We start from the raw sequence: 288,358 nt of genomic DNA on the forward strand, positions 1-288,358 counted from the left end.
AAGCAGTGGGAGAGTTTCACAGTTCTTTTCAGAGAAGAAACGTAAGCAACATACAAATGTGAAAAATAAATTAAAATGTGATGTAAAAACTTCTCTCATAAGAGAGGTAGTGAAGAAAATCCCCCCCAAAATGTACCTAAAACTTGCTGTGGATGTGTGTTTTCCCACTGTCATCATTGCAGCTTCCTGTGACTTTGTCAATAAAAACCAGAACCAAACATTGTTGATGATTTACTAACACTGAGTGAAGTGACTATGCATGTTTTATAAATATTTACCTTTTGTCTTTATTAAGACAGATTTTGCTAAGCTGCCAAATTAGTGATTTCAGTAGGGAGGCTTCTGTTTCACCCCCAAGTAACAGGGGAAAAATGAACTTCCTTACATATAAGTAATAATAAAACATTTTAATCCAAAGTTCATACAAAGGCTAATCATATTCCCATCTTCATATGGCCGTTGGTTTTGCAGGGTACTGTGCAAGCTTCATTTTCTCAGATGAACTGTGCAAAACTGCATCAGTGCATCTGCCTAGCAAACGCTCCCTGAAGAACCGTGAAGATCCTGGCAGTGTTTGCACAGGCATCCCGTTAGCTTGCACGCATCATCTGTGCCCTCAGTGCCCAATTCACGGCCATAACCTGCTTCCTCCTGCTCTCAGCTCAAGCACTGGGCAGGTTGATTGAGGCTGCAGAAGTATGCGTCAGGCTCTGGGGGTCTGCACTGCAGTCTTCCTTCATTAAGACGGTAGCCATCATGCATGGTCATTAGCTACTTGCCCTTCCCCAGCCTGGAAGAGGCACCTATGGAGCAAGACATCCGTCTGAACCAAAGTGAGAAGATGGACAACAAAGTGCAGAGTGTTCCTGGGTTTGCCAAAAACATTTTACTTACCAAACGGTGCAGCCTTGGAGGGCTGAGAGACCTTTAGCAGAGAGGAACTGTGGAACAGGAAATCTGGGCTCGTTTCACTGTGCGTGTCAGTCTGCGGCCAAAACCAGAGTAGCTGTGCTAACATGTGAAAAGTCATCTGATAAAAGGCTGCTGCCAAAGAGGCACAACTCAGAGGAGGAATAGCCTCAATACGTTCTTTTTCTTGGTTTTGGTTCCAGAAGATGCCTCTGTCTCATGACTGTAATAATACTCAATCATCATGCTATAATTAAGGGCTTTTCATGTAATCATCTGTAGAACTGATTACTTTGGGCTATACCCTGCTCATGCTGAGCGTCCTGGCAAAATTCCCACTGACATCAGTAAGAGAAGGATTGGACCTTTCCTTAGCAGTTTACCGCTATTGTTTGACAATACCATGCTTTTCAGACAGTTTGCAGTGGAGATTAAATATTTAGACTCTTAATTCTTGGAATATTAAAATGGTGCTGCAGAGATAACATGCTCTTTCTCAGAAGCCTGAGTTTGTTCTGGTCATTATTGCTTCTAGGGAGTACAACACCAAACCAAGGCATGAATAGGTATGAAAAAGATTTTATTCAAGAAGCTGAAAATTATAGACTCTCAAGGCATGAAAAATAGGAAGGAAGATGAAAGATTTTATATTTCAGATGATATAGCAACATTTGCTTGCTTTTTCTTACAGTAAAAAATAACCAATTAAGCAATCAAACCCACTAAAACTTCAAAAGATAATACACCCACAGATTTATTAATTATTTTTAAAAAATGTACTTCAACCTTTTTAGCCAAGTTTTGCCATTAACTCTGATGGGACTGGGATGCCCAGGAGATTAGTGGAATCTGAAAAAGCATTGGACATTTATAGGGATAGCCAGAACACACGTGATACGAACTCTATAAGCTCTTGTTTGTAAAGGTTAAGAGACAGCTTTTCGAAGTATTAAATGTATGTAATTCATTTTGACTTGAGCTGGAGTTCAGGGCGTGCAGCAGCGTTAGAGAACAGACCTTGATTTCCTGTCACAAGGGCCAAGTGTCTCTATATTTGGATATTCTTGCTTTTCATAATTTGCACTGCAGTAGCAATTAAGGAATACCATTATAGACAATGATCCCATTGTACTAGAAATAACAGTTGTTCATTACTCCAGAGGCCTTCGACTCTAAAGACAAGGCAATTATTTGAGACAGTTTATTGAAAAGAAAAGTGACGAGCAAATTCCTGCAGTGCCCATCTTTCGGCACCAAGCACAGATGCCTGGATGGGGAGGCTGCTCTGCTGAAATCTTCTGCTTGACTAACATGCAGGCAGGCCACTCGAGGCAGTGACAGAGGTGCCTGAGTGTTGCTCAAGGAGACACTGCAGCTTTCCCTCTGGGCAACGTGTAGGTCAGGGCGGGGGAGCCCAGCCTGCTCATGTGGGGGACAGGGCAAGCTCTGGGCTGTGGAACTGGGGCTCTCGCTGTTGGGTAAGAGACTTGTGATTGCCAAATATTATTTCTCCCTCCTTCCGGCAAAGCTGTTGATGCAGTTCCCTGTCAGAAGGAGAACAGCAGGATATTCTGTGCTGCAGCATGAGTTTTCAGTGAACTAGGCATTCGTGAGTGTGTTCAGGAGAACTGGTTGCCTCCTCGTCCAGCTGAGGCATCTCCCATGAGCGTGTCACAGAAGACATCCTGCCCGAGTACCTGGTTTCCAGCCATGGAGAAGCAGACAAAGGGGTTACAGAGATGGGTCAGGCAGTGTAGGAGTACTTCTCTACCTCCCAGCGTAAGCATCGCCTTTATGGGTAGATAACGCAGGTGCACCTACGTTACCCTACGCTGTGCCATTGGGCTTCTATGTTTCCATATCGTCTTAACCGCATTTCTTAAGAATTATGCTTCACAAATACTTCCAATAAGGTCCAATCTTAACTAATAGTGTCAGGAATATTCCAAATATGGTGAATGGCGTATGGATTTTTATGGCTACGTCTGCACTAGCTCAGCAGAAGCAGACTGGAAGAAAAAGGAGCTGGTACTCCGGGGTTTTACTTTGGACCAGGTCCAGTTCGATGGCATGGTCTGAATACCTGCACACCCTAGGAGTGTCTTGTGGAGGGCCTCTTTTGCATAGCCCAGACAGCTCTGGGGTGCAAGCCAGGCAGGCTGCTGGGACGGGCAGGAGCACTGCCTCAAGAATAGCACTCCTTGGTCTGAACTAAAGGACTCATGAACATGCACCACCTGCTACCTGCACTCCCACATGCATGAATTGCATTGTCAGAAGTACACTGAAAATCTGGTTTTACGCATGGTGCTTCAGCTGGCCGATCTCTTCTGTGAGCTGCTGTGCTGAGCCATTTTTCAAGGGGCACGACAGTCTGAAGCACAGTGTAAGACCCAGGGCTATGCTGCTGCTAATCCTAGCTTTCCCCTTAAATGCACACCTCTCTTTGTCCATCATTTTATCTGCTTACATCGCTTGGATTTTATGAGGATTCAAGTTTTCACATTAGTCTAGAGATGTGAAGGTAGGCACTGTAAAAACTATATCCAAATATATATAGGCACTGTAAAAAAAATATCCAAATACAGTAATCAAGATGCTTTGTCATCACACTAATGTAAAGGAAGAAAGGAAGGAAGGGAGAAGGAAAGACAAACTGCATGATCAGGATATTGTCAAGGAGAAGTGCTGAAAGGTGTCAAAACTTAGCTAGTAAAACAATAGTGGATGAAAAAGTTTACTGTCAGCAAGTATTTTTTTTTTCAAAATGCTAACATTTCCGCAGCGTTGAAACTCTCACCCCAGCATCCTTGTTCAACATCAAAATATTCTGCTTTGTGAACTGGAAATGTTTAATTTTCCTATTCCTTTAATCTTGACTTTGTAATCATATTGGAATACCAAATTAAATATTACAATATGTTCCTACTAGATGCTGCAGATATTGATATATGTAGGACAGTGTCTATATTTAATACCTAAGAATCATAATTTTTCAGAATTTTTCTCTGAGAGGAATTTGAAGTTTTTTAATCTGATTCAGCATGAAAACAAATGTTGAAATGTTAGCGTTTCCCCAAGCATGAAAATTCTTACCAGCTGTAATTATAATTATCCTAAATAATTTTGTTTCTGAAGCCAAATAGAGCAATGGCAGTTAGAATATGCAAGTCTACATATTGTAGTCTATTGGTATTCAGAGTTTATGCTTTTCATTTCAGCAATTTTCCTTAATTTTTATTTTCTTCTTGTGTATGCAACTTATGCAAGAAACATTTATTCTAAAATAGCTTTCAGTCATTTAAATCTTTGCTCCATTGTTTCTGACATCAGACATCTCAGCACTGGGATCTTAGCAAAACATAAAATGTCTCTTAATTTTATAAGCTAACATTTGTTTGACTTGTAAACTTCTTGGTTAGGTTAAGAGAGCAGAGAAAAATAGACTATTGATATTCAAAGTAAAATATGTATGGAAAGCTTAAGATTTTTCCAGTAAACTGTTCAAGTATGAGCTCAAATCTTTTTTTGTATACTTCTTTTTCTTCAGCATTGCCTCTCTTTGTATGACTATGTCTAGAGATATTCACATCCCCAGGTGAGAGCTGAGAGGATTTGAGGGGAAGAACACACCATCTGGAACATCTTTTTCAGTTTATACATGTACAACGTGATTTAGCTGTACCCGCCGGCTCTGCAGCTTGGCTCGGGCTACGCAAGTCGACCGGCATTTTTCTAGCTGCTGTCCCATGGGATTTACGGTTCTGCAGGCCAAATCTGCCTTCCAGTTACACCTCTGCAATCCCACTGACAGTTAATGGTGTTGCACGAGGGTAATTGAGGATCTCATTTGGCCTGCAGTTATGTGGAATCACATGATGCTTTTATTTCATTTTTTTTTTTCCTAGGGTCACTTTCTGGAGCAAAACCACAGTTTAATGACAGGGTCGCTGTGGTCAGTAACTAAATCTGAGACTCAAGGGCAGTGTTGCAGAGATTAGTGATAAAGCAGAACAATCCCTGTTTGGAGGAGAGATCCTCTATGGCATTTACGTTTTAGTTATTGCTGCTTTTTTTCATTTTTGGGAAACATGCCCCAAAAGCAGGCTGCCCACTCTGAGGACTGAAAAGGGCCCCAGGGATTTAGAAGATGGAGGATCAGCTCCCAGGTTGCTCAGAGAGACTGCTGAAGAGAAACAAGGCTTTTTCATTACGATCAATGGAGAGAAACATTTTTGTGTCGGGAGGTGATTTCGGCTGCTGTTTTGTTTTCTGTTTGTTATCTACTGTTACGGACCTGAAAGGGTACTGGGTATTTCCAGCCAACCCTCCCTTCCCAGCCACCCTTCTTCAGTGTTCTCGAATGTTCTTCCCAGCTCTGCCTTTTCTTTTCATTTTGCAGTGTCCCCTGTCCAAAGAGAACCAAAGCCTACCAAGATGTGTTTCATGGACTTGCTGGCCTTCTTGCCCTTCATGCATTACCAGAGAAGATTCTCAGCCTGAGCATTTTATGTACTTTTTGTAAAGATACTAACAGCTGCAAATCAGCTTTTGACAGGTTTTCAGCCTGTCTATAGCACCAGGACTTTAGTGGAAATAGTTGGCAGTATGGGCCATGAGACCTTGCAGCCCCTTCTCTCCTTCCTTGAGCTGGACTGTACCCACTGCTGGGGTTTTGCCACTCTGTGACACAGAAAATGACAGGTGAAGTTGAAACCTCATTGTAAACCTTTAACTTCTCGTGTCACTTGACTACACCCTGCAATGAAAGTGATTTATAATACTGGCTTTGCTCTTCTTGCTCTGCTACAAGACGATGCAATGCCTGACAGGGGGTATCCATCTTCATTGCTACTATTTTGATTGGAATTGGTGGGTGCTAAAGATGCAGGAGACAGTAACGGTGAATTTGGAATATTAGGAGGTGAAGAAATATGCTTGAGGAACTGGCAGATTAACAGATGGAAAAAAAAATCAGAAAAAAAATTTCTCTGTTACGAAACCAATGTTTGTTTGCTGACTCTACTAATTAGAGTTTTTTCATGTAATTGTCACTGATCTTAATAGATATATTTCTTTCTAGATGCATACTAGGGCTTATTTCTTAGATTTGAATATTTTCAATGAGTTTATTCTATAAGCAAATAAAAAAGGACACTGGCAAATAGGCAGAGCCTAACGTTCTGCAAATCCACTATGGATCACAAAATTACAATGGGAGGATTTCTTCTGCTTTCCAGGCTGACAGTGATACTGCCAGCACTGGCTGGCAATTGGGAGTGCTTGGTATTCTGGTAGTGACTCTCCTCCCTCCCCAGCCAGCTCCTTGGAAGAGTCCCTGCACGGAGATGTGAGAGCAGGACTTCAGGTTTCTCTGCAGAGATGTCAGAGGCAGCAGCCTTACGCTTGAAGTGCAGGTATAAGGCAAAGAAGAAAGATAAACAAAAGCTTTGCAGAGAGTGGATAGAAGCAATGAAACAATATAATAAATAACTGACTAGGTAGACAAGGTGCCATGCTTCTTTCTCATTTCCAAGCTCTGCCTAGGAAGGCTGGTAAATAAAACCAGTTAATCAGTGGAGCGATTCCTAGACAAGAAAATGAGTTGATGCGCCGCAGAGAGTGGAGCTGATGGAAGGAGGTTGTCTGCGCCATCACTACCTGCTCACTTGTTTTCCCCTGAAACAAAAATTTCCTGTCATCGTTAATGATAATTTCTGCAGGTGCTGGACAGAGGTGATTAAATCACTCCACACTTCAGATGCATGTGGGTTTTAGTCACTAATAACCTGGATTAGTTTTTGATTAGTGGCTACAAGTTATCAAGAAATGTATCTTCAGGGTAGTGAAACCTATTCTTCTCTCTCTTTTGTAAATGTGGAATAAACTTGAAGTCAGTAGTGTGCCACTGATGCGTAACAAGCTTAATTGAAGGTAAAATGATTTCTATTTGCAGGCACAATGCTAATACTGAAAGAAGAGTAAAGTTCCCCTTTGTGCAGGAGGCCTGAATGCAGCAAAAAATCACACCCTGAGCACTCAGAATTATGTACTTCTTGGCCCTCTTTAAAGGGGTGAATGAATTTCATTCAAAGGTCACAAACCAACCACATATAAAAACATCCAGTTGGTTGGCTCTTCTACTGGAATCATTGTAGTACATATACATGGGAACTGGTTGGTCTGGGAGCAACAAAAAAACCCCAAGCTGAAGTATACGTATTAAGTAGGACCATCATCCAGTGCAATGATCAGAAAAATGGCTTGAGGTTATTAAGGGAAAATCATTGAAACTATCAGCCTAGTGCATATGAAAAAAGCAAACAAGATAATAGATTGCAATAAATTCTCTATGTAAGCAAGAAAACGGAGATCACGTCTGCTTCTTGGTATATGGAAAAATGTATTTTTCTGGGAAAAAAACTGAAAGCATCTGTACACTCAGGAGGTGTGTTCATTTTCACATATGATGTGGTTTGCAGCTTGTGTATCAATGCTTCATCATCAAGTGTTTGCTTTTAGAAAATTATGTTGATTGATTTTTTATCTTTTTAGAAAAACCATTGCAATACATATTATGAGCATAGAGAATGACACAGCAAAAACAAGAGAGAAGTAATCAGCATAGTTTCCCCCCCAGCAGGAATAAATCATTATAACTATAAATCAAACAAGTTATTACAGGGCTCAAACAGCCCTGAAAATTCCAAGTATCAGCAGCAGATAATTAAAGAGGAAAAGTTGAGACCAAGCCTTATATTTAAAATGTTTCAAGAACTCATACCTTAATTTTCTTTCTTTTTTTTTTTTTTTTTTCCCTCTCCCACTCCCTCTCTCAAGTGGCAAACAATAGTAATTGGAAAAAGAAAGCCCAGAAAAAAATATTACTTACAAATTGTCCTTAGCAGCATAGTGGCCTAATTGGTGAAGGGGTGACGCGGTCCTGGAGTGTGGCTGGAGAATGGCACAGATGGAGAACTGTTGTGTGCTGATGAGAGAGCAGATGCTATCGACGGCATTTTGTGGCATTAGATAAGGTTCTGGCTCGCCTCCATCGGCAGTACCGATCTCGTTACACCCAGCATGTGAAGAGATTTCACCTCTAAAGCCAGGGCTTTGTGGCTGTAATGAGGTGTGCCAGTGCTGGAGACAGCCAAGAGAGCCTGGGAGCAGAATTTTAGGAAAATATCTAGCGCAGTTGTCATCTATATTTTCATATGATCTCGCAGTTAAAAATAGGAAAGAAAATGGCACAGTATGACTAGCCAATTCTGTGCAGGCCTTTACAAGAACATCTCTTGTCTGTGGTTCATTTAATACTCATACTTTAATCTCTGCCTAGTTTATACTTGCAGTTTCGCACTGTAAATATATTAAATACTCTTTATACGACACATCTTTTTCTGTATATCAGTCTCAGTTACATTAATAGACACTCTGTAGTAGACTTTGAACAGGAGGTATCTAAATAAAAAGTGAACAGATTGTGTTGTATCGTGAACTCCCTGTGAGAAGACATAAAAGATCTTTTACAGTAAACAGGAAATGAGTAAGACAAAAAAGCAGTATATAAAATAATAAGTGGTTTAAAGATAGACTGGGAATTTTGCTTTTCTGCCTCATACTACAGAAATAAAGGGCTATGCAATGAAATTAGAAAGTGGTAAATTATAAAATGTTAAAATATTTTGTGACATATACATGAAACTCAGCACAACTAGAAGAGAATTAATAAAATTTAAAAACAATTTGGAGATTCGTCCACATATCAAATGTATCTAAAGAGACAATTAATGCCAGCAAGACAAAAAAATGGATATGAAATCTTCAGAATTTTAGTCTAACAGCCATTACTAAATATCAGTAAAATAGGGGGAGATGAGAAGGAAAGTGGAGATTACATGTAGGAGGTTGTTTGCTGAGATTTTAAACTCCCCTCTAAGATATCTGGTCCTGGTTGTTTTAACAGTAACATACAAATCTTTGCTGATCTTCTGTCTCATCTAATGTGGCTGTTCAGTACTCAATCCCATCCCTGAACTACAGATCACACATTCATCCATATGCATTTCCGAAGCTGAGTAAAATTTTCTTTCATAACATCATGATTTAAATTAACCTTTTGATTACAGCAGGAACAGTTAATAATTAAATAGAGGGAAAACTAAACCTGCAGGTAAAAAAAAAAAAAAAGCCACTTCTTTGGGCCTGACTATGGGCAAATTTATGCCCTTTTCTGTAAATAAACTGTATTTTGATTAAGCAGCCAAGTTCTCTTTTGGTTCGTACTCTCCCTATTTAATCAACAACAGCAAGAGAGATAGAATCAGATCCTTGATTGCTATTGATGGCTTATTGTAAACAGTTGGTTGCAAGACAATGCAAAACAAGGGCATGATTGATACTGTGACAAACAAAAAACAAGGGAAGACAGATACAAAATGTATTTTTTACCTTGATCCCTCCTTGGAAAAAAATATTTAAACACAGTGAATTGGCTGTTAATAATCTCATTATTAGGCAGCAAAACCCCAATAAAAGACAGGCTGGCCACGAGCGAGATGGGTGCAAGACCCAACATGCAAGTTGCAGGAAACCCCCTTGTTTTGCAGTTAGAAACCCAGCCAGCGAAATCGCAAGCATAAAGCCACTCATCCTGTATGTAACGTAGGGTTTTGGTTGCTTGCTTTTCTTCAGTCTGGAGCAGTAGTAGAGGCTTCTGGGTTTACACTTCTGATAGATAAAAACATGTTTGCTAACGCTTGCAACTTTAATGTGTGGTTACCAGGAGAATTTGCTCTCCATCTATAATTTTTGTGTAACAAGTGTATGACACAGCCAATGTAACTCTTTTATTCAAAGTAGTAACAATGCTGTAATGTATGGAAAAAGATGGCTACTCTTTTGAGGAAAGAAGTAACAGCATAAACCAACCCCTTTAAACATTTCCCCATTAAATCCTGGGTGCAGGAAATGCCATTTCCCTTCCACATGGTTAATGAAATTTCAAAATGTTATTTTATCTGTCTGTACACATAAACATGCATATATGTTTACAATATATACGTATTTTCTGGTTTTTATTATGAGAAATTGTCTAAACTCACTTTAGTAATATAGATCTTAGATAAATCTGCTTTGAAGTGGAGTTGGGGGTAGGAAAACATCTTCTAGCTGGGGTTGTGGAAGAAAATGTTCTGCAATGCTAAAGCAGCTTACCCTAAACTTATCAATTAACAGTCAGAGTGACATGTAGTGGATCACTGGGTGATGGTCTTTTGCAAGTTTCCAGAAAAAAAAACAACAGCCTAGTTTTAAGAAGTAGCTTTAAAGATTGCAACTCTTCACTTGAATTATTGGTTGGTTTGGATTAAGGCCTTTTACTAGATGAAAAATACTTGTTATAAAACAGTCTTAAAATCTTAATTTTAAAAGCTTCTTATGCATGTGAACTACCTATGTCATTTTATAATGTCATGCATACTCTTATACAAAAAAAAACAACCCAAACCCAGAAACTAAAAATATATCTAACATATATACAAGCAGTGATAGCTAAGTCCTTTATATTAGGCTTATCGTCATTAAATACTGAATGGAAATGGTTGATATTACTGAAACAGCAGCAGCAGATTAGAAAACAATACAAAGCCAAGACTAATCCAGAATCTGAAATGCAGTGTTGCTAACCATTGCGCCTTGTAAGAATCTGAACATTATCTATCAGGCTCAAGCAATCTTGGCTCTCAGGGCAGCCAGAGGACTGAGAAATACCCACTTTGTTACATATTTGAGAGTCTCTAGTGAAAGATTTTTAAAAATGGCCGATCTTTCATTCGCACTGTCTCAGCAGACTGAGATGTGATGATGATATTGAATTAAACTGCTGTCTTAATAGACTTGGAAATTAAACTATCATAAGTAACATATTATGCATAATCAAAATAGTTTATTACTTCTGAAAAATATGAAGGCTAATACAATTTGTATAATTGGAATCAGACATCTTTAGATAATTCTGAAAGTGTATTCTTAACAACTGTCAGGAGCAGCCCTTGGCTTCTCCAGCCTTTAAATTATTTTTATCAGCAGAATAAATTGTCTTTGATACTTTCTAGTCATATATTCTAGGGGGTCAACTACAATTCTGGAACATTTTGTGCTTCCTTACAGACAAGTGTTACAGGAGCAAGTGTAAGGTCTGAGCCCAGCTGAATCTTCTCTCCAGTTTTTCTTAAGGCAGTTCAGCACTGATCACACTATGATTTGCTTTTATACTGACAAAAATGAGATGAAGAATGAAAAATAAAGCTCAGTGTTTACAGAGACTTGGATCACCCCAAGGACAAGGAATGAGAAATGGTTTTTCAGATGTCTCCTCTTACCTCATCTATGTCACATGTGAATTTGTCCTCAAGAATAGCAGGACCTCTTTATTCTTTTGTTTAACTTTTCCCTTTAAATATAAAATTTTGAGTCTGTTCATTTCTTGTTCTTGCTAGCTTTTTATGCAGTTGCGTTGTGCTTAGTAAATTAACGTAATGCTATAGAATAGCCAAAATCCAAACCATTACTGCACAAGCCAAACATAAACAAGTTATATAATGCTGCAATCATTCATTTATTAAAGTAAGTGGAAAATTCAAGGCGTACGTAATCTTTTTGGACAACTGACAGGCAGGTGTGATCAGGAGAATAGGGAATCCAGTGATTGTAGGCAGATAGAGAGACAGGTTTGTCCGGGTGATTAGAAAGTAAACTGAGATGGAATTGGGAAAAATGGGAGAGAGTGTTGGCTGTTGCAGGACAAGGAGCAGTAACAGCGTAGAGGCCGCTGTGGGATTTAGAGGAATCAGCTGCAGCAGTAAGTGTCTAGGGAGATTCAGGACCCAGGACCTGTTGACAAAGAGGAGGGCAGAGCAGCTGTGCCAGAAAAGTCATAAAAAGAAGTGCAGAGACTGCTTAAAGAACTGCCAGACCCTCTCCGATTCTCAATAATTCCCCTAGTATATTTGATATAGAAGGGAGAAAGGTAACACCAGGCTTCAGGCCCCTCCCAGCTCAGGTCACTGTACACATCCCTCCTGTTCGTGGTCCACCTCCTGGCACACCCCACGAGCACTCCTCCACCTGGGCTCAGGGTGGGGCAGCTGGCCCCAGCTCCAGCCCTGTCACAGTATGGATGGTTTTACTGCACCGTGCTTTTCAGCTCCACTTGCTTTCAGATGTCCTGACCATACAGACTAGAAAATTGCCCATCTTCATTCTTCCCACTGACTGCTGTGATCTGGGTCAGCAGTGAGCTGTACCATTTTTCAGCAAAGCTAAACCAAAGCCAACCCACCACTAGCCTTTCTCACAACTCCTGTTTTCTGACATCTGCATGTCTTCCTTGGCTCAGCATTTGCATCGTGTCTTGGCCTGATCTTCTTCCCTCCAGCTTGTTCTATGCATCTCTTTGCCCATCACCACATTTGCTCTCTCATATGCCGCAGCCTGGAGACAGGCAGTCAGAAACACCCCAGCCAGTCTTTAACAACAACAACAAAAATAAGAGATGCTGTTCCCATGTCAAAGTTGCAGAGTGCTGCGGGCAGGACCTGCCCCCAAGGAGCCCAGGAAATCTGTGCAGTTAAGTACAAAAGCAGCGTGGGTCCTAAAGATGACATGTATTAGCTCCAATCTAAGAAGTCAATTAGTGAAACAGGAATACATGAGGCAAAGTATCTTCACACTGGTGTGAGGCACATACAGACAGACCGGGGCACAAAGCCAGGTCACTTCAAGCTGTATGAAAAGTTCACAACAGATAAGAATTGCCCTCTTTAGGCAGCAGAACATGCCTCCTCTGAATGTCTAAAACATCAGCCACAGCCCCAACCACACATGCATTTCTGTGTGGCAAAATCCTTGCCACTTTGGCCATTTCTGTACTGCTCAGAGGATCTTGACATCCAAACTCCAGCTCCCAGCTTCCTTGACCTGGACACCCATCTATCATCAGCGTGAGGACACCCTGCTTATGGTGTGGAGTCGCCGGCTTATCTGTAATGGGTGGGACTTAATGCAGCCGCATGCCCAAAGCCAAGGCTCCCATGCCTTCACGGGATTCAGTCCCGCTGCTTCCTGAGGCCGGCTGGCTGGCTGTGACAATGGTGAGTGCAGTCTTCAGGGAAGTGCCCGCAGACAGCATGGATGAGACCAGTGAATGCTGCTACTGAACCTTGAGTACCAACAGCAGCGGTGTTGTCATAGCCCCATTTGGCTAAGGGGACAGGCAGGGTTCCTGCGCTAAAAGCTTGTCAGCTGTGTTCTCCCCACAAACCTTGCCTTGCGTAATATTGTTGTACATGGTACTCAAATATTCGTGCAAGTAGATGCAACAAAAATACAGGTGCAGATCAATTCTTGATATCAAGTTTGTGAGAGATGATTCTGCTTTTTTATTTCCTTCACATTAGAAAGGTGCTAACCAAGTTTCTGATGAAAGACATGTTTATTTTACAGTATTGCTAAGGAAGAGATCAAAGACACATGGAGGACCTGGTGTCATGGAAAACTCTTGCTTTGGACCATAATCATCTTGGCTGAACCCTAACAAAATCCTCTTGGCTATGGGTTGGGCAGTGCTGCACAGGGTATGCCACAGGTGTTTGCAGACATCAGTATACAAACTGAAATAACCACATGGCAATCATTGAGACTAGATATTCTTTAACACAAATGAACTGTCAACAAATCAATCTCTATAGTGGGCATAATTAATCTTTTTTTTTTTTTTATAGCATCATTTTATCAATGTTGGAATATTGCCAGTCCACCTCGCTTGTTAAATCTGTCTGAAATTCCCCCGTTCCTCTCCCACCTTGACTAATAGAAGTAACACCGTGCCATTTTGGTACAACAGCTTTTCCCTTACCCCCTCCAAGACATTAAGGAATGTATTAGCCAGGGCTGGATGTGGTATGGAAGCTTGACACCCTGCTCTTATTTTGCTCTGATTTCCCAATGAAAGCCAATCACTTTGTTCTGCACTCATTTTAGTGTGGGGTTTTGTTTCTTTTCTTCTGTTTTGTAAATATGCCCGGTCCTATCCCCCGGTTGCTTAGCATCCCTGGTGCCCAGGATCTTGTCAAAGGGCTTTTGAAACTTCATGTATGTTAATCAATCAGTTTATCTAATTATGGACATTTTCAAATAAAGCCCCAGAACTATGTGAGAACTGATTTCCCACTGCTGAAATAATGTTGGTTAGTCCTTGCTACATTTAGAAATTCCAGATGTTTTGTCATTCTTTCAGCCAATTCACTAAGTCAAGTTGCCAAGTACAGTTTGTAGGCTGCTAATACCCCTACTCAATTCTAAATAGATTTACTATTTTTGTTTTATGACAGAAGTTGTTTTTAACAAAAGCCTGTCTATTTTTGTTAGCAGCTCACCTGCTTTATACTTATGTTCCTGTAGATGTTTTTTATGTAAACACATGTTTGGAGATTTTATTTTTATTTTTAATTTTTGTTACTGCTTTTTTTCTGCATGCCTTCTACTGACTCTGATTTCTTGAGTCTTGACTAAACTGCAGGGGGGATGCTTAGATCTTACCTGATACGGAGTAAGGGTATACTGGGGGTGTGCAAACCCAGCTCCATCTACTCATGCTTCAGGCTTTTCAGACCAGATACATACTGAAAGTGCAACATACGCTGAATACTCAGATGCACAAATACAATAGTTGCTGCAGGGATGGTCGCTTTAAAAAAAATCAGTGGCAGTAATAAGCACACTATGCTTCTTGCATAATAGCTGAGTGGTTTGAGCATTTGGCTGAAGAGAGGAAGTTGTCCCTGTTCCAGGACTCTGTTTGCACTTATTAGTCCATATTTCATCCTGTTCTTCTCTAGTCTAAAAAGCATAGGCTCTTCAGGGAATAGGGATGGGAACTCTGTCCCTGTGTACCCATGAACTTAAATACTAGGCTAAAAACCTTCAGATTTCTTTTCTTTACTGTGTTGCTGGGCTTCACGTCCTTAGGACTGTAGCCACACCAGCAAGGGTCAGTTTTTCCCAATGAGACTATTTTCTTGAAAAGTGAAATATCTGAAAAAGACTGAGAGGGATCAAAAGCCTTTCCCCTTCATGGGCAAATTCTGTAGCATTGGTTCTGTTATGCAGGTCAGTCTTACACCCATATACTATCTCCCACAGCGTTACTAAAGAAAAATAATTGTGTGCCATCAGATGATTGCCCACAGCAGAGGAGTCTGCTGTCGGTCCCTGGGACTTCCTACTGTGTAGCTTGCAGACACCTCTCCCCTTGGCAAAGTTTCTTTCCCCTTCCAGGTAACCGACCCTCCCCAAGTTACTATGGACGGTGCCTAAGAGCTTACTGCTGCATATGGTCCTGCTACGCTCAAGTGCCCAATATTAGGCAAGATGATACCTAGTTTGGGGGCACCTAAAATGACTCTTTCTTTTTGCATAGAGACAGGAAAATAGCATATGCAGCCTGTCAAAATTGTCTGCAGGTGCTCAAAACCCCACATGAATTCCAGATGCAATCCCAACCGTTTCCCAGCACTGCCTAATCTTGTGAGCACCTCCCTACTGAACCTGAAAGCTCCTCAGGCATTTAAGTTTATTCACCCACACATGTTAAGGAGATCCTGTTTTGGGAAGATAGGCACTTATCTCTTGCCTCAAGTCCCAGTGCAATCCATCTTAGGAAGACAGGCATTTAAATCCCTTTCAGAAGCCTGAAAAATTAGCAGCAGTCAGAATTATGTCTGGCTTCTTCTGGCATGGGCCATCAGCTTTGACATACGTGCAAAATGCAGAGAGCACGTCTCGAGCTAAGCATGGGAGTGGAAGTGTACATTGTACCATTTCAGAGGGATTGATGTGACACTGTCGACATCTTATGAGATGGCCCTAACTGCTACGCCATGCTCAGACAAAAAGCATTGACCTCTCCTACTGAACTTGAACCACCGCATGGTGGATATGAGGAGTTGGCTCCAGTGCTCACATCAAGAGGAGCAAATTCACATACCTGGAAAAGATATGTCATACAGGAGATTGTCATGGAACAAACAAGAAAAATAGGGCATAACCTCATAACCCTCCACCCTGTGCCAGAGAGTATCTGTACTGCTAGGCTAACCTTGGGTTCGCTTTTGTCTGCTCTGATGTGGCCCCGTGCCTTGCGCGTTCCTGGCTGCACAGGCTCTCAGCTGCAACACCTACCATCCACGCTACCCGATGGTTGCTGATTATGCCATTCTGCTGGGAAGTTTGAGCTCAGGGCTTAATTAGAGTCTAGAAACATCACCCACTTCCTTTCTTACGGCTTTATGCATCTTAATGCAAAATGTGGGTGGAAGCACTGTGATAACGTACTGCTTCATTGGTGCCAGTCCTGCAGGAGGGACAGATAGGCTGGAGCATGTGTGGATGGAGCGTTACTAGTGTTTCCGACAACTTTCCAGGATATCTGTGCTGTAACTGCAGGCTGGCTTTGCCCACCAGCGCCGTGAGTTCAGTTGCAGTTGGTGGAAAGAAGGAAGCACTGTAAGAGCCTCAAAGGAAGCAGTCATCTTCTGCAGGTCTTCAGAAGTGCCTCTCTCTGTCCGCTGCCCATACAGCAAAGCTGAGGCAATTAGATTGCTCCTTTCATCCCTTCCAGGGTTCAGACACCTAAAATTTCATCGAGGTAATAACATCTCAGCGAGGTGTCTAAAGTAGATGGACGAGATTCCAGACTGAATACTCGAGGTTTTGCAGTTGATTGCAAGAAAAAAACCCAAAGTATCAGTAAGAAGATGGTGACTATTGAAAACCAAGGAAAAGGAAGTATCAATTAAAATTAGGAAATAAGACACTATTTGAAAAGAATCAAAGATCTACAGCCTTTTGTTAATATTTTCATTTCTCCTCCATGCCCCATCAGCCTTTAGAAAAAATAATTTAATACAGCATTGAAACAAATTTTCCTCATCCTTTCTGTGAAGCCATGCTCATGAACCGTGGAGGGCTGAAAATAATTTTAACGCCTTGAGAAAAAGCAGTGGGACCAGTAAGACCATAATGTTAACCCATCGGTTGTTCCACACTTGGTCTAATTCTTTGGATAGCGTTGTCTGAAAAAGACAAAGGAGTATTTATTTCTGTAGCTTGAATATGCATCAATTGATTTTATTATACTAGAAAACTTGAGAAAGCATGGTATATTTATATATAGATCGTGTAAATACACTGTAGGCAAGTTTCACAGTTTAATGGTGTGAAGGGCTTTCATTAATGCTGTAGTTCTGAGAAAAGGATGTAAAACAACATAAAGGAGTCAAGATTTGATTTTTACTGAGATAAGTTGAAAGAATAATTCACCTTTACAACATGTCAATGTTTCATGTCTTTTTATGTGATGCTTTCTACCACTCCACGCATCGCTGAGAACAATATACATTGAGAATGAATCCTTCATGATGTGACCTCATGATGTGCTGTTTATTATTTATGTTCGCATAATTCCATGTGTTAATAAAAAAAAATAATTCACCAGAGATACATAAAATTAAATGGTTCGTTTTGTCCTGGAGCAACTACATGCTATGCTTTTACTTTATGCATATTACTGGCAGAAGACAGAAAGTCAGTTCTGCTGAGCAGTCTGATCTGACATTGAAAAAACATGTTGTTATTTGTATTTTTTCTAGAAAGTATGGTGGGGTTTTTTTAGAGGGGAGGAGGAGATTACATTTGAAATGCACTTCCAGAGCTCTGTATGGCTCCCCATCGTCCTCAAAGACAAAACGTTACCTAAGGATTTGAAACTGAATTTATAGGTCAACGTCTCCTCTTGTCAAACACCTGTTCATATTTTTTTGTTTTGTATCAATGTTGAGGCTCATCTACATTCACGAAACGCCGCCAGTTCTGTGAATGAAAACCACAATGTCGGGGCTCGGCGCTGTGTTTCCTGTAGCCGAAACGAGTCATCTACCAGGGCGAACTGGTAGGTGGGACGTGCTCTTCTGTCCAGGGTACTCAGCGTCTTAAAAATACGGCTGAGGATTAAAAGCTGACAACACAAAAGTTTCGAGATAAACCATGGGACACACTAGGTATCCCTGTAAAGAAGGCGGCTGCACAAAGCCTGGCCTCCCGCCGTAGGAAGGCTCCGTCCGTGAGGCTGCAATGTGGAGAACCGGCATCTGCGACTGTCAGAGCCGCGGCCCCGCCAGGAGCGAGGCTGGCGGGTGCCCGAGGGGACGCGGGCCCTGCCCTGCCCGAGCCACGGGCCACCGCCGCCCCTCGCCTCTGCCGGAGAGGAGGGAAATCCCGGGGCAACTCAGCGGGCGCTGTCCGCCGCGGGACTCTCAGAGGGAGGGAGGGAGGGAGGGAGGGAGCCCTGCGCCTCGCCCCCGCCTGGGCGCTTCTCACCGCCGGTGGCTGCCACGGGCCCGGCGGCCGGAGCCGCTGCACCCCACGCCCGCCGGCCTCTCCTGCCGCCTCCCCCTCCCGCCGCCGCTCGCTGCTGAGTCACGCCGCCGCGCAGCGCCGCTCCTCTCGCCCCCCCGGCCCCCTCCCCAGCTCCCCGGGCGCCCCGGCGGGGGCCGAGCCACCGGCCCGTCGCTGCCGGCGGCCGGTCCGCCCGCCCGCCGCCGCCCCTTCCCTCCCCGCGCCGGCCGCGGCGCGGCCCTTCCCCCGCCGCACATGCCCAGAAGGGCGGGAGCCGCGGCGCACCCGGGCGCTGCTGTGACAGCGGCGGCGCCTTCCCTTCCGCTCGGTGGGGGCCGCGCCGCGCCCCCCGGCCCGGCCCTGCCCGGCCCGGCGGCGGCGGAAAGCCACCGTGCCCCGCGCAGGCCGCCCGCCCGCCTCGCTCCTTCCCCGCCTCGCTGCGAGCCAGCCGCCGCGGGGCGGGAGGCGGCCATGTCGCTATTGTCTGCGCTGGTGCCCTTGCTCCGGGTGTACCGCATCGGCCTCCTCGTCATCCTGCACCAGCTGCGCCGCCGCCTCCGCCCGCGCTGCCCCCCGGCCCCAGGTGAGCACCGCAGCCGGCGCCGCGGGGCGGGGCGGGGCGGCTCCGGGCCGGGGGGCGGCAGCGGCAGCCCCCGCCGCGGAGAGGGGGAAGTTGGCCGCGCCTCCCCCCACCGCTCTGGGGAGGGCGGCAGCGCCGGTGACCCGGGGAGCGCGGGGCCGAGACCGGCCGGCCCGGGAAGGAGAGGAAAGGACAGGGCAGGGCAGGGCAGGGCAGCCGCGACCTTGGCCGCGGCGGCGGGTCACCCGGGCCGCGCCGCTCCCCCCGCAGTGGGGCAGGGGCTGAGGCACCGCGGCGGCCCCGGCCTGGGCGCCGCCGCCACGCTGCACCCCCGCTCCCCTCCGCGGGCCGGGCCGGGCCCGCCGCGTCGCCTAAGGGCAGCGGCCCGGGGCGGGGGGGGGTTGCTGCGGCTGGCGGGGCGCCCTCCCCGCCCCCGCCGCGCCGGGCCCCGCCCTCGCCGCCTCCAGCGGGCGGCGGGCCCCGGCCCCTACCGCCCCGTCCGGCCCCCGGGCCGCGGCCGCCCCGGACGCGGGGCGGGGCGGAGGGCCGGGCCGGTCCCGGGCCGGGCGTCTGGGTGCACGCCGGCCTGACTGCGGCCTCGGGAGGCGGCGTGGGGGCTCCGCGGGCCGGGGGTCCCCGCTTCTCCTCTTCTTTTCCGCTTTCTGACGGTTCCGCCTCAGAGCCGCTCGGGCGCAGCCTCCCTCAGCCCAGGTAGGTGCTCGGCAGGCGGGTAGCGGCGGGCAGCTCCCGCCGGCCTGGCCGCAGCGCCGGGCGCTCCTGCCACCGCCGCCGCGTCCCCGCCGCGCCACCGGCCCCGGCCTCCGCCCGCCGGGGCGGCTGGGACCGCCGGCCGTAGCCTCCCTGCCCCGGCCGCTGCGGGAGGGGAACATGCCCGCGCTCTCAAAGCTTAGTCTTTGATACCGGCTGTCACTCGCCGGCAGCCTTAAGCTGACAAGAGAGTGACACTTGCAGTTTTCTCCAAGGGACTTCAGATTAGTCATATGTTGGAGGAGTTACGTTTTTGCGCTTTTCCGATGTGGGTCAACAGCATGTTTAATACTGACTAGAGGAAACTTTGAGTTGTCAGAAAGCAAAGGTCTGAGTTTCCTCTTTTCTCACATTACTCTTGAAGACTTTAAAATGCTTCTGAGTTTATAAATTTACAGCAAACTACGAGTCCGGGCGGACGCATAGGGTATCATCAGAGCTGAGCTTACAACTCCACGCAAGTCAGTGCCTTTAACTTTCTCTGCTTAGCAGCAAGTGAGCCGTTGTGGCTCTGTCGGTAGTTTTAACCAGAGGAACAGTAAAAAAAAAAAAAAAAAAAAAAGGAAAAAGTATTGAGAGGGCATAGTGTTTCGGTAAGGAGATGAGGAAATTGTTTGAGAGAATATCTGAAGCACTGGGGAGGAAATGGGACAAGTACACCACACAGTAAGAGCATATTTGTGCATTTCATCCCAGGTGGCTTCCTTGGGTGGTGTTTTGTCTACTTTTTATTCATTCCCGATACTTCTGCGATAGGCTGGGATTCTCCTTTCTCATTCTCAAAAGACAGAGATAAAAACCCCAAACAAACGAGAGAACCCTGGTGACAAAAAGGGCAGATGTGCGTACAGTTTGAAGTCATCTGAGCATTTTTCTAGCGTTAGTTTTTCTTGGCAGAGCAAAGCTGGGTATTGTGCCTAGGGTGCGTAATGCTTTCCAAATCTTTTTTCGAACCAGAGAGAAACAGCATGATGAAAATGTGACCCGAGTGTTTTGTTGCAGTCCGTTCTTAGTTGCCATTAAAAAAAAAAAGTGTTGAATTTGGAAATGCTGGAGGAAGGCGGTGAAGATCCAACCTGGGAAATGTCAGCGGCCTGAGTAGGACCAGGGCAGATTTGACAGACATGGAAAGTTTTCTTTCAGTCCTAACTTGGGGTGGTTTCTTCCAGGGACACGTAGTTTTCTCCTCAGTTAGTTGTTTGCATGCAGTTGCCTCTTGGCAGTTACCTGCTGCCTTGCTTCGACTCACTGTGTCCAGCCATTGCTTAAAAAGGGAATCAGCTTGTCAACGGGAACTTTTTTACCCCAATTAACCTTGTTTCCATAATAACTTCAGAACAGTGAATCCAGTGCAACAGAAGGAGAAAGCGTTGGTTAGAACATGCTTAATTAAAGCTTGGATCAGTAAACTACACATGCTGTAAGAAAATGCCAAGTAACTTTTCCAGACGGTAATCTAGACAGGTGCGTATGTTTAAATTTTTCTATATCTTTGAGAGGTGTCCGTAACTCTGAGAAGTACAGGCGTTTTATTGTCAGGGTGCCTTTCCCGGGAGAGCTTGGAGGGGGGAAGCAGGGCTGGGAAGGGCAGGGCAGCAGAGTCAGCCATGCCTTCAGTCCTGTCTCCTTGGCCCCAGTTCCCCCGTCAGAGTTGCCACTCTTCGTGCAGCAGCGGTGCAGCTCTCCTGTGGAAGGTTTAAAACAGAGGGATGCCCGGTGGCTTGTCCTTGGGTTCTGTGGGCAAGTGAAGGGGTCTGGTGTCAGTGCAGCTCTTCTGCCTCCAAATTTTCCAAGAAAATCTTGCTTTGTTGCACTTGCCAGAAAGAAGCATTCAGGATTTCAATCCAAGTAAACCAAATCAGTTTCGTTTTTCTTTCCTTTTCTTTGCCCTGACATAGAGTTGCATGTCTGGGCACATGTGCTTTCACCTGGCTTTTAAAAGTGACCATCTGTTCTGTCATGTCCTACGGGGATTCCTCTAATTCTTACAGATGGGATTCAAGACAGTTTTTTGGGGAAAGAGGGTGGTCTGAGCACTGTAATCTAGATTCAGTGCAAAAACTTGGTAATTGTTTTGACTTGCAAACTGAAAAGATAGGAATATTTGCTACTGAAGTGAGCCTCTCCCCCAATACAGAGTAGGGAAGTTGGTCTGAAATTCTGATCTTGAAGCTCAGGAAGGGAAATACAGAGCTAGGAGGATAAATGGCGTGCAGTGATTGCTTTGCTAACTAAAATCAGTGCGCAGAAGTAAAGGGGAACATATCTTTAACTTATGTTAAAACATTTTTCCAAGTACTAATTGCATAAACGGTATAACTGCCAATATGTAGTGTAAACTGTGTTAGTGTTCAGTGGTCTAAACAATTACTGCTTGGATGGGTTTTTTTTACAGTGCTTAATCTTAATTAATTGGAAAAAAAAAGCGCCCTGCGTGACTAAAGATCTTGATATAAGTAGCTTTTTAAAAACAAAAATCTAATCAGTGGATTGATAAAATCAAACTAATATTAATTGTGACACCCGGATATTAACACTGGAAATGTGGTCACTGAAAGTCATCCTACTGATAACAAAAATGGTTCATATAATAATAATAATATAATCTCTTTAGGGTATTTTAAAAGCTTCTCAGGGAGTTTATTTGGCATTTTCCTCCTGCATTTTCTCTTCTACTGTATGTGTTTCATTGAAATTTGGCAGGGGAAGACTAAATGCTGAATGTTTTGTAGTTTTGAAGTCGTAGCTAAATTTGGTACCTGTGATGTGTAGAAAACTGACTCTGGAGAAGGTGGTAATGTGGCTGAAGTTCAGAAGACCTTAACTATGACTCCTGTTCTTCTTAAAAGTGATTGAAATTTCATATGTATTTTTAATTTGCCCCAATTTCTAGTTATTCAGTGTCATCATTTGTACCGAGTTTCTTTACAATTAATCGTGAAATGTTAATTTGGAAACATGCATCTCTTAATTTTGATTCATGTATCGAGGGCTTTTACTTTATATGAGTAAAGCATAATGATAGACCAAGCACTTCCTGCTCAAAGCTGTACGAGTTCCAGGCTGTAAAACATCCAGAGGTGGGTAGAGAAGTGACCAGGTAGGAAGGATTGATCGCAGGCAAAAGTAAAGTTGCATCTACTATTAATCCCTCTCCCCCATGCACCTGAGAGAGTTATTTAGGTAGTTTCAGAAGTGAGGAAACACTTGTTTTATGGTTGCCTCTGCACTGAATGAGGCAAGGGTTGTGCGACAACGATACTTATGGTGTAATTAGGGAGGGTGTCATTGCTGTGTGTGCACAAGGGGGCAGAGCTAAGGTTGAGGGGTGACTGCACACTCCATGTTTTCTCATATCCCCATGCTCAGTTTCACAATCCCAGTGACTCTCTTACGGGTTTTGAACCTATTTTCTTCGCCACTGGGGCAACCAAGCCCTGCCTGGTGCATGGGTAGCACCGCTGCCTTCCGCAATGCATGTCGTCGCTGGCGTTTCAGTATTTCGGCCCAAGCCCTGCCCTGGAGAGGGGAGTCATGGGCTTGCGTTAGGGGAGTTTCCCCAGGAAACCTGGGCCCTTCTTTCTCATCTTGTGGCAGCTGAGTCTGCTGGGAGGCCAGCAGAGGATCCTGTCTGCAGGCGCTTATAAGCCTTAGCCCCAGTGCTGGCTGGTGCTGTTGACCAGCTGCATGGAGGAGGCGAGGAAAACGGCAGCCTCTCCGAAGGTGTGCTCTATTTCAATGTGGGTGGGAATGCAAGGGAGAAAGGAAGAGGCACGTTTGTAGCCTGAAGGCTTCTGTGTTCAGAAGGGTTTTCAGTAAACTAAAGTGGCACTAGTTTTTTTTACCATGGAAAGTTCGGCAAGCTAAAAGAGAGCATTTCCATCAGCTGCCCTTTCTAACAAGCTGTGGGACTTCCCAAAGGCAATGAGGTGCTTCAGTTCCCAGTGGATTTAATTCAGCAAGGTGCTGGTGTCTTCAGTTTGGCTCAGAGTCGAAGCCGCTCTAGCTTTTGCCAAGTCTAGGCTATGAACACTGTTTCACTGAAAGAGGAAAAATTTACCTCTTTTTATAGAAAAATGAGAGGTGTGGCATGTTTTTTTTTTTTGTTTTTCATAGTGCCACTTATGCCATATAACACTTGAGGAAAGGCAGGGCTGATTAGCAGTTTATATTTGAGCTATTATGCCAGCTGAAGTGTGGTTTACAGCATTATAATAAGGGCTGTGCTATGCTGGCATATCTTTAACTGTGGCAATGCTACTCTGTGCCACTGTCGCCACGTGCCAGATCCATCTCAAAACGATGGCAAAGCTGTAACATACGTAAGAATGAAGGGTGGGGTGAGCCTGTAATACTCCCTTGCTCTAAAATAACTTGTATTTTATCACTCTGTGATGAACTTTTTATGATCCAAGGTGTGTCATACTAATTTTAAATATTAAAGATGCATCAACTCTTATTACAGTGCCTTCTTCTTTGCTTTCAGGAACTGCCACATAACTGCAAAGGAAACTGTAAGATTTAATGAAATACTGGGAGCCTCTATACTTCTTCAAGACATTATGTCATGGATTGGAGGGATCTAAAAGCAATAATATGACATACTGATGCGACATATCTTGTCAATGCACAGTCTGATGCTATGGCAGGGTTACATCATTATACGTTACATCACTTTGTCTTTCAAAATCATCAGTTTTTGTGGGATGGCATACCTTGGTGCTGTTGATATGCACATCTTTGGAATTAGGCAGCATTACTGTGTTAAATCAATAGTCTATCCTGGCAACTTAAAAGGCACTGAATGAATCACAGTAGAGGGCATGCTAGTAGTCAGAACATTGCCCCCCTCAGGAAAAAAAAAAAAAAGGTCTACACCCAGAAGTAAATCTTCAGAACAAATCCAATAAAGTGCTTGCCCTGCATCTCTCATTCTGCTTCTAAACCAACAGCTGTGCTTAAATAAATATCTTTAGTCTTGGTAAACCTGTCTTTGGTTTTTCATTCAAGCCATTTGGAAAGTGCTGCAAAATACCAGCTATAGTTGGAGAGAAAATGTCTTTTCTTGGGAATATTCCCCAACAGCAGAAAGCACACCAGGAAAGCTTGCACGCATACATTTTTTGGGGGGATATTCCCTTGCAGCGATATGAAAAAGTCAGATTGTTTCTTCCTTCCCCAACCAGCCAGTCTTACCACCTGGGGATTTCTGGGCTTGGGTGCAGGTGTAGCTCCTGACGAGCAGAGAAGGAGCAGTGCCATTGCTTTCAGGCTTGCTGCAGGGATGCTCCTGATGTTTCTCTCCTGCTCTCTTCCCCCTGCATTTTTGTGGAGGAGGTTGCATCCGAGTTAAACTGATGGCTTCCTTTTCCTTCCCAATCCTGGCCAGGCCCCTGGCGAAGGGCTTGTTGCTGTCATGGTGGCCCGGCTGGTGGTGTGGGAAAAAATGGAAGAAGCGTCAGCGTGCAGTCGTGCTGTGCTGTGGCTTGGCTTTTTGGTGTAGTGAAATCAGCTCTGGCGGGTGCCAGCTGCCGGCACTGTGCACAGAGACTTGCATGTGACTGTTTGCACAAGAAGCGTTTTCCTGTGCAGATACTGAGGTGCAGATTGCCAAGTCTTGCCTTATCGCCACACTCATCTCCGAAGTGTCACCCCCTCCTGACTTCTGTACCCTTTTGAAGAAAATACAGCAAAATTATTTTCCAGCTGATGTGGATAATAACATTTATTAGTGCTTCCCTGTCTGCTTTTCCTGTAATTATAATGCACTGTTATTCCAGGAACCATGACTGTGAACTAGTAGTTCAGGAGATGGCTTTGATTTCAGAAAGAGAAGGAGAGGAAAGGTGTCAGACGCATATTGTTGATCTGCGTGTAGGTTCAAGATCCTTTTCCTTTCATTTCAGTCAGACAACACCTTCACATTTCAGAGGAGCAGATTAATACCGTACTTGTCATCACAGATATTTTTATTTTTATTTTTTTTTTTAGGCAAATGCTGGAAGGGTTAGATCACACTAACAAAGCTTCTTTCAAAGTAAATAAACAATAAAACCTTTGCTCCTTCAGTATCGGGTTTCAATTTGAAATAAACGTTAACAGCGAAGTTCAGTAATTCTTAGGCAAGAAGATGTTAGTCTAGCCCTAACTATAACTTAAGAGGCAGGAAAATGCTGTAGCAGATGACCGGTTTGTGTGACAGTAATGTATCAACTCTGTGGTGGTGGTTACACTTTCACCCAGAATTAGGTAATTCCAGAAACAAGATTTACTGAGGGCTTCTAGCTGAGTTTCACAGCAGAATGTGATACATTAAAACCCTTTTTAATTTTGACATTCTGATGGGCTTCTTGTAGGTCACACTTCCTGCAAATCTCATCTTTAAATTTGCAAATGTAATTAGTAAGGTAGGTTTCTTGATACGTTCGCAGAAACGCTGATTTCACGTAGTTAAGTGTGGTCAAACTTGTGCTTTCTCATTGTATCTTTATCTTACTGCCTTTATCAGGTACTCATTAATGAGTGAAGGATCAAAAGGTGGGACGGTGGCCAAGAAGCAATGGAGAATAAAAGTTTAGAAGGTTCCCCATCAGACCTAAAGTTAGTGGCTCACCCGAGAGCAAAGAGTAAAGTGTGGAAGTACTTTGGGTTTGATACCAATGCAGAAGGATGCATATTACAGTGGAAGAAGATCTACTGCCGTATTTGCATGGCACAGATCGCCTATTCAGGAAACACATCCAACCTTTCCTACCACCTTGAGAAAAATCACCCCGACGAATTCTGCGAATTTGTGAAAAGTAACACTGAGCAAATGAGGGAAGCCTTTGCCACCGCGTTTTCAAAAATCAAGCCAGAGTCGTCGCAGCAGGTTGTTCAAGATAGCCTCATCATGAAGACCTACCAGAACTATGAAAACAAAAAGCATCAGGAACTGACATCTGCAGTCATCAGCTTAATTTGTGAGGGCATGTATCCAGCCTCTATTGTTGATGAACCCACCTTCAAGGCCCTCTTGAGAACAGCAGACCCCAGGTATGAACTTCCAAGCCGGAAGTACTTCTGTACAAAAGCTATTCCTGAAAAGTACAATGCCATTAGAGAAATTGTGCTGAAGGAGCTCACCGAGGTTCTGTGGTGTGGCATATCCACAGACATGTGGAGGAGTGAAAACCAGAACAGGTCGTACGTAACCATCGCGGTTCACTTTCTCAGCAGCAGTCCTGCCAACTGCCTGGCGGTGAACTCACGGTGTTTAAAAACGTTTGAAGTACCGGAGGATAATACTGCAGAGACTATTACGCGAGTCCTTTATGAAACATTCATTGAGTGGGGGATCAATACAAAAGTCTTTGGTGCTACAACAGATTACAGTAAAGACATTGTGAAAGCTTGCTCTCTGCTAGATATTCCCGTACAGATGCCTTGTTTGGGGCACACTTTTAACGCAGGAATACAACAAGCTTTTCAGCTCCCCAAACTCTGCAGCCTTCTTGCCAGGTGCCGAAAACTGGTGGAGTATTTTCAGCAGTCTACGGTCGCGATGTACATGCTGAGCGAGAAGCAGAAGCAGCAGAATATTCTCCACTGCATGTTGGTAAGCGACCGTGTTTCCTGGTGGGGAAGCACACTAGCTATGCTGCAGCGCCTCAAGGAGCAGCAGTTTGTCATTGCGGCTGTTCTCGTGGAGGACAGCAACAACCACCACCTCATGCTGGAAACCAGTGAGTGGAATACAATCGAAGGGCTGGTGGAGCTGCTGCAGCCTTTCAAGCAGGTTGCGGAGATGATGTCTGCTTCAAAGTACCCGACAATAAGTATGGTGAAGCCGCTTCTCCACATGCTTCTGAATACTACCCTGAACATCAAAGAGAATGATTTGAAAGAAATCAGCATGGCAAAGGAGGTGATTGCTAAAGAGCTGTCAACCACCTACCAGCACACACCTGAGATAGACATGTTTCTCAATGTTGCAACTTTCTTGGATCCCCGCTACAAAAAATTGCCTTTTCTTTCAGCCTTTGAGCGGCAGCAGGTTGAAAACAGAGTGGTGGAAGAAGCAAAAAGCCTGCTGGAGAAAGTAAAAGAAAATACCTTTAGGACTGAAGAGAAATTCTTCACCGTTTCTGAAGAGCCCCCTGTGAAAAAAATCATCATCTCCTCTACTCCTCCTCCTACCAGTGTCATCAACAACATGCTTGCAGAGATCTTCTGCCAGACAGGAGGCGTGGAAGACCAGGAGGAATGGCATGCTCAGATCGTTGAGGAGCTGAGCAACTTCAAGTCACAAAAGGTCCTTGGTTTGAACGAAGACCCACTGAAGTGGTGGTCTGATAGACTAGCACTGTTTCCAGTTTTACCAAAGGTTCTTCAAAAATACTGGTGTATTCTGGCCACAAGGGTCTTCCCTGAACGCCTTTTTGGTTCTTCTGCTAATGTTGTAAGTGCAAAGAGAAACCGGTTAGCCCCAGCTCATGTGGATGAGCAGATCTTTTTGTACGAAAACAGTCGGAACGGGTCCGAGGCAGAACCGGAGGACGAAGACGAAGGAGAGTGGGGTTTGGAACAGGAACAGATTTTTAATTTAAATGATTCGGTAAATGTAAACAACAACTTCTTTAATATCCGAGACAGTGGGTTTGTTTAACAGGACTGCTGCAGAACGTTTAATAACAAAGAAAAAAGGTATTTGTCTTAAGTTACCAAAAATATTTCTGTTTTATGCTATGAATGCTGTAAATATTGAACAGTTGTAACAAACTTGATTTAGCTTCCATTGTCTATGTTTTTCCCACTGTCTTAAAACATGAATGACTTGTGATTAAACAACGCTGAAATGAATGAGGAAATAAATTCTACAAAGACCATGATTTCTGACTGTGGCCCAGATTTCAGAAAGCACTTATCCATGTGCTTCCTTTCCACTTGCTTCAGTGGGAGACAAACACATGCTTATTTGCTTTCTATCATAATAGTATTTTCCTGAATTAGGACCCTGAGCAAGGGAGTTTTTAAGATTTATGCCTCTGTTTGTAAATCCTGTGTGACTCAGGATGTTAGCTTTAAATTTTGGATTTTAAAACATTTTTAAAATCCATAAATCTGAGCAGTGAATATTTTTAGAGTGTATCGATGCTATGGAATGAAAAAAGATCTTGAGCCTGATTTTCTTTTTCACTACCTCATGTCTTAGGCCTGGTTTATGCTAGAAAAGTTCAGCTGGTATATTTCTGTCAATTAGGGGACTGATGTATTATTATTATTTTAACTGATACTGTGCTGGCATAGGCTGTAGTGTGGATGCACTTATACTGGGATAAGTTATTTTCTTTTCCAGAGCAGTGTAAATGGTATAAACACTTCTAAACTGGTATTGCTGTGTCCACATTAGTCTGGTTTTACTATTTAACTGCAGCAGCTAAATGGCAAAACCTTTTTTTTTTTTTTGTGTGTGTGTGTCTAGGCAAGCCCTGTTTGTAGTCTCTTGTGCTTTTACAAAGAGGTAACGAAGCGCGCGGGGTTGAGGTGGCGTGGTGTTACCTTCACTTTGTGCCGACGACGTTACGGCTGATGCCACACGGTGCGAAGCAGGCAAGGCATCAGGCCCCTCAGCGGCGGAGGGAGGGAGGGACAGGGCGGGGAGATGTGTATGGGCCATGGGTCGAATAGTCTGTCTATGTTATAAAATCCTTAACCTCTTAATTTAAATGGGGACTTTGCCCGGGGTAGCTAGAAAATTCTGTTGGCAAGAAAAGCAAAATGAAAAGCTTTAACATTATGTAAATATATTTAAAAGAAGGGGACCCCTCCATTTCTCCACATGTATTTAGTGAGTCTTTAAGATTGTTTCTTATTACGTTAGCACTTAAAAACTTTTTTTTTCTCCTGTCTCTTTTTGATTCAGTTTGTAGAGTGGACTTTAGTCCCATCCTGTCTAATGTTTGAGTACTGTTTCCAATTAGTTGTTGTGTATTGTAATTGATCCCTTTGTGTCTCTATGGCTGCTTTAAGCCCTTTTGAGAACTTGGTAAACAAGAAAAAAATAAAGAAAACCAACCCCAAGCCCCCCATCTCTTATGAAATACTGCAGGTTATAAACGAGGTTAAAGTTCACACTTGGCACAGAGTGGGATGGCAGCCAGCAATTTTCCCTGAGGTGCAGAAGAGAACTCTTGCCATTGTCCGGTTACAGTCAAGGTTTGCTTAGGGTTTTATTTTTGTTACTGGTGTCTTCCCCCCACCTTGGCTTTAGTCCATGACTATGTGGAGCACAATCTTTCTGGACAGAGGTCTTTTGAAGACTGGCCATTACTATTCTGGAGGAAGGAAGTTGGGTTTTTTCATCATGGTGATACCCCTAGACGTTTGGTTGTAGAAAGGGTCCAGCCAGGAGGAACATACAGAAATGAGCATTGCAATAGAATTGAATCTATTGCCAAACTGCGTGTTTATGTTTCGGTTTAGTAGCTTTTGGAAGTTTGAGGCCTCTGTGTTCTTTGTAGGTGGTGGGAAGGGGCGGGTGGGTGGGGAGGAAGGACAGAGCTTGGAGTAAAGAAGCAGTGAAGTAAACAGTAGTGAACTACCTGGCATGTTTAAGCCTGGAAAAAATGCATTTTAAGAGGTGATGTGGCCTGTGTTTGGCTGTCAGTAAGCCTGGGTTTTGACTCTCCAGCCCCCTGAAAATTTTTTTGCAGTTGTACAAAGTACACACACAGTACATCCCGTTGAATGTTGATACTCTCCATGTCCACTGAAGATGTGTGTGTGATTGCTCAAGGTGCAAAACACAGGCTTGGCCTAAACTCCCACAGGTATGTAGGCTATCTGTGAGGGTAGCAAGATCAAATTATGACAGGGAGCAAGATACAGCAGGTCCCTTTTTGATGTTACCTGATCTCCTGTGACACCCCTGCAGTCTACCAGGAAGACCTTGGTTTTTACGTCCACTGAGTACCAGTTGGTGTCGGTTGTGTCCACTTGCACCACCTCTACCTGCTACCACTACTGCTGGCCCTCGAGGAGCTGCGTAAATGCTAGAGCGAGGCATGTGGATCCTCTTACATGAGCATAATTCAAAGCCCAGAGCACCTGGTCCGTGTTCAGCCTACCCACCTTGACAGCATCCATCTACTGTTTCCATCTTCCTCCTCCTAGGGCTAAACGTATGCAGTGACGCTTACAAGCAGTTTTACTGAGACCAGTGCAATGCACTACTCTCTTCCTTCCAGCTTCCTTTTATTTTTTGGTATCCAAAATAAAACTGTAGTCGGTTCAATTGATGTGTCTCAGCATTCTTTTAAAAAAAGGAGAAGAAAAAGAAAAAGAAAAAAAAGAACAAAGCCATTGTTAGTCCTACCCATTGTCTGTGAGATTTTTTATTTAATGTTCTAAGCCTGGAATATTGTTAAATAAACCAGAAAAATAAGTTAGTTACTAGATTATTTGTCTGATGTGTGTTCATATCTGCAGCACTTTATGACTTTGAACTCTTCCACAACGAGGGAAGGTTATATTCTAAGGTTTTGAAGCTATGCATTTATTTTGCTTTTGATCCTGTAAGTTATTTTTAAAAAAATGCTGTACAAATCTTTTGGATTAAAAAAAAATTAAGATGAAAAATGTCAGAAGTTTAGATGGTTTCTCTTGCTTAAATATGTGTGGTGTTTTTCATTTAACGACATAATTTTCTCTTGTTTAGTTGGGTGGAGAACCAGAGTTGCAGAGCTGTTTTAAATATTGCTACAACGTGAGTTAAACTCTGGTGTTACTGCCAAGGGTGGGCCCAGAACACATTTCCAAATTACGCTATTAAGTCAGATTTATGTTTGTGTTTCTTGACAGCTAATTTGAATCCACAGCCTAATGTTTCCTTTTCTCTTTGGTACAGCTGAGACATCTTTTTGGAGGGGCAATAGAGGAACTTCAGCTTTTGAGTGCTTTCATGCTGGAAAAGTGAATTTTAAACAGGCTCTCAAAGTATGTACTTTATGTCAAAAGAAGAATTGCCTTTTGCCACCAGCTAAGTATTTCCAATTCAGAATTAAAATTCAGTGGGCTAGGCAAGGTCTCGTAGGGTTAACAGTGTAACTAAAGGGCATTTTGTGTGACTGACCAACCTTTGCATGCATTTCGCCTTTCACTGCCCTCAGGGATCACTGTGAAGACAAAAGGAAAACCCCGAACCAAACCAAGTTGAAAAGGTGAATTTTTCCAGCAAACCATGTCTGAGATGCCTCGGTTTAAATGAAGGGTATAAAGTACTGGATTATTTGTGGATAGGGTGTATTATTTTAAGTTTCTATCGCAGCAGTGCATTAGATTAATTTGGAGGGCTTTCTTTATTAATGTCATGGTTGTCCAATTAGCCTTACAGGAGTATTTATATGCGGGCAGGAATATTAAAAGCAAAAGAAACACAAATCGGTTATTTGTAATATTTTATAGGACTTCTGAAAACTTAAAAGTGACATGTAGTTCATGATTTTGTCTTTTTTGTGTGATAGCTTGAAAGAAGGGGCTGCCAGAGGACGTCGTTTCTGAAGGAGGGGAAGCATACAGATTTGAACATAGAAGTAGTGTATTTTCCATATGCTATGACAACTGGGTAAAGGAAACTTTATACTGGAAAAATTGCATTTTAATCTCTGCACACCATACTCATTTCAGTGGTCTCCATTTCTGAGTGTCCTTCTCAGAGGATGATGTCTTTCTGAAGGTCTGGTGATGCCAGGTCTGGTGGTGCAGTGCTATCTAGTCTAGGCTGTCTTTCTGGGTATGCTGAGAAGACTCTTGCTTTGGCTCCCCGTCTGTTACATTTTGTGTCTTTTGTTTGTTTTTTTTTTTTTTTTTTTTCCCCAGGCTGAGACTGTATGGTCTGTCTCACCATATTTCCTCCAAATTTGTAGTCTTCTACCAAATTCAAGATGAGTTTTATTTTTAGGGGATGTAGGGAAATTACAGAAATTGGTTTTGCTTTTCTTAATAACATGATGTGGTGCTGTAGAACTTAAAGATACAGTATAATTTTAGGTCTGCCTTAAAAGCACATCAGAAAAGCATGTCTAATGGCTTGATACTGTTTAAACTGGAATTTCAAAACATCCCTACAGTTGTTGTATAATGCTGTTATTTTTACATACAAAAGCATTTCCTTTAGTTTGAACAATAAAAATCAATTAAATAGATTTTTACTGCTTCTGCAGTCATTTTCAGTGCCCGTGCAGTTGGGTTAAAATGCCTCAAGGGAATTGAGTTTACTATAAAATAACCTAAAAGACTGTCTTTCAGCTTACCTTGTGTTTTAAAAACTTTTTCTGTGATAAAATTTGATTTATATATTTTTAAAAATGCAAAGGCTTTGCAGAAACTGGTTTCAAATGAGAGTCCCTCAGACTCTGAAATGTTAATATTATGATTTTTGAGCATTTATATTGACGTTTCCGCACAGGGTGGCATTGATTTCCCTTGCTGCCAGAAGAAAAGGTTAGCGTTTATGAAAGTGATGCTGCTATCTGCAACGCTTTGAAGTGGTGATCAGATGTATCTTTTTTCAGAGATGTTGAAAAGACTATTACCTGCTGCACTTGTGTGCTGGTTTCCATGCATTACAATTAGTGTTTATTTCCAGTGACTTGAATCTGCAAAATCCTACTTCTCTGTCCTCTTCCCTGGCCCTGCCTGGGCAGAGCGCTGGGCGGGAGCAGCAGGGAGGAGAAGCTCCGCTCCCTGGTGTGTTTTTCTTGTCTTACAGGGAGACTGTTCTTTGGGAGAAGGTAAACTCGGTTTAAACTATGTCCTTATTCCAGTCCACCGGGGCTACAGCGCCTGTGCTGTGCTGCAATAAGGCAGAGCCAGCAATTCCTCCTGCCAGAGCAATGTACACTTGAACATGTTGCTTAGATGGATGAAAATTGCCTATGTAGGGGAGAAGATGCTGGGGAATTGGGCTCAACACAGCTAGGAAGATACACTTGGAGTCAAAGGCATACTAAGCAATAGTAGTCCTTATTGCATGTCAGGGTAGAAACAGGATCCGTGCTGCTCTGGTTGTTTGGGTTTTTAAGGTAAATAATATGGTACTAGTTTGTGCTCTAGGCTGAAGCTGTGCCTGGGAAATTTTGTGATTATTCAAATAGTTATGTCTTTAATGCTGACATAGAAAAGAGTGTTCTGTGGCATTCAAATAAAGATTTTATATAGAGGGCAAAGCTACAGTTCCTATTTGATAGATACTTTGTGGGTAACATTTACAGTGGTTTTACTAGTATAAATGCCATGGCCAGAGGTACGCACAGATTGAGCTGTCGGAAGTGGCAGGGTAGTCCTGTTTTTACGTACAGCAGGGACAGAAGGAGATACTTTCATTTGAAACAAATTAAGCAAGAAATGTCTTTATTTTAATGCTCTTAGAAGACTAATTCAAATACATCTGTAAATGTTTCTGATCGTAATTTATTTAGATATATCTGTAGAGAATTAATCCCTTTGGTTTACTTAGTAAACTGAAAGGATGACTGTATTTGTCTGTAGCTGCATGTGCATGATGTTATGTTCAACAGTGATTCCCCAAACAATGCAGAATAAGGTTATTTTTAAAAAGGCAATTTCTTTGGTTACATACAATTTTCTGAATATGTCATTGTCCCCAAATACTTGCAGTCAGGAATGAGAAATTCATCTTTTATTTCTCTCTTTAAATTTGAGACATTTTATGTCCATGTGTATCAGTTTTTATACACACTGCAATGGAAAGGGTTCCTTTTCCCCCTTTTTTCTATGTGCTTTTTTTCTCATGAGTCATCAGTGGGGTTTACAGTTATAGGAATTTAGAGTCATAACAAGGAAGATGTCGAGTCAGCATCAGGAAAGCTCATGCCAGAAACATCCCATCCCATGTCATGAATGCTGTGCTCCAAGGGAAACCTTCATCTTCTCAAATGTGGTTTTCTGATGTGTGTGTATGTGAGAAAAATAAAGTGCTTTTGCAAACAATGCACAGTTCTGTTTTATGGGTGGTAGTCCAGTTTGCTGTGAGCTTGTGCTCTGGGATGCACTCAGTGGTTTTGCACCAAATTTAAGTTTCTTGAGCACACAGCAGAATTTACATGAACAGAAGGAATTTAATAACGATTAAATCTGCAAAACTCAATTGCTTCATTGATGCGAACAAATAGAAAGTAGGTCCATTTAGGAAAAATACTGGAATTGTAGCAGAAGTCTGCAATTCCTGTGTGAAATTCTGACAGCATTTAAAAATACTAAATGAATAACCTTCCTGTAACCTGGTATTTCAACTCTGTGTAAAGCGTTTTGCACGCCTCTTGGTGTTTCCATGCTGCCAGCAGTGAGCTCTGTTAGCTGCAAAAGGCTGCACTCCCAAACAGGCAGGGAGGAGTTTTTAGTAACAAGATAGCGGAGGAGAAAGGAAGAACAAGCTCTTACTGTAACCTGTCCTCTAGCATGTGGGAGCCTGAGCCGAAATGGCTGTTTCTGAAAGATATTTTGACACAGCCTCTCTGATCTACCACAGATACACATTCACATGCAATCCAACATCTTGCCACTGATCATAAATCTGACAGATCCCAAGGGAGCAGAGTGCTGTGGTGAGAAAGAGCCAGTCTTGTGGATGAGTGGAGCCTTCTATGTGTGGTGTGTACCTCTTCTTGTCCCTAATTTTAAGCCCTGTTTTATTTTCTGTGCAGGTAGTATGTACGTCTTTGCTGTGTTATTTGCTGTGCAGCTTTTGTATTCAAAGTGTAAAAATAGGAGAATGTTACCTGTGTGCTTTCAAGACGTGGTGAAAGTAGGCAGAAGTTCACCTGTGTTGTATGTGGTTTGCTGACTGGTTTGCGTGAGCAGTAGGTTGAGGATGATGTTTAGTTTACCCCATAGTGTTGCGAATGCGAGACTGGCGTCGCTGCTAGGAGATTTCTGCATGCCTGGTCAGAGAAATGAGGTGAGAAAAGAGCAACCTTGTGCACGTTGTATCTGAAGGTATGATGCAATTTCCAGGTGAACTTAAAGCGTTCACAGGAACTAGTTCTTTTGTAGTCTTACAAGCAGACTAACCACCTTGTTCATGCCCTGCCCGCTCCACCCCACCTCCCCTTCATTACTTCAAGTGATGTTCGCAAAGATTTCACGGTTCTTTTTTGAGAGATAAATTTACAGATAATATAAGAAACTATTTGTCAGTTGTTGAGAGCATTGCATATGCTTTTTGTGCCTTTTTTGGCAATGCATATTAGAGCTGATGGAAGACAAAATTCCTTTTTTTACCCAGGGACGGGATCCACACACATCTAAAGTAGCTTGTACGCAGGGACAACTCTTCTAGCAGTGAGGGGCTCAGGTCAGTCTGCAACATTGGTGTATTGGCTGCGCTTCTGGCCTGTCTCTAGGCTGTTCAGGAAAGTTGCTGTGCTCTGCAGAGGGAAAACAGATTCCACTGTAGTGTTTTCCCTGTGTTTTTGTGTTGCTGGGCCTGCATTCTGTTCGCACATGCCTGAAGGAAGGGGACGGGCCAGGGCTTTTCCCCTGATCCTGCTCCTTCCCTGGGCTGGTTGACCACCCTGAGAAGAGAATTGTGTAGAAGGTAGCACTGCTGGGTGATAAGTTTGCAAACATGAAGACTACAAAATGGTTAATTAATTTTGTATTTATTTTTAGGATAAGATTAAAACCATGCAAAATGTGGCCTAGAAAGCAGCTTTCAGACACTGCACTAACTCCTTGAGCTAGGTGTCCAAATAAAGATTTAGGGATTTAATCTCTAAAAGTGCCCCATTTTGCACGCTCTGCCTTCAGCACCACTAGAAATGCCGGCATCACAAGTGTACCTCTTTAAATATCTTTTGAATTATGATATTTTGAGGTAGGCTATGTATGTGATGCTTTTTTAAATATTAAACACAAGTTTTAATTTTCTACGTATCCATTTTTTTTTCAGTTGTGCTTCAAAGGTTAGTATCCATAGGATCATTCTGTCTAAAGTGAGCTATTCAAACACTTTAGGTCCCAAATGTAGGTGGGCTTCAGAAGTGAGAGAAATATTTTCCCCCACAACTCATAAGCTGGAAGTCTTGCAATTGCAACTGTGTTTTACCAAAATACGGGAGAATGTGAAATGCAAATAATTACATTTTTTTAGGTAAAATTCTGAGAATAAAAGACTTAAATGTAAGCACCCCATTTTCTGCTCTGTTACCTGCATCGTAGCAATATGATGATGTATGTGAACATACAAGCAAAAGATCAACCTTCTTTTATATTGTCATTGTTCTGCTTGAGAGGATGTTTCAGTTTAGATGATTTTGCCTTAACAAGCATGAAATCAACAGTTTCAGCAGATATGAATGAGCATTTCTAATGCTTGGTCCCTCCTTCCTTGATAAACAGAAACTTTTGCTCCTTGTTAATGTAGAACAAAGGAAAGAAGGCAAGTGGGTGTCCAATATTATAGGTGGAAGGTTGGGTGTTTGCTTAGTGCTCGTGCAGCTGAAGCACTGGTGGATTTCAGAGCCAGGCAATGGATTGTGTTTCTGCCAGCAGGGCATTTGGGTCTAAAGATGGGCAGATGGTATCTTGCAAAGGATATGTGGCCTTTGCTTCCAAGTCAGCACTATGCCAATAAAGAGGGATACTTCACCCCAAGCATTAGCTGGTTGTGCAGGTAGGAACTTCTGCAATTCACTCAGTGTCTCCTTTTTTGGAGCTGTTTGAAGTAGGATATTCTCATTTAGATGCTAGAGCAAACTGTTAGCATTAGAGATGCTGCAACTCAAGAAAACAAGCTATAAAATGTAATTGTTCCTTTACATCATAAAAAGAGTTGTTTAAACAAATTTCACTCAGTCACGCTTCAGTTGAAGGCACCAGAAGTTGCACAAAATCAGCTGAGGAATGTAGAGCTTTACTGCCAGGGCAGTTGGGTGGGTGGAGGTCTTGAGTCACACAGGACCTCGTGTGGACTCCACCAGGAAGGTGCCTGTGTAGGACAAGTTGCACAACCAGAAATCTTATTTGGCTTAGATGTGAGCACTGAAGGAGCCTCGTAAAGTTTTGCAAGGCCGGAAGGCAGGAGGAAGTAGCCATGGACCCCATGATGTTATTTTTAGAGATATTTTTGCAGTAAAGTTGTAATATGTCAGTTTGCTTAGACCATGCAGATGCTGTCCCACCACAAATGCTTTACCTGGGACTCCCTCATTCTGTGCTGGAGTAGTGTTGAAGTTACATGGGCACTGATGTGTAATTCTTGATTCAGCTCGGTTATGATGAAGATTTTAGTGCATTGAACAAATAGTGTATTATGAAATATTTTGATATCTGAGTCACTAAGATTATGTGCCTTGCCTTGCAGACAGGGCAGGATTCAAGATTTGGGCAGTTGTGGAGTAGAAATGTCATAATAATATATACACACACGCAGCCCTCTCTTGGTGTTTTTAGAAACTGTCCCCTGCCAGTTTCAAGCTTCTCATCCTTGCAGTTTCTAAATTACAGATGTCATTACAGACACAGTGATTTTGGGTTTGTGGCTTTATCATAGTGTGTGAATTACTGCATTAAAGCTGCAGATGTGGTGGAATATAGCAAGATTTAAATGGGGTTATCACCAGCAAGGAAAGAAAATATTTGACAGCTACTATTCCTAAAGCAAATAACCAAAAAAGCAGTGATATTTTGCTTCGCGTCAGGATTGCTTTTAAAAAAAAAGAAAGCACCATAGTTTTGTAATAAAATTATGATATTTGCTTTCCTTTCACCATATTTGTGCTCTTCTAGGAGAGGTTTGATGCTTCACAGAAAATTAATTGGGCAAGACAACTACATCCCCCATCCTACCCAAAACACCCTCGTGAGTTGTGTAAGGCTGAGTAAGAGTGCTTGGCACTGGTACACTTCTGCTTTTTGTAGTGTGACTGTTTTCTGCCAGAGTATGCTTTCTGAGACATGGACATTTCGTTGTCTGAGGGAATGTCTAACCATGATTGCTAACATTGCTCAATAGTTTAAATTAGCCTGGAGGAAAGAAAAATGGAAAGTTGGACCTAAAAAATACACTGAACTTGTTTCTGAAAGAGGACCTTGAGGGAACACTTAAATTTTTCTTTTTCTTTTTACTTGTTGACACATTGGTAACATGGTGATATAACCAAACACCCTCCAACTCTATGAGGAAATACTCATCTCCTATAAGTTCTGTGCTGAGTTATCCTCTGACGTTAGCTTCCCCGGCGTGAGAAAACAAAGTCATGCCAGATGAAAGCAAAGCTTGGTCACCTCCTGACCTCGCATCTCGCACCGGCGCTTCTCACACGCACAAACCAGCGATTGAAGTTAATGAGCCTTATGAGTGTTCAATGAATTTGGGATTAAGTTTTTAATCTGCTATGCTGCGGGCAAGGGTTTGATTGCCACCTCCAGCTGCCTGGGCGTGGTGTGCCGCAGCAGAAGGCAGGTGATGCTCTGTGTTAGCTTGTACTGAAACAACTGATATTAGGGCCCGTACGCCAAGTGCCTTACCAAGCCAACCCAGAAGATGCTCTCTGCCCTAGGCAGGTTATTTTAAAAACAGAAATCTATCTATTTCTATCTACAGAACTATTTTTCTGTATAACAGTATTTTAACAAACACATCAACCTGTCCTGCCTAAGGAAATTACAGACGAGTTGGTGTCTGACCTTGTTCTTTAAAAAAATGGCTTATAAAGGATGCAACAGTCTTTGTATTACACAGAATGAAAGCGACTTTCTAAATAAAACGTTACTGGCACTACACTTTCTGCAAACCGGGACTGACACAGTGAAGAGATGAGTTTATATTTTTTTTACTGAACGTATCCCGGTGAACAGAGTGCCTGCAGAGTAGTCAGTGCTGGCTTTTTGGCAACTGGATATAACCTGGATAACTGGAAATGTTTGTGCTATGAAATGTTTCTTACAGCAGATATACAAGGCCTTCTTGGACTTATTTTTCCAAAATAACATCTTGTTAGTGAATAAAGCCATCCACTGTGAATACAGATACCATCTAATCTACCTGCTGGAGTGCTTTTGTGCTATTTAATGCCACCACCTATATGCCAGTCTTGTGCATTCATAACTGGAGTCACAGCATTGCATGGCGTATGATTTTAACATTAAATAGTCTGCTGAAAATTAGTAGGAAAAAGGTCAAGAAATGCAAAATCCAAGTTCTCTTGATGATGCTGTACTTCCTAATTATGTGATACAGATATTTAAAGAGCAGCTAACTCGAGTCAGAAACAAGTTTCAAGAGCTGCAGACACTGCCATCAATAGTGCCTGGTAGGTGCTAGCAGAGTTCTTTGCCCTTGGTTGTAGGCATGTAACTTTATTCCTCCTGTAGTTTCTCATGGGTTAACTTTTGCAGTTGATCTTTGAAAGTCATTATGTGTAATCATCCAGCACCACTGTGAGGAAAGGGATATTTGAAGATACAGGAGAAAGAGTGTAAAACAACAAAATAGGGGTACAACATTGTAGCCTGGATTTCAGCTTGGGTGTGGCCATTAGGGTTATACTATGGTGGCATATGGTTTTACTTGTTTATGCACTAATTTAATGACCTTTATTGGGATTTTTACTGTTAAGTGTAGCATATCTAAAATATCATAGTAAGGCACAGGTGAAAATCATTATGCTTTTTTCCCAGTCTTCTAATCCAATTTTCAAAGTATTTTTCTTCCTTAAAAGGAAAGCATACATATACAGAAAATGATTGTAATTCAGCGATGAGGTCCAGTTTATTCAGTTCAAATTCTTCCAAGGTGCTACCCTCTGCTGTAAAGGACAAAGCCATCTTTAGAAGTGCGGTCTGGCTGACAGCCTGCACATGGTTTTGCTGAGGGCTGTGGCAGCAGGGACTGAGTCTGGGAGCCACCACCGTCTCTGCAGATGTGATCTACTGCTTGCAAATGCGTTGGGGTCTGTATCAAAATGGGTTTGCAGCGTGCTCCTCTGTCTTGGCCAGTAGTGGTTTGGTGGGGGAGATGCTGAGACCTCTTCTTCCTGCCAGTTTCTGGCGTGTGCAACAGCAAAAGGACTGGGGAAATGCGAGGCTGGCAAAATGCTTGTGCTCCCTGGAGAAACGTCACTGCCGTCACAGGAATGTAGGTGGTGTGATCCTGGTGAGTTGTTCTGGATATTCCTCTTTGTATTGACATCACTTCTGTCTGCCTCTTTTTTTTTTTTTTTTACCTGAACACTTGTCTTCTCCAGGCTAAACCTGCACAGGGCTTGTTTTGCTGTGTACTGCTGTGCTGGTCAAAGCACTCCCCTATAAAACTACCATATACGTTAGCAGGGCAACACTTGCAGAACAGCTTATTCAGTAAAACAATATTTTTCTGTTTCCCCAGGCGAAATAGGGAACGCCAGTAACCATGTCTGGAGCAGAGTGTGGGCTTTTGCTGGTAGAGCAGCGCTGGTCACAGACTGCATCAGGACACACATTCGCCAGATGTCCTAGCGTGCCTTGGGAGGGAGGTGGTACTGTGGCCAAAATGAAGGTGCTGTAACCCTCAGCGCTGCTGGATTTTCTGTGTGGAAAGTTGCAAAGCTTCAAATGCAATAAATAAAATAAATGCTGATGTAAATACTCTAGTAGGTGCTGGTACAGCTTGCAGAGATGGGAGGGGCTCGCTTTACCCTCCCTGCCCTACTTTTTACTTTCTGTATCACCATGATCTTTTCTGAGCGAGGTCCTAACTGGTGGCAAAGCCCCACTGAAGGGCTGAGTGTGAGTGGGCTGGCTGTTCAGACTGTGTGTTACAGGGGGCTGACGGAGGTGTAAGGCTGGAGTCTGGAATAGCAACTGCATTTTAGCGTCATGTCTTTGAAATCACCAAGAAGTCAGTGCACAGTGTAAGGTGTGTGTTTGAAATGTAGGCCTTGCGTGTTTGTGGAAAAAGCCCTAGAGAGAGAAATATTGGAAACAGCAGAGAGCTGCCAAACAAGCCAGTGCAAGCTCTTAGGCTTTTATTCATCAAGCTCTTTTTTCCCCTCCTTGATATGTTTAAATTGCTAAATTCCTTTATACTTCTCTAAAAAAAGCTTCATTCAAATTATTTTAATTATTTAGCATCAAACAGAAATTAAATGTAGGTGTAACTTTTTGCTGTTTAATGTGAGGTATGAGTGCTGTAGATAGGTAACTGCCATCCATCAGCTTGGGAAGGCTCACCCCTTGAGAGGTGGCTCCAAGTATATCAGCTGCACTGGAAGCTGATTATCAACTTGGTGTGACAAAAATGGGACTATAAGACCTGTTATAATAAACAAAGTGTTTTTCTCAAAAAAGAAAAAGGAGTCATGCCTTGAAAGAATATTTCACACCAAACGGACTGTTGCTGGGCCATGCAATTTGAGCGAGATCTGCTGATCAGGTGGAACAGAAAGCAAGCATGAAGCCTGTTTGTGCTAGTGCTGATGTCTGAAAAGTGCTGATATTTCTGTCTGGTATCCTTAGAAGGACTGACAGGGTGCACTGTGATGTATTGGCCTTTTTGAACTGCTGGTGAGCTCAGACAGTTGGGGAGTGAGATCATAGCCTGGTCATGCAGAAGGGCCGGTGTGGTCTCTTCAGCCTTCGCCTCCCTTCTTGGAAGCAGGATGGTTGGCAGGTGTCAGTCAACAAAGACACTTGTTTCTGTATGAAATGAGCTTTTCCCTTAAAAATTTGGAGAGCTATTTATAGGAGGTAATTAAATGTAGGAATAAAAATAGGCCATTTGTGTCATACTCCCAGAGCATTATCAATAACAGGACTCATTTTGTGAGCAGTTGCGTTTCTTGAGGAGCGTGTGATACACTCTAATTGAAATATTAATAGCTGATAATGACACTGTGGAATGATGGCCTCTTATACAGAGACATACTTTGAGAGCTTTTAATCTGTGTGGTAACTCTGCTTATTAAAAATCTTTGACAATTTTGATGAAGAGCAATTACAGAGCATGCACAGTAACTGCTCTTTTAAGTTAACTAATTCCCTGAGTCCTGTGAATTGGCATTAGATTAATGGTCTATAAAATTGCATTCGAAAATAAGTTTTTCACTAAGGAATAAAAATGTCTAATTAAAAAAAAAATCTTTCAAAACAATTAGCTGTCTCTATTGTAAAGCAGCTACCTTCCTTGTGAAAACTTTGGTGCATATTTTATGAGGAACAAGAAAGATGTAAATTGAAAGAAAATGTGTGAGTATGAGATCACTTCAGCATGTGTTAAGAAAGAGGGCTCTGAAAAGAAATCAGTCTTTTCCTAGAAAAGGACTGTTGTGAGAGAATTAGGAAATTATATATAGTACAGTCGAGACCTTTCTGTACTCAGACTTTCATACTCCCATTTGAAACCCCTGACCTGCTCCTGTTATCAAAGAGGAGAAAAATTAATAAAATTCCATCTTTGTAAAACAAATGTTGTAACTGTCTTGCTGGCAAAACATGTGCATGCTCTTTCTACTATCTCATTCTAAGTTAGAATTGATTTTTAAGCAGTTTTTTGTACACAAAACAGCTCCATCCAGAGGCTCAGGTGGCTTCAGTAGAACTCCCATCTAAAATAAGAGCTCTCTTTAAAAAAACCCAAACAACCCACAAAGCTATCTTCCATCAAGAATTTGTGCTTCTGGAGGCTGGGTAGTGGCCCTGGGAGGTGGCATGTGGCAGGGAAGGGTTGAAGGGTTGAGCAGCTCAGAGCCCTGGGCAGCCGGGGCATCATGCTCAGGCATCGCCCCGTGCAGGGCAGCTCTCTCCGGGGCTGCGCAGCCCCACGAGCCTCCATTGACATGCTCTTGTCCCACACAAGCGAGGTGAGCCTTGCATTCCTTGGAGCCACTGCTTTGGGTGCGTACACTGAGGGACAGATGGGCACCCATGTGAGTGATGATCTGCAGGCAGCCTTTGCAACTGTCCGGACTCCACCAGGCACCGGCTAGATGAAGAATTGAGTGTATTTGTCAGAGGTGCATTTGAAGGATGTGGAAGTGGGTCAGGGAGGGAGAGGAAGGGATGTTGAGGCTATTTTCCCTCTTTTTTTTTTAAGCCAGTAGCACCTGAGAGTTATCTCACATTAATGTCGATGCTGTAATGGCTTCTGACCATTAGTCGCTTCTGAAGATTTTAATAAGGAAATGTGCTTTTTAACATTTTGTATTTTAATTAATTGCAGGTATCACAGGGTAGCTTTAAGTACCGATTGGTTTCTGTGCTGTGCTTCCTGTTAACTAGACTTTTCCCAATAATCTGTAATCACCTTGTACCTCTCTTCCTGATTCTAATTACTGGAGCTTTGTAAATGATAACAAGCACTTCAGTTCACAAGTGATTGCACAGTTTTCTGAAGTGAAGTACTCCAGAAATTTTCAATTACCTTTTAAGTTCTATATACCAACTTGTGACTTCTGCTTACTTATTTACCTTTAATGGAAATACTGTCACGCTGAAGCCACGGGAAGCAAAGGGGACTGTTTAAGTGGCAGGAGAGCATTTTGTCATCTGGAAGAGGCAGATCTGAGTGTGACCTTCATCTGAATGCTCTTAAGCTTGATTGGGTTATGGAAATTATGTTCTCTGTCTCTGGGAAGAGAGGACATGCAGATTAAACTACTCTAATGATCTTGTCAATTTATTCCCCCCCCCCCCCTCCCCCCCAATCTAATATAGTAAGGGAATATTTAAAGAATCAACTTTTCTGATGTATTGGTTGCCCAGCTGTATCCCTCCATCTGTGCTCTGAGCAAGAAGTGATGGAATGATGAATTCAATCTTTTAATAGCGTGTGGTCAGAATAAGAGGTGTTGGAATTCACAAGCAGTAAAAGTAGAAGCTGTAAAGATGATACTGGGGGTTGTGATACAATATCCTGTACTTTCTAGGAATATGTTAATACTGTCTTGAAAATTAAAAATAAAATATTTGGTCTTTTGAAAAGTACAGAACATAGTGCAAAGTATAAATTGTTTTATGGTGGCTTTTTAATTCTTGTGGTGAGATGCTAAAAAGCAGGTAGCAATATTTCACTTTTGGTTTGGATTTCCAGTTTGACCATAAGTAATGAGGATCACTCTTTGCTTCAGTTTCTGTGTATGAAAATGCTGATGAATATCTGAGTTTCAGCATTTTCTGAGCTTTGGGTACTGTAAATATTCACCAGACTTGAAGGTTTATGACAGAACCTTTCTTCTATGCAAGGTGTGGGGGCTTGCCTGCTTGGGTTGGTTTCTGCATTATTTGGGATTACATCAAAAATAGCAGCTGTTTTTTTGTCCTGAGCTCTCTTTGTTGTGAAACAACCAGCCCAGCATTTACAGTCCTCTGAAATGAGGTTTCTGCATTGCAGCCAGTTGTGACATTTACTCAGTTCGTAATGGAGTAACAGACATATCACGCTTTACCGATTCTTTTTTTCTTCAGCATTTCAAACTCACTGTCATCATCCTGGTTTCTAGGTCAAAACTATAACCTAAATGCTAATTTTTCACAGTTAGACATGAAATTTTAAAACCTTAGGAATTCTGTGCCACATTTCATGCTGATAACTGTTTGCCAAGTTTTTAGAGATAGCTGGGATGTGGTCTTTCTGAGAGAAGACATTTTCTGACATTACTTACATTTCACTTTATTTTCTATTTATGGCTTCTTACAAATTTATCACTGGATTTCTGAGCATGGTATGGAAAAATATTACATTTATTGGGGACCTCTGCGGGAGGAAAAAGTGTCTTTAAATGGCAAAAGTTTGTTGAAACTGGAACTTTCTCCTGTTAGATTGGGAGTTATGCTGGGAAGGCTTTTGTATGCTCGGGGTATGGCTGAGAGCAAGGACTTGAAATGGTTTCTTACATCCCAAGGGCTGTAAACCATTCTGAGATGGAGCTGCATCTACTTGTTAGTTGTTTGTAAAAGCTTGGAGCCTGGACAATCTTTGGTTCCTGATACAGAATGAAAAAAATCTATTTCCTAATGTCTAACTTTTGCAGGATGGGAAAATTCATTCTGCAGGTACTAGACTACGCAGAGCTATTTCCATTACCCCTATTTAAATCTCCTGGGACGAGCTCCTCTTTTTCATCTCTTATTTCACAACAGGAAAAAAACATAATTACAAGATGACATGACTTGAAGAGCATTGGGAAGTTTTACATAAAATGACATTGCCTGAGGTATTGCACAGTTACATTTGCCCAGAGGGAGAGAGTATGAGAGTAAATGTATCAGTAAATCTGTTCAAAAGATAACCAGATGCTTTTTCTTGATTTAAAGATACACCTGTATATAACTTCCCTATCTTTAGTGTGACTGGAGTGAAAGAGAAGAAAGCCAAAGAGTAAGATTTAATAGGTAAATATATAGAAGGAATGAAAGATAAGCAGGGCAGAGAATACATGGCAAATGGAAATAATGTCATCCTCTATTCTTGTGATAGTATTTTCCCATGTAAGAAATTATATGGGTAAATGCATCCTTAAAATATATGCATATGTAAGGAATGGTTACTTTCTTCTTGGAACTAGTGTCAAGTTTCTTCTCCTGTTTTTTTTGGCAAACCCAGTAATGTTTCACATGAAGGCTGTGGCTGTCCAGTATACGGTAAGGAATTATCAGGATTTCTTCATATTATTGCAACAACTGTTTTGCCCTTATTTCACAAAACCCCACATTAGATTTTTGTGAAGTGCCTGTTATGAGCGAAGCTGGGGCTGCTCACATATTGATTGCCTCGGCTGTGCCAAATTAGCCCCGTGCCCTTCAGCCACTGCTCCTGTCAGAGTGTGGAGGTGGCCCACATGCCTCTTGTATCTGGCTGTACGGCAGCAAAGCCCTCTCTTCTCTTCCAAGTGAAGGTGGCATTTCATGGCCTCATCCAAGTCCCTAGTTGGCGTCCGTCCCCAAGACTAAACAATTGCATAGTGGAGCAAAATATGCCAAGTGTAGTGTAATGCCAGTGGGTAGTCTGGTGCCAAATACTCTTGCACAAGTTTGTCAATATGTAGTATCAGTCTTTATCTGAAATATCCTTGTTCCTTGAGACTAGTGTTTCTCTGGCAAAAAAATGGCTCAAGCCAGGAATAACAAGGATGTTTAAGATAAGGACTAGCGTGTGATGGTAGAAGTTGCTTGATGCCTGTTTGGAACTTGCAGAGTTGTAACTTCACTAATATAATTTGTACTTGTAGATCTAAGGCAATTTTTCCATCTCTCATTTCTTTCTTTCTCTCCTTCTCTCTCCTCCCCTCCGTCCCCTCCCAGGGATCAAGTGCTCTGCTATTCCTACACATTTGGTTGGGAACTTTACTCCCGGAGCGGATTGTGGGCAAACCTGGATTCCTGATGAATTTTTAGCAGATTTTAATAGTGCACTGTGATATTTCCCAACTGTTTGATTTGTATAATGCTGTGTTCAATCTATCTGTTTGGCACTCGTAAAAATTAGATTCAAATCTCTTATCTTTAGATGAGTTTTGGCTAAAAGAACAAAGTAACCGAGAATGGCAAACATGGCCAGAAGTGGGATTTAAGACTCGAGACTGCACCCTCCCTTCTGCTTCTCCTTTCTTTTACCTTAGGGCAGCTCCATATTTGTTGATATCAAATTCTGTAATATCTCTCTGTCAAAATCAGCCTGAACTTGTGTTGTGAAGAGCTCAGATTATATCCTTCATCAAACTGTTTTTCAATGCAGCGTTGTTTCCCATTGTCTTAGAGAAAGACAATTCAGAAATGGCAAGAAAGCTTCCCAGATTAATCATCCTCTTTAGTTTTCTCCATTCTCAGCCTCTTCCTTCTTGGGGGGGCAACATTCAATTTTTTTGACGTGATCAGTGAGCCTGATGCAGAAGGTCTGCGTAGGGTTTATTGGAGGATGAGGTTCTTCACAGTCAGAGCGAAGACAGCATAAATCAGTTTGGAAAATTACCATCTATATCGTTTTTGAAAACTGCAATTATTTTTTTTTCTCTGTGCAGCCCTTCTGCCAAGTCTAGCAGCATTGCAAAGCCCAGGATCAATATTACTGAGGATCCTATTTGACCAATAAACTAAAAGCACTCAGGCTTCAGTCAAAAGATGTGTAAAAATGCAGCTTCCCTGGGCTCTCACAACCAGGCAGGACTTCTTCACTTGCAAACACTCCAGTCACATGCACTAGAAAACAGGGCACTGAAAATACACATGCAAGTGCAGAGAAAGTATTTTTCAGGTTACTTTGGCAATAGCCGTAGCTTACCTTTTCTACCAGTCTGTGTTTACAGTGCCTTGGCTTACACCATCTTCCCTACACCAAACCACAGTTGATTTGCATCTGTAAGTAGCAGGAGGCCAAGCTGTCTGTGCAGGTCTCCTCGCTGGACCTTTTTTTGCCTTGAGGACAATACCACTATGCAGAGATTTATGATTGAGGTGTATTGCTTAGAGATGTGGCTCTTTCAGCTGAACACTTTAAGTAGGGGGAAAGGTGAAGAGAGGGGAGAGGGGGTTGAAGCACTCGAAAATTACCTCTTCTTGACCAAAAAGACTTCTTCCTGTGTCTTTGAGAGTCTAACACTCCCTTCTGCATCCCCTGCCTTCCACACACACTTCTCCCTTTATCTGCATTTATCCTGTCTTTCCAAGAATCACTAGAAGAAATGCAGATAGGTGTGTCATGCAAATGAAATTTTTAGTGCAGCTTTCCACCCCCCTTCCCATTGTTGCTACAGAGATCTTTTATCACAGGACTTGGATTTTTGAGTGCCAAAACCTGTTGCTCTGAAAAGCTGCCTTATTTAGGGTATCATTATTTTTCTTTAGCAAAAAATATACTTCTTTCAGTACTGTAATCATAACTTTCTTCTTACTACTGTGCCTGTTTATCTTGCATCTTTTCTAATGTGTGGATTTCTTTTACTATAGTTAGGTCTTGCTGTGGATATTGGTGCTCCAATCTTGTGATATTGAACTCTAATAATATTTGTTGCTATCTAATACCTCCCAAGGCTCCCCAGTGTGTTCATGAGATGAAAAATAAGACAAGGAGGAGCTATTCTGTTTATTAATCCTTGTATGGCTTTTCCATGTGTTAAATGAGATATCTGGGGAAGAGCCCTGGAATCAGTTTTGGAAACTTGTATCTGACTTCTGTGAAGGGCTTGTCATCTTGCCTGCAAATGTTATCACTTCATCCCTATAAGCAAGCTGGCATGCTTGTCAAAAAGCTAAACAAATGCTATAAACTTACAGCAGGATTAAATTTGGGGTTTTTTTTTTTGGTTGTTTTCATTGGCAATTGAAATAATTCATTAGTCTGGCTCAGCAGATGTTTGCTGCTAACTCTGAAAAGATACCACTTGTTCCCATGTTGACGAGGTCAGGAGGGATGATTATACATATTAGCTCTTTAGCTGGGTGAGCACACTGCTTTTCTAGTTGACATAGCTGTTGACTCCCCTGCTTTTGTGTCATTTGCTGCCTTGCTACACTTCGGCCATTTGTCCAGGCTTGCTGGATATGTGGTGCCTTGGCTTGAGTTATGGCACTGGTTGGCTTCCCAGGTGTCCAGGCAGCCCAGACAAATTGCTGCTGCTGATCCAGTGACTGCCCATGCTGTGTGTGTGCGGGAGCTCTGCTCTGTTGTGGAAATGTTGGCTTCACAGGGCATGGACTGCACGTGTGTTTCTGTGTTGGATACCCCAGCCTGAAATACAGGGGAAGGAGCTTCTATGAATTTTCAGCATTAGTAAGTGTGAGTTACTGTTTGCTCGTTCATTTGCATGCAGCGTTTTAGGACCCATGTGTGCCCAGTGTAATGGTTAAACAAGAAACTTGGTCCTACAGATGCCAAGGGTTTTGCTGTGGTTTTGTGAGCAGTTGTTAACAATCTGTCTTCCCTACTGGTGGCTGTGTGGGAGGGTTCTTAAGTTAGGTCTTCCCCCAGCTGCTGAAATTCTTACAGCCAGCTGGCTGCTGCTGTTCCATTAATAGCACCTTGAGATACTATGTGTTTGTAGGGTAAAGGACACATTTCCATGGTTTGGTTTCTCCTGCTGTTCTGGTTCTTCAACACCTTTCCTTTCCCATGAGTAACTCCAGAGCCAGCCTGTCTCTGGTACCTCCATTTCCTCATGATTCCTGACTTTCAGTTCTGCAGAAGTAAAGTAAGACAAAAGCTAGGGGCCTTGTCACCTAGCTGGTGCAAAATTCCAGTTGTGCTTGGAAACAGATTCTCTCCCTAGGCAAATAAATCACCCTTACACAACGTGTCCATCAATTCAAGGTACATTGGACCTGTTGGTCATATGCCCATGGATCTGCATGTGCTCATGGCAGTTGTTCATCAGCGGAAGTTCTGATGGCCTCAACTGCTGAAACCAGCAGGATACCTTTTTACAGAAGGACTAGTCAGGCTGGTTGCCACCTACCTGGTTTCCAGCCTTAAAAGCCTTCAATCTTGATTGCATATTGATGTTCCTTAGGAAAGCGATAGGAAGCAGCAGAGTCGGAAGAGATTTTGGTGTGCAAATTTGGGAAGACTGTTTGGATTTGAAAGATCATCTGCACAGGCTTAGGACAGGCTTAGAGCACGCAGCTTTTCTACTGGTGAAAACTGGTGTCATACAAGAAAAATAAAAGATTGTCTGGTTTATTACTCAGGACTTGAGTACCTGAAATTGTCTTCTGCTAGGGTAGTCCTGGAGTGAGTTTTTGAGCCTGGACCCCGTTTACTCGCTTTCTGCCAAAACAGAAGTTTACGGAGATGTTACTGTAAGACTCACACAAAAGGCTGTTGCTGAAAGCTGCATGGATTCCCCAGCAGTCTACTGATTGCCTCTCAGAGTAGCAAATGAATTATTTTTCTACATCTGCTTTGAAAGGGATTTTAATGGCTATAATCTCAGCACTGCCACAGTGTAAATCAGGGAAAAAGAGTTGGAGTATTTTGGGATAGGAAGAACTACTCAGTAATTTGGTAATAGGCTGAGCCATATGAATTCTTTAGCCAACTAGAAAAACTCGATCGTGCCTTGTCCTGTAGCGTTAGATGAGGACTGACAATTAGTTTGCCCTCTTTTTCTCACTCAGTGTTGCTATACGGGAACAGCTCCAAACTTGGGTCTTGTTATTCTGTCATCAAACTAAATATTCATTGTGGCTTCCTTTCTTTTTTTTTCCTTTTTTTTTTTTTTTTTTTTTTCTATCTGTGGTTCTGCCAGTTACCTTCAGGCATAATATTTGCATGTAAATTATTCAGTTATAGGAGGAAGGAAAAAAATAACTGTTAGGATTTGTCTGCGGGGGTCTGTTCAGCACAAATGCCACTGAAGTCCCCGTGCTGAGTTCCTGGTTCAAGGAGGTTCAGGCAGGTCCCGGCGTGGCGCCTCTTGGGTGGCTCCGCTGACCAGCTCTTCAGGTGCCTTCAGCGGTGGTCGTCTTTCTTGCCTGATAAGGACTGGAGACTGATTCAGACAATTTGAATTCTGCCTTTGGCCTTCAGTGTCTTAAAAAGAGGTTTAATGAAGAGATTAATATAAAGATATTATATTTTAATGTCCACATGACTCAGTGTGCCACAATGCAGATGCTGGATTAATAGGGTAAGAGATGGAACTTTGTAAAAATTTGATGCAGTTTGCTTTTAATAAACTTTTAATAACTTTTTCTTCTGTTTTTTGGCCTCAAACAGGATGTGTTGTAAAGATTACAAAATACCAAAGCAATCAACTCTTAAGGGAAGCTCTTTTGAGGTTTGCATTGTCTGTGTTCACATAGTACATTTCTGCAAAGAAGAAAGTTTAATGCCTCTGTTTTGATTTGGCTACTTCAGTTACACCCATCCCTACCCCAGAGTTGAGATTTTGCCAGCAGGAACTGGCCATTGACAGGGGTCTGCAGTCTGTTTTATTTCTCTGTGGTCTTGGCAGTTGCAGAGACATCTTGGCAGCCCTCTTTAAGAGTCCCTTGAAATTAGTATTTTTAAAAATTACAGAATTGTCTTAATTTCTTCATAGTAGGCTTTGTGTGAGGATGTCTCTGTACATGGAAGTTATTTCAGATTAAGGAGAACTATATTTAAAAGAACAATAATTATTTTAAAATAGCTTCATGTCTGGACATACTTATTACAGAATAAATTTGCCTTATTTTTTTGCTTTAGCTTAATCCACTTGCGAAGTAGACGGGCTTATTTCTCCAAATATGTTGGGATGCAAACAGAACCTGCAGCCTGGGAGAAGCCTTTCTCAGACTTCGGCGTGATAAAGCAGCACTTACGTACTGTAGGCTGGTTGCTTCGGACACAATGGGAAATTATCAGCTAGTGCTTGGCCAGGGGATTTCATTAGCACCAGGGCTGTAGAGTTCTCACATCCCATGGTAAGATCATTGGCATTATGCCTCATAATTGAGATCAGTATCTACCTACTTACCAGGAGCAGAGGCAGAGAGCTGGGGTGTTTTAAATGAGGTGCAATAAGCACCAGAGGGAACCTCATCAGTGTGGCAAAGCCGGTGGGTCTCTGCTGCCTCCTGCCTGGGGGTTCCCAGCCTCCAGCCACGCTCAGCTCAACCTCTTGCACAAAATAAACCAGTATCTGCTGGAAAACCAGGCTGAGCCCAGGTCTGCTTTGAAAGTTTGATTCTGGGTTTCATCATGAAAGAGGTGTTTTCATGCTGAGAAGGTGGGTGTTTTGCAAACTCTACCCGATGGTGGAGTTCTAGTGGGAACAAGGCACCAATAAATTGCCTTTCACTGTAGTTGCCACTGACTTACACACACAGCCTAGATTTGAACTTGACCACTTTTATTGATGTAAGAACTAGCAGTGTCTCATTTTCATGGAGATTCATTTTACAGTAAGGTATCTGTCTTGACAGAAACAGTACACCTTTTCTGCAGATTAACATAAATTTAAGATTAATAAAAATTAAAATTAAGAATTAATTGAGGGGGTTATTTTGTTGGTTTTGTGTTAGGTTTCTTTTTTGTCCCCCCTGAGATGTGTTTCAGTTTTTCTCTTTGTGTTTCCCATTTTGGCTGAAGTGAGCTGATATACTGGGATGTGACATGCAGTGTTGTGTCTATTCAAAACCATGCTATGTGGAAGCTGTATACTGTACCTGTTTTAAATAAAATGGATACTGGCCACTTATCCATGTGTCTGCAGCCCTCATTTCTCCCTCCCTGGGTTCTTTCCTAGGTCCTTGGAGCTAGCTGCTAGAAACAGGCCTGTTTTAAAGCTCTCTGTAATATAGGATCTCACTGAATGAATCTCTGCAGTGGAGTCTGTCCGTCTGTCATGCTCTTCATTGCAGGTTGGTAATGTACCTGATTTGAGTGGCCACTGGGACTGAAAATTGTCCTTTTCTTTGCAGCCGTCATGGACAGGATAGGACCGGACATTTTCTTTCGTTGTCCTCTGCTAAGCACCATGTCATCGCAGTGATACCTGTTATCACTTTGCTCTTCTGACTTCCCATTTTTCCTTCATGTTGTTGCCCCTTCCTCAGTCCTGACTTCTTTTTCTCCTTTTCTCCCATTCATTTTCTTCTAAGTGAATTAATTTTGCACTAAAATGTCACTTCTTATTCAATAGGTAGATATAGTGGTGCAGTAATGGAAATGAGTGACAACACCTGTGTGCAACATGCGAAATCCATATGTCAGGTTGGCAATGTGGTGAGAGGGGAGGAAGCAAGAGGAGACATGGAGGGTGCAGAAGAGAAAGAGAAGGTACTGAGGCCCAAAGGAAAGCAATTTCTCTTGAGGAAATTCCTTTTGTTGGTGTTGGAGTATGTTTTTTCAGCTATAGTGAAATAAGCAAAAATGGAAATGACTTAATTTTCCTTTTTGCTCTAGATTCTATACTTAAACACACAGGTGAAACCAGATGAAATATAAACGGGGAGTGAGAACTCTGGGGAGGAAGTAAACCTCACATTTGTACAACTTGCTCCATCACATGTCAGCAGAGTTTTCAATGTAGTTTATGATTGGGTTAACCAAACTTTAAAAGAAAATTACTTAGTGGACTTCAACTCACATTTTTGCCTTCTAGATGGCATTTTCTTTACAAGTACATATGCAGTTGCCACATGCAAAATTCACACATGTATCTATTGTGGCCTGAAATGGCCGTTCCTGCTTTAACACCAAGACAATGCCAGTGCTCTGTGTATGGATTTAAAGCTGTTCAACCCCTCAGGAGAGGCCTCAGAATGGCTCTTGCAGCATGGACTTGACTAAACAAAGAGGTATTTGCTTTGCAAGAGTTCATTTTTCAGTCTTGAACTTCTAGAGCTAACAAAAACTCAAAAAGCTCTTTGTTTCAGGTTTGTCTGCCATCTTGCAAAGAGTATTGCCCTGTTCCTGTTAAGAGATCTGTCTCTTCTCAGCACGTCTTTGGTACAAGGCAATGTGTTCGTCTTTTTATGTGGTCTAAGACGTTGAACAGTGGGCACATACTGGTCCCCCTTTTTATGAACGCAAATCATTCAGACAGTGATTTTTCACTCCATGGCTGAAAGGATTTGAGATTTTATGTCCTTGACAAATTTCAAGTGTATCCAGTCACACTGAGGCACAAGGGCTATTCACATAGAGGTGACAACAACTTGTTTCACATTAAGAACATTATTTTTCTTCCTCTTTAAAATCTTTGTTTCCTGTCTGCATTTTCAAAAACTGGAAAAGCTTATTTTTTTCCTTTTTTTTTTCTGCTTCACTGACAGAGAACAGACCAGGAAAACATAATCTAAAAAGTCTAAGTCTGGTAAAGTCATAAACAATTAAAAAATACTACCCAGAGTGAACAATTTACCCAGGTATTTAGTGTCTGGTTTAGCTTTAATTTCTAGGCTTAACTACTGAAAAAAAGTGGGCATTTTACTTAGCATTTGTTATGAGAAGTATTTTTGGTGGAGATTGCAGGACTGCTTATAACTAAACTGAAGCCCTTTAGGAAAGCTCTCGGCGAAGTTTTATTTAGCTCAAATTATATACGTTAGGACAGCTGCATGCATGGATATCACTGTAATAGGGATTAACTTTCAACTACTTGCAAACAATTTTCACTGTATGGATGGGAATAATCACGTCATTACCTGAAGATAACAGAAATTCATGTTGAATCGTGCTGGAAAGAACTATGTGTTTCAGAATAGGTGAAATCTGGTTCCTTTTTGAAGTTGCTGTGAAGAAAGCAGCTTGTATCATCATTAGTTCTGTGTTTCATAACCATATGAAATATGAGCTTGTGTTGTAGAACAAAGCACTACCCTAAAAACCTAGAAATCAAAATAGAAAGTCCTTTGATAGATGAAAGTCATCATCTTTTTAACATTTGTTATCTATAATATTGCCTACGGACACTGCACTGCAGCAAAATGAAGTATTCAGCGCCGTTTTCCCTGTACAAATACCTATCAGCTTCTTCTAAAAAGCAAACAGAAATTCACCTTGTTAACCAGAAGACCACATGGTGCTTCACATGAAAGATTGTCTACCTCATCAAAAAATCATATTTGCTATTTGACCTAATTCGTGCCTCCTCCAAGCCGTTAAATTAAAATGCCTTTGCTCTTCTTTGGTGGCAGGGCTCCCTCCCTCTTGGAGTGATGTGTTGGGCAACCCACGGGCAGCATGAGAGCTCACAGCCAGGATGGCAGCTGCCCTACCAGGGCCATCCCAGCCGCTTTTTGGCTCACTCAGCAGTTGAAGAGCTGCCTGGGAATGAAGGACACACAGGCTGTAGGACTAAGCAGCCCCTAGCAGAGCGGGTTTGGGGCTGTGCCCTACCTGCTGGGCTGTGTGTTGCCCTGGGTTAAGGAGCACTTGTTAGGGCAAAGGTGGTGCGGGGCTGGCTGCGGGTGTTGGGCATACTGGCTTCTGCAGAAGAGGGCTGGGGTGGGTGGGAAAAGCAGGTAGAGGTTTTCATGCAAAAAATTGCGCCCCTCCTTCCTTTGGGGGCCAAGACCCTCTGATTTTCAACAGGGAGAGTGCTCAGTTACGCAGGTAAATTAGGTCAGCCGTCTCCTACCCTTTAGATGCATCATCTTTGGCTGAGCTGTTTGCTACTTCCCCTGTGTTAGAGGCCTCTGCTTCGTCATTCAAGAAGTTTTCAGGATATCATGCTGCCGATTGAATTTTTTTCCCCATATGCATGGAGTAAACCATCCCTGATCTGACTTGTAACAGCTGTCACCTTGCTCTGTAACAAAGTTAAGGTGAAAATTTTAAAGGGCAAATTACTGCAGGATGACAAAATGCACGCAAATAGATATGCAAAACTTTCTGAACTGGGTGTTTGTCTTCCGTATCGTCAACCTCAGTCTTCCGTGAACTGTTAATATTGGAAAATTATAGCACAGTAAATAATGGTGGATGCTCAGTGGTTTTTATTTCCATACAGACTTTGCTTCTGAGATTGTTTACTGGTCTGGTTTGAGCCGCCTGTTAAGTGTACGCCTCTTTAAAATACATCTTAACTTCTTAATCATGTGACTATTGTGAACTAACCTTGCATTTTTTCTTTTCTTCATATAGTTTTCCCTGCACAAAATGGAAAGGTTGCTATAGTGACTGGAGGTGCTAAAGGAATTGGTTACCAAACTGTGAAGCATTTGGCAAGACTTGGCATGCACGTTATAATAGGTAAAGCCATTATTTTCTTAATATGTTTTTATTTCAGAAAGTTTTTTTTTTCTTTTAAGGAGTATTTTCTTTACAACATAAATAAAGATATCGTAAGGGAAGGTAGGAGAGGGTTTTGCTAGCATTTAGCACAAGTAAAGATTTGATTTATGTTTTGATTTGCAAGATCTTAAAGAAAAGTGGATGGGATGTTTTTTCTGCAAAAGTTGGAAGAGTTGGACTGCCTTATATAAGAAGTAAACAATAAGGTCATAAAAACCCCAAAATATGGGTATTACAAAACTATTTTATTATCTTGTTACTGAGGACGGCCTATGCTTCAATGTTAGGGTGCACATGTTCATGAAGAGGAAAACTAATGAAAGCCTTCAGGAATATTCGAGTGTGTAGTGGGGGATGATCTGTGTTGCAAGGGCAAAGGAAGCCCTTATAACTTCATCAATATAAAAATTGCACGTTTACTTCTCAGTTTGTCACTGTAGGTAGCCTTTGTGGGGAAGGCAAGAAAATAAATACCCTGAGAGGTTCATTCATATCCGCCTGAGATGGTCTGGACAACTCACGTTCTGGAGGTGCCTGTTTCTCTCCATTGATCATAAAGAGTTTGTAAGGTGACTATGTTAGACTGGGACATCTGAAGTTAGGATAGGTGTATTTCTGTAGGAACTACAAAAATGGCCTGAGTGCACAATTTCTCTGCTCTACTACAGACAGTATTAGTGAAACTTTTTTCCTATTTTGTAAAGTTTTCTGTACTCTCTATATATGCACTAATATATCTACTAAATCTGTATGTAACATCATGAATACTCATGTGTTTAAAATGCTACATTTTTCTCCACCTTTCTTTAACTAGACTTTTACATAAAATACCGTAACTTTTACACCATAAGGTCACTGAAGGTTGGTATTTCGTAATACACTAGCAAGCTGGAGATGCCATTTTATTTAGCTTTTATGCAGGATGTGCTCTCTCTAAGGTTCTGTATACACATCTTTAAAAAAACCTAACACACCGAACAATAAACAAGAGCATAGTAGCCATGTGTTTTTAGTCTAGTTCAGTCAGTAATACTAATGGAGTTGCCCTGGAATCGTACAAGTGTAATGCAGAATACCACTTACTCATACATGTTTTAATAGATGTGTCAAAACCAAGCATCTGCAAAATGCAAGCAGATGCTGCTATATGTAGCTAGATGCTAGATGTAGCTAATGATGTCAGCATTAATATTTCACTAAAGAAGTCACTCTTCATGTTTAAGGTGGACTGCAAAAATGTACTCAATGGGAAAACAAAAGGGCCAATTTTCTTCTCTTAGCATAGGGTTATGGAAGCATAGAACATTACTACTTTTTTGAAGACTTATTTTATACCATTTAATATTTAGGGTCTTTTGTGTAACAAAATTCAGTGTGAGATCTTTGGGAAAGGGAAAGTGATATTTAATTACAAAACCTCTAAATAAGCTGGTTTTTTTCAACTCACAATCACCCCCTCATAGATCTCATTCACTCACACTCACACCCATACTCTCACAAGCACCAAGATGTGTGTGCTCATGTGGTCTGGTGAGCATCACTTGTGTGCAGCATGGGAAAAGGTACACCAGCTACTGAGTCCTTGTCCTGTCTTTGTGGTTCTTCTTGATCAGAAATGACAGGCTAATTTATGGACAGATCTTTTATATCCTTTAGGAGTCATCAGCTCTTAGTACATTTTTCCTTGTCTGGAGTATATAAGCTATGTCTATATAAAATAGCCTAATTTCTGGGTGGGCTTACAGGAAAAGTAATGGTATGTGTGATATGCCGCAACTTGGATGTTATTCTTCTGGTGGCAGAGTGCATGGTCATCTGCTGGCAAGCCTCTGTGCTTTGGCCTTGGCAGAAACAACACAGGAACAGTGTCCTGGAAACATGTCCTCTATTTTCAGTAAGGGTCATTCTTTTAACTCTTTGCTCTGCTCTTTCTTCTGGTGCTTACAGACACACACACTTCCATTCACTCTTTAATTGTACCAACCTTAATATTTGCATTATGAATCTCTACAACTGTAAATTAATAAAACTAATTATAGGAAGCATTTGGTGAGTAAGATTTTCAACTGATTTAGTTCTTTCAGGCAAACTCTGACCTAAACACTGAGCCTAGTGAGTCACAGCCATCTTCTTTGCCTGTGAAATTTTTCAGAGCAAAGAAGTCCTGTTGGTAGAATGGATAGTCTCAAGCTTTGCTGCAGCTGCAAGATTAAAACAGTCTCAAAAGCACATTAAATGCAATGACCTTCCATCCTTGCTAACTGTTGGCCCCAAGTGTCCAGAGTATGCTTAAAATACCTGCTGGCACATTGGCATGCATTAGCACATTCAGCTTCAGGCCACACAAGGAAAGATTTAAGCCTCAAATAAGACAGCAAGTGTACTCAAGCTTTCTACTCTAGAAATGTTTTCACCCTATGTTTGTATATAGGTGTGAACTTCCATGAAAAAAGTTTGGATGTTAAATGAATTTAGGCTTGCAGGGGAGATTTGTGTAGCTCACAGGCAATCTTTCCCATTCGCTGAATGCTTCTTTCCCATTACAGGAACTAAGTAATGGGAATAGTTAGCAATAAAGAATGATATCCGTGCAGTGGGCAAATGAGTCAAACCTGGATGTCTGATGTGAAGATGATTCACCATTTGTGATAGACATGATTTTTACTCCATTTGACATTTTAAAGGAGTAGATGTTTGAGGTAACTTACTTTTAAATCCAATCTACCAATGGAATCAGGAAAACAATTTAGTAGAAAGCATGTTACCCTGTGGAACATGAATAGGCACCATACGAAAAGCGAGGGTGCTCTCTTAGAGCATTTTCAGGGGGTGATTGCACAGTGCTTTTACAGCTTCTTCCTTTCCAGTCCCAGCACTGGTGCACAAGACTCCTTTCTCCCACTGATGGTCTCCCTCTGTGGATGCTGCTCACCCTGTCCTCAGCCTCTCACTGGGAAAAAGGTTGGCGTGAATACTGAAATGATGCAAGTCATTTTCTGTGGGTTTGTTTGATAGATTTCATTGAGAATTTTTGCCAGGCTGCGATAGCATTACTCACAGTCAGCAGGGCTTTTACTTCAGGAAAATCTCATGACAGAGAGCAGACCCCTGGCAGGGAAAGCTACTGCCAGTGGTGAGTCTTCAGAGTCAAGACACACTGCGAGCTCCTGCTCCCGCCTGTGCAATTTACTACTTGATAAATAAGCTTGAAATTTCATTTTCGGAGAGAGAAGGTAAATGACACACCGTTCTTGGTGCCTACTGACCAGTCAACACCATATTGAAGATGGTGTTTTGTGTGCACTTACAAGTAAATATGCTCTCAACAATAAGGACATTGAAATCGAGACATCCCAGTCATTTTTATGACCCCCCCTATCATAAAATCCAGTAGGTTCAGCTCTGGTTCACAGTGTTGATGACAGTTTTGTGAGTCTGAATTTAAACTGATTAGAAGTGTAAACTTTTCATATTATTTCTGTCCTTCATCACTGGGGTTTAATTTTAAGACAATTCTATGAGTGCATGTTAAAATTGTTGACTTTAAAAAAGAGAGGTTCAGTTTGATTTTTTCCTTTTTCTTCTCTGTACATTAATAAAAGAAGGCTGAAAAAAAATGTGTGATAATATCTAATGTGGAAGCTTTGATAATCCCATCTGATAATGGTGAATGAAAATCAAAAGCTTGACCATGTTACATATATGCTGCTTGGTATAAAACACCAGGTTCAGGACAGTGTAATCAATCTTTAGTGTCTAAGTATATCAGTGTCACAATTTTCTAAGACAGGCTCACTTTCTGAAGGAAACAGTCTCATTATATTTATATATATGTATATATATTCAAGTGACTTATTTGAGCATCAATTTTGGCATAAATAAATGTAGTTCCATCACCAGACTCAGCACTTCTGTGTGACCTCTGTAAGCCCTGCAGGAGACTAAGCAAGAGATATTTCTGTCATCTCTTTCATTCACATTGGTTTCCAATTTTCAAGCTGGACTCTGCATTATAAATCAGACAATTCTTATGTTGTATAATACTACAAAGTGACTTTAGAAAGACAATTAAACCCTATCAAGATGGTGCAATTGTTCATTTTCAAAGACGGTTTGATTTAATTTCAATTACTGAAAATTTCTATGGGATACTTTAATAGTCTTTTCTCACTATACATAGATGTATGAGATGCTTGAGTTATAATTTTCTCTAGAAAAGCATAGCATTTATCTTCCTAATTTTATCCACGTTTTGTTAGGCCTGAATGAGTTGTAGAGTTAGTCAGGAAGTGTTAAAATGTTACCAGCCTTTTAAAAATTGGTGATGGTTTCCTTTTTCTGGTATGAACATTAAGCAAATGCATGCAGATTGCCTTATAATTGTCGTTCAGTTCAGTTATTAACATATCAGAACACTGTAATCAGGGTTATGAAAAACTCTACTTACAGTGCTGTCTTTTATACACTATACATGTGCACACAGCCACACATAGCTACAAATAGCCTTCCAAATCCATAAGAATTTATTGAACACTTTTGTCTGTAATTGCAGTTTGAAGACTGCCACTGTCCTTGCTTTAAAAAGACTTTTTCCTTTTTAGAACATGTATTTGTTTATGTTATTAATTTTGAAATTTCCACCTGTAAATTGTATAAGTTTCTTTTATAGTTGGCAGTGGTTTAAGACTGCTTATTTATGAACAAACTCATTACAGCATTCCTTGGGAGATTTGAAACTATTATTAAAATAGTGACAAATATTTGAAAAGACACTTGGAGCACATGAATTCTCTTTTGGGCAGTAATCTCAAGTAAAAATGCAACTCAATGAACTGTGCAGGTGTATTGCATGGTAAAATACTTTGATTAACTGAGGTCAACCGTCGTGTGGATGAGGGAGATTTGTGTTGATATGGTTTGTTTGGATTTCTAGAAATCTTAAAGGAAAATTCTTAAGGCTGTTAAGCACAAAGCCCAAAGGACAAGTACAAATGCCATTACATTTCTACAATAACATTGCGTGTTATGACAGAACATAGACATAAATGTTTATTTTCTTAATAGAGAGGGTGTTACCACTGGAGTTTAACAGGGGTATGTGTTAGAACCCATGCTTTCAACATATAATTTTAGAGGAGGAGCTAATAGTGAAGTGACAAGTCTTTTAAATTGTATTAAATTATTCAGGGTAATGAAGACCAGGGACATGTGTGGAGAATTGCAGGAACACCATAAAAACCTACGTGTTAAAAGACATGTGCAATTCATTTTAGATCAATATGGAGTGATGAACATGCAGAAAAAATCTGAACTCCAGAAAAAGAAATTATGGGTTTTGTATTGACCACCATCACTTTGAAGGAAGATCTTGGGGTCAAAATAGATTGTTCTATGAAAACAGTGCTCAGTAGCTTCCAAAAATCAAAACATATATTAGAAATTGTTAGAAAAGGAGCAAACAAAATGGACAACATGAGTTGATTCAACTGCATGAATCCTTTGTGTGCTAGCACCTTAAATGCTGTGTTGAGTTCTGGTCTGCCTAATTCAAAATAGCATAAAAATTTAAAGGGTTTAGAGGAAAACAAGCTTATCAAGAGTATGGAGAAACAACCTTCTGAGGAACAAGCAAATGGTCTTGGAGTCTTCACTCTGCAAATGTGTTCTGTACAGGCAACCACCATTCACTGTCTCTTCTAAAAGAAGTATGTAAAATGATCAGCTAAAAAGATTCTTATGAATAGTGTGGAGATTAGTACAAACTCAGTATAAATACCTATCAGAAAAGATATTAAAACAGTCTAAAACAAGCTACTGTGATTAAAAACAAAATCCCTCAGTAGCATAAAAGTATTTCTGGACTAGTATCTTCTGCATAGGACCTTAAATCATCCCTTGGTGGGCAAATATGAGTGTTGGGCAGTTTTAGGAAGGACATTGTGCATAGTCCAGTGAGTGTGATTTTTATATTGAAAAATGTGTCAGGCATTATAAAAAATACAGAGTTAAACACGTGATGATAAATTTTGGAAGAGTTAGTGCAGTTTTTCTAGACATTTTTTAATTTATTCATTAACCATTTGTTAAATGCTTTGAAGAATTCAACAACTATGTGAATTAATTTAATCCTGATTTTCAAAAGCTTTCAGCAACTTTCATGCAAAAAGCTTTTAAAGTGGCTAGCTTGTCTTGAGATAAGAGAAAGATCTCTTCTAGATTAGTAATTGATTAGGAAACAGAAAACAATGTGTAGGAATTATTTGTCAGCTTTGGAATGGAGCAAAGAGAGTCCCGATCCCCTAGGCATATGTTCAGTACATTTATAAAGAGAGAGAGAGAGAGAGAGAGAGAGAAAAGCATGAACAGTGAGATGATGCATTTTGCACAAATGTGTTTAGGATAGTAAAATTAATTTGACTATTGATAATTAAGGGATTTGAGCTTCTGACATGCAAGGAGAGGCTGACTGTTCAGCCTGGAGAGGAGAAGGCTCAGGGAGACCTTTTCCATGTGTATAAATACCTGATGGGGACAGTAAAGAAGATGGAGCCAGGGTCTGCTCAGTGGTGCCCTTTACTGGGCAAGAGGCAACAGGCACAAACCAAAACACAGGAGATTTCATTTAAGCATAAGAAAACACTTTTTAACATTCAGGGTGGTCAAACACTATCACAGGCTGCCCATAGAAGTTGTGGAGTCTCCGTCCTTGGAGACACTCAAAATGTGACTGGACTTGGTCCTGGGCAACTGGCTGTAGCAAGGGGTGGAACTGGATGTGCTGCAGAGGTACCTCATGAAATCTTAACTACTGTGAAGAATGGGTAATAATCTCAGAATATTGAATGACTGGGTTGTGAAGGGATAGATAAATACAGAGTGTCAGTAAATGCAAATATTGCATATGAGGAAAAACAACCACACCTATATATTTAAAAAAACAGGATCTAAATTAACTACTACCACTCAAAAAATAAACAAATTGTGATTTACTGTTGAAAGCTCTCTGTACAACATCTTCGATATTTAATGCCAGTCATAAAGGCAAATATAACCTTACTACTTAGCAGGAAAGAAGATGAAAGTAGGACAGGAAGCTTCCCTCTTCCTTTGTAGAAATCATTGGCTCATCCTGTTGTGAATACTCAGGAGTCTGGTAGAACTGGAAAAAATGAGAGGGATGGTGAGGAGGATGGGATGACTCTGTGAAAGGTGGGGCCAATAAACAAAGGTTCTTCCGCTTGCAAACAGATGACTGAGGTGTGATATCATACAATTATGAATGGTATAGAGAAAGTGAATGAGAACTGGTTATTTTCTGGTTTATTGTATACAAAGTAGAGAACATCCAACAAAATAATTAAAAAAAAGAAAACCACTGAAGTACAACCTTTTTAATATAATTGTGTCTCATTAAATCACAGAAAGTGTTGTCCCAGAACCCTTTGGCAGCCAAGCACTTGAATGAATTGAAAGTGCAATTAGATGAAGGAGTACAGGATGGGTTCACTGAGAGGCTAGGCATGACCTTTGACTCAGGAATTCTCTGAAACTTCTTGCTACTGGGAGGGTGTACTGGAAAATACCACTCCTAGACTTAAAGCTGTCACTTAAACATTTTCCTGCTACAGGTTATTGTTGGAAACAGGATACTTGTCTAGATGTGTCTTTGGTTTGATAAACAGGGTCAGTTTTAACTTCTCGTTGGAAGAGCTGGGTTGCTGAAACCTGGGGCAAGAACATTTTTTTTTTTTTTCTCTTTGCAGACCGACATCCTCCTTCTTACTCAGTTTTGCTTCTTTTCTCAAAGGAACACTTACAACAGTACTTTTGCCTTTCATGTCAAGAAGGCATATATTTAATTGTGGCAGCTGTATGATGAACTAGATGACAAAATATGTGTGGTATCTCTAGACATAAGGAAACTTTGTAGCACTTTCTCAGTGTTTTTTTTTTTTTTTTTTTTTTTATAACAGGTCATATCCTTATACCTAGCTTTATTGAATAACAAATTCATAACTTGAAAGTTTTATTGATGAGACCCAAGATCTATATTCCTTTTCCTAAATAAAATTTTTATTTTTTTATTGAAGACATTATAGATTCCTTTAAAAAGCACTCATATTGTACAGAGTTCAAATTTCTCATCCTCAGAGCTTTTTGAGGGCAGTCATTCCTCTCTGTTAGGTGTATGCTTTTTGTTGTGCAGTGCCATGCACACTCACAAAATCATCATCCTGATAACACCTGATGGGACTTTGTTTTTCTCTTGAGGCTTTGGGAGCCCTTGCAAGCCCTGTCTTCAGGCTGGCACTCCAATGAAATCAGTTCTCCTTCAATCATAATGAGGATTATGCTACTCTGAGGAGTCACCTTAATTCAAATTTCCTGTTGGAATCTTTTTTATATTCTGTTGCACAAAGACACCTAACCATCACCCTCTGCAACTCCTTAATCGGATGGTATACATTTATACTGAATTTATTGCCCTACCACCAAGCTTCTCCTGGTAATGCACATATGCATTAGAGTTTATGGGCACCACTTCTAAACTTGGATCACTTGAAGGGATCAGGGGGGAGTGGGGAGTGCCATGGCAGGCTGCAAACCCTGGAAAGTTGTTAATCATTTCAGGGATTAACTGATACGTAATTATGGCTAAATAAGTCAAGGGATGAGTGTTTATCTCAGGTAGACAGGTTCCCCAAGCACTGCTGAATGAGGGGGTCGCCCTTGCCAAAGGCTGGGGTGTGTGGGAAGAGCTGGGAGGCGATGTGCCAGCACAGCTGCCCTGCCACCGGGCAGCTCACCCCTGCCTCCCCTCCCGGGGTTCACTGCAGCGGGGTTTATCACAGGCTGAGGAGTGCCTTGGTGCACAGAGTGGCTCCTGGGCTCCAGGCTGGAGGGGTTGGGTCTTTCTCTGAACTACTGCATCCTGGGTGGTTTGCGTCTTCCTGCTGTTCATCTCAAAAAGTTTTTATTTGGGTTTCATTTGTGTTATCTTGCTGAAAGTCAGGAAATTCTTCACCTGCTAATTTCAGTAAGTGAGGGCTTTTTGGATTTGTGGCTTTATTCTCTCCAGGCAACCTTAAGCTTTACAGGCTGTGTTGTGGTTCATAGACTATTTTAAATTTCTTTATAATGCCCTGCAGTATATTCCCGTGAAATGTCAAGATTGCAAATTCCTATTTTTGCAAAACACCAGTTGGAAAAACTTTTTTGTCAGGATCAATTTTGTACATAAATTATGAGCATGAGTAGCAATTATTCTTTTGGGGAGATTTTCACATTCAAAAAAATTAAAAATACTGTATAATTAATACATATAGATGTATCCGGACCCTTAACTAGGGACAGTGTAAAAGTTTCCCAGCCATGCTGGGTTTCTATGGACTCTGTTTTTGCCATCCTTATTCAGGCTGAGTAATTCTCTGTGATGAGTCTATTGAAATCCCTGAAATAACTTTCAGAGTTAGGATCTCCTTAAGTGCTTAAGGAGACAGAACCTGACCTTTAGGGTAAGATCCAAGGCCTATTGCTGCTGATAAGAATTTTTCTATGTACTTCTCTGGTTGCTTTAGATCAACGTGCTTTGACTTGTGGTGTTTGTGTAGAGGAATGTCGAAGAGGAGAGTCATTTTTTTTGACTAAAAGTTATATTTAAATCTATTTCTCTTTTTTTTTTTTTTTTTTTTAACATGAACTTCAGTATTTGACTAAGAATTAGAATTTTTCATGCCATTAAAATGACATCTTATTTTATACAGGTGCATCCATTCAGATTTGAATTTATTTTTATGTTATTAGTTTTATTTTCAGAATTGATTGTAGTCAGCGTTGTTATTGAATCAGTCTTACCTGAATTTTTCATTATTCCGTGGGGACTAAACAGAAGAAAAACATCAGACAGGGCACTGAACAGCTTGCATAAACAGTTCTTGAGACAACTATATCTATTTTGAGTTCCCAATAGACAGTTTAAATTAGCATGAAAAGCAAGATTATTATGGTTTTGGGTACTTTGATGATCTAAGCTCTCAAGACATTGAATCCCTTTTTCTCAAAGCTTTTGTTCAGATTCCCTCACTGCATAAAAACCATGGTCTGTCTTCCCTTTCTTATGCTTCTCTCCAAACCACTTGAATCCAGACTAGGCAGATCTTAGCACTTCAAATGGATAAATTCTGGCATGGATAAATTCTGGCATATTGAACGTATGAAAATTATGGTGAATCATTGGCAGAAAGTCCAGCCAGAGAATTCTCTTGTGTATCACAAGGTTTTTTTAAACAATCACTACAAATATGTTACTGAGGATCTAAACCAGCTGATGTTGGTAAGAATCTGACACTCATATAGTAAACTGTCCCCCTCCTTAGCTTGGAGTGCTGTACTTGTGTGTACTTCAGTACACTTGAAGGTTGTGCCCTTTAGTGACCCATCTTCATCAAGAAGATACAAATTATTTTTGATTTTTCCCAAGCTAAAGGTGATTGTGTTAGCTTGGTGGCTTAAACATTTTGAATTTTGAATAGTTAATGTAGCACTTAAAAGGAGATTGTTCTTTTTCATGCCTACCACTCTCTTTGCATAGAGGATGCCAGAAGAATGTATGAGAAGAGCAGTAGTATAAGTGCGGTGTCCCTTTCCTCTCCCACCCATACTCAGCAAGGGGATACCAGTCTCCCTAAGCTAACTCAGAAGCGTAAATTACCCTCCCAGTCTTATGGTACCTTTCTGATACGTGTCTTTGAACTTTTTGTAAGGATTTTGGTCATTTATTCTTTCTTACAGGATTTTCTTTGAAAACAGAATTGCAAAAGCCTCAATTACAGTAGCAGCTTTCACTGAGGTTATTTCAATTTTGTGGTACTCCAGCCTCCAGAACCTGGATTTCAAACTCTTTGTTGAATCAGACTGGAAACAGACATCTGAAGTGACTGTTTAGCAAAATAATTATTTTTTCCCAGTGGTCTAGAGTGAAAAGTATGCAAATATGAATAAAATGTGCTCATTTGGAAGGCACTGAGCTTTAATGAATAACCATTTATATAACAAAAAATTAAAGCAAATTAAAATTTGTTGTGAACACAAGATCTTTTAAAAGAACAAATTAAGTGAACATACTGAGAGTTAAATCAAGACACTAGAGGCTTTAATAAGGCTGTTCTCTGCATGAGGAGTGCTGAATGAAAGAGGAATCAAATAACACCTTCACAGAATTGGCACCAAAATATTTTTGTTTCTAGCCTAACTCTATCTGGTGTAATAACACACTGAGTTTGAAATCTTATTCTAGTACATCACTTGAGGTGAAACAGTGAGGAAAACTGATGTCTTGCCCATAACCCTCATGCACAGATTTCCCCAGAAATGGCAGTTTCACTGGAGGGTTTGTTTGTTGACACTGCATCTATACCTGGAATTTAGCATCAAGCTGAATGTTTCTGTTCTGTACAGGCTGGGTTGTTTTAAAGGGAAAAAAAACCAACAGCAAGAAGAAAATACTGCAAATGTCTGCTTTGTTTGGTTTTGGTTTTGTTTTTTCCTTTTCTTTCTTTCTTGTTCAATCTGAGCAATATAATTCCATAATTAATGGAATTTATAGAGAACAGTTATAGACCAGTCTAGATTTTATGTAAGAATTATTTTCTCTCCAGTATCTGGAATGCTAAATGTCTTTATTTTGGCTACATTTATGTAAATATTGAGTCTTGCATATCATGAAAACAAAGATGTGTAGCAAATCATTGTTTTTTACTGCAGAACCACAGCAAAAATTCCATCCTCAAAAGAATGCATCAGCCTACCTCCTCAAAGTGGTCAGGTTGTCCCAAAAATCTCCATTCAGTGCTCTGAGCCTTCAGCTAAGTTCAACCAATGGATGACACATGATCTATCTCAGAGGGCTTAATCCCAATTTTGAATACATTCTCTGTGAGATCAAATGAATCCAGTTTAAAAGCACTATAAAGCATGTTCTAACATCTTAAAGTAAATATGAGCACATACCAACTAATGTGAGGAGGAGGTTGAACCAGATGACCTGCTGAAGTCCCTTCCAACTTCAATCTATTGTGTGATGCTGTGATTCTTGCCTTGTCTTTGATAGAGCTGATTCACTGCTACTAAAAAAAAGTGAGAAAAGAAGTGGAAAACCTGAACTTTCTGCTGCATAGCTAACAAGTGAATGCGAGGACAGGACACTTGTAGAGTGGCATAAGATAAAGCCTGTATAGAAACCAAGGCAGAGGTTTATATATTCAGGAAAAGGTGGCAAGTTCATGAAGTTAGTAAGACATATCAGTATTTATATCAAATTTAGATAAAAAACAATAGGTATTTTGATGTGTCATGCTATGGTAAATGTTTGTAGATAGATAAATGGAATGTTAAACTTCATTTTAAAAATTTAACTTGTACTACCAAGCACAATATTTTGTTTGTGCTTGTGTTTTTTCCTTTGATATAAGTTATTATAAAAATATTGCCAAACAAACGTCAGACAACTATTAACTGTCCACCTAAGATGAACGGCACAAAAGGCACTTATTTGATGCTTAATGACATTTTATGTTAGTGCTAGTAAAACTTTTCCTAAGCATTTGGATCAGGGTAGTGAGGCCTTTCCTCCAACTGTGGGAGTCTTCATTTTGGAAAAAGAGCAAGGGGAGGTCCTCTCTAACCTATAGTGAAGCTTTTGCAGAATCTGGATGCGATATAATCCACTTAGCTCACAGATTCCCATCTCAGTTCTGCTGGCCCAGCCAGCAGATGGTTCTATCTTGTATGAATAAATGAGATAAACAGGCAGAACTCATGTGAACAGCAGTGCATTTGTACAGCCCTCTTTGAAAGCCTCTGCTGCCTGACAGAGACAAATCACACCTTTTCACCTAAAACTTCATACTAGTATTACACTGTGGTTAGCACTTAATAGTGGCATGCTTCTGTCACTATCCTTAAGTTGATTGCATTGCTAATTTTCCATTTTCTGTATTGTAACAGCTGGAAACAATGAGAGTGAGGGCCAAGAAGCGGTGAGGAAAATACAAGAAGAAACTTTGACTGGAAAAGGTACCATACTAAATCCTTTTCTTTAAGGAATGTTTTATTCCTCTGTTTTTGCTGGTGTCTTCTTTTATATGAGGTCATCTTGTGTATTGTTAAACTTTTTTAGTTTGGGGAAACTAATTCCTAAAGTAAATCTGACACAGGGGTAAAATGAATAGGATATTTTTAAAAAAAATGTTTTCAGGTTTTTTTGTGTTTACTGTGTGCCATTGCAAAAGGGCTGCCTGCAAGTTACAGTTTGCCTGCACATGAGTATGGGCACAATGATTTAATAGCTGGGCAGAAAATCAGAATACTAGTCATTTCTGCTAAGGGGAGGATAACAACAGGTAAGAGTGGGTGTGCTCTTTTTCATTACTGGTCTTGCCCCCCATCATATATATAATCCCATAAAATTTTTTTTTTTTTTGGGGGGAGCGGGGGGCGGTAAGAGGTTTCTAAAAGAACAAGTCTGCTCAACTGGGTTATTTGACAGATACCAAGAGCTTATAATCCCTCACAAAATAAAACTGTTTTCTTAAAAATGGATGGACCTTTCATATCAAGCAAATATTCCTATGGTTTTGCAGTTCTTCCATTTTTTTCTTTTAATCTGATGAGCTATCCTGTTGGGGGAGGCATAAGGAGAGCATAGCTTGATAACTATGAGAAAAGGCATATTGCACGCTATCTGCTGTGCGGTTATAATTTACAATTTATGATAGAGGTTAGTGCATCTAATATTTCCATCTCTTGGATTCACTGGGAGGTTCCTAGTAGTGTATGATGATTCACTGCTGCCACTTTGATGTATCATTTCTTGGCAAAATAATAGGGCAGTGCTGCTACTCCACCCTATTTAGGATCTTCATGGCTTCTTCTGAGATCTGATTCTGTTTTTGTGACTTTAATAATTACTGTTATGATGATCAAAATACGTTAATTATTGTGTTAAAAACCCCCTTTCATTAAGATTTATCTTCTGACTTAAATGTGCACCCATCATAGCCTCAGGATACATGTATGCTAGTTAAAAGCATCATAAATTAAGGCACAGTCAGAAGGATCATGAAAGGAAAAAGGTAATTATTACATCGTTTAAATCTTTTGCTGGAAGTTTCTGTACAGAGACCAAAACCATTTGGAATTAATTATATCATGTGACCTGGGTGAAGCTGAATAAACCAGGGTCTGTCTTATTCTCTCACATGTGTGATCACGGCTTTTTTAGCACCTCAGTCTTTCTTGATTTTTCTGAACAAAATAAGCTCTAACCTTCAGTTTTAGATTTTGTCAAGATACAGCTGGCACTTTTGAGAAAGCTGAAAGTGTATCTAAAGTTGACTGAAATTGTTCCTCATTTTAATTCTAGTGACTGAGGCATTAGTAATCTCAGGTGCTGGTAGATTTGGCCTAAAAACAAACTGGAAGAGTATTGCCTTTTCAGAATTTCTCACTAGTTGAGGGATATTTGTCATTACAAGTGGATTATCCTGTACAAAGGACTTTTGTGAGTCTGAGCAGCAGTCCTGTGTTACTGCTTATCGATGAATTTGCACTTTGCTTTGTAATGGGATGTGTGTGCAGATACTGTGACCAAGACTAGGCTGTGCAAATGTATCACCTTTTCAAAAGCTGCAGTTCAATATCTGTTTAGTCACTGCATAAAAGCATTAAAAGCATTATCAGTTATCTTGACCTTTTTTTTTTTTTTTTCCCCTCCTGTTTTGAGCATTTTTTGTGGCCCATATGAAAAGACTGCTTACAGAAACTGTTCCCATCTGGAATGTTGGACTCTTGAAGGACAGCTACTCAAAACAGTATTTCTGGGCAGCCAGTGTGATCAAGGATGGGGACAATATAGCTGTCCTTTGTTTACTATGGACAAACTATAAGAGTGGATGCCATCAGTTTGCTATCCAGATCTCAGATTTCTAATAACAAGGAAAATCTCCTTGCTTGTTAGCAGATTAGACAGCAAAAGGGAGGAAGAGACTTGGTCCTCTCCTTGATGCCTGGCTGAGCCATACATAGCACAAACATCCCCAGAGACAGCTCTGGGAAAAGGCCAGGCTTGTTGAATGCATGTAATTACAGGGTTTTTAAGGCAATATCATCCTTCTACGTCTTGGCCCACTGTCTGTCTGGGGCTCTGTCTGCTATCTAAGGATAAGTAGTTTTACTTGACATAATCTCCACTTACTTCAAGGACAAGGGAGATTTGAAGCATGTACATGAGTGATTCCTATGAAGCAACTGATGACCAATAATGTGTGAACAGTTTCAGAGGAGAATAAAGGATAATAATAAAAAGGCTATGCACACAGGTGATGCTTCTTTCAGCAGCATGGCAAGACACAAAGAAAGGACTGTCAAAATTTCTGAATACAGAGAGGTGGGAAGTCTGGTTTCCAGTGCTGGAGGCATTCAAACCAAAGCCAATGACAAAAGATGGTAGAGTATTGGAGAGGAAAGCAGTTGCAGCTGTTCCCCTACAAGGCAACAATGCTAAAGGACACAGAAAATGTAAGCGATGTATCTCATAACCTCTTCCTACCACCCATCCTCTCCCATGGTGCTCCACCAGAAACCTGCTTGGTTCCTCTCTCTGCTGATTCCAGACTGCTAAGGTGCCTTCCTCGGTTTTGGGTCTCTGTGTTTAGTTACCTATTGCTAAATGTAAAGAACAAGGAAGGACATGCGCAGCTGAGTGTAAGAGAATAAGGTACAGGTCCTTGGGACATGATAGACCCAATTCACTTGACCATGAGAACCTCGTCCATGATAAAACAATCAAAGCCCTCAGATATCCAGAACAGACCAGAAGAAGTGCTGCATTGTCATTAAAATTATCACAAGAGCACTATTTCCAAAAGACCAAGGGCAACAGATTGCTACGCTCTGAATCATAAAGCTGGGAGAAGCCAGAATGATGTGGGCATTTATCTTGCTTCCATTTGTTAAATTGGGAACTTGTGTTGTTAATAGTAGCAATTATATGGCTGGGAAAATTGTTGATGGCTAGGGATTGCCACAGAGATATTCTAATTGTGTAAGTCTGTAATTTACACAAAGGGTGTGTCTGTTAGTTAGATCAGGAGAGCGCTTTTCAGGCAGCACTCAACTGTTGCCCGCTTGCTGAGCACGGGTTTGCATCAGGAAGGGCACTGCAGGTCCTGACCTGGATTCTCTTCGGGCAGAACTAGCCTGAGAGGTGAACTGCAACAGTAACAGAGCATTAGTGCATGGGACCAAACTTAGAGCTTATCTGAACTAAGAGTCCCAGCCACCTGTAGAAGTGCCTATGTCAGGTTCCCAGCACAAAATGAGCTTTAGAGATTGATTTCTATTCATCCAAACCATTTGTTAATGTAGCCATGACCATAGTTACCACTCCTGAACAAACTACATTGAGTTGTGGAATTGGGAAGTTTCTGTGATAAACTCAACTCTCAATGATAACTCTCAATGATACTAGAAAGAATATTTCCATGTACATAATAGAGTATATCTCCTGACTCAGTTACCCTCAGTTTACATCTCTGCAAACGAAAGCTGTTTTTAGCCTGATGATTACAAACATACAAATGTTGGAAACTAATATATAAACATGAATGAAAGCTTCATTCATTCCAGCTTAGGTTCATGAATGCCAATGGAATCAGCAATTAGCAAAAGTTTATGCATAAATATCACTTAGCACAGTACCAAGGAAAGGCTCTCACAACTGCAGTGTAGGAGCTGGAGTTGCAACTAGACTCAAAGGAGAAAAAAATTAAAAGTTAGTGAGAAAACAGGGTGTAAAAGTCATATTAAGCACAGACCTCTTCAAAAGGAGAAGTCTATGTTTAATCTCACCCAACATTTTTGTGGCAATTCAAATAAAACCACAATTATAAAGCTACACACTAAATCCACGGCATTCATGAGACTTCCATTTGAAGCCAGGTGAGAAAGGAAGAAGAGCCTTTCTCCCTTGGAGTCAGAGGAATGCAGAGGTTAGCATGGTGGCAACCAAATCGTGTCATTTACAGTCTGACCCACATCAAGACAGCGTGGGCCAAGCAGTAAGAGAAACGATATCACCTTATAAACACTGCAATTCATGTGCATTCAACAATGCTGGCTTTTTCCCAGAGCTTTCTCTTGGGATGTTTGTGCTATGTATGGCTCAGCCAGGGAATAAGGAGATGACAAGATCTCTTGCTCCCTTTAGTAGTATAACCTGCTAATGATCACGGAGATTTTCCTTGTTATTAGAGGTCTGAGATCGAAGAGTTTACCCAAAAGAAGAAGGGGTAATCTAGACGATAGGTACCAAGCATAATTGCAGAATAACTCATGGGTCGTTACTCCACGGACACTTGCTGTATGTCAGGCACCAATTTTAACAAAACAGTCCATGTTTTTGCACTCTGTACCAGGCTGTTTGTTGTTGGCTTTCCCTGCAGGCTAGAGGAAGTCAGCTGCTGAGTTGCCAAATTCCCAAACTTTTAGATTTGTTTTTGCCCAAGAGTCAATGGTGGTATTCACAGAACATGGGCCAGAGTTGTGTAAGCCAGTTCAGCAAAGATCAGTACCTTGTTAAAATGTGCAAAAATGTCACCCAAGGCTTCTTCTTTGACATGGTATGTCAAAGATGTTGTTATGGAAGTGATTATCCAACCCGTCAAAAATAGTAGAAAATATTTGTGGTTGAGATGTATCTTCTATAAGTGTGCATAAACATGTGTGAGTTTATGCTTGTTTGTGTCAGATTTGTGTTTCATGGTGTAGTTTTGAGGTGTAAAAGTGTAACATCCTGAGTTTGTGGCAAGACCTGACATGGTTACTTTGTCCATTCTACCACATCCTGCCATTGGCATATCCTTTCTCTACCACTGCTGGTGCTGAAAGATCTATAGGATTGATTTAAAGAGTTTCATAGCAATAACAGTGCAGTTTTCATCTACGTGGTTTCTTTTTTCATGCTGGTGCATTACCTCCAGCACTTAGCTTTGGCAGGTCAAGGACTGCCCTCAGTTAGAGTTGTACAACTGAATGCCAGGCTCATGAAGACATCTTGAAAGACAGGATGGTGGTGATATGAGCAAGGAGCAAAGAAGTCTCGATCTGCATGGAACTGTGGAGCTCTTCTGCTCTGTTGCTTGATGACGGATATAAGAACCTTGCCTAAACATAAAGATTTCTTTTCTTTCCATACCCTCATCTAAGGTTTTATCAAGTATATTCAAGCCATATGAAAATATTTGAATCTTGAAAAATATTGGATGTATTAAACTTAATATAAGTCTGTAAGGACTGGATCCTCCACATGCTCAAGGGATGGAAGACCCCTTTCTAGAGTTCAGGAAACTAATACAGGGGCTAATGCAGTTTTTCTGTGCTCATAACACTTATGTCCCTTACACAGTAAAGTTGGTGACTTTTTGCTCTCTGTTAAGCAGGGAAGATTTTAATCCACAGAAAGGTATCTCCAGAGCCCTCTGATAAAATCATTTAGGTGAAGAGTTTGCAAATCAATTGTCCTGCTTTTCTGTTTGTTTTATGTAATACTTTGATGCAAAAACATGGTTAAATTCATTAAGCCTGCTTGCTCATGTCTTTTTTGTTCTCCTTTTGACTTTCAGTGTAACATGTTACAAAATTTTTCCCCTCAGTGCTTACAGACATTTAAACCAATAGAGAATCCCCTATTTTCTGTTTCTTAAGACACCTTAGAAATTGAGTTGTCATGTTACCAGGGTGGCAATTCAGACATTAGGAGCAATATTAGTATGGTTCACAGAGCTAAAGATGAGGTGCAGCTCTGGATAGTGAGATGGAGATAAAGTCTTTCACATATAAAATGTATTCATAATGCAGGCACAAGCTCTGCCTGTTAGTTTCCTAAATCCCCATTTCCATTGGAAATGTGAAACATATTTCATTAACAGGCTCTGCCACTAGGAAACATGATTTTCTCTTATTTAAATTACTTCTAATTGAAACTTGGAGACAAAGAAGTGCACAGGTGTAGCTGTAGGCAGAATAACAAAGTCCTTTCAGATGTCTTGAAATGATTTTCTGACTGTAAATGACCAAAGCTTTGTGTGACTAATGGGGCCAGAGCTCCGAGGTTAGGATTTTGCTGATTGTGCTGCCCTACTGAAGGCAATCCAGAGAAAGGGAATTTCAAAATGAAATTGCCTCTGCAAGGCCTGAAAAAGCTCACATTTCACCCTTTTACAGGATTTTGGTCCTCTTTTATGTACCTGTAGAGCCGTGATGTCAAGCAGTGGCCAGATAAAAGTGCTCCTGGGTTTAACACCTCCCGTAGTATGCCATTATTTTTTCCGGCATGAGCAGTAGTTGCAGGCAGGTTGCGTGAGCTATTTCCAGACCTTGACTGTTCTCAAGAAAATTGCCAGTGAATACTGAAAGACAAAGCCAAGAAAAACGCAATTTGTTTTCTCTCTGGAATGCTTTCATATCTCTCTTCCAAGATCTACTTTATATAGTCCTAGCTTCCATGGGTTACATGTAGGGCTTTAGAAGTTAATTTGCTTATAACAAGTAGAATATTTTCTGTGGAAATGCCATTGGCTTCTGTGCTAGGGATCCAGCGGCCAGGAGCATGGAGAACTTGCTGCCTGAAGTAAACATGGGAAAAGCAGAGCCTGTATTTGAAGCACTTTCAGGCTGTGCACATAACCTTCCAGATGTGAGCTGCACATGAACTGACAGACTATGGTCTACCTGAGTGTGCGGGCAGCGCTGGTCTTTCCTTGTCAGTTCCATCTTTGCAGCACTATGGCAAGGCTCCCAAGGGAGCACAGCCAGAGAGGAGGCTCTGCACCTCTGAAGGACCAACACTAGTGTGGCCATGTTTAACTTTTGTATTTTGAGGGCCATTTTTCAATAGCAAAGAATTGAAGCCCTGAATAGATGTACCAGTTCTTAAATGAGTTATGAGCCAGGCTCTTCCCAGTGGTGCCCAGTGACAGGACCAGAAGCAATGGGCACAAACTAAAGTGCAAGAAATCCCATTTAAAAATAGGAAAAGTCTTTTTCTTTATTAGCATAAGGGCTATTGGGTATTGGCACAGGTTGTCCAGAGAGTTTATGGAGTTTCCATCCTGGGAGATATTCAAAAGCGATATGGACATGGTCCTGGGCAACTGGCTCCAGGTGGCCCAGCTTGAGCAGGGGCTGGGACTTGGACAATCTCCAGAGCTGCCTTCCAGCCTCAACCACCCTGTAATTCTGTGAGTCTATGAAATTTTAGCAGTCAAAACCACATGAAACCCTGTCTGCATTGTTTGTCCAGCCTTGACTACAAATACTGTAACATACACAGATTCCTGGACTGCAGGGTCTTCAAGGAATTGTATCAGTGTTCATACAGTGCCCATAATAAGACTCTCGGGCACAGATAGTGGTAAGAACAGCAATAATTTGACCATAATTCGGTCTTTAGAAATGGGTATTTGAGAAAAACTTTGGAGCAGTGTAAAAAAACCCCATCTGTGCAGGTAAAAAAAATCTGTTCTGTGGAAACAGAGGGAAGGAGTGTAGGAACATCAATGCTGAGAGCAATAATCTGTGTGAAGAGGCCAGGAAATACTGCCCATGACTCTGGAGCAGCTTGCCCTTCTTGTTATTTTTTTCTACGCAGGGCATAGACTGATATATTTTATTTTAAGACCTAGATTTTAAAATCTAAGTTTCAGATAAAATGTGTTCAATATTACATGATGCATGACATCTCTGCCACATAGAAATTAGCATGCTTATGTGCACTTTGAAACCCTTTTCAGCCTATTTAAAGGCTTGCAGGAAATGTGTAATGTCAGAGCATTTTCTATAGTGTTTTCTGGTACTTGGTGCTAGAAAATCTTCTTTGTAAGAAGAAAAAGAAATATTCCTAAGGAGACTGATAAACTCTTGAATTAAGCAAAACATCTAACATGAGAATTATTGGATGTCTAATAATTGTGTCTGGATTTGGATTTTTCCTCTTATATTGAGGCAATGTTCCTGGACAAGGTGATGTGAAATGTTACCAGCACCTGAATAATCTCCCCAAGATAATGGTCAGCTGTGTTTTAGTCCTTATTTGATCTTAACATTATGTCTGCCACTGTCTTCTCTTACCAAGGATACTGTTGACTTCAGGCTCCTTGGAAGGAATAGCTCTTCACAACTGATGTGACTTGAGGAGACAAAATAAATCAAATCATCCTTCCAACATTTAGTTTGACCTAGTTGAAAAATGATCCTTGCTAGTGTTTTACCTCCCAAGCATGGAAAATGTGCAGGCCTGTGGTGGGAGAGAGATCTCCATGGCTCTGGGCAAGATTTGCTGTTGTTCTGTGTTTCCTCTCATTCTACTCCAGTCTCACCTATGCTCACACACTTGCGCTTTTCTTGAATAATTTGCATCTACTAAACTTTCTGGAACGTGGAACTTATTTAAATGGTATGGTGTCTACACTTCTTTCTCTTTAGGAATTTGATGACATATCAGGGCTGGGGGTGGGGGTGGGGGGAAGAGATGTATGTATTGCAGGGGAGCAAAGGAAAAAATAGTATAATATATAGATGTCAAAAAATCTGCTTATTTGGTGTATAACTGGTGCATGTCTTACAAGGCTGACGTAGTGAGCAGTTATCCTGAGAATCTTACTCAGGCTCTTCCTCCAGTTAAGATGATCTCAAATGGCTGACTAAAGACTGCTATCTTAGAAGATACATGAAATGATTTAGTCTGGAATCATAATCCTGTAGTTACCTTGACAACTACCAGTGATATATAAGTACATTGTGTTCACCTCTCCAGATGCCCTTTTCAGCCAGTCCTACAAACAGAATATAGATTTTTCTTTTTTTTTTTTTTTTATTTGCTTGAATTGGAAACATGCTATTCAGAAAGCAGTGTCCTTTTCTGTGTGTCCTCCTAGTAGGATAAAATAGTGTATTTGCCTTTGCTTGCAAAAAAGAACAAGTTGTGTCAGTGTTCACATATTATCCAATTAACTGCCAAACAGTGACTTTTTGTATAAATCTGAAATTCAAATTGGCATGTTTGTGCTAACCAACCTGGGTATATGTAGAGGTTAAGTCTGAATAAATCTTAAGTTTCAAGTAATGAAAATGATATCACCAAGGGTATAATTCTGTCTGTCCCCTCCTCAAGTGGTATGGGTGAGAAGAGCACATGGTGCCAGAGGAAGGGCATCAGAGAACAGCAGCTTGCAATGTGGGGCAGAGCAGAGCTGCGTGGACTGCACCTCTGTGCAGTCAAAAGTAGAGAATTTAGGCCCAAGTTTGCATTATTGGTGGGAATTTGGGCCCCAAGATGTGTCAGGGACCCAGTAACTTTGCTGGCTCCCACTGGCTGTTCTGGCAGCATATGTGTATGGAGACAGGCAGGACAATGTAGCCGCAGCAGCTTTTGGGGGCTGGCTGGAGCTGAACGGAGAGGTCCTTCATCCCCTCTGAGCTCCCAGGTCTGCCTCCTGCCTCCTCGTGGGCAGGCTGTCCAGGCAGCAGCCTTGGGCAGAGCCTGGGATCTCAGCCTTGTGCCATAGGTACAGAGCCTTTCGTGGGTGTCTGTGGTAGAGATCTTACCTAGTCATTTTTCTGTTTAGACTAAGAAGAACTCATCAGGTGATGTAAACTGCTGATGTCAAATTTAACTTCATGAGGATAGCCTGGAAATACCATTCTTAGTCTGTGTGAAAACACAGACCTATTTCATTAGTCTTTTAAATGTATTTTCCCCTTATTTTCTGAAGATAATATTTTGAAATAGAGCCATGCTTTTGTGCTTCTAAAGTGTTTGCATGGAGGTTATTTTCAGAAGCTGGATGCAAAAGAGCTAATCCCTCCCTTCAGCTAGAAAAGCACTATCCACCAGCCCCAAGTTTAGGGATTTGTAAGGCAGCAGAATGAGGCCAGGATGGGGAATTTAATTAATTTCCTTTAGCCCACTGTAAGGAGCATGTGCTATGGGGAGTTTGGGTGCAGGATGATAGTGTGCAGGGGATATTTGTGTAAGGGTTAGAGATGAAAGGAAAGAGAGCTGTTGTGGGTCTGTCCCTGCCTGCTGTCTGTCCTGTGCAGCCCAGCACGGGATGGACCTGAGTGGTGCTTGTCTTGCTGCCTGGCTTCATGGACCCTTTCCACAGGCTGCCATCACAACTGCCCAGAGAGACTTTTTAAAACACCCCATCTTCTGGTACTCACAGAGGGTAAAAAGTAGTGCTGTTTTTCCTTCAATTTCTTTTTAGCACTGGGCGAGATTATATGTAACTGATGATAAAAGAGAATTCAGTCTCAGAGGGATTGTATAAATTTACACTACCAGCAATAAATTATTCTTTGACTTGAAAAATAGATTTTTTTATTGATCCCTTTTATTTTTAAAGCAATATGACAATTTCCTTGTTTTGCAGATTAATTTCAGATCTTACAGATTAATTTCAGATAATCATTTTTCTATATAGTTTACTCTTTGAGTTAAATAAAAATCACCATCCTACTGCAATGAATGCTATAAAAAGGAATATATATGTATGTGTTCAAAGAGCAGCTGAATTGGACAGGTAAAATGGGAGAAAATGGGGAAAAAATGAAAACAAAACAAATGAAAATAATGAGGACAGAATGATGGGAGAAAAAAATCACAACATAGATACCACATTCCATATTCCATTTACTTTTTGAATGGCCATATTTTTTTAATTTACTTTTAAATTTAATCCAGAATAGACAGTTAAGGCACTAACATGCAAGTCAATAAACCCAACATATCTGAGAGATACTAAAGAGTGAGAGGAAAGGGAGACTAAGGAGAAAAAACACATAAGGAGTAGAAAAGGATGAAGAAGCATAGGAAGACAGAGAGAAAGAAGAATCTGGAAAGGGGTTACAGCCACAAGTTTGAAGAAGCATAAGATTACATCCGGAAAATACGATGTGCAGGGGCTGGCTGGTTGTTTAACATAGATGAGTAGATGAGTCCCTGAGGAAAGAACTGGACTCACTCCATATTTCAGGATTTCATTGTTGGGCTTTGCATTCATTGCACTAACACAGTGGAGGAACTCTCAGAGAGTCACATCCTGGTGAAGTGACACAGCTTTCACAGCAATGCTTGCTTGCAAGGCATGAGCTGGCCTAACACAGTGCATGCAAGGCTGATGGTTTGTTTTCAGTCTTGTTTATATCTCCCAGGCAGTATGTAAGAAGGTATTAGCTTTGTTCTAGCCCTCAGCTTATGTATTTCCCCCTACCTTTTCATGAAGGAAAATTTTCTTTTCCATTCATACTTAACTTTCCTCATCTTCTCTGACTGTCTTCCAAAGTGTTCAACATTCCTGGCATAATTGTATTTCCATCTGTGTCTCTCTCCCTCTTCTCCCTTTCTCTTTTCCTCTCCCCCTTTCCCTCCTTTCCTTACTATCTCTCTCCTTCCCCATCCCTGTCTGTCTCTCTCTTAAATTTTTTTTAAAGAATAGAAAATATAACTTTGTAACACACATCTTGCTGTTTCATACTCTGTTTAAGATGATATTCGTGTTCTCATAGGAGTTGCTTTATATTCTCTGTTTTGCATACCGCAAGCAAGCAGTAAGTATCAATGGGAACAGCCTGTACTTTTATTGTGCCTTTTCATTTTCAATTTTAAAAATGATCCCAGGTTAATGGTGCTTGAATAGTCAGAAAAATTGGACTTTTTTTAAAGGAACAGTGTGATTTGCTATTCTGCACATTTCATCCAGTATGCTGTTTTATTTAGTTTCTCTTTAGCTGGCTTCTGAGATGGAGAGATAAACCTACTGCCCAACCAGGAAAAACAAGCTCCTTCATTGATTTTTATATAGAATTGGAAGAGTACACACGGATCATCTGTATTGCATGATATCTTTTCTCTGGCAACTATTCTGTTGAATTAGTTTCAAAGCTGTCAAATTAAAAAACACAAAGTAAGAGTGACATGTTATGTCCAGTTTGTGTCCTAGGAAGAGGTATCATGCTAGCCTTGGGAAAAGCCTAAAAGATAGCTTCCATTGTTATTCAGCTGAAAACCAGAAAAAGAATGACTGAATCATTAAGCTAATTTTCTCTGAATGGGATGAAATAACTCCTGATGGATTTCTCTCTCTTCCTGTGCTCCTGCCCTCTTTGTCCCAATGTCTCCCTGGCTTCTTTATTCCCACTGAACTGTCCTCTGCCCTTTCCCAAACCTTTCTTCTCAAGTCTCAATTGTATGTGTTTCTAACTGGTTTTGGCTTCCTTTTCATATATCTCAGAACTGCAGATTCTAAGTTTGACTGCCAAAGGCAAGGCAGAAATAGGTGTCAGTGGGTAGACACAGCAATTTAAAGATATGAACTTAATCTCAAGTTATCCATCTATGTCTTTTCTTCACTGCCCCCAACCAGTTCCTTGTCAACGTGGATCTCTTTTGTCTTTGGTATGAGAGCTCTTCGCTCATTCCTTGCTGTCTGACTGGACCAGCACTGATACAGTCAGGCATTGCCTCCTTCTCTAGGTTAGCAAGGAGAGCCCTTGAGTAATACTGCAAGAAAGCAGAGGCAGGGAGGCCGGCTTGGCTGGAGGGTCTCACGTTTTTAAGCCCCTGAGCCCTGGGTGTGCTGCCTGTGCTTGGAGGAGTAGCACTCTGCAGAGATTGCTGTGTGAGAGTGTGTGCCTTGCACTCTGCCAGCTGTTGGGGAAATGCTGATGGACAGCAGTGCCTACTCCACACGCAGCCAGGTGGCTACCTTAACAGCTGATGACAAAGGCTGTCGGTTTAGGTAGAGGGTCTCCCAGCTCTAAGAAAGTCTGAAGCATCTTAAAAGAGCAGAGGACTGGCAGGTGAGGGCACAAGCCTTGCTCAGGAGAGAAGGACCTCTGAAGGCCATTGTGGCTCTGTGCCATGGCATGGAGACACAGAGGTTCCCCCTGCTACCCAGGGACTAGAGGCTCACACCACTCAATGTATTTTGTAAAATCGGAAGTTGAAAGGGCATTATGGATCACCACTACTGAATTTTTGAAGCCCTGTTCATTCTTCCCCCCGCTCTTCTGTGGCAGGTGCTGTTGTATGCATTTGAAGTGCTTCTATCAGCATATATTGACCCAGTTCTCAAGCATTATTAAAATTCTGGAAGTTCTTTTGGTGGTTTTATGGTGGAACATGAACAGCAAGCAGGTAGAAACCTGTTAAACCACACTGGAGCTTTAAGAAGACAGAATGAAAAAAATTCCTTAATGTTACCATTCCTTTCTTGACATTTTTTTTAGTTGACCTGTATCTGTCCCTGCTAGAGGCCAAGCAACTCAAAATCACCTCCTTAAAAAGTGAGCATTAAAGAAAGATAAATATAATAATATGGCCAGAGCAGAACTTAGTGTTTATGCAAGACTGAGAAGAAATGTCAAGGATTCTGCACCTAACAGTTTGTACGATTACATTCAATAAACATGAACCACAAAGCTACTTCATTATTGCACCTAAATATTTCTAACCCTTTTTTTGGAAGTATTATAGCCTTCTAAATAATGGGGTTTGGGGCTGTAATTCCATCTCCTCTTGAAAACAATGGTAAACTTCCCATTGACTTGAACACAATCAGGGATTCTACCTCGTAATTTTGAACAGTACAATATATTTCTGTTTCTTTCAGTGTACTGCCTTAATTAGAGGCTTTCCCCAGATTTACCAGTGAAGTGACAATTCCAACAATTCACCTGGACAATTACTTGGAGGTAGCCTAGGAAGGCCAGAATTTTGATCCCAGTTGGCCATCAACTTGTGCTGGGAGGCATAGAGTCTCATGGCCCTTCAAATCTGAATCACAATAGGTGTGTATGCAGGTGCTGTTCCCATCCATGTATGCACTTATTACTAAAAAAACCCCCACACTAAATTTCTCTGTTTCTTCAGTCAATAAGAACTGTAATTCGGCTACACATTTTAAATTTTGTACCTTGTAATATTTTTGCTTTCAATGAATTTACAGTTAATTGCAAGGATTTTATTGAAGGCTTCTGAACCCTTACTTAGCCTGCATAGTGCTGAACAGTGATTTCTGTGTATGCTAGAGTTCATATATGCTAATCAGTCTGACTGCTTAGAAAACACTGCAGCACTGGGCTCCAATTTGCAGCAAGAGTAGCCTGTAAAGGTTGGCCATTAGGTGAATTGAGTCACCTTTTGTCTATACTTTGCCTGGCAAAGAGCTGAAATCTGTATCTTGCATTCCCAGTGCAATGAGTCTGAACCAGGCTTTTCTGTATTAAGGATGAATTCAAGCCAAAATTAGTCTCTATAACTGCTGTTGTCTTTTATGCATGGTAGTTAAGGACAAGAAGTCAAAGATTTTAGCTGCTTTATACTATACCCCCCACCCAGCTGCAGGCATTTTGCAGTCCTTCCTTTGATAAGCTTCTTATTTTGAAGAGCTCACACTCATCCAGAATGTTGTTTATTTTTCTCTGCTCTAGTCCAACACTTTGCACATATCTGCAACCATTCCTTTGTTAAGTGTTGCCTAATTTGCTTGGTCTTTCAGGAAATTCCTAATGATCCTTCTAAGCCTTGATTAAGCTAAATGTTCCTGTGTTGTCAGCAACTTTCACCACCTGTCTATTCAGCCTGTTTTAGAGAAAATTCATAACACCTGGCACCTACCACTTGTTTGGGTACAAAGCAAATGAACCACTATATGGTTCTCTTGAGAGTGCTCAGACCTGGCATCAGGCAGAGGCAATGACTCTGCTCCTGATGAACAGAGCCATTAGTCAGACCTTAGACTCAGGTGCATAGGGAAGGGTTCTCCTTGGGGCCCAAACAAAACTGAAAACCTGGGCTGGTTTTGTTTTGTTGTTTTTCAGTGGTGCGTGTGCAGAACAGCAAATGCTTAAATAAAATAGGCAAGCATGATTTGAAAATGTCTAGTGCCTTTGCCTCAAATCAACCCCATCTTATGATAGCAGTTGTACTGAACTTTGTGGAACTGAAGAATGAAGCTTGCAGGTTGCACAAGCAAGATGCTGAAGGTACCAAGAAGTCAGCATGCTAGGATGCAAGCTGCTGCTATATAGCATCTTTGGACAGAGGGTATTTTATTCAGGAGCACTCCTGTGTATTACCTACCTCTGTGTGTGGGTGTCAAGTCCACCGTGAAGATGGAAGAGCAAGTGGTTGCACACAGAGCAATGGGAACGCTGTGTTGACTGATCAGAAACTTTGTCTGGAAAGTGAAGCTAATTTTAAGTGAATGCAGTAAGGAAATATGTAGGAAAAAGATGGATACATTAGGATTTTTTTTACCTTTTTGTTGGAGTAGGAAAGGGCATCAGGGAAACATGAGTTGCTAGCAAGAACATCTGAAAGGCTTTATAAAGGCATTTGTGAATACTGTGATATGTTGATAGATTGAACTAAAAGGGATGCAGATACTAGCATGAACATAGAATGCTAGATAAATGCAAGATTTTTGAGTTGCTCTTTCATTGGACATGTGATTTTTATCTCACAAGGGAGAATTCTGAGAAACAGATCCAAGCCTTGAGGAGCAGTAATGGTGGAAGAGCTAGCAATAGCCAAAAGATGACTGGGATGCCAGCTGCAGCTGGAGTGCTTGCTGCTGGCTATATTGGACACATTAACTGTATAAACACAGATCCTTCACCTTTATTAGTATGATAAATAAACAGTAGTTTGTATTGAATTTCTATATTCATTCTCAAGAGTGATTTAAATTGTTGACTAAAAGGTCACTTCAGTGTCCTGGTGCATTCTGTGAGTCTCAGAAAGCAGAGGAGAAGGGTGGATAAGATACAGGAACCATTTATAAAGATGAGCAAAGGCTGGACTTTTTAATTACAGTAGTTTAGTCTCTGAATTCATGAGTATGCTTTGGACTTTTTTTTTTTTTAAAACGCACTGTTTATTGTTACAGTGAAGATCTAAAAGCTTCATTTCACTAAGTGACTCGGGGAGAACTATAAATCAAGATTTATTTTGGCTAGAAATTAATCTTTTCTTACGTAAGCCAAAAGTAGAGATTCATAAAGTGAATAATATTTTGTTTCTTCAGTAACATGTCAATAACTGCTTGTCTTTGGGAATTTCAGCCTTTCCAAATTCAATTTCAGCAGTCTTATGTATTTACTTACCTGTTTTAATTAAGAATTGGCAGGAATAAAAGAAAAAAAAAATACTTGTTTGTGAGCTGATATGATCTTAATTGAGAATGCCTGGCTCTCACATTGTCATTGATCACTTATTTTTCTGAATTATATCAAGGCATGCATAAGAAATATGTAATACTCCCCCATGGCAATATCTAGCAGAAGGAGCTGAGAGAGCCCAGGTGTTTTAACACAGTGGTTTGAAAAAGCTCCAAAAATAGTATGTGGTTTTGCAATCCTTGGAGGAGTCAGGGGACAGCTTTCCAAACACCTGGACTCCTTGATCCACCTGTAGGATAAGCTCTTCTGCCTAAGACGTTGCAGCATATTAATCGTCTTTGCCATGTTTGAACAGTGCCCACTTCTTTGTAGTGTGGCTTCAGACCAAAGATGCAATGTTTCTACGCAGACCCCGTGCCCCAGAAAATGTATTCTTCCCTGCCTTGTTTCCTTCAGATTTGCAGAAAGAGCAAGGGGTCTGGAGGGAATAGGAAATAAGAGTCTTTAACATGCTTTAGAGCTTCTATGTCCTTATGTATGCTCCCTCCAATGCCACACACAGAGGGAAAAGTACAGACACTTACCTAAATAATGGTTTGATTTTTAACTCAAATGTAGTTTCTAAGCAGTCTTTCAAACTGTGCAGTAGTAATAGACCAGACATAAGCTGTGAGATGTTAAAATATATATAATGACAGAAGTGGGGGTTTAGCTATGTTTTTGTTGCTTTTCCACTCATCAATACCTAATGAGTAGGGATAAATCATGACAGGATATTGAGCAGTGTAGAGACAAGTGTCATAAGAGACCAATGGGTACAGCTGTGTAGGAGGGAAAAAATGGGCACCAGCAAAGAGTGGGAAGAAAATGCAGGTGTGTCAGTTAAATAGTTTCATAACAAATGCATAATTTGGGCTGTTTCAACTTTCACATAACTACGTACAGACTAATACATTTTAAGGGTATTTAAGCAAAAAAAAAATCATCCAACATACTGAAAAAGTTGAACCCCATGAGATGTAAGATAGGTTGATCAGCAGACCTTTCAGCACAACTTTATGGGAAGAGAAAAAGAAGCCCCAAAACTCTGTCTGATGCAGTTTAGGAAGAATCTATCACGTGCATTATTAAGTGGTTATTTGTTACCACTATTAAAAATTTGCCTGCTGTTGCCAGGCCTAACTTCAGCTTTTTGAAGTGCCTAACTTCCATTTGTGAAACATGTTGTTCTTTTATCCCTCAGATCAAAGAGCTTTGGACCTATTTAGAAATATTTAGACTGTATTAGACTCAGTTAAGGTGCCTGTCACATAATACCTGCTGGTGTCATGACTTTGGGTGATATATTCACATGGTCTTTTTGAGGCTGAGAAATATAATGTCCCAATTGTTTTTGGAGAGCTATGTGTAAACTAATTGACCTAGGAGGTGCTTCTGACTGGTGGCATCCTCACCCTGTAACAAGGTGAGACAGAGGCACACATCAATGCTGACCAACACCTTTGTTTTTGCAGGGAGGAAGTCTGGATACTTTGGAAGGCTAAGTTCTACTAAGGTCTGGGTAATTAGGGAAATCTGTAGCATGCTCCCACCAAATTACTTGAATTAGAAGGGGTCATCAAGTCCAATCCATTAGAAACATGGGGGTTTTTTTTAATTATTCCACAGGAAACAGGGTAGAATAAATATGATTAATATATGATACATGAAATATTATTGAGATCTTTGATTGTCTGAAATTTTAAGTTGGTGCTCAAGGGAGAAAAAAAATAATCATATTTCAGTGTTATGAGAGTTGGAGTTTTCTAGAGACAGCAAGGTGGTTCTAGATAGATATATATATTCCAGAGACTTGTAGAAAGCATCTCATCCACCCTTCTGCATCAAAACCTCAGTCTCATCTGGTGTAAAAACTATAAGCAAGATCTTCCAGATACAGCTTTCAGGTATTTTTGTTCCAAAGATATCGGGAGACAAATAGTGTGGATCTTGTCCCCAGACTCTACCCCATTCACTTAGCACAGATCCTTTTGCAAGGAAGGACCTCAAGCATACTTCATGCAATTTTTATTCCCTGAAAGAAATAAGGCCTTACATCGCTCAGGATGAGATCTTCTTCATGAGAAACCGTCCTTTGGGATAGCTAGTGCTGGGCATGCTGTGGTTCAGTCTGTCTAGCATCATCTACACTATTGCTTAAACTCAGTGACTGAGAAAGCCTTTGTGTGCTGTGTTGGGTAACTTGTGGTCTTCTCGCTTGATGAAATGTCTCTGAGGCATAGCTTGGGCAGTTAGCATCTTTAAACCACTGGTGGCTGGGAGATGATGGGAAAAGCTGTGGGAAGCAGCAATAACTGATAGGCCAGACCTCCTCCTGCTCGATTTGGGCAGCGACCCACCATGCTGAAAGTAGCTCCTCTGTGTTGCTGGGTCTTGCATGCATTTACTGCAGCTGACTGTTAGATGAGACTCACCAGACCTGGTCCTGGGGAATTGGAGTGTCCTTTGGCAGGCCACAAAGAAACAGAGAAACTGGCAATTGGTACTGCTGGTGAGGATGAGGTTAGGGTCTTGAACTTGGGCTCTTCTCCTGCTGTCTGGTGCTCCCTGGCACTGTGCGACTCATGTAGCCAGTCTCAGCCATTTCAAAGTTATTCGGGTCCTCCAAGCTCTTCATCCAAACACCTTCACTAGTGACAAGAGAGAGACTGGCACATCTAAAACACAGTTTTCTCCACCTCAAACACCTGTTTTAAGGAGGGAAGCATAAATGACTGGCTGGATCTAGGCAGCACATATACTAAAATTGGAACGATACAGAGAAGATTAGCATGTCCCCTGTGCAAGGATGATATGCAAATTTGTGAAGCGTTCCATATTTTTTTAGGCATTGGAATGGGCTTCCCAGGGAAGTGGTGGAGTCCCCATCCCTGGAGGTGTTTAAGAGTCGGGTTGATGTAGCGCTGAGGGATATGGTGTAGTTGGGAACTGTCAGTGTTAGGTTAATGGTTGGACTAGGTGATCTTCAAGGTCTCTTCCAACCTTGATGATTCTGTAATTCTGTGATTCTGTAGTTAACTGAGATCACCTCCCTTTCTGTTCCTTTGCTGCCATGCATAATTTATTCTTTTACAGGGAAGACAAGTGTTTGGTGAAATTAGTGCAACAACAGTTTAAAACCTCCCAGGAAGATATATGTTGAAGCGTTTCAACCTGCTGAAAAATAATTTGTGTCTGTAGTAAGAGAACATTTATATTCTTTTTTTCTTTTTTTTTTTTTTCCACATGAGATAAGGGAGAGAATAATTTAACAAATAATACACCTACCACATCTAGATAAACTCAAGAGATATGTATGTTATGGTAGCTGGCCTCAGTCCAACAAAGCCATTAGCCATGGGTAACTCTGAGAAAAAGAATTCTGCTTAGCTCCCCCTCCTTATGCTTTTTAAGGCATTGATCCTGTGTGTTGATCCATTTAGCCCATTGGGCTGGAATGTATGAGGACCCACAAGAGAAAAGCCACAATCTGGTTCAAGGTTCTGTTTACCACCTCCCCCGCCCCAACCCAAAACCATCCAGGCAAACTTTTTACCATCCCAAATCTGAAGAATTTTCCTATTCATGTGTGTTACATGCCAGCCCTCATTCAGTCATTTATCCTCTGGGCCTGGGTGAAATTTTAGGGACTCAGATGTGTCAGCCAGGATATGAACCCAAATTAAACACAGCCATCATTCACAGGAAGAGAGATAATGGGTTTCTCTGGTGGTAACACTGTTGGGTCCTCCAGAGCATGAGCATCATTCATCACAGGCACAGAAAGGCAGGCTTGACATTTGCAATGTTAAGATTTTTTTTCTTTTTTTAGTTTCTGTTTTATTTGAGGGGTGAGGGGAGCTTGGATCGCTGAAAGAAACAGTAAAGGGCATGAAATCAGTTGTGCTGTTTATGGAGTAAATGGTCTACATAAAGACCCATCAGAGTTTTTCTATATTTTTGAGTTTTAAATCTCTGTAACAGGAACACATCAGTGGGTTCTGGGATTTTTTTTCCCTGAACGTATTGGAATTACACAGTGTGTTTTACACTTCTCTCCATTTCTGGTGAACACTTTAGCTCCCCATGGGGCTTCTGAAATGAGTGAGTGGAGAACCTTTTCTTTTCTCTGTGATGTTGGTAGGTGTCAGTGTGCCAGGATACATGATCTGGGAGTTAATACCTGCATTGAAGCTCCAAAATTTTACGTTTGATGGTTGTGTCTCAAGGCCAAGCATGAACAACTGATAACTTTCCCCTTTTCCTCTCCTCTGCGTGTGTATCGTTGTTTAAGCTACAGACACAGTAAAATCTTTGGGCTCACAAACTGCCTTCTGGTTGTGCCAAATAGCTATTCTTCAATGAGGTACTTTTCTATATTGGACTTTGGAGAACTGCTTGTAGGTAAACTGAAGAGGAAAGGTAAAAATTTCAAGAGTTACTTTTGTGGTTGATCTGTTCATGTACCTCTTATCTATGAATATGCCTAGTCATACCTTATGTATCAATATATTGTGTGTTTGCTTCATGCAGTGGGATTTTCCTTACTGCCTCAGGAAGAGCTCTGACCTCTGTGAAAGACTTCTGGGGTGATAGCCATGGCTCCAGCATCAAAGCTGCGTTCAGAAACACACTTCTAGTATGTGTACTCAGTATCAACATCTATATCTGTTAGATACAGCTGTCAGTTCTGTAACTTCCAGAAATGTAATTTCCAGGCTAGTGTAACACTGTAAGTTGCCTGATGCCAAGAGCAAAGGCCAAGTCTTCATTGCCTGAAATGTAAGTTTTGTCTGTTGTACAGAGATTTGCACAGCACTGTATATACTTGCTGATGAGGTGCCTATGAGCAGCATCAGTGTAATGCAGACGTGCCTCACCTTTCTCACTCCCTATTTCATGCAGATGCTCCAAGCTCACAGCAGTGCCATTTTCCTCTTCCATGAACAGAGGACCCTTTGCAGAAGTGTTTTTCCCTATGTAAAGGTCGCAGTCTGCCACCACCATGAACACTGCCTTCATCTACGAATAGTTCAGCTGAAGCCATCTTTAAGCCAGACAGAAAAATAAATTGCTCACAGTGGAAGGAGCTGTTCAGCATGATCCAGATTGCCTCAGTGTAGCCCCTCGGGACTATTTGTGCAGTGAGATACACTTCACTGTGAATAGGAGTGACAAAATATGGCCCAGAGTTAGTTTCCCAAAAATGTAAATATAGAAACTGCCACAGAAACACGTGCATGGACACAGCAGTCTTTTTTCCACCCATGATCTTTCCTAGCGAGGTCTCTCTCTCAGAGAGTGACTGCAGCTGTTCAAAGCTTCACTAGCATTGTGGGTTGACAAGGGGAAACATTGCTGATCCAGCTCAGAGAAGCAGGCAATTTGCTTCTGTAAAATTATACTTAGTAAAGCTTTTGGAGTTTGTGTCAGACATATCTGAATCACTCATATCTCAAATGCTCTCAGTCATGACAGGAAGGGGGGGTCATATGAGGATGAGAAACTATTTAGACATATAGAGTAACCTTTGATAAAGTGCACAACCCATAGAAAGGGAACCTGTTAGCAGCTCAGTGCAGTAATCTGGAAGTACTGACTGATGGTTTTATTGTATTTCATAGAGATTTGCAAAACAGTGAAACCCAGAAAACATGAGTAACCATTACTATGTGTATGACGAACACCTGGTCTCTGGTGTGGTAGGAGGATCCACGCTTTTGTGCAAGGGACATTTCCTTGGCAGGCTGGTTTTATCTTCCCTAGCTCTGCTGATAGCACACTGTGTATTCTCAGGAAAGTCACTTTGCACTTCTCTCCATGCCCAGTAAACACTGGTGAGTGGGCAGAAGAAATCACGCTGAGGTCTTCTGCAAGTGGAGAATTGGATTCCCTTGGCATAATGCTTGAGACCATTGAATCAGACTTAAAAGTCAGGCACTCATCCCCACGGCATGAATTAGCCATAGCAGTCTGCAAGTGGAGCAGTAAGTAACAAAACTGCTGGTCAGATATAGGCATATGGTGCTGCTTTTGCAATATTAGTGTGTTTCTCTAATAGTTTCATTGTGTTACACTCCTTTGCCAGGGCTTGTTTTCATTTGTGCAAAGTGTCCATGCAGCACACAGGGGCTCCATCTTCATTTTTGCCTGCAACAAAATTTCTTTCTTTAGAAATACTTCTAGTGCTGGGGTAGAGAGAGATACTTTGTTGTTGCTGTTAACCTCACATAACTCTTTTAATTCTTTTCCCCCTCTTTTTTTTTTTTTTTTTCCCCTTCTTTTTTTCCTTTTTTTTTTCTTTTTTTTCCAATGCCAGTTACAGATCCCGGATGTCAAATAGCAGCAGCAGCTGGCTGCACAGCAGATCCCTTAGGCTGCAGCTGGGTGAGCACTCCTGGACTTATTCGAGCTGTGTCATATAGATGGTCTGCAGATTATTTCTCTGAGCTGTCATGCTCTTCAAATGCCTCTAGCTTCTTTCCTTCCTTTTCTTATTCTGGTAATACATGGACCCTGAAAATTCAGCCTTGGAGAAATCTCTCATGTATTGTGTGCAAGGTCTGTGGATCAAAAGGATGGCCTATGTGTGCATTATTCCTTTTACATAACTAAATGATTCAATTAATAATTAATACCAAATATTCCCAATACAGTATTAGATTAGGGATGACTCTGTCCTTGAATACCCTGTATATATGACAATAGCACTCTTGTATGAAGATGAAAGGAAAAACATTAATTCAGGAAGTCTGCTCTCTCTTTTTCAAATTATGTACTCAGTGTCCAAATTGCTTGAATGATACTTTTCTCTTCATAAAGTCAATGTGAGTAGACTGATTGAATGTGACTGACAGAAGAGAGCTTCATATTTCAACAAAAGAGACAAGCTGAAATAAGAGTAAATTTTCAATAGAAGAGCATATGGACAATATACTGTATTATCTACAAAGGAGAGTTAAAAGCAAACTAAAATCTCTTATTTGCCCCACTGGATATATTTTTAGGAGTACCTGTGCTGGTGAATTTTCTTTACTAGTTGTGCCATACATTACATTTAATCAAATCCTTTTAGTTATGTGTTGTAGCACTGCCAAAATTAGCACTAACATTAATGGAATCGTAACAAAGGTATGGTTTTACTTTAAACTTCGTATGTTTTGTAAAAGCAGTATAATTTGATAGTAAAGTATAATTCAGGTAGTCTGATTAAACTTTAGAATCCTTACTCAAGATCAATAACACCTTGATAGCTGAATCATTTAATCTCAGATTATTGGGGCATATGCTTAAATATTCAAGGTAATATTTTAAAATATAATTTACTAATAATTTTTCTCTGTCAAGGATATTTACCAATTTGAAATAGTTTGTTCTAGAAACAGAATTGCTCACTGACTCAGCCCTCTTCTTACCCTTTTGGGCAGCATCAAGAAAATAGGTTTTACCAAGTAAGGCAAAAATACTTTCTCTAAATGATCTAATCACTCCTGTGCTCTACTTTACCTCACTTTTGTTTTCTTGAAACATTTCCTGCAGCTAAAGAGGAGGTGATTGTTGTAGGTATTTGAATCCCATTCATATTGCACATATCAAGAATTATTGATTGTGCTTGCAGACACAATGCAGAATGCAGCTCAGAGCTCTGCAAACATGCAGAAATGCCATGCAAAAGTAACTATAAGCCCACAGAATTTTCAGCACCAATAAAGACAACTCCACTGTCATTTATTTTAAATCTAAAGCACTGTAAGTGTTTCTGCTTCATAGTCACTGGATTATGTCTTGTGAATTATCTCTGAGTGGGGCAGTCATATAGCCTTCACTTGTATGGCTTCCTCTAGCTGCTTCTGTGTTAATTCTTAGTTCAAATTCCTACTTCCTACTCCCCACTTTCAGCTTCCTAGAGACACTTCATCTTTTCAACTCTCCAAAGGACATTGAAAGGCAGATGTCAGTCTATGCCATTCTCACTGAAGATACTAATGCTTCTCTCCCCAGAGCAAAGATACTTTTATTCTCCCTTCCTAAAGGAAATGCTATGTATTGATCAATGTTGATGCTTCCTCTTGATGAAACCATACACAGTAGACCTGTGGTGATACTTCTTAATAGGAGACTAATCTGAGTGCATTCTTCATTTCTTGTCCTTGTTAGTCCACAACACAAACCTTCTGTTTTTCTCTTGTCTCCCCAGCAGCTCTTCTTCCCCTGTTACAGTTCTGAAGAAGGCACTTGATGCAATTTTTCAGCTCTTTTAATCTAATTTTTTGTTGTTGTCAGTAAAGTTCCTTCTGGTCCTTTTTTGTGCTTCCAGTTGATCGAATTCCTCATTCTCAGTCTCACATGACTGACTGACGAGATAGAGTGGCAAAACATCTTGACTGCTCTCAAACAGACTATTGGAAACCTGCAGAAACATTATCTGCTAAATGTTTCTCCATGCTCTGTTTCATGTCTTTCAGCAGGAGGCTTTGTTCCAAAAGCTCTTCCAAATTATCTTTTTTTCTATCTTATTTTTGGATTTTTTTATCAGTTTCATTCTGATTTGGCTACATTCAAGAGGTACAGTTATATCTAAAAAATTTACAGATATCCTAGAAGCTTCATTCAACACTTCGACATTCCTAAGAGAGTCAGAAGTATTCTGCTTAGGAATTGGGTGATATGGGAAACTTCTCTTGGGTTTTTTGTTTTGTTTTGTTTTGTTTTTTTTTTCTTGTGTTTACACCTGCTTCAGATATCAATTATTTCATCTCCAAGTCTTTATCTTGCTTTATCTTGCTTTCAGCTTGTCTGAATTGCTGACCATCACCATTATCTTTTTTTCCCCCAACATTTCTGATCATATTTGCCTCTAAGCTTTTGTGATATAAATTCTTCTGTTAATTCCCCTGATCTCTTCTTCCATCTGCCTGCTTGATGGCCTCCTATCCAACTCTCTCTCTCCTTAAGCCCTCTTTTCTTACATCATGTTATGTTACCTAGCCTTAGTCTAGGTCAATATGCACAACTTCCCCTGTGATTTCAATGGTCTTGATCATTATCCTTCCTTTTTTATTTTGTTTTTCTAAAGCCTCCCACTGAAGTAAATGTACTTTTAGTTATTGACTTCAGCACAAAGAATATCAAGCTCCATATGCATCGCTGCAGGACTGTTATGTATGTGATACTGAACTAGTTTGTGCTTTGCTTTGTAAATACTGCTGATCATGCAGGCTACTTCTCTACTGATCTTACTTATGGAAACTCAGTACCAAGGGGGTAGATCACCTGATGTCACTGAAAATTTATAAAATAATGAAAATTTATAACATAGAGCTTTTAAATTATTTTTTTCCCCATCATAAAGCATCAAAACACTCATGTTAGTGAGAGCTTGGAGTTTATGTTATGAAAGAAATTCCAGTATGCCAGAAATGCAGGCTTTGTGGTTCAGATGTGATACACTAACTGTACCGTGTTGAAATGCTTGTTCTGAAAGAACACCCTACCACTACAGGTAGAAATGTGGAGAAGATCTGACCTGGGGAACATGTAAGACAAACTGATATTCCAGCTTATGTGTTTTCATTAGAGAGAAGATGGTGTTTTGCATGAAATGTCTGGAAACAGATAAGTGAGTTCTTCTGTCTGTGAACCTGTATTTCTTTAATGATGCTAATATTGCACAAAATCATAAAGGAAGTTGCATAGAAGTTCCTGTCTGAAGAGGAAATGTAAGTCACAATAGGAAAAAAAGCCAGCCAAGAAGAAACATGTCAGTAGGAAATGGCATTAAGCTTACTGATGTATACTTCTCTCAGTGAGGAAAAAGCTACTTTTCCCTTCAAATCTTCTTGAAGGTGGGGGGCCTAAATGAAAACATATATCATGTAAAAACATGGTACTTCAAGTGATAACAACTGTATTTAAACACTGTATTAAAATGCTTGAATCAGAAGATACTGCAGTGCTATGGTGTGACATGTCTCTGTTTCAATAAAATAGATTGAACCTGCATTTGTGCCTTAGGTAATACATAGCACCTCTGCAGCTTGTTGCAGAATTCAACCCATGTGTACCTGAAAAGTTCTCTTTTCATGGCCTATGGATGTATTACATGTAGTAGATCGTGATGAAATACTGCTCTAACCACAAACCCGCAAGTATCTGCAGCTCAAGAGCATATCTCTTGACTGATGAGGGGAAAAGAAAATAAAGTATTAAAATATTTCTGTGCATGACAGAACCAGTCATTCATGTGGCAGATACCACATTATTTATGCAATGTATATTTTGGTTGTCTGGTGGGGTTCAGGACTCCTGTGAGTGATATTACCTGGGCAACAACTGGCTGCTCCATCATAATTCTCCATTAGGATAAAGCCACAAAGCAAGGAAAATCCCAGAGTTCATTTGAATAAAAGATAGAGAAAGGCATGTACTGTGAGCTGCATTCCGTGACAGAGCCTTAATGTTGTGGAGAAATGCTAATTTAATCTGTTTGGTAATGTTGGTGAGCTTTCTAATGTCATTTAATACCACTTTATATTGGCATTTTCTCTATCTGAATTCTCTTCATACATAATAATATATTTTCAGGTTGTTTGGTTAGAGAGGTGACACAACCAGAGAGGGAATATGAATGACTGCAAGATGTACTGTGCACAGTAAATGATGATGTCAGATAGCCATTTTTAAAAAGACGATAAACAGGAAAACCTCTAGGCAAACTGGATTTTCTATTTGAAATTCTGAGTTGATTCTGCATGAAGCCACAGTGTTGTATAGTAATTGTTTTCCTTTTCCTATATTTTCCTGTTTAATTTTTTGGTAAACAATGAATCTAGTTACCAATTCCATATTTAATAATTTTCATAGAGATCAAAATCCCTTGAAATATGAGGCACTCCTTAGCATGTATTTTGTAATTAGCTGTAAAAATTTACATAATGAGTTAAGTAGTTCATTTATGAATGTGATGTGTGTCTGTGTATATGAACCACAGACCCGTGCCCAGTGCCCGTGATAAATTCTCAGCTAATCAATTCCTGTTCTGGAACCTTTGAGCCTTCCAGTTAGCTCTAGTCAATCATCTGTGTAAATTTACCATGGTTAAGAGGTTTCTAAGTGATACGAATTAAAATGATAGCATTTTTACACTTCTGCTGCATGTGCTGTCCATACTCACAACTACTGGGGCAAAGATGCAAGGAAAAAACAGACCAAGCATGTCTTGTCAAAAATGTAATTCATAATACCCTGACTACATTCATACCCCAGTATGGTATAATCTAAGGAGAGTAGTATGGAGAGGTTTGGAACTGTTGCCCCCAAATCTGTGCATCGGAGTACATTTTTTAAAAACTTTTATATGCAGCATTCATCACTCACAGGCCATAGCATGGCAATGGTTGCCTCACAGACAAATTAGAGCCATTGCAGTAGTTTCCTACAACTGACAAGTCAGTGGAAAATGCCTGTAGCATCTGAGGTGGCACAGTCCAAGGATGACACAATTGTTGACCAACTTTTATTGACAACTTCTGCAAGTTGTACTGGGGTGGGAAGAAAATACATGAAGGGAAGAGTTTTTGATAGGAAATGATCGTGGTAGTTTCCACTAACTAATGATATTACTCTAAATCTTCCTTTAGAGCCAGTATTTGTTTACATCTTAGGAGCTTCAGAAGTACTTGGTGATTTCTAGAAGGGGAAGTGAAAGAAGCCGTCTATTTGAAAAGCCCAGCTGAACATGAAGTCACTGCAGCCACAATTCATGATGTCCTGCAAAGGGTGATGTGTCCACTGTGGAGTCATCAGATAGCCACAAGTCTACTAGTAGCAGAGTAGGACTAAAAGTAATGGGTAGAGGAGTGACCAGACCACAGTGAACTAATCTTGTAGTGGATTTGCTTCTCTGAGCATGGAGACAGCCTGAAACTGGGGCCATGCCCTGCCATGCCCTGCCTAAATAGCACAACCAAGGCCTTATTTCTCTCGTTTAGAAGATGGGTGTTCTTCATTAAGGCATGTTTGCTCATCTTAATAAGCTGTGTGAATCTATTAAGTAGAGAGGCTTGACTTGAATTGATTTGCTTTGTTTAAACATGCTCTAGCTTTTGCTCATGTATATAGCTCATAAAAAAGAAACCTGTTTGAGTTTAGCCCAGTATCCCATGGTGATTACTTAGATGTGCTGTAATAGCCAAGAGCTCTGAGTCTAGGATTTTGTTGGCAGCAGTGCAGCTGCAGTAATTACAATGATATGGAAAACTGAACCACAATTTGAAAACCAAAAGGACTATTGCAACTCTTACAATTCAGAGATTGCTGAGTAATGTCCATTCAATATATATAGGTAAAATTCATGATGCTTTATTATTTTAAGTAATTAATGTGAATCAAATCTATTTCAGAAGCCATTCTCTAGTTTAAGCATGCAGGTAGGAGGTTTATTTGACTGTTTTGTTTAACCAACCACTTAAGAGTCAAGTAGAAGTTTTGGTGAAATTAATTTTGTCTAGTTAATACTTACAAAAGCCTTTGAAGATATTTATTGCCATATATTTGTTAGATTTTATTCATATGGGTTGAGGAATGACACATCCTTTTGTCTCATAAGCAACTTCTCCTGTGAAAAGTATTCCTACAACTTTTTGGACCTGTCAGCAGTATTTTTTTCTTGATCAGAGCCTACAAAGACAGATTTATGGCTTAGATTTTCAATAGTTCCTCCCAGCGTGAGACACTGAATCCCCCTGAATGCCATGTGCCATGAATTCTGGTCCTTCACAGCAACTCAAGCTGTCACACATAATAATAATGAAGAGCAATGTGAATTTGGCGTGCACAACTGTGGCCTTGATTCAGTCAGTGGGGATAAGAAGCAGCTTTTGACCCGGCTTTGGCTGGAACGCAGAGCGTTGTATTCAGCACCTTCTCTGAGGTTGAATTCAGATTTCTTAGTTCGGGTTTCTTTCAATGGTGTATTGGGTTGCATGGCCAGGTTTTGGTAGTGGGTGAGCTACAGGGGTAGCTTCTGTGAGAAGCTGCTAGAAGCTTCCCCCATGTCCAACAGAGCCAATGTCAGACAGCTCCAAGACAGATTCTCTGCCAGCCAAGGCTGAGTCCATCAATGATGGTGGTAGTGTGTCTGTGATAACATATTTAAGAAGGGGGAAAAAACCCAACTGTGTAATTGCAGCCAGAGAAGGGAGTGACAATATGTGAGAGAAACAACTCTGCAAACACCAAGGTCAGTGAGGAAGGAGGGAGAGGATGTCCTGCAGGCACCAAAGCAGAGATTCCTCTGCAGCCCTTGGTGCAGCCCATGGTGGGGCAGGCTGTGCCCCTGCACCCATGAAGGTTAACGGTGGAGCAGATCTCCACCTGCAGCCTGTAGAGGACCCCATGCTGGAGCAGGTGGATGCCTGAAGGAGACTGTGATGCTGTGGGAAGCCCACACTGGAGCAGGCTCCTGGTAGGACCTGTGGATCCATGGAGAGAGGAGCCCATGCTGGAGCAGGTTTGGTGGCAGCACTTGTGACCCCGTGAGGTACCCTATGCTAGAGCAGTCTGTTCCTGAAGAACTGCAGCCTGTGGAAAGGACCCACACTGGAGCAGTTCATGAGGAACTGCAGCTCATGGGAAGGACCCATGTGGGAGAAGTTTGTGGAGGACTGTCTCCCATGGGAGGGACCCCACACTGGAGCAGGGGAAGAGTGTGAGGAGTCCTCCCCCTGAGGAGGAAGGAGTGGCAGAGATTTGTGATGAACTGACTTCAACCCCCATTCCCCATTCCTCTGTGCTGCTTGGAGGGAAGGGGGTAGAGAAATTTGGGAGTAAAGTTAAACCCGGAAAGAAGGGAGGGGTGGGGGAGGGTGTTTTAATATTTGGATTTATTTTCTCATTACCCTTCTCTGATTTGACTGGTAATAAATTAAACTAATTTCCCCAAGTTAAGTCTGTTTTCCCCATGATGGTAAATGCTGAATGATCTTTCCCTGTCCTTATCTTGTTATATTTTCTCCCCCCTGTCCGGCTGAGGAGGGGAGCAATAGAGAGGCGTTCAGCCAGGATCAACCCACCACAATAGAATAGCAGTTAATTTGCTTAATTCAGATATTTTTATTTGTAACGTATTATTTGCCCACTTTTTAAATAGTTCTTCCTATTCCTCCGGTGACAACTAGAGATTGAAAATACCAGCCTTTCACTGGGAAGTCTGCCTGTGAGTTTACCAAACTCAGTTCCATTTCTGCAATTTATACTCTGCTATTACTATAAATAGTTGTTTTATACTTGGTTTGGACAATGTTGACTTTGAGAAAATGATGGTAGTGCAGGAGAAATGGATATAATTTGAAAGCTGGATCCTTTTGTCGTTGATTGTAATGTGTGAACAAAAGAAAATTGATGTGCTATGAAGTCTGAGAATGCATCTTTTCTGAAAAAAACATGGTTTATATGACTGGTATGTTTTTCATCAACACAACTATATATCTGATGTAATCGAAGAATCAAGAAAAATTACATTGCTGAATAATTTCTGGTAATTAGCTTAAACAGAGACAGATTTATGGAGGTGCGAGCTATTTTGAGCAACCAGTAATTGTATTAGCTACACCTTACAGACGAACTTTGTCTTCAGTAGGTTCTCCATCCTGTCTAACCAGGTTGTGTGGTAACCTTGAAGAGATGATTTTCTGCTTTTGAGAGAATGTTTGAAAGCTGTGGATATGATTTTTATGTATTTGGGCAATCAATCAATTTTATTGCTTGGCTGCCTTCCCAGCTTCTGGTTGCTTTTACTACTTAATTTTGCATCGAACAAGCAAATAAATGTTCTAATCGTATATAAAGAGAACTGTTTTGATTGTCATGTTTTGAATTCCTAACAACAGCTTAAAGTATTACAGCTATATTGTATCAGCATATTGTGGCAAGTCTTGTGAATTAATTTTGGCAATGAGTATAAGGAAAATGCCACTAAAACCCTGCAGTACAGCTCTGACATACTTTTCATAGCTATTTCTTGTAGTTTTCATGTAACGAGGATTCATTTTTCTAGAAAATGAGTTTCTCGCTGTGTTTCATAACAACACGGTATTTCTGAAAAGTGTTGGTTTGAATTGTGCTACAGCCTCTGTTGGTCTTCCACAGTTTGGGTGTCTTAAGGGCAAAGGAGGCTGTGGACGTGTTTGATACCTGCTGACACAAGAAGCAAAGGGTTCTTTGCAGCAGAAGTGGGGTGCTTGGCCCACGTTGCACCTGGCGAACTGGCGGGCAGCGCGGGGTGAAGCTGCTCAGGGGAGCGCAGCAGGCACACGTGCCCGAGTGGGTGGCGGGCATCTGCAGTACAGGTGCAGAAACCACCACAGGAAGAAAACATCCAACAAATAGTATCTGTAACCTTGCTAGGCCAGGTGGGGAAGGAGGTATCATCCAGGCACTCCAAACTGAAATTTGTTGCAGCTCTCTGAGACACCTCCCCACAGCAGCTAATGCTGGTTTGTTTGCCACTGGAATCCCTGTCACCTCCACTGGTTTTCAGTTGCTTCATATCTTCTTCATGCTTGATCCCATGCCAAGGTCCATTACTTGTCAAAGCTCAGTAAAAATCTGGTCAGCTGCTTCTGAGCTGCATGAATGGTGTTGCTGCAAAGCGCTGGCTAGAAAATGGTCTCTCCTGATGTTTTGTTGGAAGTGGTTGGCTTCTGGGGGGAGAGGGAGGTGGCTCCACTTGGCAGGGTTACAGTTTGGCCTGGAAAAGAAAGAAAAAAAATCTCACCCCCCAAATTACATTCCTGTTAAATAGCTTGCTTTACATTAGAATAATTTCACTGTTAACCTTAATAAATTGGGATAGCCCATAGGCTGCACAAAAGTAAGGCAAGTCAAGGACTTGCCTTAACACTTTTTCTACGTACTCCCGTTAATTGTATGCATCAACCCCCTTTTTCCTAAAAAAAACCCCAAACAACCATAAAAGAAAATTGGATCAAAAAACCAAATGACCCTAAGATTAAGGAAATTGAGAATGCATACTTTGTGTAGTGCTGTGCAAAATCAAGAGAATGAGCAGCACATTAAAACCCTTAACTGTGAATATACATGCCTCTAATGACACTCTGAAAATCAGACTCAATGCAAAAATATCAATGTGTGTACATACATATATGTATACACATACATAAAGTATTGGTAAAACTGGGGAAAGTGTAAGGGTGGATCAAGGAAATGACTGAACAACTGGAGAAAGTGCCTTAGAGGGAAACTTAGGTGTTACCCAATTATTTGCCAAGTGTATTTGCTTATGCACAGCTCTACATCAAATTCCAGACCAGAGCCAGCTTGCATCCTGCCAGTTTACACCCCAGGCAAAAAATCTGTGTTCAGTTTCTGTCTGACCCTGTAGATTTTTCCTGGAATAGCACAGTCCTTTGTCATAAATTTTAAGAGAAAAAATGCAAAAGGTACTAAAACTAAAGGGCTGTTAGCACAGTGGGGAAAAAAAAAAAAGGCATAACAAAAGCAATTAAGAGCATGTTAGGGAGAGCTGAGAACTAACTAGTTGTAATACAACATTTCTAATGGTTATAAAGGTGATTGTATGATGTGTGGTCTCCTGTGAAGACTGGAACTAGATTTGAAGACTCAAGAGCAGGGAGGGTATTATCTGACCTATGTCCCTCAGTTGAAGGCAGACAAGGTCAAATGAGAAATCAGCTTTAATAACAAGGGTAATAAAGCATAAAATAAAATAAATAGAGTAAAAATTTCCAGAAAAGATGGATTTTTCATCTTGTCTAGACTTAGATCAAAATAGCCTGCCTTTCTGAAAGAAGGGTTTCTAGTTCTGAAATATAAATTAATAAGCTCACTGCATCTCTGAGAAAACTTGTGATGTGAATAAGAAGAGATATAGACCAGGATAATTAGATGGGTCAGTGGGTTCTTAGGAAAAGAACAAAAGCTGGGATAGATGAGCGGGTTAAATCAGTTTCATTTTTCAGAATCACAGTAGAAGTAGAATGACAGGCGCAAAGAATGCAGTCTCTCATGGATAATTTTCATTATATCTGGACCCATTTTTACAGAAAACAGTAACATCACTAGCTATTACTCTTCAAGATACTTCTGACAAATGTAAAACTGGGTAACTCATTTACTTTCTTAGTACTCATAAATTCCACGTAACTGCTAGGAATTATGATCAATAGAAGTGGGAATAGAAATGTTTTTATTTTCTTGTCATACTTGTTTAATCTAATCATCTAGGCAAATATTCAGATTCCTGTATTTCTGATACAGTCAGTGAAGGAAGGTCGCCTTCCAGAGCTTCCTTTGAAAGAGCCCACTGTCATCTCTGACTACCAGGAAACCGAAGTGCCTCTCCAAAGCATTGAGGTTGGATGTGTAGGGTTTGTGCTACGCATTTCTCTTTAGAGAACAAAGTGGGGATTTTTTTCCAGATTTCCTTATTATTTTTCTTATCCTGTCCATATCTAAGGTAAGACATCTGTTAATTTCAGTAGGAACAGAGATACACCAACACTGTGTGTGTTGGGAAAGTGCTCCAAATGAATTAAAGGGGGAGACAAAAAGAATACCCAAATGCTAATACTCCACCTACTTTCTACCTACTAATAAGCCAATGATTTTATGCTTTTATACAGCTGTAAGAAGGACCAAAAGCACTTTTTTTTTGTTTTTTCATTAAACTTCTGATGATAAACATGTTAAGTACTGTGTTCAGACCATTGCATACAAGACTTGCAGTTAATGTATAATTAGCTCTAATTTTCAAGCTACTTCTGCTTGTTTCCTGTATGCATTTCATTAAAATGCTTTTCAACATAGCAGAATTTCATTAAGGGAAAAATAGAAAACAAAACCCACACACAGCCTACTTGCTGTTCGTCTATTTAAACATGCCCTGCGTTTTCAAATCCATAAGCGTTATGCCAGATTAAGAACATGTTCATGAGTGACAGCACTGATGTCTAATGAATTCCATTAAGACGTCAGGATTGGACTCATGAACTTTGAGTGGGGAGGATCAGAGCAAGCTTGTCTATCCAGACCACCAGTCACAGGTCCGATGGGATGGAAATGACCTTTTTAATGTTCTATTGATGGCTGTGAGATGCCCCAGGTCTGGCAGATTCTGGAGAAAGAATGTATAGCAAGACGTATGTTTAAACAATAAGACAGAGATTAGGGCCACAAGATGGTCATCTGACTCCACAGGTAACCAGAGGAAGCAGGACACAAGCTGGCAAGTGGTTGGGGCAGATGTAGCCATCAGTCATGGGCAGATAGATTTCAATTACACACTGTGGGTAAAGTCAAGCAACCTTGCACAGAGGACCAGTGCAGGAACTATCTGAACATTGGAAAAAATTTTGCTTTCAGTGGTAGGTGCAAAATATGAAGGAATAAGCAGAGAAGCTTTGAATTGCCAATTCACTCTCCCATTGTTAACTGAGAGTGTGGTAGAGGAGGATGTGATAGGACACTAGAAAAAAAATCACAAAGCAAAAGAGATACAGTGGATCAATGGAAATTTTCATAGGACATACACATTGGTAGGACAGTGTACGGTAATGACAAAGGGAGTACAAAAATATGTAGAAATATAATATAGTCTCGTTTTAGCATGGTTTATCAAACAAGAAGGCATGGATAATATCAAATGTTAAAGAAGTTTGCAGTCAGGAAAGTAATGTTTATTCTTACGGCTATGTAGTTCCATGACTGGAGTTTGCTGCCAGGAACTTGCCCAGACCAGAGTGCTGGTTGTGTCTGGGATGGTGCATCTGGAGCACTTTGATTCCTCTGATTAGTGCAGGTCAAAAATAGAGGTGCAGCCCTCTGAGAGCTAGGTGCTGTTTACATGTTATAGCATGACTAAACTTGAAAGAAGTTTTAAAATCATTTATTACCATTAAAAAAAGAAAAAAAAAACACCAACAAACAAATGCAAAGAACGAAACCTCTATTGCAGACAGATCCAGACCGAAAAAACCCACCCCAAACCCTAAACCTCTTCACGTTCATCTTTTCTCATAGTTCCTCATGGCCACTGAAGCATTTCTGAGATAAAGTTGTTGAAAACTTTCCTGCCTAATTTACTTTCTTCCAACTAATTCAAGTCCAATTAATTGTTGCTGTTGTATTCTTCATGACTATAGCTTGCCACATATTTATTTTTCATTCTCAACATATTTTATCTGTTTTTTCCCATTTTTTGAGATCAGCAACCTTTAACCTCAAAATACTGCCCTTTCTTCTGCCCTCCCATTGTGCTTCCTATATTCCCCCAAAGATCTAGCAAAGAAGAAGGGGTAGTATGTTAAAAAGTCATTGTGGTATTTGGTGATGACTCTTTCTATATGCCCTGTATGGAAGACAAAGAGCATTATTTAAATGTGAACTTTTCCAAGCCTGTCATAGATGATTTTTCCCTGAACTGGGATGATGAGACTTAAAAGAATTTTAATGGCAGATTTTCCAGCATGGCTTAGTTGAAAGTCTTGATATTAAATTTTAATAATCTCAAATGAAGCCCTGTGTGGTGCAATGAAATTCAGCAGAAGTAACTGTGCTAATAAGATGCAAACTGTTAATACTGAGATGCTTTTTGTCTATTTGATATCAAAATGCTTCCTTGATCCATAACATAAAATAAGTAAAATAAATAAAATGCTTTTCAGAATTTTTAGTCATTTATTATTGGATATGTTCACATGCCAGAGCCAAACATACCTTCTTGACAATTTTGTAGGATATAGCTGTTGCTTAAAGGGTAGACTTCACATTTCCAATGTTTTTCCTCTTAGCATCCATATTCTAGAAAATATGACTCAACTCTTCTGAAATTGATGGGTCTTCAATTGTACACTTTTATTTTGGCTGCATCCTCTCTTTCAGCTTTCCTGAAGTCAAATGCTGTTCAGAAAAATGTTTTCAGCTATAAACTCAAAGCTCATCTGTTAGAAATAACTGAGGAAAAGGAGGACATCAGTGGATTCAGTGTTATGAGGATGACTAAAGGTGACAAAGATAAGCCACTGCTGTAGCAGCTTAAGCTTTCATATGTCTGTGAAAAAGATAAATGATCCTAAGATGTATTTGGTGCTGTATACCCAAAGGAATTAGGAAATATCAGTACCAACTTATGTTGAATTCTATCTAAAATACAGGGTACTGTCCTGCTCTGTGTGTTCAAAAAGGTGAATGCAAGCTGAAATAGAGAAAGGCTTTCTGAGGTAAACAGAGAGTCTGCTTTAACCAAAAAAAAAAAAAAAAAAGACTAAATGAACTTGGCTGGTTTTGTCTGAAAAGAATTGAATGTGAGACAGGATAGATTTGCTGCCCATGGATATGTCAATGGGGCAAATAATAAAACCAGTACAAATATATTTACAGTAAAAGATAATTTCTAAAAACAATGAGGTATAAACTAGCCATGAATAGGTTTAAGCTAGAAGTTAGAAAAAGTTTCCCACCAACTGGAAAAGTGAGATTATGGATCAGGCTTCCTATAGGAAAAAACCTATTTCCAAAATAGAAACCAGTAAGTTTATGAAGGGATGTGGCATGTACCCATGATTTGTGATGATCTGCTCACTCCTAACTTTAACAGCAGATAGGTTGCTTGTATGTAACCCTTAACAGTAACATAAAAATCAGAGTCTTCTAGCTCTTTTGCTTTCTCTTCCACAAACCCAGACAAAATCATAAGGATTAGATAACATTTTTATTGTTTATTATTGCAGTATTTTCTATAGCTCAACCAAGATTGGGGCTCCCTTATGGAAATCTAAAGTGATTAAAGAACTTGCAATAAATAATTTACCACTAACTAAAGTAAGTCAACCATTAAATTAAGTTAGAAAATTGTCATTGTATTTTCACTCTTAAGAGTTCTTAATAATTTTCTGTCACAGATCAATTTTTGCATTTCAATAGAGAAAGAATTAATTACAAATGTATATAACTATTTTGCTGTATTTTACCCTTCTTGATAAACTCTGGCAATTTTGCTTACAAAACTGTTTGAAGCCTTGGGTTCAAGCAGCTCTCAACACTCAAATAGTGCTGAATACTTTCCCCAGCTAATGTTACGTTTTAATGAATTGAGGCCAGACACTGCTGGAATAAATGTGGTAAGTGGACAGGAAATAGCTCATAGGTTACAGAGATGTCTTTTGCAGGCTCTGATGATTTTTAAATGCTTTTTCAAAATTCATCATGGTTTTTCCTACTGCATTCTTTTCAAGTAGATTGGGTAATGTGATATGGACTTTGAATTAGAAATTTTTCAGTTCCATGTTTTGTGGTGAATCTGATAGTGTTACCATTTATTATCATCACGGGCCAAGTATTCATAACCGTTGGGCCATCCCTGTATGCCCATAGCAGGGCATAAGCAATCCAGGAGTTTTCTGGAATGCGCTGATGATAACTTCCTTCTCCAAGTGATAGAGGAGCCAACAAGGAGAGGTGCTGTGCTGGACCTTGTTCTCACCGGCAAGGAGGGGCTGGTGGGGAGTGTGAAGCTCAAGGGAAACCTTGTCTGCAGTGACTGTGAAATGGTGAAGTTCAAGATCCTTGGGGCAGCGAGAGAAGGGAGCACAGAAAGTTTATTACCCTGGATTCCAGGAGAACAGACTTTGGCCTCTTCAGGGATCTGCTTGGTAGAGTACCATGGGAGGTAAAGCCCTGGAGGGAAGAGAGGACCAAAAAAGCTGGTTACTATTCAAATATCACCTCTTTCAAGCTCAGGAGTGATGCATCCTGACAAAGAGGAAGTCAGGTAAGAATGCCAGAAGGCCTGCATGGATGAACAAAGAGCTCCTTGACAAATTCGAAAAAGAAAGCCTACAGAGGATGGAAGCAAGGACAGGTAGCCTGGGAGGAAGACAGAGAAACTGTCTGAGCCAACAGGGATCAGGTTAGAAAGGCCAAAGCCCTGACAGAATTAAATCTGGCCAGAAATGTCAAGGGCAACAAGAAAAGCTTCTATAGGTACGTCAGTGATAAAAGGAAGACTAGGGAAAATGTGGGCCCTCTCCAAAAGGAAACGGGAGACTTGGTTACCTGGGATATGGAGAAGGCTGAGGTACTCAATGACATTTTTGCCTCAGTCTTCACTGGCAAGTGCTTCAGCCACACTGCCCAAGATGCAGAAGACAAAGTCAGGGACTGGGAGAATGAAGAACCACCCGCTGTAGAGAAGATCAAGTTTGAGACACTTAAAGAACCTGATGGTGTACAAGTCCATGGGTCCTGAGGGAACTGGTGGATGAAGGGGCTAAGCCACTATTCATCATATTTGAGAAGCCATGGCAGTCCGGTGAAGTTCCCACTGACTGGAAAAGGGGAAACAAAGCCCCCGTTTTTAAAAAGGGAAAAAAAGAGGACCAAAGGAACTACAGGCCAGTCAGTGTCACCTCTGTGCCCAGCAAGATCATGGAGCGGATCCTCCTGGAAACTATACTAGGGCACATGGAAAATAAGGAGGTGACTGGTGACATCCAACATGGCTTCACTAAGGGCAAATTGTGCCTGATGAATTTGGTGGCCTTCTGTGATGGGGTTACAGCGCTGGTGGATAAGAGAAGAGCAACTGACGTCATCTACCTGGATACCTGGACTTGTGCAAAGCATTTGACACTGCCCCACACAACATTCTTGTCTCTAAATTGGAGAGACATGGATTTGATGGATGGACCACTTGGTAGATAAGGAATTCACTGGATGGTTGTACTCAAAGCCATTGTCAATGGCCCAATGTCTAAGTGGGGAGCAGTGACAAGTGGTGCACCTCAGGCGTCGGTATTGGAACCAGCATCTTTGTTGGTGACATGGACAGTGGGATTGAGTGCACCCTCAGCAAGTTCATCGACAACACCAAGCTGTGTGGTGCGGTTGACACGCTGGAGGGAAGGGATGCCATCCAGAGGGACCTTGACAGGCTTGAGAGGTAGGCCCGTGCAAACCTCATGAAGTTCTACAAGGCCAAGTGCAAGGTCCTGCACATGGGTTGAGGCAATCCCATGCACAAATACAGACTGGGGGATGAGTGGATTAAGAGCAGCCCTGCGGAGAAGGACTTGGAGGTGTTGATTGACAAGAAACTTAACATGACCCAGCAATGTGCACTTGCAGCCCAGAAAGCCAACTGTATTCTGGGCTGCATCAAAAGAAGTGTGACCAACAGTCGAGGGAGGTGATTCTCCCCCTCTGCTCTGCTCTGGTGAGACCCCACCTGAAGTACTGTGTTCTGCTCTGGGGCCCCCAACATAGGAAGGACATGGACCTGTTGGAGTGAGTCCAGAGGAGGCCACAAAGATGATCAGGGGTCTGGAGCACCTTTCCTATGAGGACAGGCTGTTGGGGTTGTTCAGCCTGGAGAAGAGAAGGCTCCGTGGAGACCTTATAGTAGCTTTCCAGTATCTGAAGGGGGCCTACAGGAAAGGTGGTGAGGAACTCTTTATCAGGGAGTGCAGTGATAGGACAAGGGGTAGCGGGTTGAAACTGAAAGAAGGTAGATTCAGATTAGATATTAGGAAGAAATTTTTTACTGTGAGGGTGGTGAGACACTGGAACAGGTTGCCCAAACAAGTTGTGGATGCCCCCTCCCTGGAAGTGTTCCAGGCCAGGTTGGATGGGGCTTTGAGCAACTTGGTCAAGTGGAAGATGTCTCTGCCCATGCCAGGAGGGTTGGAACTAGGTGATCTTTAAGATTCCTTCCAAGCCAAACAATTCTACAATTCTTGATTGTATGTGCCTACTTTGATATTCCCGTACATGATAGCTCATCCTTTTGCTTCAAAGGGATCCCATTAAACTGTAAGTGCAGTAAGGGCATACGGGAATCTTCCTATTTTTAGAAAAAAATCACACCTTTTTCTATGGCTCTTCTAATCTTATGATTTTTTTAAAATATAAGCCATGTTGCATGATAATCTTTCCTGACTCAACTGCATACTTAGGTCAGGGTTTTTCATTACTAGTGGCTTTTCTAGAACTGTGTCATAAGGCTCTGTGGTCTGTTTTTCTTTCTGAGTGTTTGAAAGGAGCAAGATCTATTCAAAACGTGAAAATAATATGTTTTGATTACTTGGACAATAGTAGAACTTTTCCTGATGTTTCTAGAAGAAGTTGAGTGATGTTGAAAGTGCATTTTAAAAATCTTTTTCTTATTTATTTGTATCCTAAGGAAATTGAGTTGGAATATCTATGTATGATCCAGTGTACTTTTAAGATTCCACTAAACCAGGCATGGTGTTTGACCTGAATTTGGTTTTGAAGCTACATTGGTACAACTTTGTATTAAGCCATTGCATTTTCATTCCAAATTAAAGTTTTCTTCTTCCATCTTCCTTGTGCTTTTGCAAGCCTTTAGCTTTCAAGATTTTTTACCCAAGGTGCGTTATAGAATTCATAACACTTGTATTTTTTTCTTTTTTGATTTACAAAGAATGTCTCTAAACATTCTTAGATTCCAGGGCTGACTGATACTAATAGGTGGCTTTATCACAAGTGACCACAGTATAACGGCAGGAGTATTCATATAACCTCTGAGAGAGCATGGATATGTTCTTTAAATTATATAAGTACCAACTGTAAGTTTCTCTCTTGTGTCAGTCATCAGTTTTGTCACTTTCCTACTTATAACTTGGTCTTATTTCCCCTCTTGTAATTAAAACAAAATCTTACAGTTTAAAGTGACAGATTAGGTATTTCTGCCAGGAATTAAGGCACAACACACATTCTTCTTGAGATGTGTATTTCCAGCCACAGGAAGGATTGCTCCCACTGTTTTGTAAGTATCAGAAGAATCATCTTCCCCCTCCTTTCATTGGAAAGCTCCAGAAGACAGAGTTCAGTTGATAGGAGGGATGTGTAATTTATGCCCTCCATTACCATAAGCAAAACCAGATTTTAAAGAGGGACTGAATACAAGAATGCAACTGCAGTAGAGAGAAATAGAGAAGTGACACAGAGGAGGAAAGTTGTTGACCTGGATTTCTTCTTCAGGCTAAGCTGTCCTACAAGGTATTACACAAAAAGCACCATGATCCTACTCCCAGGAAAAAAAGGAGCAGTATAAACTGGTCCTTCCTAAGAGTAGATTCACTTCAGCTGCAAAGCGTAGAAGTTAGGAAACCAAGGGCAAAGGGGAATAAAAACCTGCTCTCATTGTAGGCAAATAAACCTTGTCAATCTAGAGGAGCATGGAAGGACGCCCTGCTCCAAGCATAGAGTAAAAATGTCTTTTACTCAACTTCATGGGTGAAACATAACCTGTAACTTTTGAAATGTCATCAGCAGTCACTCACATACCTTGATTGCACACTCTTTGCTTTTTTAATAGTTGCTCCTCACTCCAACTGAGGTAAAAAGATTATTGGCTGGATATTGTAGCCATTATTGCCTGTGATAAATAGGTGTCAGCATTGGTAATTAAAAAAAAAAAAAAAAAAAAAAAGAAAATCTTTGCTGATGTGCTAGTTGCCGACACAGGTTTTTTTAGAGAGTTTTGAAAACAGTCCTACATTAAAGTAGTATAAAATCATAGCTGTGAGTCACAGATTATGCAGAGACATTGTTACTTCTGCTTAGAAAATATATCTTAAAAGATCAGTGATCAAAACCAGGTTGATTAGAGCCAAAGAATGTAGTAATTTGGAACAATGGAAGTCAAGCATCTTAAAGGGTTTGTTTTCTGTTAGAAATTTAAATCTCCTAAAAAGCATTGCCAAGCTGTAACAAGTCCTTTATTCCACAAAAACAAAATGATGTGGAAAGTGAATATTGCCCCCCAGCAAAATTACATTCCAGGTTGCCCAAATATCTTAAATTGTTCTCTGTTCTCTGGCTCGAGCTTCCCTTTCTTCCTCATTGACCTAGCTGAGGCAACGGCAAAGAGATGTCTTCAGAGAACAAGAATGCACTTGTTTCCAAAAGAGGGACTGGAAATATTTGTGATCAATTTATGTTTTTCTTCATGACTTTCAGAACAGTTTAATAGAGAATGGGTGTTAGTGAGACTGAAGTCTTTCTGCTTCACCTCATTCCATTTGGGAAGCTAGTTTTAAAACAGAAATGAAGGCTGAATACTGTGGGAAGTCATCCATGCAGACTGTTTGGATGTGTATTACAGATAGCTGTGCCTATAAAAAAGGAGCAAATTACAACTTTCTTACTGTGAAGTCCAGAAAATGTGAAGATATGTTATTAGACAGATACTGAACCATTTGGGTAGAGACAGATGAAATTCTGCCTCGATAATATCAGGTGGATAATCTTGCAGTTTACAAATCTAAATATTTGTCTAAGGAGACATAGAAGGGAACAAAGAAATTCTCCAGTGGTGTCATGAACAGCTCTCCACCCCCTTGGTTATCACCCAAGATAACAACCATTGTCGTCCTTTCTCATCAGAGGACGAGAAGATGCAACCATGGCCACACAGGTTTTCCACCTCTCAAGATAACTAACCCCTTGGAGTAGTAGCATCCTTGTGTCTTGCTAGCTTCCCTCAGCTAGTAGCTCATCAAGAAATTATAGGTTCGACTCAGGAATGACTAACAGTAGGGTCAAGCCCTGTGTCACACAGGAGGTCAGAAAGATGGGCTATGCTGGTGCTGATCTGTGCAACACTCAGTGTGGGTTGAGGCTCCCTCTTCTTCCAGGAGCCCTATGCTACAAATGTGGGCATACTTCAATAATTCCCATGTTTTCCTTCTACCTCATTGTCTATAGGCTATGTCCTTGTAGAGCTTTTTAGAAAGATTTCTGGTAAATTTCTGCCTAAAATGTAATCATTCCTCTTTAATGCAGGTCAAGACTTGTATTGTTTCCAGGCTCTCTGGAGAGGGTATAATGTCTCCCAGCTCTTACCTGCAGCAGCGCCTTGTGCCACTGCACTGTTCCTGCAGCCTGCAGAGAGCTGCTGCCAGCAGATGGGAACGGGATATATTTCTCAGGAAAGCAGAAGTTGATGGTTTGCTGTAAGCACAAACTTCCTGAAAGATTTCTTCTGGAGAGCATGAAGATTGGAAGCAGAGGATAAGGGAAGATGAGGGAAGTGAAGTGAGAGTGTATTAAGGATGACTGAATGGGGATTAGTTCCTCCTTTGATGATTTTGGAGGCTGGGCAGAGGAAAATACTTAGTTGTTTGCATCCATTAAAGCTGTTGGGACAAGCAATATGCAGAAGTTTAGTACAGGGTGGAGGGGTCCCTTGGGAGAGTATTTTGGATGTGTCTGAGAGGCTTATATTTGGATTCAGAGGGTATTTCTAATCCAAACATCATCTGTATATTAAAGCTGTTTCAAAGGCCAAGTGGCATCTGGACATTTGTCTCTTTGCATCCACTAGCTACCACCACTGTTACAGTGCAGATGGTGGTATGTCTGCCTTGGGGTATAACTTATAATAGGGAGTGAAGGTCTGCAGTCACCAGAAATTGAATTATCAACAGCCAAGGGTCTGAAAAAGTGGAAAAATTAAATAGAGATACATCACAGAGCATTGATGGCTGCCATCCAAGTAGTCTGAAAGAACCAAACAACAAAGCAGTCAAGCTGCTAACCCAAATATATAATTTACCCTTAAATTAATGCTCTACCTGCCCATTAAAAATGTGTTGTTCCAGAACTTTATACACAGCTAACCAAATTTACTTTGGCCCCAAAAACAGTAGTTGAGGAGATCTGTGTCACTTCTGTGAAGTAACCAGAAGAAGCACATGGTCCCTGTGCTGGTGTGGGACACCAGGGCTGGGTGGTCGCTCCAAGTCTCGCTGCAGCCCTGCTTCCCACTTCCCCCCAGGCAGAGCTGACATATTTTCCCAGGCAGGCGCTGGCTGATCTGCGCTACCCTTTCCTGGATGAGGGAGGGGAGGTGGGAAGGGGATCCACCACCCTACCCAGCGCTGGGGTGGGTTGTACAATGCACGCCATGCTGTTGGAGGCCGGATTCAGCCCTCTACAGGTTCGAGTGGAGCTGAGCCCTAAACATAGACTTAAGGAGGCACTATGGTGGGTGAGAATCTGCTAAAAACAGGCAGTGTGGTTTTTATATGTTGCGGCATGCTGCACCAAAATTTTGCATCACAGCCTTTTGATCTTTCAGCACTGCTAATCTGGGGCTCTGCAGCAATTCAAAAAGTAGTATTCAGATCCAGACCTGCTGTTAAAGGTAGTCTGCTAGACTAGCATGCTCGATTTCATAAAAGTGATTATCTGATTTCTTTCCAAATGTTTGTGGGGTTGTTTCCAAAAAATGCTAGTTTGTCATTAAGCAGAAATCAAAAACCTTCATAAGTCCTCAGATCCAGTATCCTGCCAGTTGCAGTGCTTAACTCCCCTTCTTCATAGTGTCAGGATCACAGCTATCACCATATTAAAAATAGTAATCTATGGTGAGGAGAATTCCTAGCTTCTTCATTAACCAAATGCTGATAATACATCAGAAAGTGTAGGAAAAATAATTTCATACATTATTAATTCCCTGCAGAGGATACAAAATTTAAGAGAGGTTTGTCTTTCTGAGTTTATTTTTCTTAGGTAAGAGAATGGGAAAAAAAAAAAAATCCAGTTTACCTGTATTTGAGTTATAATTGGGTATAAGCAGATTAATGAGAATCTATTTTCTCCCTCCCTCCTCTTAAAGACTTGTCCCCGAAGGGTGTACACCAAAGGAAAAAACAGTGCTGTGACTATTGCTCAAAAAAGACAGACCCTTCTACCTACTGCTGTTTTCCTCCCTGCTAACTAGAGAGCAGAGGTACACAGAAATAAATTCATACACTTGTTATGCATTTAACAATGCTATACATCTCTTCACCAATCCAGCAAGCTCGGTTGCTGTCACTGTAGTACAACTGACGCGTTGCTCCATACCTTGCGCCGCTTCTGCAGGTGAGAAATTCAGACCTGGAGGAGCATCTCACCAACACTTTTTTAGAATTAGTTTAGCTGATGAAAATATCTCCAGAAAGTCCAGAAATTGAATGGGAATGAAAAGACTTATCTGTACACATAGTCCTTTCTGTAGAGATAGCGTAAAGGACAGTGACAAAAACTGTCATGCCCAAGCTGGATTTTTGAACAGGAGGAAGACTTAAGTATCCAGTTTTTATTCACCTGGTACCTTTAGAAAAAATACTTTGGTTTGTTTTTCTTGAAAAAAAGGGGATTTAGGCAGTTAAAAATACCTGGTTTTTTTTTCTAGTCCCCAGATGAGAGTATACCCTTTCCAGCCAGACATGGCCTTCCCAGGGATATTTTTTTTAATAAAAGGAAGAATTTTCACAAACTTTCTTATGAAAATGCTTATCAGCATGAGTTGATACTGGACAATACACAGGATGCACATTCCTAACAGTAAGAATTACTCAGCTGTCCAAAAGTCAGTTTGCCTTCAAGAAGAATGAAAATACAAGATGCACTGAATATTGAGATGGAGAAGAACCCTGTGGCTCCTTTGTCAGGGACTCTGGCTTACATTGCCTGGAATTCCAGGTCAGCATTAGCAGGGAACTTCTACAAAAGTTAATTGCTTTAAAGACCCCTCACTGAATAGGGACACTACATTAGAGTGATCATGTTAAAAGTTCTGGAGGACCAGCAAGGGAGGTAAGATGAGAAGAACAGCAAAGTAACAAAACAGGAGTGGGGAGGGGGGAGAGATCTAAAGTTTCCTAAAGAATCCATCTCAAAGAAAAAAAACAAAACCTTTTTTATATGAATATATCCCTAAAAATAGTGAGAAATACCTATTTGTACAGAAGTAAAAAGAGAAAGGAGATGGAATCCAGTGTACACGGCAGCCTGTGAAGCAACAATCAAGAGACTCTGGTTCTATTCTTGGCATTTTATTCTTCTGCACTTCTTTTTCCCATCAGTTTGGTAGCTAGTAAGATCTCTGCAGCAGATTAGTAGCTGTGAGAACTGTGTGATTTATAGAGCAGCAGCAAAACTGCCATTTCTCACCTGTGATGCATTGCTATACTGTCGTTATTTTAGAAATTATAATGTCTTGCAGTTTGCTTAACCTCCGTCTCAGTTATGTGCATGTATGTACATACCAACACCAAACCCAGCCACTACAATTATCTTTACCTTCTTTGACTCTCAGGATGAGTTCATCAATTTGAGTGTGCAATGATATCTCAATTTTTCTGTTGAGAAGTCACAGTTATTTCAGAGGCATTCACAATACGAAAAATATTTAAACACTCCCTGCAAGACTTCTTATCTTTTTCCAGCATGAATTTTCTTTGTGTAACCCAGCTATCTGTGAGCCTTTGGCAAGATCCTCTTGGAAGTTCTCACTCTCTTTTTTTTCCTGATCTTGAGTATGGTGAATAACACTGAGTCATCTGCACTCATGCCCAGTTTTCTGATTTTTCTCTCATTCTCTGTTTGTTCATTATTAGTTGAAACTGAATGCTGGGATTCAAATCACCTAGCTTTTGAGGTTTATAATGCAGAGGTTTAAATCTGAGTCAGTGTCCCCAAGCTCCCTTTGCAGTCTGTGGAGAGGAATAAACAGTTGTAGGACATGATTCATCTCATCTTAAACTAGATTTGTGAAACAGGTCAGATGAATCATATCTTAGAAGCCCTCTACAGACCTAAGCTTGCTTAAGCATGAAAGAGGAACAGCCTAGTGTCAGATCTGGAGAAAAGGAAAAAGTAAGCCTATGCATCCTGATTCTTGTAGGAGTGGAAAGGATGACGGCATTGCTACCCAAGGTCATTTATGTTCCCTTACCATAACCCAGATAACATCCCAGGTGTAGGTTGGCATGAGCCAGGAGAAGCAGTTGCACCAGCAGACCTGTATGGATGGAGCAAAGAGTGGCCAGGATGTGAGAGGAGATACACCCCACTGGGTGATCAGAGACCAGGTTAACTGTGGCTAACCTGGCCCTAAAGCTGCACCACTGGTGGAAGGGGCAGCCCTTGCCTCTTGCGTCTCCTCCACCCCAGCTGCCTGCTCCTGCTGCCTCCCCTCCACTAGCTCTACTGCCTCTGCTGACACAGGGGAGGAGTGACTCGCTGATCTGTGTGAAGACTATCTCCAAAAAACGAGAAAAAGGAGGAAAAAAAAGTTGATTGAAGCTTGATCTGAGAGCTGCTTAAGCTTGCCTCATGGGTGCTAGGACTGACACAGGGGAAAAAGCAGAAAACTTCTGGGGAAAAGGAAGGTAGTGTTTGCAGAAGTATGTGTTATGGATAGTTCTCATGTCTAGAGCAAAAGATGATGTATTCTGGACAACTCAAAGTTATTCTTGCCTGGAGCTTGGAAATATTATTCCCTTCTATATTTTATTTCCTTTGACTCTGCAAAGTTTTTGTCCTTGAACTACTACAAAGCAGAGACACTATCAGCCTCTTTGTGTTACCTCAGAGGGCGTGGAGCAGAATATTTGCTGAGGTGTTTTCATGGTAATACCAAAGCTCATTACAAACATACTTCTTCACACTGGAGGTTTTTATTTTGGTGGTTTTGAAATGGTAAGCAGCTATACTCAGAAAACGTATGCTCTTTTCAGGAAATGTAGCCAATGGGAGAGTTATTTTGCCATCACGTAATGATTCGCTGGTATTAAAGAATTGATATGAATTGCAAGTTGTTTTCATATATGAAATATCTAGATGGTGTAGTGACAAACAGTCCTACTGGAAGGGATTTTTTTCAGATCTCCAAGTATATATTTGATATTGGCTTATGGAAAGAACCTCCTGCATGACAGACTAGGACGTGCAGGTTGAATTCTGAGTTTTGACTGAAATCTTTGATACTTGCCATAAAATAGCACAGAAGGGCTTAATCTATTTTTTAAAAATCAGTAATTGCACATAAAATTTAAAAGACTGAATATTAAAAGCCAGTTCACACCTCTTGACAATTATATCCATGAGAAGACAGGAGAAGCCAGACCCACACCAACGATGACCAAGTGGCCCAGCTTAGTTCTGGGCCACTGTGGGAACTGGGGTATCATCAGTCTGAGCTATTTCAGTCCAAAAGCAGGCTAATTGGATTTGGAAGTTCATTACTGTAGCAACTAAAACAGAAAGTCTGTTCTACAGATATTATGGCTGTAGGAGTGCCTGTAATTAAGGTAGACCTGTTTTAGCAACCCCCTGACTTTCTGAACACCCTCTTCTTCACCAAAGTTCGTGTTGATTCTCTCTCCAAAATGAATGCATTGGGAATATGAGGGCTTCTTTTTTATCTTATAAAGTGAAGAAAGTAGACTTTCCCATTAAAGAATAAATAAATTAGGGAGGCTGAGGGAAGCAAGATTTAGGGGTGTAAAGATATGAGCAGGGTAGCTAATTTGAAACTAAATTGAATTTTGTAGGGTTTGGCTAGCTTGGAGAAAATGTTTTGAATAAATAAATTATATTTGCTTGTGAACAGTAGGCTGTTACAGAAAAGAAATTCTGCAAGTCAAGAGAGGAACAGCTCAAGAAGAATGCTGATGCATGTTTTAGTCAGGGTACATGTCTAATTAAACATTCTGGAGGAGAAGGCTGCCAACAAAAGATTGCTGGGCCTTTCTTGTCCTCACTGGTACTCTTTCATGTGCATGTGTGTATCCTTGATCATCGAGTTATACAAATGATTTGATATCTTAACTTTTAAGCTAAGCAACCCAAGATGCATTGGGAATGTGGAAGTCCAGAGCTGAGAAACTGAAAACAAGTGATAGCTCTGTATACTCTGCAGAACTATACCAGTTTAAATCAGTTGAGGACTCTGCATCATTTCTAGGAAGACTCATGCTCCTAGCTTGCTCTGAAGTGCATTTTAATTGTCTCGCCTTGTAAAAGCCTTGCTGACTTTTATCTTCTTTAATAGCTTGACGCAGTATTACTTCCAAAAGTTTCATTCTTGATGGAAAGTGTCAATATGAGGATGCTGTAATGTGTGTGTCTCATATTTGCCATGTATTTTGAGGTTTTAAATGAGATATAAGTCACAGTGTAGAACTAAACCACTGTTAGGAGTAAATGTCACCCAAGAAGAAAAAGAAACATATCTGCAATTCACAAAATACAGTGATGAAATTAATATAAAAATCTGTTCTCCAGGCAGCAAGGGGAAAATACGTCTAAAAGTATATAGAATCATAGAATAGTTTGGGTAGGAAGGGACCTTTAAAGGTCATCTAGTCCAACCCCCCCTGCAATGAGGGTAATAATAGGAATGAGGGTATTCTAAACCATCTTCTGTTCATAAATGAATCTTCAGATGCTCACTGTGAGCTCTTCTGTCCCCATGAGGCAAAGGGAATTTACCTGGGCCTGTCCTCTTGCTTCTGGTCTCTGTGGAGGGAAGAAAACATACTTAGCTGTGAATGGGATGAAGGCTATCTTCCTCAATCCTCAAAAAGAGGTATGAGAAACATTTCCACTGCAACACATTACATTTTTTTTGGCCAAATATCAGCCTCAGAGTGAAACTGGTATGGCCATGTCATTTTCCCACCATTTCTCCACAGGGATCTAAATGGTCCTATGAAAAACCCAAAATCATTTTTCCTTTCAACCTATGTGAAGGCACACCCATAGATGCTAGAAATGATGACAGAAGGGGTTCCAAAAACAGTTGTTCAGTGAGATAAAAACAGTCTTCCCATAGCAACAAGGGAGGATATGAGAGGACTTTGTCCATCTGCAGTCAGAAACCTGGGTGAGGAGCACCTGAACTCATGAGGAGGAGGGAGATGACATCTACTTTCCAGCAAGCATATGAGGAAATTTTGTAGATAGCTATTATTGTATTTGCTATTCTAAAAAAAAATAAAGCCTCCCCAGTCAATAATCTGGAGGAAATTTTACCCTTAGGAAGCTGAGATAACCTTTCTCACCCTGAGAGCTGGCTATGGATCCCACTGCTCTTGTCCTGCTGCCACCACCTCCTAAGGTTACTCTTCTGACAAGTTGATGGCAGCTTATTTCTTTTCAAGCCCTGTCCCTGCTGAACAGAAAATATCAAATATTATACAACAAAGCACTACTTGCATGTTTGGAAAACCCAGAGCATGCTATGTCTGTAGGAATTCTGCTAAAATGGTAGCATATTTAAATAACATCCTACCTGGTAGTGCAATTAGCAGTCATGCATGGTCATTTTTGTTGCTTTACATGGACTACTTCCTTTTTGTACTGCTGTTACATCCCAGTGCTCTGGCAACATGACATGTGAAGATGTTCAGGGGGATGTCTTGTGATGAGCTGATATTTTGGCAATAATGGGAGCTGCTGGTAGTGATGGAACCGAAACACTATTCTTATCCTGGAATTTTGCTCATCTTGATTAACCAGTACACAAGAGCTACTGGGGTGCTTGTTGAATTTAACAAGTTAAAGGATCACTGGACTATGCCATACACTTCTCTTGTGGAAGTTGAAAGTAGCTAAGCCAGACTGCTCAGTTTCCAAGAGCAAATTTCTTTATTATTTTACTCTTCCACCTCTCAGAAAGAAAGCATCTCTTGGAAAGCTGAAGACTTTTTTCCCCATTTCTCTTAATACAACAGGTTAAAGCTACATGGTTAAGAAATGGCACCATGAAATGCTTTTTTTTACAATAACTGTGAGCAGACAATGTTCAAACCATCCAGAGGAAGAAAAAAAAACTGCGTGAATTTCTAATATTTGCCCAGTGTGGATTTCTATTTGTCGTGAACATCGATGCAGAGCTCTTTTTTCACTGAATAGGTTGGAAGATGACACACAGAGACTGTTCAGAAAGGCTAACGTTAGGGACAGGAAGCTAATCTCAGACTGCCTTTAAAGTTAGTGGCACTAGAATGGATGACTCAGAGAAGGAGCAGCTGAATTTAGGTGCTCTTTCTTGCCTGCTGGAAGACAGTAGACAAACTAGGCTAACTGAAGTTGTGAGTGTATCTTTTAATGACCGTACCCAAACCGTATGTCTTTAAATATGCTCACTATTTTGATCCGTGGCTCTGCACTCACACACTTTGCCAGATGGATGTGTTCCATCTGTCTTTTTCTACAATGGCATATCACAAGCATCAGCTTGAACAGTAAATCTGTGCTAGAGTTAACCATGGTTTATTATTTCTATTAATAGTCTATGAAAGATCAGTAATCTGAAAAAGTGCCACAAAATTATTCAGACTAATAAAGGACAGAAGATAAGACTGGGGGGAACTTGTAAGATGCCCAACAGGCAACAGCCAACATTTTAGTCCACAGTCATGCTTAAAATAGCTTGAAGGATTAGGGGCCAAAATTCTGCAAATTGTCATTATAACCACAGCTGGAATTAAGGGACAACCAGTGTTGTAGGTAGGATTGCACATACTAGGATTTTCTGTGCATTAAACAATTTAATATTTAATTCCTGTGAATCTCGGCTGCTAATGCAGAATGGGGGAGATTCTGGAGTGCTTATGTTGTGGAAGCCACAGAGGTCGTCAGGTGCACAAGGGCAGGAGCACGTCATAAGTAGGATATGCTGTGCTTGCTGCATTTATGATGACTGTCTTTCATTGTGCTCAATATGCAATTGGCTGGTACACGCCTTATTTACCTGTAGGTTTTTGTTTGTTTTGTTTTTTTTTTTTCCTAGAAGTCCTTTTAAAGTAAGCATTTTACAGTCCTGAGTAGCATGCAGTGCTCTGTCATCATGAACGTCTGAGCAGAACTTGCATCACAACCCTTGTGTTAGTCCCGGACAATGTAGGAAAATTCTGTTAAAAGGAGTTACGTTCTGTAGATGGGGACTTTTGTGCTTCTGCACATACCCAGTTGGTAGAATGAGAAACCAGAGGTTTGTGTTAGCAACCTAGAACCACTTTTGCATTTTCTGCTTGCAGCATTGTCCTATAGCAGTCACAGTTTTGAGCTTAGCTGGTCAGAATTTCCAGCTGGCCAGGAGTTCCTTGCCCTCCATTGGCAGCCCTGTTTTGATTGAGAATGGCTTTTGCTTTGTCTGGAAGATGTGTAAGCAGATGAGCAGACGTTGCAGAGAAAGATGGGTTGATTCTGGGCCACCTTACTGTGGGGAGAGAGGACTACACGAGAAGGGAGATACCAAGCTTGTCTCTGAAGACTGCACCAGCCAAAGCCACTGTTTATTAGTGTTAGCAAGGACAGTGTGGTGACAAAAGGGAAGGAGGCTCCAGTCAGTACTGTTTTATGTCTTCTCCTCCTCCCAGTTCATGCTTTTTCTCTCCTGGGGTTTGCTCTACTTCATTTCCACCTGCCACCTTGCTGACAGAGCTTCTCTAGCTCTGCAGTGCAGCATCTATCAGATGGTATTTACCTCATTAAGAGTGCTTTCTGATAAACAACATCTCTGTTGCACTGTCCAGGTGCTCAGAAGCATATTCAGTTCTTTCATGAGCAGGACAACATTCCTCCTTGCTGCTGTGCAGACGCCGAAGTATAACTCTGTGAGGCAGAATAGCAGATGAAAGGCCAAATTCCTCAGTGCCCCCTGTGGAGATATGGCAGCCAGAGAGCAATGCACCTCTGTGGAGCTTTTGCAATATGTTTTTGAGCATGAATATGTGACTACTGCGAACCATTTTTTATTATCTTATCTAGGAACCATTCCCTGTGCCTTGCTGGACTAGTAACTCTTCTTGCTGGTGTCTTCAGACACTGGATAGATGGGTGGCAAGCAGGAACAGGAAAAGCAATCCTTCCTGTAGTCTTCTTTCCACCATGAACTGTGAGTTCTCAGCTCCCTGCCGCGCTGGGCAGAGTTGCAGCTTTCCCTAGAATGGATCCCCTGCTTGTGTTTGTAACACAAAGACAGTGAAAGCATGATGGAAAACTGCTTTGGCATAAGGAATAAAAGGAAGTTGACTCTGACTTATGATTTCTGCTGAAGTGGAGCTGTAGCTGTCCATAATAATTTCAAGATGATGAGTTAAGAGTTGAATGCAGAAAAAGTGGTAGTTGGTAGGTGGCCTCCATCTCATCTTAATCTGATCTAAATCAAACCTAAGTGACATAGTCTTTGCAGGAGCACAAACATTATGTTTTCCTGTGTTCAGCTGATCAGTGAATATCTCAGAAGTTACAGTCCCTGATCATTCACTGCAATATCTGTCCATTCTTTTTGCTTCTGAATTTTCCTTCCACAGTAGAACAAAATTCCCATTTCGTGCCTTTTATGCCCTGTGATAGAGACAGAGAAGAAATGTGCAAACAGAATCAATTGTGCTGGTCTGGAAAGCAAAGGAGAGGAACTCTAGATATTAAAAAAAAAAAGGTGTGTTAGCAGTGTGAAGAAGGAGATGGACAGAAATGGGGAATTTGACGCCGAGTGGGAAACTCAGGAGAGCGTGAACACTTGGGGGCTGGGTCAGGCTGTTCTAACACTGGCCTCCACCTGGCTCCTGTGGGTCTCATGGTGTCCGAAAGCTCTCCAGGAGCCACCAGATGCCTGTCCTTCAGGTCCTCTGACTTTAGTTCCCATGATCAAGAGAGCAGGGGATGCACAGTGCAGGAACAGGCACTAAACAGTACAGGTGCTCAGCAGTGTCACGTGCGATCTGCCAACGTAGCTTTGTGCGATTCGTATGGTACAAAGGAGCAGCCAGAAAATCATCGTACACCATTCTCTGTTGCTGAAAAGGTGCTGCACCAGGTAGATACATGTTTGAAAGAAAGCAATTAGGCAAAGCAGGAATTGTAGCACAATCATATACATATCTATTCATATGTGGATAATGGCACAAGTAACTCTAGCTGTCTTTTGGGGAATTATGCTCCTTTTATATTTTATTAGCTAATAACTTTCTGACAACTGAGTCATCAAATTACAATAAAATAATAGTAAAATATTTTTAACAGTGAATATTTTAGCGAGTATCTGACAATTATGTATTCACTTGCTTTCATTGGAAAGATAATTTAGATAAGAACAAGGGACACATCCAGTAGGAGAAAGAAATACAGGCATGTCTGTCATTATAGAAGTACCTGAAAGCAAGTAGTAGTGTAGGAGAGGGAGAGATAAAATGGGATAGAGTTAGAAATTAGAGTATTTCAGTAGCATTAGCTGCAGATATTCTCTTGCCACTTTTGGAGATTCTACTTGCCACTTTTGTTCTTAATAGCATACAGAAAATCAAAGGAATCAGTTAGTTTTGAAAACCTATTATATTATTAAACTCAAAAGCAGAATGACCACTATCGTCAATTATTAGGTACTCAAATAATTTGAAGTCTAGTGGCAGACAAACCAAAAAGAATAACATTTCTAAATATTAATTTTGGCATGTTTCTGTTTGCTTGCTGTTATTGCACATCTCTTTGCTCATACCTATCCTATACAGAAAACCTTTTGCCATTGTTGTTTCTGAAAAGTGGTTCAAGTCACATTGCTAGTTCAGGTTCAGGTTTGGTCATTGCTCACATTATTAAACAATGGTCTCTATTAATTAAGACATTTAAAAAATTGGCATGTTTAGTATATTTGTGCATGCTTCAAAGTATTCTAGAAACTAACCATTGTCCTTAGCTTTTAACTGTGTAATTCTTCAGTACACTGATAAAAAAATTAAATACTTGGACCATGGGACAAAGAAGAAATGTGGTGTCTGTTCACTGAGTCAGCACATGACTTGGAGCCGTGTTTTGGCACTCTTTCTCGAGTGAAATGGTACCTCGGTTTGCATGGTGCTCATGCCAGTGAAACTGCCTCTGTGGCAAAGAGCCACCATGCACGAATAAGCACAAACAAGGACTCTGGCCATTAATGTTTCTGCCCTGTGAGCAAAAAGAAAAGTTTGGGGGTTGATTTGTTTGTTTGTTTTCCTTTCCAAAGCATGTTCTGATCTTTTGTTGGCAAGTGCTTTACAATACTGAATATGATGACACACTTCCCAAGTAAGCAAGTAAATAAGCTTAATAATGACAGCCTTGGCCTAGTATGCTATTAGTCTGGGCACCGTACAGTCATAACGAAAGACGACATTTGCTCTGCAAAAGAACAGAATTAAGGTAGCGGAGATCAAAGAGGTGTAGCAAAAAGTTAATTCCCAGGAAGGATGAGATTGTACTGGTTGGGCTGAAAAGCACTCACCTTGGCACACTGGTTATCTAACCACCATTGTTGTTGGCAAAGCAGAAAAGAACAATTTCAAGGTTAGATGAAGGGAGAGATTAGAATTTAGCTTAATGAATGTTCTCAGGGGCCTGCTTTTCTTGCACATGTAGTGGCATTAGCACAATGCAGGAGAGTCAATAATGTTGCCACAGCCCATAGGGGTGGTGAAGAAGTGGTTGTACCCTGCACTGTGCCACAAAATACTACAGCTAATGAAAGTTCAATGCCTTCTGTACCAAGATGAATATTTTGTATTAAAAGGGACTCCTCCATTAGCAGTGTGAGTGGCTGCCTCCTTAGAAGCTGATCATGCTTTCCCTAATCTCTTTCCCTGATGAGCTGCCTGGAGAAGTAGAGCAACGTCAGAATCCGCATAAAGTTTCTCCTTGGTCTTTACTCCATTCGTTGTTGCACTAGTTACTAATAAGTTAGTGCTACGAGGTTTTGTCTATCTGAGCAATTACAGTGCCATTCATGTGGTTTTATATAGCTACCAAGCCACAAGAGGATAACTCTCTTCTTTTACAGGAGTTAATAACTTTTGCATTTCCTTACCACCTCCAGATGCAGGACATCAGTGAAATTAAACAAAATTGCAGACCTCCTAAAGGTCTATAGGGAGCTTCAAGAAATTGTCCAGTGTTATTCATGGGTCAGTGTTGTAGAACTGGTATGACTTCACAGTCATTTTGAAAAAAAATATTTACACTATCTTAAAACCGGAATCTAAGCATTCTTTTTTTAAAATGGAAAAGGTCACTGAGTATTTTATATAAACTCACTAAGACAATTTCAGAGGACTAATACTGTCTAGGTTCAAAATATATAAGGATCATTAAAGCCCCATACTGTAAAACTGAAGGGAACTGAAGGAACTGTTCTCCTGTAAAGGATTTTAATAACAGCTGTGATTGTCTTTTGTTATTTATCTTGCTGTTGTGCCTGCAGGCCTTCCTAAACTCTTATTGTAGAGACATACTATAAAGAGGCATTATAGCTTGCAGTCTCAGTTGTGACAGGATGAAACAGTTTGGTGAACATCACTGATGGACCGACGAAAAGAGTAAGAGGAAAGGTCTCTTATTGCAGCCTGTATTGGAGCCTGTTTACCCAATAGTTTAATGTTCCTGTCAGAAAGGCTTTCTTTAGCGTGTGTAAAGAACTGTATGTCTTTAATTTCCCTTTCTTGTAAAGGCTGTTTCTTTCACAAGAAGAGGTGGGGGATGCCATGTACAAGGAAGGGGGTGGCTGTTCCTTCCTGTGGAGCACAGGGGAGCATCCTCGGGCTGTGAGGTGGGAGGGTGGGAAAATGCAGCGAGGATCTGGAACCCCAGTCCTCAGCTGTGGTGGCCAAAACCATCCTGGGGACCGGGCATCTGTACAGAAGTTGCCACAGCTCAGGAAATCTGAGAGTCTGTTGAAATCAAACCAGACAGTAAGGATTCAACCTGCAAGGACACAGTGAGCAAGGGGAGTGTGCTTTGTATAGCCTTAGCCTTTCTTTCTGCTGGACTTCGCCACTGGAGGTTGCTCAGTACTGTCTGACTTTCTCAAGTTGAAACACCTTTTGCTCTTTCCTAGAAAATTCACTTTATGGAAGAGGTTCAGGTAAATCCACCTCAGAGCCCTAGTGTACTGGGTCTGGCTGGGGGGAAGTTGACAACATCTAGCTGACTGTCCCACCATGACATGTAGCAAACCAGAAGAGAGAATAGAATAACATCTGCATTAGACACTATTTTCTTGCTTAAAACATAGCTAATGCTGAAACAAACCAAAACCTGGCATGCAATATGTATACTTTTTAAAAGGCTAAAACATGTGGCTGAGGTCACAATTTTCTTTCCTTTTCCCCTTTGCAGAGTTTCTAAATAATTTGGATTGTTGTGTGGGAATAACTACTGCTGTTGTGGGGGGACAGGACTTGTTTTCACTTCATAGCCCTGGTTGTGGCTGTCACACAAAGCAAGGCAATCGATGAAGCAGTGCTGTGAGAGTCAGGAGGTGAAAGCTGAACAACTACAACAGGAGGAGAATTTTCAGACCTGATGAATTGAAAGTTATTGGGTGATTTAAGTAACATTTTTTTTTTTTTTAATTAATTAATTTTGTAATGTTCTGGTGAAGGTCAGGGACTGATTAGTGATTTAGACAAAGGATGCTTTTGTTAGAGATATGTTGTCTTGGAAATAAAAAAGTACCAGTGTTAAATGTATTTTGAAACACTTGACACCCTGCCCCTTGACCAACATCATTGCTGTAGGCAGACTGCCACCCCCACTGCCACCCTGCCTCTTGACTGACATGGGCAACATAGGCAAGATGCTGCCCAAAGTATCCGTGTGAGGTATGATCCTCTCCAATCACACTGCCATTGCTGGAGCCAAGGGGCAGTGTGACTCTTACCCACATTCAGAAGGCATTTACATCACTGGTTGTTGCTGCTAGGTGACCAAGTGTCGTGACATGTCATCACATCATGACACCAAGTGTCTCTGGATGTCCACCAGAGCCATAGAATCCCTTACAACGCCATGTTTGCTATCGGTGATTGGATGAGTCACCGTATGGGCACACTGTTGCTCATCTTTCCTACTGCCTCAGTAAAGCTTTGTTTTATAACGTGTTGTCAGACTCCATCACTGGACCACAGAAACTCAACAGATAATCTGGAAAAAAACATAAGGCAGCAAATTTGACATCAGAAACACAGGGAAACATTGTGGTGCCTGGTATGGCTTCTCCTCTCCCCATTTGGTTTCCAGCTGCCATGTCTTGATCATTTCAGTACTGAACAGCTGTAACTCCTCTTCATAAATAGTAGCAGTAGTAAAAACAGTAGGACTGGGACATATTTGCTTCGTTTGATATCCTTCTTCACCTTCTGGCAGCAGCATTCCTCCTATTTGCTCTGTGAAGAATCAATAGTTTAAAAATAGAAAAAAAGGAAGAAAGGAGAAAGAAGGAACCTTCTGAAACCAGCTTCACCCATAATTTTCAAAAGCCTGGTTTATTTTTAAAATCTTTACTTTCCTGGTGACATTATCACAGGAGTCTTTGTTGATGTCTATATGTGTGTTTTTATATCATTGTAACTGACTTTGTTTTTGTTTGTCTCCTCTTTTCTCCCAGTGGAGTTTTTATACTGTGATTTGGCTTCCATGAAGTCTATAAGACAATTTGTGCAGCGGTTTAGAGCAAAGAATTGTCCACTCCATGTCCTGGTGAATAATGGTGAGTTCTGGTTTTTAGTTCACATATCTGCAGGGGATGATGTGATAAATGGGGCTCTCATCTGTCACCTCACATTTCAAATCAATTATCTGAACCATACGGCAGGTTACAATATGACTACATTAACAGGTATGTCTTTCTAGGAGGTAAATTGCATTTTTTGGAGAGATTGTCAGCTGAGAAGACTGAACACCTCAGTGCCACCCTTGCTTGTGGTGTTAATGCAAATCTTGTTCCTTTGCCATATTTTTTAGCTCTCCATCACTGAAAATTATGCAGCTGCACAAGAATCTGAGTATCCCTAGTTAAAAAAAAAAAAAAAAAAAAAAAAAAAGGAAAAGAAAGCTGTACTTTATGTCTGTAGAAAACCTGTTCTTTCACCTTTATTTACTTTCTCTCCCCTTATATTTTCCCTATATGAACACATGCATTTACTGCGACTGCCTGGTAAACTGGGTTGGGGGGTTAATCCATCTGAAATATAATCTGGCAAATCATCCAGTGACCTCAGAGCAGTCACTGCTTAGAAGTTGTCCATAAAGCTGCGTCCTCAGTGGTCAGAGAACACATTAAAAGGACAACATTTATCTTTGCATCCATACAATTATCAAATGAATCTCATTACTCTTAGGGATTTTAACTTTTGTTATTCACATAGTGGCCATCTAATTGTGTTTTATAGCCACAGAGTTTTTGGAAACAAGCCCATACAATATTTTTCCTCCAAAACCCCTGCATACTCTGCATGCACTTTCTAAAGGGGAATTTTCACCTGTCTATTTAACTAGGGGAAAAACCCGCCAGCAACAATTTAGTCTTCTTTTAGAAGGTTTCTGCTGTTATGTGCTGCTGTTCTTCTTTTCCCAATTAGCATGGATTTTTATTAAGAGATCCCAAAGAACATTTTCTGGTTTTCTGTGTACCCTTCAGTCCTAGTGAGGGCAAATGTGCTGTAAATAAATGGACTTGTTACATTCCTTGATGCTTTAAAGAGCATTCAGTAATACAAGCAAATATTGCAATAAAAATTCAAGAGTATTTTATGTCCTGATTGATATGAAACATTCATGAAATGTTCAATTGAATGTTCATTTATATTTGATTAGTCAAAAAAGCCATTATTATTTTAATTGTGCAATAATTAAAGGTAGTGGATATTTAATCCTGGTTACAAAGTCTTTCCAGTTTTACATGCCTACTTTTAAAGATACAAACTGTTACACAGATGGGAACAACAGTATTTGAAAAACCAGCATTTTGTGGAAAGAAAGGTTTTCAGAATTACGCACCTGTCAGGCATCCCCTGCCCTCCACCTGTTTTCTGTATGATCAAAGCCAGGACTGCGCAGCAGGGGCTTGAGGGCAGATTTGGGGAGAAATCATGGGGCTGAAGCAACAGCACAACTGGGAAGCCCTCTTGAATATAGGATTTTGTTCTGCCCTAGCTGCTGCTGAAGCAGGATGAATAAAAATTGCATTTAAATATGTCTTCTTAATCAAGAAACAAAGTTGTATGAAAATAGATCTTCTAATGTGCCTAACATGATACGAGAGCAAAGAGTGTAGGCCCAAAGCTTCTTAAAAGAAAGAAGCTTGACACTAATATTTGCCTGAATCAATCTACTGACCTGCAAGAAGGTCATTTGATTTCACTTACACTTGGTTACCAAATACAGTTGTCAAGAGAAATCTCTTGTTTGAGAAAATGCTATTAGAAACTACAATGAAATGAATGCTCCAATTCTGCTTTTTGCTAAATCTTTAACAGAATCACAGAAGCAATCACGTCCAAATCTGCAGTAAAGATTCCCGTATAATTAGGTTAGTCTCTGACCATTACCTGTTAAGTCACCAGCCTCCACTTCTGAAAGCTCTTTCCTGCTTTTTTTTTTTTTTTTTTCTGGTCCTTCTTGTTTGCTCTTGTAAATAATCTGTAGCGTTTAGTTTTGTTACTAGTTTCATACTGAAAGCCCAAGTGATTTCTTGGAACATAAGAGGAAAATGAACATACCTAATGGAGGAGAAATGGTCTGATACAAAATCATTTGAACAGCTTCTCTTGGTTTTCCATCAGTGTTGAGCACATCCAAGACAAATGCTGATGTTTGCGCTAACTGGTAGGCTTTTCCTTTCCCCTTTCCCTTCCTCTTTCCTTTTTTTGTCCTTTTTTTTCACTGTAATGCAATGCACTAAGGAGGAAGATTCAATCCATCATGGACTGCAGGGCTGGAGGCACTACTCACTCAAAAGCCTCATCACAGTTGCCAGCTCCACTGCCTTCACCACATGATCCCCTGAACACAAGTTTGGAAAAGGACAATGCTTGCAATATTTAAATGTCTGATGGGAATGAGTTGTTGGGCAAGTTGTCAGTGAGTGTGTATGCTTTCTGTCAGAAAACTCTGTTGTCAGTAGGAAGACATTTTGCATGACCATTAGATGTCTTGCAGGTCATCTCATAATGTCATGGTTGATTTTCTTACATTTCAGTGTATGCATCTAGAATAGTAGGTTTCTTAATATCATTTAGTACTTTCTTATTTCTTACAGATCTTGAAGGTCTAGAGTTCTTGATATGAAGAGTTATTTTTATTTTTTAGCATATGGGGAAGAGTCTGTGGGCCAGGTATCTGCACAATACGTTTGTAGGCAGTCATATGCTTTTAAGAGTCTGACCCAAAGTCTGTTAGGGCTAATGGAAAGTCTCCATTAGGTTTTGAAAATCAGACTTTGTGGGGGGTCCCATGACTTCTGAATCAGACCATTGGCAACCTAATAAGAATTTTCCTCTCTATCTTCATAGAACCAAGCATTCTATTATCAAGGACTGTAGCCTTTTAATAGTTTTAATGTAAAAACGCCAAGAACTGTTACATTTCTTTTTTTTTTTTTTTTTTCACAATATATTTGTATTATTTAATTGCTTTAAATCAAAAGATTTTAAATTGATTGATATAATCATGTCTATACATTAGTGATCTTTCCACATCTTATCTTCATGAATATATATCCTGTATGTATGTGAAGGGATGTGATTGTGGGCTTGTGTGAATCTATCAAAAAGCCAAACAGTTCAAGATGGATTGAGGAAAGTTCTAACATTATACAAAAATGCAAACTATGAAATTAACATTGAAATATTATTAAAGACAAGTCATTTAGCATGAATTACTGTTCTAGGAAAATAATCAATACTACACGTCTGACCTAAGATTATGAAATTTGACAGTTTTCCAGGTCACTGATGTTTTTTTTAAAAAAGTATCTCTATCACTTGCTCTCCATCACTTGCCTAGCTCAAGGATCTAGTGGGAAATTAAATTAATAATAAAATCCTGAGTTTCAAAGTATTCTTCTAGAGCTAGACACCCAGGTCCCATAGAAATTTAACTAGAGTTTAGGTATCCAACTAATTCAGCCACTTTAAGAAGTCTTATGTGAACATTTAGGACATTCAAAATGGAGATCAGTGCACTAGAGTCACCTCCTCTCTTTTTGTTACAGTTGATTTTAGCATATACATTTAACTTTCTAATTTCTAATTTAAAAGGAAAGATTGGTTGAATGCACTCATTATTTCAGCTGACAAATAAAGGCCTGTTGTTCCATTACTATGCTTTCTGCATCGGTAATGTGCATGCTCAGCTCTTGGTTTTTAAAATAAACAAAACATATTAAAGATGCAAATAGAGTATTACATAAACATTTTTAAAAAAATATAATGTGCTAGTGCTAAAAAGAGAAAAATGCTATGACACAGAAAAATTCATTTTCTGTGGAAAAAAAAGTAAGCTAAATAGCTGAACTATGAGCCACAGAAAGATGGATGCAGTACAAGCAGTTTAGAAAACTTAATCTGACAGAAGGTCAGAAGAATATGTCTTCTAGTCTGCTAATTAGTATGGGTGCCAATTTTTCATTTTTGTTTTTGAGAACTGTCTTTGTACATTTGAAAAGCATTTAACAAATTATAATGTGTACACTAGTGTAATTATTTAATATGTTTGTTAAAATGGTATTGCTGTTAAGGCATATTAGAAAGTTTGCTATCTTCCTGTGATTGCAAAACGGACTGATAGGAAAACACTTCATAAAACTCCATGACCAGTAGCCACTGTTTCATGCCAGAGAGCTTTTTTCTAGCTTGAAGTCAGGCATTTTCTCTGTATACTAGAAATGTTTCTCAGCATCTTGTAGTTAATGTTTTTACTTATACATTGTTTACAGTACTTAATGATCTTAAAACCAAGAGAGCTAACAATGAAAGTCTTTCCAGTACTTAAAGGGAGCCTACAGGAAAGATGGGGAGGGACTCTTTATCAGGGAGTGCAGTGATAGGAAGAGGATTAATGGTTTTAAACTGAAAGAGGGTAGATTTAAATTAGATATAAGGAAGAAATTTTTTACTGTGAGGGTGGTGAGAGACTGAAACAGGTTGCCCAGAGAGGTTGTGGCTGCCCCCTCCCTGGAAGTGTTCAAGGCCAGGTTGGACGGGGCTTTGAGCAACCTGGTCTAGTGGAAAGTGTCCCTGTCCATGGCAGGGGGGTTGGAACTAGATGATCTTTAATGTACCTTCCAAGCCAAACCATTCTATGATTCTTTGATTCTATAAAATCACAACATCTTTAGTGATAACAGAATACCTACAGATACCAAACATTCATGGTCTAATTCATTAACAATGAAATACCAACTACCTACTCTGTTGCAGTTCACTGTGATTTTGGTTGCAGGTTAGGAAAGGAGGGAGAGAAAATGACAAGGACATTTAATATATTACTTAGCATGCACGCAAACAAAAAAAAAAAGAACTTAGAGATTTCAGGATCTTATTAGCCTATTGTAGAGAGATTACAGTTAATATATTTCAGGTTGAAGCCTATCTAAGCCAATTTAAAATGAATATTTCTGAACAGCTGGCTAATTCAGATGTTCATATTTCATACTTTGTGGATCATCTGAGAAATCTCAGTCTCTTGATAGAATGAATAAGTCCCTATAAGCTTCCTTCTTTAGTTCTTTGGCACAATAAAAGCTGTATCAATAGGTAAGCATGTGATATATATATATTTCTTTGTGTTACCTTCACACAGTTCAGCCATGTGCCGTCCAGCCATAATCCTTTGCAGGGAGCAATTTGAGTAGTCCCATACATGCTGTCATGGTTGATCACATATTAAATTATTCTTGTGTTTGAGTATTTGCAGGATCAGATCTTCAGAAGAAGTCTGAGATTGAGGGGTGGGAACAAGTGGATATATGAAATACAAACAATTTTATAGGTATTATTGATTAGTTAGGTTTAGCAATAGTTACATTATCACGGTGGGATCTATGGAAAGATCCTGTCCTACTGCATTAAGTAAGAGCCAGCTCTCTGTAGCAGCTGCAGGCTACAAAGGCTGTAAGATGAGAGAAACCCCAGAGAAGTGGAAATTCACTGGAGAAGGCCCTGAGGGAAAGTTAGTGAGGAGGGTTGCTGTTGACTCTAGTGGAACTTGGATTTCATCAAAAATAATGCTTCTCCTCCAGACACACAGGAAGCCTGTGGAAGCCTGTGGTAAACTTAGGATCTGATATCTCATGAATCTTGTTCCAGCATCTTGCTTACAGCATCATGTTTCATATTTATCCTTCCTGGAAGACAAATTAGAGCAATATGTAAGCAAAGCTGAGATGGAAAAGTAGTAGAAGGACAGGGAGAGAGAGGAGGATAAGCAGAAGGGAAGTGGCCCTTTACCTGTATGTAATGGATGATAGATACTACACATCATGGGGGAGCTGGGCCTTTGAGAGATGTTTAGAGATGGCACAGGTAATTTGAGGTGGTGGGGGGATTGGCTTAAAATGGATATTCCATGAACGATGGGCAAAACTAGATTTGTAAGGACACTAATATGCAGCATTAATGCGTTCTAAAATGAGAAGATAATCTCAGAGCCATATTTTTTGAAGAAGCTCAGTGTATGACAGATGCCATTTACTCAGGTTTTTCAGAAGAGGTTATCTTTATAAGAGAGGTGATGGGAAGGTATGGGGAGGCTGGCTGATCACACACTGCTCTTTACAGGTATTAGGTGCCTTGGGTACTGGAAGTAACTTGTCTGGGCACATGTGTCTGAGCACTATGATACTGCTGACGGTATCCAACCCAGCTTGTTCAGAGCAACTGAAGGTTGTGAAATGCCAACATTTACCTAGTGTCCAGATTTTTAGCAGCAGTCATCAGCTAGAGCTTTTATTATACTTGAATAGCATTGTTGTCTGCCAGAATGATATGTATCCTATATAAAGATATCAGATTTCCTATAAAAGGTTTATTTTTTATTAGAAGAACTAATAAGTTAAAAGAGTAATTTTAGACTACTTCTGACTTTCAAACTGTAAGGATTTCATTCATGAAAATCCTGATTTTTGTTTGATACTGTCTTTGCCTTTCTAATTATTTCCAAAGCTTTTTCTGTGTCTGTGATATCAAACACTTTGTGAGAAGGGAAATATCTAGGCTCCACATGCTGTAGGTTCTTGACCCATTTGCTTTTATGTCCTGAAAGTGAGTGTTTTATCAGTGGAAGACAGATACAAAATTCAGCTATTGATGGATTAGGAAACCCAACCGGTTCTACTTAAGTATGTGGAACATTCGCCCCTGGCTTTTCTGAGAGGCAGGAGTGAGACATGTTTTATTCTTACCTAATCCTTTCATAGCTTTTAGGTAAAAATACTTTTTATGCAAATTACAAAACAAGATATTTTACTTCTAAGAGAACTTCCTATTGAATTAGAAAGCTGTGACTGACTTTCCTATTTTCTGATTGTGAGTGGGATAACTCACCATTGTGCCAACTCAACCAAACAGTTACTGAGCATACTTTTAGGAAACAAAGTTTTTTTCCAGCCAGATCCAATAATGAATGCTCTGATTTATTTTAGTGTATAAACAACACCCCAGTTATGGATCGTATTTTCTTTTTCTGACACATTTTCCAAGCAACTAGCGTGTGCTTTCTGTGTTCACTATGTAGCAGCATGACATTGAATCAGAAAGTGAATCTGTTCTTAAGGAGATATTGCAGCCTGTTCAGTTTTGTTCTGAACCTACCAAGATTTGCTTGTTGTTCTCACAGTCCTTGAATGTGGATTGTCTTAATTTTTTCTTCTTTTTCTTTAACCTACTGATAAACTAAGAGCTTGTCTATGCTGGAAAGCTGCATTGCTTTATGTTCTTTGGCACAGCTAATACAGTCCACTTCTCCCTTGTGGGCATTATAGGTGGATCTGGGAGCACTAGCAGTAGACATTACTCAATTTTCATTTCCTTAGTAGTTAGCCAAACTTTTAATGTTTGGGCTAAGATTTTCCATGCCAAGTATTTGCCTTAGGCTAATTTATTTTTATGTAGTTTTTTGTAATGCCAGATAAAAGAGTTTAGCTGTTTCCAACAATGATAAGAAAAACATCTTAGGGTTTTTTTAATGTTAAAAATGATGGCAAGTTTCTTTAGAAAGGCTCTGGTGTTATCACAGTTTGGAATGAGGACTTGCATGCAGGCAAGACGCTGCCTTTGGGTCAGAGGCAGTTACACCTTTTGCCACTCATGGAATAGTCCCATGATGGGTCAAGTCAGAAGCCTGTTAAGCACTGCAGTTTGAAAACCATCTTTTACATTTTAATTGCTAAAGATTTTACCTGTACCAAGTATGTCTTGAATTGAGACCGAGCAGGTCTTTCTGCTGGAATCACAACCCCAAGCCATGGTGGGAAGTACTGCATCCAGGCAAGTGCACTGGCACAGAGGCCGGGCAACAGCATCTCGTCTGCTCTCCGTGACTGTCTCTGAGCTGGGGTGGAGATGGGCACTGTGGCTCACTTCAGGCTCCTCCTGGTCTCTCCATTGTCCAGACTGGGGGTCTGGGTCATCCGTGATCTTTGTGACAAGTTTCTGTCCCACAAAAAGCAGGCTATGGGGTGGGGAGAGGTGGATGTCAGGTGATGGGTGTCTGGATTTTACTTTGATATACAGTTGGAACATAACAGTGGGACTGGGACATGATTTCACCACTCTCAGGACCTAAACATCTTGCCAGACATGGCTGGTGAGCTGATGTAGCTGGTGACCTCAATTGGCTAGTGACCACATGTCTCTGGAACTGCTGGCTCTTGCATTTTTTTGTCATAATGAGAAAGCATGTAGCGTGGAATAGGAAGAAGCCTGGTTTGAATGCAGATGGGACAAGACTGTAATTTCCAAGAGAGACAGATCTATATGAGAAGCCTGGGTGTGAAGAATTGAAATAAAATAGAGGCAGTTAAGGCTGGGAGGTTATAAGGGAGAACAGCAGAAGATGGAGTGGAGAGTTGATGGGAGGGAACAGGACTGTCAAGTGGGAACCATTAGGATGGGGGAAAACTTGATGACAGTACATTTGAGTTTGCTGATTGAAAGACTTTTAAACAGAACTAAATTATGAATGTAGCGTATATTCTTGTTCAATATCAGGAAATTCATAAGAGAGCAAGTATGAGGGAAGGGATCTGGGGTGAGTAGTGAGGATGAAGAGAGGTCTTATGTATGTCTGAACTGCAGGAGAGGTCTCAGTCAGAGTTTGCAAGTGCTTAGATACCACATAATTTGCAAGGATTGAGTCCCTGAGGACTAGAGTCTCTGTTGTACACAAACTGATTGAACCTTTTCTTGCAGTGAGGGAGTTCTTGACTGATGTCTTTTTCACGAGTTTACTGTTGTTTAACAGAGATGAGAATTATCTCCCTTGGTGGGGACGTGATTGGAACCTCTCTCTTCTATTTAGCCACTGACTTCAATGTAACTTGTAGAAATTAATTCTCATCTACCCCTGTGTCACAACTGGTTGATACTGAAGAGGGGATGGGGAAGCTGGTGGAAGTCTCAGAGCCACAGATTGTGGTCCCCTGAGAAAACCAGCCTCAGGAGCAATGGAAGGGTGAGCCAGGCATGTGACTAGCAGATGCCTGCAGGATGCAGAGTGAGATCTATGAGATTCAGACACAAAGGAGCTAGAGCAGCTGGGTAAGAAAATTAGGGAGAGCAAACTTACCATTTGCAGGGAAGTGAGAGGCAGATGAAGCTGATATGCGTGTCTGGGGCTGATCCTCTCCCCTCCTTCCTGCACACATGCTGTTCCTTTTTATGATCAGCATCGGGTCACCGGGTTCTGGGCATAAGGGAGGGAGGGGAGCGCAGCCCAGACCTTAGGCTGGGAAGCAGCACACCGACCTTGGCTTCGTCAGTGCTGTGCATTTTGGCTGGGACAGGGAGTTGGGGAAGTTGTCAGGAAGCCAGCATGCAGAAACGTCAATGGGCAGTGCAGAGCCTCTTGCAAGGGAGCGAGAGGTGGGAGACAGTGGGAACTTGCTTAGCCTTGCAGAGGCTCAGGCACACTCCTGTGGAGGAGTTGTTCTGGGAAGAGGCAGGAGAGACTGAACCCTCTGGCGATGGTTCTCCTCTGCAGCCCAAGACTGGGTCCCAGTGCTGCCCTGCTCTTTATCAAACCTATTTTCATGGTGGCTGGTCGCCTCCAGGGAAGGTACATGCACAGGGCACTGTCCCACCACTGATGCCAGACAGGCTCACAGCAGATGTCCTGGCATCTCCGCAAGGGTCAAATGCCTTGGTGTGGACTCTAAGTGTCATCTAGGTGTCATCGTTTTACCATGGGGCAAAATTCCTTGCTTTGCTTCAGTTCCCTCCTAGTTTGCTTTAGAAAACTGCATATACATATATAAAGAGCTCCAGAAGATACTGAGAAGTGCAAGGGTCTGAACTCCCTCTGGGGAGACAGGAAATAGCACCATAGCATTGGAGAGCTGTACCAAGCTTCATTTGTATTTTTGTGATTTTCTTCTTAACTGTTTGGATTTTTGCCTTTTCAGCTTTCATATACTGTTAATCTGGCTTCTGTATGTGGTCCTGTCTAGACTCCAAACACTTTTCTGGGCTCTGGTTTACAGATGTAGCTTAGCAAGCAGTGTGTTGCAGAAGTGCTGTAAATTCACCTCTCTGCAGCCCAGACGAGACACACCTGTCAAAAGCAGTTATGTGGGTACAGTTGTGTCTTCAGTAGGCACTTCTGGGGGTAATTCTAATAAGGCATTGCACCTTCTCATTGATCACTAGCCAGGAGAGATCCACAGGACAGGCATATTCTGGGACAGCATAGCCCAACTGAACGAAGTGGAGCAAGCAATTTAGTGTAGGTGGCCTAGCCAGGAAATGCTGCTATACAGTTATTGAGATGTTCACTCCATTATAGCTGTCCCTATTCAGGAGACAAGTGGGCTGTACTATTTTATACATAGATAGATCCACCCATAGATCTTTTGGTGTATGAATGTGCAGATCAGAGCAGTTTTGACACTGTTAAGTGAGGTAGGTTGCCTCATGTGGCTGCACTTATGGGATGGAAAATGCTGCTAAATCAATCAGCTACACCAGTACAAAGCCTGTATGGAGAAAAGGCTTTGTGCTTTTACTCAGAGTTGCTGTCTCTATTAATTTTTCCCCTTGGGAACTTTTTTTTGGTACATTATGTATCTCTTCCTTGTAAATAGCAAGAATTGGGTAAATGTGGTTATATAGGTTCACCTCCTGCTGTGAAGGTGTTATATGTAAGTGTATGCAGCTGTCTTCTTGTGTTGTCTGCTCAGCCTTTGGGTTGCTGGGGATAAAAGGACTTTCATGTGGGGGCACTGCATCCAAACTCTCTTCCATGAGCCTGGCTGGGAAGGAAGACATTTTGTTTGGCATGTGAAAAAGAGATTTTAAATCTTTCTTTTGTAGTGAGTTTGAGAGAACTACCTTTGAAAACCTCCAAGTAGCTCACTGAAAATAAATCTAGATGAGTGAAATACTTGTATTTTTAAAGCTCTTAAAAACATATTTTATAATGGAGCTGGAGGATGTCTTTGCAGTGGGAGGTACAAGAATTACAGCAATGTTTACCATCATCTGCAGTACAGGCAGGCATGGTACAAATTCTCCAATATAATCCAATAAAAATACGGTATGCCTGGCCTGTAATATTTACAACTGTCATAAACTTTTGGTTATGCTGTGTGCTGTATCAGATCCATTATGCTCTTAAAATCACATAAGACAATTAATTGAAGGATCCCAAACCAAGAGTTTCATTAGAAACTTCACAGAAAGTAATGATAAATGACTTTGCAAAGACAGTTCTCTTGAGGTGTATTCATTCTTTGAGAGAAAAATATGACTATTATCTAGTCATAAAAGTAAAAAAGGATAGATTTTTTTTCTATTCATTATAGATAATTAAAATGTGTATAATTTGAACATATTACAATAAATGCATAACTGCAGCACATTAGAATGTATTCCTATATCTATAAGAACAGTTGTTAAGCATAGTTATGCAGCAAAATATTTTTCTTATTCTAATTTATTTCTACTCTTGCAAAATCCCACATCGATTTGTCATTTAGGCAGTTTTCTGCATGCATACTGTCAGCCTGAAGATTTCAATAACAGCTAATCAATTACAAAGTAAAATCTCATGTTCAGCTTAGTTATGAATTCATTTCCTAAAGCAATTGTGACCTTTGATGTCCTAAAGTGACATTTAAAAAAATAAATCTTCTAGAAACAATCCAGCTAAATCAGAGGGGAAAATGTATAAGAAAGTTGTATCAGAACCGAGGCGTTTGACATTAATGGTCTATGTGCTGCCACTTCAAACTTCACATGCACTCCAAAAAACTGAGAACTGACTATTGATAATTAAAATCAGAAAGGTACTGGGTTGTATGGATTCCATACCAGACGAATAAGCAAAATCATTCTTAGATTACAGTTAAAAAGTAAAAAAAAAAAAAAAAAAAAAAAAAAAAAAAGGCATTTTTTAATGGTTCAGATAGTATTGGATTAATTGAAAGAATTAAAAATAGAAGCAGCTTTCATTCTTTGAGTTACCATTTGGGGCCCTTGAGTAAAGCTGATGATGTTTCTGGACAAAAGAAAATCAATAGCATGCTACTTTTAGTATCTACTGAATGTTAGGTAGTTAATAATTCAAAAAAGAGAGCTTGCTGCTACACTTACAAGGTTTTCCCTTTTGTCAGAGAAGCAGCCAGGTACAGTTGCCTGTTGAGTACTTCTTTGTATGCTCTCTCTCAGTGAATTAAAATGGCTTCTCCTCAAATAAGAGAAACTGCCCTCAAATTGCAGGGCAAGATTTTTTGATACCCTTGATATGAACCACCTCAAAGATGAGAGCCTTTTAAAAAAAAGTCTTTTAAAGGTGTTTTGGATTCATATTATTTGACCAGCTCTTGAAGACAAAAAGGAAATTATAGTAGCAACAAATGCAAGCAGAGGTGATTGTGCCTGCTCAAGGACTTGACCACAATTTCTACTCAGAGGAAGCTCCTGAAGAATGAACAAAATAATTTTCGGGAACGTGTATCTTAACAGTTGTGCACTGCATGAGTGAAAACTTTTCCCATCTCCTGACCTGAGCTCAGATCTGGTTTTTGCTTCCAGGATGTGCAGCACTGATGGTGGAGACTAATTGGGGTGAAGGGCAAAGCCTCTATGTGCTTTTTAAATCCCGCGCCTCTCCAGAGGTCGAGGGGGCAGTTGCTGTAGCACAGGCATCCTCCGGGCTGATGTGAGCAGTGACAGCCTCCCCGGGTTTGCCTGCTGGTTGTGATGCAAAGCTGAATGGCTGTAGCAGCCATCTACAGCACTCTTCTCCAGACATTCCTCCATCCCTCTGTCTGACTCAGCCAACAGAAGTGTGTGTGTGCATGGAGGGGGCCTATAGTGAGCTCTGCAGCAGCCCCGGCAGATGTAGAAGCAGCACTTGCGGTTCACATCAGCTTTGCCCTGGCAAGGCTGTTTTGTGTTGGCTGCCTTTTCTTGGGCTTCCATTTTACCAGTGTTGCTGCAAACAGACCTCTGGCAAACTGCTTCTTTCTGTCTTTTCCAAGTGTCAGAGCATTGGAGGGCAGGATGGGCCTCAGAGAGATGCAGATCATTTCCTTGTACCAGCCTCGGTGCTCAGAGGTGCAGTAATGTTCCCATCTGCCCTCCAACAGCTCATGCTAAGCTCTGTGTCTGCTAAAACTTGCACTGTAGCAGGCTGAGACTTGGTCTGGGAGACTGGGATTTGTTGCCCTTTCTGCCCTTTCCTTCTTTCCAGAAAACAAGAAAAAGTTGCAGCAGGGCTTGTCTCACATTTATGTCTCTCCATAACCTTCACGCCAGTGCTCAGTCCCGGCCACTGTTCTGGATGTCATTATATGCCACACATGCAGATTACAGAGGAAATGGCAGTCTGTTTCCAACTCTGTGAGCAGTTACACCGTGCGTTAGAGTAAGTGCTGCTGAGGAAGGAGAATACAACAGGACACCTGACCAGACACCCTCTAATTTGTGTCTTCCCCTTGTTAAAGTTGAGATTTGACATGCAGAGAAACCACACCTGGCAGCTGGATTTTCCTGTCATTCTGAAGTATCTAGGAAAGTGGCTGTAATGACACAGAGAGATACCAATCAGAGCTTTTGTAGAACACCATCATGTAATTTGCATTGTGTTTCTTTCATCATACCATCAGCCACCATCACTCATGTTCAGTCTTAAATTCTCCGTATGCAGGTATGCTGTGTTACACCCAAATCTTTTGTTCGCTCTGTTTCTTCTCCTCATGCTGCTTCTCCAATTGCTCCATGAAGCAGTAGGCAGCCACAGGTGAATTGCTAAGGGTGTTGGCCATGCTAAAAAGATCCTGAAAATATCTCTTCAGCCCAAGCAGCAGTAACGTATCAGGACTGTCAGGTGACAGAACACCCCAAAGAAGGAGTAGTGTAGATGCACAGCACGTGCAATTTAAAATGGTCATTTAATATGCCATCATTAGGCTGACATCAAGAAGTGGAATGTTAAAGGCTTTTTAATGGACACATGAAGTAGCATGAGGATTAAGCTGACACTGTCTCATGTCTGTGAGTAGAGGTGGCCTTTCTGCTGTTTCATATTCATGTGTTTTAGAGAGAAGACAAATGGCCTACAACATTATTCTCCATGAGCCACCTCCATCTACATTTAAATTACAAAGGTCAGGTCCACTTGTACGATAATTAAATTTTAATAAAATAAGAATAATTTATAACATTCAAGTCCGCATTATAATTGAGCAGGATAGCTATCCTCCACACAGCCTCAGTACACGGTATAATTTATGCATGAGCTCAGGATTCTCTGCAAGATGCTGAAATCAACATTTCATGTTAGGGATGTGGATACTTATTTTAGGCACCAAGTTTGAAACTTGTGGTTTGTAGAAATATATGCAAAAATATTGCCAAAATAAGCATTCAAAAACTCATTTCAGTATGCAGCTGCTTGTAAGCACAGTAATTAAGATATACTGGGCAAATATACTACATCTTTTCTCACCCACACCAGTGAGATAGAAGTTGCAGAATTCAGATGAAGACTCAACAATCTTTAAACTCCAGCCAGAACTCAGCAGAAAGCCGTCTGGGAGAGCAGGTCTGCTGCTTAGCCTGGTCTTGTCTCCACTGCTCTGAGCTCTTTGATGGAGGGAATGCTGTTGGGATCTCCCAGCTTCCACCTATTGTAGATGGATTATGGTTGTGGATCTGCAGCATTGCATTCTGGCACACCAGCAATGGATTAACTCAACTTTTAATGTCTTCAGAACACTTTTCACAAATGAATACATTTTTCCTCACAATCCCGCAAGGAGGGAGGGAGGGAGGGAGAGAGTCAGTCTACCTGTTTTCTGGATAAAGGAACTAAAGTAGGGGTTTTGACATTTTTCTTGGCAGGAATCAATCAGTGTTGGCTTTACACTTCACATGCCATCACCACTTACTCATTGCTTTAAATGCCATGTTTACACTCTGCAGCAGAAGACCCATGCTCCTTCTAGTTTGCTGCTTCTCTGAAACAAATCAATAGGTTTTACCTCTACTTTCTCCTCCAGCTGGGGTGATGCTGGTCCCTGAAAGGAAGACAGAGGATGGGTTTGAGGAGCACTTTGGCTTGAACTACTTGGGACACTTCCTGTTGACTAACCTCCTCTTGGATACGCTGAAGCAATCAGGAACGCACAGTCACAATGCTAGGATCATCACTGTCTCATCAGCCACCCATTATGTAGCCAAATTGCACTTGAACGACTTACAAAGCAGGTACCGATCAATTTTTGGTATTCATTGATCTGTAGTAAGGGTGGGCAGATTAAACGCCAACAGAATTGTTACTGAATACTGAAGGGGGGGGGAGGGTATTGCCCTTTTTTTTTTTTAAATTAATGGTGATTCTCAAGCCATTGCTTAATATCTTTCAGGCTTGAACAAAGCTTGCAGCCTTCAGTCAAAGATACAAATAATTTATAAGCTTGTGAACTCTTATACTGAACCTTGAAAGACTTGCTTTCCTTTCTGATTCTTTATACTGCAGTGATGGTTGTGGTGCAGAGCCTGGGCTCGTCACTGCCTAATCAGGGAGACTCTCAATGAGTGGGATGTTTTAGAATGGCTTGGGTGAATGCTAATAGACTTTGTCCTCAAGTGAATGCATACGTAGAGGCCCTGATCCTGCCCTCAGATGGGCTCAGACAGATGCCTGTGGCTGCTAGCTCCCTGCCCATTAAGCATGGGGCTTCTGGCTTGGCTCTGGGGGGGGGCAGCTAACCCCACCTGCCCAGCTGCCTTGCAGCTTCACCTGGCCCACATGCTGCCTGCTGCCTGCTGCTCCTTCCTCCCTGGCATCTCTGCCCTGCAGCACACTGTTCTTATCCTCCCTTCCCTCTGCCTCTGGCCTCCACCTTGTCCTGCACCACTCCTGACTCCTGGTCCCCCACCTTGGCCTCCCTCACAGCCCTTCTCCAGCTTCCCCCTCCTGCCTCCCATCCCCGGGCTGTGCCATCCCTCCCAGCCCTGTGGTGCTCACCCTCTCACACATCAGCCCGGTGATTCACAGCAAACGCTGAAGCCCTGGCTCTTGTCTGTGTCACTCCCTGCGCTTCCCTGAGTGTTTCCTGAGATCCAAGTGTGCCGCTGTCCTGGGTTTTTTAACCCAGTAAGATGGGTTAAAATGCATGGCTGTCTTCTGTCCGAGTACGTTCATTTAAGAAAACTGTGGGTGAAATGTCTATGGGATACTTCTAACATTAGGAAGATATCAAATGATGCAGTAAATGTCTCTGGTGTCATACAGGAACCACGTAGAGTTGTTTAGTTAATTGAGGAATGGGCAGGATAACTGAGATGATAGATAAATTTCAAAATTTTCCCATACTGCCACATGTAGCAATTACATGCTTACTGATGGGCTCAAACAGAGCCTGTGTTCTGATGGGCGCCAGAGCATCTCTGTGTGCACGGAGCCAGTCTGAGCTTTGCATCATTTCCATCAAGAAATTCTGTCTCTGTCCTTTGACAGGGACTTCAGCACATGTTCAGAGGCACCTGGCCTGAGGTTTCATTTTGGATCAAAGACTGAAATTAGAAGTCTGGGCTGTTTCCACTGCAGACATTTTACATGTGAATGCTGCATTAAGCACGTCAAACTTTTTGTTTGACTTCTGATTGCATACTATGGCATCAGTTTTATTACAGGCACATTGTTTCAATTCTGCAGGGTAGTCACAGTTTAATCTCTTGCTTGTAAAACAACCACAGGAAATTACCCTTACTCTTCACTTGATGTATGTATTTGTTGCTTCTGATGGGCATGTGCTGGATGGCACCACACAAGGGGGCTAAGGTGAGTGTAATTAGTATTTCTTTGGGATAAAGTGCAGAATGCAAAATTAAATGTGGCTGTTCTGTGTCCCTAGATAACAGTAGTTCTCTTGATTATAGCAAAGCCTTGTACTGTGCCTCTTTAATTTAGGATCATCCTTACCTGTGATTCATCATTATTAACTCATATTTTAATGGAACCAGAAATATTTCAGTTAGGAAATTTATGGTTGAGCATGAACATGACCAATCTGATGTAAAAAATAATAATATACCAGTGAGATTTACCTGCAGCTTTTGTGCCAAACCCTGCCCTTTACATTTCAATTTTATTGGTGTAAGGAGAGCCATAAAGGACAACAGAGTCTGGCTGATTTTGCCTACTCTTTCCCACATGGATGCTCTGAATCGCTCGGCGGCAGCAGTGGTGCCTGCTTTCTGAGCACACAGGCACAGCAGTGGGACCCAGAGCGGGCTGTGGATTCAGCTCAAAACCTTTTCTTTGTTCAGGTGCCGATAAGCTCCAACTCAGGCAAACAGTTATCGCATAAACAGTGCTCCTAAAAACAGTGAGATCACTTGTGTGTTCAAGTGTGTCCCTAGTGTGAGCAGGTGGTTTAGCAACCCTGGAGGACTGTTGCGGGGTACCATACAAAGGCATTGCCTACACCACAGGGCCTCAGAGACACCTTGTGTTTCAGAGCAGTGTTTAAGAGCTTTAATGGATGCAGTAAAGACAGCCATGGTAAGCACTGTGGCATGATAGTGTTCCATGAATTGCCACATTTTCCCGGTGATGCCATCCCTCATTTTTGCCGCTTGTGTGAATGGGAAATATTTCTAAATATTTTATACTGGATTTTTCCTTGTTTTGATTTGCCCTAGTTGACCATAATTAACTTCATGACTTGGGTGTATGTTCACAGATAGGCTGGTAGTCATTAACCTTGCAGGAAGGCAGCAAAACAATTTGGAGTCATTTATTCATAGTGGAGAAAGGGAACTGTACTCAGTGCTGGAAAAATTACTGGTGGCAGCAGACTGAATTGTTTACCATGCTTTTGTCCCATTATTGCTATATTTTGGTTGGGCTAGTGTCCAAACTGGAGGTGAGTGATAATGGCAGAGGAGGAATTCATCCGTCAAACATAGCAGAGAAGGAAATGCAGAAGACTGTCTTGACATAAAGGAGACAGTAAATCGATGTTCAGTTCTCTGCTTTACCACAGATTTTTCCATGGGATCGTTCTCCCACTTGGGAGACTCTGGGTTGGCAGTCACAGTTGTGGCCATCGCTCCCCATTACTTGTACTTGCTGCTCAGAGATCTGAAGCTAGACATCATCCATATCACAGTGACCACAGTGTAACAGAATAACAAATAATTGTTGGAAGGTCTGTGCAATGAACAGTATTAAATGTAGCTTGTGTTACTGTTTTCCATGTTTCCTCTTTGGTTTGTTTTCTGCCATCTTACCAATCTGATTTATCCCATGTTTCTCTTTTCAGGTCTTTTTTGGTGGGAGTATTAATTTAACTTTTTCTTGATTTTCCTTGCATTTTACATTATTGTTCTTCCTTTGTTATCTCTCTCTTCATGCCTGCCTTCTTGATTTCGGTGTTCATAGTTTCATCTTCACCTGTGTCTTTTGAGCTTTTTTGTCTCCATTGCCTTTTCCCTTCCTATCTCATAATTTTTTCCTCTGTTGTTTTTTTTTTTTTTTTTTCGGATGTGTCTTATTTCTGCCCACCAGTTCATTTCCTCTCCATTTATCTTCCTCTTATCTTCTTCCCCTAGCACCAGTCCTATTTCTCCCCAACGAATGTCATTTCTCCCTCTTCCTGCCCATCCTCTTCATACACACCAATAAAAGAGACACAGCATGGGTACACCAAGGCAGGACAGAGCTTGTTTCAAACTGGCAGGGCATAGCTTGTTTCATGTGTGTTATTGAAAATGCAAATGCACAAGAGCAATGACTGTTCTCCCAGTTCTTTTGCTGAGGGATATATGAAGAACATCAAACACCTTTGTGGTCTTTTAGATCCAGACCATTTTCAACAGCAATCACATGAGTCGACAAGGGGATCCCTAAGGCAAATCATCCTCCTTCATCCCTACTTTGAATACGACTGTTTTCAAGGAGGTGAAGGTTTAACAGAAACGCTATCTATCTGCAAGTGTTTCAACAGTGGTGATTTCAGCAATTATGTGCTGAGGGTAGTACGCTGTGCACTCTAACAGCATAACTGGGATGTCCTTTCTTCCTCTTTTGCCTGCCTTTATACTTTCTAAAGTGAGAGGAGAAAAAAATATGGTTGTGAGAGAATATGGCTGGCTGGTTTTAGCAAGAGCTTGAGAAACATTGTGCCATCCTCTTGGGTTGAGATAGTCTTGAACAGTGCATTAGAGTTCATGGTGCTCTCACAAGGCTGGCATGGAGGGCATTCCTTCAAGTACTCTACCTACCAAAGTAAGAAGGAATTTTAGGAAGGTAAAGAAAAGAGACCTTATTCTCTTTCCTGGGCTGTGGGTCACACCTGAAAATGTTTCCTTTCCCAGGGGTTAGCATCTTTGTGTGTTCTGTCTAGCTTTTTCTCCATGACTAACTATTCCTTTCATCATTCTCTCTTTTTGCATGCCAAATGGGCCCTGTAATGCTGTGAATCACAGATCTATGAACTCCCCAACCACAGTAACGCAGCTCCTTTTCTGGTTCACATCTCCTGTATATTCAAGAACAGTCAGTCATACTTTTTCTGCTCCCTTTCCTCTGCTCTCCAACTGCAGAAGGAGCTGGTGTTTTCTGTAACTCTCCAAGCTGGTACGGTCCCCAGATAATTTCTGGGTTTTTTTTCCCTGTAGCCCTAGTTCATGAATCATGTCAGGGACAATAGAGATTGAATGAAAGGAATTGCAAAGATCCCAGCTGTCACATGTGCATCCTAGATGGTGTAAAATAGGGTAAACAGCTCTGCCCAGGAGCTGTGAGGATGCTTTGGAGGCCAGACAGCTCTAGTTAAACTCCTCTGTTAGGCAGTTCATATGGGCTGTAACAGGAGGTGTCATGTACTGTTGGGGAAATCTGTCTAACAAAGTCTCTGGAGACATCCTGTTCTTGGATGGGTGTTGTCCTTCATCTTCACTTCTTGCATGTGTATGATGTTTGTTGGTAAATGAAGTTACATTAAGTTTGGGCGGAAAGTTGAGGATTTTGTCCCATCAGCATTGCTGAGATTTTGAAAATATTGTCCATGAATAACAATGAAAAGTTAAAATGTCAAATTACTTTTGGAAAATATGAATTCATTTTTCAGACCAAATCCCTTCATTTCAGTGATTTCAGAATATTTTATTCTAATTTATTTGTAATTACACTTATGAGTACATTGTCATTTGTATTTTAAAGTATAATGTTGATCAAACTGAAACTCCAAACCTTTAATTTCTAAGTCATCCTGTTGAAGTAAGGTATCTCCATCAAATTACTTTTTTCTTTTTTAAGCTGGACATTTGTTTAAAACAGATTTTTTCACTAAGAATGGTTTGATGAGTCAACGTTTTTTGAATGAAAACCCTTTTTAAAAAAAATTCCCAGTTGGTTCCTCCCATACCTTTTCATGACTGATCTGTTACTTATAGTTTCTTAATTCTTTATGACTAGAAGAACTTATGGGATGTACAATATCTTCAATTCAAGAGAAAACAAACATGAAGCTGATATAGTATAGTAGTACCACAGTACTATTGTTTTATTTCCAAATTTTTAAATAATAATGGAAAAATTGTAAAAGTAAGTAGGAGGGATTTAATATATTACCCTTTTATTTGGTAATCCATTTTAGGCAGTACAGAAGTCTTTCGGTCACATATAAAGACCTGTGTCACTGGACTGTTGCTTAATAAAATGCTGTTAAAACTACAGAAATTGTAGTCATAAAAGATTCTTCTAGACCGTAAGATAGATACATGTTATTATAGATTTTATTTTACTTGAGGAATATATGGTTTTGTTTGAGTTGTATTGTTTAAGCAGCTTCCTCACAATGACTTTTATTGCATATTCTAGTTCTAATTGCAAGATAAATCTTGTTCCCTTGACAGGACCAAATATCAACTGCAGCACACTGCTGTATTCAGTTAAACATGTCCTTCCTGCAGCAGGTTAACAAGTTTTCCTGTCTATAGTTAGATGATAAGTATTCGAATGCTTAGTGCATATATGTAAGGGTATTTTAGTCCTTCTTTGCAAAATGCTTTCTGTATAAATGCAAAAGGATTTGCTGCTTTGCAAATGATCCCTTGCATTTGCAGCAATTAGCATTAATTGCAAAAATTGGCTTGCTGGCCTGGAAAGTTAGTGTACTGGTGAAGGCACAGATCTCAAATTCTATAAATTAATTTTTAAAAAAAGTGGGCTATTATATCAGCAGACCAATTCATCAATCCAAAAGACAGAGTTTTAGTTCATATGCAGCAAGTGTTTTATCCATGTTGCAGGCCACAGGTGATCCCTATCCATTCCTGCAACTAATAATGGAGAAGAATTTAAGTCAGGATGCCAACTTTGGGAAGTTTTAATTTTACATTTATTGGTGTATTTTCGTGCTGTATAATATGTAGGGTTCATTGGTTTCTGATGAACAATAACACAGTGTAACGCTACTATCACAAAGGTAACACCAGACTTTAACATGTTCAAGGAAATTAAATATAGCTATTTTTTTGGGTGTCACAATGTTAAATTCCTTCTTGTCTGAAAGAGATTAATGGTTTTAACACAGGTTTATTAATAACTGTTAATGATTTAATAAGACAGTGTTTCTGAACTAGTTTAAAATTGCAACATGTTGGGAGGTATATGATATATATGGTTGGTCCTGCTGCTCAGCCTGTCCCTGCACAGCGCATTGCGTGGGAAAAGTCAACTCTCTGTGGCACACAGGACAGTGAATGTTGTAGATGTGCTGTTTTCCAAAACGGCAAGACAGTTCAATGGTAATTTGAAAGTTAATGTACTGCACTTGTGTGACAGAGAAGGCAAAAAGGACTTGCAGTGAATGCGAAGTGGAGATAGCTTGTCACCCTTGAGAGGGGAAGGTTAGTTTAACATCTCCCTGTGAGCAAAAAGTCTCATTAAGGCTGAGTGAACCTTAAAAGCTTTGGAGTTCAGGTCCTGGGTGATTATTGAAATGGTTTTAGCATTTGTCTCAATTGCTTTAAGTACCACCATCCTCACAGTACCTTTTCAGTGGAGTTGTCCTTCGAGCTGCCTAGTGTAGCTGCGGAAAGCTTGCACACATGCCTGTAAATCCCTGTGTTAAGAGAAGCAGTCAAAATGATCAGCTCACCTTCCACAAATCCCCTCTGGGTTCAGCCCTGCTGTTGTTCCTGGTTCTTCACAACCATACATCCCTGATCTTGCCACGTGCATTAAGGATTATGAGGTGTAGTGGAGGTAGGCAAAGGCAGATTTTTACCTCTGTGATTACAAATGATAACTCTTAACCTTTTCTCTCCTCCCTGTCATAAACCTCTTCTTTTGGTGAAGGAGAGCTTTGCTGTTCAAAAGCAGACCAAACATTTGAATACTTAAACCTGTGAAGAAAAATTGGTCTTTTGATTAAACCAAGTTCTCTATTAAAAAATGTGAGTTTTATGAAAAATATATTTTCTAAATCAAATAAATCACTGTAAGACTAAAGTATTTTAGCTCCCAGAACTTTTAATAGTGCCAGAATATCTTATACAGTTGTAGCTTCATTGCTCCATTTCTTCTGTTCTTGTTATGTATCAGGTGCTGTGATTGCCCTGCACTTCTTGTCATGGGAGGTGGAAAGTGGATGTACACAGCACTGTCTCAGTCTCCCAAGAAGGACAGAGACCAAGGAGCACTGTGGCTCACAGTAGCTTTCTGAGAAGCTCAAGAGCTTTTAACAGTGATGCTAGCAATAATATGGTACTGCAGAAATGTTCAAATTAAAATATGAATTTTGCATGAAATCTTTTGGTTCTCAGCTCAAAGGTGGGGGTGTTCAGTATCTGAATTACCACCAAAAATCAGTCAGTCTGCCAAAGGAACAGTATCTTTTAATTTTTTTTTCCCAGTGAGAGCTGGGGCAGGACAGCTCTGTGGCTGTGTGTTGGTTTTTCAGGCTTTGGACATGAAACTTCTCATCATTTCCTGGAAAGCCAAACCTGCCTGACTTCACTTGCTTCTGGTGTGTTTGCAAGTTGGAGACATCTCACACGCTCTGACCCCAGGCCATGCCATGCCCCTTCTTAGGAAATGCTTGGGTTTCCATTACAGATCTCTATTTAGAGTGTTCCAGGGTGACACAATATTGGGAAATTTATAAAACAAAACCAAAAACCAGCTCTAAGGCTAAATGGTAGAGAAAGTGATTGGTGTCACTGTTCTTTATGGTACTTTGAAGCACCCACTTTGCAATGCTGGCTATGGACCACTTTGAGCCAGCTGTTATTTCTTCTTTAACGTCCCCCCCTTCTGACAGAGGGGAAGCCTTCTCATGACTGGTTTTAACAACTAGTTGTCTGTCTTTATAAGCTTGTTCCTTGTCTTAATTCATGTCCTGGGAGTTAATCACTTTTACCTCTCAGTTTGAAGCTGTGATATTCGTATTCTGACTACGTATGAAAACTTTGAAAAAGCAGATGTTTTTAGATTGTTTCAACAAATAACTGATTTTCAAAATTATTTTGTTGTGACAGACTTGATAATCTTCTGTTGCTTTTGTGGACAGAGAGTGATGGCATAGGATTTTCTGCACTGTATTTATAGACATCACAGAGAAAAAGGATTTTGCAGTCTGTGCACACTCAAGCCATGTTTCCCCTGGAAAGACAGACCAGTCCTTCAGTGTGGTGAACATCTGCACTTGCAGATCACATTTGGCTCCTCCTCAACTCCAAGGCAGTGCAGTAGATTCAGCTAACCACAAAATGAAACCTTACGTTATCTTCATACATACACCAACACATTTCATGTAGTCTACTCAAAATCTGCTAACCACATTTGGTGCACTGTGCTGGATTTGAAATGGCAGCACTTGATTATGCATAAGCAGACCCTACAGTTCCCTTTCAGTCCCAGAATGAAAAGCCCAGAATCTGCAGCTGGTCTGCAAAAGTCTACACCAGTCTTAAGATGGTTTTATCAAAACAGAAATAAGATTTGGGATTGTTCAAGTTATTACTGGGCCCTTTTATGGCCCTATGTGCATTCTGGTGTAAGGGAAGAAACCATAAGAAGGCCCATTACTTCCTTCAACTTAAAAGCTCTATTGTAGGAGAGTTAGGAATCTTTCCACAAGTGGGTGGAGCATGCCTCAGAGCTCTTCTTGTTATAATCCAAGAGATAATCTTAAAAGATGTGTGACAATCTTCAATAACCTGAGATCCAGATTATCTAAGAGACAATATGAAAAGATATCTGGCCATGATCTTTCCCCATCATTCAAAAAGGTCATGAGGACACAGAATGTAGGTCTTGGAGTCTTGATCTGTTTCTTGGCTGCAGTAATGCAAACCCTTGCTTCTATTCATTTACTCATTCATTTGTTTGATGGAGATTTTTAATTGAATGAAAGGATACCATTATGCTCAAATACCACTTCAAATATTAACAAGTATTTAACACTGCATCATATGAACCGACTGTAGAAAAATGATGCTTCAGAAGAGGCAATCTATATCATTCTTTATAAAGAGATATATTTCTTGGGAGAATGGAATTACAGTAATTACAACTTGAACTTGCCATCAATATTTAAAATAATCAAAAACATTTGAAATTAACACCAATTGTACACAAACAGATAAATTAGACTTTTTTTAAGATACTGATTCTGGTGAGACTTTGAGAAGATCAGCTTTTGAATCTGTGTATCATACATTTGAGAACTGTGCTGAGCACACAGCAATGGAGCTGCACATAGCAAGGCAATCAGTAGAGCAGGAGGGCTCTTGACATCTCACCTCCTGCCAGTAGGAGGAGGGATCAGCCAAATGAAAAATTATGCTTTGGTTCCATCTGGATGACAGCGATGCCCAGTATGACAAGACCCTTCTTATTTTGCCTCTCATAAATATTTTTATAATAAAGACTTTCCACATTCCTTCACTAAATGTAGTCCTCCAAAGACAGTAAGTTAATTTTTGTTCCCTCTACATTTCCTACAAGCTGTAACAAGGGGCTACTCGCTGAATGCTATGTATTTATACAGTGAAGTGCTGAAGGTTGGGAAGCATGGCTTTAAAAAAAAACCCAAACCCCACAACTCAGCTTCCAGCTTGTGGCTCCTACTGAACTGTGGATTAAGCACAAGGCAGGAGTCACTGACTTGCAGAGAAATCAGCTACTGAGACCATCACCAATGTTTTACCTCAGAGAGAGAGAGCATCTCCCACTTCTACCCTTATACATATTCCCTAATTTTAAGAAGAAAAATGCTGCTTTACCACTGTTGAAAGATGTCAGAGAAAGCCCAGTTTTGGCCAGAGCTGTGTGTCAGCAGCACATGGCACTGAGGGGCTCACTGCAGGGAGAGGGGGAGGCTCTGAGATGTGGTCGGTCTTTGTCCATGGGTCAGAATGAAAGGGCAAGCTGGGCTGCTCTGAAAGTGCCTCCTGCCTCTGGCTGCTTAAGTAACCCCTGTGCAACCAATTAAGACATGAAGGTTTTGCTTTTCAGCTTGTGTAGAACCACTAATTTAATTTATCAGTCTTGTAGCCTTCCATTCCAACATGTCCATCACAGGGTCATGAGGGTACTTCAAGAGTCACTAATGCTCGAGTCCTTATTCACTCAAATTGCAGTTGCCAGTGTATTCCAGTTCAAACACACAGGGATATGCTAAGGCCACCTTGACTGTTACATGTATATATTTATAAATATTTATTTTAAAAGGCTACATATGAAATATATGAAAGAAATTTACATGAAGAAGTGTAGTTGTTTAGTGAACACCCAAAATATCCAGGCTTGTATATGAAATGGGTGACTATACAGTAGCCTGTAGTAGTTGCTGGTAACAGGACAGCCACTGTACAAAACATAACTGTAACAACATCTGAATAAGTAGATGTTAACACTTTAGATTGTAGTTTTGCTTAACTAATGCATATGCTTATTTCTTTCAATTGGCAAAATACTACTTTTCAGTGGTAATACATGTATTCTAATTTCTCCAACTCTGTCTTTTCTCCACCTCTGTATTTCCTTTTTTTTTTTTTTTTTTTGTATTGAGAGAAGATCACAACTGATGAGACTCAGCAAATGTGTTCATGGGATAAATATATGTAGTACTGTCAGGAAGTCTGCTTAAATTTAATAAGCGATATTTAGGACTCAGTCTTTGGTTTATCAGAGGAAAAGAGAGAGAACTGCTTATGATAACCAGAAAAGACATACCTGTATTCTGCAATATATTTCTGTAGCTGCTTCAAAATAAACTGCAAAATCTATCAAAAATCTTGCAAAATCTTGTGTTGCATTCCCTGGAGAAAGAAAATTTAAGACTCTGAAAGCTTCGTGAGTGTTTAATAATAGTCTTTTATATTCTTGACTAAGCAATGGTGATGGTGTGTTATGGCAAGATTAATACATAAATCATTAGGAAACTTTAGTCATTTTAATACAGCAAGTCTGTGTTTTGTTTAATTTACTGATTCATCCTAAGGCACATATATTGAAATTTTGTGTGGCCTTTCATTAAAAGCCCCACCATGTCACCCACGTTTTGCATCACTTGTCTTTTAATGGAGCACATAGCAATTGGGTTGTTCTGCAGTTTGATCTTGGTGCTCTCTACCCTCCAGGCAAATAACACGCTGGAAATTGGGGCACGTGGTGATGGGTGAGGGGAGGATGACATGCACAAGACAAGTGTGGTGTGAAAGAGGTCCACATCAGGAAAACTTCACAGGTTAAATGTAGCTGCATGTCAGTCAGTATGGTCACAGGTCCTCTGAGCCTTTTGTTGAAGCAAGCTGTAGTGGGGAAGGGAAAGGGTGCTGTCCCTGCACCCTTTTTTCAGTCGGTCTGTATCCACTTCCTCCACATGTGTGCATAATGCAAAAGCAACCGTTAATGAAAGAGAAAAAGCCAAGAGCAGCACCGGAGCCTGTGCACAGGAGGTGTGGAGGAAGTGGTGTGTGCCGAGCAGCAATTTTGTTTCCCCTATTACTCAGTGGGTACTCTAAGCCAACTTAATGCTCTTCGCTAAACACAGTATCACTGGATGTAAGTGGGAGACCTCTTCAGAACACAGACCAGCTAAAGCCAGACAGAAAAGAAACCAGAGTAAGACTGACTGCCAAGGGAAGTGCTAAACATGGATGCAGTTTTCAAACTTGGATAGTAGCTGAGTCCATATTTAAACACCTAATTAGCCACTGCAGGCTCCAGTTTGAAACTTGGCTTCTCATTACTTTTTACAAATACATTGCCCGAGAATGCTAGGGAGACTGCTGCTGGAGACAGCACCATGGAGATGAGTGGTAAAATCCGTGTCTGATGGAAAAGAAGAAAAGAAAAAGAAAAAAAATCAGCAAAGAACAAGGCACTCACTCACTCACTCACTCCACTTATTTTGTTTTGGCAAAAATACAAAAACAATCCCTTTCTCTTCTCCTCCCTATTTTTTGTAATGACAATTCACACCTGTCAGTCAAAGTCTGCAAGTTGAAACTTGCAAAAAATCTTAAGCCAAAAATAAGAATTTCTGCTAAAAATTAATTGAACATAAAATACATAGCCTGCCTCATCCTGATCCTTTATTCATCAGTACAGGATCAATAAAATATTTTAAAAGCAAGGAGAAGTCTTGTATATTGCTTCTCTCTTGGCCAGATTTCAAAGCAGCTAATTAAATTCTGTCTGCCCTAACTCCTCCTGTAGTTTTCATTTAGTGAGTTATGCATTGCCCTATTTTATCAGCACCGACTTGGCAAAATGCTATGGAGGATCATCCCCCAGGGGAGACTGTTTTCTATGGCAGGAAGAGTGGTCCACAGAGACCCCCACTCAAATGAATGGGTGAGCATGAACTTCTTCAAGCTATTGATGTGAGGCACGCCACTCCTTCCCACTGGACTTCTTCCCACCAAGTCCTTGCTCCAGTTTTCTTAGCTGCTGACCATGCACAGGCTTGCCATACCACAGCACATGCTGTATGGCATAGCTCGAGCCTGGTGGGAAGTATTAGGATGGATCCCTGGGCAGTCAAACACCACTACCTTCTAGCTCTCTAGCTCACTGGCCACCATGCATATATGCCACCAGGAGCTGGGAGCTACCAGTCTGTGCCTGGCTGGCCACCTAGTTAGGAGGTAGAATTTCTGTGCCTGAGAGTCTGCCTGCCTTGCTGCAAAGCACCAATAACCTGTGTCCTCAGGGGTCCAAGAGTCACAGGCACCTCCCGTGCATTGGTGTGCAAGCACATTTTGCTGGTAAGCTGGGTTCTGCTTTGGGCTGGTTGGCCTCTTGTATGCACTTTCATTTCAGAAAGCTTTTAGAGCCCTGAGAAAATGAAAGCAATGTGGAAATGTGTAATGTCAATATTATTTTATTTAGTATAAAATTATACTTTCATTCAGTGTAGAAAATGTACCTACAGAGCATAGAGTGTCAAGAGAGGCTAGATTTAGATGCACAGGCTTTGAAGCCAGATAATTCCATGTGTAAGAGGAATACGTTTTATGATTTTAAACTGAAAGAGGGTATACTTATATTGGACATAAGGAAGAAATTCTTTACTGTGAGGGTGGTGGGACACTGGAACAGGTTGCCCAGAGAGGTTGTGGATGCCCCCTCTCTGGAAGTGTTCAAGGCCAGGTTGGACGGGGCTTTGAGCAACCTGGTCTAGTGGAAGGTGTCCCTGCCCATGGCAGGGGTGTTGGAACTAGATGATCTTTAAAGGTCTCTTCCAACCCAAACCATTCTCTGATTCTACATGTATGTGCATGGGAGTTGCAATCATGATGCCGGGACAGGAGCCTACATGCTTCTATTTTTCTGATGCCTAACGTCAAGACTGGATGTAATGAAAACAAGTAAACAGTATTGATTTTTTTTTTTTTCCAACCATGGCATTTAAACAACATGATTCAAATGAGGTCTCACAAACAAAACAGTTGTTCAATGACAATCCTTGTCAGTTCTGTGTCACAGGTTATTCCTATGTCTTATGTAGTCCATTGATGTCAGATTCCTGGAAAGCAAAAAGCACACACAGACTAAATGGGAAGAGAGCAGGTAATCATTGCAAGGATTCTGCCAAACGTGTCTGCTCTGTGTATCCAATTTTATATCCTTAATATCTATAGTATGTTACTGAAGTCTGATTCCCCACTGCCTCGCAAGTCATTTGCATCTCTGCACTGTGATATAAAAGGCTTCCTCGCTGATTGGATAGCTTTTTATATCTTCTCAGCACTCGTGTTTCTCTGACATAGATATCTATGCAAAGTACAAGGCTTGTGAGGATCCGGCCCCTGTAGTTCATGCTTCATTGCCACAAGGTAAGTCAAAACAGCACTCGCACAAAATGTGGGAATGGGAAGTCATGAGGAGCATTCACAGTCCTCCTGCCTGGCATCTGAAGGTTACTGAAGGCCAGACTAGAGCCAGGCAGAACAAGTCAGAGTAGTCCCCAGCCCTGTTTCCCTGCGAGCCGCTTGCCAGACAAGATCACTCTAATTCAACTCGGGAAGCTTGTCCCGTGCCCCAGCTTGCATTCTCCACTGGTGGGGGAATGGTGGCACAGATGGAGAAGTGCCAGGGTTGTCTGCCAGCTGGCTGCCGGAGGCAGCTTCGGATGAGTGCTTCTTCCCATGGGTGGCGTGAGCTCTGCCCCGCACGGCTGCTCAAGGGAAGCTCGTAGTGGCTGAGTATCTGGTCCTTCAAGTTAAAAGGGTTGAAATATGCATGAAACATAAGGTGACATTTTGAGTGTCTCAGATCAGAGCACGGATGTTACTGAATTTAAAATGTAACTGCAATTTCCTGACTAATGCCAAGTCACTTTTATATTCATGCAGTGATTGTTCTTTATTCTTAAAATAGCCCATTATACCCCGAGGCACAGGTGATATCTTTATGATGATGGAGCTTCGTTATCCAGCACATTACAGTTCAGGCCGTTGTTTGGTGCAAGGGCTGTTTATGATCAGCTGTCCTTTTTTATTCTCTCTCAATTTATATGCTTTTGTAGCCTGTTTGTTTGTGATTTGCTTGAACAAGAATAGAGCAGGGGAAAAAAAGAAGGAAAAAAAAGAGAGATGCACTGGAGATTCAGTGTTGTTGTCTTTTACTTCCTGTAGCTGAGCTGTACAATTTACCATTGTGTCTCCAAGTTCCTGAGTCCATTCAGATAATATGAACAGTTAAATTGCTCCAGTAGCCTTATACCTCTGCAGAGACTCAGCCTGTTTGTAGCATGCAGGGCTTTCTGTGGTGAAGTGTACAGGATATTATAAATAAGGTATTCAACAAGAATGAGAACAAAAAGAACCCTGAGACATATTTGCTATTCACTCAAAACAAAAACCTTGCAAGTAGTGGCAACCACAGAAAACTGAAGGCAGGATTTTCAGTGGAGTAGAAGCATCCCCAGCCTGGGCATTTACTGCACTAAGGGTGAAGGTGTAGAGGATGGAGCTGTAGCTGCAGCTGTCACAGAGGCAGGACATCAATTAGGGGGAAAGAGAGAGTTGGGAAAGAGAGATCTACTCCTCAGTGAGTGCCCTTCTATCTCCCTCCACCAGCAGTAGCTGCTGCTCCGCATACCCCAGTCCCTGGCTCCACATGGGCAGCAGCATCAAGCAGCGCCACTTCCTGGACTCTGGCAGAGAAAAAGGGGATGGTGACTAGAGCTGTTTTGCTGCCCCCAAGAAGTCCATTGCTTTAGGCTCCTGCCTGCTTTGCCTATGAGCTGTCTATAATATTAGGAATTATCTTTGGTTCTGCTAAGCACAAAAAAAGGTTAGATGAGAGGCTGTAGTAATTACAAGAGTCAATTGTCATGGCATAGGAATTTGTGGAAGTGATGCTGAGGCCCCAGTCGGGAGGAGCATTTTAAGTGACATACCTGCTAATTTGCCTGGAACTAGCCTGCTTATTTAAAAAAAAAATACCGCTGCCTGCATACAGTGAAACCCAACTAATCAGCAGTTCCTAGAAAGTTTGACTTGAAAGAAAGGCAGATTCAGCATCCAGATGAGAGAGGTGCACAGGAGTCTCAACAGGTAATGTTTTGCCATAACTTCGAGTATTGTGTGCCTTCATCGCACCTCCTGTTTGGCACAGACCCTGCCAGCCCTCTTTGCTCTGAAGGCTGTATATGGCATAATTGTGGTTACACTTGCAGCGGCCCTCCTTGCCCCATCTTTTTATCCATCTCTTTAGCTGTGCGTAATCTGGTGTGTCACTGGGGCAGGTGCAGTGATTACCTTACTCATCTGTATTGTGCCCAACACAGGAGCTTTCATCAGATAGTAGGTCCTGATGCAATACAAATAATAATAACAAGGAGCACTATGATCAGGCATGGATTTACTGGGTGGGAACAGGATATGGATGTGTGGGAAGAGGGCAGTGAGGAAGGGGAGAGTAGTCGAGGGCCTCTAGGTGATAATATCCTGGAGAATGCTGCCTCAGCATTTCTAGTTTAAATAGTTTGACATAGAGATTCTGGCAGGAACTGTGTAATTTTATATTAATTCTTTTCTCTGCCATAAATCAGACTTGGTGTCTGATGGAATAGTCACCAGAACTCCAGCAAACAACACACCTGCCAATGATAAGCTGTTTCTTCTGATGACTCAATGTATAGTTGTCTGTTTGCTGGATATGCAGTACATTTGATGTTTGTGCAATTCTGTTTTCCTTCTGATTTTTTTTTATGTGCATCTCCCTCTGTCTTTCTTTTCTGTATACAGATGTTCGTATTCACCCCATGGAGCCTATGCCCAAAGCAAACTTGCCCTTGTGTTATTTACCTATCGACTACAGCATCTTCTGACTGCAAATGGAAGCCATGTGACTGCTAATGTAGTAGACCCTGGAGTAGTGAATACAGATCTCTACAAGCATGTGTTTTGGGTTGTAAAAGTGGCCAAATGGATGACAGCCTGGTTATTTTTCAAGGTATGCCATTTTTAAAGCCATTTTGTTGATGTGTCCTGCATTGTGAGATCTCTAAGCACAGAGCTGAAGGTGTTTTGAAGTTTATCGTAATGTATGGTATTTATTGCATTTCTCTGTGCTGATGAGATGTACAACTGATAAAGACAGTCCTTCCCCAGAATAAACAGTTATTTTAAATGGAGGGAGTGAGATCTCACAGTAAGGGAAGGAAATGCCCTTCACTGTCTGACCATACACTGATTATCTTCGCCCTGATCTACCCATGTGCCTCTGTGCGTGCATGTGGGCAGAACATTGTCCTAACAGGGAGCCAGAATATGCAAAGTGTTCCTTGGAAATGTCTTGTACGTCCTCTTAATGAGAAGCAGATGTGATCTGGCATGGTGTACATGTACTCAATATGTTATAGAGAAGAGGGCAAAGGGAAGAATGAAGCTGTACAAAAATGGTGGTGGGAAGTGGCCACACTCCAGGCTGTGCAGGACCAGACACTTGTGCTCTGGGAGGTGGGACAGTTTTCATTCAGCTTTTTCATTCTAACACAATTGTAGTGGTACCTGATTTATCTATTCCTGGTCTGCATTAGGAAACTTAAAGCTGTTTGGTAAAACCAATCCAGAAGTGGGGCAGACCCAGTTAAGGTTAATTTCAGTAACATTTTATAGTGGTGTAAGTAGATCAATCTGAAATCAGTTTAGCTGCATAGGTGCAATCTCCTCATGTGGACAAGCCTTAGGAGGATTTGTGCTGAGAAAATGTACTGCTTATAATTCTTTCAGAAAGTAGTTTTGGATTAAGTGAATGGAACCTGATTCCTTTAGAGAAAATTCAATGTTCTAATTAAAATGAAGTATTTTAGATCAAGGGGCATGTCCCACAAAGCAAATTAATTTTAAACTTTGATATGGAAATATCACTAGCTTTAATTTTAGAAATGAAACTGGAGGCTGGAAGAGTGGCTGCAAAATAAGATGCAAACAAATAAACCCATATTTAAAAAAATTAATAGAAACTTCTGAGTACACCTTGAATATTGCAATAAAATTATAATAAGAATGCTCATGTAATGCATTCTTAAAGAAGCAGAGTGCAGCTTTGCCAGATCATATATATTAAACTTGTTTTGCCTCTTGCGATTGCCATTTTAAATATCAGTCTTGGGTGCTGGTGTTTTTATGATTAGACTTACTCCACCTTGCTAACATAACAGTTTCATGTAGATGTTAGGTTGTGCTTAGTATTTCCTCCAGAGCCATAAAATTCTGACAAAAACTCTGTGTCTGAGAATGAGAATTGAGTCTCTTGTTGTTTACAGCACTCAATCCCATCCAGTTTTTTGGTGTGCCCAGGGAGACATTTCTGTATTATACTATATGATGTTTATACACTGAATGGGATGTCACTGAACACACATAAAATGAGTTTGGATTTATCACAAGAGGGAGTCTTATACTTACAGCTCTAATAGTAATGCTGCTGATAGTTCCTGATCACTTCCTATTCTCTGAATGAGATACCCCTCTAAAGGAGTTCTGCCTTGCAACAAGTGATGGACAGACATACTGACTTGCATGGAAGTGCAATGTGTGTACAGCCTGAGAAGAAAATGCATCAATTGGTTTTTGAATCAGAATAACTTCAGGTTTGGATAAGTGAATGCTTCAGCTATTGAGGTTGAGATTTTCACATTTTTATTAACACTCGATGTGTCTTTCCCATAAGCCAAAAGAGAGGGAAACGCTTACTATCACTCTTCCTGTCCTCCATTACACTTCTGAGTTACAGCTCCAAATTCTACTCTTTGCTTATTGCTTAAGATACATTTATGTACACAGGATTGAGTTTGCCTTCTTTTCTCACATTCATAGAATCATAGAATGGTTTGACTTGGAAGGGATCTTAAAGATCATCTAGTTCCAATCCCCCTGCCATGGGCAGGGACACCTTCCACTAGACCAGGTTGCTCAAAGCCCCATCCAACCTGGCCTTGAACACTTCCAGGGAGGGGGCATCCACAACCTCTCTGGGCAACCTGTTCCAGTGTCTCACCACCCTCACAGTAAAGAATTTCTTCCTAATATCTAATCTGAATCTACCTTCTTTCAGTTTAAACCCGCTACCCCTCATCCTTTCACTACATTCCCTCATGCAGAGTCCCTCCCTATCTTTCCTGCAGGCCCCCTTTAAGTGCTGGAAGGCTGCTCTAAGGTCTCCCTGGAGCCTTCTCTTCTTCAGGCTGAACAACCCCAACTCTCTCAGGCTGTCTTCATAAGGGAGGTTCTCCAGCCCCCTGATCATCTTCATGGCTCTCCTCTGGACACACTTCAACAGATCCATGTCCTTCTTATGTTGGGGGCCCCAGAGCTGGACACAGTACTCCAGGTGGGGTCTCACGAGAGCGGAGTGGAGGGTCAGAATCACCTCCCTCGACCTGCTGGCCACACTTCTCTTGACACAGCTCAGGATATGGTTGGGCTGGGCTGCAAGTGCACATTGCTGGGTCATAGTCAGTTTTTCATCCCCTAATACTCCCAAGTCCTTCTCTGGAGGGCTGCTCTCAACCACTCCTTGTCCAGCCTGTATTTGTGCTTGGGATTGCCCTGACCCATGTGCAGAACCTTGCACTTGGCCTTGTTGAACTTCATGAGGTTCTCACGGGCATTCAGGAGCACTTCATCACATAGGTACGCCCTGTTCAGCTCCGGCAGAACTGCATCACAAGGTGATGTTTAGCTCCACAGCAAGCTCACGTTGAAAGCCTGCCTGGCGATTTCAGTAGCACTGTACCAAGTGCTGTAATACCCAGCATTCAAGCCTGGGTAGGTCTTTTGTTGGTCTCATGCACTAGGGTAAATTTCCCCTGAGAAAAGTAAGAAGGCAAGTACAAGAAAATTCATTTGTCTGATAATATTAACTGATGGTTGATATTACAGATTTCTTCTCCCCTGGAATTTTGTTCCTGAGTGCACATACATGAATCTTCCTTCTTGGATTATGGCAGTAATGCAGTGAAAATGAGGTGATAGCTCTCTAATCATATTGGCTCAACTAACTTTTCTCACCCTGAAGTATTCTGAAGCCGTTTCTAAACGCATGCAGGAAATTGCTTCACCTGCTGCAACCTGGCGCTCATGAGAGTGAACACCGCCCAGATAGCTCTGGTGAGGAAATGCATCACGAATTTATCACATCACATTCCCTCGGGAGACAGTCAACATGTTGTTCAATTTAATTCCAAAATATTGTGGCAGAGCCTTCCACTACCTTTAAATGCACTTTTGCCAGCACTGGTCCCCTGTTGCATTCAAGTCAAATACCTCCTAGGGACGGCAGCGTGGCCCCCACTCTTGTTGGGCTGCTTGTATTTGAGGCAACTCCGCGTGGTAGATAAGGCTGTCGACTCAACATATGCCTCAGAGCTGCCTCAAGATATTTAGGTACTTAACATATAAACCTGCAGTCTCGGAAATAGGCCATGATATGTACGTATAATTTACTCAAAGTATTAACAGCTTGAGTTTCTTGGAACTGTGAAACATTGTCTTCTGGTCTTCATACGAGGCTCAGAAAAATCTCTGCCAAATCAGTTTGGGGTTTTTTTTCCCCCAACAAGCTACAGTGAGAAGCACCCCTGTAGAAATAAGACTGGCCAAGCTAAAGGATCTGGTGACAGTCATAAAATTTGTGGAATGAATGCCTGCCCTTTAGAAGTGATCGTTTCATTCTTTCTCAGCTTGATTCTTTCTCAGGAGAGTTATTGTCTGCTGCAGTACTTGTTCTTTAAATTTCCATTTTGCAAATGTTTTCTCTACATTTTTAATAAACAGGGTTTGCACTTGTCACACACAAGAGAGAAATTATGTTTATTCCCCCCCAAAATAAATTAATTTCTACCCCTATGACTTCTCGGTAAATAGAAGCTGACGGGCTGTCACAGTCCTCTGCAGTGCAGTGCAGTGAAATAGTTATCCCTTAGGAATTTTTAACATAAAATGATCTTTTTTTTGAAGACATAAAGTCCAAACTAAGAAAGAATAACTAATTAATAGGAAGATAATAGCCTAAAAAAAATTAGTTGGACATCAAACTGCAGTTTAGCCAACTGTGCAACACACCGGTTTTAGTGATGGGTACGGTCCAAGCTGGAAGCCAGGAAGGTACCATTTCCCTCTCAAGTATTTCTGCTTCTGCTACAGATACTGAATATTCATTCTTAAGCCAGATGGCCTCTGCTTGTGATACTATTAAAATGCCTTAGAGCAAAAAAAAAATGTTGACTCTCATTAATGTCCAATGGCAGGGACTGTTCTGCTTCATATGACTTCATTATGCCATCAAAATAGAGACATTTCCTGCATAGCAGTGTCATAAACTTTCCTAAAACCTGCTTTGTGACAAGCTTGGTGAACATGCCATTATCAGAGACAGAGTATTTGGTTCTTTCAGCCACCTCAGATTGGTATTTAGGAAGGCATTGTGGCAGGAATACTACACATCAGATCTTGTCTCAGCTGTCATTTCCAAAGACATAGTGCCACGTAAGTGATTATTGACTGACAAACTGAAAACGAGCAGGATTAGTGACCCTGCCAGCCTGTAGAAGTGAAGGGAAAGGCTTCAGGAGCACAGGTTAGAAATCAGCCAATATAAACTGGTTCATTTCTTTCATCTGTCAAAACAGGCTTAACTTTAGTGTAATTTTGCTAGAACATTTTTAAAGCAATGGTTCCAATCTGTAAGTGCTGCTAGAAAACAAGATCTAAAGAACCTGGATTCTTCATTCCTGCCAGAGGACATAGTCATGCAGGTCTTATTGCAGCATTTCTTATTCAAACTGTCCCTTTGGCACTGTGAATGTAGAAAATTCATTTCATCCTCCCCCTGAGGTGTCAGAAGACAAACACATCATCGCACAATAATGCCAGCTGTAGAGAATGAGAATAATTAAATTCTACAGCTGAAAGCAGCAATTCATCAGCATCAACATCTTCCGTCCATGTGAGTGTGTGGTCCTCATGTAAAGCTAGTCTAGAATTTTCTCACAAAATGAAAACTCCTTGCAGAAGCATGTCATTTGTGGTTAATTTTTACAAAAGGCTTTTCATATCAAAAGTAGGATTCTGGTCAAAATCAGAGAGAAGGAAATGGTATATTTTATTCCAGCAACTCTGGTCTTTAAGCAGGTCCCATTTTCATACACATTGGTATAGGGATTTAAGCTTCAGAGCCATAGGCTTTCTTTTTTCCATCTAATAAATATTTGATTATTCATACAGCCATATAACAATTCTAGGGGGAAAGATGGAGGGACCCATCTGAGAAGGCTAATGAGTGATCCATCTTTGAGCTCCCAAATCCTGATGATCTGGGTATTTTTCTTGCCTGTGAATCCCTGCACTAGGGTAGGCATCCAGGTCCTGCCTGTTACGGGGTATGTTGATGCAGCTTGGCTTCTTTATTTATTCTAACTGCTGAATAAGAAGGCTTCGGACCACAGTCTCTTGTGTCTATCCCCCTAAAGTAGGCTGACTCTCAGTGCACACCTAAATAGCATTGGACCCTGGCCTCCACTGAACCTGTTGTTCTCCTGTGTCCCCAGATACCATTGTTTTTGTGCATATTTTCTCAGGACTAAGCAGTTGTGTGAGCCAGCATAGCCAGGATGCAAGAACAACCACAAAACCACAGATGAAATGCAAAGAGTGAATTTATTCTTGTTACCTCATGACCCAGGGGATCTCCGTAGCAGCACCTGGGCAGAGGCACGCAAGCAGGGACACAGGCACTGCAGAGCTCAGTCCTTGCTAGGCAGAAAAAGGAGAAGAAAGAAAAGTTCTCAAACCTGCTGCTTTCACCTGTGTATATCAGGGATTTTTGCAGGCATAGTTTTCCACTGTGCTTTGATCTTTCCTGCAGCAGGGCAGGAATCTCAAAGATGTTCGATAAGGTGCCTCTGAGCCTCTCAGGGGCCTATGTTATCTAAATGCAGACATTCTACCCATCAAGCACATGAAGCTAAACAACAATTAGTATGATATATGTGGTTTTTGACACCCCAGCTGCAAATCACTTGAGCATATTTACAATCCTCCTCACCAATCTTTTGTTGTATTCCCACAGCAGTCAAAATGTTTATTATAGGAAGCATGTTAAGAGTTGCTGGAGAGTGTTTTGATGGCAAGAAAATGAAGGATTTGTGTTGTGTGTCTTGGAGTATGGCACGCAAAGGGGTAAGGATGTTGGACAGGACAGCACAAAATGGGTGGGATTGTGTTGCAGTACAACAGAGGGAGTCAAGACTGTTGAAATTCATAGCATCATAGAATGGCTTGGGTTGGAAAGGACCTTAAAGATCATCTAGTTTCAACCAATCTGCCATGGGCAGGGACACCTTCCACTAGACTATGTTGCTCAAAGCCCCATCCAACCTGGTTACGAACACTTCCAGGGAGGGGACGTTCACAACCTCTCTGAGCAACCTGTTCCAGTGTCTCACCACCCTCACAATAAAAAATGTTTCCCTCTTTCAGTTTGAAACTATTACTCCTGTCCTATCACTACAGTCCCTGATAAAGAGTCCATCCCTATCTTTCCTGTAGGGCCCCTTTAAGTGCTGGAAGGCCACCATAAGGTCTCCCTGGAACCTTCTCTTCTTCAGGCTGAACAACCCCAACTCTCTCAGGCTGTCTTCATAAGGGAGGTTCTCCAGCCCCCTGATCATCTTCATGGCTCTCCTCTGGACACACTTCAACAGATCCATGTCCTTCTTATGTTGGGGGCCCCAGAGCTGGACACAGTACTCCAGGTGGGGTCTCACGAGAGCGGAGTAGAGGGTCAGAATCACCTCCCTCGACCTGCTGGCCACACTTCTCTTGACACAGCTCAGGATACGGTTGGGCTGGGCTGCAAGTGCACATTGCTGGGTCATAGTCAGTTTTTCATCCCCTAATACTCCCAAGTCCTTCTCTGGAGGGCTGCTCTCAACCACTCCTTGTCCAGCCTGTATTTGTGCTTGGGATTGCCCTGACCCATGTGCAGAACTTTGCACTTGGCCTTGTTGAACTTCATTAAGTTTGTATGGGCCCACGTCTCAAGGTCCCTCTAGATAGCATCCTTTCCCTCCAGCATGTCGACTGCACCATACAGCTTGGTGTCATCGGCAGACTTGCTGAGGATGTACTCAATTCCACTGTCCATGTTGCCAACAAAGATGTTAAACAGCACTGGTCCCAGTACTGACCCCTAAGGAACGCCACTTGGACATCAAGCTGTTGACCCCAACTCTTTCAGTGTGACCATCCAGCCAGTTCCTTATCCACTGAGTAGCCATCCAGTGAATTCCTTATCTACCAAGTGGTCCATCCATCAAATCCATGTCTCTCCAATTTAGAGACAAGAATGTTGTGTGGGGCAGTGTCAAATGCTTTGCACAAGTCCAGGTATCCAGGTAGATGACGTCAGTTGCTCTTCTCTTATCCACCAGCACTGTAACCCCATCACAGAAGGCCACCAAATTCATCAGGCACAATTTGCCCTTAGTGAAGCCATGTTGGATGTCACCAATCACCTCCTTATTTTCTATGTGCCCTAGCATAGTTTCCAGGAGGATCTGCTCCATGATCTTGCTGGGCACAGAGGTGAGACTGACTGGCCTTTAGTTCCCTCGGTCCTCCTTTTCTCCCTTTTTAAAAATGGGGGTTATGCTTCCCATTTTCCAGTCAGTGGGAACTTCACCGGACTGCCATTTCTCAAATATGATGGATAGTGGCTTAGCCCCTTTATCCACCAGTTCCCTCAGGACCCATCTCATCAGGTCCCATGGACTTGTGCACCTTCAGGTTCCTTAAATGGTCTCAATCCTGATCTTCTCCTACAGTGGATGGTTCTTAATATTCCTGGTCCCTGCCTTTGCCTTCTGCAACTTGGGTGGTGTGGCTGGAGCACTTGCCAGTGAAGATTGAGGTAAAAAGTCGTTGAGTACCTCAGCCTTCTCCATATTCTGGGTAACCAGGTCTCCCTGTTTACAACTCTTATTGGAGCCGCTGCTGGCATGATCTATCCCCAAACCACACCCAGGCTTCCTCTTGGAGGGTGCTAATTGGAACAGGCTGAAACACAGCTGTGGAGCAAGCGAAAAATTAATCAGTGTGCACAAAGAGATCCAACTCATGCCCTGTCCCACAGTTTTAGTTGTTTGGTTAAAAACAGAAAAGCATCCTTTTTTTTTTTATTTTTCCTGACAGTGGGAAAAGGGAAGGCTATCTTCCATCTTTTAAAAGTGTTCATAGGACAGGAAATATGTCACCATGTCTAACTCTGCCTGCAAGATTGACCCTTTTTAGCCTGAAAAATGGCCTAAAGAAACATAGGTTGATCGTACACTATGCACTATGTAGAAACCTATCCTTGCCCTATGTGAAGTTGTTTTGGAGCGAAACTTTTGGACTGGTAAGTGACTGAAATGTAATTTTTCTGGCAAGTCAGAAGCATACTGAAAACAGATCTTTCTCCTGTGTAAGAAAGAGTTTATGCCTAACTCCTGTGTGGTAGAGGACTGTTGATTTAACTTGACAGCTCAGGCAGATTCTTTCATTCTATCTGAAAGGAATTCAATCTGTATCCAAAAGAGTGAAAAAAAAAAGTCTCTGTATTGATGTAATGAGGAGAGAGTAAAAAAACAGTTAAGGAATTGTGAAAATATATGAGCCTAACCAGTGTTAACACATCAGCACCTATTGTCTTGAAATCTGTAACTATTTTCATATTTAGAACCCGCAGAGTTAGTTAGGAAAGACATTTTCCATCAATCAATTTATTCCTTGCTAACATTTCTCAGCAGTACATACTATGTATTTGGTTAATACCTTTGTATGGTAATCCCCAGCCAGACTTGTTGAAAATGGAGAAAACACAAAAGAGGAAGACAGTTTTCTGTGGACCAAACACATGCCAGGGACTTGGTCTGGTTTCTGTCAGTTTAAAAGAAGGTAGCCACAATGCCTCTAATGTAAAGATCGCAGAAAAGAGGTTGAAAGGTTGGGGAGTTAGAGAAAATCTTGAAATTTCAACTAGACCATTAGCCTTTCACTTTCAATCCATAATCTATAGTTAGTGGTTATGGTTATATCATCACACTACTATAATTCTCCCTCACATGCCTGGGAAGTTCTACCTCCATCACCATGTAATCAAAATTCCATTTTATTTCAGTCAGGTAATACAATGCTGCTGGAAACTTGAACCCACTGCCAGCAGAATACAGGGCAGCCACTAGTCTTTCTCATCAGCATATCTCTCAGATACCTCTTTGAGAGAGAGAAAGAACAAGAGGGAGAGGAGACCACCCCAGCCCCACTAAAACAACCCATTCATCAAGGGCAGGTCAGGAGTTACAGGCAGTTTCTCTCTTCCATGTTGAAGAGCCATAACACTGAGTTAAGGAGAAAGACCACCAGCTTTCCTTGGAAAATCCTGCTATCAAGCTTATGGGTGAGCAGCAGTTTGGAATTAGATCACTAAAATAAGGAGATGCAGAGGAGGTTGTGGGAGTGCATATTCATATAAATATAAATATATACATATACACATGGCCAGTTTGCCACCACAGGTGGTATGCATTATAGATCAATTAATATTTCCCTGGGGATGACCTACCTACATTCCTTATTGTTTTGCTACTTGTGAGTAATGCATCTGTAACAAAACAATGCTGATAAAATTTATATTGCAGAGCACCATCACCTAAAGCCCCTACTTGCTACAGAAAAATTAACTTTAGTAGGTTTTGGAGATTTACAGACACTCCTTTCCCCCTCTCTGAATGTGACAGTCCTTAATTTACCAGTAATCCAAGGAGACTGAAAAAACTTTCAATGTGAGGTAAGGAAACTCTTCCATGAACAACATAGACACAATTTTTAATGGTTATCCTAAGCTTTCAAAGGTTCACAGAAAATGCCAAGTTCTGCCACGAAACTTAAAACATCCCATTTTCTGGTGGTCTAAGGCATCTCTGCCTGGAAGCCACTTCTGACAGTTCTCCTAGTTCATTAATGTCTGCAATATGAATGCCCTCATCAGAGCTGTTCATCCAGTGGTCAAATCATGGTCACTGCCCGTACTGGATCTGTCTTATCCTAGGATAAATATCTACAGTTGGCCAGGTGAATCAAGTCCTTCAAGTGCCAGTTTATCCCTTTGAACGATGAAGGGGTCCTCTGGTGACTAGCTCAGCTGTAGACATCTTTGCTGTATAAAGGTATAAAGTTCATTAAGATGAATCCCATCCCAAGGTACAGGACATTAGATTTATCTTATTTTAAAAACCAGCGATGCTAGTAAAGCACTGAAGATAGTATGTTTTTAGATGTGCACAGAAGAGGGTAGGAACTGGAAAGGTGCGTTCATATATCTGGGGCACAAGTAACCTGTAATCAAGCTGTTTTTTCAAATAAGAGCTCTAAGGTGTTTGAAGTATCAGACCATTTCCCATATAAATGGGAAATGTGTTTGTGGGCAGCCACGAGTGAGGAAATCCCAGTTACTTATGAAATGTATTTCTCATATATGTTTACAATCCATTGTGTGCCTCCGCTATTTGTCACATAGATACTGCCATGCATTTATATGGGTAGTTATGTGTACTCCATGTATGTATTTATAATAGTGTAATGTATGTAACAAGAGAACCTCGGGAAGCAAACACCACCCACTATTTGAGGAAGAACTGGAAACAGCAAATACATTTTTTTTAAAATAACAAGATTGTCCAGAACCCACTTTGTTACTTCTGAAAAGTTTCAATTCAGAAGTGACTTGAATAATTCTGGCTTTAGTAATGAGTATGATAATAACGATTGCCAGCCCCACACATTCATGTTTGCATTTTAGAAAGGGTACTGATATACTGCAAGACATAGTTCACATGGTTCATTTTGTTCTCATTATGTTCGCAGCTAAATACATGGGATTTTGTGGATTTTAATAGGTAAACATGAGAAGGGAATTTGGTGCAGTGGGTCTAGCCCTCATTTTTCTAGAAGGAGCTTGATCCTAGATGTGGCACAAACACAAGTCATTAATACAATCTGTCCCAAGTTAGTGGTTTCTATTTGTTATTACATATTTAAACATTCTTTTTAAATTGGGTCTGTGAGTCTCTTCAGGGCAAATGACTACATTTGGTTGTTGCCATCTCAGTGCTGGAAAGGGGAAGTAACCACAGGAGTATGTTACCACAGAGCAGGCACTCTGCGGGGAGTACAGAACATATGCAGAAGAGGATTTGGATGAAACCTGAGCAATGTGCAATAAAACAAGAATGAACTTGGACAGCTTATCAGGGATGGGATTTATAGTGGTATTTGTTTGGCCCCATCATGCTGACCTACTTTTCTGTCACTGGAATAGGAAGGAGGTGCTGCTGCTGGTCCTAGGCTCAGGCATGGTCTGAAAAAATGAGTTGTTCCCAATGTCTCTTAATTGCTCATCGAAGTCTTGGAGCTAGGTGCCACCAACTTACAAGCTTAACTTACCGTCTTATTAATAGTTTATCCAATTTAGTAACTTTTTGAATGAATAGCAGGGGCCAGAGTTGTTGCCTGTGTCTGGCAACCCTGTGTTCCCACGGTTTTGCTGCAAGCGGCATTGTGCAATGGCTCTCCAGCTGCCTTGCATCCCTGCAGCAACAGTATGCTGAGGCTGAATTTGTCTCAGGAAGAGCAGTATTGATTGACTTACTCAATATTTTTGCCTGCCAAGCTCTTGAGATGCAAAATGCAGTCTTTCACAGCGTCTGCCACTTGTCTCATACTATCCTAAAATGATTAAAATGTAGAGAGAGAAAAGCTGTCCCATTGTTTTTGGAACTCAGAGTGTTGAAATAAAATTACATGCTATCAGTATATTTTGACAGGTGGCTCTGTTCTAAAAATGATTGTCGAAAAGGCACTATGGGGCAGCATGCTCATTTTTTTTTTCTGTCAGGGTTGTACATTGTCCAGGTACAAAGGTTATTTTTTTGACTGTCCAAGCTGTGAATGCAGATTGGTCATTTCTCAGAGAGGAGTTCAGTTATCATCACTCTCATACATCTTGACCAGTAATGACAACTTAGGTCCCCATTTTCCTTTGCATATAAAATGCTGACTTCCGTCATCATGAAGTTTTGGTAATTCATCAGTGGCTTTGCACAAGTGTAACTAATCAGAACCTGCTAAACAAGTAAATGATGCCCAAACCTAAAACCATCCAGGTCCCAATCTTATTGTGTATTCTAGTAGCAAGGATTATCTGATCTGACATTGCATCCTCTATGTGGAGCACTGTCCTTATGTAAAGCATTTTACATATCTGATCCTGCTCCTTAGAGGTTATTCTTGATCTGGGACTGGCCTTTTATATTTCTTGCCTGGTTTAGGTTTGTGGCACATGTGTCTTATTTTATATGCCTATTGTCTGGGGAAGTGGATTAAGGCTGGCACAGATACACCAAACCCTAATTGCTTTAGAGGGCCTGCAGGTCTCCAGAAATAGTAAGTACTTCAAATGTTTATAATACTAGATTCAGCTGATGTTTGAAATCCATTCAACAAGAAGATCTGGAAGGCAGGTAGCAGAAAGTTTTACATAGTCTTTTTTTCTAAATATAATTGCCCTGTTAATACTATTTTATATATTCTCAGTGCTCAGTTTTGGTTTTAGTGGTGTGATGGGTTTTTACCCCTTGTACTGGGGCAAACCTATTTCATATGAAACTGCAAAATATATCCATTACCCAGTACTTTGGCTGTATATCTTCTCCTATGAGAGTTTCAACCCACTCTGCACAGCACTGGATCAAAGGCAGACTGGTGGTGAGTCATCTATTTCCAGCCTTTTGAATAACTGATAAAATATAAAATGTGTTTGTGCTGAGGTACCTGGACTTGCCATCTCCAGGTCACTACACAACAGTTCACTCAGAGAAGCCAAGGGGATTATAAAGCACCTCCAGTGCTCAGAAGCAGCACTCGCATATGTGATGCACAGTCGGTCCCACACTGTACTGGTTGGAAAGAAAGCATTTGAATCATTAGCGTCATTAGGCTTTATAGATGTGAGCAGGTACCATCCGCTCAAGGATGGTACCAGTGCTATCACTGTTACCATAAAGACAACACATCTTTCGTGTGTTGATTTCAGTTTGATTCTGTAGAAGCTCTAGGCAACAACCTTAATTTTTCTCTTTATTGTCAAGTTATGTCATGATATCTAGCAATAGCCTTTAATCAAAATAAACAGGAGTGACGTTGCTTTTAAGGAAACAATTTTGTCAAGACAAGAATGAATTGAAGCAAGCTGACTGGAAATGTATTTACTTTGAGAAATGAGAAAGAAGAAGAAAGAAGAAACTTGTTTATGGAGAAGATCAGCTGATAGGATATCTGCAATATGAAGAGATCAGAGGTGTCCCAAGAGGTTCCTGCAGTCCTCTGTTCCTTCTGAATTCCTTTTGTATTTAGAATCAGATTTTTTTCCCTCAGGTTTATCTGTTTTTCACTCATGCTGAAAAGAAAAAAAGGAGTCCAGTATAAGGGTCCAAAAGCAAAGATTTCCCAACAAACATTAATTTTGATTTTCAACATGTCGAGTACCCAACAAATTCTTCTTTAGGAAAACTTCTGGTCAAGATGTGCCACCTCGTGCACTCACCTCCATCCTTGCCTTTTTAGACCATAGTTCTTCCAGTTATTTGCTGATGAGCTGTGTTGAACTGTGCTTCCAACAGTGCTGCCTTTTGTTTACAGGAGAAAAAATGGGGCTATGGTTCAGACTGAAGAGCCTTCAATGAAAATGAAACCTTTTATTGTCCTGGTCAAGAAATCTGTGCATGCTATTAAAAAATAAATTAGCCAAGATAAATTGAAAATAGAGCTGTAGAGATAGTTGGCATAGCTACCCTGTTAATCTCTAATCTGGGTTACCACAGCATTCTTCTAGAACAAGAGACCCCTTCCAGCAGAGAGGCCAGGCAGCCAGGGCAGCAGCAGGGAGTGTGTGACACATGCATGAGAGACTGTGGCTTCCCCTGTGTTTTCCACAAGCAGCTCAAGGCCATCATCTTTGTCCTTCCTGACTGTCTGGTTTGCATCTAAAGTACCTTAGAGATTACTAGCTCTAGGGAGGTTTGTATTCCCTGGAAGTCAGCTGAGGATCTCCAACTGACAGCGTCTGGAGTAGACTAGCAGTGGTTTGCATAATGAGGATTTCCACTCCTAAAACTTCCAGAATGGAGAGTTTGGTTTGGGATTTTGCCTGAGGGGAAGAAAGGTATTCTTATGTTCCTGTTTTATGATGGCATCTTCCTGGTGTTTTCACCACTACATGCCATATTTTTCTTATAGAGAAATTATACTGCACATTTTAAAATTTGAGAAAAAAAATCAATTTTTTTTTAGTTTTTATGGACTTTTTTGATGAAACCATGATGTGGTATTTTAGAGATGGCAAAGCTGGGTTCTTGGTCTTTCTTTGGTGGGTCTTTAAAATCAGAGCAATAGACCTGCTGCAAACTACTGATCATGGATCCATTATGATAGCTGTGTTGATGCTCCAAATTACAGAGTTAAAGCCATGCCCTCAGATATGAATGGGTGCCTAGATTTAAAAATAAATCCTTTGGATTATACCAAAAATTTGAACTGTCAAAAAATAAATGTTGTGGTGAACTGAAACATAGGTCTCTTAAACTGCGCTCAATTTAGCTGTATTTCAGTAATATCTCATTCACTTTTCATTGTTGTCAGCAGCCTATAGGGTTTCTCTTATATTTGATGGAAATATCTGTCTATGAATCATGTCACTCAGATGTATGTGGTTTTGCCACTTCAAGGAGTTAATAAACAGCATGTAGTTTTTCTGGTAAAGAACACCACATTGCTGAATCATTTGTGCCAATAGGTATTTCTTCATGTAAACAGTTTTCTTCCATAGAAAATTCCTTATTTTCATGTGTGGTAGGTGGAAGGTATTTTTGTTAAGTAAGTGCATGTAACTTCATTTCTTGTTTTTCCATATTTTTACTGTCAACATGTATTTCTCTAAAACTTTTGTTGATAGTAGGTATTTTTGAACAGGTTTTTGCAAGTATTTTCTTATTACAATTACAAAATCCCTTTATCATAGAAAAATAGATGTATTTAAAATGCAGGAGCCTGGCGTACCTTTCATATTTTGGAGTCCCTTTGCTAAAATCTGTGGAGACTAGATAATTTTCATGTTAAAATATCACTTACCTTCAAGTATAGAACTTTTTCATGTACAAAATTATATTAATAAAAACCATAATTTCCTTTTTAATCATATACTAAACAAAAATGTAGCCTACTGTAGCTTTGCAAGTTGAATTTATATTATTAAGTAGTTTTCAATAATATTCTTTCACTCTTAATTTCAGTCACCTGCAATACCTAAGAATTTTTAGGAAAGATAGATAAGTGGCTCTAATAAAACACAAAGCACTAAATATTTTGGAAGACTACAAGATCCTTTTCATTTGATCTGCTGTTTGTTATTGTCACTGTAGATTATGGATGAGAAAACCTGCAATTATCCCCTGGTTAATATACTTTTGAATTGGAAGAAAGGACAGAGCTACAATGCAGCTGGCAAGTAGTCAGCTAACAACCTCCATTGCAGGCATTTAAAACACCTCTTCAGTGGGGCTTCTTAGTGATAAAATACGTAGGACTGGCTTTTCTGACAACCCATGGAACATGATAGATGATAGTAACCTTTTCTCTAAATTAAACCAGAAAACTGGGAGCCATTAAAGCAGTGCAGTCAGGCACATGAGCTTTGGGATAGCAACTTCCTTTCCTGCTCCTCACCCCATGAATACATATTTTTATGTTTATTTTAAAATTATGTCAGTATATTCAGGGCTATATTTTCATGTCCATTTCATTGAGCCTCCTCCACACTTTGCAGTTTTGAAATAGTTGTATTTGTCCTTATTTACTGTAGCAGAAGTTAGCACAGGCCAGAGGTCTGTCTAGATTTTATTTCCTTTCCTAAACAAAAGCAAACTCTGAGTGTGAGCATCTCTCTACTACTTGCAAATGAGGTGTATGCTGAGAAAATCTTCAGTCTCATTTTGTAATTTCTCACACTTGCCTAAATAAAGGAAAAAAACCCAGAGTGAGCTTTTTTGAAATGCGTTTACATTTTCAGAGAAGGAGTTAAAGAGCATACTTGTCTTGGGCATCTATTTTTGCTTAGGGAAACATATTCTGCAAGAACGTGTACCTCAGTGCTATTTTCTCTTCAAATTTCTCTTTGTGATTATGTTTTTTGTTTTCTGCTGTGGTCATCTACAGCTATTTGTAAATTCTTCATAATATTAATTTAGACGAGAAGAGGAATCTGCCTGATATTTCAAGAACCAAACCACTTTTCTCAATTTTATTATATTAGTGATTAAAACATGCTGCTGTTTTCTTCTGCAGAACTGTAGTAAGACACCCAAATCTTTTTATTTCTAGTCGCAGCTGGGTATTCATTCTTTTGAAAATCTCTCCCTCCTATCAAATTTTGCTGGTAACTATTGTCAGGGGTTCGAGTAGCTGTGCTCTGATGGCAGGAGTGAATTTGTCTATTATTTTTCTAAGCAAAGACCAGATGTTTGTTCTGGGGTAAGCAGACTGATTTGCAGTTAAAACCTAAAGTAAAGGTACATCATTTTAGGCTATAAACAAGCCATGTCTCAAGCCACATGTGACTCAAAAAGAAAAATGTGAGAGCCAGGGGTAATTAGCTTCCTCACTGCCCTGTACATCTGGGGTATTTGTTTATGCAAGTGAAGACCAGATGGGTTATTCTCTCCCCTGTGTTAACAGAGGAGAATTCAGATTGGTACCTTGGACTAGTTCTTGCTTTTCCCTTGCTCTACATAGAGATGGAGATAAAAACAAGGCAAAGGGCTATATTTAGAGAATTAGGCCAATGGGAACTCAGTTCACTTTAGGAGCCAGTGATAAATTTGTCTCCCTGGGAGACTTCAGCAAGCACTGAGGCACATCATCTCCAGCTCCAGCCACCACACATACTTCCAGTTACTCTGAGCAGAGCAGTAAACAATTGCACACCAAAAGAAACTGGGAAGACTTTAAAAATCTGAAGTCCTGCAGGGTTATACTGGGCCCATGAGCGATGAGGTCTTGGTCATTTCGTGACTGACAATGTCTTATGCAAGAAAGAACTTTGCACAGAGTCCCATGGCCACAGCGCTCTGGTAATAGTCATGCCATTGCTGGCTGTTAGACTTATTGATCAGAAGTCTAGCTTTTACATTTTATTCTAAGTGTCTTTAATATAGTCACACTAACCTTTAATATATTCACAGTATTACAGGCAGGAAAAATGACACTGGGACAAAGGAACAAAGGCAAATATTGCTGAAGAAATTTTAAATAATGTGCAGATCTCTTGTGGACATTGATTCATGTGCTTCATGGTGTCAATAATTGTTTGTGAACTGCAGCCATTTTTTTGCTGTGAACAGAGCATTACTCCTGAACTATAGTCATTAGCTATTGATTAGCTCTATAGTCATTTTCATGCATCAGTAGTTCCAATAAAATAATAAGTAGCACTTATTTTACACCACTGTGTAAGATCTGTACATTGTTAATTAATAACTGAAAGGAGTGTTTAAAATATTTTTTTATTGCAAAGACCACGTTGACATTTTCAATAATCAGAAGTTTCAGGATAAATGGAAAAAGTCTTAAGGACTTTTTTGTTGTTGTTTGGGATTTTTTAATGGCAAAGTTATAAATGTTCTGCCGTGTCAGGACAGGGCTGCAATAAGAAGGACATATTTGTCACTGTTTAGTGCTAATGTAATTTCCTGTTTTGCCTACTGTATGACTCTCCTTTTTATCCCAATTGTCACTAATGTGCTATTTTCTGATTAAATGATGATACCTGAGATTCAGCAAGGAGAAAATAATTAAAACTATTTGTTTCACAGACCATCAGAACCTATTAGGGATTAGACAAATATAAATTAAGGGGTTTTTTTTCCCCGAGCCATGTTACAGACTTTGCAAAGTTCACAAACAATTATAATCCTCTTTTATTGAACACAGATATAAAAGTAAAGGTCAGTTATGTTTTGGTCACTAAGGAGTTTATATAATTGGTAAAACACAAATGTTTAGATTATTTATTTTTTTAAAAAGTGTGCTGCTTGGGAAGCTCGCTCTTGTTGATTGTAGCCACATCGGCTCAACAGACATTTGCAGAGCACAGGGGGCTTTGCAGCTCATCCCTCCAGCGGCAGGAGCAGCTCATGCTCCGGGAAGGACTGAGCAGCAGCAGGGATTGTGGCTGATACTGGTGGCCTCTGTGTCCTGAGACTGGCCCCACTGGCACTCCTTCCCTGCAGCCCTGGACATCCAGCAATGCAACATGCAGTCACACCACTGTTTCAATACCCCTTACAGTTTTGCTGCAAGAGGAGCCTTCATTTCTGCCCTGCTCTAAGGGCTTGGCTCTGCTTGTGGACCCACCATTTCTCCTGTCTTCTCAGATTTGACTGGGACAACATATTGACAAGGTTTCACCTAATATTTCCCTCTTTTTCTCTACTGTCAAAAGACTTGGGCTTGCCTCTGCTGCAGAGATGGTAAAAACCATCTGTCCCAAGAGCTCGTGCTTTCAAGGCTGCTCTCTACCCCTTTTTGGTTTCTGAAGGGGCTTGGTGACATGGATGGTTGATCCAAGGAGGACAAGTGTCGGTGCTACGCTGGGAACCCTCCTACCCTGAGCTCCTGAGGAGACCCTCCTCCACATGGCATATGGGCTGCAAAAAGGGATCTGACCCAACAGAGCAAGTGCCCAGCATGCTGATGTAGGACCCACACTCAGTGAGGTTGCAGTGAGGGCCTGGCAAGAGACATTTAGGAATTTAAGAGGAAAAGGGAATGAAGAAGAGCTGGGACTATCTGCAAGATTGCCGTGGGGCATGATGAAAGGGCAAGTGGAGAAATGGATGAAAGTTTAGATTGCAGGTGTGCTTTGCATATCACCTAGAGAAATAGAGTCCTAATCTTGATTGGAACAATTCAATTCCACTGTGAAGTACATATTAAATAACAATAGGTGGCTGCAGAGCTGTGCAGACTTGCAGGTGAAAAGTAGAATTTTAAGCAAGCTGCCAGGCGAGTGGGAGAGGCATCAGGGAGAGCTGGGACAGGCAGTCTATGCTGGCATTCAAGCCTCTGCTCAGACCTCAACCTGTATTTTTATGAGTTAAAAGCAGTTACTAAACCACAGCACAATTCTGCATTAATTCAACTGGAATTTTTCCCAGGAAGCAGAATTTTAATCATCTGGAGCATCGCTGTTTGCAGTGTATCACTGCAAGCAAGCAAGTGGGGAGGGCTCATTGATTGGACTCTCAAGGCAAACGGATGTGTATAGCAAAATGGCATTACAAAAGAGCATAGTTCAATACGAGCTCCCCAAACCAAGTGAATTATTTCAGCATCAGATGAGTCTGTAGCATGTATTTATCGAACCACAAAACCTCGCAGTATTTGTTTCCCATTCTAAACAACTGCTCTAACCTTTTAGTCAAAAAGCCCCATGAATAAAAGTGCAACAGAAACTCTCCTGGGGCACTTAATAAAAAGAAAAGGTTAATTCTCACTGCTGTTGATAGTTCTGCAAGTGTAAGTCTCTGGGTCATAGCTACCTATGTCCTTAATCAGTCCAGTATCAAAACCCCAGTCAGAAACCCTCTGCAGAGAGGAATAAAAGGAATATGATGATTTTCAGGAAGATTGTTGGGGTTTTTAACATTCTTGCCCCACAACAACTTTTTTTTCCCTTTTTTTTTTTTTTCCTAATAGCATACTGGGGAAGAACTTAAATGTTTTCTCCTTTCCAGTTTTAAATTGTCCTCCTTCAGGTAATGACATTTGACAGTTCACTATGGATCTCATTTTTGGAGCTTGAACCAATTCTTCTTGCAACACAAGCCAAGACGGTCAGTTTAGTCATTCGCACAGGACTGGGATATACCATGCCACCTGTATAGCAACATGACACTTCTGCTGTGAGTTCTGTCATTCAGCAAAGGAAACAGGAACACAGGTAGGACCACATCTGTCACCAAATCCAGGCCTTTGCAGGGGAGACGTTTTTCATAAATTAATGGCTCCATCTACCTTAATGAAGGTTTACAAAACACCTTAGAAATAAGCCTGGATATTAAAATTAACAACTTCAGTGGACGGTAAATCTGGGTCTTGCTACTTACTAGTACTTAACAATTTTCAGTACATCCCACTTCCCTGCTTTTCTTTATCTGTTCCACTGGTAAGAACTGCCACCTTCAGTTTTCTCTCTCTGCCCCCTTGCAAATTAATAACATTATCACCTCTCCCCAGGCTAACATCCCCCTCTGCACTACAACTACTAACCTGCCCCTCTTTCAGGCCATTTAGTTGATTAAATATTTCTCTCATGAGAGGTTGTTTTCAAGATGGAAGTTTTTTACTTCTGTTTCAGACCTTGGGAAGCATTTGTGCCTGAGATTCTGCATGTTTGCTCTCTCTATAATGAGCTCTGCAGTATGATGTTATGATGCTTCAGATCTCGTCTGACATAATTTTAGAAACATGACTAATCTCATTGAAATCAATGGCACTATTTGCCTGTCTAAACTTATACATGTTCTTTGGGGCTCTTCTGAATTGAAGACATTGATAGGTTCCTTGGCCGACAGTAAAGAGCCCTGGGATTGATTGATTTAAACAAAGGGATTTAAATTACCGAGCTTAAACTCACTTTCAGTCTACACAACAAAAAGCATGATTTGAATAATCAGATTCAGTCCTCCTTTGCATTTGCATTTTTAGTTATTTTGTTAAAAACATGTTGATTCTGGTAGGTTAGTAAGCATTCAGATGTGTCAATTTGTAACTGAATATAGCCTTTGCCTTCAAATGTAGTACCTCTCTCAGGTAACCTAGAGGATAAGTTATGCAGACAGCTTCATAATTATATGGTTTCAGAATCTATCTGTGATTTCATGACTTTAGCATTCTGTTGTGATGGTTTTGTTTACAAGATGACTATTTTTTTCTTTACTTTTCTTACAAGCTGATTTCAGATGAAATATGGCTTTAAATAAAATGAAGAGAACTGTCATTTTTAAAGGGTTTTATTACTTAAACAGAAATATCTTGAACTTACGGGGTACATTTTTCTCATCAAAACCGAGGATGTAGTTACTGACTTGAACTAACTAATTTTGTTTACTGTATCTGTCAGAAAGATAGGATTATAAAATCTGAGCCACTGTCACCTATTTCTATTCTTTCACTAAAATAACTATAGAAAATTAGTCTACTCTTCTTGTTTTCCATCTTTGGAGCATGTCACTAGGGACAGACCTAAATGAACCCCCTTGTTTATATCTTTTTGGTTTATTGTTGAAGATTAAATTGCCAGCAACTAGAATTATAGGAAACTTAATTTTGCAGAATAAGATTCCTTCCCTCCTCACCACTTGTATCTGTCTTCTAGTTTGCAATATTGCCCTCTCAGCTTGGGCTATATTGCAAAACTATAATTTAAACACAATAACTGTATAGAAAAGAGAAACCCAGACCAGCTGGGGCATGGACAGTGCTAAGTGGTATTTGGTAATCTGCTTGAAACTTCTTCCTTCCAGCCAGCACAGCCTCTGCAGGACTATCACATTTCAGTCCTGCAGAAAGGCTCAGAGTCAGAGAAAGGGAAAAGGAGACGAAGGCTGAGACTGAGGATGAGGATAAGCACTGTGAGGTGGTGCCTCTTTTTCCATTCAGGAGCTTTGTGTGGAGCAGACCCATCAGCAGGATGTGTTGCAGCCCAGCTAGCATGCCACTGCAATGTAAATGTGAGAAATTTGGGGTAAAGTGTATTTTCCCTTTCATCTCTCACATCATCACAGGTGTATTTTTGTCTTGCATGCTATTAATGCAGAGGTGCACCCTGTAGTCATTTTGGGTTAGTTTGTGTGCTTTACTATTTCTGGTCCCCATCTTTGCTAGCACAGGGACATGGCCTGCCTGTGTCCTGGACAAGAATTGTCATCCACTGACCTTACCTGGTGATCCAGGAAGGTATTTGCACCTTCTCTCCTGAGCAGTCTGGTTTCAGCAAGTGCCTCCAGCAGGCTGGTGAGAAAGCTGGGCTGGCAGCCAGCCTCCCTCAGCCCCACCGCCCAGCTGAGCCCTTAGGTAGAAATAGCCCCGGTACTGTTTGGGGTGCAAAATGGAGCTTGTAGCAATTTAAAACAGAAGAGGCTGTGAAATAGCCACTGGCCTATGTAATTTTGAATTATTTAATTTTGTCTATGTTCTGTACAGCCTTTGTGCTTTTTGGTCTTGTCATAGTTCATAAAGGTTTTCCATATTGTGGTTATATTTTAAATATGTAGGAGTTCCATGCCTGTCCTGAGTGCTTATAAGCATTAAAAAAATTAACAGTCCTCTTAAGGAAGTTGTGAAGTTGAAGATTTCCATTTTCTGAGAAGGGAAAACAAGATATCTGGGCAAAGCGACTTGTGAAGTGTTAGTAAGTAAAAAGTAGAGATGACGGTAGGGTGCTACATTTCAGGAGTGACCATATACCTTATGGCTGAAGTCTTGTGTTTTGAGCAAAAGCTGGCAAAGACATTTTACTTTGTGTGAGCAGGCAGGTAAAAAAATAAATTGTTCAGAGGTATATGCACTCAGGAGCATCCTCTTCAGCACTTAGAGCCCTGCTGTGTCTCCTGCTCTCTGGGGCTGGTAAAAATGCAGGTTCCATTTCAAATGTAAACACTTCTGTGTGCTTTTCTGTCTGGCATCATTTGAAAGAATTCAGCAAACTAAAGATGACCTACGTACTGGTATAAGATAATGCATTAGAGAACGAAACTTCTAAAACTTTCATCATTGTTTGTTGTTTTAAGTCCTCTTTAATTCTGATCCATCCACATTTTGAATCATATTTACGTTTTGGTTTCAACTAAAAAATTTGGCATATATTATTAAATGACGCAGATGTTCCAGCCACTACCTATCAAAGAGGTTTCCCCTAAGAGCTTTGGTGGAGGGAAGAGTAGTCTTATGCTCTTAATCATATTTCTCACATAGTAATAGTTCAAAACTTAGTAGAATTAAAGTCTTGCATAGTAAATAAAAATAACAGGATGATTCCTTAGTGTATATCTAGCATGAATACTAAACTGTAATTAAGTAATCTTACTCAGTGATAGATCAGTCTACATCTCAGAATGAAGAAGATTTTATTGAATTGCTCACATGATACTGTAATTATGACCATAGAGCTGGTAGTAAACAAATAAATTGTGTATTTTCCTTTACAAACACAGAAAAGAAGTAACAGCCTAGTGTGTGAGATATCAGGATTAGGATTTAGGAGGCTCATTCTTTCCTCATCTCTTCTCCTGACTTGCGCATTTGCTTCAGTAAATCACTTTGCCTGTCTGTGAATAGAGGTGTTGCAGAAAATCCCAGATTATGTGAAGATACCCAGGGCAATTCTGAGTGATTTAAGTCAGTCATCCTCAGCAATACGTAGCTGCAGGACATCACCTGGTTTCCAGAGGGATGGTTAACCAGAGTGCCACGCTCCCAGAAGAGGCTCCAGCATTTTGTGAAGTATGTGTACTCTCTTGGCTCTCTTGTCCTGTTATTGCCTGCCTTATTTCCTAGAGACTGGATGTTCTTCCAGCAAGTGACTGTCTCTGGCTGGGTGTTTATGCAATGTCTGGGGCAGCAGGCTCCTATCTGTCAAATTTTGCATACTGTTACAGAGCTGAGTGAGGTAACAAGTGTAATGTAATTTGAGTGGCTGCAGTGATATGTCAGTTCTGACTTTGAAGACACTGCTGTCTGCTGCAAAGTGAGTTTAGGCATCAACCTTCAGGCAAAGTAATCTTCCTCAATGCACTTGACAAAATGAACAAAGGACTCAGTTATGATTAATGACTTTGACCCAAAGTTTCAAGTCATGTAAGGTTGGGTTCTTGTTTCCATTTTGAAAATTACTTAAAACTAAACATCATTCTTCTAGTCCTCCATTTCAACAGCTTAGAACATGTAAAGTATGGATCCACAAACACTCCTGCTCAAATCTCTGAGGTTATATTGCACTTCTAAGTGAGAGAGATTCAGTCTGAAATTAAGACATGTAAATTTATTTTTGTGGTATCTGCAAGTGAGTTCACTGCTGAAGCTGCTGTTTGAAGTCAATGGAGATCTCTTCAGTGTGGCCCAGAAAGTGGCTAGTCAACAGGGCCTTCATTCAGCTGCCTGGTAACATAGGCATCTGATACTATTTGAGATCACCCATGAAGTCCTGCTTAGTCTGAAGCAGCTGCTTTGGAAGAGGAGGGTTCAGAGCCATGGTCACTGTCTTTCTCAGTAAACCTTTGCTCATGTTTTGAGTCTGACAGAAGAGCCATCCCAGGGCTTCAGAGTAGAGCTGCTTGGTGATTTTCTAGCAAACCAGATTTCTCAGAAGGCATTGCTTTGACACAAAAGAAAGTGAAACCTTCTACCCTTGACTCCATCAAAAGATTCATGGGAAATCAGGCATTCAAGGCTGCGTGCCTACCTGCTCCTTGGGCTCCCTGAGCAACAGGCTGACCCTGGCAGTCTTTTGGGGACCGTTCCTTTCTTCCATGGCCTACTTGTCTACAGGCTTCCTAGCCATGGGGGGCTGATGTGAAGATGAGGTAGGGCTTTCCAGAAAATTTAGTTTCAATATAAAGGGAAGGAGAGATTCAGGGTTTGATACTCTGTCTGTTTGCCAGCTATCTCTGCTTCTGTTCTTTACAGTGTTTTGTGCTAGGATGCTCAGGGAAAAGCTTCTCTTTTTCCCAGAATAAGCATGAATTATTTATATTATAAAAGTTCCTTTCCTTCAACATTTTGTTATTTAGTTTGAAAATTGCCTTGTGTTCTTAATTCATCAATGTTTTGTCTTTTATTATGTATTCATATCTTTGATTCAGAAATTATTTCTCTGTAGCCACAACATTGTCAGGAGAAAGGCTTCACATTTTAATTCAGCCATTTATGTTTGTAGCTACTGTCGCTTTTAAAGATGAAATCTGAAGTATTTTATTATGGAGTGAATTTATTAAAGAATTCTCTTTGCCATGAGTTGGAGATTGAAGAGAAATTAATTTGATGGTGCTGACTGGGTCTCTAGGGAAAACTGTATATTCAATAAAATATCTCTATCTCTTTCTGGTCTATAATCAAGGCAGGAACTGGATAGAAACAGAATAATAGTGAGCTACATATGAAAGAATGGGAGGAGAGAACGCAGATGGAAACCAGGGCTTTTGAGTAAAGGCAGAGACATCTGAAAAGCTGTGCTGCCAGACCTCTCTGGCAGCTTTGGCTTCCTAGGGATCTGACAGTTGGTCCTGGCCACCAGTCTCACCAGGACTTAGAGTCAGATGTTACAGCCTTATTGATCTAAGGTTGCTGAACACGTCCTTCCACCTGCGTCATGGTTTCCTTTCTAGCCTTTGTTTTCATGCTCAGTGTTTCAACTGATTACTTTCTGGCTGAAATTTTCAAAGCAATGATCACGTTAGGAGGTCTAGACACTGCAGAAGTTACACAACAAGCACTCAGTGCACGTAGCCTATGTCTTCACCAGGAGGCTGTGACACTAGAGCAGCTGTTGTTGTTTCACATCAGAGTCTTTCACCTGTAAGTAACTTGGTTTTGAAATGATTTGCTAGTTCACAGATCATAGTAATTGAGGCTCCCTGGAACACAGGTAATTTGTTTCTCACAAGTTTGTTTGCTTTAATATTCACGGAAATGCAATACCTGCTACTCCATTTCCGACAGTTTTCAAACTATTTTGTGTTGTAGTGGCTTCATGTTTTCCTTTGTTCTTGAGAGTCAAGCAGTGCGTTAAGGGTGACCGGGTGTCACCCCTCCGTTAGCTGCCAGCAAGTAGATGAAAGACTTTGCTGTACCAGGTAACAGTAATTTAACGTTCTCATTCTTGTTGCTAAGCCCCACTGTGCATATGCATACTACTGTTCAGGGATCCCAGATGATTGTTGTCTTACCTGAAGAAAGACAGAAAAGGCAGAAAACTCTGTATGTATATACAGAATTTTTCAGTCCATAAGCAAGTCAGTAAAATACTAACATTTGCAAAACATTACCAGAATAATAAATGTGGAGAAAAGTAAAGGAACGCTGGCAAAGGTGCCTGAGTACCCGGACCCAGAAGATGGCCTGTTCAGTGCTTGCTGTGTCTTCCTAGCTGTAATCTGGGAAATATGTCACTATTCAGAGAATGTCTTCTTATTACTTGAGCCATGAATGGCCTGATGGAAACTCACCCATTTAAAAAAGCAAGGTCACAGAGCGAACACCCTGAAAACCCGTGCCAAAAATACCCCTGAAAGCTCCTTTAACTCATCAGCCCATGAGTACATTTCCCATATGAACTGAAAAGTGCATGACATAATGGATGTGAGTACTGAGGTAGGAGCACCATTAAAACCAGTATCAATGAGTGTTCCTACAGCAGTCTAGTTAATATTGCCACTGAGGGGCATTCTACAAATACTTAATGCATTCTGCATCACAAATTTTCTGGATAAAGGTGTTTTAACATGTTCTTCCTCAGCCTTAAGCCATTTGCTAGCATACCAGGCAGTCCTGGGTGCACATCTGCCTGTTTAGCCCCTCATTTGTGTTCCTGAAAATGCAACTGCAATGTCAGTCACTGAGTTTGCCAGCTGTTTTCTGCTCTCCATCCTCTTTGCCCAACCTTCTCTCCTACCATCTCTCAGGATGGCAGCATCCTGAAGTCATAAAATACAAACCAAATACAACCAGCTGATTGACTGGGGCGAGGGGAAGCTATTCCAGAGTATCTACTCCTCTGATACCAAGCGTTGTATCACTACTGCTTTTTCAGTCATATGTCCAACTCTGTCAACCAATATAATTTGAAGTATATGCATGTCATCCATTCAAACTGTTTGTCATAGTGTTTAAGACAAATAGCAAGGTTCTCACTGTTTGTTGGTAGTTACTGAAAATGGTACTGGGAAAATGGATTGCAGAAGAGGAATTATAGGAGCATATTAGTTTTGTTTCCCATCCAATTTTCTGTGGTTTCCAATGGACATGCCATACTGTCTGCCCAGGACTCTGAGCTATGAATTCAGGTGGAGGTGGAACTGGATGAGTACATGGATTAACAAGGAAAGCATCATGAAGCCATCACGTATAACTGATGTGGACAAACAATTTCCAAAGAGTTAAGCTGTTGTGCCTGTTGTAGACAGATGAAAAGGATGTGACATTTCATAGTGACTTGGCTGTAGGGACTCACTGTCATCAGCTAACACATTTTGTGAGCATTAGTGCCTAGTATTGACAAGATTATATGGCACTTAAAAATGCATTAATCAAAAATGCGTTAACTGGCAAGTCTTAGAAAAACAAAACTAAACCACAAACCCTCTTAGTATATGTCTCAGTTTTCATAGAACAGAATATTCCATTTCATGCTGACTGAAAATTATTCTATGTTGATGACTTACTATTGATGAATATTTTAAAAAAGAAATATCAAATCTTCTGTAAAAAACTATCTTTTTCTTTGGGAGTAGATAGCGCCAAAATAATGTCATTTTGTGTATGTAGACTGCATTTTGCTTAAATAAACTGGTCACATACTATCTTTTGTCTACTTCTTCCACAGCCTACCCATGTAATGAGCAATACAAAGATAATTTCAATCAGACCTTTATTTACTGTTGAAGGGATACTGCAAACAAATAGTTAATTGTTAAAGAAAGTAAAAGTAAAAGACATGATAAATACTGTAACAAGCAAAAGGAATTGCAGATGCAGAATTTCATTGGGAAAAATTTAAACAGAAATCAGTTTTACATGGATATGACAAAGGTATTAATTACAGTTGCTTGCATACTAATAATATAATAATTTGTAAATAAAAATCCAATTTAAAAAGTTCAGCACAAGTAAGTTGTAACTGAAGAGTGAAGAAGCATCATGCAATTTATAGGAATCCCTCTTGTCTTAGGATAAGTCCAGCCAATTCATGAACAAGATGTTACTGATCCTGTATGTATGTATATTATTCTGTTACTGTTTGGGTTTTTTTAAAATTCTGGCAATGTGTAGAGTATCCTCCCCTGTGATTTGAATGATACTTATTATTACTGCCTGTCTATCTGCAACTTTTGGTATAACACTTCAGAGTCCCAAAGATGGGAACTTGGTCCTGTTTGTATAAAGCATCATGACAAACGTCCTGGGGTTTATAGATCAAGGTATTCACCCATTGGCCAGTCATTTCTCAGGCCTGTTATCAGGTTCTCTCCTTCCTAGAAGGCTGTTGGCATCAAACGATGGGTCAGATGTGTTGCTTTGACAGTAGTCTCCTGCTTCTGGTCATTTTCTTTTCCAAGGGCTTTATGGTTCCTCCTCATCTTTTGATGGGCTATCGTGTGGTAAAAGAAGAGCTATGGGGCTCCCAGGAAAGTTGGCAACCAGGAGTGAGGCTGTCACTGCTGGAACAATTCATCCTGCTCCCTGTCCAGTTACTCATTAATTGCTCCAGTGGTTGCAACCTGCTGCCAGCTCCTTCCTTCCCAAGAGGTCCTCAGGTGCTGGTACAAGGGCAGGACATGTGTGCATGTGTCTGTATGTGTGTTGCAGTTGATCTATGGGTGTGTAGTAGATCTGACACTTTGGGAAAAAGTCTTGAATGCGTGTGGTCAGGTGGATGTACAGTGTTTTCAAGGTAGGTATGGGCATGATCCAGAGGTGGAATCGCAGCATGCGCTTTTCTCCCTGCCTCTCAAAACAGGTAGGTCATCCACCCAGCTGGAAGGCCAGGACATTCCTGGTGTAGAGTTTCCTTTTTACTTTCATTAAAACAGAAAACAAGACAAAACAATGAAGACACCCTCAAGTAAGGGAACATTAAAGCTTTCAGCATTAATTAAGCACTCAGAAGATGGGATAAGACAATTAATTAATCATACACTATTCTGCTTCCTGTTGCACTGGAAAAATAGTTTTCCTTTATCTTAAATTATTATACATTAATTACTTAATCTATTATAGTAGTTTTTCCTTATGTGTTTAGATAATCACTTTTAGCAACAGGTGATAGAAACTAATAGGAATTTTGCACAGAACCTTCTACTCAGCATATTAGATATGGTGGACAGGATGAAAAACAAATTAATTCTTGTGAAAAGTTACACAAGCTGACCTTAATGGAGAGTGACAATGTCACTGTGCTTATAGACTGCACAGTGTGGCCATGTAAGCACATCTATTATTGTCTGAGCCTGCTCAATATTTTTTTTGTATTGAAGAATAAGAAATAGTTTGCTATATAAAATTTTTGTAAAAGGTATACTAGGGCTGCATAAATGAAACCAACAACTGACTTTCAACTTGTACAGTCTTTATTTTAAATATTTGATATTATTTTGAAAAGCATAGAATAGAATAGACTATTTCAGTTAGAAGGGACCTACAAAGATTTTCTGCTCCAACTGCCTGATGACTTCAGGGCTGACCAAAAGTTAAAGCATGTTGTTGAGGGCATTGTCTAAATGCCTCTTAAACACCAACAGGCTTAGGGCATTGACCACCCCTCTAGGAAGCCTGTTCCATTGTTTGACCGTCCTCTAGGTATAGATCCTCTCTGGTGGGGAACTTACCTGACATATCATCAAAAAATTAAAATCTTGATAAATCCTGCATATCCTGGGAGACCCTTCCCATTGAATCAGCAAAGGCATGTGGTATTTTTGATGCTGTAGAAAGATCCATACAGACTAGTCTCAGGTTGCAGAACGCCCTGCTCGAATGCCCTGCTCATAAGAACATAATCACACAAATTCCACCCACAGACAATTTTTTTGAAGCATTTTAGTTTTGAGCTCTTGTCATTAAGATTCGGGAGTCATCGACATTGACATTTATACTTGTTTGTGCTGGAGAGCTGTTGAACTCAGAGCATAACATCCAGTGAACCATTGCATGAAGTAATGGTTTATCTGTTACTAAATTTTTAAGTAAAGCACAGCAGTATGTTAAAAAACTTTTGGTTTCTCTCTGTCATCCAGAATAAGTTGTATAAAATATAAATGCTCATATTCATAATTGTTCTGCTACTTTCCTGTATTAAGTTATTTTATATTGCATAATAGCTGATCGTGATAGTAGCCACTGTGTGAGCACATGGACTCCAACTTTTTGGAGTCATCCTGATCCTGCATGCACATAGCTTTATGTTGTTTACATAATCTACTGCATGTGAGTTGCACTATTTTCCATAAGATAAAGAAGAGTGAAGAAGTAGTAGTAGAGTATTAAACTAAGGTAAATAAGCACTTTGTGTTTCTACATAGTATCTCACAGTACAATCATCTTCTTAAAAAAATAAAAAACATTCCAGCAGTTACCTGGCCCAATCTTTTTTAATGTACTGACTGATATTTTGCTGAGATAATGCCTGTTGGATGGCTGAGTTATCATCTTATTTCATTTGGTGGTATTTGGAAGAGGACATGCTGTCTTTGGGTGGTAACTGACAGTAAAAGCTGGTTATTTCGTGGCCATTGAAGGAAAGTATGGTGCTATTACTGCTCTTTGCAACCTGTTGGCATCAGTATTTTTTCCTTCAGCTTAAACACCTTTGATCAAGGGCTTAGCATAGAGTGGAGCATTTATATTGGAACCAGCAGAGCTCTGTGCATGTAAATACCTCAATGGGGCACGTTTCTTCTTCAGCAGCTCGCTGTTTGGGGAGTGTGTCTGTGGTCACACAAAGAATGTGTTTCCCTTGCAGATCCTGAGGGTGCTCTGCCTGGCTGGCAGCTGGAGAGGTAGTGGTTTGGGTAACCTTGTCTTATTGTGTGATTGTGTGACATGGCTCTAACTTATTTGTAAATGACACCAAATGCCAGATGCATCAGATGATAAATTAATTATTTCTAATAAGTTGTGTTGTGTTTATTACACAGTGAGAAAACAGTTATTTCTTTTTAAAAATATCAGAACCTTGTCACAAAAAGCATCAAATGACTTAGATTTATACTTTTTTAATAAGGCACTGAGTAACCTATTCAGTACTGTGTCATTCATCAAATGAGTTCTTCAGGAAAAGACATCCTGTCAGGTGCAGCAGACAAAGCTATGAGCAGCATCGGTACTGTTAATGACTCAGAGAATGACTGCAAGGATTGTAAAGTGATACATTATTATCTAGCAGGCATTGATCATAATTATATCACTGATAAAGACAAAACATATCAAATGTTGTGTTTTAAATATGCCCTTCAATGAAAGAAAAAAATGCCATTGAATTAATTTCAGTGATAGCTGTGTGATCCTTCTGAATGCAAAATGGAAATGTTTTGCATATCCTCGGGATGAAAGCAGTTATCTCTCTAAGCTATTCACTTATTAATTTTCATTTAATACTCATGGTATTATAGATCTTTTACCATTTTGCTTTATGACACTGCAGAACCCTGATAACTGTGCTCCGTGTAAAATGTAATTCCCTGCTTTACCTGCCTGCTTGAATTGAACTGCGGAATCTTAATTTGCTGTCGTAGTTTCCACGATCATTTGCTCATGTCATATTGTTGTTACAATGAACACATTGCACATACAGCATAGCCTTCATCTTCTTCAGGCAGAGTACAGACCCCTTCATCCTTGCAAAATGAATAATTAAACTAGGATTTTAATATTTGTGTTTGCTTTTGGGTTTATTAGCTCTGTGAAAACTAAATCAATTATTTTGTATGCTCCATCTGACTAGCTCTTGAAAAAATGGACCAGAGTTTTCCATATAACTGTTCTGTGGCTTTAAGCTATCTCAGAATAGCACTGTTGTAGAAATGGACTGTACTCTGCCAAGTGAATAGGTGGCATTTTTATCATTGCCAGTTTGAGGTTTGTGTAAGGACCACAAGTGTGGTGCACTGGTAAGGTCCTATGGCGAAATGTAAATCTTCTATTGTACCTGTCTTGCCTGAATTTGTTTTTTTTTTGTTTTTGCAGGCTCCAGAGGAAGGAGCCTCTACAACCATCTATGCAGCAGTATCGCCTGAAATGGAAGGAGCTGGTGGCTGCTACCTTTACAATGAGGAAAGGACAAAATCGGCTGACATAGCATATGATGAGGAGCTGCAGAGAAGGCTCTGGATGGAAAGCTGCAAGATGGTTGGGATTTCTGATGAATCCAGGAGAGTTCCCTAGAAGAAGCCACTCCCATCTGGGTAAATGAAATGCATTGACAAGCATCTTAGGTGAATTCTTGCAGCATCAGTCATCATCCTGGAAATCACTGTTCAGTCCCAAAGGCAAACATGAACAACTCTGTTCTTCACTTGAACCCCTAGTCTGCTAGGGTGTGGGGGGAATATTCCCACAGAAAGATGTAGTGGTTGGTTTTAAATCTAACCATCAGTTTTGTAAATCATGATGTTTCAGTCTGTGATTAAAATACAATCTTTAACCTTGTGCAGAGTTGAGTTTTCGTTTTTTGTTCCACAAAAAAAAGACTTTCCCTGGTGAGCATGTTGTGTCTGTGGCATGTTGAACTTAAGTCACGTTTGTAAATACAACCTACTCTTTTTTAATCAGTTTTAAAAGTTGCAGCTTTTTTTCCTTAAGCTTCGTTAATCTTTAAGACACTTTATAATGAATGTCAGCCTGTTCTAATGCAGACATTTGGCATTCATGATCATGATGTTGTTTCTATCATAACATTAGTTTTATATGTCAACTTTTATCCAAAGATATTAACTGAAGGTCAGAACCAAAAAAAAAAGTAAATAAATAAGGTCTTCGGACAGGATATTGAATTCAGTTGTTTTCAGTTTGAGTTCAGCTCTCTTTTAAAGGCAAGCCATAAGAACGAGGAAGGGATCAAACATAATAATGGTGACACCAGTTTTGGCAGACAATGCAGTTGGCCTGTTGTCTCAGCAGTGGGCTAAGATTATTTGTCCCCTTTTCTCCTGAACCCATGTAAACTTGTGTCCACAACTTGCATTTTCTTTGGCAAGGAGATTCACTCATCTACTGTGTGTTGCATGAAGAATAGCCTCCTTTTATTGGTTTTGAGCCTAGTTCATATGAGTTTCAAAACCAGAGTTCATGATTTGGAAGAGACAGCAAACAATTTATGCCAGCCCACTTTTTCCACATTGCTAAGGGTTTTGGAGACTTCCAGCATGTCCCCCTTGAACTGTCACTTTGCCATGTTGAAGGATAGCCCCTACCTACTCATCTGACTTACACAGCAGCAATAGGATCTTTTCCCTTTTGTTACATATTTCTTTCCTAAAAATCCTAACAGCTGTTTTATTTTAAATTTTACTTGACGGTCTCTGAGTGTGGAGATGATATTTTTTATAAAACTGATGACTTTTTATGGAACTAGATGGTCTTTAAGGTCCCTTCCAGCCCAAACCCTTCTGTAATTCTATGATCTCTCCTCAGTGTGAAAAACTGTCCAATCATGGACTCTGTGTCTAGGGAGCCTGAACTTTTGCTATTAATAGAGTAAGCTCTACCCTACTTCCATCTCATTCATTTTAGGTGTAATCTGAAAAAGCAGCATAATCCTATAAATGTCCTTGCATTTCCTTTTTTTTAAGATATACACAGCAAAAGAGACCAATAGGTGGACATAAAGCTTATATTTACTTTGGGGTAATCACTGCATGACAGAACTAAGTGCAAACACAGCTTTGTGCTCTCATTTCCAGCAGACTAGAAACAATATGAATGTGTTCTTATGCACTGAACCCCGGACTAATATCCCTTTTGGGATTTTTAGCTCAAACCTGGTACTTCACTGACCATATCTCCAGCCTTTGGTTCAAAGAGAGATCACATCTAACTGAAAGAAAGCATACTAATATGTCCAGAGACTAGCAAGGAGATGCAAAGACAAAAAAATAGTATGAAAAAGGAAAGCAGATGAGAACAAAAATAATAAAAAATCCAAAGGAGATCATATTTCCCCTCTGAATTAAGCCATGCATGATTTATTTCTATCTTCTTAGAGTTAGTATACACAAGGGTTAGCAGCAAGAAATTTATCACTCAGTCACTATAGCACTTTCCCTGTATGATTGGCTGACTTTTTTTTTTGGTAAGTGAATGTAGTGCTTGTGAAATGTGCCAGACTGACACTCTGGGAACTAAATTCCTCTGTTTATTCACGGTTCATGCACAGAATGCAGTAAGCCTGCTAGACAGCCAACATTCTGATGTTGCCATAGCATTCCCACGGAACATCATTGCTGCTAGAAGTATGTCCAGGATTACTTAAACTAAATGGGACCAAATTACCTTCAGTTTACCTGTCTTGAAGCTCCACAATATTTTCACAACCAGTTTCAAGTGTCATAGGAATTGTTAAAATAGCAAACAGTAAAGAGAGCTAGTTACACTTTCAGTGTAATCTGAACCTCTTTGTTAGTGGTCTCAGTCCAACGAAATCTGTTTTAAACAACACTGAAAACATGGTTTGTGAGAATCGAGAACACAGATTGTGCCTGCATTAGAGGAAAAAAAAAAAAGTGTCCTAAAGCCAGGGAATTCTAGAATGGTGTGTTGCCATGAAGATATAGTTGAGCTAGTTACAAAAGAATTATCTCAGGGACTAAAAGCAGAAAACTGTGTCAGATCAGCAATGTCAAATAAGCACGTGAGCTTGTCTTGAGCAAAATCCAATGTTGTCATAAAGTGCTGTGAGTCACTGGGAGCACTCAGTCATGATACTTTTGCAAAAATCAAAAATAATTCTTAACATGTCTATTTAAGAAAAAAAAAAAAAGGAAGCATGTAGAAAGAGGACAATGATTTTACTTCTGCACAGAGAAATGGTAAGAGCTGATTTACTGAGCTGATTTACTGAGCTGAATAACAAGGAATTTGGAGATCTGAGAAACCACTGAGTTTTACTTCACTGAAGACATGGCTCAGAGATTATTTCAGTCTTTGCAATATGTGCATATGTATAGAAAAAATACCTGAGAGCTTTTTAACCTTGCAAAGAAAGGCAAAACAAGCTCAAATAATTGTAAATTGAAGTTAGAAAAATTAACCTTCCAACCTGAAAACAGATCCTCTCTCTGTGAGAGTAATTGCATATTGGAAAACATAGATCTGATATCTGAAGTTAATGAAAAGATGCCTCTGAAAAGACACCTGGCAAGGAAGCCAGGTAGGCTCCTAAGCAAAGTATGTCTGTCACAATGAAGTCATACTTATATTCTCCCTCACGTCCAAAGTGACAGCACTTATTTTGATTAGTATGAGAGTGACCCATTGCTCACAACTTTTAAAATGGATATTTCCATGCCAGTACTCCACCCAGGCTAATGTTTAATTCAAAAATCTACGTGCCTTTACCTAGTCTCAAAAAGGCACACAAAACCTATGGTCCCGTTCAAGCCTGAGATTAACAGAAGCATCCACTAAGGGCCACCATGGTCTGATACTATTGCCCTTGGTGAGAGAGTGAAACCATTTCAAACCAATATTTTATTCTTTTTTAAATAATACTCCTGTGGAAAAAAAAATCTTTAAAGAGGACAGAAAAGATAAATACTCTTCTGAATGATAGTTCAAATAAATATTATAGATCTTACTGCAATGAATGCAGTTATTTAGGCATTTGATAAGACAATATTATTTAAACAGTGAACTTACACAGGAAATAAATAACGTGCTGACAAAGAGCCTTAGGTTTTTCAGGAAAAATGTTAACTTTTTCATTAATTAACTAATTTATTTATAAAATGTGCAGAAATCAAATATGTACTGAAAGAGTAAGTGCTGTGATTTGTGTGTTAATACACTGTTACTCGCACATAATAAAGTAGTTACATCCTTGCTTCCAGTTCAAAATTGATTTTAAGCCCTAAATGTGGAACTTCTGGCCACACCTCCACAATGGTATTTTATAAATATTTGAACTTTATAGTTCAATTTCTTCACAACTATCAATTCCTTTAATACACACTGAGAAGTGATATACCATAGAAACAAAGACTTCATTATTTAGCATAATACTTGCTAGTGCCTCTTCCAAATGCATGGTAGTTTTAGCCCCAGATATAACAACACATGGCAGATATTTAAATCCGCATCCTAAATAAGCTATCTACATGCAAGCCTTGGTTGTTGTACAGTTCTGGTATTAGACTGTCCTTGCTCATTATATGACATGGTTTATGCTCCAGCTGCCTCCGTGGAAAGACAAAATCAGATTCCAGTGAAGTTTACATGAAGTCTGTCACAGATAAGATAAACCCACAAGATTTTAAGAGAGCAAAGGCTGAGGACACTGACCAGACTGCAATAGTTTAAGAAGTCAGTGCAAATTGTGAAGTGTATTGTACAGCATCAGGCCAAGCGAGACAGATAAACCATTACTATGTACAATTTTTTTGAAGGTAATTTTATTCCTTTTAAACCAAAACCATTGTGTTTCAGCAATCCGCTGTGGTAACATTGACAATGCTATGAGCATTGTCAGGGAGAAAACAGACTGGTGGCCAATAGTGCTGTTTCCCGATGCATGTAGTTATTGGCTTCCATACTGTACCCATCAATCCTTGTTAGCATCTCTCCCTTTGGAAATGGACCTGAGCCAAGAATTCCTTTCATGCAAACAATCAAAAAGAGTCAAAAAGTAGCAGTCACCATCATTTATTTAGACAAATACTGTTTAGATTGAAACCAATTACCTTAAAGACTTCCTAATCCAGAAAAGAAAAAGAAAAAAGGAAAAGGAAAAAAAAAAAAAAAAAAAGGAAAAAAGGGCCAAAAAACAAGCTATGGCACTTTTTGAGTGATATTAAACCTGGTCACCTCTTTACAGACAGAATGCAAGGCACATTAAGACGGTAAGCAGGCTTATGTCCTTTCCAGAGAGCAAAGACCAACAAACATGGCCTTCCCCTCTATTTTTGCATTCCTTGAACTCTCAAAATGAGCTCAAGTAACATCACTTTTAAAGTCTGCAAACAAGCAGATCTATTTAATCTATTATTTATCCTCCCTTTTCTGAACTAGGAATAAGATTTGTTCCAGCTTGCCCACATTTATGGAATTCATTATTTAGTCCATATTGATCTGCTTATATTCAAGATCTGTGATGTATCTAAGGCTTTTTTAAAATATTGAAGGAAAAATACTGAATTCCTTTTAAGAATTACAGCATAGCTAAGGGGCAAATCCTGCATTCTTTTCTCAGGTAAACTTCCATTGAAGACAATGTCAGTTCTTTACAAGACAAGTACGACTGCTCAAGAAAGTTAATGCAAAATATTTGCACAGAACTTTAGCCTTAACTACATTGTACAGGTCTGCTGAAGTTAATGAGATATCCCAGAATCAGTGTAGAAAGACACGTAACTTAATAGCAGAAGAAGCTATAAAAACCTTATATCATTTAAATTTGATAATGCCTCAGAACATTATTTCTGGAGTGAAAGCGCCTTCAGGCTTCTATTGATATATTAAAGCCCTGTCTTTGTCTCAAAGAGATTAATCTAAAAAAATGTGCAAGCTAAAAATTCCACTGATATGGTATATTGAGAAAAGAGAGTAGCATTCATCTCACTTAAAATAAATTATCTAAAAGCAGGATAGATAGTTTAAGGTTTAAGGTTTAAGCCAGTCAGGCTCCATCTGTGGTCAGTGAGTGTAATATTTCTATGGGACAATTCCTCTGACCTATTTGAGTGTGAAATGAATCATGATGCCATCTCTCTGACTGGCCAGAGAGGGAAGATAGACAAGTAGTCTAATGTAAATGTCCAGCACCTGTACATTGTCAAGCTCTTGTTGGCTCTGCCAGCTCTACATGCAGTCAAACTGCCTAAGAATAAAGGTTTTCTTTTCTGTTTTTTTTTTTTTTTTTTTTTTTTTTTTCATAGTTTCTTAGCTCAGAAAGAACTGTAGCAATCTTATGGATTGATCTTCTATGCAACAAGGATCAGCTGATTCTGATTTGAACTGAATTGTCTCTTCTAGATAGTCACCACTCATTTAAAATTTTCCAGTGAAACATAAAGCACCTTGGATATGTTCTTTCCAGCCATAAATTGCCTTCAGCTTAAAAACCTGAGCTTTAATTCATATCTGAATCGGAGTAGCTTTTCAGCTCCCAGCTTTTTGATCTAGTTACACTTTCATCTGCTGGGCTGAAGAACCCATGTTCTGAGCCTGGTGGAGATGGCCAGGCAGGGAAGAGATCATTTCTTGGTATATTTTTGATAACCTAGCTTGATTAAGCTCTTTGAATCTTTCATTAGAAAGTGGTTTACATCTTGTAATAATTTTCTTGTCTCTTTGTGAATCTCATCCAATTTTTCAACTTCTTTCCCACTTGCAGGATCTCAACAGCTGATTTAGATATACACAGGCAATATAGCCTCACTACTCATTTTTTCTCTGTTCTGACACCCTAAGGCCATATGGACCTTCTTCCCTGAAGCATCATAGAGGAGCTCAGATTCAGAGACTCTGTAAGCCTTTTTCAGACTCACAAAGTCTTATCCCATAAATACAGCGCACTTTATTTGTTTCAAGATGTATGATCTAATAGAACTCTGAACTCTTCTTTTATTGTGATTTATTTCCATGCTAAAGCCCTAAATCTGCACTAAAGAGTGCTTGAGAGGGTTTTGGAGCTGTTGAGTCAGGAGGTACAACAGGGACCAAGAGTCAGAGCACTGACATCATGAAAACGTGCCATAGTTCAGCAATTAAAGACATAGATAATACAGTACAGAGTGACCTCCCTTAGCTGGAACATAACTGATTTCACCAAATAAGTAATTTTTTTTTTTTTATAAATTATTTCTGTTATTTATCACTCTGACAGAATCTCCCAGAAGATGTTTCTCTCTCATCCCAGCCAGGATTAGCTGTATAAATGCATATTGCTCTGCACCTGTGAGGTGAAGAGATCCCCGGCAATTACACAGCACTTCAGCACAGTGTCGAAGCTTCAGCTACTTGGCTCCAAACCTTGGCTCTAGCAGTGATTTAGAAAAACAGATTAGGCTCTCAGAGATGTTGGTTTTGTTTTGGTTTGGTTTTTTTTTTTTTTTAATCTAATATTAATTCTTCATCTTCATTTTTCACCTTTCTTTCCCTCCTATATGCAACTTCTCTGTGCAAACCTCTGTGCAGGTGGGAGACTTCTCCTAAAGCTGATGGAAATGAGTTTTGTTCCATACATCTGCTTGGCATGACAGTTGTGATTGCAATATCGTAACTCCCTCTTGCCATGCTGGGTCTTATTCCTGGACGCTGAATTCAAGCTGCAAATTCACAGCTTCTCTGCTTGTTAGGAGGAGAATCATTACCATCTGTTTTATGGGACTCTAAACCACATTTCATACCACATTTACTTAATACACAATTGTTGTTCCTGCATTTATCACCAGTCTTCTTGTAGATCAGAATGCATTTCACCACCAGCTCATTCTCCAGGAAATACTAAGAAGTACAGCTGTCATCCTGAGTCTGAACAAAAACCCAAGATGCAGGTATTTCCTGCAGAACACAGGTTCTGAAGTATTTCTTTTGAAAAATCAAAATGGTCTAATCAAAAGGTTTAACTTAGATAATGTTAAAAAGGCAATGGAAATATTAATAGTAAAAATCTAAAATACTCAATTTTCCAGAACATGAAAAATAACAGCAGACTAATTTTTTTAAGTATCTTGTAAATAGAAAAATTATATTTAAGTTTGAAGTGATCTGGATCAATATGGCTGTTCCTCATACTATTTCACTTTAGATGGCGCAGCATTTTGCAGTGAAGTAGGTTTTTTTAAACAAGCTAGGGAAGAGTTCTTTAGTGAAAGACATGTCTTTCATTCTGTTCTGAAAATAAAATTCTACATCTTTAGCAATTGTGCTTTCAAGAGATTTTTCTTTTGATGAAGATGACTTGATGACTTGAACTGTAGGAGAGGATTCATTGCACAGAAATCTGCCTTCCACATCACACTGCTGGGGCCCCTTGAAAACCCAGAAAGGAAGATACAGCACATATGTTTCATTTTTTATCTCCTCTCCCTCCACTTGTTTCAGCTATGAAGTCTGCATGAAAAGAAAACAGGAGAAGGAAATTAGCAGCAATGTGCTTCCACTGGAAAAGTGCAAAAATAAAAGAGCAGTTATCCAAATCTTAATCAGACCAAGCACTTCATATCCCTGATATGTTCACTGGGAGTTTTTAGATTGGATATTAGGAAATATGTCTTCACTGAAAGGGGTATCAAGCACTGGAACAGGTTGCCCAGGTAAGTGGTTGAGTCACCATCCCTGGAAGTATTTAAAAGATGTGTAGATGTCTTACTTAGGGCCATGGTCTAGTGGTGGACTTGGCAGTGCTAGGTTCATGGTTGGACTCGATGATCTTAAAAGTCTTTTCCAATCTAAACAATTCTATGATTTGATATCTCAGTTTTGAATAGGCCTCTGAAGAGTAGCTTTCAGGGTCACAGGACTTGGGAAATTTGTTCCCATCTGTTGGGCAGTGTGACTTACTGCCTCTTAAAATGAAAGACTTTGTTTCTGTGCTTGTTCAGTCTGAATTTCACAATAGCTGGTATCACAAAGTGGCTACTGTTTTCAGTACAGCTGAAAAGGTCAGATTCTGGGTGTTGCTCTTTTTTGAAATATCATCCTCTTAATTAATTGACAAATTCATGCAAAATAATTTTTATTTCAAAGGCTTCAAGGTTAGGAGGGAGCACCACAGTCATCTGAACAACAACCTTCAAACTCAAATATCTGCAAAGTAGTTTTATGAATGTTTTCATACTTCAAATACCTTCCTAACCTCCATTCTTCTAAAGCAAATGAAAAGATCTGGGTAATAGACTGAATTTGTAATTTTTTCCTTTCCCTGAAGTTCTGTAAATGTACGTGACCTAATTCTCCTGGGAGCAGATGTTTTGGGACACTGCAGTTAGACTATTCATCACATCAGTTCAGCAAAACACATTAGTATAAAAGCGTGTGCTTGAGCATATTCTAATAAGTATATTGCTTTTAAGCATGTGCTCAAATTTCAACATGTGCTTTACTGACTTGGGACTTCAGCGTGTTGTGCTACAGATATGGGACAGGTGACAAAAGGGTTTTGAAATCACACCCTGGTACTTTTAATACACAGCACAAGTTGGAGGGCTAATTTTTATCTGTAACAAAGACCAAGCCAAATGATCTTCATGTTTGAAAGTTTGTCATAAACACCAACACTAACGCAAAGATATGTTTAAACTTTAAGCCTTTCAGTTCAACACATTTTAATCAGAAAATTATTGCGTCTGCATAACCTCCAGAGGAAAATAATAGAGTCATTAAAATATATTTTTAAAATAAAACCCCAAACCCCTATATTTCTGAACAAATATACCACAAGTTCAAACCATACATCAAAGCTCACTAAGGATAAGAGGTGTAGAGGTTCAGGAGAACACATGGGAGAATGATCCCCTTGTCAGAGTATTATAAATACAATATCTATTATTTGGAAGTACTTGATTATGTACAGTGCTACAAGACAACTCAAATCTCTGCATTTCTTTATGGGAACATGAACTGGAGTGGTAACTATGTCTGTGTAAAATTGTTTATTTTCATGAATGGAAAATAAAGAAATTCAGAACCAGTTAGCTTTCATATGTTCAAAAAGCAGTTGATTTGCTGAATACAGATGAACACTTGCACTTTTCCTATTTTTCTTGTGTCCTCTTTCATTTTTAATAAGTCTTTTGTTACTCAGATGTGATAAAAAGCTTTAGATCAAACCTCTTGAGGTAAAATCCAAAACTCGAGGGAAAAATAAGAAAGATGAATTTGTTTAGCTTCTAAAAACATAACCACTTTGCCAAGAGCCTCCAGCTGGCAGGATAGAAAAAATGTCTCTCCCAATTGCAAATTGCCAATTCTAAAATGGCACAGCAGCAGCTTTCCACCCTGATTACCTACAGCTGGCTTGCCTTTCACCTCCCCTCTGCTAGGCAAAACAATAGTTTCCTCTTGCCATCTCTTCCACCTACCTTCTCCAAAATGCACATGAACTTATGAAACACAGTTGACAATTACTTGTGTATTTGAGATGAGCTTGTACTGTAGCTGTCAAGGGCTCACAAACAGGAGTGAGACAAGGTCCATGTCATTCTCCACACCAGCTGGTATAGCTGTGGGAAGAAACAGGCAGGCTTGTGGCTCATAAGCCTTTCCATGGGTCTAAAATAATACAAGTACTGATCTTGAGACTAATTGCTCTCAGTTGAACTTCATTATGTTAATCAATTAGGTAGCTCCCGAGAAAAGTTGACTGACACCTATGGGCCTGAATGAGTCTTCTTGGCCAAAGAAAGCAAAAACTTTCAATCCCAAGGGATGAAGATAGTTGTGTAGAGGAAACTGAGGGGTGAAATTGTTTTTATGGAATTTAGGTGACCTGTATGTTCCTCAAGATGAAGCAAAACTTAAAAAAAAAAATGTTGCTCTGTTGATGTTCTAAGAACACAGTGAGGCTGATGGGGCAAGATGTGGGTAATGTAGCGTGCAAGTGCTCTTAGTGCCAGTGAAAGTAAGCACATGTTTAAATTAAACATGGACTGAGATGATGCTCCAGACTGGGGGAGGTAGCAGGGCTGGCACCTCCCTGCTGCAGGTGAGTGCACAGTTCAGGAGGCTGCAGAGCCTCAGGCTTATGGCTTTGCTTTTCTCCTGTCTCTCTGCAGCCTGGCAGAGCTTCAGCACTGGCTGCAAAAAGAGGAGACCACCCACTCAGAGTAGCTAATCCCTCACTGCTTGTACTACACTCCTGGAAAGAGGGAGATTAACTGAGGGAGGGAAGATAGAGGGGGGGACCTGACTCCCTTAGCACTAAAGAGGCAGTGAGCTTGGTATTTTATGAACAAAGTTCCAGTGCCTGTTGTGGGGGTCCCAGCCCTACAAGAGGGTCTTACAGGAACTCAGAGTACAGAACATAGTTCAGATTTGTGAGAAGATTTAAGCATGGTTCTGCCTAGTTCCTGGGTAAGACAGTTCATAGAGAAGCAAAGCATCAACTGTCAAGATGGAGAAGGCCTCAGTCATGCACAGCAGCAGATTTCTGTGTGCCTGAGGGAACCTCAGGTGAGACAGGGAGGCTTCCAGTGTGTTAAAGCACTCCTAAAGTTAGACAAATCCTGAGTAAGAGTATTTTTGGTTGGATATTTTGATATTACGATGTTCATACCTGTCTTATTTTAGAGGTTTTGTTTGTTTGTTTTGTTTTCAAATTCGAACCTTGTCAATTCATTTTCATTAGGGAGCAGACCGGGGAATGCCCTGCTGGGTAACAGTGCTGGAGCAGCCAGATCTGAGATAGTTTGCTCACCCATGGGAAAGCAACACAGGGCAGTGGCTGGCAGACAGCTGAAGGGCCTGCCCTGGGCATCAGAAACCCACCTTAATCAGAGCATGGAAAGGAACACCAGGAGACACCAGGAGCAATAAAAAGCAACTGAAACATCCCTGGCACAAACATGAAACTAATTCAAAAGTCAAACTCTTGCAAGGGATGGCCATTGTGCTCTTCTGTGTGCCTGTCCTCGTCTCCCCTTTCCTCCAACAGAACACGAGACAGATGTAATTACAAACAGCACCTGTGTTAGATGACACCCAGATGTCAGGAGTTTAAATACATCCCAAGCACAGTGGGTACAGGAGTCTCTAAAACAGCCCAGTGTCTGTTTCTCTCTAGTGAGACTAGCTCTTATCTATAAACATGGTGGGAAAAATGACTGTTTAAGTCAAAAGACAGTGGTGGTGGCACAAAGAGGAGTAATTCAGTGATGAATGATTTAGGCTGTACAGCAGTAGAAATTTTCTTACCCTCTGGGGTTATGTCCCAGGAATAATTTTAACAGGAATAGGGGGATTAAAGAAATTGAAGTATTTTTAAAACTGGAGTCCCATTAGAGCAGGGATAGGTATATACACAGCAGTGGACCTGAGCTTGATGACCTGAGTGGCTTCTTGCAAACTGAAATTCCTTGACACAGTTAACATCACACATTTCTAGAGAGTGCAGTTTGCCTTCTGGTGAATGCTGGTTACTTATGAAGACTGTTGAAGAGTTTTTAGGAATGACAGCCCTGGGCAAGCCTGCCACTAGCAAAGACCTCTTTCAGTGACTAGAATTACAACAGGAAGGAGAAATAAATGAAGGATCCTATAATAAGTGTAATTCAGGAAGCAATTAAGACACTCTAGCTTTAAACTACAGTAAAGGCTTGTGCTGTAGCTCAGTGTCCAAGTATAATGAGGGAACAGAGGAATCCACTACTGCTGCTTTGGTGATCCCTTTCTTTCCAAGGGAACTTGATCTCTGACATGCTAAAAGGCTGTTCTTAAACAGACCATCTAGTCTTTGTGGTGATTTTTCATTCCTCATACCTGTATGCAGCCCATAAACAGTTAAGTGCTAAGTGTCTCGATTAATCTTCCTTGCAGTGTTCCCAGCAGCACTGACAGCTCTTCTTAGGAAAAAAAAAAAAAAAAAAAAAAAAAAATAAAGTGGAGGGTGTGGGGGACTCGAGTCTGGTAAGAACAATTGAGTTCAGCAGTTTATGAGTTCACATCCTGCTTTTAAGTGCTTTAAATCCATGTCCACACAATACAGGTTTTGACACATTTTCCTGACCACATTACCGGTGAAGCTCCCCAACAGCCATACATGATGCTGTGCAGGCCTAGTGGTCTCTCTTCCAAAAACTGGGGAAAGTTCCCACAGTTAAACTTCTTCAGCTTTCTTACTGACTTCAGTCAAGCAGTTCTGTTGATTTCTTTTGGCAAATTTTATATAAAGATACCTCTTCCCCTCCCACACTTCCTGATACGTGGTAGATTATTTTCTTGATATTGTATTCTCACAAATGACAGATGAGGTACAGATAGCAGTGAACAAGTTGTGCTGCCAGCAGGGACTCTGGGAAGCTCAGGCTGGCAGGGATCTCCTGGTCTCCTGCTCACCTTCAGCAGGTTTATGTGCAAGGATGATGGTAGTGAGTGGTGAGCAACGGTTTGTCACAGTTCATGTGAGTTCAGAAGAGAAGATATTTTTTTAAGACAACCTTTGCCTTTTTAACTTTTCTTGTGAGTGGATGCAAGACAAGAAAACATGTCTGTAGTCATGAAGGTAGAGACTAGCAGCTCAAAAATGGCCTCAGGAGTGGACATGGGAGTTTGGGTCATTCCTAACACTGGGTAAAATAGATGGCATATGGGAGAGGGAAAATGATGAAGCAGGTTTTTTTACATAAAAGCTTCAGTTCTGTACCTGACTTTTATATGAACCCAGGAAGACTAGGAGATGCTCTTACTGCATCCAGGTTTCCTTTCCAATGCAGGAAGTGTAGCACAGAGTACAGAGACTCTGCTCTCCTGCAGTGTCCCAGTGTTGCTGCAGGGCCAGAGAGGAAGCTCTGAAACAGAAATGCTTCAAAGAAAGAAGGTGTTGTGTTCAGATGTGAGGTGTTCAAACTAATCCAGGTTCAAGAAGGGCTTTGCTGTCTGTGCAGGTACAGGCTTAAACGGCATGGAGGAACCGTTAGAGAAAAAGATCTGGAGAAAGCCAGAGGATACAGATGAAAAAGAGTAGAATGAAGGGTTTAAACTTAAAAAAATCTTTAAGAGAAGAAATGTCAGTCCCACTCACCCAGATCGCTTCTAAATTTTAAGGTCCTAGTGGGACCATCCTCTGAAATTCAATAACTCCATCACTCACCATAGAGCCAGTGGAGAGTGGGAGGAGATCTTGTCTGGTCATGTTCAGGTGCAGTAGTTTGGTAGAGAGGAGCTACCAAAGGCAAGATTGCAATAGGAAAGTGGGAAAAGGCAGAGCAGAAAACAAAAGCAGAAAAGGAGTAAACCGGCGAAGGAACATAACAAGAGATAGAACAGAGCAATTTCTAACAGAGAGTAGGATAATGAAATATGAATGATGCAAGCTATGAAGGAGAAAGGAAATCTTCAGGGAGAAGACTGAGCATGAAGAAGACAGCTGCAGAAGAAAACAATATAATCCCATCTAAGCAGCTTGAAGAAAATGGGGTTTTTGTTTGGAAAGGCTACTTTAGACGTTGCTTCCTGGAGAGCAACACCTTTTGCTTATCACTATTTTAATACAAGAGAGTGAGAGGTTCTGATTATTCCTGACCTCCTGTTTGTCTTGGAAGTAAATTCCTCACATGTTCTGTTTGCTTGATGCATTTGTAAATGACCATCCTGATCTTCTTAGCATAATCTTTCAAAGAGACAACGGAAGCAAACATACTGTCTCTGGATTTCTGTCTCTGAGACTGAGAGAAAAAAATGAAGCTTCAGTGACTAAGTCATTTAATTAAACATGGTGAAGCAAACTACAGCTCAGTGCTGGGTCAGTTGGGGTTTTTTTTCAAATTTCAGTTTTAGTTCAAAAATATAATCCTGTGATCCTCTCCTCCAATTTGCTGCCACATTACTCCACCAAAATAGCTTAAAAGTTCCTCAGTCACCTTGAATTATAACTCTGCCCACATTCTGCTCTCAAGCAAGCTAAAGTTCTAGGTGTCTTCCTCTCGTTTGGCCTAGGTCAAAATCCCTGAACCTAGGCAAGGAGTTTTCTTCTAGGAGTTGAATAGCAACTCTGCTGGCTGTTACCTCTATAATCAGGGAAGAGATGTGGCACACAATTCACTTTTAAGAGCACTTATTTCTTCGTCACAGGCTGAAGGCTTCTGAGGTCAAGATCAGACATGCAGCTTTTAGCCATTATAAATCTCACTCTAGGTGTTCCTGCAACGGAGGCAGGCAGCTAGTCTCAGAGTAGACCTATTGTATCTTGACAGGACCAAGAAGTATGTGACTTTCTCAGAGGGACCACACTGCCCAGACAGGTTTGGAGCTACTTTATTTTGGGTTTTACAAAGCCCGAGCAACCTTATCTTGATCACTTCATGCTGTTTTGAGCAGAGGGTTGGACTAGATGACCTGCAGAGCTCCCTTCCACTCTGAAGTGCCCACTGAGACTATGAAGTCCACATGTCCCTGCAGAGCACCCTGATGGCAAACTGTGTCAGAGAGGGAGAGGAGAGGAGAGGAGAGGAGAGGAGAGGAGAGGAGAGGAGAGGAGAGGAGAGGAGAGGAGAGGAGAGGAGAGGAGAGGAGAGGAGAGGAGAGGAGAGGAGAGGAGAGGAGAGGAGAGGAGAGGAGAGGAGAGGGGAGGGGAGGGGAGGGGAGGGGAGGGGAGGGGAGGGGAGGGGAGGGGAGGGCAGGGGAGGGGAGGGCAGGGGAGGGGAGAGGGGAGAGGAGAGAGGAGAGAGAGCTTCCAGCTGAAGACACAGAACTGAAATCAAACTTCTGTGGGTCAGGAAAAGTGTGGCTTAGGGTCCACTCATTCAAGAAGAGAATTCCTAGATTCTAGTTTGCCACAACTCTTTTTGTACCCTGTCTTCAATTGGTCATTAAGTCTGGAACAAGGAGGGGAAAAGTGCGTTAAGAACAGTCAAAATCTAGCCTATGGTTCTTGAACTTTGTACTAATAATACAACAGGAGATCTGTCCTGCCTAAACTTTAGTCTAGGAGAGACACTCTAGTGTCAAGGACCTAAAGACTCCAGCATTATAAAAAAAAACAGATTAGCCTTACACTGCATCCACCACATAAAAGAAATCTGGCAGTATGCCTTTCTTAGCCTTTTGAAGTAAAGGGTAACAGCATTTAACATTCAGGACAGTTTTCTGGGCTGCATATTGATCCCTGGGAAAGTTATGGAATGAATCCTCCTGGGGGCTATCACAAGTCAAATGAAACATATGATTGGGAAAAGCCAGCATGGATTCACCAAGGGCAAATAGTGCTTGACAAACCTGATTGCCTTCTACAACAAAGTAACTTGCTCAATTGATGTGGGGTGAACGGTGAACATTGTCTACCTGGATTTCTCCAAGGCTTTTGATATGGTTCCTCATAGCCTCCTCCTAGAGAAACAGATACTTTATGGTCTAGACAAGTGGTCTGTGTGGTGTGTGGGGAACTGGCTGACAGGCCACACCCAGAGGGTGATGGTAAATAGCTCTTTTTCAAACTGGCAACCTGTCACAAGTGGTGTCCCTGAGGGATGAAGATATTAAACAGTGTTGGGCCCAATGTATGGACTTCATAAGTGATCTGGATGATGGGATCAAGTGTAGCCTGATGAAGTTTGCTGACGATACCAAACTGGGTGGGGAGGTGAACACTTGAGAAGGGAGATCCACCCTGCAGGCAAACCTGGATAGGTTGGAAGAGTGGGCTAACAAGAACCTTATGAAGTTCAAAAAGGACAAGTGTAAGGTCTTGCACCTGGGAAAACATAATCCAGGAGTGCAGCACAGGCTGGGATCTGCCTGGCTGAGGAGCAGCTCTGTGGGAAGGGACCTGGGGGTCCTGGTGGAGAACAAGCTCAATATGAATGAACAGTGTGCTGCAGTAGCATATCAGTGGGTTGCATCAACAAGGGCATCACCAACAGGGAAAATGAAGTCATTGGCACTCTACTCACCACTTGTCAAGCCACACCTGGAATATTCTGTTCAGTTTTGGTCCCCACTATACAAAAAAGATGTAGACAGGCTGGAGAGGGACCAGGGGAGGTCCACAAAGATGATCAAAGGACTGGGAAGCCTGCCATGTCAGGAAAGGCTGAGAGAACTGGGTTTCTTCAGCCTTGAGAAAAGAAGGCTTAGAGGAGATCTTATCACCATGTTCCAGTATTTAAAGGGTGGCTACAAAGAAGATGGGATTCCCTTTTTAAAAGGAGTCACATGGAAAAGATGAGGGGTAATAGGTACAAGTTACTCCTGGGGAAATTATGATGGGACACAAGAAGAAAAATTTTCACAATGAGAACAATCAACAATTGGAATAATCTCCCCAGGGAAGTGGCGCATTCCCCAACACTGGACAATTTTAAGATTTGGCTGGACAGGGTGCTGGGCCATCTTGTCTAGATTGTGGTTTTGCCAGGAAAGATTGGACCAGATGACCTTTGAGGTCCCTTCCAACCTGGTATTCTATGATTCTGATATCTGGAATAGAGACATCCTGATGCAGACGTGAATAAGGTACCTGGGAGATGAGGCTAAACATTTCACAGAATCACAGAATCATCTAGGCTGGAAAGGACCTTGAAGATCATCTAGTCCAACCGTTAACCTAGCATTGGCAGTTTCCAACTACACCATATCCCTCAGCACCATGTTGACCCTACTCTTAAACACCTCCAGGGATGGGGACTCCACCACCTCCCTGGGCAGCGCATTCCAACGCCTAACAACCTGTTCTGTAAAGAAATGCTTCCTAATATCTAGTCTAAACCTTCCCTGGTGCAACTTGAGGCCATTCCCTCTTGTCTTATCACTCATTACTTGGTTAAAGAGACTCATCCCCAGCTCTCTGCAACCTCCTTTCAGGTAGTTGTAGAGGACGATGAGGTCTCCCCTCAGCCTCCTCTTCTCCAGACTAAACAACCCCAGTTCCCTCAGCCGCTCCTCGTACGACATGTGCTCCAGGCCCTGCACCAGCTTCGTTGCCCTTCTCTGGACACGCTCGAGTAATTCAATGTCCTTTTTGTAGTGAGGGGCCCAAAACTGAACACAGTAATCGAGGTGCGGCCTCACCAGTGCCGAGTACAGGGGTAAGATCACTTCCCTGTCCCTGCTGGCCATGCTATTTCTGATGCAAGCCAGGATGCCATTGGCCTTCTTGGCCACCTGGGCACACTGCTGGCTCATGTTCAGCTGGCTGTCAATCAACACCCCCAGGTCCCTCTCTGACTGGCAGCTCTCCAGCCACTCCTCCCCAAGCCTGTAGCGCTGCTGGGGGTTGTTGTGGCCCAAGTGCAGCACCCGGCATTTGGCCTTATTGAAACTCCTACAGTTGGCCTTAGCCCATCGCTCCAGCCTGTCCAGATCTCTCTGCAGACCCTCCCTACCCTCGAGCAGATCAACACTCCCACCCAACTTGGTGTCATCTGCAAACTTACTGCGGGTGCACTCGATCCCCTTGTCTAGATTCATCAATAAAGATGTTAAACAGGAGAGGCCCCAAAACCGAGCCCTGTGGGACACCACTCGTGACCATTTAATTCATGCAAGCTTTAAGACAGCTGCTGGCTCAAACAAACTGTCCTTTTTGGTTCCCTTTGTAAGGTACCAAATTTTCCCCATAACAGAGGCTTAGTCAGAGTCCTGGATTCAATTCTGGAGGACCAAGGGCCTCAAAATTGACCATGAAGCACCAGGGTCTTTGATCAGACCTGGGTCTGGGAGTCTGACTTCATGTTCTCCATCCAAAACCAGAGATCTACCTCAGAGGTTTCTGTTAATCCTCTCCTTTGTAGAAGGTGCTTCAGTGCCAATTACACCAGTCCTGCTCCTTTTTTAGCATGTGTGACCTTTCCATGTTATTGCAGTACAATCCATAGCACATCTGACCATAAGAAAGATCACATTTGAATCTTATGTTGCAGCATGGAAAAATTGTAAGAAAAAGGAAAATAAATTAATAACACAGAGTCTTACAAATGTTATGATCATAATCAGATCCTCCTTCTTCTGCAACAAGGGCAAAATCCAACTTCTTCAGAAAGAATCTTTGATGATTAAAAAGTTGTTGGCAATTGAGCTGCAGAAGCTAATTATGAATTCTCTGTTGTACTTCTCACAGCTCTCTTGGGTAGTTGGCCAGCATCATGGAAAGACTGTAACATCCTAGATTGGGAAGCAAGGAAGGAAAAGATTTAAGGCTAGAGTCTGACCTGTCTTATCAGTTTATAAATGGTAAGTCCTGCCACGGAAGAGGATGGAACTATACCAGTGCACGTTCTGTTACTGCAATATTATTTTCTGTTTATATGGTATGTACAAGCCAGGGGACATACACTGTAAATGACACAAAACATGTAATGGTTCTTTAATAATGAATATCTGTGAGTGCCACACAGGGGCTTCTGGATATCTGCAAGCTTATCCTTTTCTTCCTTCTCAGAGCCATGAAAAGTGTTTGTATACATAAATGACATAAAACTACAGTTATCCTCCCTGTAGACATACTGAATTTGCAGGAAAATATCTATGGCATGTTCCAGGCTATGTGTTAACCATTCTGTGCCTAAAAGGCAACAGATCCTTCCTCCCCCACAGCAGGTTTGATGCTTAAAAAAGGTTTTTTGTTCTATTACAGCCATGTGCAAAAGTAGGACTTTCGATTCTGAAGCTCTTTAAAAAGGCCTATTGCTATATTGCGTCTCATTTATGAATTCATAGCACAGACATAAGGGATGAGACTGGATAAAATATGTGCCCACAATGGGAGCATTCTGGCATAGCAACAATAAGTTTGTGAAAGAGCTGTGCTGCCTTAAAGGTCCAATCTCACGAGAATAGCAACCTTCAGCCTTTGAGAAACAGTGGTCTATTCAGGGTTTCTTTTCTAAACCTGTTTCCCCTTTTATGCATGTTCACAAACATACTGGTTTTGCCTCAGAAAAAAACATACACAGAGAGTACAGGGTGTTCTTTCATCGTTGGAAGAAAGGCTGAACACCTATCTCTGTGTGGCTACCAACAACAAGGACAGCGCATCTGTATTCCAGTCATGTTTCCTTATTGTCTGTGCTGTCCTGCCCATCTCCAGAGCACAGGAAACTGCTTAGGGGGATGTAATTCTGTGTAAAAGTCTGCCACTGTGAATTACAGAGGGGAAAAGGCAAATCACAGGGTAGCATAGCAGTGGTGCCAAAAAAATCCTAGACCTTTGCAGTGTCAGGAAATAATTTGAAGTGCATATCCAAGTTCCCCTATATTGTTTTCTTGAGGCTAGAAGCATGCTAATGTCTTTTATATAGAGAAACACAGACTGCACGTCAAAGACACATTTGGAAAGAAAAACCAGCACATCCAATTTCTACCACTGCCAAAATTTAGTTCTTAGACCCTGCATGTAAACAACTGCCTCACATTTGACATGATGAAGTCTACCTATTCCAGGTAAGGTTTCCTCCAGTGATACAGTAGCTTCATTTGCAGTTTGTTTGCCTCAAAGTTTTTTTTCATCCTGGTTCAAAAATTGCATAACTATGTTGTCTTCAAGAAACAGGATGTTTATAATATAAAAGCAGATGAGCCTGGGGTGCTTTGGGAGACTGTAGGTCACATTTAAAATAACTTGCATGTAAAATTATTCAGCAAAAAGTAGTTGCCTGAAGTGAGTCAGTGGTTCAGATACTCTCTTGTGCAGTTAAGCAGCCTACAAGAATTTGTTACTGGTCTTTTTAGAATTGTCATTGATCTTTGAAATGAGGCCGTTCCGGCCTGTATTTTCAAAAGTTGTGTTTAGCAAGGTTATCCCTAAGGAAAAGATCAGCAGAAAGCCAATGCATCAACAACATTTCATGCTAATCCTCGGAGCAGGGCAGGAGTGGGATGGAAGTCAAGAATACAAAGTAAGGAATATACCTTATGCTGGCTCTCTGCACAGCAGCAGATTTCATTTCTACAGAAGCCTTAGAAGGGAAAAAGACCCAAACCCCCTTCCCTCATTAACTGAATAATGATTAGAACTAAAAATCAGTTTAAGCCAGTAGAGAGATTGCCCAGAAAATGCCAATGCCGACCATCTAGTCAGACAGACAGACTTGGCTAAGACCCACAGATTCCTCATGGCCATTAGATTCCCTGAAATTTTTCAAAAATAAGCTGCAAAGTCATTAAAGAGAATTTTTTTTTTTTTTTTTTTTTTTAGATAAGGTTAGTTATGGTGGCAGAACCATCACCTGTTTGCAAGTGTCACAATAACACTTAAAAGCAGTATCTCCCATTTCAGTAAACCGGTGCTACATCATGTGAATGAATTTTTAGAAACAGACAGGATGGACACAATTACTTACTTCTTATTTTTAAGTGTAAACTTTTAATTTGAAGGAAGTTCTTTGTCTCCACATAATAAAAGTGACTGCTCCCTCCTAATAGAACCTAAATTGGATTGATGTTAAATGATTAAATCTGCCAGTGAAAAGGTTGTCCTTGAATTGCCTGCTGGGAATGTCTCTAAAGACTTGTGTTTTGCCCTTCCTACGTCCTTTCTGTCCAATCTGAAAAAAAACCCCAACCTTATTTTACTCTCAAATTTACAAATTAAACAACTGTGCCACAATGCATGCAGTGCCTGACTGAATAAGGTTCTGATTAGCTGGCTGTGTCAGGGCTCACCACTAGAGCACAAAGAAGATAGTTTGAAAAATCTGCTTCTTACGCCATTTGAATAGGAAAAAAAAAATCAGTAAAAAATGGTCTTCTCAAAAATTTAAAAAAACTCCATGAAATTGACATTTTTCACTCCATTAAAAAAAAAAAATTCTTTTTTCTATCCAAAAATTGTTGTGATTTTTTTTTTTTTTGTATGCATGCTCTTAGTTCAAGTACTTGGAAGGAAGGCAGGGATTTGATGTGGGAGGGTCTTTTTTAATAGTTTTTAAAAATTACTCTTCTTGTGTTTTTTCATGCTTTTTATGTTCCTCTCTTTGAATTTTGCTTTCTTCAAGTGAGTAAAGAGTGAATGCAGAAAGAGGAAAAAACTCAAAGGCAAGTATGTTTCAAAAATTGAGTTTTTAAAAACAGAAAAAAAAAGAAATGATGTATTAAAAAAAAAAAAAACAAACCACAATGTAGCTCTTTTTAAAAATAACCCACCTTTGCAAATGCAGGGACAGAAGTGAAGCATCCTTTGGCAAGCCCTCTGCATTAACATTTGCTATACCTGAAAGTATCTGGGAATGTTCTTTTGCTTTTCTTCAGGTGCTTACAAAAATCACTTAATTCCATAACTATGACTTTTCTTTGTCATTTCAGTTTTCCATTTTAGTTGCTCTTACTGATTTTATATAAATCATCAGCTTTACAGTTTTCAGTGAAATCAATACTATCCACAACAGCTAAGCTTCTCTTGCAGTTCTTTGATGGGCACTTCTAATAGTGTTTTATATTTTAACAAAATGCTTTTGCAGGGCTGGTTGAAGCTAAGAAGCTTTATAAATAAATTTATGGGAATGTTGCATAGAATTGAAAAACATTAGGCACAAGAAAGGCTGAAAGAGAAAATTATTTTGATTTGTGTCTTGAAAAATAATTTCAGGCCTCTGGAAGCAGAAATTATTCTGCATCTCAGAAACAGGCTGCAGCATTGGAGAAAAGCACAAGATTGCAGTCTAATTATAAAGGACTCTGCTTGTACCATTTTCCCCATTTGTTATCATCAAAATCATTAAACTAAATTAATTTAGCATTGCAGCAGTCCATCTTGTTAAAATCTATGTCAACAGAATGAAGTAATGTGCTCCCATACCTCAGAAAGATGTTGCTACAGTATTTCATGCGATGAAGAAGTCTCTGGCTTACTGACGAGAGACTGCGGTGTTCTGAGTGGCTGCAAACTGCAGAGCCCATTAACTTCTAGGATCTTGTCTGTGGGACACAGATGTGTTTATGCTCTATGAAGTGCTCGACAGTGGCATCATGCAGCCAGGAGGGTGACCTGCCCCCACCCGGGTATGCAAGGCAGAGCAGCATTTGTGGTTTTGCTGTTGGATGTCCCTCCTTGGGCTGGCACGGTGCTCCCAGAAAAGTAGGGAGGGCACGGCCCAGCACAGCAGCCGTTTTCCAGTGGAGAAGGTGTAGTTGTGCACTCCCCATGGACCACGAAAGCAAGCTGAAATGTCCAACAGGAACATCGGGGGAAAGCGGGCAGCAAAGGGGGTAATAAAAACTGAAGACAACGGGATATTTTGCTTCTGCACCTTTCTCCTGTCTCTTTAGTCTATACAGAGACATGGCTGCCCAAAGGTATAGGAAAGGAGCTGCCTCAGGCCTCCGGGGCACCCTCTGCCCCAGGGGGTGGGAACCCAACATGTCCTGGTCAAAACACTGTCATCGCTAGACTGCCGTGTGAGAGGCAACCATTGTTACTGTTCACATCCAGCCTTTCTCAGAGTCAGCTGGGTGTCAGTAATTCCTCTTTCTGCTCTCCTGACCCCTCTCCCAAAACCCCAGTATTCAAATAGACCAATTAGCAGGAGAGGTTGCAAATTTGCAGTTTCTCACAGGTGCCCACCTCAGGCTGGCAGGGAAGCACCAACATCCGGAAGAGAGGCCTGTCCCCTCTCTCTGCCTCTGGCAACTGGTTACAAATCCCCTTCTTAAGCCCCTGTTGGAGGCTGTGACTTTAAGGTAGGAAGGCAGGGGCAAGGTCTCCTTCATGACTCAGCAAGAGTGGCACATGTCTCTTATTTCCATGCTGGGCACTGAAAGGCTAAAGCACCTTTTCTATTTGCACCACCCCTCTGGTCACATCAGGCTGATACTCAGTGGCCTGTACAATCCTTGGCTGCTTTGTACGATCCTCAGTTGCCTGTAGAACCAGCTGTCTGTTCTCTCTTTTACAGCTACAAAGCAGCCTGGTAGCTCTGGAATTTTTTCAAGGTTAAATATGTCCACTGAGACAGTCTCTTAAAATACAGGCATTTTATATTTAATCATCATGTTTAAATATCTTTAAGTCACCCATATGCACAGATTTTTCATTACATTTTCAATGGGCTAATAACCATTCTGAGTCTGTGCCCTACTTGTGCACATTTTGCCAACTAAAATGCCAACTGGCACTATCTGGTCATTTTCAAATGCAGAGGCAGATGTCTGCTCTTGTAGACAACATGTCCAGGAAGGGGTTTTTTTATGGGGGTTGTATGCATAACCATCCTTTTTCACTGATACAGGAGTATTTTCTGAAATGAAGTTTGGCTTCCCGGCTCTCATAAGGTTTCATAAGAGAGCAAAGGGATTCCTCGTGAAAGATGACAAGTCTGTGTAACTATAGAAGAAAGATACTGGGATTTCGTTTTCGCTTTTTCATTTGGTCTGCCAGCAGGAATATTTTTGCCCATTCTCCTATCACAAAAAAGGCTTGTACTGAGTGATCTGTGTGTGACTTGACTAATATTGTATTATTTAATTGGCATTTGATTGATAGCCATAGCATATATTTATTCTTTCTGTCTGAAAGAACCTTTAATTACTGCAAGAAATCCTTTTCTGTAAGGCACCTCAGCATGTCTGAACTCTGCATCCCCAGTTTGTTTCCCCATCACACTGGCAGCGTTCGATGGCTCTGGACTCTTGGGGAGTGTGAGGAATACGAGTCCCTTCCCTGCAACAGCGGAACAGGGACCATTATCTGGGAAGTCGCACATCTGCTAGCGCAGCCCATACGTCTTCCTCCAGCCACACGAGATGGTAGGGATGGGGCTTCCCTGTCCCTTGAGATCAGCTCCTGGGATGCAGTCCTGTTCCCATTCACTCCTCCTCCTCCTCCCCATCAACCTTTTATTCTTTTCCATCAGCTTTTCATTGCCCCAATTTCATGGCTTCTCCCCTCTTAACGTGAGTCCTTTTCCCACAAATAAGGCTGACATCTACACACAGATTTAGTCAGACAATTACTAAGATTTCGTATTACCTGTATTTAATACAACATACACACAGATGTCTGTTTATTTGTCATATTACCTTGACATATGTAAAGTAAACCAAAGGGCCCGCAGGAATCTTTTCTGTAGCCATTATTCTTCTATTTTATTTTCCTTATCCCTCTCCCATCCATCATATGCAAACATGAATTATAAACTCTTTGGGACAAAGAGTGCTTAATTTTATTTGCCTATTGGCAACAGCAATCATCTTCTGCATGTGGAATGAATAAATAATAATTACTTTTTTTTACATTTAAGAGTGAGCAATCAAGGTTGTTTTTTTCTTTTTCTTCAGAATATAAACAATCAGGTAAAAAAACCCCTCCTTTGCTTCCTGTAATGCCTCTGGAGAACTCCTTCAGTATTAATTTCAATTTGTGGGAACCTCTAATAAAGGGTGTTTTCCTTCACCACTTCAAGAAAAAAGATTATTGTCATAAAGGGATCTCTCCTCTGCAATTAAAAAAACATATTTTAAAGACCAAACATATATTTTAAAAAATCCTGTTGTGAGTGGAATTGAAGATAAGTTAATCATCTTGTATTCTCTGTCTTTCCTGCCTTGTTCTAAGAACTTCATCTCCCTCTAGATTAATAACAAGACAAGAGTTAGACATGAGATAATTTACCACATCATTTATTTACACATTTTAATGAAGGAAAGATCATAGAAGCATAACAGAGCTGAAGTTTGTTGTCAGTTGGGTTGGGAAATGTATATAAATTCCAGGAACAACTTAGTCAGTACCAACACTATTTTAATTTTAAATGGAAATTATGCAGCTAACAAGTCGTATCCTGTCTTCTCACTGCTGTTGATCTGCAACGCAAGAATCCTAGAGGGCATAATGGGAGATCTCACAAAAAATACCTCTGAGAAATAAAATCTGATGTGTGATTCTTTGGCTTTAGTTTTAGCTGTACTGCTGCAATGGTGTAAAAAATAATTTGAAAGCCATTTTAATATGCCTTGAAGATTTAATTTTCTTATTTTGCAATCAAATAGCATGGACCATAATCTTGACTGATATCAAGTCATCACCAATTCATCAGAAACATCATCATTCAAGTACTTGTTTACGTACTTGACAGCAATAGGATCTGTTGGAGTAAAGTCACGTTGACCCAGAGCTGCCTTTGCAATGTTTGTCTATAAGGATGGGGTTAAATGCTTAGAGATACTTATTCTACAGAACCAGAGAGAAAGATGCAGGATCCAGGTATAGATGAGCAGACAAGATGAGAGATGCAAATCTTGGAAATGTTTTGCACAGACCAGCCATGGAGGGGTAGAACAAGGAAACGCAGATACCCTGCCACCTGTTTCCAGCATTGCTTCTCCGTTTCACAATAAACAGTCACAAAAAAAAAAAAAAAAAAAAAAATCTGTTGGAGGGTTTGGAGTAGAGAGTAAGCAACCAGTAGGCTGGGAGCCACTGCTTCCTTGTGTGGTTGGAGGAGCCTTGGATACTTCTCTGCAGGATGAAGCAGCCCAGAAGAGAACACAGCCTTGTGATGTGGATGTTCTCCTGGGAGGAGGTCAGTATGGGATGGAAACCACTCAGGATAGGGTGGGAACAGCTCCAAGGCATTTTGTAAGACCGTTGTGTTATGACTCATCCTCTTTCCCTTTGCATCAAAAGGCATACTTATAGCTGCACTGGATGCAGACCCACTGTGGGGACATGTTTTGGGAACAATTAAGGGACCAGTCTTTCCAGGATTATGGAATGGAGGAATGCCTGCTTTCTGTATTGCAATTAAGTTTAGGCATGAATGTGGTGTTGAGATGCCCAGTCCCATCAAAACTGGGGCATTTCTGGACATGTAACAAGGCATAACTCTGAAACACACAAGGTGCCTCCAGGGTTACCTGGTGTTTTTCAAGATCACAAGTTTGGATGGCACTGTGCATTTCGTCTCCACATTCCTGTGTTCAAGGCAGTGCAGTGGAGCCAGCCTAGATGTCTGTACCTAATAGACATGCCCTTGTGTACCTGGGGAATGAAAAACCTACAGATAAGCAGCATCTGAGAAAGCTTCAGACAGTTTTTAGCTTGGTGGTTTGGTGCCTATCTCTCCTGTGCATAGCATTAAAAACCCTGTTTAGTGAGAGCCAAATGCCAGGTACCCACCAAGTTGTTCTATCACTTCCCCCCCCCCCCCCCCCCCCCCCCTTCTCCTATTTTTCTCAACAGGGCAAAGAGGGGAAAGAAAATAAGATAGGGAAAAAAAACAACCCTTGTGGGTAAAACAAAAGCAGTTTTAATATAAGGAAAGGGAAGCAAAGGTCCGCACGCGGAAGCAAAAAAGGAAAACAGATTTAGTCTCTACTTCCCATTAACAGGCGATGTTGGGCCTTCTCAGGAAGCAGGGCTCCAATACATGTAGTGGTTGCCTCGGAGGACCAAGGGTGACACAGCCCCCCCACCCCCCCACCCCCGCTCCTTTCTCCCAGCTTTATACTGAGCAGACATCATATGGTCTGGAATATCCCTTTGGTCAGTTCGGGTCAGCTGTCCTGGTTATGTCCCCTCCCAAGATCTTGCCCACCCCGTCCCACTGTGGGGGGAAAATGTTGGAAAGAGCCTTGGTGCTGTGTAAGCACTACTCAGCAACAGCCACAACACCAGTGTGCTATCAACACCCGGCCAGCTCCCAACATAAAACACAGCACCATGAGGGCTGCTATAGGGGAAAACCAATTCCGGCTCAGCCAGACCCAGTACAGTCTCCACCCCTTATTCCATACCATTTACATCATGCCCAGGTCCCACATAACACTCATTCATCCATTCCGTAAGCTTTCTTCACTCCTCCAGATGTTCAGTGACTTGGCTCCCATCTGTCAAGATGGATGTTCAGGACAAGAGCAGTATGTTTGACTGTTGGACTCCAGCACCGGCTAGGTTTGGGTCATCATTGAACGTATCTGGTTCACTCTTCGTCGTTCCTACTTCCTCCATCACTTCCTGCAACATGCAACTCATCCCACAGATTATTTTCCCCCCAAGGTTAAATGTCCTTGAGGCACACACTGAGTAGCCCCATCCTCCCGCATTACCCACCAAGTACATCCAGGTCCCTGAGCAAAAACAATCCCATGAGTGGGCTTGCCTTTTCCCAAGGGAGGAGCAATCCACACTGCCTTCCCCAGCCATTTCCCTGTGTGTACTACAGGGACCTTATCTCCTCCCACAGTATGAAGGGGTTTTGTTTGGGCAGGACTAGGACAGTTAACAGATCCTCTGGTGTTAATTAGCCAAGTAGCTTCTGCTAAATTTATGTCCCAGTGCTTCCATCCCCCATTGTCCAATGCTCTCAACATAGTCTTCAACAGTCCATTGTATCTTTCAATCTTTCCAGGTGCTTGTGGGTAATAAGGGATGTGATACACCCACTCAATGCCGTGTTTCTTTGTCCAGGAATTTATAAGATCATTTTGAAAATGGGTCCCATTGTCTGATTCAATTCTTTCAGGAGTACCATGTTGCCATAAAATTTGCCTTTCAAGACCTAAGATGGTATTTCGGGCAGTGACATGATTTACAGGGTACGTTTCGAGCCAACCAGTAGTTGCTTCCACCATGGTGAGTGTGTAGCACTTGCCGTGGCGTGTTTGTGGCAGTGGTCCAATATAGTCAATTTGCCAGGCCTCACCATATCGAAAACTCAGCCATCGCCCTCTGTTCCAGGAAGACTTTACTCGTGTGGCTCACTTGATTGCAGCACACGTTTCACATTCATGAGTGACCTGTGAGATGGCCTCCATGGTCAGGTCCACCCCTCAATCACGAGCCCATCTGTACGTTGCATCTCTCCCGAGATGCCCTGATGTTTCATGGGCCCATCAAGCTACAAATAGCTCACCCTTGCACTCCCAGTCCAGGTCCAGCCGAGCTACTTCAATTTTGGCAGCCTTGTCTACTTGCTCGTTGTTTTGATGTTCTTCAGTGGCACGGCTTTTGGGCACATGAGCATCTACATGATGTACCTTTAGAGCCACGTTTTCCACTCGGGCAGCGATGTCCTGCCACAATGCAGCAGCCCAGATGGGTTTACCTCTGTGCTGCCAATTGGTCTTCTTCCACTCCTGTAGCCACCCCCACAAAGCGTTAGCCACCATCCAGGAGTCAGTGTAGAGATATGGTATTAGTCACTTTTCTCGTTCAGCAATCTTCAGGGCTAGTTGGATTGCTTTTACTTCTGCAAACTGACTTGAATCACCCTCTCCTTCAGTGGCCTCAATGACTTGTCTTGTGGGACTCCACACAGCAGCTTTCCACTTCCGATGGTTTCCTACCACATGACAAGATCCATCAGTAAACAGAGCATACCGCCTTTCGTCTTCTGGTAACTCGTTATATGGCGGTGCCTCCTGGGCACGAGCCACCTTCTCAGGCAATGCTCCAAAATCTCTAGCTTCTGGCCAGTCCATGATCTCTTCCAGGATCCCTGGACGGTTGGGTTTTCCCAGTTGAACTCGTTGTGTGATTAATGCTACCCATTTACTCCAGGTAGCACTGGTTGCATGGTGCGTAGAAGGGATGTTTCCTTTGAACATCCAATGTAATACAGGCAATCGCGGTGCCAAGAGGAGCTGTGATTCTGTACCAACAACTTCTGAAGTGGCTCGAATCCCCTCATATGCTGCCAGTATCTCCTTTTCAGTCGGAGTGGAGTGGGCTTCTGATCCTCGATATCCCCGGCTCCAAAATCCTAATGGTTGACCCCGAGTTTCACCTGGTATCTTCTGCCAGAGGCTCCATGTGAGGCCATGCTCCCCAGCTGATGTGTAAAGTACATTTTGCACAGCTGGTCCTGTCCGAACAGGCCCAAGAGCTACCGTCCGAGCTATCTCCTGTTTGATGTGCTCAAGGCTTGTTGTTGCTCAAGACCCCACTCAAAATTGTTCTTTCTGGTTACTTGATAGAGAGGGCTCATAGAGTCCCTGGTACAAAGTAGCTCCCCTTTATGCTTTTGCCCTCTCCTTTTGATTCCCCCAGGAACCTTTTTCTGTGACAAGTTATTGCTCGTGGTGAGATACGATATAAATGAAACCTACATACTATTACAGACTTGTAAATCCAATAACAGATGATTCTATCTACTCTCTGTTTCCCCTACAAGGAGGCAAACATTAATTCATCTTTTTGGCCATTTCCTTAGTTAGCATTTCTATTTTCTTATTAGTACCACATTAAAATGTCAACTTTTTTTTTGTTAGTCAGGTGGGAAAGGGAGATATGAAGATATGAAAAACACGTGTTATGGTTTAGTTATTTCAGTCTATATCATCAATTTATATGAAGTCAGCAGAAATCCCAAGGCTTGCTCTTTCATTTCCTCAGTGAAAAAGTTCAAGTTTAAAAAGAGCAAGTATAGGTCTTTCATGATACTTGTGATTTATTATCAGTTCATATTTCCCCTGAGATCATCTGTCTGAACCTTCACAACCTTGCCAAAAAATCCCTTCCATGACCTGTGTTTACTTTCCCACAGTCATCATCTTCATTTCATGCTATCATTTCTTTGTTAAACCTCCTGAAAAATCTCATCATTCCCTTGTCCCATTATTACATCATAATTAGACTTAGGAGCCCAAATCACATGTGGTTTTAAATCTTTGTTATCCATCATATCAAATGTTTTTCTAAAATTGTGATCACACCACTCAGAATGACTTGTTGGGAAATGTGTCACATGCTTTTTCTTCCATGTTGCTCCCTATGCATAGCAGAAAACTCTATCTGCAAAGTGATTTCATTGTCCATATGCAAGTTTCCGCTCAAAACTTGTCTCAATTGCAATGCCAAAAGTCTGACAGTCAGACAGCTGGCATGTTGCAACTGCTGCTTTTCATTACCTACCAGACTGCCTCTTATGTGTTTTCTCCATCTGTTGCTTGTAACTACCTTTGGTCCTCTTGTTATTGATCATAGGACAGACACGGTCTATTTACACATAAAATTTACAGTAGAGCTCTGGTTCTTATGTCAGTGCCTATCAGTATCTTATCCTGGTAGAAGTATCTGAACTGGCTTCAAAGCAATCTGCAACAGAATATAAGAAATGCATGCAGCACTTAAAACAGGTACATTGCTTCTTATAAAAGTGTATGTGAAGTGATGTGCTCATGATTCCCTTTTATGAATATCTGATAAGCTGATTGCCATGGTGCCTAGAAGTCCTCTGTTGAAGTCGGTGACAAGGCATTGTTCTTTCTCTAAAGTACTAGTATTAATAAATCAAACATCATCTGAAAGAAGGATGTTACATACTACTAAAACCTGCATATTCCAATGTTTTCATTATTTCAGATACTGTAGTTTCTTTTTGGTCTCATATCTTCTGCTCCATGGGTAAGCATCACACATTTTGCTAGTGGAGTACCATTTGACAAAGTTGTCCCCTATTGGTGCTTAAGCCAAAGCAAGCAGATCATGATTAATGCAGAAGGAAAAGCTGCAATTCTATGGCTACAGACACAGGTAATGCACAGGGTTTATGGGGTTTAGTAGATTATTAAGATGTGACAGTTCTAAAGTCTGAGGGATGAATGAAGCAGATGGAACTGCACCCTGAAAGTACAGCTATAGCCAGGGGCCTTCTTCAGGGTAGCTATTACAAATATACATGGATATGAAAACAATCACTATTAATGGTCAGAAATGAGGCCAAAGAATCAGTAAGTATTTATTATTTCAGTTATTCTAAGTCTAATATTAGATCATACAGGACAAATCTAATGAACAAGAGAAAACACATTCATCTGTTTTCCATAGAAATTAAGCAAATTGGGTGAAAAAACAATGGTAGTAGGTGCTGATGAGCAAAATAATCCCACCATTTGGAGTCAATGTTCTGAGCAGAAGCAGAAGTTCCTTAATAGCAAAAAAAAGTTGGTGGGGTTTTTTTGGGGGTTTTTTTGGTTTTTTTTTTTGTTTTGTTTTTTTGTTTTTTTTTTTTTTTGTTTTTTTTTTTGTTTTTTTTTTTAAGTTCCCAAACCTTCAACTGTCATTCCCCTAAGCCTTTTCTAAGGCTGGGCCCCCCCGAGTGTCTTCCAGCTCTGTTCTCACAACAGCTCTTATCAGGAAGCTCTCCTTGAGCTGTCAGCTAAAACCCTGGCATTGCAGTCATTTGGCAGAGAACGCTTTGATACCTTTCTGGTTTAGTTCAGCTTTTCTAAAGAACCAACAAATGTGGGTGAGAGACCCCTGGGCAAAAGAGGCCAGTCAGTCCCTTGACCCATGACCTGTGCTTCACTGCCTTTACACATGCCCTCCCCTGTCTCCTCCCAAGCCCTGACCACATCATAACCTGTTGTCAAGGTTGGTTTGTTTGAGTAGGAAGGATTCACAGCAGCTTTGGCCAGATTATCAGTGCCTGCAACTGGTGTGGAGGAAAAGGTTTAATTGGGGATGAGCAATACACTTCTCTAGTTGTCTCTACAAACGATTCTGATGGATTTGGAAATTAAAGCTGGGTGATAAAGTTTTGATGACAAACAAAGGAAATGCTGACTTGTTCAAGCTTCTAATGGGAACATAGGTTGCCATTGAAAGTTTTCAGAAGGATTCCTTAGGGCAGGATGGACTTCTGGTAACAGACAATGACAAATGGTTATGGTACTTACTTGAGATAAGGAAACAGGGGGTCCAGGGCCCCACACTGCTTTATTTATGGGACAGAACCTGAAACATCTGCCTCTCATGCAAGTACCTGGTCTGATCTGATGGCTACGTACTCCCTAAATCTCTCTGCTGTTGTATAACCTGGAGGAAAGTGAGGCTCTCTCCACCTTCAAAACTTGAAAAAGTCTCAGAATGAATCTGTATCAGCTGATGGCACTGTATGTAGGACAGCAGAATCACTCTCTGTCCAAGTCTCCCAGCACTTCAAAGGGTACCGTAATTTGTCAATGATTTCTCTCACTGTCTTTCTAAAGCATGAACTGTTCTTTAAAGCTATAACTTTCTGTGGCAGTTTGTTCATGTTTTTGATATTATTATGAGTTATTTTGTCTTTGCTCTTTCCTAATTTCTCAGAAGAGACTGTTTTAATCACAGTTTCCATGTCTCTATCATCTAAAACATTGTGCAGAGTGGTTTTTATTTCAGCAGCTTGGAAACGTTCTTCACTGAGTGGTCACTGTATAATCACTCCTATGGTTCCCAACAGCTTCCTCATTACTTATGCCCAGTAATCCCCACCAAACCAAGAAATTGAAGATTAGATGGAATAACTAGCTCCTAAGCAGCTTCTTCCCTGCTGAAGGGCCAGCCGCTGCATCCAAATTTAAACACTGTGCTACGAACATTCACAGCAAAGGGGAAGAAAGCAATAAGTCAGAGAGGGCTAGGAAACACTGGCTCTCATTAAACAGGAAAAATATCCAACTCCAAAACCAGTGTCGCTTTACCATGCTAATGTCACTGAATAGAAATTAATGAGTGACATGTCCATGGCCCCTTGCCCATTTCACTTGTGACTTTGAACCACAATTTATGTGCAAAATTGATTGTGCTGAGCTTAACCATCACCAAAGGGAAACGGAGCAGAACAGGTAACAGAATGACAGCCTCAAGAAGTTGTGAGCAGCTGTCTTTTTCTGCACTGTAGTATCAATATGTATGTTTGAAAGGTTACCTTTCTTCCAAGATGTCCACCACTGGCACAGCCAGAACAGGTGATTTTATTGGAAACAAAAACGGGAGCTAATTCTGTAAACTCTAGAAAACATTTCAAGAGGTTACAAAATGCATTGATGCTGATGGATGTCCCAGACTTTCATTTACAAACATCACTTCACTGCACTCTCCTTTTACCTGTTGAACAAGGACTTTTGAGTTCACAGAGAAACAGTCTTACTTTATAACTGTATTTTACTTGGCCTGGTATCAGTGTTTTCAAAGTCCTAGTCTACCACAGCCCTTTGATGTGTAATGCCACATTGAAGTATATATTCTATAGCTATGCCTTGAGCTATTGTGTCTAATAGGCTTTCTGGTGGCTTTTCAAAAACATTAAACATATGTAAGGTTTAAGAAGATTCACAGGCAAAAGCCAGTATGCACATCCATCCCCTACTAGGCTCAGCTTGAGAGCATGAGACAGCTTCAAAGCTTCCAAATGCAAAATTCAAAAGGCTCAAGAAAGCTTTTGCCTGAAAACAAACTTCTGATCAAGCAGTTTCCCTGAATTTTCTGAAGTAGGGCGATATCCACAGGAGAGTAAAATCAGCACAATAACCCTCAATCACATTTCTCTGGAATTTGTATTTTTTCCTCTGACTTCATGTACATTAATTCTTCTTTGCACTTGAAAGCTAAATCACAGTCAAACAAATTATAAATTCAAAGCACAGTTACTGCTTTTGAATCATGCCATAGGTGGGTGCTGCTGTTCCAGAGTGACTGAATTGCTCCTGCTCATTTGGAAGCTGGACCAAACCCAGATAGAGTAAGGCATTCCGGAAGATATGAATGTTTTTATGGCAGCCACAGCTCCCATTTTTTATATAGGAATAGGCTTGAATGTGTACCATCAGGCAAAGGAACGTTGTATTATCTTTGTTTCAGAAACCAAAAAAGCAGTGACAGCTTTGTCTTTCTCTTTTAGCCAAGCTATGGAAAACCAATAGAGGGGAGGGAATTCTGCCCCCGTAGTTTAGGTTCCTAACTGAGGTCCCTTACCAGCCACAGTCACTCAATTAAATGAGGTGAGGAAGACACCTTTGTGTTCTCCAGAGACAACTCCAATCTCCATCACTTAGTGTTCCTCAACTGCATAGAGAACTTGGTCACTTCCAAAGATGATCTGGTCTATTGGACTCCAGTGACACCTGCAGAGAGTTTACAAGAACCAATAGGCAATACCAACTGCTTCCATATACCCAACATTTGTTCTGCCTAGCCCTGTTCCAAGATGGAAGGGAAAAAGTAATGCAAACCAAGAATGAGAGTAGAGGTTTTTTTCATTTTGTTTGTTTCTTTACTTCTTTGGTTTTGGGGGTTTTTTTGAACAGCCCATGTTGTCACATCATGTCCCCTCAGATGATCCTGATCTGTACTGCTAGGACATAGGCATATCTGGTGCTCTGGTCCTTCTTCTGGGAGCTGCTAGACATCATGATGGTCAAATACATGCACCCTCAAAAGTGCTGGATCTGGAAGCACAGCCTATGTCCAGTCTTAACAACTCAGCGAGGATCTCAAATTTATTTGTCGGGGGTTTTTTTTGTTTGTTTTGGTGTTGGTTTTTTTGTTTTGTTTTGTTTTGTTTTTTATCCTCTGAGACTCTTGAATTCCCATCTGCATGGTGGCTTGGCTTCTGCTGAAAGTCTGAACAGTGTGCCCCAATGGCCTGCTGGCTGGGTGTACTGGAGAAGTGACCTCAGTACTCTTTGAGGAGAGTGAAACCTAGAACTTCCAATTAGTCAAGATAGTCTGTGCTGCTGCTGGCTACCAAAATTATTTACACTACTGACACCATTTAGCATTTTGGTCTTTTCTCATGGATTTTCTGTGAAGTCCAGGTACTTGCTGATCTAAATATAGATTACAAGAGAACTTTTGACATGAAACTAATGGACACACCATCAGATTAGGCATCAAAGTTCGGTGGTGAAAGTCAGCATTCAGGAAACTGCTATCATCAAAAGGGAACTATTAATTGAATTAAGCTTTTCTACATTAGGCAATCCTGGAAAGGTTATATGGCTTTTTTGAAACACACACAGGAACACAGGTATGTAAGTTCTACAAAGGTGGTATGGAGCTTGACAGGATCCTGCTGGAGTTACTACAATATACCTTCAGAAATCAGGTGTCAAAAATCAAGAAGTGCAAGGAAGATTAGCTTTCACCCATTACATTTCTGTCAAAAATATGATTTCTTGATTTCTTCCTGATTTCTTTCTTCTGTTATGACAGGTGATACTTGATCAAAACATATCTTTTTGTGATTTTCAACTTTTAGTGCTTCATAACTAGATCTTATAATAAATTGCAGAGTATACAAACTGGGAAAAAGCACTCTGTAGACAGCAGGGAAGAGGGGTTTAGATGGAAGTCACACAAAAATAGGTTTTTAGTTATTTCATCCATTTAGTATTTTTGTATTAGCTGATTCTGTAGTCTTTGTTTTGCTAAGTAAAGCCAAAAATCAGGGACATGCGAAGTCCAGCTAAACAGTGCTTGCAAATTTATAGGTATGAAAATAATCTGCAGTCAAGAGGAACACATTTGTAACTGGTGGTTGAGCATTTCAATTTACACTTCTGTGCTTGCTTCAAACTATTTCCACTGAGTAACCAAAACCATCACAGTGATATTGATCTCTAACTTTAAAAAAAACCCAACCAACCCTGTTTCTTTTTTCTATTTTCTTTGCTTTTGTTTGTTTCTTTTCCTATCCCATTTCTCATCCACCATTCTGCATTCTTCTAATGCTACTGAGGTTAAACACTGAAGTACCTGAGCCTCTTGACATTTTCTCAAAGAAAACCAAGTGTTTACAAAAGGGGATGATGAGTCAAATAAATACTTGCTGAAGCATGTTGGTTGTCATGAGCTTTTTGTGGAGCAGAGGTATAAATTTGATGGGCAGCCTTTGTTTCTCAATGTTCTGCAGCTTGGAGAGGCCAGCCTTTCCCCATGACATTGGGGAAGCCCTGCCCACAGGTGACAGCAAGTTGGCTGCAGCTGGAGCTCCTATGCTTTCCAAATCTTCCTTCTGCTGAAAGGACCAAAACATTAACTTTTCTATCTAAATTAGAAACTTTTTTTTCCTATTTTTTTTTCCCAAAATAAGAATTCAACACTTAAATCACCGCCATTCATGTCTGTATGTTCCCATGGTAGAGCTGATACCCATTTAACTGATCAAGCTGGAAAAAAAAGAGTTGAGGAAATGCTAATTGATGCTATGTTTCTGTGATTAGAAATTATACGCTAAGACAATAACTTTTAATTGCTTGTATGAAGAAGCATAAGGAAAAAAGAAAAAATAGAACTTTATTCTAATGCCCCCTAAAACTATGAAATTAATTGATCTTATGAAGATTTAAAAAATCCGTTGGGCATTTACTTTAGAATAAAAAGGGGCAACAGTTATTTTAAACAGAAAATCTATTCCTGTTCTACCATGCACTGGAGCAAGATCAAACAAACAAAACAGAGGGAATATTTAAAAAAATCTCTCTCTTTTTTTTTTTCTTTCTTCTTTTCCATAAGGTAGTACTAAACTACACTTTTTTCTTTTATCTTTATTCCAAGGTACCACTTATTCCTAGGAAATATCTGTTCAATACCTGTTTGTCTTCACATGACAATCCCATTTTGTTTTATTTTCCCAAAAATGTCTCTTGAATGAATTGTGACTGCCAAAGTAATGAAATAAATAGGTAAATAATATCCAAAATAAAGGTTTTATCAAATTTTAACTTGATTAATTGGCTAGATATTTTATGTATTCATAAGTAATGTGTTGGTCCTGGTTTTAGTTCCAGAATCTGTGTTGCTATGCCTTGAAATAAAACATAATATTTATTTTTTCCAGACTGTTTGTTTTAGGAAAAAAGCAAACAACTATTGTTTAGCCTCCAGAGCCCTGACTAATATTGCTTTGACTAGGAAGAAAACACTGGCATTATATAGATTTTTTTCATAATTGTCTGCTCTGATAAACAAAACAACCAAGTATTTCAAGTGTCTGCAGGAAGCTGGGTTGCACACTGCTGTCCCATAGGGCTGGGTATTACTGTTAGGCCTTCCACATTTTTTATACCTATCCCCACAGGCACAGCTAAGTCACCACTCTGGTGCAAGCCATCTACATTTCAGAGAGTACCACACAGATCACTCCAGTGACTGGAAGTCCCTTCCCAATCCTTTCTAACCTTCTGGGACTCTCCCTGTTTTGCTAATAAAAGCATTTTGCAAAGCTGTGTGATAGGGAGACAAACAGCTACATGGGTCATACCCAGACTTTGACCCAGACAGAACAAAGCATTTGTTCCAATCCCTTCCTGCAGTCAAATGTAACCTGTTGATGGCAAAAGCAGAAATACCCTGCTGCACTGGTCTCTCCTCCGTGAGCAGAGCTGGGGAGAGAAATGTCATTAGCCAGTAAAAAATAAAAGCCACCCACAGAAACAACCAAGTCAGGTTCACTCAGCATCATCTAATAACCCCTGTGGAACAGGTGATCAATATTCATCAGCATCACAGTTCTCCTGCTAGTGATAGTTAATGGGCTGATAATGCCATCCTCCTTGTAGCCAAATCCCATCAGGGACCAGACAGCTGGAGCTAAAGGAGAAAACTTATCAGATGTGGCAGGAGACAGTTTAGGAGGCTAAAATTAACCTTGGACCATTCACAGAAAGAACTAATTGTTTGTGACTGCTAGATTCCTGCCAATGGCAAAGGTTTATTGTTGCACAGATCTTAACCTGATACTAGGTTTTTTGCAGCACAAAAAAAAAAGAAAGAAAATGAAGTGGTGCAGAAAAAATATTCCAGGGTTCTTTTTAATCCCTTCCCCACAAAGATATATAAATTAGTGTACATATAATGAAAATTAAAGCTAAAGCTTTATGCATTTGTGCTATAATGATTGAAGTTGCTTCAGGACTCTAGAACATACTGTGAATTCATGAGCTTGACAGAGCCTTCATCAAGAAAAAAAGGAAAACCTGTCAGAAAAGCCCAAGGCTGCTGAATTACTCTTACTTTATTAAAACCTCCAGTGATATAATTTCCTCCCTTTCCCCTGCCAGCAGTACAGAAGCTGGAAGCTGGTTTTGGCTGAAGAGCCATCAGCTGGAACTCATGAAAAAGGAGGCAAATAAACAAGCGGCATAACCAATGGTGATGGTAGACTTTACTTCAGGATCTGAGGGTGTTCAAGACAGGGAAGATGTAACACTTGGCAATATGCTTGAGTTACAGATCTCTTGACTTTTAGGCATAATGATGTTCAACGAATGTACTGCATAACAGAATTACAGAGCAAACTCCGTACAAGAAGGTGAACCTGGAAACACATGCTTGTGAAGCGTGCCTGGGAAAAGAGAGCGCTCAGAGCTGGAGAACAGGTTTGCTTCAGAGAAGAAGAAAAAGAATTGGTGGAAGCACAAGATAAGTTGGCAAGTAAGAAGAGAGCACATTTAGTACAACAAAGAGAGAATAATGGATAGCCAAGGACCTCTTGGTAGCTGCTATAGAGAAAACTAGTACTTGAACCAGGAAGAGGCCCTTATTAGGAAAAAGAAAATTAATACCCCACCACAGGAGCTGATGTAGAGAAAACAAGAACTGCAAAGCAAAATTGTTGAAAATAGCAGGGAGGACCCTACTGAGTGTTCTTGGCAACAAGACAAGAACCTATGCTGGAGTGGGTCAAGGTTGTCTACACAAGGCTAGAATGATCGAAGAAGAGAAAATTTGTTATCTCCCTGGAATTCATCCCATTTCGAAGAGAGGCATGTAAATGTATAGGAAGAAGAATTAAAAACAAAAAACAGGGATTGGATATGATAAGAAAGATTTGACTTCCAGTCACAGATATGTAATCTGGTAAAAACAGTTTTTCTTGAAGGATTGATACCACGCACGTGTCTGGGATACTGAAGCGTGATGTAGATGACTTAAAAGTGAGAAATGGAAGAGTGGAGAAGTGAAGTCATCTGGAGACACTTCTGAATCACCATAGTGTTAAAGCTTAACTGAAGAGGGCTCAGGAGAATGAGGATTCAGTAGAAGGTTAGATGTTGGAGGGCCCATTGAAAAGTATGTTAAAAAATTCTCCTGAGACAATTTGATAAACCAGCGATAAACCCTGGGGTTTAAATGTATATATGGATCAAGGATCTCTGTAATGTGCCTGTAGAGATGAATAAATACTGAAAGTTATGCCCTTAATGAGAGATTTTAATTCCTAGATGTATATCACTTAAACTGAGAAATGTGAGAACTGCCAGAAGTCGAGCTGAATTACACATCATGAAAGATATTCACACAAATAGAGTAAGTTGTTTATCCATAAGAAGCAAGGAAGATGAAGGAAATTAGTGTCATTTGGTTTGACCTAGAAGAGCGGATAGGAATATTTAAACAAAGAATATTTTAATTTAAACTCTTAAGTGCATTTCCTTGTCTTGTCCAGGGAGCACGTCTGATACCTGATTTCTTTCATGTTTTTCCCAGAAGATCTTTATTAACTGGAAAAAGAATAAATTGATGACAAAGTCACTTAGCAATACAACTTTCAGTGTTATGCTAAGCCACCTCCAAGAGCAGTGTTATCTCCCCATCAGAAGAATCTTGGACAGACGTGCCACAAGCCAAGTTTGCAAACAAGTGTCTAAGTCTGTATATGAATGGCAGAGGCTGTGTAATGTGGGTTGACTTCTATTTCTTCTGTGCCTCTCACATGTAAAGCACACTAAAAATAAGCAGAAGAGCAAAATTTCAGGATACTAGTTCTTCAGATAAATATGCATTTGAGACTGTTTCTCTGTCAGCACAAACATCTCAGCTGACAGGATCTTGATAGGAATAACTTCTTCTATGTCCCTCTACCTGGCAGAGAAAGGTAACCATGCATTTATTTTCCTTGGCATACCTTCAAGAACCAAGTATTTTGGCCCATTCCAGCACTGTTATTACTTCTTTCCACTACAAGCCACAGCACAAAGATGATACTAGAAGGTATTGCAGTAATAACAATAATTCCGTGCCCAGAAAGAAATATTGTTGTTATTAATAATATATAATGATGATAGTATATGTATTAGGTAATAATTTAGGAAACTTAAATAGCTATATTATGGAAACACTTCAAGATAACTCTTTAACACTACTGTGCAAAACAAAGAGAGAACCAAAGTAAGTTGTGGAGTTAATTGAGATATTGATAAGTCAGAAGCAGAGATAGTATAAATACCACCCTATATTCAGGGTATGGGTAAAAACCATTTCATTTATGGGTAACAACAAACTAGCTGCTTTTTATCTAAACAGAAGACAGAGACCAAGCCATACAGAAGTGCTTCCTCAGTGTTGGCATGGTAGTGACATGCAGGGAATGAAAATGATCCAAAATACCACACACAAACATTGAGAAGGCAGACAGAAATTACAGCAGGAAGGCATGGAAATCAATCAAACTTGGATGAGAAACATGAATAGATACAAAAATAAATTTAATGCCCCCTACCATCCCCCCAATCTAATAGAACCAATACTACCACCTAAAGAAATGACAATCATATAACCACTCATCCCCCCAAATACATCACTCGATAAAAGCAAAGTTCATTGGAAATATTTTTGTCTAAAATTGTATAAATAAAATTACTTAAAATTCATATGATTCTGATGGATAAAAGTCCATTAATCAGTATGAAATGTTATGAGGAAAAATCTCAAAACAGCATGACAAAGCCCAATATTAAAAAAACCCCCAACAACCCCCCCACCCCAACCCTAAACTAAAAAGCAGTGTAATAAAGGACTGAAACTATTCTAGTGCCGCCCGTGAAAGCAACTGTCCCTTGGCTTTAATTTCTATGCTCATGAACTTGTAGCAAACCAGAGAAATCAACTTTTCATGAGTTCAGGTAAGCAGCAAGATCTTTAGATGGCAGACACTTGGATGTAAAAGCCTGTTTCTTCTAAAAATTAGCTCTGCTTCTTCCTTGGTGAGAGTATAAAGAATTCTTTTGTTGTTCAGAATATTTTATACTTACAGCTATGGATATGACTGTGGTTGCCTTTTGGTTGGTATTAAAATAAAAAGAATTTTTTTTTTCTCAAATTGACTTGAAACAATTTTGTCAATGAAGTTATCAAATCAAAACAACCGGTATAATCAAAATGTTTAACTAAGAACACTTTTAATAAAAACAAAGAACTAGTTTTATAATAGGTATGTCATTGAACACTCATTGGTGGACTACGAGATTATGTGTTAAGGCTTTCTCATTCTTTTTTGCTGGAGCTTTTCTGTTTTTCATAAAACATTTAATAGGAAAGGGAGTATGAATTAAAACACAAACCTCTCACTTCCCAAGCAAGCACACTAACATTTTAGAAGTCATTTCAGTTCTTTCTTTGGCCGATAAATATTTATTATTTCTTCCTCCATTTTGCCTCCAAGTTTATCTAACTAGCATTGACATTTTTTTGGAGATATGTTCTGAAAAAAAATCAGGATGGTTTCTTTCAAAATTTCTGATATGCCTTTTTATTTGTTCAAAACTATTTGGAAAATTTGACTGGAATTTTAAAATAGCTTTGAATCAAGCTAAACAGTACTTTTATGGCAAATTTTAAAATCACACAGTTCTGCTCATGACAACTCACTTTTGTTACTTACGTTATTTTCAATATTGCATCCAAAAATTTCATAGCTGTTCCTGAAGGGGAACAGAACAAAAATAACCCTGACAAGTTAATTTTTAAGTGCTCCTCCTACAAGTCTATATACTTAAATAGTCAAAACAGAATATATAGCTACATAACAGTGTCAGGAAAAAAAAATTCTGCAAAACCAGTGGAGAACAGACGGTTTTCAAAGTATGTACTAGATTGCACATTGAAACAACTTTCGTCATTTTTACTGTCTGCTGATTTCTGCTGGCTGTGCTATACCTGTGCTAAATGACAAAACTAATGGCAAGAAAGTTAAGACATTCAAAGGTCAAAGTGCTAAGAACAGGTTGCCTTCATTTTCTTTATCATTCATTATTCAAGTGGCTGTTTGTAATATTTAAATGGGTCAGTCAAGTCATAGCACTCACTGCAGAAGCTCATTAGTGCTCATTATTTTATGACTGCTACCCTACCAGACAGGGCAAATGGCATGTGCAATGTACCAAGGAGAATGGGTTAAGTGACAGAGACAGCAAAAAAGAAGAAAAACCTCTTTACCACTCAAAGAAAATTGCTCCTTTCATCTTAGCGACAGCTTCACAGTTGCCCATAGGTCCTTTGCTACTAGAATGATCTAAGACTCCTTTCAGAAAAAAAAAATTACTTAGATAATCTGGGGACTTTCCTTGGTTTTAGAATCCTGAGCTGCAAAACAGTAGGGTTTGGTCAGCAGCAGCAGTGTCTGGATGCATGCTCATATTGATACCACAGAACTCTGGGATATTTATTTTGTGATATTAGTTCACATTTCCAGTCCTATTCCTCCTAAACTCTAGGAAACAAATAGAAAGCAGCCTGGTAGCACCTAAACAGAATGCCTCAGTGGCATTTGTTTTCCTTTTACTGAGTATGTAATTTCTCTTGTGAGTGAATATAAAGTTACCAAGTAGTATTGACAGTTCAGACCTACATTGCACCAGCCAAATACTTTGTAAGATTTTAAGCACTCAGCAACCTTTTTCTTTTCTGCCCCGAGCTTCCCCAGCTATCTGAGTAAGCGCAGACCGGCAGGGCAGGTCAAGGGCTGTCTCAGGCATGCAGCTGAGAGCTACAGCTGGGCACATAACTAATTGCAGCTACCACATGGCTCCTGGCTCCTGGCCTTTAGCCTCTAATTACAGTTTGGCACTTAAACTTGCAAATATTGATTGGTGAAACATTTTATGATAATCATGTGGAAACCTTTAACTACTCACTCTTTAATGATATTACTGGAAACATTTTGTAGCTCATTTGGCCATCCTTTCATCTTGGCTCTTAGAGGCTTCATACAAAGAAGCCCATGCTCCACAGAGGACTTCACACCTAGGCTGACAGCCGTCAGCCATTTACACAGATGCCTAATGTTCTGCACAGAGCTCATTTCGTTCTGGCAGATAGAATGATTTAAGACTGTAGAAAGACAACTATATGCTTAAACACATAGATACACATAACTGGGCTCATATACATACATGCTGGGCATAAAAAATGGAACAAGGTTTATGAATACAAGGAGGAGGGAGTGATAGCAAAATATAAAAATAAACACATTACAATTTTATAGTACCTTAGTTTGACTTAGAATCACATATGCCTTTCTATTTTACTTTTTTTTTTGTCACCTAGGATAATTGTATACAAAAGGTTTCATCATGCTGGAGACATTAACATAGTTAAATACAAAGTCCCTATTACCTCTAGAGTAGTCTCATTCATGTTGTTCTGTAGTCCTTCTGGGATATTTTGAATCCCACAACAACATTCTACAGAATTAACAATATTTCTTTGATATTTATACTCTGATAACAGCAAGGGAGCACAACAATAAGAAAGGAGCTATTGTGCTGGGAGCCCTAGCAACAGCGTTCCAATCTCAGAAAGGTTAATCCCCCATTTCATCACATCCTGATGCCTTGCTAGTAGTCCCCACTGAAAGTGTTCATGTGCAGCTTTCTGCAATTTCCTAAAGACAGAATGGGTCAGGTTTTGGGAGTGGGGAATGTTTCCTTAACTCAAATGACAAAAATTTAAATTGGTTCAATAAAAATCAAAAGAATTCTACAGGCCAAACCCCCTTTTGTGTGTATGTGTGAAATGGATTTCACTAGAAAAATGCAAAGAGCAATATAGCAAGCTGCTGAAGATGGCTGGGATTAAAGAAAGGTTTGAAGCTGTTCACATGTAATGATCTAAGCAAAGACTAGTGAATAGTGGATTTTAATGATATATTAAAGAAGTAGATGAGCTCTGAGACAGATGCTTTATTCTGGAACTTTTATAATATGTCTTCATTTTCTCTGCTCTATTTTATACTACAAATAAAAAGAGTGGCTTTTTTTAATTTCACATTAAGCTAATGAGTGTCAGGAAAACATTTTTTGTGCTGCATGTTACTCAAAAGTGAAGAGTTTTCTTTGCAGTTTTGCTTTAGTTCTAAGCACTTACAGAAAATTTCCTGTATGCTGAGATCCAGGGTCACAGCTGGGAAATGGCTACAAAAAACTGAATGGATCTTCACTGAATAGCCATGGAAGCCACATAGATCTTTCTGCTTGATTTTTTGTAGCTAGAAGGAGTACTTAGATCCCCATTTTAGGCATCTAAACCAGCCTCCCTTCTTAGCTACAGCAAGCAGTTTTATGGAAATTCAGGCCATCAAACTACAATGGTTGAGGGAAGGTTTTGAAAAAGCCTCTTTTTCTCAGTGGCTATAGGGGGAAACCTATCCTAACAGTGGATATTCGTAGTACAATGTGTAAGTTGTTGACAGTGTATACTTCATTAAATCAGTCGAGATTTTAGTGCTTCTACATGCAAAGTCTCAAGCACAGTATCTGAGGCATACACTTTCATATTGTTGATGTTGCATCCTACCAAGACTACAGAGAAACTCAGAAGAGGAGTCAGCGGTCCACATCCACTTTCCTAGCATGTGAGCTACAAAACCTTGTCCTCAGAGACCTCCTGATGCTGCTACTCCAAACAGGAGTTTTGCCAAGGCAGCCTGGCAACCTAAGCTTTTTGTGTCCTTACCATTAGTCAGCTTGCTGCCAAATGACAAAACAGGCAGCTCAAAGAAGTCACCCTGCCACATGTTTCCTTGCTGTGGTGGAAAGCAGAGGATTATTTCCATCAGCTCTGTCTGCACAATCAGTAAACAACAGGCTCTGGCAGCTGGTATCCCTGTGCTGACTTGGATGGCCCTGGAGATGAGCAGAGGAAAAACAAAGAATGCCAGGGTAGACTGCAGGTTCATACCTGCTCTAATTTACTCCCCTGAGTTTCACAACAATTTCAGCAACAGTAACTAGGAAAACTGCACAAACATCTTCCTAAAGTATGTTTTGATTGGCCTTTAAGCTTTACAATTCTTAAACAGCCCTCTTTAAGTGATCCATATACAGCAAATATTTGACATTGTGTATATACAGATTGTTTCCTGCATGTCCAAAGAAACTGTGTGTGAACATTTAGGTGAATGTCCAGATTCTTTTCTGTAGAGCATGAAGCAAAACTAAAGAGCCTGATCATAATGGAGTTGGTTTTTTTCACTATTTGTGCAAACATTATCCTTTGAATACTTAGTGAATTAGAGATGATCTTTCTTTCAAGAAAATCTGTTGCCTTAAGAAAAATAAAGTATTGTGAAACTTGAAGTATATAGAACTATTTCCCTCTAGAAATAAAAGTGTGCTTTCAGATTTGGACATGAGGCATGCCATAATTAGAGACATTGCTGTTAGTTCCAAAGGGAGCTGATAAGTAACAAAACAGATTTTAAAGATATCTTAATTAGAACATTTCTTGTAACCAGAATTGGAAAAAAAACTCAAGCAGCAGAATCAAAAAAGAGCACAAGAGAGGAAGAAGCTTTTTTTAAAAAAAAAAAAATAAAAAAAATTAACAGTGAAGACTGTTTTGTTTCAGGTATCCAAAGCCCAGTTCTCCTTCAGAACTGTGTACTGTCTGGCTCCAGACTCCTGCTAGCCACAGTCAGGTCAGTGAAACAGGGGGGTTTTGTGTCACTAATGTACAGTGCTGGGCCTGGAAAGAACAATGTCTTCGACATGACTTGTTATGTTCCAGACTAATGTTGATGTGAATGTAACACACAGTGAAGACATGTAGCCTATTGCATGGAGTCTACATTAACACATGAACTCCCCATTAAGTCTACTGGATGTATCTGGAGGTATGTATCACTTCTGGGGATGCCTACCATGTCAGCTGATAACAGAAGGAGTCTGATCAACTCTTCTGGAGGAGATGTCCACCTTTTTCAGCAACATAGGCTAGTGGAAATTAATTGGCCCTAAGACAATGGGCATGTAAGTGTGAAGTCAGTGAACTGAGATGTGAATAGCAAGAGGGAAGCTCACAAGTTTTGGTGAGTTGCCCTTGTCCAAACAATAAACTACTGCTCAATTTCCTTTTACAAGACATGTCTCAGTGCATAGGACAAAGAAATATGAACTTATTTGTGTAAATAACTTTTCTTCAACTGCAGAATGATACACAGAGGTCATATAGATGGGGGTCAGTACAGCTATCATGGTAGTCACTGCCCAGTGGTTTGGAAGGCAGGACAAATCCAAACATCAGTATGCAGTAAATGACTCCAGAAGTGATGCACTCATGACACCAGAAGTTTCTGGAATCTGTTTCTACTGTTGAAATCAAGGGCAGTTATACTTCCATTTCCTGGAAAAGAAGCTTCAAGATAATAAGGGGAAGTAGCAATAAGAGGATCTGCTGGTAGTCATTTATCTTTAGTATTAGCCCATTTTTGAAGGAAGGAACCGAGCCCTAGTTCTGGTCTCCTGTCTCAACATCTGCCTAGTGCCTATCATCTGTATTCCTCCATCAGGTACAACATGTTTCAGCAGTTACTGGAGGCCCTAACAGGCCGGTTTGACATTTTGGTGACTGCAAATGCTGAGGCACCCTTTCTCCAAATCTCAGATGTTCTGTTTTGATACAGAACTGTGAGGAGTGTAAACAAATGAAATATAGCATATTTGACATTAGTAGCACCGCTTGCCCCAAAACATGCCTTTACCAGAAAAGCTGTCCTTCCTAGACAAATTTGTATTAGCAGTGGGATTTAATGGGTGCTAGACATGTGCCCTTAGAATACAATATATAGCGGGCATGTGGGTTTCCTATGCCACTAATGGCTGCTTTAGTGTACATGCTCTGGATTAAATGACATTAAGTGAACCCAATAAAATGGAATGATTCTCAATATAACAAGATAATGCAGTGCCCATTCAGTCTGTGGGAATTCTCAGAAATATTTAATTAAAGGTCTGGAAAGTTAATTGGGTTCTCTGGAACTTTGATATTGGATTTCACAACAGGCTCTATTGTGAGCATGTTCTTTTATCTGTTAAACCACACCTTTACATATCCTACCATTCCTGTTCTCCTTGATTTCAAGGCTTTGGAGACATCCATTGAGTACAACATCTTGAAAGTGTCTTCTTAGATCCTCTATGCTCATGAATTTTTTCCAGCATTTTTCCTAGATTCAACTCCCAACACCTTGATTACCTATATACCTCAGATAATTTTTTTTTTCAGTCACATAGAATTTATTTCTTTGTTACATCTGCCCTCCAGTACAGCCTCCCAGGTAGAACAGCTATGACAGAGCATCAACTATGCAAGCTTTTTTCTTCTATACTGTACAAAGGAACTACTACACTGAAACCTTTTGAGTTGTAGAGATACCTCAGCTAGTTTGATACAGCCTGCATAAATATCTGCTTTGAGATCTTGATGGGTCCCATAGTCTGTGCTTAGCCTCTTGTTATCTTGTCTTCACTGTTGTCAAGTCCCAGGCTGGCAAGTTTAAAAGTCTCTATGAGCTGCAATTTATCTTCTAAGTTCTGGCATAGACATAACCTTAAAAATAAGAAAAGGGTTGTCTGTGCCTACACAATCCTTAACCTCTTTACAGAAGAGGCTCGGTTTCTAGCTGCTGCAATTGTGGTTTATGTGATGTGCCTGACAACTGGAATGAAAGAGAGAATATGAAATGTAGTTTTCCATTATTAGACAAATACACATAACACTGCTACACCATACAGTGGACAAGAAAGTCAAGTCTTGGTAAATAGCAAGTAACATAGGAGTTTAACTAGTCAATACAAGTGGAGGCATTCAAAGACTCTAGAACCATTTTTACTCTATACTGCAGTCTGACTTTATACTTGGTTTTCAAGCTTTAATATGTGAAAGGGTAGCAGTGGCTGAAAACCACTGTGAAAACTGGGAAGGGGGGTAATTTGTGTTTTTTCCCCTCTTTTCTTCACTTCAACTGTCTTTATCTCAAGCCTTGATGGTTTTTCGCTTTTGCTATTGTCATTGTGTCCCCAATCCCTCTGGGGGAGAGTGAGTGAGTGGCTGGCTGGTGCTTAGTTGCTGGCCAGGGTTAATGTCAACGCTCTACAGCATGTCAGTTCCTTGTTTTAGAGAAGTGAAAGATAAGAGACAACAGCCTAATTATAAATCCAATCTTTTTAACTCTTAGAGGTATCATGTTTTTTGTGGAATCATGTCACCTTAATTGCTGAGTGTAAATGTCAATTACATTTAAAAATAGAGGGGTTTAAGTCTTCTCCTAAACCAAAATGGTACAACTGTATAACTATAGTGGCAACCAGTATCACCCTATATAAAAAAGGACATTTTATGAGAGGATACATTATGGGAAGACCATGTGTATACATCAACATTACCCACAGCTTCAGTTTATGTTCCATATAGTATAGTATATTACTGAAATAATGAACCCCATGCACTCAATTTAACATCTTTGACACCTTTTACTCCCTTGGCATTTTTCAAGTTGGAAATCTTTTTATAGAGATCCCTTCCTTTAAATTACACAAAGTTGACAATCACATGTTAATGAACCCAAGACTTTCTGCCAGAGGCAGAGAACAAGGGCATCAGCAAACCTTATTTCAGAGTACATCTCTTCCTATTATTCCAGGGATTGGCATAATTATCAAGGGAGTGAAAAACAGCCAGCAAATATATAAACCTGTCTCCAAAGTCTTTGCTGTTTTTCAGATTTCCCTCTCTTAACTTCAACTTCTCCTCCTCCCACAGCTTTCACAATAAAAATGGCAAACCTTAGAATAATCCAATAAGTACTTACATATTTGTGGATTCAAGTCTCATCTGAGTGAGGACTCCCCACAGCATGAAGGTCTAAAAATATACCTCCCACAGAATTATACAACCTAAAGAAAATTCACAGAACTAAAAATCCAATCTAAATCAAAGACTCTTCATGCTTTTTAAATTTCTGAATTAGTTGATCTGAACTATAATGAACAATTTGTGCATATTTATTTTTATTTTATCCAAAGCAGTTGAGCATCCCTAATTTATACCACAGAGGATGAAGCTGATGGGGAAAGGACAGATGGGTTGATTACTTTACTTCATTCATAATGCAGTGTTCTTCCCCTCCTGACATATGAAACATCTCAGTGATTTTATGTTCTCCCTTCCTTACTCTAAAAGTACCAATGAAAATATCTTCCCCCTGACCGAGCAGATAGTTAATTTTAAATTAAACAGCTGTGTCCAGGCACAATGTACATATATCTCTGTTGCATAGCAAATGACTTGTAATTGGCATTACCACCATTTGGATTTTTGACGACCAACCAGTTCATTAACATTTGTCTTTGGTGAGTAGTATGAGACTGATACCAGTAGTGATAATGCAAAAAGGTTTGGCAGTCCAGTTCTCAGTATGCAAGGATGGCCATACTGAATGCTGTGTAAAAGAGCTGTGAAGTTTATTGGAGGTTACAGCAGAGAGATCTTGGGAGGTGTGGAGTAACTGTGTGTGCTTTACTTTCACACTGGATAAAAAGCCTTTTGTGATGCAAGAGTCATTGCTTTCCTGGATCAGTAATTGCAGACAAACTTTTAAAGAATGAAAGTTAAAAAGCTATTTAGTAAGTCAGGCAGGACAGACTTTGAATATAGGATCTACTCCATGGTGATAAAACAACATTAAAAATGGTGGGATCCATGGTATTGTTGCTCAGGCAAATAACAGACAGAAATCTTGAGCTCAGAGGGAAGTAGCCTCCTGAAGTCCTTCAGTTCCCCTGGTACAAGGGAGAAAGAAGCACCTATGAAGGCCTCACCTCCTCGATTGAGGCACTGAAGTAAGTCAGTCCAGCTATCCCTCTGGAGGCCTTCAGCCATCTCTTCACATGCATGTAAGAAAGGACTGGAAGAGACTGTGTCATCAGACTGCGAAGTGCTAGGTGCAAGTTAGATACCTGAGGTGGACAGACTGGTTCCTAACCCATTTGTCTTTCCTGTTAGCCTGTTGTATTCAGTCCTGCAATTATTTCTGTAAAGTGCTCAAGAAGACAGTGGATCAAGTATGTCATCCAACTTTCTTCTTGCCACGCGCAACTTAAGTTTACCTTTAAGTCACCTGTGTGTAGTGTAAAGTAATTTCACAATGACTGGCTGATAAACAGTACTTAATTCAGCCATGCAGAACTGCAAATCACAAAAACAATGAATCACCGTTTATGTAAACCAGAAAATCTATCTCTGTGCTAAGAATAATTCAATCTGTCTATAAAAAGGATTGTCCACAAATAGCTTCTCCCCTCTGAAATGCTTCTACTTGGTTGGAGTTCTCCAAGGACTGGTTCTTTCCCTTCAACTTTTGAAAGTTCAGTGATGAGAGAAAGGTCAAAAGTGCTAGCAGTAGTCCAAATGATGAGAAAAGCTTTGTTGTGTCTTCCCCCACCCCCCACTTAATTTGTGTACATTTTTGAACAATTCTCCAGGACAATGTAATTCTCTGAAAGGAGTTATAGGAACATGCTTATGCATTTGGTTACTCTCTGATCTCATTTCTATGTTTTCGTAGTCTCACTTTAAACCATTTAAACCAATTTCAAGAAGCAGTGCATTCTTCTGTGAAAGAATGGGTGGCACGTGCCTTTGCATTCAAAATCTGATTTCTCATTTATTGGCAGATTAGTTAGCAAAGGGATGACCTGAAGAATGTAAGGTAAGTATCATTTGTCAAGTAAAGTTTTAAAGACACTGCTGGATTTTGTGAATACCTTAAATCAAGTAATTTGTATTTGACAAATGCTGTATTTGCCTCCAAAGACCTCCCTCCCTCCCTCCCTCCCTCCCTCCCTCCCTTCCTCCCTTCCTTCCTTCCTTCCTTCCTTCCTTCCTTCCTGCCTGCCTGCCTGCCTGCCTGCCTGCCTGTCTTCCTGCCTTCCTGCCTTCCTCTCCTGTAATCCATAAACCATGCCAAAATCTAAATTCTTTGCAATTCAGGCCAGAACATCCATTTTAATAACATTTTATTTTTCTGTGCAATGCAGTTGAGTTTTGCCTTCAAAAAATATGAATCACAGAATCACAAGATGGTTGAGGCAGGAAGGCACCTCTGAACATCATCCAGTCCTAGCTCCTGCTCAAAGTGGAGTTAGGTAGAGCAGGTTGTTCAGGGCTGTGGCCCGTTGCGTTTTGAATATCTCCAAGGATGCAGACTCCACAGTCTCTCTGGAAACGTCTTCCAGTGTTTGACCACCCTTGGCCACCCTCATGGTAAGAGTCTGGGTTTTTTGAATCTTGAAGTGGAATGTCCCCTGTTTCAGTTTGTGTCCATTGCCTTCTGTTCTCTCACTGGGCATCACTAAAAAGAGCCTGGGTCCATCTTTACTCCCCCCATCAAGTATTTTTACACATGGATAAGATCCCTCTGAGTCTTCTCCTTTCCGGGCATTCTCAGCTCTCTCAGCCTCTCCTCATATCAGAGATGCTCCAATCCCTTAGCTACCTTTGTGGCCCTTTGGTCTACTCACTCCAGTATGTCCATGTCTCTCCTGTACTGGGGAGCCCAAAACTAGACCCAGCACTCCAGATGTGACTCACCAGTGCTGAGAGGAGGGGAAGGGTCACCTGCTTCAACCTGCTGGCAACACTCCTCCTAATACAGGCCAGCAGACTGTTGACTGCCTTTGCCATGAAGGTGCATTCCTGGCTCAGGTTGACTTGTTGCCCATCAGGACCCTTAGGACCTTTTCTGCAAAGCTTCTTTCCAGCTGGTGGGTCCCCAGCCTGTGCTGGTACGTGAGGTTAGTACTCTCCAGGTGAAAGGCTTTGCTCTTTCCTTTGCTGAACATCATGAGATTCTGATTGGTCCATTTCTCCAGCCTCTCAAGGTCACCGTCAACATTAACACAGGTCTATAGTTTGCTTTTCAGGTAATTTTAATTTATAATGAAGAAAGTTTATGAACTCATATTAAAAAAAAAAAAAAACCACCATATATTCATTATGAAGACCAAAACTTAATTTTTGTTTGAACTAGAGCTGCTCTTTTAGAGAAGTAATCAAATGTTATTGCCATTTTCCAGTAATAAGTGAAAACAAGCAAACAAAACTCTTTTGTTCCTCTAGGCTATAACCCTTGACAACTGTGTGAAAATTCCCATTTCATTTTTTGCTAAGAATGTATCAAACTTTGACTTGCAGTTAGCAGAATTTAATCTTCCAGATTGAAAAACTGTGTATTCTCAGACTTGAATTTCCCATATGGAGACTCTAGTCTATGGTCAATTGTATTTTTCTTTAAGTGTCCTAAAAATTTGGTGAATTCCCTGTATCATAAGATGCATCTCCTCACTCATTACATCACTCTCAGGTGTCTCTGAGTTGTCTTTACACTCTCTTGAGTTGTTGAAAGTAGAACACAATACCATGTCCTGGTAGTAGTTACACTGGTACTAAAATTCAGTAGTAATAGAGGTAGGGTTTGTCTGCCTAAGTGTAGGTGTCTAGTGAAAATTTAGATGCACTAGTGTATCTTGCCTAGCTTCCAGCTGCCACCCCAAATGGGTCTTCAGCTCTGGTATGTCCTTTGTCATATCTGTCTGATGTGCTCGATTGTTTTGGGTACTGAACAGCACTTCATACGGCACTAGACACCTCTTCAGGCAGCTGAGTTTTACCCACAGTGTCCCTACACACAGTTTATTAGTTAATGCATACATCCACTCTATCATGTTAATCTCTTTATAATAACACTGCATGAGAAATGATATTAATCTAAATATTTATCTCTTTTTTTTTTTCCTAGAGTAATTTATTCTTAGGTTAGCAGCTGTTATCATGCTTGTTTTACAGTCTTACTCTTTTTCTTGGCTTTGGTTGTACATTTCAGTTGGTGCTGAAATTTCCACTTTACTGAGCAAATTAGAATACCCCCAAACCATGTTCTCATTATGGTTCCAATTTTCTCAGTCTTTGAATATCAGAAAGCTGTATAATAATATAAGGGAATTGTTTTTATATTGTCTTCCAAAAGCTAGAAGGATATCATTTTAAAAAATGTCCTTTTAAACTGATTTGCTCCTTATGATTATAGGTAGACACATACCAATCAACCTTCTAATGAAAGGCATGCTTCTTTCATATCATTCAGTCTCCTAAATGATTTATTGTAGTATAACATTTCAGATGTCTCACAGAAGTCTAAATATGTCAACACCTTGTGTAATCTCGGTCTGTTTCATTTTCTGTTCTGCAGTTAGAAGAATTATAGAGTTCTCTGTTTGCTGTACGTTTTGTCCTTTGGTTTTGATTTTGTATGTACTTAAAGAAAGGTACATCAGCATTAAGACTGTCATGCTGGTGCAGTCATACAGATGCAAGAGATTTATTTAAATGAAAGGAAAAGTGGATTTTATCCTTGCTATTGCTAATGGGCCAGTACATCTTCATGAATCATAAAAGAACAAAGTGCCCTCATCTATGCAACCATTAAGCTAAAGTCTAGCAGGATGACACTCTGAAGGTAGCATGAGGACAAGGAGAAAATGGTGACTGAAGGAGAAAGAGCAAACAAATGCAGTTCCAGCTGCACTATCCCACTGTTTACTGTCCCAAGGTAGGAACTTGAAGACAAATCAGAAATCATACAAACCTCGTGAAAAGATATCCATGTTTGAGACTAATCTCAAGATTCCTGCCAGGAGGAGGCAGGGAGGACTATCTTTTTCTGCTTGATGGGGATGACTTCTGGTTCCTGTGGGCTCAGCAGAAGGTGCAGAATAGTTCTCAGCAGAATAGTTCTTAGTTTGTCCGCCTGTCCCTGATGTGTTCTTCAAGGGTCGGTGGGGACATGTCAGTGGAAAGGAACTTTGGAATATAGTCACGTGGGACTTTGTGCTCCACTCATGTAGGAGATGGCTCATCACTGTTTGGTTCACCCCTCTCCCCAATATTTCTTTTCTACCAAAGCTTTAACGTTAATCTCTTAAATTCATTTTAATGTTATGTCATCATCAATACTCCTCAAAGGTGTCATTTCCTTGTGCATGAAATTCCTGAACTGTAAAAAAACCCAAAACCAGTTCCCCCACCCCACCCCCCCCCCCAACTCCAAAACCATTACAAGCGGAAACAATATGTTTTTTATATAAAATATTCAGTGCAGGCTTCATTTTCAAAAGTGTTGTAGCATTTGGTTATCTTTGCATAACTAAAAAAACCCCTTCTAGATGCCTCAAAACAGGCACATAAAGCTAAAGAGAAACAGAAATCATTCCATTAGAGCTATAAGCACATTTATGTGACAATTAGTTCTATTCTAAATTTTATGGTGAAAGTTTGATAGTAAAATAAAATTTAATTTCACATGCAAATATATGCCCCTTATTTACACAAAGCCATTCAAATATATCTATTTCTACATATTTAAGATGGAACATTTTGCATAATTTCTCCCATTCATTTAAGTTATTCAGTAATGAAACAATAGTGTTATTTTATGCTATTATCTGGGTACAAGTATGTGGTGGGAGTGGGGGCAGGATCCAGATAACTTAAGCTACAATACTGTTGGATGAGGGAAGCATGAAGAGGACAGATGCACAACACCTCCAACAATATCAAGCTGTTCTTTTCCTCTCAATGTTAAAATTGCAGTGGTCCTTATAGCTAGCTTATTACTTTAAAAATATTTCCAGAATATGTTATTCAGCTAAGTAGATGCTTTTCTTTATTCCTACTGTACAATCAACCTGCATGACTAACTGTCTAAGAATGTTTACAGGACATTTAATCAGCAGGAGATACTTACATGTACACAGGTAATAGGAAATCCCCTGTGGCTTTGTACCTAATTTAGTCATCTTTAAAGCTTGGTATATTTACTATTGGAGCTGTGGACTGGTACTCTCAAAAGATGCTCAGCATAGAAAGAAAATTCTCATCTGCCTATAGTGAAATTCCCCAGGTTCCAGGAAGGTCTAACTGTTCTGCTAGATCAGGGAATTACAGTCCTCAGGCCCTGGAAATTTTAAGTAGAAAATCATCCACAAAAAAAATAAAAGAAAGAAGACACTAGAAAATTTATAGATTATTTTTCTTTATGGATGGAGAATAATGAAAAGGGTGGGCTTTAATAGTTGATACTAAAAATAGAACCTACATTCTCAACAGAGAAAGAAATTCCCCAAAATTTAAGAAACAAGCATCAGCTTTGAAAAAAGATTGAAAAGACCCCCTTGCCATATCCTTCAAATCACACCAGATCCAAGTTGGCATGGCCAGCTGCCACCCATTAGTACCACATACCATGTTAAGTTCCTGGCTCTTCTATCTCTTATGCTTTTTCCACCTTTACAGAGATGCGAAACATGTACCACAAAGCATTAATCAAATTGAAAAAAAAAAATATTCTTTGGGATTAGCTAGAATATTTTACCTACTCATTTTCTTCCAGCTCATGTTGGAATTAATTGTTTTTAGGATAAAATGGGAACTAAAATGTTGTTCTCAACTTTTGATTAAAATGTGAGATATCATATAAGGATTTGTGTTGAATTAAGAAAGGTGCTGTAGCATTACATAATGCCACAGGAACTGATGCAATGCGACAAAGCATGGTCTGAACCATATTATTCCTGACATTTAAGCAGATTTTGTGTTATTGTTCTTTTAATTTTTGCGCTACTAAGCCCAGATGCTTTGGACTGAACATTTCCCTTGATGCTCTGGGGCAGCGCGGTAGCTTTCATTGCTATTTTTACTTGAAGGCAGATTCCGTCTCTGGTGATACACCACATTCTGTTTGACAGAATGAAGAAGAGACCAGATTGCTGGGTAAAACTAAGAAATGGAGAAAATTGGGTTTGTAGTACCTATTTCACCAACTTTTAAAAATCAGCAGAATACTTAAGCGCACGCTCAAGGATTACTAGTGTCATTGGTATTTCTGAGAAACATAATGGTAAACACTTGCTTCAGTCTCTATTAGGTAAAACCTCCTGTACTATCAATAGTGTCAAAAGGTGAAAAAGGGAGCAGGTGAAGAAACAACATAGTGAAGATGTTCACAACCTAAAGCACAAATTGCACGATCATCGTGGGGGGAGCGAGGGGAAGGCCATGTAGTATTTTCCATATCTAAAGCTAGATTGAATCACTAAAAGCAGATATATCTGTACAGTTCTCTTGCCTTGACATTATATCTGAGAAGAGAAATATTTATGACTAAGAATCAGAAAATGGAGGACCAAGTAAAAGAAAAGCTGATCCTCATTAAAGAGGGATATAGGGCTCAGTTCCTGAATGTAGCTTAACTAAGTTTCAGTTCATCACACAAAAAACAAATGGGAAGCAGAAACTTTGAAAAAGTCAGCCAAAGAAGAAACTTCTCAGAAAACCAGCTCTGACATATGGTGTCTCCATTTCCAAAAAGGACTAGAAATTTATCCATTATAAATTAACTCCCTCACAGATGTCTCAAAAGGAACAGCTATAATGATCATGATGCTTAAAAAGAATTAATTCTTTTTGCAAGCTCCTGCCTTCTGGATCCAAGTCTCCTTTCACATGCCCTGGCCCTGAAGGTTGGCTTCTAACCAAGTTCTGGCCGAAATTCAGAGCATCTTAATGGGTTTGAATGATGCCGGTGCATAGGGCAGGATTGTTTGACATAACTTTACATCTACAGTGTAGATAATATTCTTGTAGATTAGTTAAACCCTATGTACCCTGGGACCCAAATGGCTTATCCACCCCACACTAGTTACTATGTTGTACATACTTGGTTTTTTTCATTAAAACTTAAATTTCATGGTCATAGTCCTAGACTACAGACATGTATATCCCAAAAGCTGCTACAGTGGGCACAAACTGGCGTTTCCTTCCTTGTGACTGGTCCCTGCGCAACATTGGAAGGACCTCACTGCCCTGGTTACCCATCCCCAGCTGCAGGGCTTCCTAACATTGTGTCAGCTTGGGCAGAAGATGCTCAAGTCTGTCTGCAAAACACCCTGTACATCTCTCCCTGACCCTAGACAGGCTGCCCCAAGCTGCCCCATGCTAGAAACTGCAGCAGACTGTCAAGGATTTTCCTTGCTTACATAGAGGAAGCAATTATGGATGAGATCATTACTTCTCCTTTAAACAAGTGAACAATATTCCTTATAAAGCATATATAGCCCTGGTTTCTGTGATGCACAGAAAGAGTGGAGAAGAGCACAGACAGGGAACACTAAAAGTCACCCTACAGTCAGCTTTTCATTATGCAATGCTGCAGTGCTTGTGCTGTAAGGGTGACTGAGCAGTCTTCTAGATGAAAATCAGCTGTGAAGAATAAAATGCCAGCATGATCTTCTGATGGTTGGTTTTCAGTGCTTCCTCTGTTCATATTTCTGCCCTTATAAATATTCTATGCTTAAGTGGTGTATTGCTGGGATGATTGTTAGAGGTGAACATGAGGCCAGAGAGGCAGGGAAGGAGTTAACCTCTGTGCTGCTACCGAGCTTGGTTGCAACTTTCCTAGCCAAGGGTTTTCTTGCATGAATTTAACTGATGTGATAAGACACACCTGTCAAACCTTTGAAAGGTGACTGGTGTCTCTGTGTACTGCACTGGAAAGGGAGCCATTTAGAGTGATGAAGTCTAAGAAACAAAATTCTTTCAAGGTCTCCAACTGTGCATGCAAAAAGACTGAGGTACCCATCTGAATCGCTTTGAAAAGAAATATACATAATATTAGAGCTATGATTTAATCATAGGATGGCTGATCTCTAGGCACAGCACACATTTGCTTACCTCTGAACCGCTGTTTTTCTCTTTCCAGGATGTAACTCTGTAAAATGAGAGTGTTGTCTGACTTCCTTACCTCAGTTTGTACTATATTATCCTGTCTGAAGGCACCAACAACCATACTGTGCAAACTCTCAGGATATAAAATACCATCAGAGACAAGATCCCAGAGCAAATAGCTTGCAAAGAATTGCCATAACTATGGATGAAACCAAGTTGATTCCTCTTACATGGAATTATGAAGGTCGAGATGGATAATTGGCTTTTTCTAGGGTTAAGATTGGGATGGGGAAGGACAAGACCAAGGCAGGTTCTGGATATGATCCTATGAACTGCCTGACAATATCGCTGCAGGTAGTGTATGCATACAACTGGATGCCTGCTCATATGACCATTTCTTCAATCAAATGTTTTGCAGGTAGTTTTCTGGAAAAGGCCAAACTTAGATGTCTGGAGTCAGAAATACTCTTTTTTGCCTCCCTCATAATATCAATAACAGAGTTCTGTTTGTAGTTCAGTATCCCTGCATCTGTTGGAATAGTCAGTGGCCAAGTGCATAGCAGCTTTTAAGGGAACTATGATCCAGTGATTCCTTCCCAATGCTGTGGAACCATGTGGTCCTTCACTGCCTTCCCTCACCCCCTATACATCCGGATGTGCCATGGGCACGTGCACGATTCTCCCTGTGAAGGTGTCAGGAGCAGAATGTGACCCTTCCTATCTGCCTGTATGAGGGAACAAGGGAGGGATCTATTCTGAAATTTTCAGAGACTGTTGGTTTATTTGGTGGTTTGGTGGGGTTTTTTTGTTTGTTTTGTGGGGTTTTTTTTAAGAGGCCAAATGATAAAAATCTGATGTGTTTTACTGAAAAGTCCACTCTAGTAAAAGATTAGATTTTAAAGAAACACCTTTAGAAGACATTTTTCTTTTTTGTTTGTATTAAATAACACTATTGTTAAACATGTGCTGATTGTAAAGAATGGAGACGTGTATGCCGCTTATTTGCCTTAGTGTCTGCTCAGTATTAGGTGTGATTCATGCCTTCTCTGGGCCAGAAGAGTGAAAGTAATCGTGCTGACTGGAGTGTGTTCGTACCTGTCTAGACATGCCTACCTGGAGACTAACAAGATATGGTGCTTTCTTGGAGATAACAATGACAGTCAACAACTGGAGATTAATTTCTTAACAACTGCCAGCCAAGGGGGACAGAGCATGTGCAAATGCTGTGATTAGAGTTTCAAACCAAGGACCAAGGTCTCCGGATGCTTTACTAGGAAGAGATTGCCTCGTGCAGGGAGTGAATGAATCCTGTGGGTGGTGAGAGAGGGAAGTGAGTAATGCTGCCAGCATGGATGTGTGTGCATGTTTTGTTTTCTGCATTTAAAGCTGAAGGGACTCTTAATAACTAATACCTTCTTTTTAAAGGTTATTGCAGAGCTGACTCGTGTCCTGGCTGCACAAGACATCAGGCTGCAGTGCAGCTGCTGAAATTGTTGCGGTGAGACCTAAAGGAGCCCACAGTGGGAGCCTTGTTTAGGAGAGGAGTCAGGGTTGAGCAATTAACAGGCATGTCCTGGGTAAAAACCAGGGGTGATTTTGCTCCTTCACCTGGTGACAAACTGAAACCTTTTGGTTTCTCTTCTCAAAATGAAATATCTCTTATCAGCCCCCAAAGAAGTTACAGGGAGTTTCTAGAAGCTTTATTTCCATTCTGGAGTGGAAGAAACTTTGAACTAATGGAAATGAATCAATTCCACCCCATCCTTCATCACTGAAAGTATCGTTCTGAATGGACACCTTGGGTGACCATCTTTCACTTTCTGAATGAGTGGCTCATAATAATGGCCTGAGGAGGCTTGCGGACTAGAAAAGGTACGATCTTTTAATCACTGTTGCCTAGTTCCTTTCTTCTGCCATGTTAGATCCAAACAGTGAGTTGTCAAAAGGGTAAGAATCAATTTTAAGCAGTAAGATACATCAAACTGTGAGTCTACTAAATTGTTCCAATACAGATGAATGCCTTTTATTTTTTTTTAAACAGCTATCAAGTGTGCAGCAAGCAAGATAAATCTTCGTGGTTTCTGTGTGTTTTGTCCAGCACATCTGCAAGACTAGCATCTGTTATTACATTTTTGTACTTCCATGATATTTTGCAACCAGGTCACAGAAACATTTTAAAATAGAAAATAATAATTCAAAATACATGATAATCAGGGAAAACTTAGTACACATTAAAAATAAAAGTGACAGATTTTTCTTATTTTGTCTTGTTTATATTTTGAAGAGTGAAAGGGGAGAAGATATCTTATGGTTGTATTATAAACTCCTTTAACTACTCCTAACAGCAGGCATGCACCCCTCTATGAGCTTCATGTAGCTTTTCATTTTTTGTTTAAATCTTTACTAAGCAGAAACATTTAGAAGCTTGCTGAAACAAACTGCAGTAATGCAATGTGCAACAAAAAGAAATCTGAAGATTGATGTTTGCTGAGTAAAACTACTCAAGACACAGGAAAGAAGAAAAGACACACAAAGTCATAGTTATTTTCTGCTATTTGCATGCTTGCAATGTGCAAGCAAGAGGAATTGCACCTCAACTTTACTAAGCATATTTAGGCATCAAGTCAAAGTTAGTTTCTAGGCTCCCTCTACAGTCAATGGAGAAAAATAGTTACCTCTGGAGGGCAGGTTCCCCTGCTTTCCTTGGACATGTATTTTACAGGCTTCGAGGTGACTTGTTAAGGATTTTTGAGCAGTGAAGTGAATGGTCTCTGTACTTCAGCACCTATGCAATGTTTATTGTATAGGAAAAAAACCCTCTAAATACTTTTAGATATATGTGAAGATGTCTTCTATCCTCTATGACAAAATGAGACCAAGTTTCAGCAGTGTATGATTTTTTGGCAGGGTAATATTTCTTATATATTAATTCTAAGTTTTAATAAAGATTCATATATAGTTCTTGAATAATTTTATTTAAAGCCATTAAGTGGAGCTAAGGTCCTCTTCACCCGCAACCTCAACAGAGGATCTCTCATTTGAGAATTTGTTATCATCAACTGTCATTAGTAGGGGACAACTTATGTCTTTTATAGTGCTATCTTCTGCATTGCACTAACCATCATATATGGAGAATACACCAGGCTTCAGTAAGTTTTATTCATCATAACCATCTGCAGATTTAGAAAGTCTAGTTCAGTCACTTTCTTAAGCTATTCCTGGCTTTGACCCCATCTCTGTTGAATGATGAGGTTTTGTTCTGTTTTACTTTTTTTTTTTTTTTTTAAAGGGACACTGCCAATATAATTCCTCTTGTTGAGGAGTATGTTGTAGAAGGAGATCTTCAAGGAGATCTGAGTGCTATATTCATACAATAGACAAGAACAAGTTGTTCCAGTGACAAATACAAAAGATGAATGTTAGGATAACCTTTGTGATAAAGACTCTGTGTGAATTTAAATAAGAACTAAAAAAAGAGATGGGTCAGACAAAAGGCAACGAGATAAATTTTCTCATGTCAAAACATGCAAAATTGATTCTTCTTTGGAGATCTAAATTAATATGGATATTGCAAATGCGGTAACTGACTGCAAAAAGAGAGAGGGAGAAAGAGGCAGTTTCTGTCCTCTAAAAAGGATACTCTGAAAGTCAAGGTGTGAACAGCTGTTAGTATTCACTGCTGGTAACTCCAGGTGCTAAGATCTGCCAGCAGACACTGGTAAACACTAACAGAAAATAGACCTTACTAACACTTACAGACAATCTCCAAATCCAAGTTAGTAAGAGTTAAGTGCTCCAGATTTTGTCTCTGTTAACTAGCAGAGCACTAGTACTCTTGCAGCACACTTTTCTTAGCACTACATACTGAACAGAAGTTAATAAGTAATTGTGAAACAGAGCTTTGTTTTCACAGGGTGCAGTGATTAATGCTCCATTACATTGTCCCACCACAGCCACTGTGTTTTAATTAAAAATGTCATGCTACAGTGGTATTTGAAAACATGCAGGTTTAAACCACTCTGGTTTGTTCCATACTCTTATCCTTAAATTAAATGAACAATAAAACCTCTCCATTATCAGGCTGGAAGGACTGACATATTTCTGTACTCAGCTTTGAAAAGGCAATTTTTTTTGACATTGTGAACACTAGATCCCAGCTTCATTGTTGGTGCCAAATCCTCTGACAGAGAAAAAGCAGTAGTTGAGCTCGTACATCAGTTTCTTGGTAAGATCCCCAAACTGTAAAATACCCAAGAAAGCAGTAGCTGTTTTTCTTCTCCTGTTTAAGTTTTGTTTTTACCTCAGAGAAGATATAAATGATGAAAGACTAAGTTCTTCCAATATGGCAGAGATTATAAATTAAAGACAGAATTTAGTTTGAAATGCCACATAAGCTAGGAATAACTATCTCAGGAATAAATTGAGTATCACAATGAAATTCTTGTAGAAAATGTATTAATAAATAAAGACAAAGGATTAAGTAATGCAGTACCATAAAAAAATTCATAGGAACATTTGGGAATATGGAAACCACACTGATATTTCAAATGCCAGTGTGAAAACTCTACAATGTGTAGAATAAAAGAGCTTGAATTTTACTCAATGCCACCAGCAGCCATGATCAGCATTTAGCCTACTATGCACACATGTTCTAAAAGTGTCATAAAGTGAATGGTGAGCTCTACAGCTGCCCTACACATCCAGACAAGCAGGCTTGCTCTTCTCTTCCACACACAACCCCACAGGGCTGTCCTGCCCTGGAGTCAGGACAAAAATCTCTTAGGGGAAACCTGAAGTGAGAGCACAACAATCCTCAAATCAAAACCTAGCCAGTCTCCTCAGTCCTCCAGCATGAGCTGGAAACCCCAAGCTGCTTTAATAATTAAGAACATTATTTTCTGGGAAGATGACTGGTGTCAGAGCTGTTTACATCTTAGCTTTTTCAGGGGCACATGCAGGTGTAACACAACACAGGCAATATGTGTACAAGGTTATAAAAACAGTAATCTCTTTACGCCTACAACAGAAATGCTACAGTGACATCAACACATAAATAGATAAAATACAACTCTCCCCTTCCCTACAGCTAAACGGGCTGCTTTGGATGCTTTGTTCTGCTGCTGAATATTTTTCCACACTCTCTTCCCTCATCTTCTCGTACCTCTAAGGTGAAAAAGATTTCTGTCCTCAAAGTGGCCCTCTCCACACCACCAAGATGTCTCTACTCAGGCAGTTAAATAAATAATGCTATCTCCTGCCTGGCTGATGAACAGCACAGCACTGCAGGTGGAGTGCAAACTGCATATTTACTGAGGACTCCCATAGTAGTGTGGTTTTTCTAATAAATTTGGTATGCATAAGCTTTACTTATGCAGATTCCCCTGAAGCCCTTCGCCTACTCTCTGTCACCTTGACCAAATGGAGAAAAGTCTGGTAAAAGCTATTTTGAAACTGCTCCTCTGAAGGAGATATATTTGATACTCCTCTGAATTCCCAGCCCCTCTTTTCACAGATCCCGCAGCATAGCTCAGGCAGGTTACGGCCCCACTGCCTTGCCTGTGTCCCAGACAAGGCAGGGCACCTCCACTCAGGACCAGGTCTAGCAGGGGGCTGGTGTGTTCCCTTGAGCTAGAGTGTCCCAGCCTGGTGACTGCAGCAGTGACACTGGCTGATGGGGCTGCCCCATGGCTCCTCTGGTTGTACCAGCACCACTGCTTGTGGATCTGGGATCTGAAACCTCGCCGGTGAACTGGTCTGCATGTGTGTTTTTATAGTCAACCCAGATGTCAGTGAGTTGGTCCTCAGAAAGTCCCCACAAAGAGGTGACATAAGTACAGCCCAGGGGGCTACCTGGGGAAGGACTGAACAGCGAGGGGTGAGAGGGGCCGGGGGAAGAGCTCCTTGAACCAGCCGTGCTGCTAAGGTGTGTCAAGGAACTACGGTCTGAATGGTGAAGAGGCTGCCTTGCTGTCAGCTGTCCTGGGTGCCACAGCTTCAGCTCTTCTAAGCCAGAAGTGGATACTTTGCCATTTGCAAATGCCTGTCAGCTTTCTGCCCATGAGTTTATGGAAACACCCAATTTGTGTGCATGCAGACATAAGCTGAATGCAAATATATGTGCATTAACTTTCCAAATTCCACTGCTACCATTACACGGGAATAATTTTAGCTTTCTAAAAATGCAGTTAATTTATATTTTCTATATGCTTTAAACATTACTATTTTCAATATAGATCTTTGGTAAGGTCACCAGGTGCCCCAGTTTCATGAGTGTCCCGTTTTCATAATGACAGTCACAGAGATGGTAAGGTGCCCTAGTTTTTAAAACTGTTGGAGAGCCTTCTGCTTCCTTGGGTGCATAATTATTAAGCCTTTGTGAAAGAGAAAAAGAGGATTGTCACAGGAAAGAGAGGCATTTTAAAGTGACAGCAAAGTAAAATACTAATTTTGGTTTCCTATTGAAAGTGCATCAAACTCTTCCTTATCATTTACTGTTATGTATTTCTGCCATGCCAGGTTGTTCATATTCATGAATATTTCAACCAAAATTCAGATTTAAATGAACTGTAATATTATTCACTGTCAAGATAGGTAGTTACAACTGTCAAGAAAGCTATCAGATTTTATTTCACCTGATTTTTTTCCTAATGCTACTGTAGACACTGAAACCAGCTCACCGATCCAATGCATCTTTTGTTTTGCAACCAAAATACTTTGCTAATTTTTTTTCCAACTTATATCACACTTACACGCTAAGCCAAAATATTGCTTGTTCTTCCCTAATTTAATCTAAAAAGTGAGTGAATCTGAAGTAATGAGTGAATGGTGCCAAGGCAAGTGATTGATGGTTTCAGTCCCAATTTTCCACAGCTAGCTCCAGGCCTGACTGCTCAAAGTGCCACCTCCACAGGTGTGGGCTGTCAGTACCTTGCTGCCCATGGTCAAGTTCATAAAAATTAAAACCAAAGGGATGTCAAGAAGAAAACAGGAGTTAAGAATATAAAAGGCTGAAAAAGGCTATCTATTTTGGAAACAGCAACAAGCTCTACTTAGTCATGGTTGGTTTTAAATACCTTTTTAGATGACTACCATGCTTCTGTTCAAACATCTTCTTCAGAGTTATGAAGTAAAGCATTTGAGCCAAGCAAGGAAGGTAATATCTGGCATTCAAAAATTCAAATATCCTTGCAATTCTATACAACAGCAAACCTCATTCCTCTGTTTGCCCTTTTCTTTGTATTTGTTTAACACTTCCTCTGCCAGTCAAGGACAATAATTGTTAGTGTTGTGGATTCCTCATTGAATCCCTTAAGGCAGTTATTTCAGATTGGTGTGCTTTCACTGTCTCTACTTACATCGAGGTAATAAAGCAAAATTCACTTTCCTTCTGCCAAAGCCATGCTTTTACATCACTCTTGATCAAGTCAAGGCCCAACAGAGAAAAAAAAATGGACCAAAATCTGCCATTCCTTTCTTTGTATTAGAGAACACACCAATAACGATGTGATCTCTTAAAATGCATAATATGCTATAATCCCATGCTTAAATAAAACTACATGGCTTTAGTATGTTTCATTTGTGCACCTTATTTCTTAATTTCAGCTCTCAACTGGTCCTTCATGTCTGTTCTGAGGCAATCACTCTGAATGCTTTCTAAAGGGAATTTGATCAGACCCTCACATTGCAAAACAGATACTTGTTCATGTCCAGGAGTCCTACAAGCAGAGTGTAAGCTCTATAAATGCATTTCTTTAGATGAAAAGGAAAAAACAGATCGCCCCATGCCTTTTGCCCTGAAAGGGAACAGTGGTGTGCTGCTAGTACCCATTATAGCGCTCTCTGCACAGGCTGTTTCATTAAAACCTTTCATCCTTCTAAAGGGGGTAGGGAAACCAAGTCTAAGAGATAAAAAGCCCACAATAACTGCACACAATTTATCTCCCAAATGGGCCTAACATGATTAAAATAATAAGCAACACACTGTGCTCAACAGCACTTCAACTAGTGTAACTAGGGTATAAAACGTTAAACATGTCTCCAATGTAAAACATGTTAAATTAAAACTGCAACAGCAAGTCTGGGAGAACATTATGGTCTGGGTTAGACTGATTTCAGTCTAACTGTGCTGGTAAAGATGGGACAAGTTTACTGACATGGCCAAGGACTGGCCAAAAATACAGTCCATACCTTCCTCCGGAGAAAACTGCATGACGGAAAAGTTGATCCCATCATTGAAAAACTGTCAGCAATTTCCACGAATCTTTGTCCAGATCCTAAATCCTGAGTTTTTAATGATGCCATTCATTAGATCCTTGCCTCTGACTCCTCTAAGGTGTCTGCTGTTCCCCCAGGCCACAGAACTGGGGCTGCAGGGACAACTGTTTCATGACATCAGGTCAGCAGGCAACAGTTTTAAGAAGATACACCAAGTGTTGGGAAGTATTAGGAAGGAAGAAGAGGCAAAACAACATCATCATCATTGTCAGGGAAGGCAGCTGGTCTTCCGATAACCTGATTGAAGAAGAGTTTGACCTTGACAAGATTCCGGTGTACCCTTGAGATAAGGAAGCTATGCTTAAAGCAAATAACTTTCAAGGAGCTGCTGACTACATAGCAGGATGAAGAACGCAGGGAGAAAACTGATAAAGGTTATCCAATGAGAATGTTAAAAACAACTTTTTGACCAATTATATTGTAACATTCTGGCACCTGAAATATATAAAAATGCATGCTTTTAGTAATAAAAATCTAGGTGCTTGTTCACCCATGAGAGTGTGTGTGTGTTGCTTTGTCCGTCTCTACAGCGACACATCATCATGGCATAGTATAAATCTATAGTGTGTTTGTGTCTTGAAGACTTAATAGAAATCTTAGGTCTCCATCTCAGAGGCTATAAAGTAGAAGTAGGAAAGATCTAGTGAAGACAATAAGAAGGGCCAAATGGCCAAGTGGTTTTAAACGTCGAATGACTAAATAGTCTAAGGGCTCACCAGATGGGAAATTGAGGGGGACACAGCACAGGTAATATGCTGACTGACCTGAACGTCAACAGGGAATGGATTTTCTCCATCTCTTTCAGTGCAAGAAGCAAGAGGGATCTAATGAAACTAGCAAGTGACAGATTTAAAACAAGAAAAAGGAGAATTTTCACACGTTGCGTATATAAACCATGAATCTTACAACTGGATGTTGTGGAGTTAAAAGTTTGCATGAGGTCAAGAAGCAGCTGGATGAATCAAGGAGGCAAAAAATGCGTTAGTGACTACCAAAGACCATGTGCTTGCTCAGGAAGTCTCCGAACCACAAGTTGCAGAAGACTGGAAGAGTATTTTGAGAAAGTATTTCTGAGTATGTTAGTATTGCTAAATAATTTTTAAATTTTTATACTGCTTTTATGTCACCAGCCCTCTTGGGCACTGCTGGAGAACACAGGCCTGGCTAGACTTTTCTTGGACTGACCTTTCTTGCAATTTTATATTGAATACATTAAGAATGGAACTGGAAAGATGAAAAATGAAGCCCACAGTTTAAAATATGGGGAAGATACGCTAGGAGCTTTTTTGGTTTTGTTGTTTAAATTGTATCCCAATGTGGCTCTTTGTGAAATTGATCTTTCATAGTTTCAATCATCCTGGGGGCAGCAAAAATATACAACTCTTTTGCAGTCAGTAAGTGTTGTAAATAATTTTCCCTGGATGACAGGCTCTCTGGAACATGCACTATTGCCTTTGACAATTCTCTGGTCTCTTTGGGAAAAGAAACAATTTCTGACATACTAAGCTTTGTCTGATAAAAGGACTCCCATGGTTTTCTATCATATGTCAATTTTGACTTCTCTGCCAAACTGAAAATCTTTTGATTAACAGCAAAATCATCCATAATACATGGAATGCACTGTGGTGCATACCAAGAAATACTTGTTCTGTAAAATCATCATGAATAATACTATTTCATCAGATGAATTTGGTCTCTCTGGTTACAGAAACATAGTATATGTCATGTGGAAAATGCAAATGTGGCCACTGTCATCAGGTTATATTAGTGTGATATAATGACCATAGGCTTTGCAGCCCACTCTCCAGACCTGTAATAACAAGCAATCTCCAGCTATCTTCTGTTGTCATTTTGAGAATGGAGGTATAAATTTTAAAGGTCTGAGTGTTGCTTGAACTTAAGCAGAAATCTAACAGAATTTATTCTTCTGATTTATGGCATAGATTCAGGTCTCTGGGCCTTTCAAAACACCTGAATGTACTTCTTTACATTACACTTCAAACTATGTAGTTACATTTCCTGTAGCTATATAAGCTTTGAGTTGATTTTTAGAAATTTTCTTACTTTCTATAATAGGAATGGGCAGGTTAATAGCATCTGAAACAGCTCAAGTTACTGCATTTCTGAACTGAAATCATCTATATCTGACCACATTCTTTATAGAGTCAATAAATTATGGCAGCATCTGTCTGTTGAATCTGAAAGAAAGAAACAGAGTATAGTTGGCTGTAATTACCACTGAGCAGTACATTAAATAGACTGGGATGAGTCTTCTGATTCTTATTGTTCCACTGTCATTCAGGAACATCTGAGTCTCCATTTTGATGTGAAAAAGTTGCTGGACAAGGAGTAAAAAATCCAAAAAGCAAAAAATCCACTGTCTTATTTGTTTATCTTTGCTTTGTGTCACTGAGAAATGATATATGGCGAACAGTTTCTATACTGTGCCCTTTATGTGATGTGAATTGTTTTTCTTTCATTTAAGAAAACTGAAGTCTACTGTAGAAAAGGGAACTAAACAAATTTCATCCACTGATGAACTTCTTATCTTTTTCCTTTCTTAGAAGAATTATGTCCATTTCTATAGAAGGCAAAAGTTATGCAGGAAGTAACTGATACTCAGAAAAAAAAAATTTTTTTCTTCAGAGACTAGTTCTGTATTTTCCTTGGTAACTATTTTTTTTTTTTTACTACTCTTATGAGTAAGTCTCTCTGGAGAAGAAGAAATAGCTAACTAATTCGTGCCCAGGTCAAAGAAAAAACTGATGTGAAAAAATAAATAGAATTTACAGTTTCTCCTTGAGTTTCAAAGTGCATTTTTCTTTAACTGATCATACTTCAGAAAGACACATTTTCACTGGTTATAGTAAAAATTTCTGAAAATGTGAGAGATTCAGTGCTTTTTATTTTAATCATTAACTACACTGATATCAGAAAACAAGTAGAGAAGATGAGGAAGGGATGTTATGATATCACAAAGAATTATTTTTACTCTGTAAAAAATCATTGAGAACAACTATTTAGAGAAAAAATTGCCTGAACTTCTGCTGAAGCATAAACAACATAACTGTCTTCAAAAATTTTCTTCAGTGAATTGGAATTTATTGTTAATCTCAGTGGGATCTGGACTGCAAACATAACTTTCATGAATCTAATGTCGTACAAGGATATTTAGCATACTCACTAATTTTTCTGACATGCACCTATTTGTTTTTGTTTGTCTTGCTCTTGATTTCTGTTCCCATTCTTCTTGCTTGTGATTCTTTGATACATGGTGTAGTCTGTACTTGACAACTGCTATCAAATTATAATGTGTCACATTTTGATGAAGTACAACTTTTATAGAAAGAGATGGACAAAGCCACAAGGAAGAAGAGTGTGTGGAGAGCAGCCGGATGGTATTACTATGCAAGCCACTCCAGAGCAGACAACTGAGCCTTTGGAGCTCAGAAGATGAGTGATGTTCTGATGGATGGGGGATCTGGGCACTGAGGGGACAATGACACTGAGCAAGTCATTGGCCACCAGAGACTGGAGATAGAGGTTGCCTGAGGAGTCTGTAGAGTCCACCATCTCCCACTGCTAAGAAAGAAATAAGGGTGTTTTAGGGTCTTGTTCTAAACTGTCACCAAAACATGAGGATTTCCCCTGGGCACCTCTCTGAAAAGTTGAGGTGTCTGTCCCAGACCCCACTGCAGCTGTGTTTCTTCAGACAGGATCCTTGGAGGTCTCTCACTTCTGCAGCAGTCACAGTCTTCATACAGCAGCGGTGGTTGGCAGAAGATTTGCACACCGAGACTGTGCCTTAAAACCCCAAGCCAGAAGCACTGCTTGGGCTCTGTTTGGGTACAAAAGTCTTAAAATTCATGACCTGTTGGAGTAAGTCCAGACCCAGGTAAGAGCTATTTTAGGGCTGCACATGCACCATATATATTCTAAAGTTCAATAAAAAACCACAAAATGTCTCCATATTGTAAGAAAATATCCATGTTGCCCACTTGATGAAACTTGGCTGGAAGAAATGGCCCTTTTAACAGGAAGTGTTCCTCTCAGGACATGCTGCCACAGCGTGATTCATCACAACTTCAGATGGGTTGCAAAGATGGAGGGGTAGTTCTCCCAAGGGAGAACACCTTGGGTGGAAGGTGAGTGATCCTGTAAGACATCTCTAAGACTCAATAACCCTGTGAGGAAAGCGTGACCTGAATTTTAACCTTAATGTTGGATTATACAGAAGCAAATTCTACTGTGTAAACTTTGAACTAAAACATATTAGACAACATAACTGATCATAGATGTCATTATTTAAAGAAAATTACACTAAGTTAAACAAATAGATATGAGGAAATAAAGATTAAAATAAATTCTCACTTAATATTTATCTAGAGAGAGATAGAAAGGTGGCTTTCACATATCTGTGTAAAAAATCTGTACAATCTCTATATGCATATGTGTATACAGAAGTGTGTATATACATATATATGAAACTGTAGTTCTTCTAAAATGGCCAGCTCAATCTAAGTGCATTGTCATAGTATCAGTAAAGGAAGTCAACAACAGCCTTCACTTTGCCCAGAAATTGAGAGATGCCTGATCAACCTTTGTGGCCTGTGATGGGCTGAGGCGTTAGCAGCTCTGTGTAATACCACCTTTCCTCCCTTGGCTGAAAGTGATACTCATGTTTATCAAGCAAGCTCCATGCAGCAGTTACCACAGAGATGTAATGAGGGATTTTTGCTTATCATTGCATGGCCCTCTGAAGACAAAGGGCTGAATTCCTCCTCTGCCGTAAAGGAGGTCATCCTCATCATCTGACCATCTCAGTGGTAAAACCACCTGGATTACTGAGGAATACTACAGGTATATTATATTTAAAGGTTTTTCCCCTTTACATGGAGTTTTGGTGGATGATTTGAGTTACAACCCACTACAGTGAGATTTTCCAGACATGCTATTTATTTTGGTTTGAAATATGTAAAGTGAATAGGCAGCTGTCTGAATTTTGACATCCAGAATGTTTTCTGCTTTCTTTGATGAGAAAACCCAGTATGGCCTTCTAACTAGCTATCAAACCTTTGCCTGTTTGCACAAAACACTAAATGCTTCTTATCTATCCACCTGTCAACTTGCTTATCATCTTTCCAAAACTCGTGTCATTCCCATGAAGAATGGTTTTTAACATTAGGACTGGAAAATAAGAGAAGTAAAAGCAAATGGGTAGCAAGGCTGTCTTCCTTGATATGTTCCAGTGAGAACAGGAATGCTGTGTCTTATGTGAAGTACTATTAGGATGTTATAGTCAATGAAAGTACCTGTCCAACAACAACATAATCAGTGTCCATTCAGTTTAGACACTTATTATTCTTTATCACAAGCCTTGCTAATTATTGCTTTCAACAACAAAGCCACAGACATTTTGTAATAGGATATATTTTTGACACTGCATGTGGGAGATAGACCTATAAAGCCTGAAATCTGCTAATGGAGTTTATATCCTGGATTTCCTTTGTGACTTTATGCTGTGGCTCAGTGGGAATACAAAGAACTAGTTGCTATTCTTTTACTCTTTTTTTTCCCCTGCTTTTGTGCCTATAGTAGCAAAACAAATGCAACAATTGGAATAGTAACTATATTTTAAATACAAGAATTCATTTAATAAAGACACAGAGATTAAAGTAGTTTCTGGAAAAAACATTTTAAAATCATGGTAGTATCAGGAACTAAAGCATTTTCCATCTTGGTCTCTCTGACAATTCCAGATATGAATTAGATGGTGAATTAAGATGGTGAACTTCAAACTACTGTCCTAGTTAAATGTAGTAAAACATAATGCTTAGGATCCAACTGGACTGCTATTTATAGAGCTCGGGGAATCCTTTGCCCAAAGGAGGTCTTAGCAACATGACATAATAAATCTGGGGGATGCAGGTTCCTAAAGGAAATATAATCTAATACAGTCAGAAGCTGTAGTTCCTTGCAGCTGACAGAGTGGCACAATGAAAGCAGTTTTACTGTTAAAGGGGCATACCAGGAACTCTTTTGTTTAGGAGAATTTTTCTCCTGTATGACAGTCTACTTGCATGGAGGATCATGAAAGCAGAGGAGAGCATAAGCTTGGAGCTTGGTGTGTTCAGGTCTTCATGCAATGAACCTCTACAAATCATATAGCATCCTCTATGCCAAAGGATGTTCTAGTATGTAAAGTCAACACCAAGTGAAGAAAAAAAAAAAAAAAGCTTCTCTGCTCTGGATCTGAAAGGCCAGGTGAAGACAGGCCTTGGGTAAGTTCTTTGCAATAGTAATAACTTGAAATGCATTTTCTTGTGTCAGTATTAAAATTATTTTGAAAAGATAATGTGCTAGTCATTTGTGCCTTTTGCCTGAACTCATAGCTGAACAATATGCTGCACAAAATAACCAATCTAAACTCATGCAGAATCAATAATGCTCTGCATTCATTGTCCTGTTTTGAAATTATCTATGATTAGGGTCAAACTCATTGAACTGTTCATGGGAAGCTGGGAAAAAACAGATCTGTTAGAGTACCATGCATAGGTATGTTAGCATGAAAGAATAAGACACAGGAACTGCATTTGTCTTTTTCTACAGCCACACAGTACCCTTCCTAATGATAATAATGAATTTCTATGCTAAGAATAATCATGTATGCAATTATTTAATTTTAGAACCGCAATTTCAATTAGTGTTTTGAGAGAGTTCTGCTGGTCATAGTCATATTCCTGATTTCTGCCTTGTGTTTGAGTGGGTTGCTTTTCCATAATTTATTGTGGGGCTTTTTTTTTTTTTTACCCCAGGAAATCACCGTTGTTGAAGAGACTTAATACAGAACTTATTTTATCGGTAGCATGTGGACTCTGCTTCACTAGAGCCTTCATATCCTCCATTAGTGTGCTAGTTGGGCTTGGAGTAGGATTTAACAACAGATTTCCGGTATCTGAAAGAAGTTGTTTGGGATGACAGAGCCAGGTTCCTCATGGTGCTGCATGGCAGGAGGGTAAGAAACAACAAACAGAGATTGAAACAGGAAAAGTTCAGACTGGGTATAAAGGGAAAACTTTCCCCCATGAGCAGTGGAGCAGGCTGTCCCAAGAGGCTGTGCCATGTCCGTCCTTGGAGGGTTTTAAGTCATGACTGGACCAAACCCTCAGCAGCCTGATCTGACCACGGAGCTGGACCAGCTCTGGGCAGGGGGTTGGACTACAGAGACCTCTCCCAGCCTGAATTATCCCACACGGAGAGAAGACTGTGTCACTGCCTCACTGGGATGCAAACACGGGTGATGCCCCTATGCAGGAAGGACAGGGATGGCCATCATGGGGACTCCCATCCCTGTGTTAGGATGGGATTGCTTCTGCAGAACTCTGTACTGCTTGAGGGTTCCAGGGTCTGAGCTTGGCTAGAGGTCATTGTGCTAGGCTGCAGTGTTTGCATACAGTTCCCTCTGAGTACCAGTGGGTAGATAATGTTAGGTGGCAATCTTTCTCAGAATGTACTGGGGGGAGGGGGGAAATCAAACACACAGAGAAAAAAAAAAAAAAAAAGAATTAGAAAAAAGGTCCTATACTGAAAAGATGTTTTCATAATGTCTCACCTCCATAGCTCCACTTTTTCAAAGGAAAATTCACATCTTATAGACAGATGTTTTGTTCCTTTGGTTTGAAAACATGAGCATCTAAAAAGTCCTCGCTGATGTTCAGTTCTTCTCTACTTCTGGAATTGCTCCTCCTTAATGTATATCAGATGAAATTCTGCTTCCACTGAATTTCCTTTTATTTCAGTTGTCAGAATAGTACCTTTGAGCTCTTGAGAGCTGGGACACGAGTACAAAAACAAACAATAAGGCACATTCATAATTTGGCCACAGAGAATTTGATAGCTTAGAGCAGCATTCTCAGCTTTCACACTGGAAGGTACCAAAGGCAAAGTAGGAAACATCTCTAGAAAAATGTTTTATTTGTGGTTTGTTTTCCTTCACCAAATCAGACACATGACTACAGTAGCTGTGAATTTTTGTGAAACCAGGTTTTCATAAAAAAAATGTTACCAACTTCAAATAATATTTTAAATTGTGCCTTGTTTTGGAAAATCTAAAAATTTTTTTCCATTTTGTAAATTTCCTTAAAATTCTATTAAATTATTTTTATTATGCTACATGATTTCATTGCATAAGGGAAGTACTAGGAAGTATCACTGTGCATGAAGTAGTACAAATAAACAGTGGGACACTTCAATGTGAGTAGAAACTACTTTGCCTTAGGAAGAAAAATCAAATATTCAAAGATTTATTAAGTAGCTGCTACCTTTATTTAATATCATATTACAATGTCACTCACTATTGTAATCATGATTGCTTTGATGTTCTCTGGCCCCAAATCTCAGTATTTTGAAATGAAGAGAATTTCCAAAACAATGATTGCAAATATCATTCTTACGGTTTTTGAAGTGTCTGTTATTTGGTTTCTGAATGAGAAAAAAAAATCCAGCAAAATAGAAATTCTGACGGTCTATAATCACTGGTCTTGAGAGCGTTGCTTAAAATACTTCTACAACCTCTATGTAAATGGAAATGACACTGTTGGCATTGAAGCTGCTTCTTTATCTCAGAGTAGTGTAAGTGGAAGAGAGACCAATAAACCTTGAAAGGAGTCTTGCAATTGTTTGTAATAAATGCAGGAAATATGAGGGGAATGGAAGTTGTTCTGCTGTGTGCCTTCATAGCAAAAGTCCTCTTTATCCATAACCTTTTTTGTGCAGTTAGTAATTAGCAGTTTATTATGCTGAGAATGAATTGCTTCTTTTTGACTTCTAACCAGTCTAATTAAACCCAGTCATTAATGTAAAGACTCTGTATGAAAGAAACGCTTCATACCTGATCAAACAGTTATTTTGGAAGGTGCTGATCCTCTTATTACTATTCAGGATGTTTTTTGGTTGATTGGAGATGTGGCAATGGCACAGCATATTAACAAAGTAATGGAGATGAATGACTATGAAGTTTAAAATGATATTTCTGCTCTGTTGCTTCAATAAGAACTATGCAAAACTGCCTTGCAGTAATGACAGGAAATATTTGTAAAATTAACATGTAGTTCTCATTGCTTCCAATGGAGCTATCAAATTTTTAATGAAAAAAAGTTGTTTGAAATTTCACAGTACATCAGTAAGCATTGCAATGCATGTTATCACTGTATACTCTATATCACTCATGATTGCACAACTTCAGCTTTTATGGCTTGCTCATTTTCCTGAAAAGAGAAAAACTAATATATCCTTTTGTTTCCTGCATGTACAGATTTACCTAAATTCTTCTTAGATGTGTTTCCTATGTATCAAAATTGTTTTGCTGTCAGGAAAGAAGACTACTTGAGCAGTGAGGTTGTTCTCTGTGTCAGTAAGGCTGTCAGTCAGGACCCCAGGGCTGTTATGGCAGCATGTGAGTGTGCAGGAATTAACACTGAGTTTTGTCTGGGGCGTGTGTAGTAGCTGAACTTAGTGAAGTTCTATAATGGATGGGCTGACTGAAATGGAAAGATTTGGTGAAACTAGGTGAAAATATAATTGTCAGAAGAAGGTGACACTGGCCATGGTTTGTGTATGGGAAAGGATTGCCACTCCTCTCAGGGCTCCTGCACAAGCAGCAGACCCTCCATACAGCACGGGGATTTCTCTAGGCATCTGCTTGGGTGCACAATATCCAGAAAAGGAGGAAAATGGGAGAAAAGAGGAAGGATCTGCACCTTCAGAGGGAAGTGGCCTATGCATAACTGGTCTGAAATACCTGTTAGGTACTTAGTACTTCCCTGCAGCAAGGGGTTTCATATCCTATGGCTCCCAGCTTCCCCACGTGCAAGCTTCTTCCAGCTGCATACATCTAGCCTTTAGGATAAGCTTTTGGTAGCTAAGGTATTGCCATACTGTTTCACAAGATTTTTGTTTCTCTTTCAAGTTAATGAAAAAACTCCCACAAGCAAAGAGAATGATACATAGATTTAGACATTCTGCTTATCTTTGATAGGGTAAAACAGCTGAATGCCCAAGCATATTGCAACCAACCAACCCAAAAACTTAAAGAAGGATATAATCTTTATGCTTCAGGCATTAATCAGTTACTAGTTGGTAGGAACTGGGAAAGGACTTCTCCTGTGAGCAAATAAAATATCCATTCTGTGGACTTTATTATTGGACCTTCATATAAAGCATCTGTTACTGGTCACTGTCAGACCTGATGGTATTAGATAGAAAAGCCATGGGGTTAGATCCTGAATGCTTATTCTTTTTTTTATACTTTCTGATAAAAGAAAAACAAATGCGTTGCAGGAAGCAATATAAGAAAAAAGATCCCTTGACTTTATTTTTGACAACTGATCAGCAATTTTAATTCAGTAAACTAATAGCAGTGATCAAAGTTGTGAGGATTTTTTTTAGTCTGTCTGATCCCATTGTCTGCCCACATCAAGGGCAAAACAGTTCCAGCAATATCTTGTCAGCTGTGCATGTACGTTATTTTCACGTTCTGAATCCAGTCTAGAATAATCCTTTGAAATGCGGGAAAGGATCAGAATAAGTATTGCTTAGAGAGGGCAAATGAAATATTCAAAAGCTAAGCACTTACCAAAAATAAAGATGACAAATCTGTGTCCTGTTTGAAGCAGTCCCAGTGCCTGCTGAAAGTGAGGAAAGGGTGAGCTGGAAGATCACAAAAGAGCAGGCTGTAACCTGCTTGGCATTCTCAGAAACACAGAAACCACACACTGGCCAATAGCCTAGGACACCCACTTGTTATATAAGAGGTCCAGATTTACATCTGCCCCATACCACTCCCCTGGTTTCCTGTGCATGCCATTACTCAGGGACCATCTGCTATTTTGTGATTAGACCAGTGCCTCTGAAAAGATTTCTGTTTTGCACATGGAAAATCTTAATGTTTCCTGAATTGTTTTTTTGGGGGGGACATGGGATTTGTAAATAAAATTAGAAAAATTTTTCACAAAAGTTTTTAGTTTTGATAGACTACTGCTTTCTGACAGAATAAATCACCTATATAAGAATAGGTAGTTATGCCACCAATTAGGAAATTTAAGTGGATTGAGTGGATGAAATTCTGTTGAAGATTCATGCTGAAACAATGCCCAAGTGGCCAAGGATATCAGTGTGAATGGCTGTAGCACTGTTGCCACGTACTATATTCTCTACAGATCAAACATTGCTGGAAAAGAGTCAGGGCCTAATCCTGGGTTCATACAAGTAAATGTTAAATTTCTGCTCATTTAAATAGTAAATGTTCCCAAAGATACATCTTTAAAAACATTTTGCCTTCACATTGCCCCAGTCCATTCTAATATCATCCAATATCAGCTGATAGCTCCCACTAACAATATCGTTTGAAACAAGAACTTAAAAATGATATTTTAAATGGTAATGATCAGTCTTGCAGTCTCATCTCCATGAGCAGCTACATCCTACCTGGGTTTCTACACTGTAAGATATGAGTGCACCTTCTTTGTAGAAAGAGTGCCTTCACCCTGCCTGAAAGGCAGGTTCATATGAACAAAGGGGGTTATACTTATTTAAATAATTTTTAGTGTTATTCCCATTGTTCTGACTTTCAAGTGTCTTACTTTATCATTTTCTCATAATCTTGTCTGCCTCTTGTTCTGCATTTTCCATTATCTTTGAATGAGATCAGATCCTCTGTTTGAGCTGTAGCTTGCTGGCTTTCATCATTAGCAGATTATAGTTTTTGGAACTCGAAAGTGTACACTCATGGAAGTTATTCACTGATGACACCTTCACTGAGGTTTCTAAAACTTCTGAGTGTGAACTAGTCACTGCAGTCTCTGTTTAGAAATCTCATCATCTTCTCATACAGGTAACTACAGTGCTGGTGGGAAGTTGCCCCCTACAGCTGTTATTTCTCCCCACTGACTAGGGCAAGTAAAGACAGTTCATTTGATCTGACTTAAATATCTGCATTTTTGATGATTACAGTCAAGTGAGATGAACCTTGCCCCAAAAATTTCTAGAAGAGATTCCCGAACTGAAGAATCACTTGCTGTATTGACTATTACATTTGATATATAGTTTGGCTCCACTGATCATGTGGTATATTTATGTTCATAACTAAGTACACCTCACACGCTTGAACTGCCCAGTATGAGTACCCTTAACTAATATATGATAATAACTTTCTTCCATAATTTGCTATTTATTTCAAATTGCTTTTTTTTTGCCAACATTTCTACCATCCTGGGTTTTGGAACATTCATACACAAACCACAAAAGAAGAGTGAGACTGCTAAAGCAAATTGTTTGAAAATTAAACTGGACATTTCTAGATGTCTCTTAAAATATTATTCTCTCATTTCTGGTCAAACTTTCACTTAGGTAATTCTGCCTAGAGGCAGTCAAGTACATAGATATTATGAGGAAAACGAGTGCAAATTCTGTTGGAAGTCAACTATTTATGTCATAGAGCTGTGGTAGAAACTAAGAATGTGTCCCGGAAGACATCCTCTTCAAAACAAAACCAGAGAAAAATAGTTAGAAAGTGAAGCTTCTTATGAGCTCAATTAAAAGACTACTTTAATTTTGCAAACGTCATCTCTCTGGCCAGCATAGCTGACAGAGAAACAGCTTCCTCCAGAGAACAATTCAGAGCATGTAAATCTAGACTCTCACACAACAGAGGTTTCTAAGACTAAAAGGCAGCCAGTAATTTTTAGTAACAAAAATCATGTGGAACAACTGTCCTCATGAGAAAAAAATTGGTTTGGCACTTGGTTCTGTAGTCCATACTAAAGTAGGACTGAGTAGGACGTACTCCAAAGTGTAAGGTCTCAGGAGTGTGCAGTGTCACGGTGTTTAAAAGTTGCAGAGTTGAATACTAACATTCAGGACCCTCATCTGTCTTAATCACTTATCATTCCCAGCTCTGCTGAGTAGTGCAGTGCACATTTCCAGCTTCGTGTTTCTGCTGGAGCTTTCTGGTGTCTAGCAAGTCAGATGATGTAGTTTGGATTCCAGCATTCATAAAACTAATTGCAGGTAGAAATTTGCATTTTTTTAGACTGCTGATGCAGATAATATGTTTTATACCTGTGTGTCATGAGACAAATATCACCTGCAACTTAGTCTTCAAATATGTTAAAATCTAGTAGGCATTTTCATCTGCTTATATAATAATATCTTTATAGATGGCAATAACATTTTTTATATGAGATAATTACAACAATATTTATGGGTCCCTTCTGTCAGGCTTCTTAGCCTCCTTTATTAAGTGAATGATCATCTTCAAAGACCATGCTTTCTAATTTATTGAAGGGTTGTTAGATAAAGATTTTACTACGGGGAGATTAAGAAACAGTTATTTTGCAGGGTAAGCCAAGTGAAAGGACCATGACGCATCTTTGCATCTGCAACGTTCCAAATCCTCTTTCTTCTCTTAGTCATGATCTGAAAATCTGCGTGGGCTCGGTCCAGGCATGAAAACCATTTTTGTATTGTTCTAGTAATTCAATCCCTACTACATTGGTTGCTGATAAGTAATTTGTAGAGAGAGCAAAAAAGCAGTGTTGGTAGGTGCATGTGATCCTGGTAGAAATGGACTACACAGCCAACTGTTACTCCAGAAATATTTTTGATTTAGATGTAAATCACTTATTTTTATTGCCAGTTTTAAAATAAACTGTGAATTTATGTAAGCTGGAGGTATAAGTAACCATGTCATAATGCAGTATCTTTCAGCACTCTCAAATCAATTTGATTAATATTGCAAAATATTAGAATGAAATAAGTCAATGGTGTAAAAACAGTGCATTAAATTTCATTGTACATGGGAATTTCAACATATTAAGGAACACAACAGCTTTATAACATATATTTCTGTAAGTAAATTTTACTGAGATAAAGTACACCATGAGCAGACATTTCTCAAGGGCAGGTTCTAAAGGCTTGAACCTGGCCACACATAATACATTTGAAAATGTGCACTAAATTTGGAGGGAAAAGGATGCAAAATGTGCACTCTAGGTAAAATTCAAGATTATTATTACTTCATTGCCACAATATCCTTGGGTTTTAATGTCACTTCTCAGACAAATGCAGGGAGACATTTCCCTGCCCAAAGCACTTACAGAAAGCCTGTGGCCATGATCCCGCCACTGATAGCACACAGGAGGAATGTTTCTAAATGGAGTGTCCTTGAAGACAAAGGGTAGTTTGAGGATGAATCAATCAGTTCATGAGCTGTCTTTTCAAGTACTGTGAGCCTTAGACCTTAGCTTTGCTCCTGCTGATCTCTTACTGTTACATTCAAAGGCTGCAGGATGAACCCAAGTCATATGGAGTACAGATAAAGAAACAGAGGTGAGAGGTAGATAAAACACAAAGAAACAGGATTCATCACACTCTGTAAGCTCTCACCAGAGCCAGCCATAATAAAGTATTAGTGGTAAGAAACTGAAGAATAGAGAACTATGGGCTAGAGATGGACGGAGAAAAGAATTTTGTTCACATGGGAAATCTGTTTCAAACCATGTTTCCTTTCCAAATTAAAACAAAAGTTGAAATTCTAAATTTTTCGTGGACCCATAGGAAATTCTATAGCATCTCAGTTCAGAAGGTGAAAATTTCTGTGTCTCAATAAGATAAAAATCATAATATAGAACATGAAAGTATATGTAAAATGCCTATTAATGTACATTAAAATGCAACAATCTAAATAAAATAAACTAAACTTAATTAATACAATTCTTATTTTCAGTTTTATCAGGGAAACATCATGAAACAAGGTACTGATCCTGACAGAGTTGTGTTTCAATGGACAGCTGTCTCACCAGTAGAGTTTCAATAGTCCTATGTCTTGTATCAGTCACTGGGAATCTTCTTCTGGATGCATAAGGAAAAAGAGTAAGACATCTTCATCTCCTTTGCTGGTGTCATATTTGAGCATAAGAGTTCTCTGATTCCTTACAGACTGGCCAAAGGTAGGCTGGGAACCAGCCCAGCCTGGACCTCTGTGGGATAATGCAGTGGACTATGATAATGCAGTGGACTATCTAGTTAGACTAGATATTAGGAAGCATTTCTTTACAGAACAGGTTGTTAGGCGTTGGGATGGGCTGCCCAGGGAGGTGGTGGAGTCCCCATCCCTGGAGGTGTTTAAGAGTAGGGTCGACATAGCGCTGAGGGATATGGTGTAGTTGGGAACTGTCAATGTTGGGTTAATGATTGGACTGGATGATCTTCAAGGTCTTTTCCAACCTAGACGATTCTGTGATTCTGTGATTCTGTGACTACCTCCTGTGAACCTGAGAGAGACTGGGACATGCTCCTTCATGCAGCATGTGGCTTTGACAAATCCCTTCTGAGAGACTATGATAATGCAACCAAGATCAGTCTAGCAAAACAGCTAAATGCCAGTTTATTTTTAACTACCCTGTTCCTCCTGTATGCCTGAGTGGTACTGTTCTGTGCTTACCCTGCAGTAACTGCTCACCGCTCCCTACAGAGGAGACACTGCCAATGGTACATGCAGAAATAAAGCTCAAGACCACTCCTCATTTCTATCTTACTCAGTTTATTGTAGAAGGAATTTGAAGAGATCAGCCAAATTAACCTTTGTTGCGTACTGCTTACTGGGTGCACTGGCATTACTGTTTCCATTCAAACTGGAACTGAGGTTTGGACATGAAACTTCTAATTTACCCCCCTATTGCATCTTGGTTCTTGTCCAGAAACTATTCACAGCACTTAGACTCTTATTCTCAGGTGAAACTGAAAAAAAAAGAGGATTCTAAAGCACACTTCAGTGGGTATTCAGACACAATGACCAAACTAGAGTTAATCCAAAGAAAAGACCTCTTGAACTGCATGTAGTTTGGACATTAGGTCTTTCAGCAGCAACTGGTGCTCTAGAAATTGGTTCTTATTGTGCCACACCACTTGCTGCTAGATGCAAGGCTCTCCTAGCAGATCTAGCCTGGTAGGGAATTACACCTACTTCTGTTACTGATCTATCAGAAGGTTTGTGATGGAAATATGCAGCAAATAGTTTGTGTAATAGAAATTGCTATACCAGTTTCCTAACAAACCTGTTCTCCTCAGCAGCATTTTCTGCATATTAATTCTAAAAGCAGGACACTTGAGGCACGGGGCACAAGAGCAGACTCCATGACAACAATGTTGATCTTTGGAATGACGATTACAAATTTATTATTATGAGAAATTAATACAAGTATTAAACTGTTTCTTTGGTCTCAATGTCTGTAATTTTTTCCTAGTGGATAAAAGCTTTACCAATTTTTTTTTTTTTTTTTTTGGTGCTAAAATTAGGTATTAAGTTAACATCTTTGGTGCTCACTGTCTGTTCTAATTGCAAGATTTATGCCAGCTCCTGGTATCAATAGAGTATTCAACACATGCCTGGGAGGTTCAGTAATAGGTAAGTGATTGCCAAAAGTCAAGTCTGTATTTCTTTGGTAATAAATCTGAAAAAAACATTTATATTTCCATTTTTTTTACTGAAAAAGTCTTCTATTTAATTTTAAATATATATGGAAATAACTTCTAGATATTCGTGTTACAGTTGTGAGTCTTGTACATCATATGAGCTGTCTCTGTCAGCTTTGCCTTGCTTTTCTTACTTGATACGCCTTATCCTGGAGAACATGCTCATCATCTCATGCATCCTGTGTAAATGAAAACAGATCTTATTGTACCTGTGTAATTGTTATCTTACCATTGTTTGTAAGGATTCCCTTTGTAACCCCATTTGCTGTCTAAGAACTTACAGAGGTGGTGGTGCATGAACTGGAAAAAACACAGAAAAGCTGTTGAAATCTGAGATGAGTTTGGGTGTCTAGATGATAAAATCCTTTTTTATGTCTTTTTCCAACCTAGATGATTCTGTGATTCTGTGATTCTTCACACAGAAAATAGGATATGGAAATTGGGAGCACATTAAAGGTGGAAAACCACCATCTCATTTAACAGAGCCCAATTTTATGGCAGAAATGTAATTCCATTGCTGCAATTGTGGAAACAAATGTGTCCTTGATAATGATTCCAGTGTAATTACCAGGATATATCATCCCATCATTTTAACTGTACAACCTTGAAATTGCAAGGCACAGTCATAAAGATCTGAGGCAAGGTTCCTAAGACACACACCCAGAGGCACTGTATTCAAGGTACAGATGAAGGCACTTACAGAAGATGATATACACTCAGATGAGGTAAACTGCTCTCTAGAAACACCTATGAGTGACCAAATATGTGGTCATGCAGATGACTGCAGCTAGTCATGCACCCAGTCATGCAGATGACTGCAGCTAGTGGGATGAACCTAGTCTCTAAACCAGTGATCCTAACTTGGGTTATGTTGCCCAAGCAATCCCAGTTGTGTGAGAAGAGTCTGTAAAATTGACTGTTTAACTTTTGACTTTAATATACAGTTAAGGAATAGTGTTTTGGAGTCCTTTCAACGTTAATTTTATTTGAAGGAGAAGGTATTTTGTTGTTGGTTTGTTGGGATTTTTTTTAAGGGTTTTTTATTAATTTGTGATTTTAAGCAACCTTCAATTTGAAATAAATCACTACTGGGCATGTTGTCTCTGGAAGAAGATCCAGAATAGGCAAAACACACTGTTTGTACTAAATGAATTTCAGTCCGGTTCTAAGACAGGTGTGTGTCCTGTGTCCTGGCAGGATCCAGCTTTACCAGGTCATCTAGTACAGGCATGAAATGAGAAACCAAGGAAGCAGGTACCTCTCCCTCCCAAGAAAAAAAGGTGTATTTGGGTTGAAAGAAAAGCAGTCTTTTTCTGGGTGCAATGGAACTGGTGAGTGAATTGCTTTATCAGGCAAAGCAAGCTGGCTATAGGTAGGTCAAAGGGCAAAAAACTCTTAAGCCATAGGTAAATATTTGAGAAGTCTCAGAGCTAGAGGGTCAGGAATCATGGAAGATGACTGATCAAATCCCAAAGAATACTTTAGTTATGAATTAAAAGAGCCCAGGGTCAATTTACAGATTATTATTATTATTTTTCCTGCTCCTTATTTGCACAACACATTTTGTGTTGAAAATCTCTCTATAATGCTTACACCAATTTACCTCCACTGTTGTGTCTTCCAGACAAACAACCTCCAAACCAGCCCAGCCTGAGGTCAGAGACACAGAAAGAAGTATTGTTAAATAACTAGCATATTTGAGAGGTGTGGGCATAGAACCTTGGAGGAAGCCCAAGACAAACGCAATCTTGCCAGAAGGCTATGTGAGCATAACAAGCCAAGGTAAAAGTTTTGGTGTATGCTGTAGGGAGCTTAAAGACACATACAGAGCGTAAAATGCCTATAGAGCTAGTTACAAGGAGAGCTTAGTCAGGTTTGTGAAACTTTTTGAAAGAAATAGTAAATAGAAAAAAATGCAGATTATAAGAAATCTCTGAGAATTGGTATCCCAGTGTTCACACTTTGTGGACTCAGGCTTTCCAGCCTGAAAGATCCCCAAGAGCCATCTACCAATACACATCAGACTTGAAACCAAACCTGCTGGTTTGCACTTTGCAATAGTTAAAGCACCCTTGCCTCCCAGCTGCCATCAAACTGAATGCCCAACTCCCAGTCAGTCACTCCCCTTTCTAATCAATCCTATTTATTCATTAAAAAAGCTGTGTGTTTCCCTCAAAGCAGAAGTCCTAGAGATGCTCAGAGAGATTTTAACAACAAAAAAAGAAGTGTGGATGCACAAGAGAGAAAAAAACCACACTGGACAAATATCTTCTTACATAATGACTACCTGCAGGTTTTCACACGTACACAGAATGGAATAAAACCTATATTGACATTTGGTGTTTCCCTTTAAGAGAGGGCTGCATCATAAATAAGCCTTCCTAATGACAAATCATACTCTGAAGTACACACATCTTCTTCCAGGAAGTGCCTGTAAACTCATTCAAGAGTTTTTTACTTTGGCAGTGCTTTGTGCTGGTCTTTTCTCTAGGTGAATGCACATGGAGATTGAGGGCATCATAGGAATGAGGGCTGTGGTGGAGCCCTTCGCTGCTGCAGAAGAACAACTCCCTGTTAGTCACCCTTCCAGTTTCAGACTGAAGAGTGCACAGCAAAGAAAGAAGGGAAGAAGCAGTAAACAAAGAAACAAAACCCCAACAACCTTCCTACTTCCAGACAGCCCCCTGCTATGTACTTTCTCAAAACACGTATACACCGCCTTAATTAGTATTATATTACTCACGGAAAAGCTCTGTTTCTTTGGCGGTCAATACGCAACTGCTTCATGCATGGCAAGGCAAGCCATTTATTAATTAAAGCTGTCCTGCAGTCTGTCACTCCTGTTCCAGTACACTTTGTTTGTGCCATTCTCCAGCTGGTATAGCCATGATGTCACTTACTTTCAAAGATGACTTTAAAATGAGAAGAGAAAATGTGAGAAGCAATCGATATAATTCAGTGTTGAAAAGCATGTTTTAAGCAAACTTCTGAAGCGTTGTCTAGTGTTACTTCTTCTGCAAGCAAGGGGCAGATCCGTACCTGTCTCTTGGGAGGTTTTTTTCCTTTTAGAAGTTGCAATCACTCTAAATTTCCTTGTTCAAAATATTGTAATCTATTAGTTTGCCAAATAGTATTACTAATAATACTATGCCTAGCTTTCATGTGTTGCTTTTATCTGGTGATCTGATAGCACTTTGCAAAATAAGTCTGCATCGCTATCTTCATTTATATATTTCTGTTTCCTCCTGATTACCTCTTTTTCATAAGATCCTCTGTAGATGGCTTGTAGATAGAAGTTGCAGATAGGAGCAATTCTCTGCTTTAGTCATTGCTTCAGCCCTTGTATTTGATCATGCAAGGGAAGCAACCTAGTGCCTACAGCACACCCCATAGCTCCATCTGCCTTCACTGGTGGGAGATCAGATGTGTGAGGTCGTCCTATGGCACCGGCAGCTTTCAGCAGAACCACTCTGTGCAGTATGTTTTCTGAAGAGATTTCATTTCACTATCTCCCAAGCTACTGATACCAGCTTGTCACTGCAATCTGTCATTTTTATGTGGATGTTATATCTCACTGAAACCTCACCTTACCAGACCTCTGAGAGTCTGTAATACGTGTGGAAAGAGCATCTTCATGACATCCCAAAAGTGAGATCACAATGAGAAGACTAATGGCCATTGATGAGCCTGTACTGCATTTTTTTATCTAAAAGGAAGTTAAAAGGATATATTTTTGCTCTTTATCCATTTCTGCTGTTGTCACTATGTGGTACTCTCCAGTAGAAGAAAATCTTAAGGGCATGAACATGCTGAGGAGACTAAAGACCCTTCCCTATATTCCTGTCAGCTTTTACGAAATCCTGTGTTGTTCGACCTAGAGAAGGAAAAAACCCATCAGTTCTTGTCCCATAGATAGAGGCGAGGATCTTCCAATTAAATTTGCCTGCATCTTTCATAGCTTTCTTCTTGTACGTGAATCTGCATACACTGCATAGGGGGTGGCAATCTAGGGTTACTACTGTGGGTTAGAAGTAAAGGCTTAAAATGTTAGGCAGATTTTTCAAAGGTATGCCTTTCTTATATTTGGACGTCCACTGAAGGCTTCAGATTTGCTTATATTTGGAGCTGCTGTGTTTAGGTAGTGCTTAGACTCTTAACTGTGCTGTAACATGAGGTGCTACTGTTACCTGATCCACTCAGAGTATATGACTGCCAGTTTGGTCTTGCTCTATATGAATTTTCTCCTTCCAGGTTTTGGTCCAACTCGACCTGGTATCAGCTTGGGCTTACATCTGAGCAGAATGGGTGATATGAACATTTGAACTCAAACCCATATTTCACACCCAAGAACAGAGCCAGAGAGTTTCTGCAATGTGGGTCAAGCCTGTGGTGGTCAGCCAGCAGGAGAGAGAGGAGAGGTGCACATAGTGAGAAGGCTGAAAGGCTGTATGTCTGTCAGAGCAGGACCTGGAGGAAATCTTTCCTGAATCCTTACAACTATTTGGCAAATGAATAGGCAAACACTCTAAACTGATGTATGGGTTTCTAGATTATGTCTATACCAGTAGATTAAATGCATGTCACTGGAAACATCTGGGAAAGGGTGGCCCATGTCTGTATTACTGAACTCTCTCAGTCTCTGAAAGAGGGTGGCAACATCCTATTGCTTACTGGAAATGATCTCTGGCCTACCCCAACTCCCCAAGCACACCTGGAGATTGTCTGAGACAATGATTTTCAAGTTTCAGTCTCTGGGAATATCCCCTGGCACTATTTAATCTACTAATTCATGCTTTCTTTACATGCCCTCTCTGTTGCATTGTTTTTTATCTGCTTAGAGTATTGCATAATAATGCATAACATTTGTTTGACAACCTTATTTCTCTGAGGAGGAACATTATTTCCTACCTCTGTGCAGGGACTGGCATTGCTCTGAACTTGCAAAAATATTCTTTTCTAAAAACTACTTTATGTGAGATTAAAGTCATAGCACCCTGTCAGCAGACTGTGTACCAACAGATTTAAAGAAGATGAAATAAAAGCACAAACCAAGGTGGAAATTTGAAGTGATCATTTGTCATAGTTACAGCCTAGCTGCATATACTCCCAGTTTGATTTTTGTAAATGGTTCTGGGAATAGAGTAGATGACAAAGATCAGGACAAGCAATGTCCTCCTGTTATGTCAAGATTTTGAGAGACTAATGGGAACTGCAGTGTCAGGAAGCAGTTCTATTCTTGCCCAGCGCTCCTGTCAAGATGATCACTGCGCCTAATAAATGGGGACTTTGGGGACAAAATAAGATGGGATCAAAATTATTTGCAAGGATTTACTTGCCAGGGAACAGCACATGGGGAGAAAATGTGACATGATTCCTGAAGAAATAAAGAGGAAAAAATGTAACCATCTTTCCTCGATATAGTTCCTGAAGAAGCAGAGTCTATCAAAAAAACCCAAAGCAAACCAAAAAACAATTTTTCGGGAGAGGAAACATTCCTCTCTGGACATTTCAAAGCCCACACTGAGGCAGGTGGAGGTATTTTTGGAGGGACCAAAACAGAAACTGTGCTTAAAATTATTAAAAGTGCTTTCTCTTTAAGGCTGTTGAGCAAAGATGTAATTGCAGAGAGCTGTGCTGTTAGTTATCACAGTGTAAAATCAGATGTGAGAGGTCATTCCCTGGCACTAACAGCTCTGGGCACACTTGCTCCATGAACTGTTTTCCTGCTGGGTAAATTAATTATGTGATTGTCTCTGCTTTAAATTAACAGAGACCTACTCTTCTTCACATGAAGAGACCAAACACTCTCACGTGACTGCTAAATTAGTCCTCTAAATGAGAGTCCTCGTAGAAATAATTAGGTTGCTTTAGTGTGAGATACTAATATCACCCATTTTCAGTACAAACGTCTGGAAAGTTCTCTTCTGTTTCTGTTTTTTAAACTGAGGTTACTTTAAACTTAATGCTACAAAGTATTTCTGACAGTGGAGGCTTATCAGCTTAATGCAGAAGACACGTTTCAGTATAAACTATAAATCTTAAAAACGCAGTGGTTTGAATGTTTTATGTTACTTGTGAATCTCACATACATGTGAAGACCATGCGCAGAGGCCGAGTGTGCATGCAGGTGTGTGCGTGTGTGTGCCATCCGCAGCCTGGCGCTGGCGTGCGGGAAGACCCTCTGTCTTGGTGAGCCCATGGAGCAGCCTGTGCTGCAGCAGTGCTGACCCTGCCCGGCCCATTGAGGGAACACCCTGCATTAGTAGGGAGAACTTCAGGAGGAACCAGTGGACCGCTGCTCTAGCTTGGCCCTCTGAAAGGGAAGAAGGAATTGACTGATGGATGAGGCCAGTGGGAAACACGAAGGTCAAGCAGAAAGGACAGCCCAAGGCAATGGCAGAGTCTGAAGCCTGATTACATAAAACTCAGTTATATGGATAGAAAAGAATAAAAACATTAAAAATAACTTGCAACCACTGTTGCTGTTACCTCTTTTTCAGGTTGTTTGCTTCTTTGTTTATCTAGCCCCCATTCTGTGAGTTGAATTAGTAGCATACAGCAATATCTTATGTGAGGAACCGCGTTTTCTATTGGATGTATACACTCGCTGGTCTTGGCTGTAAAGAACCTGTCCCAGATAAGTGATTATTCCTTAACTTTCATGGGTTGCATTTGGGTGAACAAATTTTATTTAAACATTTATTGAGTAGGTGATAGTAAAATAATATTTGTTTCAATAGACCAGATTGTTCCGTCCCACAAAGGCATATGAGAAAGGAAAAAAAATGGTTAGATTGCCAGCAAATACAATGCTTTTTTCAGTTATTTTTCTGAGGATGCTCTTTAACCCATAGAGTCATATGAATTCCAGGATGCCTTGGAAGGCCATGGCACTCTCTGCAGCCTCATTCATCTCTGGCTACCTGATATCATCACACTCACACTTTTTGCTTCCTTTTTCTTCTCTAAAAGGGACTTAAAAAATGAGAAAACAAACAGAAAGTGAGAGGTAGGCCAAAGAGGCAAATGAGGCTTGCTCCTTCAGATTTTAACCATAGAAGGTATATGGTATTACGAGAAAACTCAGATGAGCACTCTGCTATTAGAATAATGAGGCAGAATCTTTTCAGGTCAAAATTATCATAAACTCACTGAAACCTCTGGAATTATGACAGCAAACAAAACGAACTTCTGTCTCAATGTAAATGGTTTAGTCACTGTTCCCTTACACTTGCTCAAAATCCAACATATTCACATTTCCTCTATTTTGTGAATGACAGGTACAACACTGACTCTTACAGAAACTTTTTTGTTCTAAATAGGATAGTCCAGCGCATGTCATAAAGAAGAAAGTCTGGTGAACACTAACCCTCCAAATGATATGCTGCAAATTAATACATTTTTCTATTTAATAGCTACATTTTTTGCTGTGTTCTTGTAACCCATAATTATCCTCTGATTTTGCTGTTCAGACCTTGATATGTCTAACAGTAACTGAATATTTAGTCACTTGATGTTCATTTACTTGCAGAAACACACATGCCTGAAGATGAAATATAGGAGAAATTGTTGAATTTCCTGCACACATAAAATCCAATAGTATTAGACAGACAACAAACACAAACTCTATGCCTTGACAATAACACCCACTGAAATGCTGCAAATAATACCCTATTAACAGTAAATAGGAGTGAGATAACATTTTGGTATTTCTGGAAATCAGTCAGTGTTGGAACCTCTTAAGCAACATAAAAGCAATATAAAGGATTTTCCACCTATTCTTTTACATGCAGTAAGGAAATGGAAGTATCTGCTTATAGAATAAGTGCAGACATATGCTACTTAACCCCTGAATACAGCAAACAGATTCCTACTTAAGAACTATGTAGGTCCATGGAGCGAGCCTCAAAAAAATTCTCCTTGCATGGAAATGGAAAATAACAACCTTTTTGCACACAGAAGAAAACCTTGCGCAAACTCCAAAGCCGAAACATAACCAGCCTCTAAGCTGATGAGGCATCTGGGCCCCATGAGGGCCAGGGCACAGCTGTCTGTTGGGCCGCCAGTGGCTCTGGACGGACGGCAATGCTGGGAGAGAGACTGCAGGGGGACAGAGATTCAGACAAGGAGTTAGCTGTGGCCTGGGCTTTGTCCAGTTGCTGGCACAACTGCCAAGATAAGAAAGATGAGAAAGAAGGGGAAAGTGTGCTGCTGTTGTTTCCCGGGTCCAGGTTGAGATTTTTACATGCACACAAAGTCCCTGCTGATGCCACTGACAGACAGTTTGCATCAGAGCAGGAGAAAGTCTTAAGGTTGCCCTATGCTCCTTTTAGGGACTGTCTTAATGGAGTAATGCACAGAACTGAGCCAAACTGACATGCTACCAGGCAGAAATCTCTATATGTTTGTCAGTACACACCTGAGTAAGCTTTTCAGCCACATCCTGCTCACTCTGAACCAGCTCAAGCTTAAGGAAGTGCCCATGGGGAATCAGCATGCCATCACACGAGAGACCCTTTTTCTCCCCGGTTGTTTTAACCTAAGGAACGGCAACAATGGTGTTCTTTAAATAATTGACATCTTGTGCAGGCAAGACCCAACACTCAAATTAAGAAAATGCCAGAGCTCAGTGTCAGTTTAGCCCCCCTGTGAGTGCACTGTGCTACAGCCTGATGCACTGGTCGAGGCAAGAGGCTGTAGAGGGTCAAGCAGTGCGTGCACGGGTAATGGACATCACTGAGAACTCCTGCACTGAGGTTGCAGAAACAGCTTTAATCTCAAAATCTTCCACCTTCTGCGTGTTCCCTTGTCCTGTTTTACTATTCTTTGGACGCTCCTTTCTTCAGTCATATACAGCTGTGACACAGTCTTTAAAAGTATTGAAGGACATTGAGGTCAACACATCTGCTCTGGAAACACAACGGGAGAATAAAATTTGTCTCATGCCCATGCAGCTGCACTGAGCTACAAAAGCATGGTATTCCATTCATGGGCTGTGCTAGGGACCAGGCTTATTTTTAAACAAGGAGATTGTTTTTGTACAACTGTCCCTGAGAAATTAATTCTTTCTGCACCACAGTGGACACAGGTATGTTTGTTTAGCTGAATCCAACATGAAAAACTACCTGGAATAAACCATTGGTACAAAGGAAAATGGAGAGTAATGTCACAAATCCAGGGTAACTGCCAAAACAAAGTTGTAAATATGTAAATATTTTGGTACGTTAGCTGTTAGAAAGACTGTGCCCCCACCCACAACATTAGTAATTGCTATTTATCTTCCAAGCTTGATAGTGAATCTGGTTTGAAGCCTCTACTAGGACGCTGAACACTCAGAGTCTGGCTGAGATGTATGCTGTGCTGAGGGCCATTTAGAGGCAGTGTCTGCTGAACGGGCAGAGGTGTGTGCACAGAGCGGGCACGGCTTTGCCTGGTCGAACACCAGCGGGAGGCTAAGTGTAGCACCACGCTCCTACAGCTGGGCTGGAACTGCCTCGTGTTTCATCAGCTCAGGCCACTGCACAGGGAAAGTTGTTTCAGCCATCCATGGAGATACACCAACAGCCCCGGCTGAATTTTGTCAGCCTTGAATGGCGATGGCTTTTCTGCTGAAAGCAGCATTGTAACTGCGCCCACACGTGCACTCTGCACATGGCAGGAGGGTGTCTGCAGGGGGTTCCTGCCTGCCTTTTTCTTCTTTCCAGTGGTTTTGGTACTATCCCAAGGAATGAACTAATCTTTACTTTGCTATCAGCTCAGGCAGATGATTTCCTAGCTCACTCAGCAGTGATTTTTGCTGTCTTGTGTTGGTCCTTTGCAACACCTGAGGGTGCACAAGCAGCTTGAAATGCTCTTGCAACCTTTGAACCACTATAACCACATAAGGGCCAGTGGGAATAGCTGCAATTGGTATAATCAGTTTGCTGTAAAGAGGTCCTTAAGTTAATGACAACTGGGTCCTTATATGTTGCAGAACTGACCTGATTGAGGAAGGCAAGTTAAGCAGAAATGGCTTTCTCTCCTTTTTGCACTGGAATATTCTCTACTCCTGTAGAAAATTTATTCTTGAAAGTGTCAGGAAATACAAGCTTGTCATGTTGTCTCATAACAACAAGAAGAGCTGCAGGAACAGCAAAAGCAGTAGATCTAAACAGTGCTTTGGCTGGCCAAGGTATAGCCATAATGATGAATGCTGAGAAGGCAGTTTTAGTAAGAAGTGTACATCTTATCCCCTGTCTCCCAGGCAACTTCCTAACATCTTTTAGAAATTAGTAAAGAGCAACTAATATATTCTAATACTGTGATAAGTCTTATCAAGCAAGTACAAAGCAACATCAGTTTCTATTTTGAGTCATATTGATCCACAATAGACAAAATCCAGTAACTAAATACTGACAGCTAATAGTGTTCATTCACATGTCACCAAGTAAATAAAGCAACATTTTCCTCACATTTGGCATGAACATTAAATTGAATCTATATATTGAACATAAACACAAGCCATATATATCATTCTATTTTATACAACAGGAAATTTCTTGGAATTAATTTTTTCAATGTTACTTATGTTTTAGAAATTATATTTATATTAAAACTTTCATTTCTGAGTACCAAAATTCTAGCTTTGTATTTTGCGACATTCAAAATAAACAATATTTAAAAACCTGTAATCAGCAGTATCAAAAATACAGAAATATTCTTTTCTCCATCTGGAAGTACTTGAAAAATTAAAAAAATAAGTACATGTAGTGAGTCTTGACACAGTTGCTCATGGATATCATAAGACATTAGGTTGAGCAGGGATGTAGACTGTCAGCTCCCATGGCATATCTTGACACAATAGAGTGCACTTTTCAAATATTATTAGAGATTGACAATGATCTTATTCTTTTCTTATAGGTGAGACAGTCATGTGGAAAATATGAAAGCTTATAATTTTTAATTTGAATCTGGAAAACCTCTACTTCTGCCCATTTTATAGGCAAAAACTGTTCTGTATCTACAGGGAAAAATATAAAAAAAAATTACAGAACAAGATATAGTTAAAAACCCATCAGTTCCACGAAGTCAGGAAGAAATATATCACTGTTTTGAGAAATTTTACTGCTTTCAAATAATAAACTACAGGAACAAAAATATTAATGCCCTTTTTAAAAGAACAGTAGTCTTGCTCACCAAGAAATGAGAAGATAGGAAATGCCAGCTTTAAGACTGATATTTTCTGTGTGCATGCTAATAGCTGTGCTTGGCATCAGAGGTCCAAAATTTTTCATATCCTAGCCCAGACTCTTGAGACAAGACTATATCTCTCTTCTGCCATACCTTTATCAAGTTCACTGTATTTACTTTGCAGTGAATGGGGAATATTTCTGGGTGAACGGTTTCTTCTAATTATATTAAAATGCACATCTTAAGAAGAAAACACAAAAAGGACTAGTTGAAACATAATAAGTTTTGTATTTCTGAATAAGCACCCTAATATTTCTTTTTGAAAATACTGCAAAATCTTTGCTATATGAAGAAGGCTAGAAAGGAAGATTATCACCAGGGCTCAGTCTTAAGGCTGTACCATCCATATTCACCATACGGACTAAGAGAATGGCTAGTAGCAGAAACAACTTTTATTGGAATACAAGCCTTAGAAGGTGATGCCATTCATTTTTTTAATAGCTTGAATATCTATTTGCTAGTGGAATAGCAGTAGCCATCAATCTCTGGAGAGGAAGGCTGGCTAGGACAAACACAGAGCACAGAAGAAGATGGAGGACTGGCCCAGGTTCATTCTCAGAGACTGAGGATTTCTTCTCATTTAAACAAAACAGAATAAAGTTTGAGGTGTGAGTTGCATGGTCTTTTTTCATGTTATTATAGTTCTGCTCACAATAAAACCTTTGTAGATGCTGTCATGCCCAGTAGGTTGTTATTTCAGTACGGTTTGCTTTATCAGTAATAGTTTTAATTGTGCACAGTCTAAGCTTGTTGCCAAAGGGATTGAGAAAAATGCATTAGTGATATCATTCATGGCATACCACTTGGCTGCCTTTGACTCCAATTAGTATTGAAGTTCTAGCACGTTCAGCACAGAAGCACTCAGTGGTGGCGTGACTTCCTCTAGGCCACAATAGTCTACTGTTAGTCTCCACTCTCCAATAGACTTTCACACTGGTCATATGGGGCTGTTAAAGGGTGAGCGAGTCCTGCTGATCTCCCCTTGGCTCTCCAGTCAGCAAATCAGCTTATGCATGGGAATCAGGATTGGTGTCATATTGCTGTCAGTGCACTACTGTGGTGGTGATTGGCACTTGCTGTTCTTCAACCTTCAGCAACCCCACAAGAGAAGGGTCCTTCAAGAGACCAGGCAAGGTAGACAGCTGTTCAATTTCCTCTGTCTCCATTGTATTGTTCAATTTTCCTGGAGGCTGGTGCATGATAGGGAATGTGATATACCCACTCAAGGCCATGCTCTTTGGCCCAGGTGTTTATGAGGTTGTGAAACCTGGGTTCCACTGCCACCACTGCTAGAAGTGCTCATGTGCCTGCTGCCAGGTACCAGGCACCAGAAATAATTATATAGAAAGTCGTAGTTCCTAGTAGTTCCTAATAGTTCCTACCAGTAGACAAAAAACTATATGCCTAATTAACGTACAAACTACTTCTAAGGCCCTAAAAGAAAACATGGGGAGGGGTAATAGCCAGAGTGAATTTTATAAAAACACATCATATCAAATCAAACCAGTTTCTTTCTACCACAAGGCAAAAGAGAGGAGAAGCAATACATGCCACATACCTTGACTCATATAAGACTTTTGACACTATACTGCATAGAGTCCCGGTAACCAAACTGAGGACTATTTAGATGAAAAAAAAAGCAGTTGCCAAAGTCATGGGAAAACTCTACTTGGGAACTCACTAACAGTGGTTCAGGTACATTTTGAAAAGGACTGAGTAATGCTCTGCAGAGATCAGTCCTAAGGAAGTGGTACTATCAGATATTTTCTTTAATAATTGAATAGAAAATGTGCTGATTGCATTTGAAGACACCAGTAAGGTGATAGTGTACATTGGGAAACTGGATTAGAGTTCAATGGGATCCTGATAATAAGGGAAAATGCCAGATGATGAACTCGGGTAAGAGCAATTCACTGCACAAATATAAGAAAGAGAAAAAATGGCTAAGTTAGAGCTCTGCAGGAGTATATTTAAAGTTGTTGTGAATCACAGGTTCAACAGGAATCAAAAGGATT

At 40.5% G+C, this 288,358-nt stretch overlaps 2 protein-coding genes and 1 non-coding gene across 9 annotated transcripts; all 3 read left to right on the top strand.

Moving 5' to 3' along the window:
• Positions 1–18,819: 18,819 nt before the first annotated feature.
• Positions 18,820–192,616, top strand: DHRSX (dehydrogenase/reductase X-linked). 5 transcript variants are annotated; one of them, XM_074814925.1, is made up of 8 exons: positions 18,820–18,949; positions 56,259–56,366; positions 69,414–69,482; positions 127,948–128,049; positions 143,062–143,269; positions 159,788–159,995; positions 190,932–190,968; positions 192,155–192,352. In XM_074814925.1, exons 1-8 carry the CDS (start codon positions 18,838–18,840, stop codon positions 192,202–192,204), a joined length of 894 nt encoding a protein of 297 aa, XP_074671026.1. In that variant the 5' UTR covers positions 18,820–18,837; the 3' UTR covers positions 192,205–192,352. The 5 variants fall into 5 exon arrangements, with proteins under 5 accessions (XP_074671026.1, XP_074671022.1, XP_074671025.1 ...); XM_074814921.1 differs by lacking the exon at positions 190,932–190,968 and having other exon boundaries at positions 192,155–192,616; XM_074814923.1 differs by lacking the exons at positions 18,820–18,949; positions 190,932–190,968 and adding an exon at positions 53,009–53,029 and having other exon boundaries at positions 192,155–192,616.
• Positions 18,864–28,584, top strand: ZBED1 (zinc finger BED-type containing 1). 3 transcript variants are annotated; one of them, XR_012621970.1, is made up of 3 exons: positions 19,532–19,657; positions 21,051–21,178; positions 24,201–24,700. XR_012621970.1 is itself a non-coding variant. In XM_074814914.1 (3 exons), exon 3 carries the CDS (start codon positions 26,274–26,276, stop codon positions 28,359–28,361), a length of 2,088 nt encoding a protein of 695 aa, XP_074671015.1. In that variant the 5' UTR covers positions 19,532–19,657; positions 21,051–21,178; positions 26,223–26,273; the 3' UTR covers positions 28,362–28,584. The 3 variants fall into 3 exon arrangements, 2 of the variants coding, with proteins under 2 accessions (XP_074671016.1, XP_074671015.1); XM_074814914.1 differs by lacking the exon at positions 24,201–24,700 and adding an exon at positions 26,223–28,584; XM_074814915.1 differs by lacking the exons at positions 19,532–19,657; positions 21,051–21,178; positions 24,201–24,700 and adding exons at positions 18,864–18,949; positions 26,223–28,584.
• Positions 88,426–88,532, top strand: LOC141920375 (U6 spliceosomal RNA). The gene has a single exon (XR_012622318.1). It is a non-coding gene; the product is annotated as a U6 spliceosomal RNA (small nuclear RNA).
• Positions 192,617–288,358: the final 95,742 nt, after the last annotated feature.

The sequence above is a fragment of the Strix aluco genome, chromosome 2, assembly GCF_031877795.1.
Source record: "Strix aluco isolate bStrAlu1 chromosome 2, bStrAlu1.hap1, whole genome shotgun sequence".
NCBI classification, from domain to species: domain Eukaryota; kingdom Metazoa; phylum Chordata; class Aves; order Strigiformes; family Strigidae; genus Strix; species Strix aluco.

Bases quoted from the DNA above. Each gene is read 5' to 3' on its own strand.
- ZBED1 (XM_074814915.1), top strand. From the start codon at position 26,274: ATGGAGAATAAAAGTTTAGAAGGTTCCCCATCAGACCTAAAGTTAGTG.
- DHRSX (XM_074814921.1), top strand. From the start codon at position 18,838: ATGTCGCTATTGTCTGCGCTGGTGCCCTTGCTCCGGGTGTACCGCATC. The intron at 128,050-143,061 runs GTGAGTTCTGGT...TTTCTCCTCCAG, and splicing joins CCATGTCCTGGTGAATAATG to CTGGGGTGATGCTGGTCCCT. The intron at 159,996-192,154 runs GTATGCCATTTT...TTGTTTTTGCAG, and splicing joins CAGCCTGGTTATTTTTCAAG to GCTCCAGAGGAAGGAGCCTC.